Raw genomic sequence first — 288,358 nt, forward strand, 5'->3', positions numbered from 1 at the left:
TGATAGATGTATTGAAGTCTTTCAAATGTGTATTAATACATCTTAATACACTACATATATATACATTTTAATCGAGTCGTTAAATCATCGTTAGTCGTTACATGCATGCGTTGTTTTGAAACCTTTAAGTCAACGATCTCGTTTAATGCAATTAATCCCTTGTTATTATATCTAATGAGGTGTTAAATTGTTATATTATCATGATAACATAGTGTATTAATATATCTTAATACGATATATATATTAAGACGTCGTTACAACGATAATCGTTACATATAAATATCGTTTCGAAATCCTTAAGTTAATAGTCTTGTTTTATGTATATAGTTTATTGTTAATATACATAATGAGATACTTAATTATCATTTCATCATGTTAAACATATATATATGTCCATATATATATTATCATGTCATATACAAGTTATAACGTTCGTGAATCATCGGACAAACTGAGTGATCAAACGTTTACATGAAATCCGTTTCAATTAATCAAGTCTTAACAAGTTTGATTGCTTAACATGTTGGAAACATTTAATCATGTAAATATGAATCTCATATAATATATAATCATGGAAAAGTTCGTGTCACTACACCAGAAATGACGACAGAGCGAATGGAGTGAAACATAACCAACCAGCAAGCAAGAGACCAAGCCCACCCAAAAGACCGACCTAATTCCCGGCGGCCAAAAACAGGCCACCACAACTAGGCCGGAGACCGATAAAGAACGCGGCACAACCACGAGGCATATACCACCGATTTTTAAAAAATAAAAGGAAAAAGCAACGATGACAGAAAACCCGCAAACACAACCGGCAAAAAGCCGTCGGCAAAAAGCCGTCGGCAAAAAGCCGTCGGCAAAAAGCCACCGCCCTTCAAATTTGACGGCCGAGAGGGAGAAGAAAAACGACCCTAACAAAATGAACCTCCACCCTCAACGTACACAGATCTCGCTAGCAAGATCGTCGCCTGTGACGAGGAGGACAGAAGCCGGAGAGTCGACGGAGATTAAACTGGACAAACAGCCAACCCTAACCACATAACGAACGGAAAGAAAAAAGAAAAGAGGAAACTTACCCAAGTAGACAACCGTAAACAGAATGACGTGAAAACACGTCATTCGTCGCCTGCTATGGAGTCGAGTTAGAGAAGATGGCCGGTATCCTCATTTCTTCGTGGAAAGGGTGACGAAAATCATCAGATCTAAGAGGAAAGGAAAAGATACAGCGAAAAAATGGAGACCGGAAACTATTCTGATCACCGGAAAAAAGGAAGAAAGCCGGACCACCGACGAGGTGCTGGTGGCCGGAGGAGGGACAACCCGGGGTCTACAAAACGAGAGTCAAGGGAGAACTAGAAGATCGGCGAAGAAGATGAAAGGAGTTGCCGGAAAATTGAAACGGAAAAGGAAAAAGTAGTAAGGGGAAGGCGTGAATCTCAAGAGAGAGAAAAGTGTGAATTGACTTGTAACACTAAGACCACTCCCTATGGTTCCATTATCCGTCATTACCCGCTCATTACCCGTAGTTACCCGTAATGAACCATATGCACGATTTAGTTACCCGCGTTAGTTACCCGCACTCACCAGTGGCTTTTTATTGTTGGACTTGATGTTTTTTATAGGAAGTGTTTAGTTATGAGTTAGTTATAGAATATTGGTGTTGATGTGGCACTGATGTGAAAGGTTAAGAGGATGAATAGTTTAGTTAGGATAAGGAGTGACGTAACAATTGCTCCATTATTTATATGTCATTTATATGTGAGAAACAAATGAAAAAATAAACGTCAGAACCATTAAATTCAATTTGTTATAATTCAGTAGGCTTATAACTACCTTTAATGGTTATAAGAACAAAGAGAGAAAAAGAGATAAGAAGGAGAGAAGAAATATTGATATTGATATTTCAAGAGAAATGGTGCACCTTAAATGGTTACCATACATGTCTATTTATAGTATAAAATATTACTATGCAAGAAATATAATAATAATAAAATTAACATCCAATCTAGATATTTTATAACACAATCTAGATATTTTATAACACTCCCCCTTGGATGACAATTTTATTAGAGAATAACTAGTATTGCCTCGTTAAAAACCTTGCTAAAGAAAACTCATTGGGATAAAACTTTAGCTAAGGGAAAAAGAGTGCAGCATAAAGTTGACTCCCCCTCAAGTAGGCAACGCCTGAGTTGTTACATCTTCTGAACATGCCTCATGCCAATATTATGAACGTGTGTTCTGAAAATAGCAGTTAACAGTGCTTTGGTATAAAGATCAGCAGAGTTGTTGATTGAACGTATCTCATTTTAATCTGGTTGTCTTTTACGATATCTTGAGTATATGAGAAAAATCTGAGGTTTTCATCTGAAACTGTATCATCTAAATCTTTTATGTACAAGTTTGGCCCTCGTGATTTGTCTACAGTCTCCTTCATGGTTTGTTCAAACCGTTGTTTCAGTTCCTATTCCCTTTCAGTCTTTTTCTGAGCCTTACCAATATACCATTCTTTTCCATCAAACTTATGACCGTTAAGACCGTTTATAGCTTTAGCGCCTCGTCAGCATTTATGTTTTGTTCTGTCATTTTTGATACTCTTCTTTCATTTGTATTATGTAAGCTGTATTATCTTCATAGATAGTTGTTACGCTTTTATAGCGTTCTAGTCCACAAGAATCAATAATGATTTGTATCATTGATCTTAACTAAAATCATTCCCGAGTAGCTTCATGTAATGCAATCACTTCGGCATGATTTGATGATGTTGCAACAAGTGTTTGTTTTGAGAACGTCATGATATTGCGGTGCCTCCATTTAGGAATACATATCCAGTTTGAGATTTAGCTTTATGTATATCGGATAAATAATCTGCATCTGTATAACCAAACAAATCTTGTTTCGAGTTGTTAGAATAAAATAATTATAAATCAGTAGTTCCCCGAAGGTATCAAACTATTTGTTTGATCCCATTCCAATGTCTTTTGGTAGGGGCTGAGCTGAACCTTGTCAACAAATTAACTGCAAAAGAAATGTCAGGTCTTGTACAATTTGTAAGATACATAACAGTCCCAATTGCACTAATATATGGAACTTCTGATCCGTTAATATCTTCATGATCTTCTTGGGGATGAAATGGATCAGTGTCAATATTGAGTGATCTAACAACCAATTGGTTTTATCTTTAAAAAATGTTTTAAAATCTTTTCAGTATAAGTTGTTTGATGTACAAGTAGACCATTAGGCATATGCTCAATTTGCAATCCAAGGTAATACTTGGTTTTTTCAAGATTTTTTATTTCAAAATAATTCTTTAGAAGTTGAATGGCTTCATGGATCTCTTTTTTTGGTACCTATGATATTAAGACCATTGACATAAATAACTACGATATATATCTGGTCATTGTTTTCATAATTAAAACACATGTGCAAATAAGTTTATATGTATACACTTTTCTTATCAAGTAATCACTTAATCCGTTATACTATTGTATCAATCCATATAAAAATCTTTGTGATTCAATGGAATACATTTCTTTAGGTTTTGCGTTAGATGTTTCTGATACCTTAAACCCTTCAGGTATATTCATATATATCACTATCAAGTGATCCATATAGATAAGTAGTAACAACATCCATGAGATGCATTTAAGTAACTACCAGGTTGATTAAGTATCTAATAAGTAATTGTATCCATTACATAAGAATAAGTTTTCCTCATAATTCATTTCTGGTCTTTGTGGGAAACCTTGAGTTACAAGTCTAGTTTTGCCTTGTATCTTCATTTGCACATTTCTTTTTCGGATAAAAATTCATTTATATCCCATACGTTTCACATCTTTAAAAGTGATAACGATTGATCCGAAAACTTTTCTTTTATCGAGCGATTCTGATTCAGCTCGTATTGCTCCTTTCCATTGAGCTCAATCATGTCCATTTTGTATATTCAATGATAGATTTTAGTTCCAGATCATCATCTTTATTCATGAAGTCATTGTAACATTATATGAAAATATCTCATAGAAATTTTAATTTCATTTTGGTTCCATAATATTGCATAATTTATCGCAATTTTAGTATTTTCATTTATCAATATCCTCTGCAGAAGGAGTATTGATTTGTGGTTCTTGTTGAACACTTTCTTTTACCTCATTATCAGCTGATTTTTTTTCTAGGATTTTTATCTTTGGAACCAATTGGTCTCCCACGTTTCTGCCGTAGCAAAGACTCATGAGTGACATTATTGCCAGCTTTTGTAATTTCAATTCTAGCTGAAGCATTTACTGCTGGTATATATGATTTAGTCACTTATTTTTTGTATCTTTAAATGCATAAAGTAATTAATTTGCATGTTCTTGCATATGCATTATATTTGAACTTTCTTTTCGCATTCTTTTGTGCGATGATCAATATTCCTTAATTGATGTTCACACCATGAAACATCATTTTATTTATATTTCATTTCTCCCCCTAATATAGGGAACAATGTTTCATTAAAGTGACAATTGACAAAACTTGCTGTAAAAACATCACCCGTCATGGGTTCAATATATCTTATGATTGAAGATATTTCATATCTAACATATATTTCAATCCTTCTTTGAGGAACCATTTGTTGTGGTTGTTCAATTAAAAATACACTGCACAATCAAATGTTCTAAGATGGAAAATATTTGGTCTCCACCAAAATTAAGTTGGTAATGGAGAATATTTATAACTTGCACTTGATTTAATGCGAATTAATGTCACATCATGTAAATTTACATGTCCCCATATAAATATTGAGAGTTTTGTACTCATTTCTAATTGTCTAGTTATTAGCTGTAAGCGTTTATCTATTGATTCAGCTAAACCAATTTTGTGTATGCACATGAGCAACTGGATGTTCAACAACAATCCTTTTAGACATATAATAATCATTAAAAGCTTGAGATGTTAACTCACCAGCATTATCAAGTCTCATCCTTTTAATGGTGTAATCAGAATAATGTGTTCTTAATTTAATAATTTGTGCAAGAAACTTTGCAAATGCCATATTATGGCTTGATAACACACAAACATGAGACCATGCGTTAGATGCGTCTATTAGAAAAATGGTCCACATGATGGATGAATTGGTCCATATATATACCCTTGAATTCTTTCAAGAAACATTGGTGATTATTTCTCAATGTGCTTTTCATTAATCGCCATATGTGATTTTCATTAATCACCATATGTGTTTTTCGTTAATCACTATATGTGCTTTTCATTAATCACTATTTGTGCTTTTCATTAATCACCATATGTGATTTTCATTAATCACCATATGTGCTTTTCATCATATATCATTTTCACCATATGCGCTTTTAATCATATGTGCTGCGCTTTTCGTCATATGCACTTTTCATTATATGCGCTTTTAATTATATGCGATGCGCTTTTCATCATATGCGCTTTTCATCATATGCGCTTTTAATCATATGCGCTGCGCTTTTCATCATATGCGCTTTTTATCATATGCGCTTTTAATCCTATGCGCTTTTCGGTGCTACATAGATATTTCTCATTTTCGATTATCATTGACTGATAATCATATCCATTATGATATATATCAGAGAAACTTAACAAATTTCTCTTTGATTTGGGAGAAAACAAGACATTGTTTACCAAAAAATTCGTACCATTTGGTAATATGAAATTTTGCCTTTTTCGTTTCTTATATCAAGTTTGCAAGAGCTGATATAGTATTTATAATTCCTTCATTTGATTTAAATCAATGAAATATTTCTTAGATTTGATCATAGTGTGTATGTTACTACTATCTGCAATACATAGGTCTTTACCATTTAATTGATGTTGTATTTCTGCAGGATTCATACTAAAACTTCAAATAAGATATGCAAATAATGAGTTATATTTCAGCAAGATAATCAAATTATATTACCTGCAAACAAGTTATAATCTGAAGTACATAAAAGATAACACTTAATAAAACATATGCGTTATGGTCTAAAACCATTTATTTATGAGTGATACATAAAAAAACTAGGCATCTTAGAAAATTCAAACCATTCAAGTCTCAAGGTAGCTCAGGGTTAATTTAATCAAGATTTGTCAACAGATTCACTCTCGTTTTCTTTTCTTTTGGGACTTATTTGTAGAGCTAAACAAGATGTTCATGTATTCAAGAAATACTAGACTGGTGATCCACGTTACCAGATCATTAATAAGAATCTCCGAAATTCTTATAAGAGCGTCTACTAATATCTTTAATTTTATTCTTTCATGGATCACTGTTATTATTTTTTATTTTTTATTTTATTTTTTATTTTTTTTTATTTTTTTATTTTATTTTTTGATAATTAATATCGTATCTATCTTTGAGTATTTTCCATAATACACTTGGATTTTCGATCATATAATATGTAGATTCTAAGGACTCGTCAATATGTTTGCTAAGAAAAATACTTACTATTGCTTTCTCTTGTTCGGAATAATTGTTATTTTCATTCAGGGTTTCTAAATTACAGTTTGATTCGAGATGTTTTTCTACATTCATAACCCATGTTAAGTAGTTGTTCCCACTTGTTCTAAATGAGCAAATTTAAGCCTTTTCAAATTCGACATTTTCTATTATCATAAAGATGAATAACATAAATCATAATCATAATCAACTTCTATTCATAGACAAATAATAAAATGAAATTAGAATCATTTTAAATTCATAAGCAGCAAACAACAGAATAATGGTATGATTACAAATAATAAAACCACAAGGGCAGGATAGAATATAGGTTCACCCGGTGGTATATTAGCAACAATGATGATAGTTAATATGACCAATACAATAGGAAAAATCATCCTTGTGTGAATCATTTTTACAAAAACTTTTTGAGAGTAGTAATCTGAAAAAGGAAGATTGATTTGTAAAAATGTGAAAACGGAGATGTTTATTTTATATTTGAAAAATATAGTTGTTGTAACGTCGTCAGTTGACGTTAACAACCGTTATGTATATATGACCGTTGTAACGTCGTTAGTTGACGTTAACGAATAAAGTCACTATATCAAAACGCGTATGAGTAATATAAAGGACAAGATTTTTTTTCTTATTTTAACTTTTAAGATTTACTTTTAATAAAAATACAAACTACTTTTTCTTATTTTAACTTTTAAGATTTACTTTTAATAAAAATACAAACTACTTTTTCTTATTTTAACTTTTAAGATTTACTTTTAATAAAAATACAAACTACTTTTCTTATTTTAACTTTTAAGATTTACTTTAAATAAAAATACAAACTACTTTTTCTTATTTTAACTTTTAAGATTTACTTTTAAGAATAAACATTAGTATGCATGAAATAAATAATGATTAATTGCATAAGTAATCATAAATGTTAGATAACATATAAAGACCCCATCGTATTCGTATTGATCGGAATTAATCTCGACCCATGGTACCGTGTTGTCAAATGACGTGTTGCGTACATAAAGTACCGTGTTGTCAAATGACGTGTTGCGTACAATCATGAGGTCTTATTAACATAAATATAAATGTTAGTGAAGTTAATAAGAGTCAGATTACAGAAAATATAATTCAGGCGGTATAACCGACCATATATAACTTAAATAACATAAATATAAATGTTAGTGAAGTTAATGAAAGTTAGATTACAGAAATATAATTCAGGCGGTATAACCGACCATATATAACTTAAATAACATAAATATAAATGTTAGTGAAGTTAATAAAAGTTAGATTACAGAAATATAATTCAGGCGGTATAACCGACCATATATAACTTAAATAACATAAATATAAATGTTAGTGAAGTTAATAAAAGTTAGATAATTTCTTACCTTGATTAGTGACGTGTGCTTGCTTAGATAAACCTTGATTATAAGGAGCACTTCGTGCTGATAACGTGTTATAATTCAGTAGGCTTATAACTACCTTTAATGGTTATAAGAACAAAGAGAGAAAAAGAGAGAAGAAGGAGAGAAGAAATATTGATATTGATATTTCAAGAGAAATGGTGCACCTTAAATGGTTACCATACATGTCTATTTATAGTATAAAATATTACTATGCAAGAAATATAATAATAATAAAATTAACATCCAATCTAGATATTTTATAACACAATCTAGATATTTTATAACACAATTCAATTATTAAGAATTAAACAAACCTAAATAAGACTTGTACGCTGTAAAATAAAAGAGAATAATCACCTAAAATTAGACTTTCAAACACCTAACTCTGGATATATTTGGTTTGTAGTCCTAGAAAAGAGTCAACTTTCAACACCTTAGAATCATCATTTTTACTACAAAAACAGGTGAACCAAAACTGGCAAAACATCTCTGCTGCCATTGAAACAGCAAAAATGGCAGTTGAAGCTAAGAAGAAGATAATATCAGCAGCGTCAGCTAGGTCACACACCAGAAAATCCAGATCCAATTCTTCTTCTTCATCTTCATCTTCAGGTACGCATTGTATTCTCCTTATTATGTCATTTTCAATTGTGTACTATTTTGATGCGTTATTTGTATATTTGATTCTGATCTTTATTAAGAAAATGAGTAATACTGTATTATTGATTTAATTAGACTTATTCAGTAGATGTTTTAGCAAAAAAAATAGTTAGATTTAGATTTGATTTAGACTTGTTTTGGTCAAATGAGTCATTATTGTTAAGCTGCAACTTAATTTAGGTTTACCTTTCTAAGTTTGATCGAATAAGCGTATCATCGACTGTTATTATACATGGATGAATTAATGAATTATACTAATAATAAGTTATGCTTTCATCATCACTATTTAATTAATTAAAATGTCAATTCTAGATCTTAAGAAATCAAGTGGTAGGTGTTTGCTGAAAACGTATCAATTTTTTGCCCTAAATTCTACTCAATTGAAGTTTATAATGTCTATGTCAAGCTTATAGTTATTGCTATTGTTTCTATGTAACTAATTGAAAGTTCAACCAAAATTGTACCATATGTTATCATCATTGTAATTGTAACTTTTTATACATAAAATAGAATTTTAGGTAAATTTTGATAGATCATCAATTGACACTCAAGTAGTCAACTAGGTCAAGGTAAGTATGAGTAACCTATTTACTCTGAGTTATTTGGATGTACATTTGACTTACATATGTATAGGAAAGCTAAGAAATAGTTATAAGTAAATTGATTATATTGATTTTGATATAAATTATTAAATACCCTATCGATCTCAATGGTTGAAGCTCTTGAAACATTTCAGGGATTGTTATCAAATTTCTAGCCGTCTTCGTTATCGGTTTTTTTGCATGGGCATATCAAGTAGGTTGTCCGCCCGCACCCAAGAAAGTGGGACCACCCGATGGACTCCCCATAACATCACCTAGAATCAAGCTTCGCGATGGAAGACATCTGTCCTATAAAGAATACGGTGTACCAAAAGAGTTAGCCAAATACAAAATCATATTTTCCCATGGCTTTGACTCTGTCAAGCATTATAATGTTATTGCCACATCCGCATCTCCGGTATGTAATTTTATTTTCTTTTCTTTATAGTTGGTTATGGTGATCATTTATTAGTTTTGGCATTGGAGTTGACTGAGTACTTGTTGTTTGACTTTGGCAGGCTCTGGTTGAAGAGTTAGGTATATATATTGTTTCATTTGATCGACCCGGTTATGGAGAGAGTGATCCCGACCCTAAACGAACTTTGAAGAGTTTGGCTTTAGATACCGTGGAGCTTGCTGATCAACTAGAACTTGGATCCAAGTTTTATGTAGTAGGCTTTTCTATGGGCGGACAATTGATTTGGCCGTATTTGAAGTACATTCCTCATAGGTATGCTTCTAAATTAGCAGTCTCGAGTATTGCATATGACTCCTTAATAATTTAAAATAGTCATAGCCTGGTGAATTTGGGTCTAGGAAACAATCTTTGTGCTAAATGCAAGTGGAATGTTGTGTACAAAGAGTCAACCCTCTTTCGCGCGCCGTTTGAAACCAAGGGGTTCAGGCGCACTTTTAAAACCAAGTGTTGTCATTAGAGGTGGCATGACCCATTTAGATATAAATGGGTCAGTTCTGATTGTATTGTATTTCGAACAAGACAAATGGGCTGGTAAGAGGTTAGTTAATGAACAGGTCATATGCATGAAACATCTTAATTCTTTTTTTAATCCAAATAGTTATTGAATTAATATAACTTTTACTTAAAGACAAGCAATTTTTTGGAGATACACTATTCTGGATTAACACAAGCCGATCGACCCGCGGAAAATTTTTTGTTTTTACAGTTAGTTAACTCCGTGATAAATGGTTGAAAAGATCTCTATAAAGGGTTGGATTTTAGAACCACTGCTTGAAACGATGAAATTTGAATATGACGAACGATTTCCATTTGGATTTTTATTTAACTGTAAAAGGTTAACTTTCCTTTATATATATTTTTTTGAACGGCGATTTTTTGGCATCAGTAGATCATTTATTTCAACGACCCTCATCATTTGCACGTATCTCACATGTCCAGGCGGAAACCCGAACCCGATCGACGGTACCCGGGAACACATCCATTCGGGCAGTGTTCCTGGGTAGAGGTCCGTGAACGAATCCGGTAAAACCTCTTATAGGGTCCATATATACCACCGTTATTGGTGTTCAATTGTTTTAAAGAAAATCATGTCATCTCTAAGGATCGAACCCATGACCTCTCCCTATCCCATGACACAAAGTACATGGGGGAACCTTTGGGCTATGCCCGCAAGTTCAACTTTCCTTTATATTGATCTGATTGAAGTTAATTTAATTTATAATATTAAAACAGGTTAGCAGGAGCAGCTCTTATAGCACCGGTAGTTAATTATTGGTGGCCTAACTTACCAGCAAACTTATCTCGACAAGAATTTTCGAAGCTGTTTATCGAAGATCAATGGAGTTTTCGGGTTACTCACTACGCTCCGTCACTGACCTACTGGTGGAATACTCAGAAATGGTTTCCTTCTTGCACTGTTATTGCGCGCAGTCCCGATGTTCTTACTGAACAAGACCGACAACTTAAGCCAAAATATACTGCTGGAAGAGAACTCGTTCAGGTACTTCACTTAAGTACCATGTTTAAAACTAATCACCTATTATCACTAACTTCATAAGCACAATTATGTAATTGTCTAAAGAATTTAACCAATTTGATTATGAATGAGTTTGTTTTGGGTTGTGTACTTGTTTTAATCCCAAATTGGTCAAACCACACAAATGTTAGCCAAAAAGGGTGCAAGTCAAATGGGTCAAACCAATTGATAGTGGCCCCAAAGTCTAATTTTGGTAACCTCCAAAATCTTGTTTATTTGAAAACCATATTTTTTTTAGAAAAGCAGTAGTTAGTATTAGCTATAATAAATAAATTTGATTATGAAAGTGTGGATCTAATGTTTACCATTTTCATGTGGTCTAAAAGGGTCAAGTAAGACAACAAGGAGAATTCGAGTCAATCCACCGCGACTTAAATATTGGATTCGGTGACTGGGAATTTGATCCAACCGAAATTGAGAATCCATTTCCAAACAATGAAGGATCGGTTCATATATGGCAAGGTGATGAAGATAAACTTGTACCTGCAACACTGCAACGTTACATTGCCCAACAACTTCCATGGATAAACTATCATGAGATCAAGGGTGCTGGTCACATGTTCCCTTATGCTGATGGAATGGTCGACGATATTCTAAAAGCGCTGTTACTTGGTGAAAATTAGCTTGTAGTTGTACCATGTTTTTTTGCTCTCGACTTATTGTAATGACTTATTGTAATGTATGTAAGCCTTTAAACTTTGTCACACCCATTTTTTAACAAACCAATAGTTGTGTAAGATATAATGTGTTATTTGGCGGGTCTTATTTTTTACTTGTTTTGAGTATTTTGGTGCAAAAGGTGTATATTTGGCAGGAAAAACCCCGCCTCTGTGTTTTCTTTGGAAACCCACCAGACCTACCACGAAAGAGTCGGATGCCGGAAAATTACCTCCACTGGGTCCTCATACATGTGACGGGCCGGAGCAATTATCATCGCACTGTTACAAGAGTTGTAAATTTTTGCCGCGAGCGAGGATTGAACCTGCGTCTATTTTAGGTCCAAACTTCCACATGGTGGCTCCCAGCTTCAAAGGTACCGGGTACCACTGAGCTATTGCTACATTGGTTGTTTCGAGTATTTGCTATTGTGAAAGAACACTTTTACTTGATGATCAGGGAACGAGCTCTTCAATGAAAGTGCGTTTAGTTGCAGAAAAATGTAGGTACATCAATGAACATCTTTTATTTAATTAAAGCATATGCGAAATACAGTAATAAATTACTTGACCGTATTTTTAACAACCATATGTACCATATCTTTCAGGCAAAACATTAACAAGAGATTGCAGGTGACTTTGAGTTCCTTGCAAGAGGTATAATGTTCGAATCCTGTCTAGGACGAATATCTTGTGGTGGCTAGCGAATGGTTGGAAACAGCCATAGACTAATCCTGCTAGGCTCCCGGGTAGCTCGAACAGGAAAAACCTTATACCTTATTAACATGTTGATGTACTAACTTGTTATTAGTAATATATATACTTTGGGCATTGATCTAACGATATCGGATTATTTGGGTTCGAGTTCTGAAGATAAGAAAAATGTGAATACTTTGGGGCTTTTCAGATCTCAGTTATGAAAATGAAATGTGCATATTGTACAATTAATAGGATTTTTCAATTAATACAATCAGTTAAAATCCCATATAATCAGTTTTTTATGTCTGTCAATCTATACGTATGTCTATATTTAGTAAAAAAGGAAAAAGAAAAATGTTTGATAACAACCTTAAAACAAGTTAAAAGATGATTCCCTAAGTTTTCTATTTTACTTTTTTAAAATGAACCATTAATGCTATTTCACTACATTTGTCAAGAGTCTGAGTATTTGATGACACCACAAACTCAACTAAATCAAATTAAAGCATCACCTCCTTCAATTGCAACAAGAGCAACAACAATGGCGGTTGAAGTAAAGAAGAATAAATCAACAACATCAAGTAGATCCAAAACTATGAAACCCAGAAAAACAAAATCTTCCTCTATTCTTTCTTCAGGTTCTGTTCTCATTTTCTGATTTTCCCCCCCTTTTTTCATCTTACTTTTGTTTCTTACAATTGCAAACTTACTTGATGCATGCATGCAAATTTCGTATGTTGTTATTATTTATTTAGTTACTTTTGTGTAAACATCACATTTTTCATCTTGTTCATTGCATATTACTGACATGCAGAATGGATTTTATTCATATGGTTTTAGGATCTTAAGATTTGACTTTTTTGGTCAATGTACTTAACTACTTATGATTTGGGCTTTGTAGTCCATATATAAAATACAAGAGTATATATTAGAAATGTGTATATCATAATTTTGGATCAAATAGTTCACAAATAAGAATGTACAGCCTTACAGGTATATTATAAGGATGCTGATCACAAAATTCACTTAAGGTTATGTTGTATTCTTTGTTAAATTGGGGTATTTGCATTAATTGAAACCTTGTGTTGTAGCTCATGTAGACCACAGTAGTGGTCTGACTCTCTTAGAGAGAGGTCAGGAGTTTGACTCCCGTGGGGTGCAGCATTGCACACAAGGTTGTTCCTTTACCCTTGAATTACACCTAAGGGTGTCTTCCACACATTGCGTTGCGGGTGCAGTGGGGAGGGGGGTTTTACTGCCAATGCCCTCTGATTGGGCCAAGTTTCTTCCTGGGCAGCAGTTGTGGGCGGTTTATGCAACTGCGGGAGATGAACGCGTGGGTGATCTCGTACTGCTTTTTTATATAAATTTTTTTTTGCATTAATCGAAGGTTACCATTTATGGTGCCTTTTATGTTTTACTAATAGACGCCAAGGTTAAAATTTACTTTGAACCAGAAAAGTTTAGAAGCTTTTGAGAGTTCTGTACAAAAGTTTCTCATGTGATGAAACTGTTTCAAGTTGGTTGGATCAAATTTGTAAATTTTATGGTTTTGCTAAAAGAAAGATAGAAATTTATGGTTAGAGTTATTTATACTGTGACGTAGTCGCAATCGACCTGTGTTTAGCCAACTGATATTAGCTTGTTTGTGCTTTGAATAACTTAAAATATTTCAGCTAATTTCAAGAAATTGCTACTCGGCTTCATGATTGGGTTACTGGCATGGACTTACCAATCCATTTGTCCACCCCCACCGAAGAAACTTGGATCTCTGAATGGACCTCCCATTACGTCACCTAGAATCAAGCTTCGTGATGGAAGACATTTATCCTATAAAGAATTCGGTGTACCAAAAGAGATGGCGAAATATAAAGTGATATTTGTCCATGGCTTTGATTCTTTCAAACATCACAATGTTATTGCCACCTCAGCCTCTCCGGTATGATTTCTATCATATGTTGTTGCTCACATATCTATCATGTGTTTGCTAATGCTTATTCTATTGCTAATCTTTTTATTCGAATTGGTTATGGTTATCATCTTACCCAATACACAAGGAAAAAAGTAGGTTTTATACAAAAAAAAGTTTAATATAAGCAAATTCATAATAGAACAACAACAACAACAAAACCCAATACCACATGCATTGATCAATCCTAAATTAGATGTTAAGGATCTAATTTAGGAATTGAGTGCAATGAGGGGTGGATGGTGGTGTTGTTAATGTTTTTGGGACTTTATAATCGTCTTTTACTTAGATTCAAGTGATTAATCACCATGTCCCGGTCATGATTGCATTACCTTAGCTCGATTATGATTGATATTTGGGCGTAGTCACAAGTGAATCACAAAGACCAGAGCAATTGCACAGTATCAACAACCTAAAATGAGAGGCCAAACTCTCTATTTATAGGTTTGGAATATTCGCAGAACCAATGTTCGCGTATACATAACAAATCCGCAATGTTTATGCGTGACATCTTCGCAATCTCAATTTATGCGGACTTCCGCAATGTTATAGCGCAATACGCAGTTGTCATTTATTTATGCGGCTCTGTTTGCACATGCATTTGTATTGCCTTGGCACTTAAAATATGCATATACATGCCTATGTATATGATCGCGTGGTGTAGGGGAGGTGAGATGTCGACAATCATTCCTCTATCTTTGAATAAAGAGAAGTTATTTCTCCACACACAGAGTGATACACTCCACGAAGTAGAGAAAGTCTCCTATCTCTGTTCGACGGATAAAGAGATTGCTTCCGAATGGACCTCCGGCCAATAAGTAGGAAAATTTTTTGAAAAAAAATAATAAAAAATAAAACACGAGACGCCATGAAAATGGTAGGATCAAATTTCCATGGATTCTAAATCTTAGACATTCAATTTAGGCTGTAAGTGTCAGTCAAGTCGCCAATAAATACCATCCCAAAATAGCCTATTGATTGGGTCCGAAAAGAGGTCTCATATTCAAACCTTAGAAACTGTATATCTTTATGGTCCGAAATAGTCATAGGATAACCCGATTAGGCCGCATACATGTGGGAAAACATACTTCTCTTTTTTTTGCTTCCTTTCAGGCTCGGGTTTCCGACTCGCTTTTTTTTTTTTTTTTTGGTAAAGGGTAAATATATCCTTAGTAACTGTTTCCGACTCGCTTTGCGAGCCAACTAATTTCGAGACGACAACCTGCTTTGCAATGCAAGAACTTATTGCTTATTCATCTGCTTATTATTGCTTGTTTCAACAGCAGATACGTAACACCAAACACTAAATTGAAGCCATTTATTTTCTTAGCTTATTATATGCAAAAAGTAAACAGGTTGATACCTACTCATGTTTTAAGCACGTTATATAATAAATAAATTTGGAAATGACTCTACTTGGTTGGCTTTTAAAAGGCTCTTATCCAAGATTTGGGAATCTACATTGTTTCATTTGATCGACCGGGTTATGGAGAGAGCGATCCGGACCCAAACCGAACTTTAAAGAGTTCGGCTTTGGATATAGAGGAACTTGCTGATCAGCTCGAACTCGGATCCAAATTCTACGTAGTCGGTTTCTCTATGGGTGGACAAATCATTTGGACTTGTCTCAAGTACATACCTCACAGGTATTCATGTTAGAAGTTGGATACATAAGAACTAAGTAAAGTTCATTATAGTATAACTAAATTAATAATCCAATTTAAAACAGGTTAGCAGGAGCAGCTCTTATAGCTCCGGCAGTTAATTATTGGTGGCCTCGTTTACCGACACAGTTATCTAAAGAAGCTTATTCCAGGCAATACCTTCAAGACCAATGGTGTCTAAGTGTTGCTCACTACCTTCCATGGCTGACTTACTGGTGGAATACTCAAAAACTGTTTCCTTCTTCTAGTGTTATTTCTCGCAGCCCCGAAATTTTCTCACGCCAAGACTTGGAACTTGTGCCCAAGTTCGTCACTCCTAAATCCATTGAGGTAATTTTTCTCTATTAATCTTCATTTAATTTTAAATATCACTATTACTTTTATGGGCCGAGTGTCTGAAAGTGTATCAAACTATAATTAAAACTTTACGTGTATGTACAGTTTTTTAAAACTTTGTATTATATGTAATAACCATTGGTTATCTACTTTCGGATGAAATTATATTTATAACTTGTAAGTCGAGTTGGTTTATGTTCACTTATGTTTGTTACGTAAGTGTAAAATAATTGTTACTTGATGAAAAGGTCGTTGAATGCGCTCATTAAGAGTTTCATACATACAATTGAACCTTTTGAATTTGAATTATCAATAAAGTTCAATAAATACCCAATTCCACGAATGTGGGGTATGTAGAGGTGATTCATCTAATTTCGAACACTTAACCCTAAATTTATTTCTGAAGGTAGATGGTTGTGTATGTTGATCAACCTATGGATCGTATATGAACTCTACTTACTAAATTAAATGTTACTATTTTTTGTGTGTTACAAGGATCAAATAAGACATCAAGGTGAATACGAATCCATCCATCGTGACTTGAATATTGGATTTGGTAAGTGGGAATTTGATCCAACGGAAATTGAGAATCCATTTCCAAACAACGAAGGGTCGGTTCATATATGGCAGGGTGATGAAGATATACTTGTGCCTGAAATCCTACAACGTTATATAGCCCAACAACTTCCATGGATAAAGTATCACGAGCTTAAGGGTGCTGGCCACATGTTCCCTTTTGCTGAAGGGATAAGTGATGCTATCCTTAAAGCGCTTCTACTTGGTAAAAGTTAGCTTAAATATGCTTTTGGGGTTTGCTTTCTAGTTATGTTAGTCTCTTAGACTTTGGTGCAAACCTTTTAATGTCTGTATGAATAAGGTTTTACGCTCATATATGGAGCTTTTAGATCGCTTGTTAGTTTTTACTATAATATAATTTGACCAATTTCGAGCTCGTTCACTGAATGTCACTTTTTTTACACAACTCAAGAACGCATAACTCTGCTTATTCTCAAAATTATAAGATGATAAAGTTGTTGCATTTGATGTTTTAAGCTTACTACAAGTTGGATCTGAAGCAAACTTTTTATCAACACCGAATCAGCTTGAACTGATTCATCGTGCCCCATGACTATTGGGCATAACTTGTATAGAACACATCAAACTATCCGTGCACAAAACTTTCCCTGACCCCGTGTCCCGAGCGGTCGATCGACAAAACTTTCCCTGACCCTGTGTCCCGAGCGGTCGATCGGGTTACTCCTAAAGCCCGCCCCTAAATAGTATGTAAATGTACGTGGTTTCTCATATTAATTGTTTTGTTGTTGGTAAATGAGTTGAGTCGAACCAAATTAAATAGTTTGCCAAGTTTTCATGATGCATTATTGTTCAAGAGTTATTCAATGTGGTTCTAGTTTGACCAAAAATCACGGTGGTCATATTAATTTTATGAGCCGTGTTCAATAAGTAAATAATACTCCGTACCTCACAAGTATAGAGATGAATTGATGAATGTTGACGTTGATATCGAGACGGAGACATGAAAGACAAGTCGAGAAAATTTGAGCTACTTTAGAATTTAAGTATTAATTTTTAAGTTTTTAAACCTTTCTAAATAAATGATTCAAACGTATACAAAATACAAAGTATATTTTTACGCTATATTTTTTGCTCCTTTTGTATATATTGGGTAATGTGTAATTGCATACCTACCACACCTCAATATTCTCAAACATATTTTTATTTACATAAACATTTTGACGCTAAAATTCTCTTTAAATATAGTCAGTAAATTTTTTTTTTTTTTTTTTCGAAAGGCAAATTCATCAAACACGAAAAACGCTATAAGGGGGCCTAACCCATAATTAAAACTTAAAAAACTGCATAGCAACTCAAGTCCTTGAAACTTAGACCCCCGGTTGATATAAACTGAAGTGGGATCTTAAGTTTATAATTATATTTTTTAATTTTTTTAGAGATACCCAGGGGTAGTTTGGTAATCTCAGCACGAGACTTGAGTTAAATCCGAAGTCTACTTTATGCTCGTAATTTAAATTTAGTATATCTAGTATTAATCCTTAATTAATTACGCCGTATGTTTTTGATAAATTTACACTCAACCTCCCGCCATACGAGTCATTTCGAGATCTTTATCTAGTTAGGTACTCCTAACCTAGGTTGAAAAAGACGTGAAACGGGGCCGAAACGTTAGCGACTTCAAAACTTCGCAACGGAAAAAACAGGGTCGAAATGGGATCGAAACGGATGTTGGACTTATATATATAGAGTTAATTATATTATTGGTCCCTGTGGTTTACTCATAATTATACCGATAGTCCTTTTCTTTTTAAAATTATACCGGTAGTCCCTGTGGTTTAATAAATGCAAGGCTTTGGTCCTAAACCAAACGCCATGTGATTAGTTAACGGAACAAATTAACTGGCATTAAGTTTAGGACTAACGTTGTGCATTTATCAAACCATATGGACTACCGATATAATTTTAAAAAGAAAAAAAAAACTATTTTTCTCCTTTTTTTTCACCTTCATTCAAAATTATAAACCCTAATTTTATATTTCTTCATCATCCCAATTACAATAACCCTAATTTTATAAATCTTGATCTTTATCATCCCAATTACAATCATTAAATTATTCATTTTAATCAAGACAAAATTTTAAATCCAGTTTAAACAAAATTTTCAACTACAGATAACGACATGATCTTGGCCCATAAATAATGTAACGTCGACATGCATAATAATAATGATGATGATGACGATGATGTCATATATTAGCATATATCATAATCAGAACATCATAGTATCAATATTAATATAAGACCTCGATGATAAAGTTAATACACTGATTGGAAGAACCTACGATGCACCTCAACAATGATAAATACCCCATCAGTTATCAAAAAGTTATACATCCTACTATTTTACAATGAGTAAAAATTAATGATCTGGCAATTGAGATGATCGAGATGAAAATTTATTAGATTAGGTTTATTGTAATTGGAATGATGAAGATGAAGATTTATAAAATTAGGGTTTATAATTTTAAGAAGATGAGGATGAATGTAAGAAATGAGGAGAAAAATAGTCATTTTTTTTTTAAATTATATTGATTGATAGTCCATGTGGTTTGATAAATTTATGATGTTGGTATTAAACTTAACGCTAGTTAATTATGTTCCGTTAACTAATTACTTGGCGTTAGTTTAGGACCATCGCCATGCATTTATCAAACCACAGGGACTGTCGGTATAATTTTAAAAAGATAAGGACTACCAGTATAATTAAGGTTAAACCACGAGGACCAATGATATAATTAACTCATATATATATATATATATATATATATATATATATATATATATATATATATATATATATATATATATATATATATATATATATATATATATATATATATAAAGTTGACCATTTTTTTCGACTTTGACCTTTTTCCCCTTTTTTCCGTCTTTGACCTTTTTTCCGTCTTTGACCGTTTTTTTACCGTTTTTAGCGTTGTTGACCGTTTTTTAATCGTTGACCGTCTTTTTTGCCGTTTCAAGGCCCGTTGCAACGATACTAAGGCAAATCCGTTACGGCGTCCGTTGCGGCGCCCGTTTCGGCCGTTTTTTACAACACTTAACACCTACGTTAAACATACACCACGTGATCGATGAGTGCCGACAATACTCGCCGGAGATCGGAGGTATGGAAAAGGCGTCCTTACTATTACTCGGCCAATTAGTTTCTTTTATATTAGCACTTCTCAATTTCACTTCATCTCTATCCGCAAATCTCGGTATATAATCATCTTTCTCCTACTTATCCCTTCCTCACATAAAGCATGAGGGTTACATCCAATATCCAATGTGTCAGGCCACAATCCCATTTCTTTTCCGACACGTGGCTACATTCTCTGATTTTTTTTTAAATTAAAACTTCAAAAATTCAGGACAACCCTCCGTTCCATAATTTTTCACCGATTCCTCTCCCTTTTTTCATCTCCTTCAACCGCCGATATGCTTTTGTCGCCGGAAACCGTTTCCCACCGGTTACAAATCGACGATGCTGAACCGATTACAAATCTACTATCTGAATGGATTACAAATCTACTATCAGTTGAAGGCAAACGATTCAGTTCCCAATTCCGAATTTTTACGAATCCAAGGTACGTTATTTATTGATTATTTCAATTCGGGTTTTGAAATAGCATAACTAATCGAATTTAACATTAGCAGTATTCAAAATCATTGATTATATCAATAGTTTTTGAAATTGATTTACACAACCTATAAAAAGTCATTAATTTTTACATCTAATTTACAATGTTATTGCAGGTCGCTTATAATTTCTCATATGTTGCATCATTGATACTGTTACCCATTCTTTTGAATTACAAACACTTGATTATGTTAATTATTATGTTTAATCATCGTTCTAAGAATAGTTTACAAGTTTTATAATTTTCTATTAATCTATCAAGTTATTTTTAAAAATTTTTTGGTTTTGTGTTTTTGGTGTGCAACGTGATTTGTTATGAATCCTAAATGCATAAAAAATTTCTGGCACAATACGAAACACGTGCTTGCTAAATACGTTTTATTATTAAAACTGTATTTTTTGAATTTTGAATTTTTATATCTAAATCTATTTTCAATCAATTAGTGATTCCTAAATTCACGTACCAGCAGTTATTGGTATGTGATCAGTTATCCTTGATTTATAATTTTGTATTGTTGGCTCATGTACGCTTCATGTTTTCGATTTTTAATATGTTTACAGCTACGATGACATTTAATAACTGGAATTTTCGTTTGATATGTTTACTGTATGTTGTTATTGTGGCAGTATAGTTGTTAAAGATGGAGACATAAAGTACTAAATGTCGTTCTGTCTTTACATAGCCAATGAATAGAGAAGAGGTAAATTGATCTGGATTTTGGTTCCTCATTGTTTTCTGTTACATAATCTGCACCAATGTGCTGCTATTTTTTTTGTTAATTGTTAATTTAAAAAAAATAATTGTTGCTTCTATTATTCAATTTGATGCTGCAGAGTCCAAGTTTCAGGTGTTAGGCCATGGCGATGTGCATAATCAGTCTCTATTATTCAATTTGATGCTGCAGAGTCCATTGTTTAAGTTTAAGTTTAAGTTTAAGTTTAATTGTTGCTTCTATTATTCAATTCGATGCTGCAGAGTCCATTGTTTAGGTATTTTCACATTTGCCTGTTAATTTGTAGGGAGGTCAATACCATCACATTGGCATGGATGGATCTTTGTCTGATTCTTTGTTGAAGCCATCTTTAAGCAATTCTCTCCGGGCTCCACATGTAAGCCCTCCTTCTTTACTCTGATTATAATAATTTAAAATTACTATTACAGGTGATGATTTTGACCCCACTTACTTATGAATGGGTCGGGTTCTATCTTTTATCTCTAACGGGACAATTTGTTAAGCGGGTATACAATTCAAGTTGTTGAAAGCCGCCAACACTGTATTTTAAGTGAATAAATCCTCCAAAGTTCCTACTGAAAAAAATATATAATGACCCAAATAATGTTATTTTTGATGGGTATACAATTTAAGTTGTATTTTACAATTATTAGTTTCTAGGCTTTTTGGCTTTTTGCTGCCAGTTACTTCTAATTTAATAACTTGCTCTTTTCCTATCACATATCTTGCCATAAATAATGTTCTAATCATCCTATAACTGATCAGGTTATAACTGAATAAACAAATACTATGTAAGTTAGAACTAAATTGCAATCTGATAGCTGAGGGTGATGAATTATATGGCTGCAACAACATTTTACTTAAGTTGGCTATACCATATTAATTGATCAAAAGGTTTAAACAATGATGACATAAATACTTTCATATGTTATATATATACCTCTAAACCAGGGTGCATCTTGACTGATAACCAAAAAATAGGCTAACTATGGCAGTTTATTCTTATAAACACCAACAATAGCAAAAAAAAAAAAAAAAAAAACAATAGCTTTACAATGTACAAATTTGTCTGTTTACAATAAGTAACTCTGCAATCAAATTTGAATTTGAGCACCTGTAATGAACTTATAAACAATCTAACAATTTATTCATGAATAGTTAATAATTTTAGTGACATTTCTCATTTCAAGACGAGAAAGTCAACTAACACAGTTTACATGAATAGAAAGAGCACAGTGAGAAATGATTTTAACAAACTTTTTAGCTTCAGATATTAGAACTTAGGAATCTAAACTACCATTTTTTACGGCTGAGTTTAATAAAACGTTGTACTCATTACTTCTCAATACAATGCTTCTTTTGGATACCTCTTTTTTACTCATTTATATTTGTAACTGTGTATTTTTATTTGCTTACACTATTTATTATAAAGTTTCTTCATAATGGTAGTGGTACTGGAAAGTTTAAAACTAAGAAAAATCTTTAGTTTTGGGATCTTGAAGATTATTACAGTCTTAAACCAAAATGTTTACGATGTTTAGAAAATAATTTTTATTACCATTTTTTTTTGTTACTTTGGAATTTATAGTGTTTTCCTTTTAGTTTATTGTTTGCAAAGATCTGTATTTGAATATGTGGTTATGTCCCTGATCATATGCCAATTCAGCCAAAGGGGGCCTTTTTTATAACTTCAACCTAACTAGGCAAAAAGAAACCTTGTGACGGAAACACACATTTTATGGCTAAAGGCCTCGATGAACACGGTGTAGTTTTGGTTTTGCCTTAAATATGTGGTTCCTTACCTCTATCCCAATCTTCAGGCTTCAAATTTGTCAAATGAGGATATAAGGCTAACATTGCTTGCTCCATCTTCACTTACTTCTTCTTTTGTCGTCTCATTTGCTTCTTCACCGATGAGCCCGTCTGATGAGTAGAGACAATGTGATTATCGTGACCACACGTCTATCTTCGATGTACATCGGTGAAGTGATCTGGGTCGTACACATATGTGGCTAAAGATTAGAGTTCCTCTAGGGTAAGATGTGAAGACCCGTCCTAATCCATCCGGACGAAGTCCCTATCGATTGTAAACGATTCACAACAGTTGATTACATCGCGAGATACTTGACCTCTATATGATACATTTACAAACATTGCATTCGTTTTTGAAAAGACAATCTTTCATTTCGTCGAAAGTTGACGGCATGCATACCATTTCATAATACATCTAACTATAATTGACTTAATAATAATCTTGATGAACTCAACGACTCGAATGCAACGTCTTTTGAAATATGCCATGAATGACTCCAAGTAATGTCTCTAATATGAGCTAATGCACAGCGGAAGATTTCTTTCATACCTGAGAATAAACATGCTTTAAAGTGTCAACCAAAAGATTGGTGAGTTCATTAGTTTAACATAAATAATCATTTCATAATTTTAATAGACCACAAGATTTCATATTTCCATTTCTCATAAACATGCGTCCCATGCATAGAGACAAAAATATCATTCATATGGATTGAACACCTGGTAACCGACATTCACAATATGCATATAAGAATATCCCCATCATTCCGGGATCCTCCTTCGGACATGATATAAATTTCAAAGTACTAAAGCATCCGATACTTTGGATGGGGCTTGTTGGGCCCGATAGATCTATCTTTAGGATTTGTAGTGACCCGAACTTTTCCATGTTTATATATATTAATTGAGATTGATATTTACATGATTAAATGTTTCCAACATGTTAAGCAATCAAACTTGTTAAGACTTGATTAATTGAAATATGTTTCATATAGACAATTGACCACCCAAGTTGACCGGTGATTCACGAACGTTAAAACTTGTAAAAACTATATGATGACATATATATGGTTATATATATAGTTAACATGATATTATGATAAGTAAACATATCATTAATTATATTAACAATGAACTACATATGTAAAAACAAGACTACTAACTTAATGATTTTGAAACGAGACATATATGTAACGATTATCGTTGTAAAGACATTTAATGTATATATATCATATTAAGAGATATTCATACATGATAATATCATGATAATATAATAATTTAAAATCTCATTTGATATTATAAACATTGGGTTAACAACATTTAACAAGATCGTTAACCTAAAGGTTTCAAAACAACACTTACATGTAACGACTAACGATGACTTAACGACTCAGTTAAAATGTATATACATGTAGTGTTTTAATATGTATTTATACACTTTTGAAAGACTTCAATACACTTATCAAAATACTTCTACTTAACAAAAATGCTTACAATTACATCCTCGTTCAGTTTCATCAACAATTCTACTCGTATGCACCCGTATTCGTACTCGTACAATACACAGCTTTTAGATGTATGTACTATTGGTATATACACTCCAATGATCAGCTCTTAGCAGCCCATGTGAGTCACCTAACACATGTGGGAACCATCATTTGGCAACTAGCATGAAATATCTCATAAAATTACAAAAATATGAGTAATCATTCATGACTTATTTACATGAAAACAAAATTACATATCCTTTATATCTAATCCATACACCAACGACCAAAAACACCTAAAAACACTTTCATTCTTCAATTTTCTTCATCTAATTGATCTCTCTCAAGTTCTATCTTCAAGTTCTAAGTGTTCTTCATAAATTCCAAAAGTTCTAGTTTCATAAAATCAAGAATACTTTCAAGTTTGCTAGCTCACTTCCAATCTTGTAAGGTGATCATCCAACCTCAAGAAATCTTTGTTTCTTACAGTAGGTTATCATTCTAATACAAGGTAATAATCATATTCAAACTTTGGTTCAATTTCTATAACTATAACAATCTTATTTCAAGTGATGATCTTACTTGAACTTGTTTTCGTGTCATGATTCTGCTTCAAGAACTTCGAGCCATCCAAGGATCCATTGAAGCTAGATCCATTTTTCTCTTTTCCAGTAGGTTTATCTAAGGAACTTAAGGTAGTAATGATGTTCATAACATCATTCGATTCATACATATAAAGCTATCTTATTCGAAGGTTTAAACTTGTAATCACTAGAACATAGTTTAGTTAATTCTAAACTTGTTCGCAAACAAAAGTTAATCCTTCTAACTTGACTTTTAAAATCAACTAAACACATGTTATATATCTATATGATATGCTAACTTAATGATTTAAAACCTGGAAACACGAAAAACACCGTAAAATCGGATTTACGCCGTCGTAGTAACACCGCGGGCTGTTTTGGGTTAGTTAATTAAAAACTATGATAAACTTTGATTTAAAAGTTGTTATTCTGAGAAAATGATTTTTATTATGAACATGAAACTATATCCAAAAATTATGGTTAAACTCAAAGTGGAAGCATGTTTTCTAAAATGGTCATCTAGACGTCGTTCTTTCGACTGAAATGACTACCTTTACAAAAACGACTTGTAACTTATTTTTCCGACTATAAACCTATACTTTTTCTGTTTAGATTCATAAAATAGAGTTCAATATGAAACCATAGCAATTTGATTCACTCAAAACGGATTTAAAATGAAGAAGTTATGGGTAAAACAAGATTGGATAATTTTTCTCATTTTAGCTACGTGAAAATTGGTAACAAATCTATTCCAACCATAACTTAATCAACTTGTATTATATATTATGTAATCTTGAGATACCATAGACACGTATACAATGTTTCGACCTATCATGTCGACACATCTATATATATTTCGGAACAACCATAGACACTCTATATGTGAATGTTGGAGTTAGCTATACAGGGTTGAGGTTGATTCCAAAATATATATAGTTTGAGTTGTGATCAATACTGAGATACGTATACACTGGGTCGTGGATTGATTCAAGATAATATTTATCGATTTATTTCTGTACATCTAACCGTGGACAACTAGTTGTAGGTTACTAACGAGGACAGCTGACTTAATAAACTTAAAACATCAAAATATATTAAAAGTGTTGTAAATATATTTTGAACATACTTTGATATATATGTATATATTGTTATAGGTTCGTGAATCAACCAGTGGCCAAGTCTTACTTCCCGACGAAGTAAAAATCTGTGAAAGTGAGTTATAGTCCCACTTTTAAAATCTAATATTTTTGGGATGAGAATACATGCAGGTTTTATAAATGATTTACAAAATAGACACAAGTACGTGAAACTACATTCTATGGTTGAATTATCAAAATCGAATATGCCCCTTTTTATTAAGTCTGGTAATCTAAGAATTAGGGAACAGACACCCTAATTGACGCGAATCCTAAAGATAGATCTATTGGGCCTAACAAACCCCATCCAAAGTACCGGATGCTTTAGTACTTCGAAATTTATATCATATCCGAAGGGTGTCCCGGAATGATGGGGATATTCTTATATATGCATCTTGTTATTGTCGGTTACCAGGTGTTCACCATATGAATGATTTTTATCTCTATGTATGGGATGTGTATTGAAATATGAAATCTTGTGGTCTATTATTATGATTTGATATATATAGGTTAAACCTATAACTCACCAACATTTTTGTTGACGTTTTAAGCATGTTTATTCTCAGGTGATTATTAAGAGCTTCCGCTGTCGCATAGTTAAATAAGGACGAGATTTGGAGTCCATGCTTGTATGATATTGTGTAAAAACTGCATTCAAGAAACTTATTTTGTTGTAACATATTTGTATTGTAAACCATTATGTAATGGTCGTGTGTAAACAGGATATTTTAGATTATCATTATTTGATAATCTACGTAAAGTTTTTTAAAACCTTTATCTATGAAATAAAGGTTATGGTTTGTTTTAAAAATGAATGCAGTCTTTGAAAAACGTCTCATATAGAGGTCAAAACCTCGCAACGAAATCAATTAATATGGAACGTTTTTAATCAATAAGAACGGGACATTTCAGTTGGTATCAGAGCGTTGGTCTTAGAGAACCAGAAAATTTGCATTAGTGTGTCTTATCGAGTTTGTTAGGATGCATTAGTGAGTCTGGACTTCGACCGTGTTTTCTTTAAAAATGATTGCTTAACATTTTTGTTGAAAACTATATATTTTTAACATATGAATATTATGTGATATATTAATCTCTTAACGTGTTTGATATTATGTGATAGATGTCTACCTCTAGAACAAGTCCCATTGACTCACCTAATAATAATGAAGAGTCAAATGTAAATTGGAATGATTTGTGGACTGATTCACAAGTTCCCGAAGAGGAACCGGAAGAAGAGTCGGAACCGGAAGAAGAATCGGAACCGGAAGAAGAATCGGAACCGGATAAAGAAATAGAACCGGTGGGGGAAATAATAAAACGGTTAAGTAAAAGAAAATCCTCAACCAACCGACCAAAGTTAATTATGGTCAATGGTGTTTCCGCCAAGGAAGCAAAATATTGGGAGGATTACCAATTCTCCGATGAATCGGATTCCGACGAGAATTCCGATGATGTTATAGAAATTACCCCAACTGAATTTAAAAAGGCAAAAGAAAATAATAAGGGAAAGGGCATAAAAATAGAGAAATCTAATTCCAACCCCGATGAACTTTATATGTATCGTCAACCCCCGAAGTCCTTAAGTTGTAACAATGACCCGGGAACCTCTAAACCACCAGGTTTTTCTAAACCAATGTGGACAACGACGGCTCGTATTAGGGGAACATCATATATCCCTAGAAACTTGGCAAAACGAACCAAAACCGAAGAAGAAGAAACGAGCGAGTCGGAATAAGATAGTTGTATTCGTGTGGTGTAATATATGTAATATAGTGTTCTTATGCTTTATGATATGTGTAAAAATTGCTTGTATTAATAAGTATTTTTTTATGAATCTAACTCTTGTCTATTTTACAGTTTAAAAACACAAAATGGATAGACAACCCAATATTTTAAGAGACCTACCCGGAGACATGATTGATGAAATCTTGTCTAGAGTCGGCCAGAATTCTTCGGCACAACTATTTAAGGCAAGATCAGTTTGTAAGACATTCGAAGAACGTTCCAAGAATGTCTTGGTTTATAAGAGACTTTCGTTTGAAAGATGGGGGATATCACATTGGGAAACCCATAAGTTACGATGTGTTTACTTTGACGCATATATTGCGGGGAACCCAAATGCTATTTTACGCAACGGGTTAAGAAATTATTTTGACTCAATATATCCGAATATTGGACTTCGTGATTTAGAAAAAGCGGCTAACATGCAACATAAAGAAGCATGTTATGCTTACGGATTAGTAATGTTCGCTTCTCACCAAAGTGAGAAAAAGAACATCGGGCTACAACTATTAAACAAAACGTTTCCACAAGTGACGGAGTCGGTAATTGGGGTAAGAAATGAGGTTTTTAGATTATTACGGGACTGTTGGACATTACGTAACCCTCGTCCCTTTGACGACGTTACAACACGCTGTCTTATCAACGGCCATAACGGTTATGTTGCACAAGACCAAGGATGGGAAGTAGTCCTAGTAAAACCAGAATGCATGACTTGTTTCTGGACGTATGAATTACGTGTCTTTATTGCCTTTGCTGAACGACTTGTGTACTAGCTAGAATTATCTTCACAACTATCTTGTATCAAAGTTATTGTGTGCTATATTTCATGTTTTATATAAAATAAGCGGTATTGTAAGTTTGTAAAATATTGTATAAAAGTTTGAACGCGAAATATTATTATAATCAGTTTTTCATATAGAATTGTAGTAGTTGAATTGTATATTAGCTACTAAGTATGAACTTAACGGGTAGGTACTACCCGAATTTAAACTTATAAAACGCTAATATGAAGAAAAAGCTTTTATAAATGAGTTCATATTATGCTACGAAATACTATTAACTACTCTTAATATTCTATGATTAACTTGTTCCATTTGACTATTTTGAAGGAAATGGCACCGACTACTCGACACACCGTGAATATGAATGAAGAGGAATTCCGTACTTTTCTAGCTTCAAACATAGCCGCAGTACAGGCTGCGCTACATACCAACAATAACCTTGGATCTAGCAGTACAGGAAATCGTGTAGGATGCACCTACAAAGAATTCACTGCCTGCAAACCTTTGGAATTTGATGGAACCGAAGGACCGATCGGATTGAAACGGTGGACCGAGAAGGTCGAATCGGTGTTTGCCATAAGTAAGTGCACTGAAGAGGACAAAGTGAAGTACGCTACGCATACCTTCACAGGTTCTGCGTTAACATGGTGGAATACCTATCTAGAGCAAGTGGGACAAGACGATGCGTACGCACTACCGTGGTCAGCATTCAAGCACTTGATGAACGAGAAGTACCGTCCCAGAACCGAGGTCAATAAGCTCAAGACAGAACTTAGAGGGTTACGAACCCAAGGATTTGATATTACCACGTACGAAAGACGATTCACAGAATTGTGCCTATTGTGTCCAGGAGCATTCGAAGATGAGGAAGAGAAGATCGACGCGTTTGTGAAAGGATTACCGGAAAGAATCCAAGAAGATATAAGTTCACACGAGCCCGCCTCCATACAACAGGCATGTAGAATGGCTCACAAACTAGTGAACCAGATTGAAGAAAGAATTAAAGAACAGACTGCTGAAGAGGCCAATGTGAAGCAAGTCAAAAGAAAGTGGGAGGAAAACGGTGATAAGAATCACCAATACAACAACAACAGCAATTACAACAATAATCGCAACAATTATCCCAACAATCGCAACATCAATCGCAACTACAACAAACGGCCCAACAATAACAACAACAACAACAGCAACAGCAACTACAACAATCATCCCAACAACAATAATAACCGCAACAACAACAACAATCAGAAGCAGCTATGCCAAAGGTGTGAAAAGAATCACTCGGGGTTCTGCACCAAATTTTGCAACAAGTGTAAAAGAAATGGTCATAGCGCGGCGAAGTGTGAGGCCTACGGACCAGGGGTTAATAGAACGAAAGGAACAAATGGTGTCGGAACGAGTAATGGTGGAGCAAGTAGTGTCGGAGCAAGTTATGCCAATGTAGTTTGTTATAAATGTGGAAAACCAGGCCACATTATTAGAAATTGCCCGAACCAGGAGAACACGAATGGACAAGGCCGTGGAAGAGTTTTCAATATTAATGCGGTAGAGGCACAGGAAGACCCGGAGCTTGTTACGGGTACGTTTCTTATTGACAATAAATCTGCTTACGTTTTATTTGATTCGGGTGCGGATAGAAGCTATATGAGTAGAGATTTTTGTGCTAAATTAAGTTGTCCATTGACGCCTTTGGATAGTAAATTTTTACTCGAATTAGCAAATGGTAAATTAATTTCAGCAGATAATATATGTCGGAATCGAGAAATTAAACTGGTTAGCGAAACATTTAAGATTGATTTGATACCAGTAGAGTTAGGGAGTTTTGATGTGATAATCGGTATGGACTGGTTGAAAGAAGTGAAAGCGGAGATCATTTGTTACAAAAATGCAATTCGCATTATACGAGAAAAAGGAAAACCCTTAATGGTGTACGGAGAAAAGGGCAACACGAAGCTACATCTTATTAGTAATTTGAAGGCACAAAAACTAATAAGAAAAGGTTGCTATGCTGTTCTAGCACACGTCGAGAAAGTACAAACTGAAGAAAAGAGCATCAATGATGTTCCCGTCGCAAAAGAATTTCCTGATGTATTTCCGAAAGAATTACCGGGATTACCCCCACATCGATCCGTTGAATTTCAAATAGATCTTGTACCAGGAGCTGCACCAATAGCTCGTGCTCCTTACAGACTCGCACCCAGCGAGATGAAAGAACTACAAAGCCAATTACAAGAACTTTTAGAGCGTGGTTTCATTCGACCAAGCACATCACCATGGGGAGCTCCTGTTTTGTTTGTCAAGAAGAAAGATGGTACATTCAGGTTGTGTATCGACTACCGAGAGTTGAACAAACTTACCATCAAGAACCGCTACCCACTACCGAGAATTGACGACTTATTTGATCAACTACAAGGCTCGTCTGTTTATTCAAAGATTGACTTACGTTCCGGGTATCATCAAATGCGGGTGAAAGAAGATGATATTCCAAAGACTGCTTTCAGAACACGTTACGGTCATTACGAGTTTATGGTCATGCCGTTTGGTTTAACTAATGCACCAGCTGTGTTCATGGACCTTATGAACCGAGTGTGTGGACCATACCTTGACAAGTTTGTCATTGTTTTCATTGATGACATACTTATTTACTCAAATAATGACCAAGAACACGGTGAACATTTGAGAAAGGTGTTAGAAGTATTGAGGAAGGAAGAATTGTACGCTAAGTTTTCAAAGTGTGCATTTTGGTTGGAAGAAGTTCAATTCCTCGGTCACATAGTGAACAAAGAAGGTATTAAGGTGGATCCGGCAAAGATAGAAACTGTTGAAAAGTGGGAAACCCCGAAAACTCCGAAACACATACGCCAGTTTTTAGGACTAGCTGGTTACTACAGAAGGTTCATCCAAGACTTTTCCAGAATAGCAAAACCCTTGACTGCATTAACGCATAAAGGGAAGAAATTTGAATGGAATGATGAACAAGAGAAAGCGTTTCAGTTATTGAAGAAAAAGCTAACTACGGCACCTATATTGTCATTGCCTGAAGGGAATGATGATTTTGTGATTTATTGTGACGCATCAAAGCAAGGTCTCGGTTGTGTATTAATGCAACGAACGAAGGTGATTGCTTATGCGTCTAGACAATTGAAGATTCACGAACAAAATTATACGACGCATGATTTGGAATTAGGCGCGGTTGTTTTTGCATTAAAGACTTGGAGGCACTACTTATATGGGGTCAAAAGTATTATATATACTGACCACAAAAGTCTTCAACACATATTTAATCAGAAACAACTGAATATGAGGCAGCGTAGGTGGATTGAATTATTGAATGATTACGACTTTGAGATTCGTTACCACCCGGGGAAGGCAAATGTGGTAGCCGATGCCTTGAGCAGGAAGGACAGAGAACCCATTCGAGTAAAATCTATGAATATAATGATTCATAATAACATTACTACTCAAATAAAGGAGGCGCAACAAGGAGTTTTAAAAGAGGGAAATTTAAAGGATGAAATACCCAAAGGATCGGAGAAGCATCTTAATATTCGGGAAGACGGAACCCGGTATAGGGCTGAAAGGATTTGGGTACCAAAATTTGGAGATATGAGAGAAATGGTACTTAGAGAAGCTCATAAAACCAGATACTCAATACATCCTGGAACGGGGAAGATGTACAAGGATCTCAAGAAACATTTTTGGTGGCCGGGTATGAAAGCCGATGTTGCTAAATACGTAGGAGAATGTTTGACGTGTTCTAAGGTCAAAGCTGAGCATCAGAAACCATCAGGTCTACTTCAACAACCCGAAATCCCGGAATGGAAATGGGAAAACATTACCATGGATTTCATCACTAAATTGCCAAGGACTGCAAGTGGTTTTGATACTATTTGGGTAATAGTTGATCGTCTCACCAAATCAGCACACTTCCTGCCAATAAGAGAAGATGACAAGATGGAGAAGTTAGCACGACTGTATTTGAAGGAAGTCGTCTCCAGACATGGAATACCAATCTCTATTATCTCTGATAGGGATGGCAGATTTATTTCAAGATTCTGGCAGACATTACAGCAAGCATTAGGAACTCGTCTAGACATGAGTACTGCCTATCATCCACAAACTGATGGGCAGAGCGAAAGGACGATACAAACGCTTGAAGACATGCTACGAGCATGTGTTATTGATTTCGGAAACAGTTGGGATCGACATCTACCGTTAGCAGAATTTTCCTACAACAACAGCTACCATTCAAGCATTGAGATGGCGCCGTTTGAAGCACTTTATGGTAGAAAGTGCAGGTCTCCGATTTGTTGGAGTGAAGTGGGGGATAGACAGATTACGGGTCCGGAGATTATACAAGAAACTACCGAGAAGATCATCCAAATTCAACAACGGTTGAAAACCGCCCAAAGTCGACAAAAGAGCTACGCTGACATTAAAAGAAAAGATATAGAATTTGAAATTGGAGAGATGGTCATGCTTAAAGTTGCACCTTGGAAAGGCGTTGTTCGATTTGGTAAACGAGGGAAATTAAATCCAAGGTATATTGGACCATTCAAGATTATTGATCGTGTCGGACCAGTAGCTTACCGACTAGAGTTACCTCAACAACTCGCGGCTGTACATAACACTTTCCACGTCTCGAATTTGAAGAAATGTTTTGCTAAAGAAGATCTCACTATTCCGTTAGATGAAATCCAAATCAACGAAAAATTTCAATTCATCGAAGAACCCGTCGAAATAATGGATCGTGAGGTTAAAAGACTTAAGCAAAACAAGATACCAATTGTTAAGGTTCGATGGAATGCTCGTAGAGGACCCGAGTTCACCTGGGAGCGTGAAGATCAGATGAAGAAGAAATACCCGCATCTATTTCCAGAAGATTCGTCAACACCTTCAACAGCTTAAAATTTCGGGACGAAATTTATTTAACGGGTAGGTACTGTAGTGACCCGAACTTTTCCATGTTTATATATATTAATTGAGATTGATATTTACATGATTAAATGTTTCCAACATGTTAAGCAATCAAACTTGTTAAGACTTGATTAATTGAAATATGTTTCATATAGACAATTGACCACCCAAGTTGACCGGTGATTCACGAACGTTAAAACTTGTAAAAACTATATGATGACATATATATGGTTATATATATAGTTAACATGATATTATGATAAGTAAACATATCATTAATTATATTAACAATGAACTACATATGTAAAAACAAGACTACTAACTTAATGATTTTGAAACGAGACATATATGTAACGATTATCGTTGTAAAGACATTTAATATATATATATCATATTAAGAGATATTCATACATGATAATATCATGATAATATAATAATTTAAAATCTCATTTGATATTATAAACATTGGGTTAACAACATTTAACAAGATCGTTAACCTAAAGGTTTCAAAACAACACTTACATGTAACGACTAACGATGACTTAACGACTCAGTTAAAATGTATATACATGTAGTGTTTTAATATGTATTTATACACTTTTGAAAGACTTCAATACACTTATCAAAATACTTCTACTTAACAAAAATGCTTACAATTACATCCTCGTTCAGTTTCATCAACAATTCTACTCGTATGCACCCGTATTCGTACTCGTACAATACACAGCTTTTAGATGTATGTACTATTGGTATATACACTCCAATGATCAGCTCTTAGCAGCCCATGTGAGTCACCTAACACATGTGGGAACCATCATTTGGCAACTAGCATGAAATATCTCATAAAATTACAAAAATATGAGTAATCATTCATGACTTATTTACATAAAAACAAAATTACATATCCTTTATATCTAATCCATACACCAACGACCAAAAACACCTAAAAACACTTTCATTCTTCAATTTTCTTCATCTAATTGATCTCTCTCAAGTTCTATCTTCAAGTTCTAAGTGTTCTTCATAAATTCCAAAAGTTCTAGTTTCATAAAATCAAGAATACTTTCAAGTTTGCTAGCTCACTTCCAATCTTGTAAGGTGATCATCCAACCTCAAGAAATCTTTGTTTCTTACAGTAGGTTATCATTCTAATACAAGGTAATAATCATATTCAAACTTTGGTTCAATTTCTATAACTATAACAATCTTATTTCAAGTGATGATCTTACTTGAACTTGTTTTCGTGTCATGATTCTGCTTCAAGAACTTCGAGCCATCCAAGGATCCATTGAAGCTAGATCCATTTTTCTCTTTTCCAGTAGGTTTATCCAAGGAACTTAAGGTAGTAATGATGTTCATAACATCATTCGATTCATACATATAAAGCTATCTTATTCGAAGGTTTAAACTTGTAATCACTAGAACATAGTTTAGTTAATTCTAAACTTGTTCGCAAACAAAAGTTAATCCTTCTAACTTGACTTTTAAAATCAACTAAACACATGTTATATATCTATATGATATGCTAACTTAATGATTTAAAACCTGGAAACACGAAAAACACCGTAAAACCGGATTTACGCCGTCGTAGTAACACCGCGGGCTGTTTTGGGTTAGTTAATTAAAAACTATGATAAACTTTGATTTAAAAGTTGTTATTCTGAGAAAATGATTTTTATTATGAACATGAAACTATATCCAAAAATTATGGTTAAACTCAAAGTGGAAGCATGTTTTCTAAAATGGTCATCTAGACGTCGTTCTTTCGACTGAAATGACTACCTTTACAAAAACGACTTGTAACTTATTTTTCCGACTATAAACCTATACTTTTTCTGTTTAGATTCATAAAATAGAGTTCAATATGAAACCATAGCAATTTGATTCACTCAAAACGGATTTAAAATGAAGAAGTTATGGGTAAAACAAGATTGGATAATTTTTCTCATTTTATCTACGTGAAAATTGGTAACAAATCTATTCCAACCATAACTTAATCAACTTGTATTATATATTATGTAATCTTGAGATACCATAGACACGTATACAATGTTTCGACCTATCATGTCGACACATCTATATATATTTCGGAACAACCATAGACACTCTATATGTGAATGTTGGAGTTAGCTATACAGGGTTGAGGTTGATTCCAAAATATATATAGTTTGAGTTGTGATCAATACTGAGATACGTATACACTGGGTCGTGGATTGATTCAAGATAATATTTATCGATTTATTTCTGTACATCTAACCGTGGACAACTAGTTGTAGGTTACTAACGAGGACAGCTGACTTAATAAACTTAAAACATCAAAATATATTAAAAGTGTTGTAAATATATTTTGAACATACTTTGATATATATGTATATATTGTTATAGGTTCGTGAATCAACCAGTGGCCAAGTCTTACTTCCCGACGAAGTAAAAATCTGTGAAAGTGAGTTATAGTCCCACTTTTAAAATCTAATATTTTTGGGATGAGAATACATGCAGGTTTTATAAATGATTTACAAAATAGACACAAGTACGTGAAACTACATTCTATGGTTGAATTATCAAAATCGAATATGCCCCTTTTTATTAAGTCTGGTAATCTAAGAATTAGGGAACAGACACCCTAATTGACGCGAATCCTAAAGATAGATCTATTGGGCCTAACAAACCCCATCCAAAGTACCGGATGCTTTAGTACTTCGAAATTTATATCATATCCGAAGGGTGTCCCGGAATGATGGGGATATTCTTATATATGCATCTTGTTATTGTCGGTTACCAGGTGTTCACCATATGAATGATTTTTATCTCTATGTATGGGATGTGTATTGAAATATGAAATCTTGTGGTCTATTATTATGATTTGATATATATAGGTTAAACCTATAACTCACCAACATTTTTGTTGACGTTTTAAGCATGTTTATTCTCAGGTGATTATTAAGAGCTTCCGCTGTCGCATAGTTAAATAAGGACGAGATTTGGAGTCCATGCTTGTATGATATTGTGTAAAAACTGCATTCAAGAAACTTATTTTGTTGTAACATATTTGTATTGTAAACCATTATGTAATGGTCGTGTGTAAACAGGATATTTTAGATTATCATTATTTGATAATCTACGTAAAGTTTTTTAAAACCTTTATCTATGAAATAAAGGTTATGGTTTGTTTTAAAAATGAATGCAGTCTTTGAAAAACGTCTCATATAGAGGTCAAAACCTCGCAACGAAATCAATTAATATGGAACGTTTTTAATCAATAAGAACGGGACATTTCAGTTGGTATCAGAGCGTTGGTCTTAGAGAACCAGAAAATTTGCATTAGTGTGTCTTATCGAGTTTGTTAGGATGCATTAGTGAGTCTGGACTTCGACCGTGTTTTCTTTAAAAATGATTGCTTAACATTTTTGTTGAAAACTATATATTTTTAACATATGAATATTATGTGATATATTAATCTCTTAACGTGTTTGATATTATGTGATAGATGTCTACCTCTAGAACAAGTCCCATTGACTCACCTAATAATAATGAAGAGTCAAATGTAAATTGGAATGATTTGTGGACTGATTCACAAGTTCCCGAAGAGGAACCGGAAGAAGAGTCGGAACCGGAAGAAGAATCGGAACCGGAAGAAGAATCGGAACCGGATAAAGAAATAGAACCGGTGGGGGAAATAATAAAACGGTTAAGTAAAAGAAAATCCTCAACCAACCGACCAAAGTTAATTATGGTCAATGGTGTTTCCGCCAAGGAAGCAAAATATTGGGAGGATTACCAATTCTCCGATGAATCGGATTCCGACGAGAATTCCGATGATGTTATAGAAATTATCCCAACTGAATTTAAAAAGGCAAAAGAAAATAATAAGGGAAAGGGCATAAAAATAGAGAAATCTAATTCCAACCCCGATGAACTTTATATGTATCGTCAACCCCCGAAGTCCTTAAGTTGTAACAATGACCCGGGAACCTCTAAACCACCAGGTTTTTCTAAACCAATGTGGACAACGACGGCTCGTATTAGGGGAACATCATATATCCCTAGAAACTTGGCAAAACGAACCAAAACCGAAGAAGAAGAAACGAGCGAGTCGGAATAAGATAGTTGTATTCGTGTGGTGTAATATATGTAATATAGTGTTCTTATGCTTTATGATATGTGTAAAAATTGTTTGTATTAATAAGTATTTTTTTATGAATCTAACTCTTGTCTATTTTACAGTTTAAAAACACAAAATGGATAGACAACCCAATATTTTAAGAGACCTACCCGGAGACATGATTGATGAAATCTTGTCTAGAGTCGGCCAGAATTCTTCGGCACAACTATTTAAGGCAAGATCAGTTTGTAAGACATTCGAAGAATGTTCCAAGAATGTCTTGGTTTATAAGAGACTTTCGTTTGAAAGATGGGGGATATCACATTGGGAAACCCATAAGTTACGATGTGTTTACTTTGACGCATATATTGCGGGGAACCCAAATGCTATTTTACGCAACGGGTTAAGAAATTATTTTGACTCAATATATCCGAATATTGGACTTCGTGATTTAGAAAAAGCGGCTAACATGCAACATAAAGAAGCATGTTATACTTACGGATTAGTAATGTTCGCTTCTCACCAAAGTGAGAAAAAGAACATCGGGCTACAACTATTAAACAAAACGTTTCCACAAGTGACGGAGTCGGTAATTGGGGTAAGAAATGAGGTTTTTAGATTATTACGGGACTGTTGGACATTACGTAACCCTCGTCCCTTTGACGACGTTACAACACGCTGTCTTATCAACGGCCATAACGGTTATGTTGCACAAGACCAAGGATGGGAAGTAGTCCTAGTAAAACCAGAATGCATGACTTGTTTCTGGACGTATGAATTACGTGTCTTTATTGCCTTTGCTGAACGACTTGTGTACTAGCTAGAATTATCTTCACAACTATCTTGTATCAAAGTTATTGTGTGCTATATTTCATGTTTTATATAAAATAAGCGGTATTGTAAGTTTGTAAAATATTGTATAAAAGTTTGAACGCGAAATATTATTATAATCAGTTTTTCATATAGAATTGTAGTAGTTGAATTGTATATTAGCTACTAAGTATGAACTTAACGGGTAGGTACTACCCGAATTTAAACTTATAAAACGCTAATATGAAGAAAAAGCTTTTATAAATGAGTTCATATTATGCTACGAAATACTATTAACTACTCTTAATATTCTATGATTAACTTGTTCCATTTGACTATTTTGAAGGAAATGGCACCGACTACTCGACACACCGTGAATATGAATGAAGAGGAATTCCGTACTTTTCTAGCTTCAAACATAGCCGCAGTACAGGCTGCGCTACATACCAACAATAACCTTGGATCTAGCAGTACAGGAAATCGTGTAGGATGCACCTACAAAGATAATGTGTGCGCCTACAAGTGTATACATGGGCTTTGATAGCGTTAAGTCTTATGAGACTATTGTTGAAGTTTAGGCGAATGTAGGAAGCGGGTTTTAAGTGTGCGAATCAAATAAAATCGAAAAGTGTATAAGTTGGCCGAGATGTCCAGTTCTAGTCTTGGGCCGCGCCGCGACAATTGGGTTCGCGCCGCGGCATAACAAGCAAATTGGGATCAGAAGTTAGCTTAAGAAGGGTATATTTTCCCTTTATGTGTCGCGCCGCGGCGATTAAGGTCGCGCCGCGACAGTCCAGCCGTTCTGATTCCGGTTTTAGCTTAAATTAAATGACTTTGAGGGACAAAATGGTAATTGACATGTAAATCTGGTGGGAGCATTAACTCTCCACCACACATCCATTTATTTCATTTTCATTTCCATTTTCTTTCCTATTTCTCTCCCAAAACACAAAACCCACCTAGCTTGATCTTGAGATTTGAAGTTGGAGATTTGTGAATCAAACCTAAGAGCGAGATTTAAAGTTGTTCCTTGTGTCTCTAGCTACGCGTTGATAGTCTCGGTAAGTTCTAACTCTAAGTTTGAGTTTTTATTGGTTAATGACTAGGGTTTTGGGTACTAGTGATTTGTATGACCCATTTGAGGGTAAAATGGGTGAGTTTAGGTTATGTTGTTGTAATTAAACCCTAATAGCCATAATCTAGGGTTTTGCCTTGTGATTTGAGGTTGTAAGTGTCAATTGGTGTTGTTAGTCACTAATGCACTTTAAGATTTATGAAAGAAGGGTTAATGGGTAAGTTTGACTTGATTGTGAGTTTAAGTGAGTTAAAATGGGTCAAAATGTACTAGTTGACCTAATGGGATGAAATGGGTATGGATTACCTTAAGTTTTGTGTTAATTGAAGTTAATAGACTTTAATTCACTAGTCTTAGTGATTAAAGTCGAGTCTTGGCCATTTATGGGCGGTTGTGAGTAGTGGAGTCATTTAATGCAAATTGGGACATTAAATGCTCAAGTGGGAGTATTGTGGTTAATCCCACTAGTTGTGAAATTGAATGTGCACTTAATGATTTAGGAACATTGCGTTGAAGCTCGGAAGTGCTAAATCATCATCCTTGTGACAAAGTGAGTGGAATAATTATATGTGTATGTATATAATTTATTTACTTGTGGGGTGTGGGTTTAAAGTTCGTTGTTGACGATACCATACACTAGAGTATATTGTGTTGTGATGAGGGTTTAAAGTTCGTTGTTGACGATACCTCACGTATGGAATTAAAGTTCGATGTTGACGATGCCATACGACTATTGTAGTGAGTTGATGAGGGTTTAAAGTTCGATGTTGACGATACCTCATATGTGGGTTTAAAGTTCGGTGTTGACGATACCACATTAATGTAGGCGAATGGGGTTTAAGTTCGATGTTGACGATACCATTCGTTGGGCTAGCCTTGAGATCTCGAGTACTATGGATGTTGTGAACATCATCGTTATATTTGTGTTTAGCATATTGTATTGTTGTGTTATATGCTATTGTTATACTAGTCTTGTTATCGTGGTACTTAGCGTTATACATGTGAAGGGTATGCTAATTGTGTAACTAGTATGTATGCGGACTTGGTAAGTGTTTGCAAGTAAGTAGGTTATATATATGTATGTATAATTGTTGCATTCACTAAGCCTTGCTTACCCTCTCGTTGTTTACCATTTTATAGGTTCCGGTTTGGACAAGGGTAAGGGCATACGGTTGGATTAGTTGTCTCCCGTTTATGTTGACAGGGGGTGCTTTTGGGATAGCTTTTGAAGTGGCCGAACGTTTTGGGTAGTTTAGCCCCAAACCATGCTCGAGTGTCGTTTGGGTTATAAACTATCATTTGTTGTTGGTCAAACTTGTATCACATTCGTTAATGGCCTTTGTGCCTTTTTGTAGACATTAAACTCGTAGTGTGTTTTGACGAATCGTGTGGAATGGGTTACATATTTAATTGGCGCGTAAATGTGCATTATATTTTAAAAAAAAAAAATTTATCGTACGGAGTATGGGTTGGGTTGTTTCAAGTGGTATCAGAGCATGGTCTAAGGGATTTAGGCGACTTGAGATAGGTGCCTAGACTTGGACTTTATTGTGTGAGCGCTTTATGCGGGACTTGTAGGACTTTGGGTCTAATCGGGAATTGTTAGTGCCTTGGTTTATGTGAACTAACCTTGTGCTAATTGTTTTGTATTGTGTTTAGCAATCATCAAGCAAGACGGACGTTGTACTAGCGAGTTAATGCGACGTGCTCGCGTAACAACGATTAGCTACCGTTGTTACGGGTGCAAATCATGTCAAATAAGTAATGTACGACGATTGTCGAGTGAGATGGAGTAGTGTGGTGTACATGTATATACTTACATGTTATGTCTTTTCGTTCTTCGTTTAATCTTTTCCGTTTTATAGAATGAAGACGAGAAACGGACACGATAATGATAACGGTGGTACAAGTGAGGATGTTGAACTAACGGCCAAGGTTGAGGCCATCTTTAAAAAGTTAAAGAAGGATTTTCTTGACGATGTCCGAAAGGTCTTCCAAGAGTCGGTTGATGGACAAGTGACCGAAATGATCAACGATCGAATGAAAGCCGCAATAGAGGAGGCTTTAGAGGCTAGAAACATTTATCCTCGTGGTGAAGGAGGTGAAGGAAGACGGGATATCTACTACAAAAACTTCAAGGATACTCAACCTCCGATGTTTAAAGGGGTGAGGGATCCATTGAAAAGCACTTGTTGGATTTCCGATATCGAGGGAGCTTTCCGTACCGCGGAATGTCCTCCAGAGAAGAAGACGAGATATGGGTCTAGCATGCTACGTGAGGAAGGCAAGTTGTGGTGGGACGATAAAATCAATTTATACGGTGAGGAGCAATGCATGAGCTTGACATGGGAGGAGTTTAAGAAGGAATTCTTCCAAGAATACCGAACTTCTTCCGACCTTGATAGAATCCGGGACGAGTTGCATCATTTGCAACAAGGTTCAATGGACTTGGTTACTCTCAAGTCTACCTTTTTGGCAAAGACTCGCTTTTGCCCGGAATATGTTGGTGACGATCACAAGTTAATGAAAGATTTCTACCGTACATTGAACGACGAGTTCAAGGGTAAGATTAGTCGGGGAATGGCTAAGACTTTTGAAGAGCTATAGGAGTTGGCTCGGGGTTTTGAACCGGAGGTTCCAAGAAAAAGCGATTTCACTTTTTCAAAAAGAAAGTTTGAAGGTTCGAGTCATTCGAATTTTTCAAATAAAAAGAACAAGAACAAAAAGGGCTCCGAAAGTGTCAATAGTGTGAAGAAGGGCGCTACCGGTGGTTTTGGGAACTTTGTCCCTACTTGCTACAATTGTGGGGTACGTGGACATATGGCTCGAGATTGTCCGAAGCCAAATGCAACAAACAAGCTCACTTGTTTTAATTGCAACAGGGAAGGACACCGAAAGTCAGAGTGTCCCGATTTGAACAACGATAATGTTAAAAGGCTAGAGAAGGCGGCGGGTACGGCTCGAGGGCGAAACTATTTGATGACTAACGACGAAGCCAAGCAATCCAACGAAGTTGTCTCAGGTACTTTCTTGGTTAATTCCAATCCGGCACGGATTCTTTTTGATAGCGGGGCAAATTTGTCGTTTGTGTCTTCAAAATTTGTGCCTAAACTTGATAGACCGTTAGCTAAGTTAAGTCGCCCGGTAGAAGTCGAAATAGCGGACGGAAAGACGGTGCTAGTGGTTGATGTGTGTAAGAATTGTGACGTTGTTTTTGGTGCCGAAAACTTTAAAATTGATCTCATCCCTATGACTTTGGGCGATTTTGATATCGTTGTTGGTATGGATTGGCTCGATCGAAATAGAGCCGATATTGCATGCCATGAGAAATTTATCCGCGTGAAGACCCCAAGTGGGGGAGAGTTAATTATTCACGGCGATAAACGAAGAAGACTTGTGTCGATATGTTCTTTTGCACGGGCACGACGTTTTCTTGTTAGTAGTGGCATGGCTTTTCTTGCCCATGTTGTTGATACTCGTGACGAGCCACCACCCATTCGTGAAATTTTGGTGGTTAGTGAATTCGAAGACGTTTTTCCGGATGAGTTACCGGGTGTTCCGGCCGAAAGACAAGTTGAATTTCGCATTGAGTTGGTTCCGGGAGCTACTCCCATTGCTAAAACTCCTTATCGTTTAGCACCGACGGAAATGCAAGAGTTGTTAAATCAAACCCAAGAGTTGCTTGAGAAGGGTTTTATTCGATCGAGTGCTTCGCCGTGGGGCGCTCCGGTTTTATTCGTGAAAAAGAAGGATGGTAGTATGCGGATGTGCATCGACTACAGGGAGTTGAATATAGTGACAATCAAGAATCGTTATCCATTACCTAGGATCGATGATTTGTTTGATCAACTCCAAGGTGCGACGTATTTCTCTAAGATCGACCTACGGTCCGGCTATCACTAAATGCGGGTCCGTGAGGAAGACATAGAGAAAACGGCTTTTCGAACGCGTTATGGGCATTTTGAGTTTGTAGTTATGCCTTTTGGTCTTACGAATGCACCGGCGGCATTCATGGATCTTATGAACCGAGTGTGCCAACCCATGTTGGACAAGTCGGTGATTGTGTTCATTGACGACATACTAGTCTACTCGAAAAGTATGAACGAGCATGAACGTCATTTGCGTGATGTATTGAAGATATTACGAAAGGAGAAGTTGTATGCTAAGTTCTCGAAATGTGAATTTTGGCTAAGGGAGGTTCAATTCCTTGGCCACATTGTGAACAAGGACGGTATTCAAGTGGATCCGGGGAAGATAGAGACGGTGAAGAGTTGGAGACAACCGACTACGCCTACGGAGGTCCGAAGTTTTCTCGGATTGGCCGGTTATTATCGTCGGTTTATCCAAGACTTTTCTAAGATCGCTTCTTCATTGACGAAATTGACAAGGAAGAACGTGAGTTTTGTTTGGGAGAACGAGCAAGAAATTGCTTTTAATTTGTTAAAAGAAAAGTTATGTCAAGCTCCGGTGTTAGTTTTGCCGGAAGGGGTGGAAGACATGACGGTTTATTGTGATGCCTCGTTAAATGGACTCGGGTGTGTTCTAATGCAAAGAGGTAAAGTCATCGCTTATGCCTCTCGACAATTAAAGGAGCACGAGACGAGATACCCGACTCATGATCTTGAGTTGGCGGCGGTTGTGCATGCGTTGAAAATTTGGCGCCATTAATTGTATGGTGTCAAGTGTACGATTTATTCGGATCATAAGAGTTTGAAACATCTCTTTAATCAACGAGATTTGAATTATCGTCAACGTAGGTGGATGGATGTGGTAAAAGACTATGATTGTGAGATACTTTATCATCCGGGCAAGGCGAATGTGGTCGCGGATGCGTTAAGTCGAAAGAGTCATCACCCGGCGTTACGATTGGGATTGTTACGTATGATTATTACTAACGATTTTCTTGAAAAACTTGGTGTGATTTAAATAGAGGCTTACGTTCACAACAAGCATGCGGAGCAAATTGTGGGACAATCGGAGTTCATTACTATGGGCTCGCGGGGTTTGTTGTCTTTTCGAGGAAGAGTGTGGGTGCCTAAGATGGGTGATTATCGACAAGTGCTACTTGATGAAGCACATAAGTCAAAGTATTCCATTCATCCGGGTGCAACGAAAATGTATCTTGATTTAAGGAAAGATTATTGGTGGCCGGGCATGAAACGTGATGTTGTGAAGTATGTTGAGCTATGCGTCACGTGTTTGCAAGTTAAGGCCGAGCACCAAAAGCCGTATGGTAAGTTACAACCGTTAGAAATCCCGAAATGGAAATGGGAGCACATTACCATGGATTTCATCACAAAGTTACCTAAAACGGCGAGAACCCAATTTGATTCGATTTGGGTTATAGTTGATCGATTGACGAAAAGTGCTTTGTTTCTTCCCATTAAGGAAGCGATATCATCGGAGGCCTTGGCTAAGTTGTTTATCAAGGAAGTCATCTCACGACACGGTGTTCCTATATCTATTATTTTGGATCGGGATACCCGTTTTACATCTCGGTTTTGGGAAAAGTTTCACGAAGATATGGGTACGCAACTGAAGTTGAGCACGGCGTATCATCCTCAAACGGACGGTCAAACCGAACGTACGAATCAAACTTTGGAAGATATGTTACGAGCGTGCATTATTGATTTTGGTGGTAGTTGGGACGAGCACTTACCTTTGGTGGAATTCTCGTACAATAATAGTTATCATACTAGTATTGGGATGCCACCGTATGAGATGCTTTATGGGTGTAGATGTCGAACCTCGATTTGTTGGGGTGAAGTGGGACAAAAGGAAATCGGGAGTACCGATTTGGTTTTAGAGACGAATAGCAAGATTGATGTGATTCGAGAGCATTTGAAGAAGGCTCAAGATAGGCAAAAGTCGTATGCCGACAAACGTAGATGAACGATCGAATTTCAAGAATGTGACATGGTGATGCTTAACGTTTCACCATGGAAAGGTATTATTCGATTCCGGAAACGAGGAAAGTTAGCTCCTCGGTTTATTGGACCATTCAAGGTTTTAGCTCGTGTTGGTGAAGTCGCGTATCGTTTGGAATTACCCGAAGAGCTTGCGGGGATCCATAATACATTTCATGTTTCTCATCTCTGTAAGTGTCTTGCGGATGATTCGTCTTGGGTGCCATTAGACGAGATTGAGCTAAATAATAAGTTAGAGTATATCGAGGAACCGATTGCCATACTTGATGAGAAGGTCAAAAGGTTGAGACATAAAGAGGTTAGGACTTTTAAAGTTCAATGGCGCCGTAGTAAGGGTTTCGAGTTTACTTGGGAGCCCGAAGAGTTTGTGTTGGTTTATCTCCCTTCTTGTCATGCGGCTTGGATCGCGAGGACGCGCTCCGATTCAAGTGGGGGAGAGTTGTAACACCCCGTTATCCCGTATGTATCGAAAGGTACATACTTAATCATTTGTACGTTGTAACTCGCTAGATTATGCGTAATTGTATAGATATATGAGTAGATATGTATATATATATATATATATATATATATATATATATATATATATATATATATATATATATATATATATATATACTTGATAATGTGTGCACCTACAAGTGTATACATGGGCTTTGATAGCGTTAAGTCTTATGAGACTATTGTTGAAGTTTAGGCGAATGTAGGAAGCGGGTTTTAAGTGTGCGAATCAATTAAAATCGAAAAGTGTATAAGTTGGCCGAGATGTCCAGTTCTAGTCTTGGGCCGCGCCGCGACAATTGGGTCCGCGCCGCGGCATAACAAGCAAATTGGGATCAGAAGTTGGCTTAAGAAGGGTATATTTTCCCTTTATGTGTCGCGCCGCGACAGTCCTGCAGTTCTGATTCCGGTTTTAGCTTAAATTAAATGATTTTGAGGGATAAAATGGTAATTTGACATGTAAATCTGGTGGGAGCATTAACTCTCCACCACACATCCATTTATTTCATTTTCATTTCCATTTTCTTTCCTATTTCTCTCCCAAAACACAAAACCCACCTAGCTTGATCTTGAGATTTGAAGTTGGAGATTTGTGAATCAAACCTAGGAGCGAGATTTAAAGTTGTTCCTTGTGTCTCTAGCTACGCGTTGATAGTCTCGGTAAGTTCTAACTCTAAGTTTGAGTTTTTATTGGTTAATGACTAGGGTTTTGGGTACTAGTGATTTGTATGACCCATTTGAGGGTAAAATGGGTGAGTTTGGGTTATGTTGTTGTAATTAAACCCTAATAGCCATAATCTAGGGTTTTGGCCTTGTGATTTGAGGTTGTAAGTGTCAATTGGTGTTGTTAGTCACTAATGCACTTTAAGATTTATGAAAGAAGGGTTAATGGGTAAGTTTGACTTGATTGTGAGTTTAAGTGAGTTAAAATGGGTCAAAATGTACTAGTTGACCTAATGGGATGAAATGGGTATGGATTACCCTAAGTTTTGTGTTAATTGAAGTTAATAGACTTTAATTCACTAGTCTTAGTGATTAAAGTCGAGTCTTGGCCATTTATGGGCGGTTGTGAGTAGTGGAGTCATTTAATGCAAATTGGGACATTAAATGCTCAAGTGGGAGTATTGTGGTTAATCCCACTAGTTGTGAAATTGAATGTGCACTTAATGATTTAGGTACATTGCGTTGAAGCTCGGAAGTGCTAAATCATCATCCTTGTGACAAAGTGAGTGGAATAATTATATGTGTATGTATATAATTTATTTACTTGTGGGGTGTGGGTTTAAAGTTCGTTGTTGACGATACCATACACTAGAGTATATTGTGTTGTGATGAGGGTTTAAAGTTCGTTGTTGACGATACCTCACGTATGGAATTAAAGTTCGATGTTGACGATGCCATACGACTATTGTAGTGAGTTGATGAGGGTTTAAAGTTCGATGTTGGTGATACCTCATATGTGGGTTTAAAGTTCGGTGTTGACGATACCACATTAATGTAGGCGAATGGGGTTTAAGTTCGATGTTGACGATACCATTCGTTGGGCTAGCCTTGAGATCTCGAGTACTATAGATGTTGTGAACATCATCGTTATATTTGTGTTTAGCATATTGTATTGTTGTGTTATATTCTATTGTTATACTAGTCTTGTTATCGTGGTACTTAGCGTTATACATGTGAAGGGTATGCTAATTGTGTAACTAGTATGTATGCGGACTTGGTAAGTGTTTGCAAGTAAGTAGGTTATATATATGTATGTATAATTGTTGCACTCACTAAGCCTTGCTTACCCTCTCGTTGTTTACCATTTTATAGGTTCCGGCTTGGACAAGGGTAAGGGCATACGGTTGGATTAGTTGTCTCCCGTTTATGTTTACAGGGGGTGCTTTTGGGATAGCTTTTGAAGTGGCCGAACGTTTTGGGTAGTTTAGCCCCAAACAATGCTCGAGTGTCGTTTGGGTTATAAACTATCATTTGTTGTTGGTCAAACTTGTATCACATTCGTTAATGGCCTTTGTGCCTTTTTGTAGACATTAAACTCGTAGTGTGTTTTGACGAATCGTGTGGAATGGGTTACATATTTAATTGGCGCGTAAATGTGCATTATATTTAAAAAAAAAAAAAATTTATCGTACGGAGTACGGGTTGGGTTGTTTCAAGTGGTATCAGAGTATGGTCTAAGGGATTTAGGCGACTTGAGATAGGTGCCTAGACTTGGACTTTATTGTGTGAGCGCTTTATGCAGGACTTGTAGGACTTTGGGTCTAATCGGGAATTGTTAGTGCCTTGGTTTATGTGAACTAACCTTGTGCTAATTGTTTTGTATTGTGTTTAGCAATCATCAAGCAAGACGGACGTTGTACTAGCGAGTTAATGCGACGTGCTCGCGTAACAACGATTAGCTACCGTTGTTACGGGTGCAAATCGTGTCAAACAAGTAATGTACGACGATTGTCGAGCGAGATGGAGTAGTGTGGTGTACATGTATATACTTACATGTTATGTCTTTTCGTTCTTCGTTTAATCTTTTCCGTTTTATAGAATGAAGACGAGAAACGGACACGATAATAATAACGGTGGTACAAGTGAGGATGTTGAACTCACGGCCAAGGTTGAGGCCATCTTTAAAAAGTTAAAGAAGGATTTTCTTGACGATGTCAGAAAGGTCTTCCAAGAGTCGGTCGATGGACAAGTTACCGAAATGATCAACGATTGAATGAAAGCCGCAATAGAGGAGGCTTTAGAGGCTAGAAACATTTATCCTCGTGGTGAAGGAGGTGAAGGAAGACGGGATTTCCACTACAAAAACTTCAAGGATACTCAACCTCCGATGTTTAAAGGGGTGAGGGATCCATTGAAAAGCACTTGTTGGATTTCCGATATCGAGGGAGCTTTCCGTACCGCGGAATGTCCTCCCGAGAAGAAGATGAGATATCGGTCAAGCATGCTACGTGAGGAAGGCAAGTTGTGGTGGGACGATAAAATCAATTTATACGGTGAGGAGCAATGCATGAGCTTGACATGGGAAGAGTTTAAGAAGGAATTCTTCCAAGAATACCGAACTTCTTCCGACCTTGATAGAATTCGGGATGAGTTGCATCATTTGCAACAAGGTTCAATGGACTTGGTTACTCTCAAGTCTACCTTTTTGGCAAAGACTCGCTTTTGCCCGGAATATGTTGGTGACGATCACAAGTTAATGAAAGATTTCTACCGGACTTTGAACGACGAGTTCAAGGGTAAGATTAGTCGGGGAATGGCTAAGACTTTTGAAGAGCTATACGAGTTGGCTCGGGGTTTTGAACCGGAGGTTCCAAGAAAAAGCGATTTCACTTTTTCAAAAGGAAAGTTTGAAGGTTCGAGTCATTCGAATTTTTCAAATAAAAAGAACAAGAACAAAAAGGGTTCTGAAAGTGTCAATAGTGTGAAGAAGGGCGCTACCGGTGGTTTTGGGAACTTTGTCCCTACTTGCTACAATTGTGGGGTACGTGGACATATGGCTCGAGATTGTCCGAAGCCAAATGCTACAAACAAGCTCACTTGTTTTAATTGCAACAGGGAAGGACACCGAAAGTCAGAGTGTCCCGATTTGAACAACGATAATGTTAAAAGGCTAGAGAAGGCGGCGGGTACGGCTCGAGGGCGAAACTATTTGATGACTAACGACGAAGCCAAGCAATCCAACGAAGTTGTCTCAGGTACTTTCTTGGTTAATTCCAATCCGGCACGAATTCTTTTTGATAGCGGTGCAAATTTGTCGTTTGTGTCTCCAAAATTTGTGCCTAAACTTGATAGACCGTTAGCTAAGTTAAGTCGTCCGGTAGAAGTCGAAATAGCGGACGGCAAGACGGTGCTAGTGGTTGATGTGTGTAAGAATTGTGACGTTGTTTTTGGTGCCGAAAACTTTAAAATTGATCTCATCCCTATGACTTTGGGCGATTTTGATATCGTTGTTGGTATGGATTGGCTCGATCGAAATAGAGCCGATATTGCATGCCATGAGAAATTTATCCGCGTGAAGACCCCAAGTGGGGGAGAGTTAATTATTCACGGCGATAAACGAAGAAGACTTGTGTCGATATGTTCTTTTGCACGGGCACGACGTTTTCTTGTTAGTAGTGGCATTGCTTTTCTTGCCCATGTTGTTGATACTCGTGACGAGCCACCACCCATTCGTGAAATTCCGGTGGTTAGTGAATTCGAAGACATTTTTCCGGATGAGTTACCGGGTGTTCCGGTGGAAAGACAAGTTGAATTTCGCATTGAGTTGGTTCCGGGAGCTACTCCCATTGCTAAAACTCCTTATCGTTTAGCACCGACGGAAATGCAAGAGTTGTTAAATCAAACCCAAGAGTTTCTTGAGAAGGGTTTTATTCGACCGAGTGCTTCGCCGTGGGGCGCTCCGGTTTTATTCGTGAAAAAGAAGGATGGTAGTATGAGGATGTGCATCGACTACAGGGAGTTGAATAAAGTGACAATCAAGAATCGTTATCCGTTGCCTAGGATCGATGATTTGTTTGATCAACTCCAAGGTGCGACGTATTTCTCTAAGATCAACCTACGGTCCGGCTATCACCAAATGCGGGTCCGTGAGGAAGACATAGAGAAAACGGCTTTTCGAACGCGTTATGGGCATTTTGAGTTTGTAGTTATGCCTTTTGGTCTTACGAATGCACCGGCGGCATTCATGGATCTTATGAACCGAGTGTGCCAACCCATGTTGTGAAATGTCCCGTTCTTATTGATTAAAAACGTTCCATATTAATTGATTTCGTTGCGAGGTTTTGACCTCTATATGAGACGTTTTTCAAAGACTGCATTCATTTTTAAAACAAACCATAACCTTTATTTCATAAATAAAGGTTTAAAAAGCTTTACGTAGATTATCAAATAATGATAATCTAAAATATCCTATTTACACACGACCATTACATAATGGTTTACAATACAAATATGTTACATCGAAATCAGTTTCTTGAATGCAGTTTTTACACAGTATCATACAAACATGGACTCCAAATCTTGTCCTTATTTTAGTATGCATCAGCGGAAGCTCTTAGTATTCACCTGAGAATAAACATGCTTTAAACGTCAACAAAAATGTTGGTGAGTTATAGGTTTAACCTATATATATCAAATTGTAACAATAGACCACAAGATTTTATATTTCAATATACATCCCATACATAGAGATAAAAATCATTCAAGATGCATATATAAGAATATCCCCATCATTCCGGGACACCCTTCGGATATGATATAAATTTCGAAGTACTAAAGCATCCGATACTTTGGATGGGGTTTGTTAGGCCCAATAGATCTATCTTTAGGATTCGCGTCAATTAGGGTGTCTGTTCCCTAATTCTTAGATTACCAGACTTAATAAAAAGGGGCATATTCGATTTCGATAATTCAACCATAGAATGTAGTTTCACGTACTTGTGTCTATTTTGTAAATCATTTATAAAACCTGCATGTATTCTCATCCCAAAAATATTAGATTTTAAAAGTGGGACTATAACTCACTTTCACAGATTTTTACTTCGTCGAGAAGTAAGACTTGGCCACTGTTGATTCACGAACCTATAACAATATATACATGTATATTAAAGTATGTTCAAAATATATTTACAACACTTTTAATATATTTTGATGTTTTAAGTTTATTAAGTCAGCTGTCCTCGTTAGTAACCTACAACTAGTTGTCCACAGTTAGATGTACAGAAATAAATCGATAAATATTATCTTGAATCAATCCACGACCCAGTGTATACGTATCTCAGTATTGATCACAACTCAAACTATATATATTTTGGAATCAACCTCAACCCTGTATAGCTAACTCCAACATTCACATATAGAGTGTCTATGGTTGTTCCGAAATATATATAGATGTGTCGACATGATAGGTCGAAACATTGTATACGTGTCTATGGTATCTCAAGATTACATAATATACAATACAAGTTGATTAAGTTATGGTTGGAATAGATTTGTTACCAATTTTCACGTAGCTAAAATGAGAAAAATTATCCAATCTTGTTTTACCCATAACTTCTTCATTTTAAATCCGTTTTGAGTGAATCAAATTGCTATGGTTTCATATTGAACTCTATTTTATGAATCTAAACAGAAAAAGTATAGGTTTATAGTCAGAAAAATAAGTTACAAGTCGTTTTTGTAAAGGTAGTCATTTCAGTCGAAAGAACGACGTCTAGATGACCATTTTAGAAAACATACTTCCACTTTGAGTTTAACCATAATTTTTGGATATAGTTTCATGTTCATAATAAAAATCATTTTCTCAGAATAACAACTTTTAAATCAAAGTTTATCATAGTTTTTAATTAACTAACCCAAAACAGCCCGCGGTGTTACTACGACGGCGTAAATCCGGTTTTACGGTGTTTTTCGTGTTTCCAGGTTTTAAATCATTAAGTTAGCATATCATATAGATATAGAACATGTGTTTAGTTGATTTTAAAAGTCAAGTTAGAAGGATTAACTTTTATTTGCGAACAAGTTTAGAATTAACTAAACTATGTTCTAGTGATTACAAGTTTAAACCTTCGAATAAGATAGCTTTATATGTATGAATCGAATGATGTTATGAACATCATTACTACCTTAAGTTCCTTGGATAAACCTACTGGAAAAGAGAAAAATGGATCTAGCTTCAACGGATCCTTGGATGGCTCGAAGTTCTTGAAGCAGAATCATGACACGAAAACAAGTTCAAGTAAGATCATCACTTGAAATAAGATTGTTATAGTTATAGAAATTGAACCAAAGTTTGAATATGATTATTACCTTGTATTAGAATGATAACCTACTATAAGAAACAAAGATTTCTTGAGGTTGGATGATCACCTTACAAGATTGGAAGTGAGCTAGCAAACTTGAAAGTATTCTTGATTTTATGTAACTAGAACTTGTAGAATTTATGAAGAACACTTAGAACTTGAAGATAGAACTTGAGAGAGATCAATTAGATGAAGAAAATTGAAGAATGAAAGTGTTTGTAGGTGTTTTTGGTCGTTGGTGTATGGATTAGATATAAAGGATATGTAATTTTGTTTTCATGTAAATAAGTGATGAATGATTACTCATATTTTTGTAATTTTATGAGATATTTCATGCTAGTTGCCAAATGATGGTTCCCACATGTGTTAGGTGACTCACATGGGCTGCTAAGAGCTGATCATTGGAGTGTATATACCAATAGTACATACATCTAAAAGCTGTGTATTGTACGAGTACGAATATGTAATTGTAAGCATTTTTGTTAAGTAGAAGTATTTTGATAAGTGTATTGAAGTCTTTCAAAAGTGTATAAATACATATTAAAACACTACATGTATATACATTTTAACTGAGTCGTTAAGTCATCGTTAGTCGTTACATGTAAGTGTTGTTTTGAAACCTTTAGGTTAACGATCTTGTTAAATGTTGTTAACCCAATGTTTATAATATCAAATGAGATTTTAAATTATTATATTATCATGATATTATCATGTATGAATATCTCTTAATATGATATATATACATTAAATGTCTTTACAACGATAATCGTTACATATATGTCTCGTTTAAAAATCATTAAGTTAGTAGTCTTGTTTTTACATATGTAGTTCATTGTTAATATACTTTATGATATGTTTACTTATCATAGTATCATGTTAACTATATATATATCCATATATATGTCATCATATAGTTTTTACAAGTTTTAACGTTCGTGAATCACCGGTCAACTTGGGTGGTCAATTGTCTATATGAAACATATTTCAATTAATCAAGTCTTAACAAGTTTGATTGCTTAACATGTTGGAAACATTTAATCATGTAAATATCAATCTCAATTAATATATATAAACATGGAAAAGTTCGGGTCACTACAGTACCTACCCGTTAAATAAATTTCGTCCCGAAATTTTAAGCTGTTGAAGGTGTTGACGAATCTTCTGGAAATAGATGCGGGTATTTCTTCTTCATCTGATCTTCATGCTCCCAGGTGAACTCTGGTCCTCTACGAGCATTCCATCGAACCTTAACAATTGGTATCTTGTTTTGCTTAAGTCTTTTAACCTCACGATCCATTATTTCGACGGGTTCTTCGATGAATTGGAGTTTTTCGTTGATTTGGATTTCATCTAACGGAATAGTGAGATCTTCTTTAGCAAAACATTTCTTCAAATTCGAGACGTGGAAAGTGTTATGTACAGCCGCGAGTTGTTGAGGTAACTCTAGTCGGTAAGCTACTGGTCCGACACGATCAATAATCTTGAATGGTCCAATATACCTTGGATTTAATTTCCCTCATTTACCAAATCGAACAACGCCTTTCCAAGGTGCAACTTTAAGCATGACCATCTCTCCAATTTCAAATTCTATATCTTTTCTTTTAATGTCAGCGTAGCTCTTTTGTCGACTTTGGGCGGTTTTCAACCGTTGTTGAATTTGGATGATCTTCTCGGTAGTTTCTTGTATAATCTCCGGACCCGTAATCTGTCTATCCCCCACTTCACTCCAACAAATCGGAGACCTGCACTTTCTACCATAAAGTGCTTCAAACGGCGCCATCTCAATGCTTGAATGGTAGCTGTTGTTGTAGGAAAATTCTGCTAACGGTAGATGTCGATCCCAACTGTTTCCGAAATCAATAACACATGCTCGTAGCATGTCTTCAAGCGTTTGTATCGTCCTTTCGCTCTGCCCATCAGTTTATGGATGTTAGGCAGTACTCATGTCTAGACGAGTTCCTAATGCTTGCTGTAATATCTGCCAGAATCTTGAAATAAATCTGCCATCCCTATCAGAGATAATAGAGATTGGTATTCCATGTCTGGAGACGACTTCCTTCAAATACAGTCGTGCTAACTTCTCCATCTTGTCATCTTCTCTTATTGGCAGGAAGTGTGCTGATTTGGTGAGACGATCAACTATTACCCAAATAGTATCAAAACCACTTCCAGTCCTTGGCAATTTAGTGATGAAATCCATGGTAATGTTTTCCCATTTCCATTCCGGGATTTCGGGTTGTTGAAGTAGAACTGATGGTTTCTGATGCTCAGCTTTGACCTTAGAACACGTCAAACATTCTCCTACGTATTTAGCAACATCGGCTTTCATACCCGGCCACCAAAAATGTTTCTTGATATCCTTGTACATCTTCCCCGTTCCAGGATGTATTGAGTATCTGGTTTTATGAGCTTCTCTAAGTACCATTTCTCTCATATCTCCAAATTTTGGTACCCAAATCCTTTCAGCCCTATACCGGGTTCCGTCTTCCCGAATATTAAGATGCTTCTTCGATCCTTTGGGTATTTCATCCTTTAAATTTCCCTCTTTTAAAACTCCTTGTTGCGCCTCCTTTATTTGAGTAGTAAGGTTATTATGAATCATTATATTCATAGATTTTACTCGAATGGGTTCTCTGTCCTTCCTGCTCAAGGCATCGGCTACCACATTTTCCTTTCCCGGGTGGTAACGAATCTCAAAGTCGTAATCATTCAATAATTTAATCCACATACGCTGCCTCATATTCAGTTGTTTCTGATTAAATATGTATTGAAGACTTTTGTGGTCGGTATATATAATACTTTTGACCCCATATAAGTAGTGCCTCCAAGTCTTTAATGCAAAAACAACCGCGCCTAATTCCAAATCATGCGTCGTATAATTTTGTTCGTGAATCTTCAATTGTCTAGACGCATAAGCAATCACCTTCGTTCGTTGCATTAATACACAACCGAGACCTTGCTTTGATGCGTCACAATAAATCACAAAATCATCATTCCCTTCAGGCAATGACAATATAGGTGCCGTAGTTAGCTTTTTCTTCAATAACTGAAACGCTTTCTCTTGTTCATCATTCCATTCAAATTTCTTCCCTTTATGCGTTAATGCAGTCAAGGGTTTTGCTATTCTGGAAAAGTCTTGGATGAACCTTCTGTAGTAACCAGCTAGTCCTAAAAACTGGCGTATGTGTTTCGGAGTTTTCGGGGTTTCCCACTTTTCAACAGTTTCTATCTTTGCCGGATCTACCTTAATACCTTCTTTGTTCACTCTGTGCCCGAGGAATTGAACTTCTTCCAACCAAAATGCACACTTTGAAAACTTAGCGTACAATTCTTCCTTCCTCAATACTTCTAACACCTTTCTCAAATGTTCACCGTGTTCTTGGTCATTCTTTGAGTAAATAAGTATGTCATCAATGAAAACAATGACAAACTTGTCAAGGTATGGTCCACACACTCGGTTCATAAGGTCCATGAACACAGCTGGTGCATTAGTTAAACCAAATGGCATGACCATAAACTCGTAATGACCGTAACGTGTTCTGAAAGCAGTCTTTGGAATATCATCTTCTTTCACCCGCATTTGATGATACCCGGAACGTAAGTCAATCTTTGAATAAACAGACGAGCCTTGTAGTTGATCAAATAAGTCATCGATTCTCGGTAGTGGTTAGCGGTTCTTGATGGTAAGTTTGTTCAACTCTCGGTAGTCGATACACAACCTGAATGTACCATCTTTCTTCTTGACAAACAAAACAGGAGCTCCCCACGGTGATGTGCTTGGTCGAATGAAACCACGCTCTAAAAGTTCTTGTAATTGGCTTTGCAGTTCTTTCATCTCGCTGGGTGCGAGTCTGTAAGGAGCACGAGCTATTGGTACAGCTCCTGGTACAAGATCTATTTGAAATTCAATGGATCGATGTGGGGGTAATCCCGGTAATTCTTTCGGAAATACATCGGGAAATTCTTTTGCGACGGGAACATCATTGATGCTCTTTTCTTCAGTTTGTACTTTCTCGACGTGTGCTAGAATAGCATAGCAACCTTTTCTTATTAGTTTTTGTGCCTTCAAATTACTAATAAGATGTAGCTTCGTGTTGCCCTTTTCTCCGTACACCATTAAGGGTTTTCCTTTTTCTCGTATAATGCAAATTGCATTTTTGTAACAAACGATCTCTGCTTTCACTTCTTTCAACCAGTCCATACCGATTATCACATCAAAACTCCCTAACTCTACTGGTATCAAATCAATCTTAAATGTTTCGCTAATCAGTTTAATTTCTCGATTCCGACATATATTATCTGCTGAAATTAATTTACCATTTGCTAATTCGAGTAAAAATTTACTATCCAAAGGCGTCAATGGACAACTTAATTTAGCACAACAATCTCTACTCATATAGCTTCTATCCGCACCCGAATCAAATAAAACGTAAGCAGATTTATTGTCAATAAGAAACGTACCCGTAACAAGCTCCGGGTCTTCTTGTGCCTCTGCCGCATTAATATTGAAAACTCTTCCGCGGCCTTGTCCATTCGTGTTCTCCTGGTTCGGGCAATTTCTAAATATGTGGCCCGGTTTTCCACATTTATAACAAACTACATTGGCATAACTTGCTCCGACACTACTTGCTCCGCCATTACTCGTTCCGACACCATTTGTTCCTTTCGTTCTATTAACCCCTGGTCCGTAGACCTCACACTTCGCCGCGCTATGACCATTTCTTTTACACTTGTTGCAAAATTTGGTGCAGAACCCCGAGTGATACTTTTCACACCTTTGGCATAGCTGCTTCTGATTGTTGTTGTTGTTGCGGTTATTATTGTTGTTGGGATGATTGTTGTAGTTGCTATTGTTGTTGTTGTTGTTGTTGTTGTTGTTGGGCCGTTTGTTGTAGTTGCGATTGATGTTGCGATTGTTGGGATAATTTTTGCGATTATTGTTGTAATTGCTGTTGTTGTTGTATTGGTGATTCTTATCACCGTTTTCCTCCCACTTTCTTTTGACTTGCTTCACATTGGCCTCTTCAGCAGTCTGTTCTTTAATTCTTTCTTCAATCTGGTTCACTAGTTTGTGAGCCATTCTACATGCCTGTTGTATGGAGGCGGGCTCGTGTGAACTTATATCTTCTTGGATTCTTTCCGGTAATCCTTTCACAAACGCGTCGATCTTCTCTTCCTCATCTTCGAATGCTCCCGGATACAATAGGCACAATTCTGTGAATCGTCTTTCGTACGTGGTAATATCAAATCCTTGGGTTCGTAACCCTCTAAGTTCTGTCTTGAGCTTATTGACCTCGGTTCTGGGACGGTACTTCTCATTCATCAAGTGCTTGAATGCTGACCACGGTAGTGCGTACGCATCGTCTTGTCCCACTTGCTCTAGATAGGTATTCCACCATGTTAACGCAGAACCTGTGAAGGTATGCGTAGCGTACTTTACTTTGTCCTCTTCAGTACACTTACTTATGGCAAACACCGATTCGACCTTCTCGGTCCACCATTTCAATCCGATCGGTCCTTCGGTTCCATCAAATTCCAAAGGTTTGCAGGCAGTGAATTCTTTGTAGGTGCATCCTACACGATTTCCTGTACTGCTAGATCCAAGGTTATTGTTGGTATGTAGCGCAGCATGTACTGCGGCTATGTTTGAAGCTAGAAAAGTACGGAATTCCTCTTCATTCATATTCACGGTGTGTCGAGTAGTCGGTGCCATTTCCTTCAAAATAGTCAAATGGAACAAGTTAATCATACAGAATATCAAGAGTAGTTAATAGTATTTCGCAGCATAATATGAACTCATTTATAAAAGCTTTTTCTTCATATTAGCGTTTTATAAGTTTAAATTCGGGTAGTACCTACCCGTTAAGTTCATACTTAGTAGCTAATATACAATTCAACTACTACAATTCTATATGAAAAACTGATTATAATAATATTTCGCGTTCAAACTTTTATACAATATTTTACAAACTTACAATACCGCTTATTTTACATAAAGCATGAAATATAGCACACAATAACTTTGATACAAGATAGTTGTGAAGATAATTCTAGCTAGTACACAAGTCGTTCAGCAAAGGCAATAAAGACACATAATTCATACGTCCAGAAACAAGTCATGCATTCTGGTTTTACTAGGACTACTTCCCATCCTTGGTCTTGTGGAACATAACCATTATGGCCGTTGATAAGACAGCGTGTTGTAACGTCGTCAAAGGGACGAGGGTTACGTAATGTCCAACAGTCCCGTAACAATCTAAAAACCTCATTTCTTACCCCAATTACCGACTCCGTCACTTGTGGGAACGTTTTGTTTAATAGTTGTAGGCCGATGTTCTTGTTCTCACTTTGGTGAGAAGCGAACATTACTAATCCGTAAGCATAACATGCTTCTTTATGTTGCATGTTAGCCGCTTTTTCTAAATCAAGAAGTCCAATATTCGGATATATTGAGTCAAAATAATTTCTTAACCCATTGCGTAAAATAGCATTTGGGTTCCCCGCAATATATGCATCAAAGTAAACACATCGTAATTTATGGATTTCCCAATGTGATATCCCCCATCTTTCGAACGAAAGCCTTTTATAAACCAAGGCATTCTTGGAACGTTCTTCGAATGTCTTACAAACTGATCTCGCCTTAAATAGTTGTGCCGAAGAATTCTGACCGACTCTAGACAAGATTTCATCAATCATGTCTCCGGGTAGGTCTCTTAAAATATTGGGTTGTCTATCCATTTTGTGTTTTTATACTGTAAAATAGACAAGAGTTAGATTCATAAAAAAAAATACTTATTAATACAAGCAATTTTTACATATATCATAAAGCATAAGCACACTATATTACTTATATTACACCACACGAATACAACTATCTTATTCCGACTCGCTTGTTTCTTCTTCTTCGATTTTGGTTCGTTTTGCCAAGTTTCTAGGGATATATGATGTTCCCCTAATACGAGCCGTCGTTATCCACATTGGTTTAGAAAAACCTGGTGGTTTAGAGGTTCCCGGGTCATTGTTACAACTTAAGGACTTCGGGGGTTGACGATACATATAAAGTTCATCGGGGTTGGAATTAGATTTCTCTATTTTTATGCCCTTTCCCTTATTATTTTCTTTTGCCTTTTTAAATTAAGTTGGGGTAATTTCTATAACATCATCGGAATTCTCGTCGGAATCCGATTCCTCGGAGAATTGGTAATCCTCCCAATATTTTGCTTCCTTGGCGGAAACACCATTGACCATAATTAACCTTGGTCGGTTGGTTGAGGATTTTCTTTTACTTAACCGTTTTATTATTTCCCCCACCGGTTTTATTTCTTCATCCGGTTCCGATTCTTCTTCCGGTTCCGATTCTTCTTCTGGTTCCGACTCTTCTTCCGGTTCCTCTTCGGGAACTTGTGAATCAGTCCACGAATCATTCCAATTTACATTTGACTCTTCATTATTATTAGGTGAGTCAATGGGACTTGTTCTAGAGGTAGACATCTATCACATAATATCAAACGTGTTAAGAGATTAATATATCACATAATATTCATATGTTAAAAATATATAGTTTCCAACAAAATTTGTTAAGCAATCATTTTTCAAGTAAACACGGTCGAAGTCCAGACTCACTAATGCATCCTAACAAACTCGATAAGACACACTAATGTAAAATTCTGGTTCTCTAAGTCCAACGCTCTGATACCAACTGAAATGTCCCGTTCTTATTGATTAAAAACGTTCCATATTAATTGATTTCGTTGCGAGGTTTTGACCTCTATATGAGACGTTTTTCAAAGACTGCATTCATTTTTAAAACAAACCATAACCTTTATTTCATAAATAAAGGTTTAAAAAGCTTTACGTAGATTATCAAATAATGATAATCTAAAATATCCTATTTACACACGACCATTACATAATGGTTTACAATACAAATATGTTACATCGAAATCAGTTTCTTGAATGCAGTTTTTACACAGTATCATACAAACATGGACTCCAAATCTTGTCCTTATTTTAGTATGCATCAGCGGAAGCTCTTAGTATTCACCTGAGAATAAACATGCTTTAAACGTCAACAAAAATGTTGGTGAGTTATAGGTTTAACCTATATATATCAAATTGTAACAATAGACCACAAGATTTCATATTTCAATATACATCCCATACATAGAGATAAAAATCATTCATATGGTGAACACCTGGTAACCGACATTAACAAGATGCATATATAAGAATATCCCCATCATTCTGGGACACCCTTCGGATATGATATAAATTTCGAAGTACTAAAGCATCCGATACTTTGGATGGGGTTTGTTAGGCCCAATAGATCTATCTTTAGGATTCGCGTCAATTAGGATGTCTGTTCCCTAATTCTTAGATTACCAGACTTAATAAAAAGGGGCATATTCGATTTCGATAATTCAACCATAGAATGTAGTTTCACGTACTTGTGTCTATTTTGTAAATCATTTATAAAACCTGCATGTATTCTCATCCCAAAAATATTAGATTTTAAAAGTGGGACTATAACTCACTTTCACAGATTTTTACTTCGTCGAGAAGTAAGACTTGGCCACTGTTGATTCACGAACCTATAACAATATATATATGTATATTAAAGTATGTTCAAAATATATTTACAATACTTTTAATATATTTTGATGTTTTAAGTATATTAAGTCAGCTGTCCTCGTTAGTAACCTACAACTAGTTGTCCACAGTTAGATGTACAGAAATAAATCGATAAATATTATCTTGAATCAATCCACGACCCAGTGTATACGTATCTCAGTATTGATCACAACTCAAACTATATATATTTTGGAATCAACCTCAACCCTGTATAGCTAACTCCAACATTCACATATAGAGTGTCTATGGTTGTTCCGAAATATATATAGATGTGTCGACATGATAGGTCGAAACATTGTATACGTGTCTATGGTATCTCAAGATTACATAATATACAATACAAGTTGATTAAGTTATGGTTGGAATAGATTTGTTACCAATTTTCACGTAGCTAAAATGAGAAAAATTATCCAATCTTGTTTTACCCATAACTTCTTCATTTTAAATCCGTTTTGAGTGAATCAAATTGCTATGGTTTCATATTGAACTCTATTTTATGAATCTAAACAGAAAAAGTATAGGTTTATAGTAGGAAAAATAAGTTACAAGTCGTTTTTGTAAAGGTAGTCATTTCAGTCGAAAGAACGACGTCTAGATGACCATTTTAGAAAACATACTTCCACTTTGAGTTTAACCATAATTTTTGGATATAGTTTCATGTTCATAATAAAAATCATTTTCTCAGAATAACAACTTTTAAATCAAAGTTTATCATAATTTTTAATTAACTAACCCAAAACAGCCCGCGGTGTTACTACGACGGCGTAAATCCGGTTTTACGGTGTTTTTTGTGTTTCCAGGTTTTAAATCATTAAGTTAGCATATCATATAGATATAGAACATGTGTTTAGTTGATTTTAAAAGTCAAGTTAGAAGGATTAACTTTTATTTGCGAACAAGTTTAGAATTAACTAAACTATGTTCTAGTGATTACAAGTTTAAACCTTCGAATAAGATAGCTTTATATGTATGAATCGAATGATGTTATGAACATCATTACTACCTTAAGTTCCTTGGATTAACCTACTGGAAAAGAGAAAAATGGATCTAGCTTCAACGGATCCTTGGATGGCTCGAAGTTCTTGAAGCAGAATCATGACACGAAAACAAGTTCAAGTAAGATCATCACTTGAAATAAGATTGTTATAGTTATAGAAATTGAACCAAAGTTTGAATATAATTATTACCTTGTATTAGAATGATAACCTACTGTAAGAAACAAAGATTTCTTGAGGTTGGATGATCACCTTACAAGATTGGAAGTGAGCTAGCAAACTTGAAAGTATTCTTGATTTTATGTAACTAGAACTTGTAGAATTTATGAAGAACACTTAGAACTTGAAGATAGAACTTGAGAGAGATCAATTAGATGAAGAAAATTGAAGAATGAAAGTGTTTGTAGGTGTTTTTGATCATTGGTGTATGGATTAGATATAAAGGATATGTAATTTTGTTTTCATGTAAATAAGTCATGAATGATTACTCATATTTTTGTAATTTTATGAGATATTTCATGCTAGTTGCCAAATGATGGTTCCCACATGTGTTAGGTGACTCACATGGGCTGCTAAGAGCTGATCATTGGAGTGTATATACCAATAGTACATACATCTAAAAGCTGTGTATTGTACGAGTACGAATACGGGTGCATACGAGTAGAATTGTTGATGAAACTGAACGATGATGTAATTGTAAGCATTTTTGTTAAGTAGAAGTATTTTGATAAGTGTATTGAAGTCTTTCAAAAGTGTATAAATACATATTAAAACACTACATGTATATACATTTTAACTGAGTCGTTAAGTCATCGTTAGTCGTTACATGTAAGTGTTGTTTTGAAACCTTTAGGTTAACGATCTTGTTAAATGTTGTTAACCCAATGTTTATAATATCAAATGAGATTTTAAATTATTATATTATCATGATATTATCATGTATGAATATCTCTTAATATGATATATATACATTAAATGTCTTTACAACGATAATCGTTACATATATGTCTCGTTTAAAAATCATTAAGTTAGTAGTCTTGTTTTTACATATGTAGTTCATTGTTAATATACTTTATGATATGTTTACTTATCATAGTATCATGTTAACTATATATATATCCATATATATGTCATCATATAGTTTTTACAAGTTTTAACGTTCGTGAATCACCGGTCAACTTTGTGATGACCCAGGAATTTCCGAACAAATTTAAACTTTAATCTTTATATATATCCGACACGATAAGCAAAATATGTAATGTTGAGTCTCGAAAGTTTTGAAAATGTATTCATGTAATCAAATACCCTTTGACCATGTCTAACGATTCACGAACATTTATGTGTAAATAAATATATATACATAACCATGTGTGATTATTAAGTTGAGATATATTAATAAAACATTGAACGGATTAGTTAATATGAATATAAGCTATGAGATCTATTTTATGAACTTGGAAATGCTATCACGGTATTGAATGAATAATATGTTACATGAATGTATTTGTTCGATGTAAGTTTATTGACAAGATTAAAAGATAATATCAAATGATTGAATTATCAGATACATTGAATTAAGATTACGAGTCTCTGTTATGAGGTCCACTTTGAATTGAAAACTCTTACTTTTAACGGTATTCGAAATATTTGGTAAAGTAATCACGGGTAAGAACAAAAGTGTTATTATTAAGGGTTAGACAAAAGCTAGTGGAGAAATGAATTCTATAATATTAGTTTGAATTATTTTTAACCGTGCGAAAACGTTTTTCGATATAATAGAACCTGGTTATTTGATTCGATCGATATTAAAATATTTTATTTAGAAAGTTTAAGGAAAACGTTGGCGCATAAATGAATTATATCGACATAAGTTTTAAAGTGTAAACGTTACTTGTTATAAGCTTTTCTAAACGAATTTAAAATAAGCTTTTAAACTATTATTAGTTTTGGAAAAATCTAATTATTGTATTATTAAATAAATATAACAAACCTACATATTAGGTATATATTTTGATATCTTAATTAATCATTAAAACGTTTTGATTTACACTAATGTTAATAAATATGCTTTGATAAATAACGAGACTACGATTTATAAAAGGAAATGATCAAAACACTCAAAAGACTAAGTTACACTTTGAGTGGGTTAGTTTTTAATTAATTTAAGTCTAGTTATTAATAAAGATACATGTCACAAAATGTTTAATTTAAAATAAAATATTTTGACAAACAACGAGACTTTGATTTATAGAAGGAAATGACCACAACACTCAACTTTACAAGTTATATTTTTATAAAGGTAATTTATTGTTATGTAAGTCTAATTTTTGTAAAAGGTACACGTCACGTAACATAAAAGGCTAGTTTTCTAAACGTACGAAAGTGCGCACGAAAAACCGAAAGTGGTACATGAGTCGTGAGACCACGTCCGTGTCATTTTTGTAAAAATTATATTTTTACCATGAGCGTAAATATAATATAATATTTAATTAATTACATAAATTAAATATTATTATAAAATCTATACATATAAGGATATTTGTACGTGCATGATTTAGGCCGCAAATTGCGGTTCACTTTTCATACATTACTCCGAAATTTTGGGTTAATGGGTCCCAGAAACGTCCTATAAGTCTCAAACGCATTTTGATTCAATTCACAATTCCATTCATTGATCTATCTCTCTTATATTACATGTACTACGTAATATTTATTTTAGTTATTAAAAATTATTATAAATCTTATTATTATTATTATTAGTAGTAGTATTAGTATTATTAATATTAGTACTATACATAAAATACTACGACGAGGTTCTGCTCGCGTGTATTCAAAACGGGTTTTATGAGCGGGAAAGAGCTAAGGAATTTATGGGTTATAGCTATGGAGGTTATGGGTATGGTTCATGGGTATGCTCGTGAGGTCAATCTAGTGTTGTCATCTCCGTTGTGTCTACGTACCTTTCCTGCAATATTGAATCTCAATATTGATACGTGAGTACTTGTAAATTAATTTTTATTTATTAATAGTGTATCCCTGACTAGTGCTCGAGAAAATAGGATTATGCATGCTTGTACTTTTGATATTGCCCTTAGATAAGTTATGTTGAATCTTAAAGGTTGTTATACTAGGGATGAAATAAGGTATAAGATATGCATGTCATTGGAAAGCTATTGAAAAATTAATAACTTTTCCTTTAGATGCCAAAGGGATCTGATGGACGGATTAGAAATTATAGCCAATTGAAACTTCGTATAAATGATTATTCTTATCGTCGTTAATATCGTTGTTCTAATTTTTATTTAATTGTTAATATTAGTATTATTATTATTATTATCATCAAAATGAACGCGATATAAAAGACAAATTAAGAACTTTTAACAAATTAATTAGGAAATAATGAGTATGAGTATCATGATGAAATTTAAATATTGTAAAATAATGATTTAGATAAAATTATCGTTCCTATTATTTTTATCATTACTAGTATTATTAAAAGTATCGTTAGTATAAAAAAACTATCATTTATTCAAAAATTATTATTTTTAATAGGAATATCATTGTTAATATAAAATTTAATTATTAATAAGAATAATCATATTGTTATAATATCATTTTCGTAAATATAAATATTGTCATTAATATTAGTAGAATAATATTAATTAATAATACAAAATAATACAACTTCTATTTATTATTATTACCAATGCTATTTTTTATCAAATAAAAATGTGTAACAAATTGTATAATTACCTCAATAGAATCTATCGCAATATTTTTATGAACTTTATAAATTTTATTACTTAAGACATATAAATGTATATTTTAATATAAAATTTTATTTATTAATAAATGAATGATATTATTTACTCTATTAAATCTTTTAAAAATATTTAAAAATATAAAACGACGATATTTAATTTATATAATAATCATTTATAAATTTTAGAGATCATTTTGAGTCAAACTAACTTTTGTCGACCTTTGCATATTAGACTCGAGCATTAGTATTGGGGTACACTATGACTTGATTTAATTTGTTAGACAAATATTGACCAACATATAAATATATATAATTAATTTAGGTTCGTGAATCCGAGGCCAACCTTGCACTAGTTCAATGACGTTATATGTATTTTCACTACGAAATACAGTATGGTGAGTTTCATTTGCCTTTTTACCCTTTATATTTTTGGGCTGAGAATACATGCGCAATTTTTATAAATGTTTTACGAAATAGACACAAGTAATCGAAACTACATTATATGGTTGAATTATCAAAATCGAATATGCCCCTTTTATTAAGTCTGGTAATCTAAGAATTAGGGAACAGACACCCTAATTGACGCGAACTCTAAAGATAGATCTATCGGGCCCAACAAGCCCCATCCAAAGTACCGGATGCTTTAGTACTTCGAAATTTATATCATGTCCGAAGGAGGATCCCGGAATGATGGGGATATTCTTATATGCATATTGTGAATGTCGGTTACCAGGTGTTCAATCCATATGAATGATTTTTGTCTCTATGCATGGGACGTATATTTATGAGAACTGGAAATGAAATTCTTGTGGTCTATTAAAATGATGAAAATGAATGATTATGATAAACTAATGAACTCACCAACCTTTTGGTTGACACTTTAAAGCATGTTTATTCTCAGGTATTAAAGAAATCTTCCGCTGTGCATTTGCTCATTTTAAAGATATTAATTGGAGTCTTTCATGGCATATTTCGAAGAACGTTGCATTCAAGTCATTGAGTTCATTAAAGATTATTATTATTAAGTCAATTTATAGTTGAATAGTGGATATTATGAAATGGTATACATGCCTGTCAATTTTCGATGTAAAGAAAGTTTGTCTTTTAAAAACAAATGCAATGTTTGTAAAATGTATCATATAGAGGTCAAATACCTCGCGATGTAATCAACTATTGTGAATCGTTTATAATGTATATGAACGGGTCCTTTCAGTTGGTATCAGAGCGGTGGTATTAGCGAACCAGGTCTGCATTAGTTTGTCTAACTGATAAGTTGTTAGGATGCATTAGTGAGTCTGGACTTCGACCGTGTCTGCATGTCAAAAGTTTTGCTTATCATTTCTAGTCGGAAATCATCTGCTTATCATCCATAGGAAATTACCTGCTTATCATTATTAGTCTAGACATGTCTTGCTACATTAATTGCATGAGTAGTGTATAGACAAACTTCATATCTTAGCGTATCTGCTAAATCATATCTTATTGTATCTGTTACTTTAAACTTTACCTGACATACCCCGCAAATTCCTCCGTAATCTATGAAATTTTTTGATCTCTATATATAGATATCCTATGTAAATAGAATACCACCCGATAGCCGAAAAATCATTTTTATATCAAAAATCCTTTATCCAATCGTACGAAATGGAATTTGTCATCAGTTCATGTCACTCGGATTCCGAAATGGAATCTCACTCAAGCTCCGAAAGCAGTGTGACCGGAATGGATCAACCAATCAGTCATCACCTATTCTGGATGAATTGGGGATGGGTTCGTAGCCTCCTCAATCATTGGAGACAAGAAGAAGGTGATCCCTTCCATTCACCACATTGCCCTCTTGGCGAAGAACCTGAAGCACTTACCGGCGAACCTATTCGAGACACCATTTTCTCTCTCATTTCCAGGGTATCTCGTCATGATTATATACTACATCAAATTCTAGATTTTATTTATCCGCTCGTTCCGACCGACAATCATCCTGGAATAATAGAAGAAGTCAACGAACTTCGCGCTCGGGTAGTGGCTTTGGAGAATATGGTTCAGAGATTACAAACACCAGCAGCAGCATCAGCAACATAACCCGTACCACCATCATCAACGCCAACAGTACCATTACCACCTCCAACCACAACCGTGTTGTAAACCTCAACTTCACAATCTTTCCCACGAGTATCAACGTCATACGTACCATAGATACCAAGGAGTACCAACAACAATAACTGACGAAGTATTAATTCATAACTTCATTGGAGAAACATTCCGCGGCGATTATATAATCTCTAAAGTCTTAGAGATTATCTAATCTAGCCCTAACCATAAATCAGTTAAGCGAGCCAAAATGATAGAAGGAAGAGTAGAAACACTGACAAAAATGGCATGTGATTAACAAGTTAAACTTGTTTTACCAATAGCATCAATAGTACCGTCAGCGTCACCAGCATCGTCAGTACAGTCAACATCAGAATCAACAACACCTATAACATCACAAACTCTGTCAGTTCAAGAATCACTGTTTACATCATTACGAATCAATAACGTGTATATTGTATCAACAAGTTATGAAGAATTAACTCATTCCCTCTGAAGAAATTATATATATATTATATATATATATATATATATATATATATATATATATATATATATATATATATTTTGAAATAAAAAAAAAATAAATCTTTCCGTGCTAAGCTATTGTGTGTGAATCTTAACTACTCAGTTAATTCATATAACAAATATGCAATAATGTACGTCCCTCACCCGCGACTTAACCATCGTTAACTACAATCTCTGTCTCAATTCAACAAATTCCAATTCCTAATAAATCAAGTATATATTTGATTTTACACTTCATCATTGATGTAACCGAAACTTTTCAGATAACATCATTCGTACTTTGCGAAGTTTACAAGAATTTAACAAAAACCAGCATCACATCTCAACAAATAACGAAGTATTGATTCATAATTTCAATATTATTGAAGAAATACTTATGTAACCTCTAAAGCCTTAAAGGAATTATTCAATTCTAGTTCCAACCGTAAATCGAATGAGTTTAATTTAGTATTAACTCATTAAAATCTATGTTACATCTGAGAAGAATATATACATATATATTTTCATAAAGACTGTAATAAAATTCTTATGTACAAAATACTAATTGTGAAAATTTTTTTAACGGGTAGGTAATACCCGAGAGATATATATAAATTCACAATTAATATGTTACATTCTTCGAATCAGATTAAGCAAATTATCAATTATACTTCCTACTTTCACAATAATATACATTCTTTCATAGAAATCAAAACAACCATACTCATTCAAACCCAATTACGTATTCTGATTTTAAAATCTCAGAATTCAATTCGAGATATAACCGGTACCATTACTTTTAGATTCCTACATCTTTCAAAGCTATACTTTGACTTCAAAAGTGTGTTAGAATATCAAATGTATACAAACGATTACAATCTATGTTCAAACCCTTCGAAAATCTCTGAAGACACTTCAAATAATGAGCAATCGAGATGATGATTCAACCACATATTACCCACAGTTATGTACTTAAAAAGCTCTCGAAACCAAAGTCATAATTCAACACATATCTGTGTCAGATCTTTTGGCATTTATTAGCAAAAATAACCTTGCAATTCCTTTGCAAAGTAGCAAATTATATCACAGCTCCAGCAAGACAACTTCGATTTTTTCATTCGGAGTAGCCTTATCATAATTTTGATATATGTGATTACCCTTTTGTTACCGGAGAACCTTTCATATTCCACCACATTAGCAATAAACTTACCAACAACTTCACTGATCTTGGGCATTCCGAAGAATCTTTATATTTATCGAAACCTCATCATTTACTCATCTACCTCTTGTAACGAGAATTGTCATACGAATCATTGGGAGTTAGCAATCAGTATTTTGAAATCTCACAGCATGTTGACACCAACAGTTATACATAACGTCTATTTCCAAGGCTTACATACTTCGAATGTGAAGTTTCTGAAAAATACTCTGAACCGCGAACTAGTTCTCGAAATGCTGATGAAACAACAAAAACTGTAAACGACCTTAACAGTAAAAAGTTTGATGATAAAGATTAGTGTATTAACAAAGCTCAGAAATAGAGAAGTTTTGGAACTGGAAAACGGATTGAGCAAATTATGAAGGAGGCTGTGGACAAATCACAAAGACTGAACCTGCCTTCAAAGAATCCAAATGATTCAGTGTCTGCTGAAGTCATTAACGAATACCTTGCTCCTGACACTAAACCCTTACAGACAATATTCTTCATCATCCTCTGATATTAGAAATTCTAAGATATCATCGTATCTTTCATTATAAATATCCTCCATATTTCTGAAGATATTTTCATAACTATTCTTATCTGGAATCATTTATCTCTTTGCGCTATCTGTATTACATCAAAAAGGAAACTGTTTAGTTCCTATACTCTGTAAACCTTTGAGTTTAAAATATGAATGTTTTTGAAGTAGTGTTGGAAACTGAAGCATGAGTTAGTATAATATAATGACACTTGATCAACGTGATTATATTACAGTAATTCATGCTGAGTTTCTAATGGACGTGATGATTCACAGAACATACCATCATCATGTACCATTTACACGAATCTTACATTCTATCTAATCTCCAAACATATCAAGAAAATATTTCTTGATGATTCGGTCCTTTCCAGGGTATTCTGATAATTTAACAAATCAAGATTTTACAATTACCATTTCCTTCTTAGAACAATTACTATGTTCATTCTGAAATCCATACCTACAAATTCTGGAGCGTTACTCGCTTGACTGGAGATCGGGAGGAGAATAAAAAGGCAAAGAGCTTCGAAATATAAGGGAAGATATAAAACCCAACAACCACCCGGAAACTATAAACCGTATATATCTATGCATATAGCAACGTAAAGACATGGGAGAACTAAAAACACTATAAACCCTAGGGTATAGTAGAAGTAAATAGATTCTTCCGGTGGCAGATTAAAAAGAAGAATGACAGATATGAAAGTTAAGAGGATATCAAGGATCAGAATGGATTGAAGCATATTAACAAATGCTTTAATGTATGAATTGAGGAAAAGAATAGAAAGGGTGAGTTGTGAGAAAACGAAGACGGTGGATTTATAGTAAAATATCCTACAGGGCAATCGGAACAGATTATTGCATTTAATGAGAGAAGAGCCTAATTTACTGAATCGCCGAAGAACCAAATCGTGTTACGAAAATTTTCTTTAAATCCCTTAAATTCCGGAAATCAATCATGACTACGTCATCAGTTAAAATGTTTCTATATTTACTCATTCCACTCTTTTGCGATAGCTTCACTTATACTCTTCGCATAATCAAATTGGGTTACCTATATTACTCGATGATGATAAAACTCTATGTATCAGTTTACATTCGTCATAATAACATTCTTATTGTTAGCCATGACGACCTCTATCAAATTTCGGGACGAAATTTCTTTTAACGGGTAGGTACTGTGATGACCCAGGAATTTCCGAACAAATTTAAACTTTAATCTTTATATATATCCGACACGATAAGCAAAATATGTAATGTTGAGTCTCAAAAGTTTTGAAAATGTATTCATGTAATCAAATACCCTTTGACCATGTCTAACGATTCACGAACATTTATGTGTAAATAAATATATATACATAACCATGTGTGATTATTAAGTTGAGATATATTAATAAAACATTGAACGGATTAGTTAATATGAATATAAGCTATGAGATCTATTTTATGAACTTGGAAATGCTATCACGGTATTGAATGAATAATATGTTACATGAATGTATTTGTTCGATGTAAGTTTATTGACAAGATTAAAAGATAATATCAAATGATTGAATTATCAGATACATTGAATTAAGATTACGAGTCTCTGTTATGAGGTCCACTTTGAATTGAAAACTCTTACTTTTAACGGTATTCGAAATATTTGGTAAAGTAATCACGGGTAAGAACAAAAGTGTTATTATTAAGGGTTAGACAAAAGCTAGTGGAGAAATGAATTCTATAATATTAGTTTGAATTATTTTTAACCGTGCGAAAACGTTTTTCGATATAATAGAACCTGGTTATTTGATTCGATCGATATTAAAATATTTTATTTAGAAAGTTTAAGGAAAACGTTGGCGCATAAATGAATTATATCGACATAAGTTTTAAAGTGTAAACGTTACGTGTTATAAGCTTTTCTAAACGAATTTAAAATAAGCTTTTAAACTATTATTAGTTTTGGAAAAATCTAATTATTGTATTATTAAATAAATATAACAAACCTACATATTAGGTATATATTTTGATATCTTAATTAATCATTAAAACGTTTTGATTTACACTAATGTTAATAAATATGCTTTGATAAATAACGAGACTACGATTTATAAAAGGAAATGATCAAAACACTCAAAAGACTAAGTTACACTTTGAGTGGGTTAGTTTTTAATTAATTTAAGTCTAGTTATTAATAAAGATACATGTCACAAAATGTTTAATTTAAAATAAAATATTTTGACAAACAACGAGACTTTGATTTATAGAAGGAAATGACCACAACACTCAACTTTACAAGTTATATTTTTATAAAGGTAATTTATTGTTATGTAAGTCTAATTTTTGTAAAAAGTACACGTCACGTAACATAAAAGGCTAGTTTTCTAAACGTACGAAAGTGCGCACGAAAAACCGAAAGTGGTACATGAGTCGTGAGACCACGTCCGTGTCATTTTTGTAAAAATTATATTTTTACCATGAGCGTAAATATAATATAATATTTAATTAATTACATAAATTAAATATTATTATAAAATCTATACATATAAGGATATTTGTACGTGCATGATTTAGGCCGCAAATTGCGGTTCACTTTTCATACATTACTCCGAAATTTTGGGTTAATGGGTCCCAGAAACGTCCTATAAGTCTCAAACGCATTTTGATTCAATTCACAATTCCATTCATTGATCTATCTCTCTTATATTACATGTACTACGTAATATTTATTTTAGTTATTAAAAATTATTATAAATCTTATTATTATTATTATTAGTAGTAGTAGTATTAGTATTATTAATATTAGTACTATACATAAAATACTACGACGAGGTTCTGCTCGCGTGTATTCAAAACGGGTTTTATGAGCGGGAAAGAGCTAAGGAATTTATGGGTTATAGCTATGGAGGTTATGGGTATGGTTCATGGGTATGCTCGTGAGGTCAATCTAGTGTTGTCATCTCCGTTGTGTCTACGTACCTTTCCTGCAATATTGAATCTCAATATTGATACGTGAGTACTTGTAAATTAATTTTTATTTATTAATAGTGTATCCCTGACTAGTGCTCGAGAAAATAGGATTATGCATGCTTGTACTTTTGATATTGCCCTTAGATAAGTTATGTTGAATCTTAAAGGTTGTTATACTAGGGATGAAATAAGGTATAAGATATGCATGTCATTGGAAAGCTATTGAAAAATTAATAACTTTTCCTTTAGATGCCAAAGGGATCTGATGGACGGATTAGAAATTATAGCCAATTGAAACTTCGTATAAATGATTATTCTTATCGTCGTTAATATCGTTGTTCTAATTTTTATTTAATTGTTAATATTAGTATTATTATTATTATTATCATCAAAATGAACGCGATATAAAAGACAAATTAAGAACTTTTAACAAATTAATTAGGAAATAATGAGTATGAGTATCATGATGAAATTTAAATATTGTAAAATAATGATTTAGATAAAATTATCGTTCCTATTATTTTTATCATTACTAGTATTATTAAAAGTATTGTTAGTATAAAAAAACAATCATTTATTCAAAAATTATTATTTTTAATAGGAATATCATTGTTAATATAAAATTTAATTATTAATAAGAATAATCATATTGTTATAATATCATTTTCGTAAATATAAATATTGTCATTAATATTAGTAGAATAATATTAATTACTAATACAAAATAATACAACTTCTATTTATTATTATTACCAATGCTATTTTTTATCAAATAAAAATGTGTAACAAATTATATAATTACCTCAATAGAATCTATCGCAATATTTTTATGAACTTTATAAATTTTATTACTTAAGACATATAAATGTATATTTTAATATAAAATTTTATTTATTAATAAATGAATGATATTATTTACTCTATTAAATCTTTTAAAAATATTTAAAAATATAAAACGACGATATTTAATTTATATAATAATCATTTATAAATTTTAGAGATCATTTTGAGTCAAACTAACTTTTGTCGACCTTTGCATATTAGACTCGAGCATTAGTATTGGGGTACACTATGACTTGATTTAATTTGTTAGACAAATATTGACCAACATATAAATATATATAATTAATTTAGGTTCGTGAATTCGAGGCCAACCTTGCACTAGTTCAATGACGTTATATGTATTTTCACTACGAAATACAGTATGGTGAGTTTCATTTGCCTTTTTACCCTTTATATTTTTGGGCTGAGAATACATGCGCAATTTTTATAAATGTTTTACGAAATAGACACAAGTAATCGAAACTACATTATATGGTTGAATTATCGAAATCGAATATGCCCCTTTTTATTAAGTCTGGTAATCTAAGAATTAGGGAACAGACACCCTAATTGACGCGAACTCTAAAGATAGATCTATCGGGCCCAACAAGCCCCATCCAAAGTACCGGATGCTTTAGTACTTCGAAATTTATATCATGTCCGAAGGAGGATCCCGGAATGATGGGGATATTCTTATATGCATATTGTGAATGTCGGTTACCAGGTGTTCAATCCATATGAATGATTTTTGTCTCTATGCATGGGACGTATATTTATGAGAACTGGAAATGAAATTCTTGTGGTCTATTAAAATGATGAAAATGAATGATTATGATAAACTAATGAACTCACCAACCTTTTGGTTGACACTTTAAAGCATGTTTATTCTCAGGTATTAAAGAAATCTTCCGCTGTGCATTTGCTCATTTTAAAGATATTAATTGGAGTCTTTCATGGCATATTTCGAAGAACGTTGCATTCAAGTCATTGAGTTCATTAAAGATTATTATTATTAAGTCAATTTATAGTTGAATAGTGGATATTATGAAATGGTATACATGCCTGTCAATTTTCGATGTAAAGAAAGTTTGTCTTTTAAAAACAAATGCAATGTTTGTAAAATGTATCATATAGAGGTCAAATACCTCGCGATGTAATCAACTATTGTGAATCGTTTATAATGTATATGAACGGGTCCTTTCAAACTTGGGTGGTCAATTGTCTATATGAAACATATTTCAATTAATCAAGTCTTAACAAGTTTGATTGCTTAACATGTTGAAAACATTTAATCATGTAAATATCAATCTCAATTAATATATATAAACATGGAAAAGTTCGGGTCACTACATGTTGGACAAGTCGGTGATTGTGTTCATTGACGACATACTAGTCTACTCGAAAAGTATGAACGAGCATGAACGTCATTTGCGTGATGTATTGAAGACATTACAAAAGGAGAAGTTGTATGCTAAGTTCTCGAAATGTGAATTTTGGCTAAGGGAGGTTCAATTCCTTGGCCACATTGTGAACAAGGACGGTATTCAAGTGGATCCGGGGAAGATAGAGACGGTGAAGAGTTGGAGACAACCGACTACGCCTACGGAGGTCCGAAGTTTTCTCGGATTGGCCGGTTATTATCGTCGGTTTATCCAAGACTTTTCTAAGATCGCTTCTTCATTGACGAAATTGACAAGGAAGAACGTGAGTTTTGTTTGGGAGAACGAGCAAGAAATTGCTTTTAATTTGTTAAAAGAAAAGTTATGTCAAGCTCCGGTGTTTGTTTTGCCGGAAGGGGTGGAAGACATGACGGTTTATTGTGATGCCTCGTTAAATGGACTCGGGTGTGTTCTAATGCAAAGAGGTAAAGTCATCGCTTATGCCACTCGACAATTAAAGGAACACGAGACGCCATTACTTGTATGGTGTCAAGTGTACGATTTATTCGGATCATAAGAGTTTGAAACATCTCTTTAATCAACGAGATTTGAATTATCGTCAATGTAGGTGGATGGATGTGGTAAAAGACTATGATTGTGAGATACTTTATCATCCGGGTAAGGCGAATGTGGTCGCGGATGCGTTAAGTCGAAAGAGTCATCACCCGGCGTTACGATTGGGATTGTTACGTATGATTATTACTAATGATTTTCTTGAAAAACTTGGTGTGATTTAAATAGAGGCTTACGTTCACAACAAGCATGCGGAGCAAATTGTGGGACAATCGGAGTTCATTACTATGGGCTCGCGGGGTTTGTTGTCTTTTCGAGGAAGAGTGTGGGTGCCTAAGATGGGTGATTATCGACAAGTGCTACTTGATGAAGCACATAAGTCAAAGTATTCCATTCATCCGGGCGCAACGAAAATGTATCTTGATTTAAGGAAAGATTATTGGTGGCCGGGCATGAAACGTGATGTTGTGAAGTATGTTGAGCTATGCGTCACGTGTTTGCAAGTTAAGGCCGAGCACCAAAAGCCGTATGGTAAGTTACAACTGTTAGAAATCCCGAAATGGAAATGGGAGCACATTACCATGGATTTCATCACAAAGTTACCTAAAACGGCGAGAACCCAATTTGATTCGATTTGGGTTATAGTTGATCGATTGACGAAAAGTGCTTTGTTTCTTCCCATTAAGGAAGCGATATCATCGGAGGCCTTGGCTAAGTTGTTTATCAAGGAAGTCATCTCACGACACTGTGTTCCTATATCTATTATTTTGGATCAGGATACCCGTTTTACATCTCGGTTTTGGGAAAAGTTTCACGAAGATATGGGTACGCAACTGAAGTTGAGCACAGCGTATCATCCTCAAACGGACGGTCAAACCAAACGTACGAATCAAACTTTGGAAGATATGTTACGAGCGTGCATTATTGATTTTGGTGGTAGTTGGGACGAGCACTTACCTTTGGTGGAATTCTCGTACAATAATAGTTATCATACTAGTATTGGGATGCCACCGTATGAGATGCTTTATGGGTATAGATGTCGAACCTCGATTTGTTGGGGTGAAGTGGGACAAAAGGAAATCGGGAGTACCGATTTGGTTTTAGAGACGAATAGCAAGATTGATGTGATTCGAGAGCATTTGAAGAAGGCTCAAGATAGGCAAAAGTCGTATGCCGACAAACGTAGACAAACGATCGAATTTCAAGAAGGTGACATGGTGATGCTTAACGTTTCACCATGGAAAGGTGTTATTCGATTCCGGAAACGAGGAAAGTTAGCTCCTTGGTTTATTGGACCATTCAAGGTTTTAGCTTGTGTTGGTGAAGTCGCGTATCGTTTGGAATTACCCGAAGAGCTTGTGGGGATCCATAATACATTTCATGTTTCTCATCTCCTTAAGTGTCTTGCGGATGATTCGTCTTGGGTGCCATTAGACGAGATTGAGCTAAATAATAAGTTAGAGTATATCGAGGAACCGATTGCCATACTTGATGAGAAGGTCAAAAGGTTGAGACATAAAGAGGTTAGGACTTTTAAAGTTCAATGGCGCCGTAGTAAGGGTTCCGAGTTTACTTGGGAGCCCGAAGAGTTTGTGTTGGTTTATCTCCCTTCTTGTTATGCGGATTGGATCGTGAGGACGTGCTCCGATTCAAGTGGGGGAGAGTTGTAATACCCCGTTTTCCCTTACGTATCGAAAGGTACATACTTAATCATTTGTACGTTGTAACTCGCTAGATTATGCGTAATTGTATAGATATATGAGTAGATATGTATGTATATATATATATATATATATATATATATATATATACTTAATAATGTGTGCGCCTACAAGTGTATACATGGGCTTTGATAGCGTTAAGTCTTATGAGACTATTGTTGAAGTTTAGGCGAATGTAGGAAGTGGTTTTAAGTGTGCGAATCAAATAAAATCGAAAAGTGTATAAGTTGGCCGAGATGTCCAGTTCTAGTCTTGGGCCGCGCCGCGTTATATAAGTTGGCTTAAGAAGGGTATATTTTCCCTTTATGTGTCGCGCCGCGACGATTAAGGTCGCCCCGCGACAGTCATGCAGTTCTGATTCCAGTTTTAGCTTAAATTAAATGACTTTGAGGGATAAAATGGTAATTTGACATGTAAATCTGGTGGGAACATTAACTCTCCACCACACATCCATTTATTTCATTTTCATTTTCATTTTCATTTTCTTTCCTATTTCTCTCCCAAAACACAAAACCCACCTAGCTTGATCTTGAGATTTGAAGTTGGAGATTTGTGAATCAAACCTAGGAGCGAGATTTAAAGTTGTTCCTTGTGTCTCTAGCTACGCGTTGATAGTCTCGGTAACTTCTAACTCTAAGTTTGAGTTTTTATTGGTTAATGACTAGGGTTTTGGGTACTAGTGATTTGTATGACCCATTTGAGGGTAAAATGGGTGAGTTTGGGTTATGTTGTTTTAATTAAACCCTAATAGCCATAATCTAGGGTTTTGGCCTTGTGATTTGAGGTTGTAAGTGTCAATTGGTGTTGTTAGTTACTAATGCACTTTAAGATTTATGAAAGAAGGGTTAATGGGTAAGTTTGACTTGATTGTGAGTTTAAGTGAGTTAAAATGGGTCAAAATGTACTAGTTGACCTAATGGGATGAAATGGGTATGGATTACCCTAAGTTTTGTGTTAATTGAAGTTAATAGAATTTAATTCACTAGTCTTAGTGATTAAAGTCGAGTCTTGGCCATTTATGGGCGGTTGTGAGTAGTGGAGTCATTTAATGCAAATTGGGACATTAAATGCTCAAGTGGGAGTATTGTGGTTAATCTCACTAGTTGTGAAATTGAATTTGCACTTAATGATTTAGGTACATTGCGTTGAAGCTCGGAAGTGCTAAATCATCATCCTTGTGACAAAGTGAGTGGAATAATTATATGTGTATGTATATAATTTATTTACTTGTGGGGTGTGGGTTTAAAGTTCGTTGTTGACGATACCATACACTAGAGTATATTGTGTTGTGATGAGGGTTTAAAGTTCGTTGTTGACGATACCTCACGTATGGAATTAAAGTTCGATATTGACGATGCCATACGACTATTGTAGTGAGTTGATGAGGGTTTAAAGTTCGATGTTGACGATACCTCATATGTGGGTTTAAAGTTCGGTGTTGACGATACCACATTAATGTAGGCGAATGAGGTTTAAGTTCGATGTTGACGATACCATTCGTTGGGCTAGCCTTGAGATCTCGAGTACTATGGATGTTGTGAACATCATCGTTATATTTGTGTTTAGCATATTGTATTTTTGTGTTATATGCTATTGTTATACTAGTCTTGTTATCGTGGTACTTAGCGTTATACATGTGAAGGGTATGCTAATTGTGTAACTAGTATGTATGCGGACTTGGTAAGTGTTTGCAAGTAAGTAGGTTATATATATGTATGTATAATTGTTGCACTCACTAAGCCTTGCTTACCCTCTCGTTGTTTACCATTTTATAGGTTCCGGCTTGGACAAGGGTAAGGGCATACGGTTGGATTAGTTGTCTCCCGTTTATGTTGACAGGGGGTGCTTTTGGGATAGCTTTTGAAGTGGCCGAACGTTTTGGGTAGTTTAGCCCTAAACCATGCTCGAGTGTCGTTTGGGTTATAAACTATCATTTGTTGTAGGTCAAACTTGTATCACATTCGTTAATGGCCATTGTGCCTTTTTGTAGACATTAAACTCGTAGTGTGTTTTGACGAATCGTGTGGAATGAGTTACATATTTAATTGGCGCGTAAATGTGCATTATATTAAAAAAAAAAAAAAAAATTTATCGTACGGAGTACGGGTTGGGTTGTTTCATCAATTTAGAGATATGAATAAAAAGTTAATAGAACAGAGATATCGTCTGGGGTTTTAAAAAAAAAAAATTCAGTCGACAATTGGAGCTGTTACAATTGTTAATTGATAGTAGTGAATAAAGAACTGAATGAGCTAACTAATTTGTTAAACCATTCGATTGATTTATCTCCTATTTAGTCGATATTTAATATTCTATCAGGTACACAACAAAATAAAAAAATAAAAGATGAAAACAACATCTAACAGATTCGTACCATTTGATGTCATCCTTCAAAAATTTGCAGACCAAAACAAGATTTATAACAGTTAAAAGTGTAATGAAATCGCCTTTAGGATTTGCCTAGTACGAATTTTTATTGACTTTTTATATAAAATAAAAAATTAATGTTTATTATTGAATATAATTATATAAATATATAAATAATAATAATAATACTTTTAATAATAATACTAATAATAATAATAAATAATACTGTTAATAATAATAATAAATAATAATAATTCTAATAATAATAGTTATAAGGGTGATAATAATATTGTTTAGGATAATAATAATATATATTGTTTCATTTAAACAAAAAAAATGGTAACTATAGAATAATGCTTTTTAATGATAATGGTAATGATACTTTCTACAATAATGATAATCATACTACAACTTAAACACATCATAATTTATATATATATATATATATATATATATATATATATATATATATATATATATATATATATATATATATATATATACATTTTAAATTTGAAGTAATAATATTACAATTATTAATATTAATATTAACAACAATAAAAAAATAATGAAAGTAATGGAAATAATATATCAATTATATTCAACTTTGTAATTTAATATGATACCATTTATTATTTATGTAATATTATATTACGTGATGTCATTTACTGATTAGTCAATATTTATAGATTTTATGTATTTATTTAATAGAAATCTTATATAGATTCATAACAACATATATATATATATTTATGTATATATATATTTATATATATTTATTTTATCAGTAACTTAATTACCTGAATTATTACATTCCAATTAATTAAAGTATTCTTTATTAAATCTTAATATTATATATTCTTATTTTATATTTATATATAATATATATATATATATATATATATATATATATATATATATATATATATATATATATATATATATATATGTATACATACTCATTTACAAATAATGGTTCGTGAATTGCAGGGGATAATTAAAGGTCAAATGAATTTATGTTAACAGTTTCAAAATTTTAAAACTCAACTTTACAGACTTTGCTTATCGTGTCGAAATTATATAGAAATTAAGTTTAAATTTGGTCGGAAATTTTCGGGTCACTACAGTACCTACCCGTTAAAGAAATTTCGTCCCGAAATTTGAGTGAGGTGGTCATGGTTAACAATAAAAATGTTTTCATGACGAATATGAGTTGATAAATAGAGTTTTATCATCATTGAGTAATATTGATAAAACAATTCGATTTTTCGAAGAGCACGAGTGAAGTTATCACAAAAGAGTGAAATAGAGAAGTAAGGATTCATCTTAACTTTTGACAGAGTCAGGGTTGAATTCCGAAATTCAAGGATTTGAAGAAAATCTTCGAAATCTAAAAGATTTGATTCTTCGGCGAATAAGGTAATTAAGATCTCTATAATTAAATACGGTGATCTGTCTCGATTTCTCTGTCTGATATATCCATTATAAATTAAACTCTTCCGTTCCATTATTCTCAACATTCCTATACTTTCTTTCTTAGTCCATATATCCAAAAGATTGTGAAATGCTTAATCCCGTTCTAATCAAGAAATATTTTCTTGATAATTTAGAAGTTTAAATAGAATACAAGAGTCATGTAACATGGCACATGATGACGTTATGATCTGTGAATCATCACATTCCATTAGAAACTCAGCACGACTTACTGTAATATAATCACGTTGATCAAGTGTCATTATATTATACTAACTGATGCATCAGTTCCCAACATTACTTCAATAACATTAGTAATTTAAGCTCGAAAGTTTACAGAATATAGAAACTAACAGTTTCTATATGATGTAACACTGATAGCACGAAGAGATTAATGATTTCAGATAAGAATAGTTATGAAAATATCTTCAGAAATATAGAGGATATTTATAATGAAAGATACGATGATATCTTGAAATTTCTAATATCGAAAGGTGGTGAAGAAAATTTATCCGCAAGAGTTTAGAGTCAGAAGCAAGGTATTCGCTAAAGATTTCATCAGAAACAGAATCATCAGGATTCTTAATGTACAAGCTTAGTTCTTGTGATTTTTTCAAAGACTCCTTCGTAGTTTGCTCAATCAGTTTTCTAGTTCTAACTTTTCTGAGCTTTTCCAACATACTATTCTTTATCATCAAACTTCCGATGATTAAGGGCGTTTATGGTTGTCTATGGTTTCTGCTGCTTCATTCAGCTTTTTCAACATTCAGAGTATTGATTTGTGACTGAGTGCTTTTCAGAATTTTAGAATGAGAGATCATAATTCTAAGAGATAAATGTCATACATATAACTGTTGATGTAGATATGCTGTGAGTTTTCAAAGTACTGATTGCTGATTCCCGGTAATTGGTATGGCAGTTCTCGTTACAAGATGCGGATGAGTATATGATAGGGTTTCAATGAATAATATAATGATTTATCGGAGAGTTTAAACCAAGAACCAACGAGGTTGCTGGTACGTCTGCTGGTAATATGGTGGAATATAAAAGCTTCCCCGGTAACAATAAAAGAGTACGCATATATATCAAGGTTATAATAAGGTTGTTTCGAACGAAAAGTCGAAGTTGACTTGCTGAAGCTGTGACAAAATTGACTAATTTTGAAAAGGAATTGCAAAGTTATTTTCGGTAATAACAATGGCAAAAGAGTTAACACAGATACGTGTTTAACGTTTACTCAGGTTCCGAGTGTTTTTAGGTGCATAATTATATGCATTAATCTTTTCTTCCGTAGTTGAAGTGCGGTCGATTCATTATTTGGATTGAGGTGTTTTTCAAGAATCATGAAACGTTTGAACGCAGATTGTAATCGTCAAGATACAAATGAGGTTTAAGATGAAATCAAGTGGCAAACTTGAAGAATTATTTAGTTTCATATGTTATAATCAGTATTTTAATTCATTTTAATTGTCCAATATTATTCGTCGATAGTCCACAGTTGACAGTCCAATAATTCATATATTATTTAATATATAATATTCGAATTAATTAATACGTATCGTGACCCGTGTACATGTCTCAGACTCGATTACAACTCAAAGTATATATATTATTATAGAATCAACCTCAACCCTGTATAGAGAACTCGTTCATTACTGCATATAGAGTGTCTATGGTTATTCCAAATAATATATATAGATGCGTCGATATGATATGTCAAAACCTTGTATACGTGTCCCGATATTTAAAGTACGTAAATAAATACAGAATTTAAATGACGATAAATAAAATTGCGAGAATGTAAATTGCGATAATTAAATTGCGATAAATAAAGTGTAATCAGTTAGCTAGGAACAGTTAGCTGGAACAGTTATGTAACGACCCGTCCATATCCCCCTGGACGAAATCATCAACATTTGGTCCCATTGCGATGATCGACTCCAAGTAATGTCCTTAAATTGAGCAAATGCACAGCGGAAGACTTAATTCGTACCTGAGAATAAACATGCTTTAAAGTGTCAACCAAAAGGTTGGTGAGTTCATAGGTTTATCATAACAATCATTTCAATATGTTAATAGACCACAAGATTTCATAATCATAAACATAATACACTCGCAAGTGTATGTAAAGCATTCTAAGTGGTTGAGCACTTGGTAACCATACTTAACATTTAATCAACGTCGCATATTCTCTTTATTATGAAATCTCACTACACCGTACCAAGTGTAGTTACCAAAACGAAGTACTGTGCAACCGTTGAATACTGGTCGTCCAGTCCGGTTGGGGTTGTCAGGCCCGATAGATCTATCAACAGGATTCGCGTTTACAATACCCATGTAAATAGTAGTTACCAAGCTACAGGGAAGTATGCCAGTGGTACAACTCAACGTAGAATATATTTTTAAGTACTTGTGTCTATTTTGTAAACATTTATAAAAGCAGCGCATGTATTCTCAGCCTAAAAATATATATATTGCAAAAGCAATTAAAAAGGGAGCAAATGAAACTCACCATACTGTATTTTGTAGTAAAAATACATAGGACGACATTGAACAAGCATAGGGTTGGCCTCAGATTCACGAACCTATATCATTTATTAACACATAAAATGGTAATCGAACAAATTTATATATTATTAGTGGTTTAATTGTTATTTTAATTGGATTTTTCATTAATAACCTTATTAATTATATTTATTAATATTTATTATAAAGGTATTAATATAGTTATGTTATGTGTAGTAAATATAGTTTTATATAACTAATAATTATTTGATAAAATAATATTGATAATAATAATAACTAAAAGTTGTTTTATTTTACAATAATAATAATAATAATAATAATAGTTATTATGATAATATTATTGATAATATGAAAATAATAATATTAATGTCAAAATAATAATATCGATAGTAATAATAATAATTTTGATAAAAATGATAATCTTTCTAATAATGATAATAATAATAATAATAATAATAATAATGAATATATTACTACCTTTAAAGAGATTGTAAAAGTTTTCTAAAAAAAAAATAGCCTTTGCCAAGTCTCGAACCCACAACCTCTCGATAATCACCAACACCACAAAACATAACGTTTTCTATTCTTAATTATGGAACACCTTGTTGACTAATGGGGCCAGCTCCAACAACATGACTGAAACTCGCCCATCAAAATAATTAAATATACGGCTCAATCCAAATAGATAATTCAACCAACGAATAAAGAAAACTTTAGGTTCCTTTATAACCCACTAACGAGGAAAAAAACTGTGAGTGGGGTAACCTTGATTTAAAGTGATCGGCCAAAAAAAAACATATAATATACAGCACTTATTTTTGGCATGCTTCCTTTCAGTGTTAACACAACATGATTTATTAAATGGGTTCGACAGAAGCAATTGATAGGTATTCAATATCTTCTAGTCTCATCCAATCAGCCATGGTCACTATTATTTCCCCTTGATGTACCACCTGTTTCAATAACAAGTGGGTCTTGTTCGATCGTAATTTCAAACGATAAGAAATAATAATAGATTATGGTGACGTTTGCTTATAGGAGGAAGAAAAACCGAAAGAGATAGTGATAGTTTCAAATTGTAACAGGAAGAGGTAGCAGCAGGTTGGTGCTTTTGGGTTTTGGGTCTTTTCGATGGAACACAGAAATATAGTATCGATAACAATATAGCATGTGGTGATGGTCGTGCTATGGTGGTGATTCAAGGGGGTGATGTAGTTCGCGAAGAGGAGAGCGAAAACAATAAATGGTGCTCATATGATGCCGTGAAAGATGGTTGTGGTCGTGTAAGTGATTGTTGAATGGTGGCGGGTAAATGAAGGTTTTGTTCAAGAAGGTGATGGTTGAAGATGGTGAAGGTTCCCGGTGGTGCAAGGTCGTGATCTTCAAAGGGTGATGGATTAAAGAAGTAATGAAGTGGGTTTCATTAAAAAGGGTAAGATAAACAAGAGAAGGAATGAAGTAGGTAACGGGTTTTCATGGTTGTTCCAAACAGAAAACCGAAGCAAGTAAGTAGCAGAAAAAAATAAAATCTCGAGCTGTTGATTAGGAGAAATAAGATGGTTGTTCTCGGTGTTGGTGATCAATTAAGGTGGTGGCGAGGTAAGTGGGTTCAAGGTGGTTGAGTTTGATACTAGAAGGTGGTGGTGTGAGGTTGTGGAAGCTCACGCTGGACAACAAGCCCGAGAGATGGTTGTGGTTTTAGTTTCAGGTTCACGAAAAATTAAACAAGAAAGGAGTAATGGTTTGGTGTTCTTCTTGTTTCAATCGAAGCTATAAACAGAAAATGGAGAAAGGAGAGTGAAGGTGGTGTGTTTTTGGTTTTGTGAGAGATGCCATGTGTATGTAAATATAATTATATATAGACAGATATATAGACAAATATATTTGGAATATGAATCTTTAAATCGTGCATGTACAGTTGGTGATGATCAAGTTGCAAGGAAGTCCAAAAAGAAAACAGTAAAGGAATATTAAACATGAATCAATTATCATAAGTTAACAATCAATAACGTACAACTAATAAATAATAAAATATGTATTAGCAGCCATCATATTAACTTATTGTGTCGACAGTTTCCTCAGACTGCTAAATCGTACTTCGTTGTTAAATTAGGGGAAGGTAAAATGTCTTGGAAAAATTCTAAAATTTTAAATTAAATAACTTTATTTATTTCAGTCTTTTAGAGTGTAAAACTGGTCATTAATTATATACATTTATTAAAAAAAAAAAATTAATTATGAGCTTTCAACCTCGAGTAAAAATACTAAATGTTAAAATTAATCAAATAGATTCTAATTCTATTTTTAATAAAACTAAAATTTATAGAACTCGTTTTATTATATCATAAGTCGTTTACATATTAAATTAATTAAATCTTATATCACAATATTATATATATGTATATACATTTAAATATATATGTATCTATTTACAATTTGTTGTTCGTGAATCGTCGGCATAGTCGAAGGGTAAATGATGACATGAATATTGATTTCAACACTTTCGAGACTCAACATTACAGATTTTGCTTATCGTGGCAGAAGCATATAAAGATTAAAGTTTAAATTTGATCAGAAATTTCCGGGTCATTACAGTACCCACCCGTTAAAGAAATTTCGTCCCCGAAATTTGAGTGAGGTCGTCATGGCTAATAATAAAAATGTTTTCATGACGAATATGAGTTGATAAATATAGTTTTATCATTATTGATTAATATAAATAAAACGATTCGATCATGTGATGCGTACGAGTGAAGCTATCACAAAAGAGTGAAATGAGAAATAAAGATTCGTCTTTGACTTTTGACGTAGTCACGGTTGATTTCCGAAATTTAAGGAATTTAAGGAAATCTTCTAATCAGAAAGAAAATGTAATAACACGATTTATTAGCAACTGTTGAAATTACGGAAGAATAGAAATATCAAGGAAATATTTCCGTGATATGCTTAGAAATTAAGTAGAATGAAAGAGTCGTGTAACATGACACATGATGAGGATAAGGTCTGTGAATCATCATCACGTTACATTAGAAATTTAGCATGAATTACTGTAATATAACCACGTTGGCCCGGCGTCATTATATTATACTAACTCATGCTTCAATTCCCTACACTTCTCCAAAAATCATCCATAATTTAAACTCAAATTTTATAGAAGGATAGAAACTGAAACACTTTCTTTTATGAAGTAATATAGATAGCACGATAAGATGATGAAGAAAAGTAAGGAACAAGATATTCGGACAAAGATATTTATGAAGAAAACTCAAATTTATGAAGAAAACTCAAATTTTGGACAAAGATATTTATGAAGATATCTTCAGAAATATTGAAGATATTTATGACGATATTTTGAAATTTCTAGATCAAAGGATGATGAAGAAAATGTTTCCGCAAGGATTTAGAATAAGTAAGGAACAAGATATTCATTTAAAGGTTTCAGCAGGTACTGAATCGTCTGGATTCGTTAAGAACAGGTTTAGTGTTTGTGATTTATCCACAGTCTCCTTCATGGTTTGCTCAATCCGATTTTCAGTACTAAATTTTCTATCGAGCATTCGTAACACTTCCTTCTTTATCATCAACTTTTGGCCATTAAGACCATCTACAACATGCTGCTTCGTCAGCATTTTCAGAGTTAACAGATCTGGGTCATCGGTTATCAAACCGAGGTGGTTTCAAGAGAATTGTGTTTTTAGATGATTAAACGCTGATGGTAATATGGTGGGATATGAAAGGTTCTCCGATAGCAATAAGTGAGCGCGCATATATATCAAGGTGATCTTAAGGTTGTTTCAAACGAAAAGTCGAAGTTGACTTGCTGGAGCTGTGACAAAATTTGGCTAATTTGAAGAAGAACTGGAAAGTTATTTTGGGTAATAGTAATAACACCAAAAGAGTTAGCACAGATACGTGTTAATCGTTTGTTCAGGTTCCGAGTGTTTTTCAGGTGCATAACTATATGCATGAATCTTTTCTTCTGTAGATGAAGTGCGGCTGGTTCATCCTCTCGATCGAAGTGTTTTCAAGAATCATGAAAGATTTGAACGCGGATTGTAGTTGTCGAGGTACAAATGAGGTTTAAGATGAAATTAAGTGGCAAACTTGAAGAATTATTTAGTTTCATATGTTATAATCAGTATTTTAATTCATTTTAATTGTCCAAAGTTAGCAGTCCAATTGTCCAATGGTTCAATAGTCCAATGATTCATATACAGTTATATATATAATATTCGAATAAATTAATACGTATCGTGACCCATGTACCGGTCTCAGTATTGATCACAACTCAAACCATATATATATTTTGGAATCAACTCCAACCCTGTATAGCCAACTCCCACATTCACATATAGAGTGTCTATGGTTGTTCCGAAATATATATATATAGATGGGTCAATATGATAAGTCGAAACCTTGTATACGTGTCCCGTTATTTAAAGTGCGTAACATAAATAAATATATATCATGACCCGTGTACAACGTATTATCTCAGAATTAATCCGACGTATTGTGTACATGTGTCCCGATTAAAGTGCGTAAAAGTAAATAACGGAAATTAAATGACGATAAATAAAATTGCGAGAATGTAAATTGCGATAATGTAAATTATGATAAAATGTAATCAGTTAGCTGGGAACAGTTAGCTGGGAACAGTTAGCGTGGAATCTTAACAATATTTCAATTAGTTAATCTGTTTGTTTCTAACAAAATTTATTATATCCAATGTTTTCTTCATTATGCCACTTGTTGGATTCTGATAGGTCAAAATCCAAATATGAAATTGAACGAAAATGGATTCTGTGGTGAACGGATACGTATATCTATGGATACAAGTAGGATAGTGACTGACTGTTGAATCAGAGTCGAAGAATGTACCGTGTAGCTGATTAATGTGAAATCTAAATATTCCTCGGGTATTACCTACCCGTTAAAATATTTTTACCATTAACAGTTTGTAAAAAAGAATTTTAATTACAATCTTTATGAAAATATACGTGCATATATATTTCTTCAGATGTAATCATGGATTTAATGAGTCAATAAGATATTAAACTCATTTGATTTACCGTTAATACTAGATTACATAATCTCTAAAATTTTAGAAATTACATAATCGCCATGTCGAGCGAAGATAATCGATGTAGAACGATTCGTAGAACGATGATTATACTCGAGGTGCAGAATGAGATGGTGAGGCATGGATTGTTGAAACTTGGGTTATTGGTGGTACTGGTACCGTTGGTGCGGAAGCTGGTGATGTTACTGGTGTTGGTGATACTGCTGGTGCTTGCAAATTGTGTACCGTGCTCTCTAAAGTTAACACTCGAGCTCGGAGTTCTTTAACTTCTTTTACTAACCCTGGTTGGTTATCAGTGTGAGGTAAAGGTCGGATATCTTCTCTAGTTCCGTTAATGGTAGCCTCAAGACGAAAAATTCTTGCAAAAAGGGTATAAACGGTGTTGCGAACAGGTTCGCCGGTGAGCGGGTCGAGTACTCCGACGTTAGGTGGTAAGTTCGGCTCGTGATATGGAGTACCTTCTTCATTTCTCCATAGGGTAAGTATTTCGCGAACCCATCCCCACTTTCTAAAGAAATCACGGTAGTTGATCGGTTGGTGCGCTCCCGTCACGCTATCTTCGGAGTCAGAAGAACTTGGTCGATTCGTAGAGGCCATCGTACGCGATCACAGAAAAGATTTTTGGTATGAAAAGCTTAGTGACAGCAAATAATAGTTGGATGGTATTCTCAATGCATAATATGCATAGATATATATAGTACCAGGATCCCTTAAATTACGGAGAAATTTACGGAAGATATTAAGCAAAGTCTATCGTAATAGGTACGCTAAGATATAAATTTGTCTATACACTATCTATGCAATAAAGGCAGTAAGGCATGTCTAGACTTAGGAATGATTAGCAGGAAATTTTTCCACTAGGAATGATATACAATACTTATAATATGCAGCTAAGGTCGAAGTCCAGACTCGCTAATGCATCCTAACAACTATCAGTTAGACACACTAATGCAAGACCTGGTTCGCTAGGACCAACGCTCTGATACCACCTGTAACGACCCGTCCATATCCCCCTGGACGAAATCATCAACATTTGGTCCCATTGCGATGATCGACTCCAAGTAATGTCCTTAAATTGAGCAAATGCACAGCGGAAGACTTAATTCGTACCTGAGAATAAATATGCTTTAAAGTGTCAACCAAAAGGTTGGTGAGTTCATAGGTTTATCATAACAATCATTTCAATATGTTAATAGACCACAAGATTTCATAATCATAAACATAATACACTCGCAAGTGTATGTAAAGCATTCTAAGTGGTTGAGCACTTGGTAACCATACTTAACATTTAATCAACGTCGCATATTCCCTTTATTATGAAATCTCACTACACCGTACCAAGTGTAGTTACCAAAACGAAGTACTGTGCAACCGTTGAATACTGGTCGTCCAGTCCGGTTGGGGTGGTCAGGCCCGATAGATCTATCAACAGGATTCGCGTTTACAATACCCATGTAAATAGTAGTTACCAAGCTACAGGGAAGTATGCCAGTGGTACAACTCAACGTAGAATATATTTTTAAGTACTTGTGTCTATTTTGTAAACATTTATAAAAGCAGCGCATGTATTCTCAGCCTAAAAATATATATATTGCAAAAGCAATTAAAAAGGGAGCAAATGAAACTCACCATACTGTATTTTGTAGTAAAAATACATAGGACGACATTGAACAAGCATAGGGTTGGCCTCAGATTCACGAACCTATATCATTTATTAACACATAAAATGGTAATCGAACAAATTTATATATTATTAGTGGTTTAATTGTTATTTTAATTGGATTTTTCAATAATAACCTTATTAATTATATTTATTAATATTTATTATAAAGGTATTAATATAGTTATGTTATGTGTAGTAAATATAGTTTTATATAACTAATAATTATTTGATAAAATAATATTGATAATAATAATAACTAAAAGTTGTTTTATTTTACAATAATAATAATAATAATAATAATAATAGTTATTATGATAATATTATTGATAATATGAAAATAATAATATTAATGTCAAAATAATAATATCGATAGTAATAATAATAATTTTGATAAAAATGATAATCTTTCTAATAATGATAATAATAATAATAATAATAATAATAATAATAATAATGAATATATTACTACCTTTAAAGAGATTGTAAAAGTTTTCTAAAAAAAAATAGCCTTTGCCAAGTCTCGAACCCACAACCTCTCGATAATCACCAACACCACAAAACATAACGTTTTCTATTCTTAATTATAGAACACCTTGTTGACTAATGGGGCCAGCTCCAACAACATGACTGAAACTCGCCCATCAAAATAATTAAATATACGGCTCAATCCAAATAGATAATTCAACCAACGAATAAAGAAAACTTTAGGTTCCTTTATAACCCACTAACGAGGAAAAAAACTGTGAGTGGGGTAACCTTGATTTAAAGTGATCGGCCAAAAAAAAACATATAATATACAGCACTTATTTTTGGCATGCTTCCTTTCAGTGTTAACACAACATGATTTATTAAATGGGTTCGACAGAAGCAATTGATAGGTATTCAATATCTTCTAGTCTCATCCAATCAGCCATGGTCACTATTATTTCCCCTTGATGTACCACCTGTTTCAATAACAAGTGGGTCTTGTTCGATCGTAATTTCAAACGATAAGAAATAATAATAGATTATGGTGACGTTTGCTTATAGGAGGAAGAAAAACCGAAAGAGATAGTGATAGTTTCAAATTGTAACAGGAAGAGGTAGCAGCAGGTTGGTGCTTTTGGGTTTTGGGTCTTTTCGATGGAACACAGAAATATAGTATCGATAACAATATAGCATGTGGTGATGGTCGTGCTATGGTGGTGATTCAAGGGGGTGATGTAGTTCACGAAGAGGAGAGCGAAAACAATAAATGGTGCTCATATGATGCCGTGAAAGATGGTTGTGGTCGTGTAAGTGATTGTTGAATGGTGGCGGGTAAATGAAGGTTTTGTTCAAGAAGGTGATGGTTGAAGATGGTGAAGGTTCCCGGTGGTGCAAGGTCGTGATCTTCAAAGGGTGATGGATTAAAGAAGTAATGAAGTGGGTTTCATTAAAAAGGGTAAGATAAACAAGAGAAGGAATGAAGTGGGTAACGGGTTTTCATGGTTGTTCCAAACAGAAAACCGAAGCAAGTAAGTAGCAGAAAAAAATAAAATCTCGAGCTGTTGATTAGGAGAAATAAGATGGTTGTTCTCGGTGTTGGTGATCAATTAAGGTGGTGGCGAGGTAAGTGGGTTCAAGGTGGTTTAGTTTGATACTAGAAGGTGGTGGTGTGAGGTTGTGGAAGCTCACGCTGGACAACAAGCCCGAGAGATGGTTGTGGTTTTAGTTTCAGGTTCACGAAAAATTAAACAAGAAAAGAGTAATGGTTTGGTGTTCTTCTTGTTACAATCGAAGCTATAAACAGAAAATGGAGAAAGGAGAGTGAAGGTGGTGTGTTTTTGGTTTTGTGAGAGATGCCATGTGTATGTAAATATAATTATATATAGACAGATATATAGACAAATATATTTGGAATATGAATCTTTAAATCGTGCATGTACAGTTGGTAATGATCAAGTTGCAAGGAAGTCCAAAAAGAAAACAGTAAAGGAATATTAAACATGAATCAATTATCATAAGTTAACAATCAATAACGTACAACTAATAAATAATAAAATATGTATTAGCAGCCATCATATTAACTTATTGTGTCGACAGTTTCCTTAGACTGCTAAATCGTACTTCGTTGTTAAATTAGGGGCGGGTAAAATGTCTTGGAAAAATTCTAAAATTTTAAATTAAATAAATTTATTTATTTCAGTCTTTTAGAGTGTAAAACTGGTCATTAATTATATACATTTATTAAAAAAAAAAAATTAATTATGAGCTTCAACCTCGAGTAAAAATACTAAATGTTAAAATTAATCAAATAGATTCTAATTCTATTTTTAATAAAACTAAAATTTATAGAACTCGTTTTATTATATCATAAGTCGTTTACATATTAAATTAATTAAATCTTATATCACAATATTATATATATGTATATACATTTAAATATATATGTATCTATTTACAATTTGTTGTTCGTGAATCGTCGGCATAGTCGAAGGGTAAATGATGACATGAATATTGATTTCAACACTTTCGAGACTCAACATTACAGATTTTGCTTATCGTGGCGGAAGCATATAAAGATTAAAGTTTAAATTTGATCGGAAATTTCCGGGTCATTACAAGTTAGCGTGGATTCTTAACAAAGTTTCTCATAGTTAATTTGTTTGTTTCTAACAAATTTTATTTTGTCAAATGTTTCCTTCGTTATGCCACTTGTTGGATTCTGATAAATCAAAATCCAAATATGAAACTGAATGAAAATAGTTATTCTGTGATGAACGGATTCGTACTTCTGTGGTTGTAAGTAGGATAGTAAATGATTATTGAATCAGATTCGAAGAATGTACAGTATAACTTATTAATGTGAAATCTAAATATTCCTCGGGTATTACCTACCCATTAAAATATTTTCATCATTAACAGTTTTGTACGAAAGAATTTTTTTAATTACAATCTTTATGAAAATATACTTACATATATATTTTCCTCAGATGTAATCATGGATTTAATGAGTTAATATGATATTAAACTCATCTGATTTACGCCTAAAATTAGAGTACTTAATCTCTAAAATATTAGAGATTACATAATCATCATGTCGAACGAAGATAAATAACGTAGAACGATACGTAGAACGAAGATCATACTCGAAGTACAGATGGTGATATTGAGGCATGGATTGTTGATGGTACTGGTGCTATTATTGATGGTAGTATTGGTGCCGGTGATGTTGCTGAAGCTGGTAGATTTTGCACTATATTCTCCAAATCGATTACTCGAGCGCGAAATTCGTTGACTTCTTCTATTATTCCAGGATGATTGTCGGTTGGAACGAGCGGATGAATAAGATTTAGAATTGTGGATAGAATATAATTGTGACGAGATACTCTGGAAATGAGAGAAAATGGTGTCTCGAACGGGTTCGCCGGTAAGTGCTTCTGGTTCATCGTCAAGAGGGTAATTTGGTTGGTGGAAAGGATCGCCTTCTTCGCGTCTCCATTGATTAAGTCGACTACGAACCTATCAGATGAATTGGGGATGACTGATTGGTTGATTTATTCCGGTGACGCTGATAGGTGAAACTCCATATCGGAATAGCTGTCGGGATCCGAGGAATTCGAACTGGTTGAGGGATTCATCTCGTACGATCAGATGAAGGACATTTCGATAAGAAATAGATTATAGGATATAGATTAGTACTCTGCAATACATAATTTACATATGCATATATAATACTAAAATCCCATAAGTTACGGAGGAATCTACGGAAGCTGTCAGGCAAAGTAACAACAACAGATATGCTAAGATATGAATTTATCTATACACTGTCTATGCAATAGCGGCAGTAAGACGTGTCTAGACTTTAAGGATGATAAACAAGTAATTTTTGACACGAAATGATAAGCAAAACTTTTGACATGCAGACACGGTCGAAGTCCAGACTCACTAATGCATCCTAACGACTTATCAGTTATACACACTAATGCAGACCTGGTTTGCTAAGACCACCGCTCTGATACCAACTGTGAAGACTCGTCCTAATCCATCCGGACGAAGTCCCTATCGATTGTAAACGATTCACAACAGTTGATTACATAGCGAGATACTTGACCTCTATATGATACATTTACAAACATTGCATTCGTTTTTGAAAAGACAATCTTTCATTTCGTCGAAAGTTGACGGCATGCATACCATTTCATAATACATCTAACTATAATTGACTTAATAATAATCTTGATGAACTCAACGACTCGAATACAACGTCTTTTGAAATATGCCATGAATGACTCCAAGTAATGTCTCTAATATGAGCTAATGCACAGCGGAAGATTTCTTTCATACCTGAGAATAAACATGCTTTAAAGTGTCAACCAAAAGGTTGGTGAGTTCATTAGTTTAACATAAATAATCATTTCATAATTTTAATAGACCACAAGATTTCATATTTCCATTTCTCATAAACATACGTCCCATGCATAGAGACAAAAATATCATTCATATGGATTGAACACCTGGTAACCGACATTCACAATATGCATATAAGAATATCCCCATCATTCCGGGATCCTCCTTCGGACATGATATAAATTTCGAAGTACTAAAGCATCCGATACTTTGGATGGGGCTTGTTGGGCCCGATAGATCTATCTTTAGGATTCGCGTCAATTAGGGTGTCTGTTCCCTAATTCTTAGATTACCAGACTAAAAAGGGGCATATTCAGTTTAATAATCCAACCATAGAATGTAGTTTTAAGTACTTGTGTCTATTTCGTAAAACAGATATAAAACAGCGCATGTATTCTCAGTCCCAAAAATATATATTTCAAAAGCATTTAAAAAGGGAGCAAATGAAACTCACTGTACTGTATTTTGTAGTAAAAATACATATGACAACATTGAACAATGCAGGGTTGGCCTCGGATTCACGAACCTATATCATTTGTATACATATTAACACATATAATAGTATTCGAATGAATATATATATATATACATATATATATATATATATATATAAATTTTTGTAATTACATTACTTTTATATTAATAACATATATTTTTAATTTGTATGTTCATTCAAATGGTTAATATTTTATAGTTATATTAATATATTGATATACGTACTTGTTTAATATTATATTTAAAAATCGATAATTTGTTGTTTGTAAGTGTTTATATAAATAATTTTTAGTAGGTTTTATATATATATATATATATATATATATATATATATATATATATATATATATATATATATATATATATATATATATATATAGTTATGTGAAGTTTTAATATAAGTGTAGTATATATAATAAATATATTTTTATGTACAAAATATTTATTTGCTTAAAAATGATAGTTTTTGAGATTAATAAAGATAATATTAATAATCATATTATTTAATATTAATACTTATTTTGACAATAATATTATTAGTAATAACAATAATAATTATAATTATAATTGTAACTAGGGTTATGTTAACGATAATAATAGTTGGTAACTACTACTTATATTAATAGTAGTAATAATAATAAGTAACATTCATAATACTTATTAATAATAATTCAGATACTTAATAATAATAACAATAATATTCTAATCAAAATAATGATAACTAATACTTATTTAAACATTAATATTAATAATAATTATAATACATGTGATAATAATAATAACTATAACTAATGATAATAATACAAATAACAATAATAAGAATAATAATTAATAATAATAATAATAATAATAATAATAATAATAATAATAATAATAATAATAATAATAATAATAATAATAATAATAATAATAATAAATGAAATAAAAGATTTATACCCTTTTTTAGAAGCTTTATTAAAAAGAATGCTCACGACGGGGCTCGAACCCTAGACCTCCCACTCACCGCTAACACCCATAACTACTCATCTGTTTCTGTATTTCTAATTATAATCGTAATTTAATTCTATTAAATCCTTGTCTTCTGTTTCCTCTTCATCTTCCAAATTCAATCAACCAGACACAAATCAAACTCCATAAATATTGAATTTCCAGCTTATTTTATAACTTGAGTTGAAACAGAAACATTTAGCTTTAGGTGTACGGATTAACAGAAAAATGAAATCTTAAAAAAAACTAATAAAAAGACTGCTGCTGTTAGCGGTTTTTAAAAAAAATAATAATATGAACCTCAAATCGATTTTCGAGTTCCAGAGGGTTTTAGACCAAAGTTAAAACATGAAATAAGTTCCAACTCGTCCATTTAATCTTTTTGAAACATTAATTTGATCCAAAACATCAAAACTTTTACGAATTTCACTATGAACCTCTCAGTTGACTTTTTATGAATTAAGTTTGACTCGAAAAATTCTAACTCAATACATAAAATTGAGTCTTGTGATTTTACAGATAGTTGGAATAGACCAATCCTAACAAGACCTCAATAACACAATTGGAATTGGAGTTCAATTTAGAGATATGCATAAAAAGTTAATAGAACAGAGATGTCGTCTGGGGTTTAAAAAAAAATAAATTCAGTCGATAATTGGAGCTGTTACAATTGTTAATTGATAGTAGTGAATAAAGAACTGAATGAGCTAACTAATTTGCTAAACCATTCGATTGATTTATCTCCTATTTAGTCGATATTTAATATTCTATCAGGTACACAACAAAATAAAAAAATAGAAGATGAAAACAACATCTAACAGATTCATACCATTTGATGTCATCCTTCAAAAATTTGCAGACCAAAACAAGATTTATAACAGTTAAAAGTGTAATGAAATCGCCTTTAGGATTTGCCTAGTACGAATTTTTATTGACTTTTTATATAAAATACAAAATTAATGTTTATTATTGAATATAATTATATAAATATATAAATAATAATAATAATACTTTTAATAATAATACTAATAATAATAATAAATAATACTGTTAATAATAATAATAAATAATAATAATTCTAATAATAATAGTTATAAGGGTGATAATAATATTGTTTAGGATAATAATAATATATATTGTTTCATTTAAACAAAAAAAATGGTAACTATAGAATAATGCTTTTTAATGATAATGGTAATGATACTTTCTACAATAATGATAATCATACTACAACTTAAACACATCATAATTTATATATATATATATATATATATATATATATATATATATATATATATATATATATATATATATACATTTTAAATTTGAAGTAATAATATTACAATTATTAATATTAATATTAACAACAATAAAAAAAATAATGAAAGTAATGGAAATAATATATCAATTATATTCAACTTTGTAATTTAATATGATACCATTTATTATTTATGTAATATTATATTACGTGATGTCATTTACTGATTAGTCAATATTTATAGATTTTATGTATTTATTTAATAGAAATCTTATATAGATTCATAACAACATATATATATATTTATGTATATATATATTTATATATATTTATTTTATCAGTAACTTAATTACCTTAATTATTACATTCCAATTAATTAAAGTATTCTTTATTAAATCTTAATATTATATATTCTTATTTTATATTTATAATATATATATATATATATATATATATATATATATATATATATATATATATATATATATATATATACATACTCATTTACAAATAATGGTTTGTGAATTGCAGGGGATAATTAAAGGTCAAATGAATTTATGTAAACAGTTTCAAAATTTTAAAACTCAACTTTACAGACTTTGCTAATCGTGTCGAAATTATATAGAAATTAAGTTTAAATTTGGTCAGAAATTTCCGGGTCACTACATAAGACTTGTCAAAGTAATTCGTGACATTGCCTTAAAAGACTATTTATTTACGTTTACATCAACTTTTTAAATACAGGTGTGTTCCTTCACATTCGACACTTAATGTCAAGCTTGAACTACTTCCACTTTTTAAATACAGGTATCTATGTTTACTATTGTAACAATCCCTTTTTAGTTTCTTTATACTTGGATACTTTGACATGGTTATGTAATGAATGAATTCCTTAATAATTCACCACATGCTTGAAAGTTGAAATACAAAATTGGAAAATGATTAGTATAATTATTTGACAAAAATTGGTAAATGACTTATACTTACAAGTATTTTACAAAAGTTAAAATGATACCAATTAAAACATCACGACATGCTTTATGTACATGTCCATAACCACATGCAACCATACCGGTTACTGGGTAACATATATATTTTTATTCACTTTATGATATATGTGTTGCGGGTACATAATGATGTGTTAATGTTTGTTTGTTACTGTAATTTTACTTGACTGATTAGTGTTTGGATGTCTTTCAGTTGTGGTTACTGTTTTACGAATCTGATAGTTATTGTTCTACGAATTAGATGGGCGCACTGTTATGGTATGCATTTCCAGCCATTTTTTGAGATTTCTCAGTGTAAGTAGCAAAATAGGCGGGTCAGAGGTAGGTCTATCTGGTTCACAAGGCAAAGCTTTCCAGTAAACTTTTTTGTATTGAAAAATTTATGCGACTACTTCTCTTGATAATTTTTGCAATCTGCAGGTATATATTTTTGCAATCTGCAGGTATATTTTCTCAATTTCTATTTTCAAAGTTTTCGCGCATGTCGTACGTGGTGATGAAATTTCAAGGAGTTGTGCATGTCTTCAAGGGGCCAAAGCTTACTCCAACACTACTATGAAGCAACATAAAATTGTCAGTGAAGCAATCAAATCTGGGCTGAATAGTTTGCCACTTTTGAAGATCATGGAAAATGGTAATTTATTTATGTTTGCCACTTTTGAATAGTTTGCCACTTTTGAAGACCATGAACACGGAAACACACATTTTATTTATGTTTGTTTTATGTACAGTCCATGTCAACTGTTCTCATAAGTAACTTGTCATTTGAGAATCCTAGATTAGTTATGTGAACTTGAATTATTCGGGCTGTCATTGGTAAACGAACACAATGGCCACCAAACATGTGATATCTACAGTTTTTTAATTGTTTTTTCAATTGTTTGTGTATAGCAATATCCATACTTTTGGGTAGTGAATTAGTAAATTTAAGGCAATGTACTTATTCGATTAATATTTACTTATGCTGACAAAGACTCAAGATACAACAAATAAGAAGCAAGTTTCAATACATTTTTCTGTAATATTTAAAATGATCTCAACATCCTTTGCAATCATACAAAAACTTGAATGCATTTGATGGATTGAAAAACATTGTTTGTTTAATTATCTACTACGATGTTTTATTTTCAATCTTCATTTGATATTGTCATCAATAACTTATGTATTAATAATTAGTCTAATTAGAGCCAACCGTGCAACGTATGGGCTCTCAAAGTCTAGTATAAATCATATATAATAATCCTTTTCATTTCGTACATTGTTTGAATTGATTAAAAGTGGTAGCATTTCTTGATCACTCACATCTTGACACGTGTCATTCTTTTTTTGACGATTCAATTCATCCCCGTGCAGTGGCCAGGAAAAGGGAATAATCCTTCTGAACGTGAAAACCTTATCCGTTATCTTGTGACCTTTTTTCTGACCATATATTTTTCTTGACACTTGAGAGGGAGAGGGAGATAGTCTTTACATATTTTTAGTTAAATTTTATATTTGTTTTTTTTTCTCTGTAGGTGCTAATTCACCTGTCACTCTTGGACTTTTCGGTTATCTGGGTTTGACCTTGGTCAATGGAAGCATATTGCTGTACCGACGACATGAAATTAACGTAATTTCACTTTCCTTCACTCCTGTTATAAACATATATATTTGTGTCTGATTGTATCTAAAGCCTCATTTTGATAATCCTATGGTGGTTTATGTCTAAGTTCCTATGTAATTGCTTTAAAGTTGACCATTGTTTTAAGAAGTAGGATGATTTTTATATGGAAGGTGATTTGCACACAATCATTTTTTATCCATACACAACCAAACATGTTTTATAATGTTGCACAGTACAACACTTTAAAACATGTTTGGTTGTGTACGGATACAAAATGATTGTGTAGCAAATCATCACCCTTTTTATATTTCCTTTTGGCAGATCCCATGGTATTGGTATGCTCTGTTAGCATTTTTTGATGTCCAAGGCAATTTTCTTTGTAGGTTTGCTTCCCCTCGTCTCTTACTTACGAATGGGTCGGTTCGGGCTATACTAATCTCTAATGGGTTAAACAGGTAAAACCAGTAAAGTGTTGGAAAATCGTGTGTACTTTTAAATCAGATTAACGCAGCGGATAGTTAAAATAATAATCAATTATTATTTTAAAACCATTTACAAAATTAAATATTAATATATTTAAATTTAATAAAACATACACATGATTAACGATCTCAAAGATCCAGTTACACCACTAATAATTGTCAAAATATGTAATTCACAAAGTGAGTAAACGATATACCTTTCTTGAAGAAACTAATTGAAGGAGAGAAACGTACGATCAAAAGTATGACCGTCTCTTAGGATAGTCCACACTACACTTCAAACAACGTCAATGGATGCTAGTCCAAACCCAAGAAACTTATCAATATAATCAAGTTATATTAATAAGATTAATAATACTCCGTATAAATGATGCTTTTGAAAAGAGTAAAAGAAGACTAATGATGATTGTCTTCTTACAAAAATATCACAAAGGTTTTTGGGACTTGTTCTCTTTATCTTTTTTACTTACTTACATTCAAGCCTTAAAAGAACATCTATATATATAATAGGGAGGAAAAACCAAACCACCTCATGATTCACATTTATTCGATTATTTAAATAAATACATGAGTCATCATCCACCAACTATTTATTTTTGTTGGCCACCAAGATTATTTAAATCATAACTTTTGAAATCAAATTTCCATATTAGTTAAGCGTAACAATCAAATGAGATTTTCTTTTTGTTCAAAACAAGATACGGAGTATATTATAAGTAAAGTGAAAATCCTCTCTATCATGTCGCTTTTATGTGAATAGTAAATTAATTAATTTCGTTTCATTTACTATTCATATGAATAGTAAATGAATTAATTTCGATTTACTATTTTGTTACCTGAGTAATATATATACATCATATATATTTTATTTGACGTCTCGGTGTATATGTGTGTGACCCCGAAAGCTCAAATGAAGTTGGCCATATAGTTATATGTTGTACCTTGCACATTAATCCTACAGACTCCCACTTGTGCATGGCACAAAACCAAGTAACTATATAAACAATGGTAAGCGTCTAGCAACACGTCATTGTCCCCAAATTCACGTGAGGGTAGTTTCTCGAAACTTTTTATGGTAAGTGTTAAATGTCATTCGTCCTTTTGTTTCAGATACTTTAGTTAAACTTGATATATGGATCATCGGTCATTCTCATTTGTTTAACAATTTTATTTCTCGATCTTAGAACTGATTAGATCACCAAATTAATTAAGTATCATCTTAATTACATCTGGGTGCGGCCACATAAATATCTTATTCATTCATCGAGGAGCTCAAAAAGTATCTAACTCCAAACATTTTAGAGGAACAAATCCTATATTGCATACACGTGTCTATCACGAGCTTTACATTATACCCAATAATGGTCTTTATAACAGCCTTATTCAGGACATCGTTTAACCATATCAAAGTACAATGCTACACTCATCAAGACGGGCGTGCATCTCAAGTCTAAGGACACAAAGACATAATCACTAAAAGATTCACTACTGACTACTATCCATGTAGTGACATCTCATGGTTGGGTCATTCCAATATTCATCATCAATGAATACATATGAATTTTGGTCTCAATAAGTTAACTATTCATCATCAATGAATATAACCAAAATTTCACATTAATCTTAATTCATGTTATTCCCATAACATGACCGATTATGGAGATTTTGAATAATCAACAATTATTCATGGATTAAACATGCTAATATAAAACACAGTGATATAAATGAAAATGATCATACCAACTATATATCAATTCATTAATATAAAACTGCTTAATGTTCCAAAAATATCCAAATACTAAATTACAAATGAAAAAGATCAGCAGCATAACGAAGTCCAGTATTACTAGAATGATCATCATGCTTGTTGTGCATCATGGGCTTCATGATCGGGTCAGTCACATTATCATTTGTATGAACTTTTAAGAATACCAATATCATTCTTCTTAATGACTTAATGAATGTAGTCAAACTTTTGAAGAATGTGCCAGATACTTTTATGTACATGTGATTCTTTCAAAAGTATATTAACACTCGAACTATCACAGAATATATTATCGAAGATTAAATGTTGTGTACTACTCTGAGTAAAACAACAAACTTCCTTATCCAGACAGCTTTCTGAGCAGCTTCTCAGTCAACAATGTATTCTTCTTTTGTTGTAGATTTTTCAATAGTGCTCTGTCTAGAGCTCTTCCAATCAACTGTCTTGCCCATCATGACAAAGAAACAACGTTACTGGATCGAGAATCATCTTGATCAGTTTAAAAACTAGAATCAGTATAAAACTTAATACTTAACTCTTCTTCCAAACCACCGTAAACCAAGAACATATCATTAGTACTCTGCAAATACTAAAGAATACTCTTAACAACAATCCAATGTACTTCACCTGGATTATGTTGACAATGACTCGTCAAACTCAAAACTAACGAAACATCGAGTATAGTACATATCATGGCATACATAATGGATCATATAGCCAAAGCATATGTGATACATTTCATTTGTCTCATCTCATCTGCTGTGAGAGGACTTTTGAAACTTTCTCAAGGTTATGCCCTTTTGTATTGGCAAAGCTCCATGCTTGGAGTTTTGCATGCTAAATCTCTGCAAGATAATGTATGTACTTTGATTCAAACCAATAAGCCAATTGGATCTATTGTATAGATCCTCATTCCAATAATATAAGTAGCTTCATCAAGATCCTTTATGGAAATATATTTTCCAAGCCAAGACTTGACATCTTGCAAGTTGGAATGTTATTTCTAATAAGTAATATGTCATCAACATATAAGATCAAGAAGACCACTTTGCTCCCACTAGCTCTAATGTAAACTCAGGGCTTATCTTGATTTTGAGAAAAATTAAACACTTTGATTTTCTCATTAAACTTAAGATTCTAGCTCCTGGATGCTTGCTTTAATCCATAAATGAATTTTAAAAGCTTGCATACTTTATTAGGATGTCTAGGATTCATAAACCCTTCCGGCTGAACCATATATATGTCCTCGCTTAGGTCGCCATTTAGGAAAGCGGTTTTGACATCCATTAACCATATTTTATTATCATAAAAAGTAACCATGGCAATAAGTATCTTAATTGTTTTAAGGCTCGCGACTGGTGAAAAACTTTCATCATAACCTTTTGTCACCAATCGAGCTTTAAAAGTGTTTACATTACCGTCCATATCAGTCTTTCTTTGAAGACCCATTTTTACCTCATTGTGTTACAATTGGGTAGAAGATCAATTAAGTCTTATACTTGATTATCCTTCATGGACTGCATATATGTATTCATAGAATCTAGTCATTTTCAGATTCATGATCTGATATGGCCTCACGCAGCTAGAGGGTTCATCATAATCCCTTAGTTGAGGTTTATCTAAATTAATCAGATAATTAAACCTCATAAGTTGATGAGTTCTACTAGACCTATAAAGTGCAGGTGTAACACGTTCTGGCTCACCAACAGTGCGCTCAGTTTCAACGTGTGGATTGCTAGTGCTTATTGAGGTTATGTTACTTTAAAGTACTTGAATTTCTTCAAGATCTACTTTACTCCCACTGATTTCTTGTAAGAGAAGATCTCTTTCCAGGAATTCAGCAGACCGAGCAGAAAACACGTTGTCTTCAGCTTGATAGTAAAAGTAGTAACCCATTGTTTCCTTTATGTATCGTACAAAGTAACATTAGATAGTTCTGGGTTCTAATTTGTTTGAAGTGTCATGCTTCACGTACGCTTTACAACCCCAAACTTTCAGATAAGACAACTTGGGATTCTTCCCATGCCATAACTCATATGGTGTCTTTTCTACCTTCATAGTTGGAATCACATTGAGTATGCCTGCAGCAGACTCTCATGCATATCCCTAAAAGACGGTAGTAGAGAAATCAGACTCATCATAAATCAAACTATATCAAGTAAAGTTCGATTCCTCTTACTTAGACACACCATCGTGTTGTGGTGTGTAAGGTAGAGTAAACTATAAGACAATCCCACAATTCTTTAGGTGGTCCAAAAACTCTTGAATCATAAACTCACTTACTCCATCGGAGCGAAGTGCTTTAATGGTCTTTCCAAGCTGATTATCTACTTCATTTTGGAATACTTTTGAATGTTAAAATATCTTTACATTTATGTTTCAGCAAGTGAACATAATCATAGCTACTGTACTCACCAGTAAATGTAATGAAGTAAAATTAACTAAATCTATACATTGTTCTTAAAGGGCTACATACAACAGTATGTATTAGTCCTAGAAGATCTTTAGCTCTTTTACCTAATTCGGAGAAAGAAGGATTTGTCATCTATGCAGATAAACATGAAACACATACATCAAATGACTCAGAGTCAATTGATTCCAAAGGTCCATTAGATTACAACAACAACAGCAACAATACCCAATTCCACTGAAGTGGAGTATGGGAGAGGTTAGATGTAGACAGTCCTTTCCTCTACCCTAAAGTAAAAGGGAAGTCATTCATCCACCCACGGATACATATCGATCCCCAGGTAGAGGAAGTCGTCCCTCCCTATTCTGTAGAGCAGAGAGGCTGCTTCCTAGGGACCTCCGACCAGAAAGAACCATGAAAACCGATATGTGAAATAAAAAATAAACAAGTAAAGTTGATAAAATAGAAACTTCACCATGAATAATGTATACTCCAATACGATATGTATTGGTAAATAAAGCATATAACAATATAATGTAATATAGCATATAAGTAAAATATGTGAGTGTCAAATAAGTAAGTATAACAAGTCATGTAAGTACAATAAATATACGTAAACATGTTGGTAAGAAGCATGTAGGTATAATATGCAGTATAAAATAGATGGTATACTATGTAGGCATAGACAAATAAGTATACTATGTTAGCATAAAAACATGTGATATGTAAGTACGTATAATTTAATAGCTATATAATGTAATACAAACATGTAACCATAAAGTGCAATAAAGCATGTGAAATGCAACCAAAAGTCCATTAGATTGGAGTTTTGAAATGCATTGTTTGTTTATATGACCAATATGACAATGTCATCGATATGTCTTATTCAAGTCTTGCTTGAAGACTTTGGCTATGTAGGTATACATAGAATTCTCATTTGAAATTACACTATGCATATCAATTTCAAAAATACCATCACGTGGATAGGTAAGATAAATATATTATCCTTAGAAACTGAAATTCCTAAGTGTGTAAATGCAAGTTCAATACTAACATCTTTCAAAATATGTCGCTTGCAGTATTGAGGGAAAAATGCTATTGTTCCAACAGAACAATAAGACCACTTAGAGAAGTAAGTTCAGAGGTACCAATAGCTTTAACAAAAGCTTGATCCCCCTTGTCTACTTGCAAATTCAGTGTGTCTTTCTTCATTCTATTACTTCTTCTCATTCCCTTCATATTGTTACAGGTGTGAAAGCCACAACTAGTTAACAAAGATCTAGGAATCACTAGAAGAAGTATATAACTATATATGGAATATACCTGATTTGCTAGTCTCACCAGCGTTGCCTTTTCTCAGCTCAGATTGGAAGATAGGACAACTTCCTTCTCCAATTGCCAACCTTTCCATAATGGAAACATTCAGCGTCTTTTGTTGGGCTTTCCTTCTTGAAAGGTGGAACATTTTTCCTAGCAAATGATTTGTCATTTTCCTTCCACAAAGTATTCGGCTTATTCTTTTTCACCCTTCAATCCTATTTCTTCCTGATCATCGAACAACATTCGATAATCATTTTGCTGAGCAGCAGCAACTGCCACAACAGGAAGAAAGGATATGGGTTCTAAACTTTATTCAACTTCCAATTATGCTTGAGAACAATTCTCAGGTTGCAGTGCCAGTCTAGGAAGTTTGAACATTGAGTTTATCCTTCTCCAACAAAGAAGGAAGTGTGTTTTGGTTTACGGTTTGATTATTTGATATCTACAACAGATATAAGATTCAATTTAGTATTTCGATATTTAGCTTTAATAAATTAACTACCCAAGTTTTTATAATATTAAAAAAAACAATTAATTTACAAAAGCCTAAGATCCACATAGAGGTTCCATAGCCACATCTGTAGAGACCCGTCCTAATCCACCTGGACGAAATCTCCAACATTTAGTTCCATTGCGAGGTACTGACTTCTATATGCCATGAATGACTCCAAGTAATATCTTTAAATTGATCAAATGCACAGTGAAATATTTCTTTCGTACCTGAGAATAAACATGCTTTAAAGTGTCAACCAAAAGGTTGGTGAGTTCATTAGTTTAACATAAATAATCATTTCCATCATTTTAATAGACCACAAGATTTTCATTTTCATTTCTCATAAATAAACGTCCCATGCATAGAGACAAAAATCATTCATATGGATTGAACACCTGGTAACCGACCTTAACAAGATGCATATAGAATATCTCCATCATTCTGGGACTCCCTTCGGACATGATAAATTTGAAGTACTAAAGCATCCGGTACTTTGGATGGGGCTTGTTGGGCCCAATAGATATATCTTTAGAATTCGCGTTAATTAGAGTGTCTGTTCTCTAATTCTTAGATTACCAGACTAAAAAGGGGCATATTCGGTTTAATAATCCAGCCATAGAATGTAGTTTCATTTAATTGTGTCTATTTCGTAAAATAGTTATAAAAGCAGCGCATGTATTCTCAGTCCCAAAAATATATATTGCAAAAGCATTTAAAAAGGGAGCAAATGAAACTCACAATACTGTATTTCGTAGTAAAAATACATATGATGTCATTGAACAAGTGCAGGGTTGGCCTCGGATTCACGAACCTATATTAGTTATATATATTAAAACATATAATGAAAATCAAATAATTCCATCTATTAATTATATAGTATTTATATATTTAGTGCTGTAGTTTATATATAATTTGTACTAAATTCTAATATATTTTATATCTTAAATTGCATTATATATATGTATTTATTTTGTATATTCATAATAGAAATGTTAATATGTTTAATATATAATTATAGGTAATATTAATAAAATTTTAGTATAAGTATATTTTTATATACAAAATATTTATTTATTATAATAATATAATAACAATAAAGATAATGAAATTTTAAATAAAAAGGTAGTTTTAATAATAATAGTTATAATAATAATATAAATCTTAATAATTTTTAAATGATACTTTGATAATACTATAATTTTAATGAAAATGGAAATTTTAATAAAAATGATAATTTTAAAAATAATGATTTTTTTAAAAATAATAAAAACGATAATAATAATCCTAATAATGTTTCTTATAATAATAATAAGTAATAAGTAAACTACCTCAAAGAAGTACTCCTAAAAAAATGCCCAAGTCCGGGTTTGAACCCGCGACATCCCGCTAACCCTGTTAACACCTTAACCATCCCTCAACCATTCCTCCATACATTCATTTCTGTTTTAATAACCTGGATTAAGTATAAAGCTTATATCTATCTGTTTCCTTTTTTATTTTCTTCAATTTATAGAGTATCATCCTCATCATCTTTTCATTTCATCACCTTCGTTTATTTACTTATCATCACAGAATCATTTTGTTACCAGCTTGTATGATCATCATGATCATCGTTATGTTTCACAGTTTCATCATCATAATCATCTTTACAATCGTCATCGACTCATCATCGTTTATATTACGTCCATCATCAATGAATCTTTATCATTATTCACTATTCATGAATCATCATTTTTGTGTGTGTTGGGATTTCTTTTAATCAGCGAGGAAGAGGGATACCATAACGGTTGTAGTAGTAACAACATACTATCATCATTTTCTGTTCGGTCCAATTTAAAAAGCCCAATAGAAAGCTTAATCGTGGCCCAACAAGAAATTGATACACGGCCTAAATTGTAATTCCAATTATAAAGGCCCAACAAAGAAAATTCGGCTGTTTGGTTTTCTTTGTCAAATTCGAACAGAATAACGATTACTAATAATTGTTATACTCTCAAGTGGGGGTGAGGTGGGGTTATAAGATTGATAAATTTCGGCCACAAATGATTTACTTAGTTCTACTTGCAAACAAATGTCTTGGAGATTAATAGTGGGATGAATATTAATATTCAATACCCCCACTCTTTATCATTAATCGTTGTTTAAAAGAGATATGAACAAGAAAATAGCGAGCAGTGAAGTAGGAAGAATACAACAGAGGTAACGACTGTTGCAGCAGTTTAACAGTTTAGTAGTGGTGGTTTATGGCACTTAACAACAGGAAAACAGAAGTGAAGTAAGCTGCTATGCAGCAGCAGCCATAAAAGGAACAGAAGGAAAAGACAGCCGGTAGCAATTTGCAGTGGGTTTGGTTTGAAAGAAATAGAAAGAAGAAGAAGAAAAAGTTCAGCGAGTGGTGGATACAAAGAAGAATTATCATGCAGAATATTACACTTACTGTTCCCACTCGTGAACGTTCATATGCAGGCACTTATTAGTGGTAAGGTTGATACAATGTTACTTCGTCTGATAGAGGTTCTAGTTCTCGTTGGTGTAGGTTTCGCTGGATGAATAAGCTCTGGTGCACGTCTACGGACATTGAAGGTTAAGGGAGTGTAGATTTGTGCCATGGTTGTGTTTTGTTGTGTTAGGTGCTTGTGTCTATTTGCGTGAGGTGAACTAGGAATGAAAATGAAATAGTAACGTGTGTTGGTGAGGGTGATAAGTGGTGTCGTGGATTTGGGAGGTGGTGATTAGGTGGTTGATTTTGGTAGTTGTGGTAGTTGCTAGATGGTGGCTATTCAAAACACCAAAATATATAAGTAGTAGTACACGCAGCAATTATGGTTTGAAGATGATAAGTTTATGTGGTTTGATCAACATGAATTGGTAGCAGGCTTATTGGTTTGTTCGAACAGAAATAGAAGATGCGGTGGTTTTCTTGGGGGTCTTTGAGTGAACTAGAAACACAATTCGAAAGGAATTTGTAGTAGTTTCTTCGTGGGTTTATGAAGATAACGAGTAGCAACAACAATGGTTTTATTGGGTTTTCATGGGTGTTTAATTGGGTTTGATCCTGGATCGTGACAGACACAAAACAGCAACAAAGTCGATTATGGTTTGGCTTTGAGTATTCGGTGATAGCATACAGCAAGTTAATCAATTTTAGTCCAATGATGTTGATTCAATGAAGTAGAAAGGGAGAGAGAGTGAGTGGTTAAGAGATAGATGATTGGTGTTTGGTTAATGCATATGCATACCATATCTAAATAAGACTTTAGATGATAGCTAAATTCTAAAACAGTGATCCTTTAATAATTCAATCAATGTGATTATGATTGCAAAGGAACAAACACAGAATTTTCAATCTTTCAATTAAGAACAGTATTGTAATTATAATATAATTTAAAATATAAACGTGTGATAATATTAGTCGTCGTCTACTATTTCATTCACGGACTGAAATTCGTACTCCATTGATAATGGGTAAAAGTACACAGAAAAATCCTAAACTTTTATTTTTATATAAAGATATGTTTTATATAATAATTATAATATCACATATTATTTTATTTTATATACTTAATTCTAATAACTAAATCATATAATATTACAAATTATTATTGTTACAAATATATATATATATATACATATTTAAATACATACATATCTATTTACAAATAAAGGTTCGTGAATCGTCGAGAACAGTCGAAGGTTAATAAAATATATGAAACAGTTCAAAATTTTTGAGACTCATCCTAACAGACTTTGCTTATCGTGTCAAAATATTAAATCGTATCGAGAGTTTGGTTTAAAATTAGTCGAAATTTCCCGGGTCGTCACAGTACCTACCCGTTAAAGAAATTTCGTCCCGAAATTTGAGTGAGGTCGTCATGGCTAACAATAAAAATGTTTTCATGACGAATATAAGTTGAAAACTAGAGTTTTATCACCGTTAGATAATATTGATGAAAGAATTCGATTACCCGAAGAGTATGGATGAAGCTATCACAAAAGAGTGAAATGAGATAATAAAGGTTTGTCTTGATTTTTGACGTAGTCACGATTGAATTTAGAACATAAGGTGCGTCTTAACTTTTGACGTTGCCTTGGTTGAATTCCGGAATTCAAGGGATTTAAAGAAAATCTTCAAAATCTATAAGATTTAATTCATCGATGAATAAGGAAATTTGGATTTCTTTAATTAAATGCATCATCTGCCTTGATTGCTTTGCTTGATATTTTCACTATAAATTTACCTTTTCCGTTCCATTAATATTCACCATATTAATAATTTCTTCCTTAATTCACATTTCCAAATAGTTTGAAAATGCTTAATCCAGTTCTGATCCTTGTACTTATCCTGACTATCGTATCTGTCATTCTTCTTTTCCAGTTACCACCAGAGGAATCTATTCACTTCTACTATTACCTTGGGGTTATAGTGTTTTTAATTCTCCCGTGTCTTTATCTCGCTATACGCATTGATATACATGGTTTGTAATTTATGTGTTTGTGATCGGCTTTATATTTTCCTTTATATTTCAGAGCTCTACGCTTTTGTTTTCTCTTTCCGACTTTAAACTAAGCGAATAATGGTCCAGAATTTGTAGGTATGGAGTTTTGAATGATTATAGTATTCTAAGCAGAAAAGAATGTATTAGCACGATTTGATTTGTCAAATTACCAGAATCCCTGAGGATGAAACTATCAAGAATATATTTTCTTGATATGTTCAGAGGTTAAGTAGAATAAAAGAGTTATGTAACATGGTTCATGATAAAGGTATGATCTGTGATCCTTTATCACGTTCCATTAGAAACTCAGCATGACTTACTGTAATATAATCACATTGGCCAAGCGCATTATATTATACTAACTCATGCTTCAATTTCCAACACTTCTCCGGAATTCATTCATAATTTAAAACTTGAATAGAGAAACAAAAACAGTTTTCTTTATGATGTAATACGGATAGCACGAAGAGATAACTAATTTCGGATAAGAAGAGTTATGAAAATATCCTCAGAAATATCGAAGATATTTATGATGATATTTTCAGAATTTCTAAGATCGAAGGTTGATGAAGAAAGATTTTTCCACAAGATTTGACATGGGTACGGAGAAAGATATTCTCTAAAGATTTCATCGGATCCAGAATTACATGGATTCTTTGAATATAGGGTTTGGTCCTCGTATTTGTCCTTGGTCTCCTTCATGGTTAACTCAATCCGTTTTTCAATACCAAATTTTCTATTGAGCGTTCTCAACATTCCATTCTTTATTATCAAACTTTTGGCCATTTAGACTATCTACAATTTTGCTGTTTCCTCTGCATTTAATGCTACCATATCTGAATCATCGGTTATCAATCCGAGGTGGTTTCAAGAGAATTTGTGTTTTTAGATGATTAAACGCTGATGGTAATCATCAAGATACAAATGATTGTTTAGGATGAAATCAAGTGGCAAACTTATATATCAAAGTTATAATAAGGCTAATTCGAATGAAAGTCGAAGTTGATTTGTTGGAGCTGTGACAAAATTGACTAATTTTGGAAAGGTATTGTAAAGTTATTTTCGGTAATAACACGCCAATGGATCTGTCACAATTTTAAATTCAAAGTATGGCTTTGAAAGATGTAGGAATCTAAAAGTGATGTCTTCTGTTAAATCTTGACTTGGATTTTGATCGGTCAAAATCCGAATATGAAATTAAATTTGAATGAAGATAGTTGTTCTTTGGTGAACGGATACGTATATGTGCAGATTTGGGCAGTATTACTATTGACCACTGAATCTGAATTGAATAATGTACAGTGTAATTTTTAATGTGAAAACTAAATATTCCTCGGGTATTACCTACCCGTTAAAATATTTTCACCATTAACAGTATGTACAAAAGAATTTTCAATTACAATCTTTATGAAAATATACTTACATATATATTTTCTTTAGATGTAATCGTGGATTTAGTGAGTTAATATGATATTAAACTCATATGATTTACGGTTAGAACTAGAGTACATAATCTCTAAAACATCATAGATTACATAATTATCATGTCGAACGAAGATAAATGAAGTAGGACGTCATGTAGAACGATGATTATGCTCGAGGTACAGATCGAAATGTTGAGGCTTGTGTTGTAAGTGGTACTATTGGTGCCGGTGATGTTGCTGAAGCTGGAAAGTTTTATGTAGTGACCCGAACTTTTCCATGTTTACATATATTAATTGAGATTGATATTTACATGATTAAATATTTCCAACATGTTAAGCAATCAAACTTGTTAAGACTTGATTAATTGAAATATGTTTCATATAGACAATTGACCACCCAAGTTGACCGGCGATTCACGAACGTTAAAACTTGTAAAAACCACATGACGATATATATATGGATATACATATGGTTAACATGAGATTATGATAAGTAAGTATCTCCATAAGTATATTAACAATGAGTTATATACATATAAACAAGACTACTAACTTAAGGATTTCGAAACGAGACATATATGTAACGATTATCGTTGTAACGACATTTAAATGTATATATATCATATTAAGATATATTAATATATCATAATATCATGATAATATAATAATTTAACATCTCATTAGATATAATAAACAATGGATTAACAACATTAATTGAGATCGTTAACTTAAAGGTTTCAAAACAACACTTACATGTAACGACTAACGATGACTTAACGACTCAGTTAAAATGTATATACATGTAGTGTATTTAGATGTATTAAAATACTTTTGGAAGACTTCAAGACATATATCAAAACACTCATACTTAACGAAAATGGTTACAGTTACTTTCCCATTCTTTTCTTTCATCAAGAATTCTAGTCGTATTCTTACCCGTATTATACACAGCTTCAAAATGTACTTACTATGGGTATATACCAATAGGAACTAGCATGGGATTCCACTCTTGATTATGTCATGTATGACTAATCAATTTTAACTTCTACCATGAGCTAGTCAACTAACTAGAACTCCTTTTAACCCCACTCACCACTCACCAATTACCACTCATCATTCACTCCATTTCACTTCCAATTCTCTTTCTAATTCTCTCTCAACACACCCACACTATTATGAACGTATTTTTCCAGTAGTTAATCATCATCTTCATCAAAAATCACTTCAAGAATCAAGCTATAATCATCATAGGAAGAACACTTCAAGAACACTTCAAAAATCCCTTCAAGTTTACTAATTTACTTCCAAGCTTTCTAATCCATTCCAAGTAATCATCTAAGATCAAGAAACCTTTGTTATATACAGTAGGTTATCTTTCTTATTCAAGGTAATATTCATATTCAAACTTTGATTCAATTTCTATAACTATAAACTATCTTAATTCGAGTAAAAATCTTACTTGAACTTGTTTTTGTGTCATAATCCTACTTCAAGAACTTTCAAGCCATCCAAGATCCTTTGAAGCTAGATCATTTCTTGTCACTTCCAGTAGTTTTACCTACTAAACTTGAGGTAGTAATGATGTTCATAACATCATTCGATTCATATATATAAAACTATCTTATTCGAAGGTTTAAACTCGTAATCACTAGAACATAGTTTAGTTAATTCTAAACTTGTTCGCAAACAAAAGTTAATCCTTCTAACTTGACTTTTAAAATTAACTAAACACATGTTCTATATCTATATGATATGCTAACTTAATGATTTAAAACCTGGAAACACGAAAAACACCGTAAAACCGGATTTACGCCGTCGTAGTAACACCGCGGGCTATTTTGGGTTAGTTAATTAAAAACTATGATAAACCTTGATTTAAAAGTTTTTATTCTGAGAAAATGATTTTTATTATGAACATGAAACTATATCCAAAAATTATGGTTAAACTCAAAGTGGAAGTATGTTTTCTAAAATGGTCATCTAGACGTCGTTCTTTCGACTGAAATGACTACCTTTACAAAAACGACTTGTAACTTATTTTTCCGACTATAAACCTATACTTTTTCTGTTTAGATTCATAAAATAGAGTTCAATATGAAACCATAGCAATTTGATTCACTCAAAACGGATTTAAAATGAAGAAGTTATGGGTAAAACAAGATTGGATAATTTTTCTCATTTTAGCTACGTGAAAATTGGTAACAAATCTATTCCAACCATAACTTAATCAACTTGTATTGTATATTATGTAATCTTGAGATACCATAGACACGTATACAATGTTTCAACCTATCATGTCGACACATCTATATATATTTCGGAACAACCATAGACACTCTATATGTGAATGTTGGAGTTAGCTATACAGGGTTGAGGTTGATTCCAAAATATATATAGTTTGAGTTGTGATCAATACTGAGATACGTATACACTGGGTCGTGGATTGATTCAAGATAATATTTATCGATTTATTTCTGTACATCTAACTGTGGACAACTAGTTGTAGGTTACTAACGAGGACAGCTGACTTAATAAACTTAAAACATCAAAATATATTAAAAGTGTTGTAAATATATTTTGAACATACTTTGATATATATGTATATATTGTTATAGGTTCGTGAATCAACCAGTGGACAAGTCTTACTTCCTGACGAAGTAAAAATTTGTGAAAGTGAGTTATAGTCCCACTTTTAAAATCTAATATTTTTGGGATGAGAATACATGCAGGTTTTATAAATGATTTACAAAATAGACACAAGTATGTGAAACTACATTCTATGGTTGAATTATCGAAATCGAATATACCCCTTTTTATTAAGTCTGGTAATCTAAGAATTAGGGAACAGACACCCTAATTGACGTGAATCCTAAAGATAGATCTATTGGGCCTAACAAACCCCATCCAAAGTACCGGATGCTTTAGTACTTCGAAATTTATATCATATCCGAAGGGTGTCCCGGAATGATGGGGATATTCTTATATATGTATCTTGTTAATGTCGGTTACCAGGTGTTCACCATATGAATGATTTTTATCTCTATGTATGGGATGTGTATTGAAATATGAAATCTTGTGGTCTATTGTTACGATTTGATATATATAGGTTAAACCTATAACTCACCAACGTTTTTGTTGACGTTTAAAGCATGTTTATTCTCAGGTGAATATTAAGAGCTTCCGCTGTTGCATACTAAAATAAGGACAAGATTTGGAGTCCATGTTTGTATGATATTGTGTAAAAACTGCATTCAAGAAACTGATTTCGATGTAACATATTTGTATTGTAAACCATTATGTAATGGTCGTGTGTAAACAGGATATTTTAGATTATCATTATTTGATAATCTACGTAAAGCTTTTTAAACCTTTATTTATGAAATAAAGGTTATGGTTTGTTTTAAAAATGAATGCAGCCTTTGAAAAACGTCTCATATAGAGGTCAAAACCTCGCAACGAAATCAATTAATATGGAAAGTTTTTAATCAATAAGAACGGGACATTTCAGTTGGTATTCGAGCGTTGGTCTTAGAGAACCAGAATTTTGCATTAGTGTGTCTTATCTAGTTTGTTAGGATGCATTAGTGAGTCTGGACTTCGACAGTGTTTACTTAAAAAATGATTGCTTAACAAATTTTGTTGGAAACTATATATTTTTAACATGTGAATATTATGTGATATATTAATCTCTTAACGCGTTTGATATTATGTGATAGATGTATACCTCTAGAACAAGTCCCATTGACTCACCTAATAATAATGAAGAGTCAAATGTAAATTGGAATGATTCGTGGACTGATTCACAAGTTCCCGAAGAAGAACCAGAAGAAGAGTCTGAACCAGAAGAAGAATCGGAACCGGAAGAAGAATCGGAACCGGATGAAGAAATAGAACCGGTGGGGGAAATAATAAAACGGTTAAGTAAAAGAAAATCCTCAACCAACTGACCAAGGTTAATTATGGTCAATGGCGTTTCCGCTAAGGAAGCAAAATATTGGGAGGATTATCAATTCTCCGATGAATCGGATTCTGACGAGAATTCCGATGATGTTATAGAAATTACCCCAACTGAATTTAAAAAGGCAAAAGAAAATAATAAGGGAAAGGGCATAAAAATAGAGAAATCTAATTCCAACCCCGATGAACTTTATATGTATCGTCAACCCCCGAAGTCCTTAAGTTGTAACAATGACCCGGGAACCTCTATGTAGAAACCCGAACTAATCCTCCCGGACGGAGCCATCAACAGTTGGTCCCATCGCGATGATCGACTCCAAGTAATGTCCTTAATATGAGCTAATGCACAGCGGAAGACTTAATTCGTACCTGAGAATAACATGCTTTAAAAAGTCAACACAAAGTTGGTGAGATATATAGGTTTGATGCTAGCAGCGTTATAACAATGGACCACAAGATTTCGTATATAAACAGTTTAATAAAAGTATTCTAAGTGGTTGAGCACTTGGTAACCATACTTAACATTTTCACGTCGCATATTCCCTTTAATATGAAATCTTACTACACCGTACCAAGTGTAGTCACAAAACGAAGTACTGTGCAACCGTTGAATACTGGTCGTCCAGTCCGGTTGGGGTTGTCAGGCCCGATAGATCTATCAACAGGATTCGCGTTTACAATACCGCTGTAAATATTAGTTACCAAGCTACAGGGAAGTATGCCAGTGGTACAACTCAACGTAGAACATATTTTTCAGTTACTTGTGTCCATATCGTAAAACATAAAATACATGTATTCTCATCCCGAAATATTTAGAGTTTAAAAGTGGGACTATATACTCACCATACTGTATTTTGTAGTAAAAATACATATAACACCATTTAACAAGTATAAGGTTGGCTTCGGATTCACGAACCTATATTAATCATATATTTATAAGTACACATAATCGTAATCTAATGAATTTGAATACATATAACTTATTAATTATATCATTTTCATATAATTTATTTATGCTTCATATATTCATTTTATATATAAATACTTTGTTATTTATGTATATATATTTAATTTGTTATCAAAACAATAGTTCTATTTATATTAAATTAATATTAGTAAAGATAAAATTGATGATGATAACAACATTATTGATATACTTATGTTAATAATAATAGTTCTACTATTTGTAAAATGATAATAATAATAATTATTATTTTTTTTTTTAAAGTAATAATAATAGAAATTTTCATAAAAATAATAGTAATGATAATAATACTAAAAATAATGATAATTTTAATAATAATAATAATAATAATGATAGTTTTGATAGGTGATAAAAATATAGTTATTAGTAATGATAACCTTAAATATAAAAGTTTTTTAATAATATTAATAATATCTACATTAATATTTAATATTTATAATGATAATAATAATAATAATAATAATAATAATAATAATAATAATAATAATAATAATAATAATAATAATAATAATAATAATAATAATAATAATAAAAATCCTAATATTATAAGGTTATACCTTTGTAAGTTTAAAAGAGTAAAACTGCTCAAGACGGGGCTCGAACCCGAGATCTCTTGAATACCCACCAACACTCCTAACCAATGCTCCATTTGTATTTATCGGTTCTAATCTATCTTTTTATAAAAATAACTCGTCATTTATGTCATAACTAAATCATCGTTGTCATCTATAAACCGTAACCCTCTTCATTATAGTATCATATCGTCCTGGTGATTATTATCATCATCTTTATAATCATAACCACCTTACATTCATCTTTACTACTTAATTCGTTAACCACCTTCCCAAATAATTCAAATAATCATATTGATACGGAAAAAAAACAAAACTCGATTTCCCTAGTTTTGTTTATATCAATTCGATATAAGCAGATGGCTAATGTGGCTTCGGCCCAAATAGACAAAAATGCAAACCCAACAAATAATCTAGTTACGGTCCATTAACTCACACATGAACACAGCCCAACAACAAGTTTTCACGAGCCCATTTTCAAACAATCTGCTCGATGGTTTTTGTTTCCTTGTGGTTATGAGTTTTGTTGGAAAACAGAATATAATAATCACATATCTTTACAGCTCAACATCCACAACATGATTTATTCCTTAATCATATCATCATTCTTTTATATATTTTATCCTAGTCGCCAGTATCATATTCCATCACCATATCGTCTTCACTGTTGCACCATTGCCATCATTCTAATGGCAATTGGTTGTTGGTTGTTTGAATCAAACGGGAACAGACAGGAGTGTTTATAGATGATGAAGTAATGGGTTGCAAAGGTGGCGGTCATGAAGAGGAGGAAGGTGGTTTTTAACGAAGATGATGAATTTACGGAGGTGGAGCGGTTGTGGGTGACGACTGTAAGATGATGATGAGAGTTTATGGACCGAATCATAACTGAATATTGGTGGTGAAACGAGGGTGTCTCGGAGAAGAGAGGAGAGAAAATGACGGGTTGAAGGTGGTGTTGAATGGGAACCGTGAGGTGTGGTTATATAGGTGTTTATGATCGACTCTTTTAGAGAGAGTGGAAAGAATATAGAGAGATATAGGGACGGTGGGTTAGTGGTGATTTATGGTGGTGTTTGTGGTAATCTTGAACAAGAACCCGATGATTTTGATGATGAGGATCGACAAACAAGAGAAAGAAAAACATACATGGTTTTCAAATCAAACTACAAGAGAGATAGAGACGATGATTGATCGAACAAGGTACCAGACAAAGGATGGTTATGGTGATATTTTAGATGGTTCGATGGTGATTAGAAAACATGTCACAAGAATTTGAATGTTTATGAGTGTGTTGATGAAATGGATTTCAACAAAAAGAGAGTTATGGGGGTTGTGATGGTTGCACTTGGTGGAACCATGGTTGTGGATTTTTGTTGGTAAGGTTGTGATGATAATGGTGGTTTGATACAAAAATAAAAAGAAATGAAAGTAGGGAATGGAGGGAGAGAGATGGAGAGAGAAAATGAGAGATTGAGAGAATTATGTGAGAATTTCAAGCTGTACCCGGTTGATTAATAGCCCAATGTATCGACAAAGAGTACCATTCAGAGAAAAAAAAATAAACGAATAAAATAAATAAAGAGATTTTTGAAAACGATAGGTAACAGATTAGATTGGTACAATTATACAGCTGTTTAACATATAAAGTGATAAAACACAATCAGGTACAGTTTAATGTTTACATAAAACAATTTCTGAACTCACAATATATGTAATTGATTTTAAAAAAAAAATACAATATTAATTTTATTAATAATAATCAAAATACTAGTAATAATAATGAAAATATAATTTATAATAATAATACAGATGTTAATCATACAAAATTCTTACATCTTGTTATATATAACAGTAGTAATAATTTGATAAATCAATTGTATCAAATTTCATATATATAAATCATAATATTAATAATACAAAATTCATATATATATATATTCACTTATTCTTCTTTTATTATATTTACATATACATATGTATTTATTTACAATATTTGTTCGTGAATCGTCAGGCGTGGTCAAAAGGGTAACTGATTATCCGAAAATAGATTTTAAATTTTCTAGACTCAACATTACAGATTTTGCTTATCGTGTCGGAAACATATAAAGATTAAGGTTTAAATTTGGTCGGAAATTTCCGGGTCGTTACAGTACCCACCCGTTAAAGAAATTTCGTCCTCGAAATTTGATAGAGGTTGTCATAAATAACAATAGGAATGTTTTCATGACAAATATGAGGTAATAATGAAGTTTTATCATTATTAAGAGATATTGATAAAACGATTCGATCATGTGAAGCGTACGAGTGAAGCTATCACAAAAGAGCGAAATGAGTAATTAAATATATTTGTTTCAATCGATAACGTAATTACTATTAACTTTCGGGATTTAAGGGATTTTAAGAAAATCTTGCGTAAGAAGATTTGATTCCTCGGCGCTCAGGATCTTCTTTGATTTAATGCGGCAAATCGGTTTTGATTTCTTTGTCGGATATTTTACTTATAAAACTACCTCCTTCGTTCCCTTATTTCCATATCCCACATCTTCTACTCTTTCTCCTTAATTCTTATTTAAAGATATTTGCCAATATGCTCCATCCTATTCTAATCCTTGATATATTTTTAATTTTCACATCTGTCGTCCTTCTTTTTCATCTACTACCAGAAGAATCTATTTACTTCTACTATATTCTTGCGTTGATAGTGCTTCTAGTTCTCCCATGTCTTTATTTATCTATCGGCATTGATATACATGGTTTGAAAATCCTGGGTGGTTGTTGAGTGTGGTATCTCCCCTTATACTTTGATGCTCTTGTTTCTGTTTTCTATAATCATTGTCATTCATAGGTAATACTCTCTTCTTTTTGCTGCGATTTATATCCCAATTTCTATTTTGGGGCTTTGTCCCTTCGTTTCTTCTTCCCGTCCTTGAGTCAAGCGAGCAATGGTCCGGAATTCGTAGGTATGAGATTTGGAATGAACATAGCTAATGTTCTAAGAAGAAAGGGTATTGGCATGATTTTGATTCGTTAAATTTCCAGAATACCCTGGAAAGATAGAACTATCAAGACAATATGTTCCTGATAGGTTTAAAGATTAAATAGAATGTATGAGCCATGTAGCATGACACATGATGACGGTACTGTGAATCATCACATTCCATTAGAAACTTAACATGACTTACTGTAATATAATGAAGTTGATCAAGTTTCATTATATTATACTAATTCATGTATCAGTTCCCAACACTACTTCAAAACATTCATATTTTAAATTTGAAGATTTCAGAATATAGAAACTAACACAGTTTCTTTTATGTTGTAACGCAGATATTACGGAGAGATAAAGGATCCCAGATAAGAATAGTTGTGAAAATATCTCCAGAAATATGGAGAATATGTATAACGGAAGATTTTAAGATATCTTATAATATCTAAGATAAGATGATGATGAAGAATATCTTTTGAGAAGGTCTAGAATAAGGGGTAGGGTTCTTACTAACGGTTTCAGCAGGTACTGAATCATTTGGATTCTTTGAGGGCAGGTTCAGTCTTTGTATTTGTTCTTTGTTTTCCTTGACGGTTAGCTCAATCCATTTTCGAGTACCAAATTTTCTATCGAACGTTCCTATCACTCCCTGCTTTATCATTAAACTTTTGGCCATTTAGGCCATCTACAATTTTACTGTTTCCTCTGCATTTAATGCAGCCATATCTGAATCGTTGGTTATCAATCCGAGATGTTTTCGGGCGGATTGTGTTTTTAGTTGATTAAACTCTTATGGTAGTAAAAAGGTTTTCCGATAACGACGGCGCAAGGACAAGGTGTATATATCGAGGTTATAATAAGACTGGTCTTACTGAAAAGTCGAAGTTAACTTGCTGGAGCTGTGACAGAATTGGCGAATTTGGAAAGGAATTGCAAAGTTATTTTGGGTAACACTAATGGAATTAACACTGCTGCGTGTTAAATGTTGACTCAGTCTCCGAGAGTTTTCAAGGGCATATTTATATGCAAGAATCTTTTCTTCCAGAGATGAGGTGCGGTTGGTTCATTCTCTTGATCGAAATGTTTTCAAGAATTATGAAAGGTTTGAACGCGAATTGTAATTGTCGAGGTACAAATGAGGTTTAGAATGAAATCAAGTGGCAAACTTGAAGAATTGTTTAGTTTCATATGTTATAAATAACATTTTAATTCATTTTAATTGTCCAAAGTTAGCAGTCTAATAATCCGATTGTCCAATGGTCCAATAAATTCATATATAAATTAAATATATAATATTCGAATAAATTAATACGTATCGTGACCCGTGTACCGGTCTCAGTGTCGATCACAACTCAAAGTATATATATATTTTGGAATCAACTCCGACCCTGTATAGCCAACTCCCACCTTCACATATAGAGTGTCTATGGTTGTTCCGAAATATATATATAGATGGGTCGATATGATAAGTCGAAACCTTGCATACGTGTCCCGTTTAAAGTGCGTAAAAGTAAATAACATAAATTAAATGACGATAAATTAAATGCGTAAAGTAAATAACAGAAATTAAATGACGATAAATAAAATTGCGATAAATTAAATGTTAATCAGTTAGCTGGGAACAATTAGCCGGAACAGTTAGCGTGAAATCCTATCACAATTCCAATTAATTAATTCGTTTGTTTCTAACACTTTTTATTTTTGTCCAATGTTTTCTTCGTTATGCCACTTGTTGGATTATGATAGGTCAAAATTCAAATATAAAATTTGAATAGAAATGGTTATACTTTGGTGAACGGATACGTATATCGGATAGTGAATGATCGCTGAATCAGATTCGAAGAATGTACAGGGTAACTTATTAATGTGAATTCTAAATATTCCTCGGGTACTACCCACCCGTTAAAATATTTTCATCATTAATAGTTTGTACGAAGGAATTTTTAATTACTGTCTTTATGAAAATATACTTGCATATATATTTTCTTCGGATGTAATTATGAATTTAATGAGTCAATAGAATATTATACTCATTTGATTTATTGTTGGCACTTGATTACTTGATCTCTAAGACATTAGAGATTACATAATTGCCATGTCGAACGACGGTAAATGAGGTAGAACAATACGTAGAACGAAATTAATCGATGTAGAACGATATGTAGAACGAAGATCATACTCTAAATACAGATGGTAATGTTGAGGCGTGTGATGTTGATATTCGAGATACAGATTGTGATGTTGAGAGTTACGGCGCGGTTATGGTTTAGGGATGATAAGGGTACTGTCGACGTCGATAATGGTGGTACTGATTATGCTGCTGGTGCTGCTGCTGGTATTCGTAACCTTCGCACCAGGTCCTCCGAAGTCGTCACACGAGCGCGTAGTTTGTTAACTTCTTCTAGTACTACGGAATGATTGACGGTTGAGACGAGCGGTTGAGTACAATTCGAAATATAGGATAATATATAATCGTGACGGGATACTCTAGAAATGAGAGGGTAAATGATTTCTCGAACAGGTTCGCCGGTAAGTGCTTTCAGGTTCATTGCCAAGAAGGCAATTTGAAAAGGATCTTTGATTTGAAATGATTTTCGAATATAGGATGATATTCTAACTTCATAGAATATCTATAATACTAAAGATTTCGTAGCCTACCGAGGAACTTACGGCATATGACAAGCAAGTCTACAGATGCGCTAAGATATGAATTTTTGTCTATACACTATCGATGCACTAAATGCAGTAAGATGTGTCTAGACTAAAGAATGATAAGCAGATAATTTCCTAAGGATGATGAGCAGATGATTTCCGACGAGATATGATAAGCAAAACTTTTAATATGTAGACACGGTCAAAGTCCAGACTCACTAATGTATCCTAACAACTACTAGTCAGACACACTAATGCAAGACCTGGTTCACTAAGACCAACGCTCTGATACCAACTGTAGAAACCCGAACTAATCCTCCCGGACGGAGCCATCAACAGTTGGTCCCATCGCGATGATCGACTCCAAGTAATGTCCTTAATATGAGCTAATGCACAGCGGAAGACTTAATTCGTACCTGAGAATAACATGCTTTAAAAAGTCAACACAAAGTTGGTGAGATATATAGGTTTGATGCTAGCAGCGTTATAACAATGGACCACAAGATTTCGTATATAAACAGTTTAATAAAAGTATTCTAAGTGGTTGAGCACTTGGTAACCATACTTAACATTTTCACGTCGCATATTCCCTTTAATATGAAATCTTACTACACCGTACCAAGTGTAGTCACAAAACGAAGTACTGTGCAACCGTTGAATACTGGTCGTCCAGTCCGGTTGGGGTTGTCAGGCCCGATAGATCTATCAACAGGATTCGCGTTTACAATACCGCTGTAAATATTAGTTACCAAGCTACAGGGAAGTATGCCAGTGGTACAACTCAACGTAGAACATATTTTTCAGTTACTTGTGTCCATATCGTAAAACATAAAATACATGTATTCTCATCCCGAAATATTTAGAGTTTAAAAGTGGGACTATATACTCACCATACTGTATTTTGTAGTAAAAATACATATAACACCATTTAACAAGTATAAGGTTGGCTTCGGATTCACGAACCTATATTAATCATATATTTATAAGTACACATAATCGTAATCTAATGAATTTGAATACATATAACTTATTAATTATATCATTTTCATATAATTTATTTATGCTTCATATATTCATTTTATATATAAATACTTTGTTATTTATGTATATATATTTAATTTGTTATCAAAACAATAGTTCTATTTATATTAAATTAATATTAGTAAAGATAAAATTGATGATGATAACAACATTATTGATATACTTATGTTAATAATAATAGTTCTACTATTTGTAAAATGATAATAATAATAATTATTATTTTTTTTTTTTTTAAAGTAATAATAATAGAAATTTTCATAAAAATAATAGTAATGATAATAATACTAAAAATAATGATAATTTTAATAATAATAATAATAATAATAATGATAGTTTTGATAGGTGATAAAAATATAGTTATTAGTAATGATAACCTTAAATATAAAAGTTTTTTAATAATATTAATAATATCTACATTAATATTTAATATTTATAATGATAATAATAATAATAATAATAATAATAATAATAATAATAATAATAATAATAATAATAATAATAATAATAAAAATCCTAATATTATAAGGTTATACCTTTGTAAGTTTAAAAGAGTAAAACTGCTCAAGACGGGGCTCGAACCCGAGATCTCTTGAATACCCACCAACACTCCTAACCAATGCTCCATTTGTATTTATCGGTTCTAATCTATCTTTTTATAAAAATAACTCGTCATTTATGTCATAACTAAATCATCGTTGTCATCTATAAACCGTAACCCTCTTCATTATAGTATCATATCGTCCTGGTGATTATTATCATCATCTTTATAATCATAACCACCTTACATTCATCTTTACTACTTAATTCGTTAACCACCTTCCCAAATAATTCAAATAATCATATTGATACGGAAAAAAAACAAAACTCGATTTCCCTAGTTTTGTTTATATCAATTCGATATAAGCAGATGGCTAATGTGGCTTCGGTCCAAATAGACAAAAATGCAAACCCAACAAATAATCTAGTTACGGTCCATTAACTCACACATGAACACAGCCCAACAACAAGTTTTCACGAGCCCATTTTCAAACAATCTGCTCGATGGTTTTTGTTTCCTTGTGGTTATGAGTTTTGTTGGAAAACATAATATAATAATCACATATCTTTACAGCTCAACATCCACAACATGATTTATTCCTTAATCATATCATCATTCTTTTATATATTTTATCCTAGTCGCCAGTATCATATTCCATCACCATATCGTCTTCACTGTTGCACCATTGCCATCATTCTAATGGCAATTGGTTGTTGGTTGTTTGAATCAAACGGGAACAGACAGGAGTGTTTATAGATGATGAAGTAATGGGTTGCAAAGGTGGCGGTCATGAAGAGGAGGAAGGTGGTTTTTAACGAAGATGATGAATTTACGGAGGTGGAGCGGTTGTGGGTGACGACTGTAAGATGATGATGAGAGTTTATGGACCGAATCATAACTGAATATTGGTGGTGAAACGAGGGTGTCTCGGAGAAGAGAGGAGAGAAAATGACGGGTTGAAGGTGGTGTTGAATGGGAACCGTGAGGTGTGGTTATATAGGTGTTTATGATCGACTCTTTTAGAGAGAGTGGAAAGAATATAGAGAGATATAGGGACGGTGGGTTAGTGGTGATTTATGGTGGTGTTTGTGGTAATCTTGAACAAGAACCCGATGATTTTGATGATGAGGATCGACAAACAAGAGAAAGAAAAACATACATGGTTTTCAAATCAAACTACAAGAGAGATAGAGACGATGATTGATCGAACAAGGTACCAGACAAAGGATGGTTATGGTGATATTTTAGATGGTTCGATGGTGATTAGAAAACATGTCACAAGAATTTGAATGTTTATGAGTGTGTTGATGAAATGGATTTCAACAAAAAGAGAGTTATGGGGGTTGTGATGGTTGCACTTGGTGGAACCATGGTTGTGGATTTTTGTTGGTAAGGTTGTGATGATAATGGTGGTTTGATACAAAAATAAAAAGAAACGAAAGTAGGGAATGGAGGGAGAGAGATGGAGAGAGAAAATGAGAGATTGAGAGAATTATGTGAGAATTTCAAGCTGTACCCGGTTGATTAATAGCCCAATGTATCGACAAAGAGTACCATTCAGAGAAAAAAAAATAAACGAATAAAATAAATAAAGAGATTTTTGAAAACGATAGGTAACAGATTAGATTGGTACAATTATACAGCTGTTTAACATATAAAGTGATAAAACACAATCAGGTACAGTTTAATGTTTACATAAAACAATTTCTGAACTCACAATATATGTAATTGATTTTAAAAAAAAAATACAATATTAATTTTATTAATAATAATCAAAATACTAGTAATAATAATGAAAATATAATTTATAATAATAATACAGATGTTAATCATACAAAATTCTTACATCTTGTTATATATAACAGTAGTAATAATTTGATAAATCAATTGTATCAAATTTCATATATATAAATCATAATATTAATAATACAAAATTCATATATATATATATTCACTTATTCTTCTTTTATTATATTTACATATACATATGTATTTATTTACAATATTTGTTCGTGAATCGTCAGGCGTGGTCAAAAGGGTAACTGATTATCCGAAAATAGATTTTAAATTTTCTAGACTCAACATTACAGATTTTGCTTATCGTGTCGGAAACATATAAAGATTAAGGTTTAAATTTGGTCGGAAATTTCCGGGTCGTTACACTCTAAACCACCAGGTTTTTCTAAACCAATGTGGATAACGACGGCTCGTATTAGGGGAACATCATATATCCCTAGAAACTTGGCAAAACGAACCAAAACCGAAGAAGAAGAAACAAGCGAGTCGGAATAAGATAGTTGTATTCGTGTGGTGTAATATAAGTAATATAGTGTGCTGATGCTTTATGATATATGTAAAAATTGCTTGTATTAATAAGTATTTTTTTTTTATGAATCTAACTCTTGTCTATTTTACAGTATAAAAACACAAAATGGATAGACAACCCAATATTTTAAGAGACCTACCCGGAGACATGATTGATGAAATCTTGTCTAGAGTCGGTCAGAATTCTTCGGCACAACTATTTAAGGCGAGATCAGTTTGTAAGACATTCGAAGAACGTTCCAAGAATGCCTTAGTTTATAAAAGGCTTTCGTTCGAAAGATGGGGGATATAACATTGGGAAATCCATAAGTTACGATGTGTTTACTTTGACGCATATATTGCGGGGAACCCAAATGCTATTTTACGCAATGGGTTAAGAAATTATTTTGACTCAATATATCCGAATATTGGACTTCGTGATTTAGAAAAAGCGGCTAACATGCAACATAAAGAAGCATGTTATGCTTACGGATTAGTAATGTTCGCTTCTCACCAAAGTGAGAACAAGAACATCGACCTACAACTATTAAACAAAACGTTCCCACAAGTGACGGAGTCGGTAATTGGGGTAATAAATGAGGTTTTTAGATTGTTACGGGACTGTTGGACATTACGTAACCCTCGTCCCTTTGACGACGTTACAACATGCTGTCTTATCAACGGCCATAACGGTTATGTTCCACAAGACCAAGGATGGGAAGTAGTCCTAGTAAAACCAGAATGCATGACTTGTTTCTGGACGTATGAATTATGTGTCTTTATTGCCTTTGCTGAACGACTTGTGTACTAGCTAGAATTATCTTCACAACTATCTTGTATCAAAGTTATTGTGTGCTATATTTCATGCTTTATGTAAAATAAGCGGTATTGTAAGTTTGTAAAATATTGTATAAAAGTTTGAACGCGAAATATTATTATAATCAGTTTTTCATATAGAATTGTAGTAGTTGAATTGTATATTAGCTACTAAGTATGAACTTAACGGGTAGTTACTACCCGAATTTAAACTTATAAAACGCTAATATGAAGAAAAAGCTTTTATAAATGAGTTCATATTATGCTGCGAAATACTATTAACTACTCTTGATATTCTGTATGATTAACTTGTTCCATTTGACTATTTTGAAGGAAATGGCACCGACTACTCGACACACCGTGAATATGAATGAAGAGGAATTCCGTACTTTTCTAGCTTCAAACATAGCCGCAGTACCTGCTGCGCTACATACCAACAATAACCTTGGATCTAGCAGTACAGTAAATCGTGTAGGATGCACCTACAAAGAATTCACTGCCTGCAAACCTTTGGAATTTGATGGAACCGAAGGACCGATCGGATTGAAACGGTGGACCGAGAAGGTCGAATCGGTGTTTGCCATAAGTAAGTGTACTGAAGAGGACAAAGTAAAGTACGCTACGCATACCTTCACAGGTTCTGCGTTAACATGGTGGAATACCTATCTAGAGCAAGTGGGACAAGACGATGCGTACGCACTACCGTGGTCAGCATTCAAGCACTTGATGAACGAGAAGTACCGTCCCATAACTGAGGTCAATAAGCTCAAGACAGAACTTAGAGGGTTACGAACCCAAGGATTTGATATTACCACGTACAAAAGACGATTCACAGAATTGTGCCTATTGTGTCCGGGAGCATTCGAAGATGAGGAAGAGAAGATCGACGCGTTTGTGAAAGGATTACCGGAAAGAATCCAAGAAGATATAAGTTCACACGAGCCCGCCTCCATACAACAGGCATGTAGAATGGCTCACAAACTAGTGAACCAGATTGAAGAAAGAATTAAAGAACAGACTGCTGAAGAGGCCAATGTGAAGCAAGTCAAAAGAAAGTGGGAGGAAAACGGTGATAAGAATCACCAATACAACAACAACAACAATTACAACAATAATCGCAACAATTATCCCAACAATCGCAACATCAATCGCAACTACAACAAACGGCCCAACAACAACAACAACAACAACAACAACAACAACAACAACAACAACAACAACAACAACAACAACAACAACAACAACAACAACAACAACAACAACAACAACAACAACAACAACAGCAACTACAACAATCATCTCAACAACAATAATAACCGCAACAACAACAACAATCAGAAGCTGCTATGCCAAAGGTGTGAAAAGTATCACTCGGGGTTCTGCACCAAATTTTGCAACAAGTGTAAAAGAAATGGTCATAGAGCGGCGAAGTGTGAGGTCTACGGACCAGGGGTTAATAGAACGAAAGGAACAAATGGTGTCGGAACGAGTAATGGCGGAGCAAGTAGTGTCGGAGCAAGTTATGCCAATGTAGTTTGTTATAAATGTGGAAAACCGGGCCACATTATTAGAAATTGCCCGAACCAGGAGAACACGAATGGACAAGGCCGCGGAAGAGTTTTCAATATCAATGCGGCAGAGGCACAGGAAGACCTGGAGCTTGTTACGGGTACGTTTCTTATTGACAATAAATCTGCTTACGTTTTATTTGATTCGGGTGCGGATAGAAGCTATATGAGTAGAGATTTTTGTGCTAAATTAAGTTGTCCATTGACGCCTTTGGATAGTAAATTTTTACTCGAATTAGCAAATGGTAAATTAATTTCAGCAGATAATATATGTCGGAATCGAGAAATTAAATTGGTTAGCGAAACATTTAAGATTGACTTGATACCAGTAGAGTTAGGGAGTTTTGATGTGATAATCGGTATGGACTGGTTGAAAGAAGTGAAAGCAGAGATCGTTTGTTACAAAAATACAATTCGCATTATACGAGAAAAAGGAAAACCCTTAATGGTGTACGGAGAAAAGGGCAACACGAAGCTACATCTTGTTAGTAATTTGAAGGCACAAAAATAAATAAGAAAAGGTTGCTATACTGTTCTAGCACACGTCGAGAAAGTACAAACTGAAGAAAAGAGCATCAATGATGTTCCCATTGCAAAAGAATTTCCTGATGTATTTCCGAAAGAATTACCGGGATTACCCCCACATCGATCCGTTGAATTTCAAATAGATCTTGTACCAGGAGCTACACCAATAGCTCGTGCTCCTTACAGACTCGCACCCAGCGAGATGAAAGAACTGCAAAGCCAATTACAAGAACTTTTAGAGCGTGGTTTCATTCGACCAAGCACATCACCATGGGGAGCTCCTGTTTTGTTTGTCAAGAAGAAAGATGGTACATTCAGGTTGTGTATCGACTACCGAGAGTTGAACAAACTTACCATCAAGAACTGCTACCCACTACCGAGAATCGACGACTTATTTGATCAACTACAAGGCTCGTCTGTTTATTCAAAGATTGACTTACGTTCCGGGTATCATCAAATGCGGGTGAAAGAAGATGATATTCCAAAGACTGCTTTCAGAACACATTACAGTCATTACGAGTTTATGGTCATGCCGTTTGGTTTAACTAATGCACCAGCTGTGTTCATGGACCTTATGAACCGAGTGTGTGGACCATACCTTGACAAGTTTGTCATTGTTTTCATTGATGACATACTTATTTACTCAAAGAATGACCAAGAACACGGTGAACATTTGAGAAAGGTGTTAGAAGTATTGAGGAAGGAAGAATTGTACGCTAAGTTTTCAAAGTGTGCATTTTGGTTGGAAGAAGTTCAATTCCTCGGTCACATAGTGAACAAAGAAGGTATTAAGGTGGATCCGGCAAAGATAGAAACTGTTGAAAAGTGGGAAACCCCGAAAACTTCGAAACACATACGCTAGTTTTTAGGACTAGCTGGTTACTACAGAAGGTTCATCCAAGACTTTTCCAGAATAGCAAAACCCTTGACTGCATTAACGCATAGAGGGAAGAAATTTGATTCGAATGATGAACAAGAGAAAGCGTTTCAGTTATTGAAGAAAAAGCTAACTACGGCACCTATATTTTCATTGCCTAAAGGGAATGATGATTTTGTGATTTATTGTGATGCATCAAAATAAGGTCTCGGTTGTGTATTAATGCAACGAACGAAGGTGATTGCTTATGCGTCTAGACAATTGAAGATTCACGAACAAAATTATACGACGCATGATTTGGAATTAGGCGCGGTTGTTTTTGCATTAAATACTTGGAGGCACTACTTATATGGGGTTAAAAGTATTATATATACCGACCACAAAAGTCTTCAACACATATTTAATCAGAAACAACTGAATATGAGGCAGCGTAGGTGGATTGAATTGTTGAATGATTACGACTTTGAGATTCGTTACCACCCGGGGAAGGCAAATGTGGTAGCCGATGCCTTGAGCAGGAAGGACAGAGAACCCATTCGAGTAAAATCTATGAATATAATGATTCATAATAACCTTACTACTCAAATAATGGAGGCGCAACAAGGAGTTTTAAAAGAGGGAAATTTAAAGGATGAAATACCCAAAGGATCGGAGAAGCATCTTAATATTCGGGAAGACGGAACCCGGTATAGGGCTGAAAGGATTTGGGTACCAAAATTTGGAGATATGAGAGAAATGATACTTAGAGAAGCTCATAAAACCAGATACTCAATACATCCTGGAACGGGGAAGATGTACAAGGATCTCAAGAAACATTTTTGGTGGCCGGATATGAAAGCCGATGTTGCTAAATATGTAGGAGAATGTTTGACGTGTTCTAAGCTCAAAGCTGAGCATCAGAAACCATCAGGTCTACTTCAACAACCCGAAATCCCGGAATGGAAATGGGAAAACATTACCATGGATTTCATCACTAAATTGCCAAGGACTGCAAGTGGTTTTGATACTATTTGGGTAATAGTTGATCGTCTCACCAAATCAGCACACTTCCTACCAATAAGAGAAGATGACAAGATGGAGAAGTTAGCACGACTGTATTTAAAGGAAGTCGTATCCAGACATGGAATACCAATCTCTATTATCTCTGATAGGGATGGCAGATTTATTTCAAGATTCTGGCAGACATTACAGCAAGCATTAGGAACTCGTCTAGACATGAGTACTGCCTATCATCCACAAACTGATGGGCAGAGCGAAAGGACGATACAAACGCTTGAAGACATGCTACGAGCATGTGTTAATGATTTCGGAAACAGTTGGGATCGACATCTACCGTTAGCAGAATTTTCCTACAACAACAGCTACCATTCAAGCATTGAGATGGCGCCGTTTGAAGCACTTTATGGTAGAAAGTGCAGGTCTCCGATTTGTTGGAGTGAAGTGGGGGATAGACAGATTACGGGTCCGGAGATTATACAAGAAACTACCGAGAAGATCATCCAAATTCAACAACGGTTGAAAACCGCCCAAAGTCGACAAAAGAGCTACGCTGACATTAAACGAAAAGATATAGAATTTGAAATTGGAGAGATGGTCATGCTTAAAGTTGCACCTTGGAAAGGCGTTGTTCGATTTGGTAAACGAGGGAAATTAAATCCAAGGTATATTGGACCATTCAAGATTATTGATCGTGTCGGACCAGTAGCTTACCGACTTGAGTTACCTCAACAACTCGCGGCTGTACATAACACTTTACACGTCTCGAATTTGAAGAAATGTTTTGCTAAATAAGATCTCACTATTCTGTTAGATGAAATCCAAATCAACGAAAAACTCCAATTCATCGAAGAACCCGTCGAAATAATGGATCGTGAGGTTAAAAGACTTAAGCAAAACAAGATACCAATTGTTAAGGTTCGATGGAATGCTCGTAGAGGACCCGAGTTCACCTGGGAGCGTGAAGATCAGATGAAGAAGAAATACCGCATCTATTTCCAGAAGATTCGTCAACACCTTCAACAGCTTAAAATTTCGGGACGAAATTTATTTAACGGGTAGGTACTGTAGTGACCCGAACTTTTCCATGTTTACATATATTAATTGAGATTGATATTTACATGATTAAATGTTTCCAACATGTTAAGCAATCAAACTTGTTAAGACTTGATTAATTGAAATATGTTTCATATAGACAATTGACCACCCAAGTTGACCGGCGATTCACGAACGTTAAAACTTGTAAAAACGACATGACGATATATATATGGATATACATATGGTTAACATGAGATTATGATAAGTAAGTATCTCCATAAGTATATTAACAATGAGTTATATACATATAAACAAGACTACTAACTTAAGGATTTCGAAACGAGACATATATGTAACGATTATCGTTGTAACGACATTTAAATGTATATATATCATATTAAGATATATTAATATATCATAATATCATGATAATATAATAATTTAACATCTCATTAGATATAATAAACAATGGGTTAACAACATTAATTGAGATCGTTAACTTAAAGGTTTCAAAACAACACTTACATGTAACGACTAACGATGACTTAACGACTCAGTTAAAATTTATATACATGTAGTGTATTTAGATGTATTAAAATACTTTTAGAAGACTTCAAGACATATATCAAAACACTCATACTTAACGAAAATGGTTACAGTTACTTTCCCATTCTTTTCTTTCATCAAGAATTCTAGTCGTATGCTTACCCGTATTATACACAGCTTCAAAACGTACTTACTATGGGTATATACCAATAGGAACTAGCATGGGATTCCACTCTTGATTATGTCATGTATGACTAATCAATTTTAACTTCTACCATGAGCTAGTCAACTAACTAGAACTCCTTTTAACCCCACTCACCACTCACCAATTACCACTCATCATTCACTCCATTTCACTTCCAATTCTCTTTCTAATTCTCTCTCAACACACCCACACTATTATGAACGTATTTTTCCAGTAGTTAATCATCATCTTCATCAAAAATCACTTCAAGAATCAAGCTATAATCATCATAGGAAGAACACTTCAAGAACACTTCAAAAATCCCTTCAAGTTTACCAATTTACTTCCAAGCTTTCTAATCCATTCCAAGTAATCATCTAAGATCAAGAAACCTTTGTTATATACAGTAGGTTATCTTTCTTATTCAAGGTAATATTCATATTCAAACTTTGATTCAATTTCTATAACTATAAACTATCTTAATTCGAGTAAAAATCTTACTTGAACTTGTTTTTGTGTCATAATCCTACTTCAAGAACTTTCAAGCCATCCAAGATCCTTTGAAGCTAGATCATTTCTTGTCACTTCCAGTAGGTTTACCTACTAAACTTGAGGTAGTAATGATGTTCATAACATCATTCGATTCATATATATAAAACTATCTTATTCGAAGGTTTAAACTCGTAATCACTAGAACATAGTTTAGTTAATTCTAAACTTGTTCGCAAACAAAAGTTAATCCTTCTAACTTGACTTTTAAAATTAACTAAACACATGTTCTATATCTATATGATATGCTAACTTAATGATTTAAAACCTGGAAACACGAAAAACACCGTAAAACCGGATTTACGCCGTCGTAGTAACACCGCGGGCTATTTTGGGTTAGTTAATTAAAAACTATGATAAACTTTGATTTAAAAGTTGTTATTCTGAGAAAATGATTTTTATTATGAACATGAAACTATATCCAAAAATTATGGTTAAACTCAAAGTGGAAGTATGTTTTCTAAAATGGTCATGTAGACGTCGTTCTTTCGACTGAAATGACCACCTTTTCAAAAACGACTTGTAACTTATTTTTCCGACTATAAACCTATACTTTTTCTATTTAGATTCATAAAATAGAATTCAATATGAAACCATAGCAATTTGATTCACTCAAAACGGATTTAAAATGAAGAAGTTATGGGTAAAACAAGATTGGATAATTTTTCTCATTTTAGCTACGTGAAAATTGGTAACAAATCTATTCCAACCATAACTTAATCAACTTGTATTGTATATTATGTAATCTTGAGATACCATAGACACGTATACAATGTTTCGACCTATCATGTCGACACATCTATATATATTTCGGAACAACCATAGACACTCTATATGTGAATGTTGGAGTTAGCTATACAGGGTTGAGGTTGATTCCAAAATATATATAGTTTGAGTTGTGATCAATACTGAGATACGTATACACTGGGTCGTGGATTGATTCAAGATAATATTTAACGATTTATTTCTGTACATCTAACTGTGGACAACTAGTTGTAGGTTACTAACGAGGACAGCTGACTTAATAAACTTAAAACATTAAAATATATTAAAAGTGTTGTAAATATATTTTGAACATACTTTGATATATATGTATATATTGTTATAGGTTCGTGAATCAACCAGTGGCCAAGTCTTACTTCCCGACGAAGTAAAAATCTGTGAAAGTGAGTTATAGTCCCACTTTTAAAATATAATATTTTTGGAATGAGAATACATGCAGGTTTTATAAATGATTTACAAAATAGACACAAGTATGTGAAACTACATTCTATGGTTGAATTATCGAAATTGAATATGCCCCTTTTTATTAAGTCTGGTAATCTAAGAATTAGGGAACAGACACCCTAATTGACGCGAATCCTAAAGATAGATCTATTGGGCCTAACTAACCCCATCCAAAGTACCGGATGCTTTAGTACTTCGAAATTTATATCATATCCGAAGGGTGTCCCGGAATGATGGGGATATTCTTATATATGCATCTTGTTAATGTCGGTTACCAGGTGTTCACCATATGAATGATTTTTATCTCTATGTATGGGATGTGTATTAAAATATGAAATCTTGTGGTTTATTGTTACGATTTGATATATATAGGTTAAACCTATAACTCACCAACGTTTTTGTTGACGTTTAAAGCATGTTTATTCTCAGGTGAATATTAAGAGCTTTCGCTGTTGCATACTAAAATAAGGACAAGATTTGGAGTCCATGTTTGTATGATATTGTGTAAAAACTGCATTCAAGAAACTGATTTCGATGTAACATATTTGTATTGTAAACCATTATGTAATGGTCGTGTGTAAACAGGATATTTTAGATTATCATTATTTGATAATCTACGTAAAGCTTTTTAAACCTTTATTTATGAAATAAAGGTTATGGTTTGTTTTAAAAATGAATGCAGTCTTTGAAAAACGTCTCATATAGAGGTCAAAACCTAGCAACAAAATCAATTAATATGGAACGTTTTTAATCAATAAGAACGGGACATTTCATTTTACACCATATTTTCCAAAGCTATTACTCGAACGCGAAGCTCGTTGACTTCTTCTATTACTCCGGAATGATTGGCGGTTTGAACAAGAGAATGAATAAGGTTTAGAATATGAAATATAATATAATCATGGCGAGATACTCTGGAGTGAGGGTGAAAATGGTGTTTCGAATTGGTTCACCGATAAGTGCTTCAGGTTCTTCACCAGGGGATGAATTCGTTTGGTGGAAAGGATCGCCTTCTTCGCGTCTCCATTGATTAAGTCAAATACGAACCCATCAGATGAATTGGGGATGGCTGATTGGTTGATTCATTCTGGTGACGCTGCTTCCGGAGCTTAGGTGAACATCCATGTCGGAATAGCTGTCGGGTTCCGAAGAACTTGAACTAGTGACGAGTTCCATTTCGTACGATTGAATAAAGGATTTTTCGGTATGAAATGATTTTCAGCTATCGGATGGTATTCTAATTGCATAGGATACTTATATTTAGCACAGAAGATCCCGTAGATTACGGAGGAATTTGCGGAATATGTCAGGCAAAGTTTACAGTAACAGATACGCTAAGATACGCATTAGTAGATACGCTAAGATATGGATTTTGTCTATACACTGTTCATGCAATCAATGCAGTAAGATGTGTCTAGACTAAGGATGATAAGCAAGTGATTCCCTAAGAATGATAAGCAGGTAATTTTTCGACACGAAATGATAAGCAAAACTTTTGACATGCAGACACAGTCGAAGTCCAGACTCACTAATGCATCCTAACGACTATCAGTTAGACACACTAATGCAGACCTGGTTCGCTAAGACCATCGCTCTGATACCACCTGTAGAGACCCGTCCTAATCCACCTGGACGAAATCTCTAACATTTGGTTTCATTGCGAGGTACTGACTTCTATATGCCATGAATGACTCCAAGTAATATCTTTAAATTGAGCAAATGCACAGCGGAAGATTTCTTTCGTACCTGAGAATAAACATGCTTTAAAGTGTCAACCAAAAGGTTGGTGAGTTCATTAGTTTAACATAAATAATCATTTCCATCATTTTAATAGACCACAAGATTTTCATTTTCATTTCTCATAAATAAACGTCCCATGCATAGAGACAAAAATCATTCATATGGATTGAACACCTGGTAACCGACCTTAACAAGATGCATATAGAATATCCCCATCATTCCGGGACTCCCTTCGGACATGATAAATTTGAAGTACTAAAGCATCCGGTACTTTGGATGGGGCTTGTTGGGCCCAATAGATCTATCTCTAGGATTCACGTCAATTAGGGTGTCTGTTCCCTAATTCTTAGATTACCAGACTAAAAAGGGGCATATTCGGTTTAATAATCCAGCCATAGAATGTAGTTTCATTTACTTGTGTCTATTTTGTAAAATAGTTATAAAAGCAGCGCATGTATTCTTAGTTCCTGCAAAAGCATTTAAAAAGAGAGCAAATGAAACTCACAATACTGTATTTCGTAGTAAAAATACATATGACGTCATTGAACAAGTGCAGGGTTGGCCTCGGATTCACGAACCTATATTAGTTATATATATTAAAACATATAATGAAAATCAAATAATTCCATCTTTTAATTATATAGTATTTATATATTTAGTGTTGTAGTTTATATATAATTTGTACTAAATTCTAATATATTTTATATCTTAAATTGCATTATATATATATATATATATATATATATATATATATATATATATATATATATATATATATATATATATATATATATGTATTTATTTTGTATATTCATAATAGAAATGTTAATATGTTTAATATATAATTATAGGTAATATTAATAAAATTTTAGTATAAGTATATTTTTATATACAAAATATTTATTTATTATAATAATATAATAACAATAATGATAATGAAATTTTAAATAAAATGGTAGTTTTAATAATAATAGTTATAATAATAATATAAATCTTAATAATTTTTAAATGATACTTTGATAATACTATAATTTTAATGAAAATGGAAATTTTAATAAAAATGATAATTTTAAAAATAATGATTCTTTTAATAATAATAATAAAAACAATAATAATAATCCTAATAATGTTTCTTATAATAATAATAATAATAATAATAATAATAATAATAATAATAATAATAATAATAATAATAATAATAATAGTAATAGTAATAGTAATAGTAATAGTAATAATAATAATAATAATAATAATAATAATAATAATAATAATAATAATAATAATAATAATAATAATAATAATAATAATAATAATAATAATAAGTAATAAGTAAACTACCTCAAAGAAGTACTCCTAAAAAAATGCCCAGGTCCGGGTCTGAACCTGCAACATCCCGCTAACCCTGTTAACACCTTAACCATCCCTCAACCATTCCTCCATACATTCATTTCTATTTTAATAACCAGGATTAAGTATAAAGCTTATATCTATCTGTTTCCTTTTTTATTTTCTTCAATTTATAGAGTATCATCCTCATCATCTTTTCGTTTCATCACCTTCGTTTATTTACTTGTCATCATAGAATCATTTTGTTACCAGCTTGTATGATCATCATGATCATCGTTATGTTTCATAGTTTCATCATCATAATCATCGACTCATCATCTTTTATATTACGTCCATCATCAATGAATCTTTATCATTATTCACTATTCACTATTCATGAATCATCATTTTTTTGTGTTGGGATTTTTTTTAATCAGTGAGGAAAAGGGATACCATAACGGTTGTAGTAGTAACAACATACTATCATTATTTTCTGTTCGGTCCAATTTAATAAGCCCAATAGAATGCTTAATCGTGGCCCAACAAGAAATTGATACACTGCCCAAATTGTAATTCCAATTATAAAGGCCCAACAAAGAAAATTCGGCTGTTTGGTTTTCTTTGTCAAATTCGAACAGAACAACGATTACTAATAATTGTTATACTATCAAGTAGGGGTGAGGTGGGGTTATAAGATTGATAAATGTCGGCCACAAATGATTTACTTAGTTCTACTTGCAAACAAATGTCTTAGAGATTAATAGTGGGATGAATATTAATATTCAATACCCCCACTCTTTATCATTAATTGTTGTTTAAAAGAGATATGAACAAGAAAACAGCGAGCATCAAAGTAGGAAGAGTACAACAGAGGTAACGACTGTTGCAGCAGTTTAACGGTTTAGTAGTGGTGGTTTATGGCACTTAACAACAGGAAAACAGAAGTGAAGTAAGCTGCTATGCAGCAGCAGCCATAAAAGGAACAGAAGGAAAAGACAGCCGGTAGCAATTTGCAGTGGGTTTGGTTTGAAAGAAATAGAAAGAAGAAGAAGAAAAAGTGCAGCGAGTGGTGGATACAAAGAAGGATTCTCATGCAGAATATTACACTTACTGTTCCCACTCGTGAACGTTCATATGCAGACACTTATTAGTGGTAAGGTTGATACAATGTTACTTCGTCTGATAGAGGTTCTAGTTCTCGTTGGTATAGGTTTCGCTGGACGAATAAGCTCTGGTGCACGTCTACGGACATTGAAGGTTAAGGGAGTGTAGATTTGTGCCATGCTTGTGTTTTGTTGTGTTAGGTGTTTGTCTCTATTTGCGTGAGGTGAACTAGGAACGAAAATGAAATAGTAACGTGTGTTGGTGAGGGTGATAAGTGGTGTCGTGGATTTAGGAGGTGGTGATTAGGTGGTTGATTTTGGTAGTTGTGGTGGTTGCTAGATGGTGGCTATTCAAAACACCAAAATATATAAGTAGTAGTACACGCAGCAATTATGGTTTGAAGATGATAAGTTTATGTGGTTTGATCAACATGAATTGGTAGCAGGCTTATTGGTTTGTTCGAAGAGAAATAGTAGATGCGGTGGTTTTCTTAGGGGTCTTTGAGTGAACTAGAAACACAATTCGGAAGGAATTTGTAGTAGTTTATTCGTGGGTTTATGAAGATAACGAGTAGCAACAACAATGGTTTTATTGGGTTTTCATGGGTGTTTATGAAGCGACCCGTCCTAATCCATAAGGACGAATACATTAAATTTGGTTACATCGCGAGGTACTTGACCTCTATATGATACATTTTACAAACATTGCATTCGTTTTTACAAGATAAACTTTCATTTCATTGAAAGTTGACAGGCATGCATGCCATTTCATAATATATCAAACTATAATTGACTTAATAATAATCTTGATGAATTCAACGACTCGAATGCAACGTCTTTTGAAATATGTCATGAATGACTCCAATTAATATCTCTAAAATGAGCAAATGCACAGTGGAAGATTTCTTTAATACCTGAGAATAAACATGCTTTCAAGTGTCAGCTAAAAGGTTGGTGAGTTCATTAGTTTATCATAAACGATCATTTTCATCATTTTAATAGACCACAAGATTTTCATTTCTCATAAATACACATCTCATATCAGGCATTTCGCAAACTGCATAGAGATAAAAATCATTTATATGGATTGAACACCTGGTAACCGACCTTAACAAGATGCATAAAGAATATCCCCCAGTATACGGCGCGCAGCTAATATACTAAATAATACCTCGAAGTACTAAAGCATCCATACCCTGGATGGGGCTCGTTGGGCCTGATAGATCTATCTTTAGGATTTGCGTCAATTAGGGGCCATTTTCCTAATTCTTAGGTTACCAGACTTGAAGGGGCGATATTCGGTTTAATAATCCAACCATACAATGCAGTTTTAAGTACTTGTGTCTATTTCGTAAAACAGTTATAAAAGCAGCGCATGTATTCTCAGTCCCAAAAATATATATTGTAAAAGCATTTAAAAAGGGAGCAAAATGAAACTCACAATACTGTATTTTATAGTAAAAATACATATGACGACATTGAACAACTGAACAATGCAGGGTTGGCCTTGGATTCATGAACCTATATTATTTATATATATATTAACACGTATAATGGTAATCGAACAAATTTATATATTATTTGTGATCTACTCATTATTTTAGTAACTTATGTGTTTCATTAATAACTTAATTAATTCTATTTATTTGATATACTTTAGAAAAAAAATATCAATGTAGTTATGTAACATACTTTTTTTTATATAAATAATATTTATTTAGTAATTTAGTAATAATAATCTTAATAATGATAATGAAAATAATAATTTTGATAATAATAATAATAATAGCCGTTTTGTTTGTAGTAATAATAATACTGTAATAATAATAATATTAATGATAATAATAATGATAATAAATAAAATAATGTAAATAAAATTATATAAAAATTAGGTTAATGAAAATAATAATAGTGATAGTAATAATGATAATAATAATAATAGTTTTAATATAATGTTACTACTAATAATGTTCTTTAATGATAATACTAATACTAATTTTAATAATAATAATAATAATAATAATTTTAAAATTCATGTTAATACCAATAATAATAATAATATTTGAAACTACCTTTAAAAGCTTTTTCTCTAAAAAAAAATTCTTTAGACAGGGATCGAACCCGCAACCTCTCGTTCCCTTATCACTCTCCCAAACCATCCCTCTGTTGTTACTTTTCTGATTATATTCACACAGTAATTCCATATAACTAGTAATTATGTCTGCCTTTCTTCTTCTTAAGTTTAAAACCCGCATCATCATCATCCTAATTATAATTGAATTCGGCCCAAATAGGAAAAGAAGTATATCGGCCCAAAAACAGTTTAAACTATTATTCCAACTGAGTAAATAAGCTAAGCCCAAGAGTGGTTAGCAATTTTAATTTAATATTCGTAATCGTTATCATTAGAATGAAACGGAAAAACACTGTAGCAGTAAAACAATTTTTCGGTTCACCTTCATTAATCATCATTATCGCCATTTTCATCATAAAATCATAATTATCATTTTCATCCTTCTCTTCATCATTATCATAATCAATCGTAACCCTAATCATATTCATGAAATCGAAATCACTATTCATCATCTCTATCATTTAGTGTGTGTTGGGTCGGGTCGTGAAAGGAAACAATAACATCAGCAACGATTATTGTTGTTCTTCAACAGAAATGAGGAAGTAACAGCTGCAGTTGCAGCTGCACAACCATAGCAGCCACAGTGAGCAAGAAAACTGAATATAAAAGTGGTGTTTCACGATTAAGATTAAGAGAGAGAGAGAGAGGAGAGAGAGGGAAAAGATGGTTGTTGATGGTGGCTAATAGTGGTGGTAGGTTCTTGGTTATAAATATAAATAGAGATAGGAGATGAGGTGGTTCACGATGGTAATGGCCAAAGGTGGTGTGAGCTTTAAAACATGAAAAGAAAACTGTGGTGGTGGTGATTGTTTGTTCACAAAAAGAAAGGGAAGAGAAAGAGAGGATAGAGAGTGATGTGTGGCGGTTTGTTGTGGCCATGATGGTGGTGGCAGATGTTGATGATGGTCGTCGGTAATCATGGTGGTTGCTATGGTGGTTTGAAGATGGGAAGTGGTGATCAATATTTTTTGTTTAAAGAGAGTGCCTAGTTTGCAGTCTTTTAATGGTTTATTGAGTGGGTTAGTAAGAAAAGGTGAATTTTATTCAGTTTTTTTTTGAGTGTATGATCAAATGAAAAGGATTGGGATTATGCCTGATGTGTGTACTTGTAGTATTGTCATGAATGCATATTGTAAAGATGGGAAATTAGAAAAAAACTGTAGACTTTTTGAGAGAAATTGAGGAAGATGTTGGATTGGAACCGAATGTAGTGACTTACAATAGTTTGATTAATGGTTACGTTAGTATAGGCGATATGGTGAGTGCAAAAGGAGTGTTGAAAGTAATGAAAGATAGAGGTTTATCGATGAATGTTATTACGTATACTTTGTTAGTTAAAGGGTACTGTAAATTGGGGGAGATGGATGAAGCAGAGAAGGTGTTTACCAATATTAGAGACGAAAATCCTTCATTTGTCTTAGATGAACGAGTTTATGGTGTATTGATAGACGGGGGGTTTTTTTTTTGTCGAATAGGAAAGATGGATTGTGCAGTTCGAATTCAAAATGAGGTGTTGAAATCTGGATTGAAAGTGAACATATTTATGTGCAATTCAATTATTAACGGGTACTACAAAATTGGTCAAGTTAATAACACATATAACTCATACTCACAATCATGTTGTAGACAAGAACAAAATAAGGCATAGTACCCTTAATAATATAACTCACGAGAATTTAAACTGTTAGTTCTGCCGACAGTTTATTTGGGATATTATTTCGTACTCCGTTGTTAATCAGTGGCGAATAAATGTCTTTAGAAAAATTCCAAAATTTTAAATTAACTATATTTATTTATTTTGGTCATTATGGTATAAAATTCAGTCATTAACTATTATATAAAAATTACATTAATTATTCACTCCCAACCCCAAGTAAAATATAAAAAGTTTTAAAATTTAATAACTAGATCCTAAATACATTTTTAGTAAGCCTAAAGTTTATAGAACTCATTTTTGAATCACCGTTTATTTTAAAATAATATAAGTTTGATTTTAACTTACTTATTATCGATCAAATGACAATTGAGCGTTATTGTTGCTTACAAAATAAATTCAAAACTATATATATATATATATATATATATATATATATATATATATATATATATATATATATATATATATTCATTATACATTATTTACATATATAGTTATATTTTATATAATTTTATTTTACATTATTAATTCTAACAATTACGTCATATAATATTTTAATTTATATTTTAAATTCATATATTTTAAATATATATGTATCTATTTACAAATAGTGATTCGTGAATCGTCGAGAGCAGTCGAAGGGTAAATGTATACATGAAATAGTTCAATTTTTTGAGACTCAACCTAACAGACTTTGCTTATCGTCTCGAAATCATATAAAGATTAGGTTTAAATTTGGTCATAAATTTCTGGGTCATCACAGTACCTACTCGTTAAAGAAATTTTGTCCCGAAATTTGAGTGGGGTCGTCATGGCTAACAATTAAAATTGTTTTCATGACGAATATGAGTTGATAAATAGATTTTTATCACCATCGAGTAATAGGAATAAAACAATTCAATTGTGTAAAGAGTACAAGTGAAGCTATCACAAAATAGTGAATTGAAATGAGATAATAAAGTTTTGTCTTAACCTCTGACGTAGTCAAGTTTGAATTTAGAAAATAAAGTTCGTCTTAACTTTCGACGTCATCTTGGTTAAATTTCGGAATTCAAGGGATTTAAAAGAAAAATCTTCGAGGTCTATAAGATTTGATTCTTCGGCGAATAAGGATATTAAGATCTCTATGATTAAATACGGTGATCTGCCTCGATTACTCTGTCTGATATTTCCATTATAAATTAAGCTCTTCCGTTCCATTATTCTCACCATCCCTATACTTTCTTTCTTAGTTCATACATCTAAAAGATTGTGAAAATGCTTAATTCCGTTCTAATCCTTGATATTTTTCTAATTATCATTTCTGTCATCCTTCTTTTCAATCCTCAGAAAAATCTGTTTACTTCTACTATTACCTTGGGTGATACTATTCTTAATTATACCGTGTCTTTATATTGCTATTCGTATTAATATCCACGATTTGTAATTTCTGGGTTGTTGTTGGGTTCTATATCTTCCCTTATGTTTCAAAGTCTCTGCTTCTGTTTTTCTATAATCATTGACATCCACAGTTAATACTCTCTCCAATTTACTGTGATTTATACTCCCATTTCTACTTTGGAGCTTTATTCTTTTGTTTTCTCTTCCCGACTTTAAGTCAAGTGAATAATGATCCAGAATTCGTAGATATGAAGTTTCGAATGTACATGACTAATGTTCTAAGAAAGATTGTATTAGAACGATCTTGATTGGTTAAATTACCAGAATTCAAAAGAAAAGATAGAACTATCAGGAAGATACGTTCTTGATATGTTTGGAAATTAGATGGAATGTAAGAGTCGTGTAACATGACACATGATGACGTTATGGTCTGTGAATCATCACGTTTCATTAGAAACTCAGCATGACTTACCGTAATATAATCACGTTGATCAAGTGTCATTATATTATACTAACTCATGCATCAGTTTCCAACACTACTTCAAAAACATTCATAATTTAAACTCGAAAGTTTACAGAATATAGAAACTAACAGTTTCTTATATGATGTAATACTGATAGTGCGAAGAGATAAACGATTTCAGATAAGAATATCTTCAGATATATCAAGGATATTTATAATAAAAGATACGATGATATCTTAGAATTTTAGAATCAAATTGTGATGAAGAAATTCATTCACGAGGATTTAGAGCGATTAAGGAGCAAGATATTCGCTAAAGATTTCATCAGAAACAGAATCATCAAGATTTTTTTTTATGCACAAGTTTAGTCCTTGTGATTTCTCCACAGTCTCCTTCATAATTTCTCATAATCCACTTTTTGGTACTAAATTTTCTATTGAGCATTTTCAACACTCCATTCTTTATCATCAAACTTTTAACTGTTAAGGCAGTCTTCAGTTTTCACTGCTTCATCATCTTTTTCAAAAATTCAGAAACCTGATTCATAGGCTAGATATTTTTCAGAATGAAAGCTCATAATTTTAAGAGATGAATGTTATATGTGTACATATAACTATCGATGTAGAACGCTGCGAGATTCAAAATACTGATTGCTAATTCTCGGTAATTAGTATGGCAATTATCGTTACAAAATGCCGATGAGTTCATGATAGGGCTTTAATGAACAAATATAATCATTTTTTCGGAGAGACTTAAGCCAATGAGTAATGAAGTTGTTGGTAAGTTTACTGCTATTGTAGCGGGATATAAAAGATTCTCCGGTAACGATGATGAAAGGCAAACTTATATATCGAGGTTATAATAAGGCTACTTCGAATGAAAGTCGAAGTTGATTTGCTGGAGCTGTGACAAAATTGGCTACTTTGGAAAGGTATTGTAAAGTGATTTTCGGGAATAACAACGTCAAAGAAGCTAGCACAAATACGTGTTAAATGTTTAATCTGGTTCCGAGTGTTTTCAGATGCATAACTATATGCATAAGTTCTTCCTTTCGTAGATGAAGGGCAGTTGTTCATCCTTTCGATTGAGGTGTTTTCAAGAATCATGAATGGTTTGAACGCAGATTGTAATCATCAAGATACAAATGAGGTTTAAGATGAAATCAAGTGGCAAACTTGAAGAAATGTTTAGTTTCATATGTTATAATCAATATTTTAATTCATTTTAATTGTCCAATATTATTAGTCAACAGTCGATAGTCCACAGTTAACAATTCAATAATTCATATATAGTTTAATATATAATATTCGAATTAATTAATATGTATCGTGACCCGTGTACATGTCTCAGACTCGATCACAACTCAAATTATATATATTATTGTAGAATTAACCTCAACCCTGTATAGCTAACTCAAGCATTACTACATATAGAGTGTCTATGGTTATTCCAAATAATATATATAGATGCGTCGATATGATATGTCAAAACCTTGTATACGTGTCCCGATATTTAAAGTGCGTAAAATAAATAACAGAAATTAAATGACGATAAATAAAATTGCGAGAATATAAATTGCGATAAATAAATTGCGATAAATAAAATGTAATCAGTTAGCTAGGAACAGACAGCTAGGAACAGTTAGCGTGGATTCTTAATAAAATTTCTCATAGTTAATTTGTTTGTTTCTAACAAATTTTATTTTGTCCAATGTTTTCTTCATTATGCCACTTGTTGAATTCTGATAAGTCAAAATCCAAATATGAAATTGAATGAAGATGGTTATTCTGTGGTGAATGGATTCATATATCTTTGGATGTAAGTAGGATAGTAAATGACTGTTGAATTAGATTCGAAGAATGTACAGTGTAACTTATTAATGTGAAATCTAAATATTTCTCGGGTATTACCTACCCGTTAAAATATTTTCACCATTAATCATTTGTACAAAAGAATTTTTAATTACAATCTTTATGAAAATATACTTACATATATATTCTCTTCAGATGTAATCATGGATTTAATGAGTCAATATATATTAAACTCATTTGATTTACCATTAGAACAAGAATATATAATCTCTAGAACATTAGAGATTACATAATCGTCATGTCGTACGAAGATAAATGATGTAGAACGATACGTAGAACGATGATTATACTCGAGGTACATAATGAGATGTTGAGGCATGGATTGTTGATGGTACGGGTGCTGTTACTGATGGTACTGTTGGTGTCGGTGATGTAGCTGAAGCTGGTAAATTTTGCACCATATTTTCCAAAGCTATAACTTAGGCGCGAAGCTCGTTGACTTCTTCTATTATACCGGAATGATTGTCGGTCGGAACGAGCGGATGAATAAGGTTTATAATTTGAGATAGTATTTAATCGTGATGAGATACTCTGGAAATGAGAGAGAAAATGGTGTTTCGAATAGGTTCGCCGGTAAGTGCTTCAGGTTCATCTCCAAGAGGTGAATTCGGTTGATGAAAATGATCACCTTCTTCTTGTCTCCAATGATTAAGTAGACTACAAACCCATCAGATGAATTGGGGATAGCTAATTGGTTGATCCATTCCGGTCACACTGCTGTCGGAGATCGAGTGAAACTCCATATTGAAATCCGAGGGACTTGAACTAGTGGCGAGTTCCATTTCGTACGATTGAATAAAGGATATTTCGATTGAAATAATTTTTGACTATTGGATAATATTCTAACTTCATAGAATATCTATATATATAGAACAAAAGATTTCGTAGATTACGGAGGAATTTACGGAATATGTCAGACAAAGTTTACAGTAACAGATACGCTAAGATATGAATTTTGTCTATACACTATCATGCAATCAATGCAGTAAGATATGTCTAGACTAAGAATGATAAGCAGGTAATTTCCTAAGGATGATAAGTAGATGATTTTCGACACGAAATGATAAGCAAAACTTTTGACATGCAGACACGGTCGAAGTCCAGACTCACTAATGCATCTAAACAACTATCAGTTAGACACACTAATGCAAGACCTGGTTCCCTAAGACGACCGCTCTAATACCACATGAGGCGACCTGTCCTAATCCATAAGGACGATTACATTACATTTGGTTACATCACGAGGTACTTGACCTCTATATGATATATTTTACAAACATTGCATTCGTTTTTACAAGACAAACTTTCATTTCATCGAAAGTTGACAGGTATGCATACCATTTCATAATATATCAAACTATAATTGACTTAATAATAATCTTGATGAATTCTACGACTCAAATGCAACGTCTTTTGAAATATGTCATGAATGACTCCAATTAATATCTCTAAAATGAGCAAATGAACAGCGGAAGATTTCTTTAATACCTGAGAATAAACATGCTTTCAAGTGTCAACTAAAAGGTTGGTGAGTTCATTAATTTATCATAAACGACCATTTATATCATTTTAATAGACCACAAGATTTTCATTTCTCATAAATACACATCTCATATCAGGCATTTCGCAAACTGTATAGAGATAAAAATCATTCATATGGATTGAACACCTGGTAACCGACCTTAACAAGATGCATATAGAATATCCCCCAGTATACAGCGCGCAGCTAATATACTAAATAATACCTCGAAGTACTAAAGCATCCATACCCTGGATGGGGCTCGTTGGGCCCGATAGATCTATCTTTAGGATTCGCGTCAATTAGGGGCCATTTCCCAAATTCTTAGGTTACCAGACTTGAAGAGGCGATATTCGGTTTAATAATCCAACCATACAATGTAGTTTTAAGTACTTGTGTCTATTTCGTAAAACAGTTATAAAAGCAGGCATGTATTCTCAGTCCCAAAAATATATATTGCAAAATCATTTAAAAAGGGAGCAAATGAAACTCACAATACTGTATTTTGTAGTAAAAATACATATGACGACATTGAACAACTGAACAATGCAGGGTTGGCCTTGGATTCATGAACCTATATTATTTATATATATATTAACACGTATAATAGTAATCGAACAAATTTATATATTATTAGTGATCTACTCGTTATTTTAGTAACTTATGTGTTTCATTAATAACTTAATTAATTCTATTTATTTGATATACTTTAGAAAAAAAATATCAATGTAGTTATGTAACATACTTTTCTTATATAAATAATATTTATTTAGTAATTTAGTAATAATAATCTTAATAATGATAATGAAAATAATAATTTTGATAATAGTAATAATAGCCATTTTGTTTGTAGTAATAATAATACTGTAATAATAATAATAATATTAATGATAATAATAATGATAATAAAGAAAATAATGTAAATAAAATTATATAAAAATCTGGTTAATGAAAATAATAATAGCGATAGTAATAATGATAATAATAATAATAGTTTTAATATTAATGTTACTACTAATAATGTTCTTTAATGATAATACTAATACTAATTTTAATAATAATAATAATAATAATAATAATAATAATTTTAAAATTCATGTTAATACCAATAATAATAATAATATTTGAAACTACCTTTAAAAGCTTTTTCTCTAAAAAAAATTCTTTAGACAGGGATCGAACCCGCAACCTCTCGTTCCCTTATCACTCTCCCAAACCATCCCTCTGTTGTTACTTTTCTGATTATATTCACACAGTAATTCCATATAACTAGTAATTATGTCTGCCTTTCTTCTTCTTAAGTTTAAAACCTGCATCATCATCATCCTAATTATAATTGAATTCGGCCCAAATAGGAAAAGAAGTATATCGGCCCAAAAATAGTTTAAACTACTACTCCAACTGAGTAAATAATCGAAGCCCAAGAGTGGTTAGCAATTTTAATTTAATATTCATAATCGTTATCATTAGAATGAAACGAAAAAACACTGTAGCAGTAAAACAATTTTTCGGTTCACCTTCATTAATCATCATTATCGCCATTTTCATCATAAAATCATAATTATCATTTTCATCCTTCTCTTCATCATTATCATAATCAATCGTAACCCTAATCATATTCATGAAATCGAAATCACTATTCATCGTCTCTATCATTTAGTGTGTGTTGGGCCGGGTCGTGAAAGGAAACAATAACATCAGCAACGATTATTGTTGTTCTTCGACAAAAACGAGGAAGTAATAGCTGCAGTTGCAGCTGCACAACCATAGCAGCAACAGTGAGCAGGAAAACAGAATATAAAAGTGGTGTTTCACGATTAAGATTAAGAGAGAGAGGGGAGAGAGAGAGAGAGAGAGAGAGAGGATAGAGAGTGATGTGTGGCGGTTTGTTGTGGCCATGATGGTGGTGTGAGCTTTAAAACATGAAAAGAAAACTGATAATGCTAAAAACGAACATATATTTTATAGCATTATTCCTCAAGAAAGACAAGCTTTTAGTTGCAATTGTTCTATTTACAAGTGATATTCGTTTAAATAATAAAAGGTAAAGACAAAAGACAGATTCGACGAATTGAAGACGTAAACGACCAAAAAGCTCAAAAATACAAAATACAATCAAAGAGGTTCCAATTATTGATAAGAAACGTCTCGAAATTACAAGAGTACAAGATTCAAAACGCAAAGTACAAGATATTAAATTATACGCAAGGACGTTCGAAAATCCAGAACCGGGACCAGAGTCAACTCTCAACGCTCGACGCAATGGACTAAAAATTACAAGTCAACGGAGTACAAGAATATAATATAATATATATATATATATATATATAATTAAATTTAATTATATATATTATATTATATAATAAATAAATAAGCAGCCCACGTTTTTGTAGACTTTTGAGCCTCCCCAGCTAGCCATGCGATCGCATGAGCTGAAGGAGCAAAACTCATGCGATCGCATGAGCCCCTTTTTCTGGCCACAACCCTATAAATTCGCGTGTTTGGTTCATCATAATCCATCAATCTTTCTCTCTATCTCACATACGATATATATATATATATATATATATATATATATATATATATATATATATATATATATATATATATATATATATTATAATTTTAATTTTAATTTTAATTTCTAATAATAAGGGTATGTTAGCGAATGTTGTAAGGGTGTAAGTCGAAATTCTGTCCGTGTAACGCTACTCTATTTTTAATCATTGTAAGTTATGTTCAACCTTTTTAATTTAATGTCTCGTAGCTAAGTTATTATTATGCTTATTTAATCCGAAGTAATCATGATGTTGGGCTAATTACTAAAATTGGGTAATTGGGCTTTGTACCATAATTGGGGTTTGGACAAAAGAACGACACTTGTAGAAATTAGACTATGGGCTATTAATGGGCTTTATATTTGTTTAACTAAATGATAGTTTGTTAATTTTAATATAAAGATTTACAATTGGACGTCCCTATAAATAACCATATACACTCGATCGGACACGATGGGCGGGATATTTATATGTACGAATAATCGTTCATTTAACCGGACACGGGAATGAATTAATAGTCTATGAAATTATTAAAACAGGGGTGAAATTATGTACAAGGACACTTGGCATAATTGATAACAAAGTATTAAAACCTTGGGTTACACACAGTCGATATCCTTGTGTAATTCTTAAACAAAGTATTAAAACCTTGTTACAGTTTAAGTCCCCAATTAGTTGGAATATTTAACTTCAGGTATAAGGATAATTTGACGAGGACACTCGCACTTTATATTTATGACTGATGGACTGTTATGGATAAAAACCAGACGGACATATTAAATAATCCAGGACAAAGGACAATTAACCCATGGGCATAAAACTAAAATCAACACGTCAAACATCATGATTACGGAAGTTTAAATAAGCATAATTCTTTTATTTCATATTTAATTTCCTTTATTTTACATTTAATTGCACTTCTAATTATCGCACTTTTATTTATTGTCATTGTATTTAATTGCACTTTTAATTATCGTACTTTTTAATTATCTCAATTTTATTTTATCGCACTTTTATTTATCGCAATTTCCTTATCGTTATTTACTTTACGCTTTAAATTAAGTTATATTTATTTTTATTATTTTACATTAGGTTTAACTGCGACTAAAGTTTTTTAAAATCGACAAACCGGTCATTAAATGGTAAAAACCCCCCCTTTTATAATAATAATATTACTTATTTATATATTTGTATTTTTATAAATTAAAACTAATATAGCGTTAAGCTTTGGTTAAAGATTTTTCCCTGTGGAACGAACCGGACTTACTAAAAACTACACTACTGTACGATTAGGTACACTGCCTATAAGTGTTGTAGCAAGGTTTAAGTATATCCATTCTATAAATAAATAAATATCTTGTGTAAAATTGTATCGTATTTAATAATATTTAGTTGTAAAAATAAAGCTATTTCATATACACCTCGCATAACATCAAGTATTTTTGGCGCCGCTGCCGGGGAATCCAATTTCTTGCTTAAACGCCGGATGCGCAACGCTAATATAAAAAAAATACGCTTTTGTAAAAATACGTTTTAAATATTCGAAAATATAAAAAGAAAAATGAAAATATAAATATTTTTAAGAGTTTGTTAAATATTTAAGTTTTATAAAATTTCTTTATTTCTATTTTTAGTTTGTAAAAATATAATTTTTATTTAATTTATATAAATATATTATAAATATATAATACAGCAAAACAGAAAAAAAAATATTAAAACTCGAGTCCAGTACTGTAGCAGCCCAGTGTCTGGCCCGAAACCCTAGCCCATGCGATCGCTTGGCTGGGTAACTTAGGACTCATGCGATCGCATGAGCCCTTCTGACACGCCACATTTGATTATCGTACAGCATTAAATACGGAGTAATTACTATTATTATTATTAATCAAACCCTAATTAGGGTTGTATTATTATAATATTTAAGTTTTAATTTTATTTTTTTGTATTATTTAGTTTTAATTAGGTTATTTAATTTATATAAACTTAATACTTTTATAAAATAAATAATATAAAAATAATATTTTTATAAAAATTGTACTTTTTACAACTTTTAGTATATTTTTATATTTTGTCCCTTTTTAATTGTTTTAGCGTAATTTTTATATCTTTCGTTCGTACTTAGTTTTAAATATAGTTTTTGCCTTAGTTATTTTTTTTTATTTCTAGATTTTTAGGTTTTGCCGTAAAATTCCTTAAGTGCTTTTTCTTTAGACTAAGATCTAGTAGCAAGTAGCAGCTAGCTCAATCATTATCTGATACAAAACATGCTTAAAGTGTCAACCAAAAAGGTTGAGTGAAATTCATAGATTTATAAATAATATCCTAAGTTTTAGACCACAAGATTTAGTTTAAAGTTGATCAATATAGATATATCAATCTAAAAGTGTTGCTGTAGTTTGTAATATCGCTACTAAACAATTTACCCTATGACACCTTGTACTGTCAGTGTCGTGGAATCATTATTATGTAACCAAAGACCAACGGTCGAATGGTTAGAGACATTACTCTCAATAGGTCTACTCACAATAATTAAGTTTGCATTTAAACGTAACAATTAACGATATTACGGTAGGAATTTAGCATGAATCAAAGCATGACAGCATAGTTAACAATTTAGTACTTGTGTCTAAGCATAAAACAGTTATAAAGTAAGCATGTGTCTCACCCCAAAAGTTGTAAAACAGTTATGAAACAGTAAAAAGTGAGGCTATGAAGTTCACCTTAGTAGCACAAAAGAGTATTCCACGAAAGAATTGAAAGGAAGGACGTGACCAAGATCTCAACCTAGAGATAGAATGTATGATCAGACATTGCCTAACAAACAATAGTATATAATACTATATTGATAGTAATGGTTCAATAAAGAATTTCCATTTTCAGAAGGTTACTATTTATGGAAAGTTTCCACTTATAGTAATTTTTTCAATTTTAGAAAGTTCGGGTTAATCTTTAGCAAGACGTTGTACAACATTACTCAAACTTCGTTGCTATCAAATAAGTCAGGAATGACCAGATGTAACCGGGGGCCCAGGATTCTTGACCAGAATCTAAGTCATGGCATTCGAGATCCACAAGCTTACCCGTAAATGGCAACCTAGACATCATTCACTTACGACCGTGAGTAGCGATGAAGTTCACATGAATTGTACATTATCTTTGATTAACCTTCACTTTAGGTGTATACACACAACGAATTATTAATGTACTTAATAATTATATATGTAATAATATAACCTAAGTATTATTTAATATTTAGTTATTATACCTTAGTATGTCTTATATATATTAAATATAATTACCTTTAAATAAATACCTAAATTACTTCAAAAATAATAGTGTTTTATTAATCGAACATTATCCAAAAATGTCTAAATAATTATTAAATATGTAAAAATTATATACATAATTTTTATAGTCTTAGTTAATCATATATATTAGTAGAAAAATTTAAGAAAACGTTTTTAATTATATTTTTATATTTATTTTTGTTTTTACCCTTAATTTATTCACAAAACAAGTTTAATTCTACATAATTACTAAATAAACCCAAAAAATTATTTTTATAATTTTTATAAGTTTCTATAAGTCTAATAACCTGTAAAAAAAATATTTAAAAAATATTTATTATTATTTAATATTTATTCTTAATTTACCTTCGAATTACATAATAATAGAGTTTAATTATATAATAATTACCAATTCGACCCAAGTAATTATTTTTATAATTTTTTCAGATCTATATAAGTTTTATAAACTCATAAAAAAATTATATATATTTTATGTTTGGTTAAAAGTATTTATTACGAATTTTACATTGTTTTTACGTTTAAACACTACATAATTCGTATTTAATTATAAATAATATTTCATAAATTATCAAAATTATTTTTATACATCATAATACTTATAATACTAATTATAACATATAAACATAATTAATTTCAAATTTTACAAAGAATATACAATAAATATAAATATAATCGACAATATTAAAAAAATAATAATAAAAATAGAAAGTACCTCAAATTTTCTTCAATGTTTTGAGAGAACAACTTAAGTTTTAGTTTTTAGCAAGAATATATGAATGAGGAGCCATGTATTTATAGGTAAAAATGGTTGGTAAAAAGAAAACAAATAATAATAAAATAAACGTGCCAATTTTGACAAAATAATAAAAACATGTTAAAAATGTTTTTAATAAGTTTTTTTGTTTTTTGAAAATATTTAGTCAAAATTCATGGGCTCATTATTTAATTTATAAAAAAAAATCTTATTTCTTTTTTTATAAGCTAAAAATATAAATAATGATTAAAATAACTTATCATTTAATTAATAATTATGTTACATATAGTTTTATATATAATACACATTAATATTAATATTAACTAAAGTTATTTTATATAATTAGTATAAACTTTAGTTAACAAAACGTGTCGACAAAAAAAAAATATTTAATCAACGTCGAATTTAATCATATATTAAGTATGGATAACAACCCTAGGGGCAAATTAGTCAATTCAAGTATGGAAATATGAGGGTTGTTATAGTACCTACCCATTATGAGTTGAAAATTTGACAGAGATCGTCATGGTTGATAATAAGTATGTTTTCATGACGGATATGAGTTGGAAAATAGAGTTTTATCACTATTGAGTAATAAAACAATTCGATTACATGAAGAGTATGAGTGAAGCTATCGTAAAAAAAAATGAAATGAGGAAAATAAAGATTAGTTTTAACTCTTGACGTAATTAAAGTTGATTTTCGGAATTCAAGGGATTTAAAGAAAATCTTTATAATCTGTATATGATTTGATTCTCCGGTAATTAAGGAAATTAAAATTGCCTTGATTGTTGTGTCTGAAATTTTGCTATAAATTAGCTTCTTCTGTTTCATTATCTTCACCACTTATGTACTTTCTTTCTCGATTCATACTTCCAAAGATTGTGAAAATGCTTCATCCAGTTCTTATCCTGGATATTTTTCTGACTATCGTTTCTGTCATTCTTCTTTTTCATTTACCCCCAGAGGAATCTATTTACTTCTACAATTACCTTGAGGTTATAGTGTTTTTAATTCTCCCGTGTCTTTATGTTGCTATACGCACTGATATACACGGTTTGTAATTTTCGTGTTGTTATCGGGCTTTATATTTTCCCTTATATGTCGGAGCTCTATGCTCTTGTTTTTACTTCCCGACTTCAATTCAAGCGAATAATGGTCCAGAATTCGTAGGTATGGAGTTTCGATTGATCATAATATACAAAGCAGAAGGAAAGGAAATAGCACGATTTGATTTGTCAAATTACCAGAATTACTAAGGATAGAACTATCAAGAATATATGTTCTTGATATGTTCAGAGGTTAAGTAGAATGTAAAAGTCATTTAACATGGCAAATGATGATTATAAAGTCTATGAATCATCATCTTCCATTAAAAATTTAACATGACTTACTGTAATATAATCACGTTGGCCTGACGTCATTATATTATACTAACTCATGCTTCAATTCCCAACACTACTTCAAATCATTCAAAATTTAAACTTGTATGTTACAGAAATATAGAAACTAAAACAGTTTCCTTTATTATGTAACACAGATAGTGCGAAGTGATAAATAATTTTGGACAAGAATAGTTATGAATGTATCTTCAGAAATATGGAGGATATTTATAACGAAAGATACGATGATATCTTAGAATTTTCTAAGATCAAATGATAACGAGGAAAATTCTTCTGTAAGGATTTAGAATGCGTAAGGAGATCTTTTGTGATTTTCATCAGAAATCGAATCATCTAGATTCTTTGATTACAGATTTAGTCCTTGTGATTTGTCCACGGTCTCCTTCATGGTTTGCTCAATTGTAACAACCCAAACCAACCCCCGAACAAACACGCGAAAAATATGAAATAAAAAAAAATTTGTTGTGACTGCCATCTGCGCGGCGCGCCAAACCACCTGGACAGCCCGCGGTCCGGTTTTGCCAAAAACACGAAAATGTTTGACCCTTTCCCGACGTTTTTAGACGAAACGCTTTCAACCACATATTCATGTATGTAAAACTAACACGTTCCATTAATAAAATAAGTTTTACGAACCCGGGCCTACATACGCCCAATTTACTCTTCAAGTACAAAATACAAATTCGACCACAAAAGTTTAAGTTCCAACAAAACTACGAGCATGATGTTGGGGATAAACTACCCAATCCTAGGTCAAATACAAAAGTAATCCATGCAAGCATCAAAAGGGAAAATCATCTAAATCCCGAGCATACCCTTGCCAAAACCGCTTCCGTACCTAAAAATGAAAACAACGAGAGGGTAAGCTAATGCTTAGTGAATGCAATACTTATACATATACATATGTAATTTACCTACACGCATCCACTTACAATACCATGCATACAATATATAAACGAGCTAGCATCAACAAACACACGACTAGCAACAACGTTAGAATATATAAATTACCGCAATTATAAACTAAACATAAAAGGCATAGACACGCTAACCGTTCACCGCTTTGCTACTACCGACTTGTAGCCAACCAAGATCATCGAGTCTCACTCGTACTATGTCACCGACTTGTGACTCGTCATTTGGTGTCACCGACTCATGAATCGCCACTAATACTTATGGGTCACCGACTTGTGAACGCCATGTGGCATCACCGACTTGTGAAGTACCACCAAGTGTCACCGACTTGTGAAGCACTATAAGGTGTCACCGACTTGTGAAACACCCGTCAATACATATGAGGTCACCGACTTGCGAACCTCCAAGAGGTGTCACCGAATTGTGAAACACCACTAAGTGCCACCGACTTATGAACACTATGAAGTGTTACCGACTCGTAAATCACTTCTCCAACTTATGGTGCCACCGACTTGTGAAACACCAACCAACTACTAAGGGTCACCGCCTCGTGAACCACCGTGAGGTGTCACCGACTCGTGAGTCTCCTAACAAGACATTACCTACACGCAATCCTCTTCACCCATAACCCCGATAAGTCACCGTCTTGTGACACAATGCTCAATACTCATGATGTGGCACCAAAGGCCCACATCGCGTACGAGTAAATAAATCACATACATACATGTATAAATATTCCACTCACCTCGATTACTTGAAGAAGTGCAACTCGCAAACTTGAACTCCTTCCACCGACTTCATGTATATCACCTACGCAAATCATACATGCAAATAAGCTACAACTTAAGCCTATTCGACTTAACACATCACAAGTGTAATTTCGACTATATACACTTAACCGACTTTGACTAAGTCAAATCTCACCCGAACCACTCATAATCACAATTGAATAGTGATTATGTCTCACTAATACATTTTGCACAAGGTTTGATCTACCAATCCCCCATTTGGACTCACGACCCGCCCAAATTGACATAAAGTGCAATCTACGCCTTTTTGCACTTTTAACGATACTCGAAAGTCCAAAACTAACGAGACCATTTCCCGTGTTCCCGAAATACCTAAATACACCTCTTTTAGGCTTTAAATGCATTTTAGACCAACATTTACACAAAAACCCATTTTGACCTAAAACTAGTCAAAACACCCAATTTGTGAACTTACACCCCAAATCACTAATAATCCAAGTTAGCTAGTGATTTCATCAACAAAATTAGTTTACAAACTAACAATATCATCATCCAATCCTAAACCCACCAACATCAACAATAACTAGTTACAATTACCCATTTCACCTCCTAAAAGAGTTTTATAACTAACTAGTTCAAAACCCTAAACTTGAATATCAAATTACAAAGATGAAGTTCGGAGTTTGAACTTACCAATACCGCCAAAATGATGCCGTTGACGAGTAGAACAACTTTAATACCCGAGGTTTGATCCAAATAACCCTTCTTCTTCTCCAATTGGAGCTCTCTCTCTCTCTCTAAAACTCTCCTCTCACTCTAGGGTTTGAAGATGAGAGTGTTTGATGAGTGAAAATGAGCTCTAATGGAGTTCTAGATCAGTTTTGGTGACCCTAAACCGACCCTAAATGAAAAGACCAAAGTACCCCTCATTTAAACCTTTTAAAAAGGCTGAAAATTGCATCAGACGGGTTCGGCGCGCCGCGCCGAAAGGTGGAGCGCCGCTCCAACCTACAGGTCAGTTTTCAGAAACTTGTTTTGGCCATAACTTTTTGACCGTAGCTCCGTTTTCGATGAATCAAATATCGTTGGAAACGTAATAAGATATTCTTTCCAATGGTAAGGCTTTGAAACATCAACTCAAACTTTATTTGGGGTTGAGAAGATACATACACACCTTGTACCTCAAACAACGTCCAGTTTTCTTCGACATTCGAGCAAGCAACACGTACATGCTTCGTACACTTCATATACGCATCGTACACCATGAATACATTATGTACAATAAATATTTGGGTCTTACAACTCTCCCCCATGTAAATTGGATCGCGTCCTCGCGATCTAAACCTCATCGCGAACAAAAACAACACACTTTCCTCAAGTCTTCGAGTTCTCACACAATCTCGGACCCCTTTGATGCCGCCATTGCATCCTATCGATCACGCCTTACCACCATGCAACGTTCCAATCGCACAACTATCCTTCAGGATTTCCTTGGCGTACTCCAACTCATGACTTAGAGTTCTAACGCCCACCGCCAATACTCTAGAGAGTTCGTTCCCGAACGCACTCTACACTAACACGCCCCTACATGAGACAGTCCAAACTAACACTCTACGTCTCTAGTTGGCTCTCAAAATGAGGTAACTACCGGCAAATGACCCAAACACGCCTACCAAACCAAGGGACCACCGTACTCTCCGGGTACATACTCCCCCACTTAGGGTTTTAACCCCACGCTATCACCGTCAAGATGATAATACCATGCGAAATTTCAACATTTTACATCACACACGCCCGGTATCAACGTTGGTCATACTTAAAATCTTCAGCGGACTTACCACAAGATACATGAAACTCAACCTTTTGAATCGGTCAAACGTCGACACCCGCTAATCTTCACAATAAACCATCCTCGTACCTTCGGGTTTTCTCGTCGGTACCCAAGTACAAAATAATCACAACACCGGAGTGAAGCATTCCACTTGCAGGTATACAGAGGGCACCTGACGTAGTGTTATGCAACTCCTATTACTACCACTGAGTCTCAATCACTCGACCCTTTCGGGTCCCTCCTCGGTGTCATATGACACTTGACTATTCGAAGTCACACAAATCCAATGGACATTACGGCTCAACGCCTACAACTTTCTAGTGACGCCTGCTTGTCACTATCCGCCAAGGCCGCAAAGCAAACCTAGCAATCCTTTCACTTACAATGGTGATGCTTGGTGCCACCAAGACTTACACCCTAACTCGTATCCTCTCAAACGTTAACACGGTTACTTACACACACCAAAGATAGTCAACAATCGTGACTCTTCTCGCACACCTACATGATCAACGTAAGCACCTCTCGAATGGCATGCCATCCTACGCTAACCCTTATGGAGAACAATACAAGTAACCCTCTAATCATCCCATGGTTACCCCCAACTTGGTTAAGCCTCCAACACCAACCCAATTAACCCGACTTGGTCAAGTCAAATACACTATGTCGACCCGCCTCGGTCAACACCTAACAACAATCGATTAACCCTACTTAGTTAATTCAACACACACGGTCAACCCGACTTGGTTAAGTCCTAACAACAATTGATTAACCCGTCTTGATTAGTCAAACGCACTCGGTCAACCCGACTCGGTCAACACTCCTAACAATTTATCGATTAACCCGACTCGGTTAGTCAAACTATCTTGGTCAACCCGACTCGGTCAAACCCCTAAAAACAATTTGAGTAACCCGGCTTGGTTAGTCAAATATCCTTGGTCAACCCGACTCGGTCAACACCTAACAACAATTGATTAACCCGACCTGGTTAGTCAAACTGCAATGGACTAACTCGACCTAGCTAGTCACTACAACACATGGATAAACTCAATCATTACCCAATCACCCGCACATAGATAGTACTAAAATCGAATAGTACCTGAATCAAGCGTCGCCAGATTTTCGTGCCCCGTCACTATTCCACTCGGGACATTCCGACTTCCGGTGTCCCTCCTTCCGGCACTTAAAACATGTGACCTTGCCCGATGGACAATCACGAGACTTATGCCCCGTTTGTCCACAATTATAACACGCGAATTTAGAACCACCTGTGTCACTCATCTTTACGCTTCCGACACCTTCGGTAGCGCTTTTACTCTTCTTGTTCGAAAACGCCGTCGCTTTGAACTTCCATTTACAAACACCAGACACACTTGGCTTCGACACCTCCGGTTCGAAACCCCGAGCCAACTCAAACAACTCTTCAAAAGACTTATCCATTCCCCGACTAATCTTACCTTTAAATTCGTCATTCAGTGTACGGTAGAAATCTTTCATCAACTTGTGATCGTCACCAACGTACTCCGGACAAAAATGAGTCTTTGCTAAAAAGGTAGACTTGAGAGTAACCAAGTCCATCGAACCTTGTAGCAAATTGTGTAACTCGTCCCGAATTCTATCAAAATCGGAAGAAGTTCGGTATTCATCAAAGAACTCCTTTTTGAACTCATCCCATGACAAGCTCATACATTGTTCCTCGCCATACAATTGAATCTTGTCATCCCACCACAACTTGGCTTCTTCACGTAACATACTAGAACCGTACCTTGTTTTCTTCTCGGAAGGACATTCACTAGTACGGAAAGCCCCCTCGATGTCGGAAACCCAACATGTACTCTTCAACGGATCCCTTACCCCATTAAACATAGGAGGTTGTGCATCCTTGAAGTTTTTGTAATGGAAATCCGCCTCCCATTTGTAGTGACCCGAACTTTTCCATGTTTATATATATTAATTGAGATTGATATTTACATGATTAAATGTTTCCAACATGTTAAGCAATCAAACTTGTTAAGACTTGATTAATTGAAATAGGTTTCATATAGACAATTAACCACCCAAGTTGACCGGTGATTCACGAACGTTAAAACTTGTAAAAAAACTATATGATGACATATATATGGTTATATGTATAGTTAACATGATATTATGATAAGTAAACATATCATTAATTATATTAACAATGAACTACATATGTAAAAACAAGACTACTAACTTAATGATTTTGAAACGAGACATATATGTAACGTTTATCGTTGTAACGACATTTAATGTATATATATCATATTAAGAGATATTCGTACATCATAATATCATGATAATATAATAATTTAAAATCTATTTTGATATTATAAACATTGGGTTAACAACATTTAACAAGATCGTTAACCTAAAGGTTTCAAAACAACACTTACATGTAACGACTAACGATGACTTAACGACTCAGTTAAAATGTATATACATGTAGTGTTTTAATATGTATTTATACACTTTTGAAAGACTTCAATACACTTATCAAAATACTTCTACTTAACAAAAATGCTTACAATTACATTCTCGTTCAGTTTTATCAACAATTCTACTCGTATGCACCCGTATTCGTACTCGTACAATACACAGCTTTTAGATGTATGTACTATTGGTATATACACTCCAATGATCAGCTCTTAGCAGCCCATGTGAGTCACCTAACACATGTGGAAACCATCATTTGGCAACTAGCATGAAATATCTCATAAGATTACAAAAATATGAGTAATCATTCATGACTTATTTACATGAAAACAAAATTACATATCCTTTATATCTAATCCATACACCAACGACCAAAAACACCTACAAACACTTTCATTTTTCAATTTTCTTCATCTAATTGAACTCTCTCAATTTCTATCTTCAAGTTCTAAGTGTTCTTCATAAATTCCAAAAGTTCTAGTTTCATAAAATCAAGAATACTTTCAAGTTTGCTAGCTCACTTCCAATCTTGTAAGGTGATCATCCAACCTCAAGAAATCTTTGTTTCTTACAGTAGGTTATCATTCTAATACAAGGTAATAATCATATTCAAACTTTGGTTCAATTTCTATAACTATAACAATCTTATTTCAAGTGATGATCTTACTTGAACTTGTTTTCGTGTCATGATTTTGCTTCAAGAACTTTGAGCCATCCAAGGATCCATTGAAGCTAGATCCATTTTTCTCTTTTCCAGTAGGTTCATCCAAGGAAGTTAAGGTAGTAATGATGTTCATAACATCATTCGATTCATACATATAAAGCTATCTTATTCGAAGGTTTAAACTTGTAATCACTAGAACATAGTTTAGTTAATTCTAAACTTGTTCGCAAACAAAAGTTAATCCTTCTAACTTGACTTTTAAAATCAACTAAACACATGTTCTATATCTATATGATATGCTAACTTAATGATTTAAAACCTGGAAACACGAAAAACACCGTAAAACCGGATTTACGCCGTCGTAGTAACACCGCGGGCTGTTTTGGGTTAGTTAATTAAAAACTATGATAAACTTTGATTTAAAAGTTGTTATTCTGAGAAAATTATTTTTATTATGAACATGAAACTATATCCAAAAATTATGGTTAAACTCAAAGTGGAAGTATGTTTTCTAAAATGGTCATCTAGACGTCGTTCTTTCGACTGAAATGACTACCTTTACAAAAACGACTTGTAACTTATTTTTCCGACTAGAAACCTATACTTTTTTTGTTTAGATTCATAAAATAGAGTTCAATATGAAACCATAGCAATTTGATTCACTCAAAACGGATTTAAAATGAAGAAGTTATGGGTAAAACAAGATTGGATAATTTTTCTCATTTTAGCTACGTGAAAATTGGTAACAAATCTATTCCAACCATAACTTAATCAACTTGTATTATATATTATGTAATCTTGAGATACCATAGACACGTATACAATGTTTCTACCTATCATGTCGACACATCTATATATATTTCGGAACAACCATAGACACTCTATATGTGAATGTTGGAGTTAGCTATACAGGGTTGAGGTTGATTCCAAAATATATATAGTTTGAGTTGTGATCAATACTGAGATACGTATACACTGGGTCGTGGATTGATTCAAGATAATATTTATCGATTTATTTCTGTACATCTAACTGTGGACAACTAGTTGTAGGTTACTAACGAGGACAGCTGACTTAATAAACTTAAAACATCAAAATATATTAAAAGTGTTGTAAATATATTTTGAACATACTTTGATATATATGTATATATTGTTATAGGTTCGTGAATCAACCAGTGGCCAAGTCTTACTTCCCGACGAAGTAAAAATCTGTGAAAGTGAGTTATAGTCCCACTTTTAAAATCTAATATTTTTGGGATGAGAATACATGCAGGTTTTATAAATGATTTACAAAATAGACACAAGTACGTGAAACTACATTCTATGGTTGAATTATCGAAATCGAATATGCCCCTTTTTATTAAGTCTGGTAATCTAAGAATTAGGGAACAGACACCCTAATTGACGCGAACTCTAAAGATAGATCTATTGGGCCTAACAAACCCCATCCAAAGTACCGGATGCTTTAGTACTTCGAAATTTATATCATATCCGAAGGGTGTCCCGGAATGATGGGGATATTCTTATATATATGCATCTTGTTAATGTCGGTTACCAGGTGTTCACCATATGAATGATTTTTATCTCTATGTATGGGATGTGTATTGAAATATGAAATCTTGTGGTCTATTGTTACGATTTGATATATATAGGTTAAACCTATAACTCACCAACATTTTTGTTGACGTTTTAAGCATGTTTATTCTCAGGTGATTATTAAGAGCTTCCGCTGTCGCATACTTAAATAAGGACAAGATTTGGAGTCCATGCTTGTATGATATTGTGTAAAAACTGCATTCAAGAAACTTATTTTGTTGTAACATATTTGTATTGTAAACCATTATGTAATGGTCGTGTGTAAACAGGATATTTTAGATTATCATTATTTGATAATCTACGTAAAGCTTTTTAAACCTTTATTGATGAAATAAAGGTTATGGTTTGTTTTAAAATGAATGCAGTCTTTGAAAAACGTCTCATATAGAGGTCAAAACCTCGCAACGAAATCAATTAATATGGAACGTTTTTAATCAATAAGAACGGGACATTTCAGTTGGTATCAGAGCGTTGGTCTTAGAGAACCAGAATTTTTCATTAGTGTGTCTTATCGAGTTTGTTAGGATGCATTAGTGAGTCTGGACTTCGACCGTGTTTACTTGAAAAATGATTGCTTAACAAATTTTGTTGGAAACTATATATTTTTAACATGTGAATATTATGTGATATATTAATCTCTTAACGCGTTTGATATTATGTGATAGATGTCTACCTCTAGAACAAGTCCCATTGACTCACCTAATAATAATGAAGAGTCAAATGTAAATTGGAATGATTCGTGGACTGATTCACAAGTTCCCGAAGAGGAACCGGAAGAAGAGTCGGAACCGGAAGAAGAATCGGAACCGGAAGAAGAATCGGAACCGGATGAAGAAATAGAACCGGTGGGGGAAATAATAAAACGGTTAAGTAAAAGAAAATCCTCAACCAACCGACCAAGGTTAGTTATGGTCAATGGTGTTTCCGCCAAGGAAGCAAAATATTGGGAGGATTACCAATTCTCCGATGAATCGGATTCCGACGAGAATTCTGATGATGTTATAGAAATTACCCCAACTGAATTTAAAAAGGCAAAAGAAAATAATAAGGGAAAGGGCATAAAAATAGAGAAATCTAATTCCAACCCCGATGAACTTTATATGTATCGTCAACGCCCGAAGTCCTTAAGTTGTAACAATGACCCGGGAACCTCTAAACCACCAGGTTTTTCTAAACCAATGTGGACAACAACGGCTCGTATTAGGGGAACATCATATATCCCTAGAAACTTGGCAAAACGAACCAAAACCGAAGAAGAAGAAACGAGCGAGTCGGAATAAGATAGTTGTATTCGTGTGGTGTAATATATGTAATATAGTGTTCGTATGCTTTATGATATATGTAAAAAAAAATTGCTTGTATTAATAAGTATTTTTTTATGAATCTAACTCTTGTCTATTTTACAGTTTAAAAACACAAAATGGATAGACAACCCAATATTTTAAGAGACCTACCCGGAGACATGATTGATGAAATCTTGTCTAGAGTCGGCCAGAATTCCTCGGCACAACTATTTAAGGCGAGATCAGTTTGTAAGACATTCGAAGAACGTTCCAAGAATGTCTTGGTTTATAAGAGACTTTCGTTTGAAAGATGGGGGATATCACATTGGGAAACCCATAAGTTACGATGTGTTTACTTTGACGCATATATTGCGGGGAACCCAAATGCTATTTTACGCAACGGGTTAAGAAATTATTTTGACTCAATATATCCGAATATTGGACTTCGTGATTTAGAAAAAGCGGCTAACATGCAACATAAAGAAGCATGTTATGCTTACGGATTAGTAATGTTCGCTTCTCACCAAAGTGAGAACAAGAACATCGGGCTACAACTATTAAACAAAACGTTTCCACAAGTGACGGAGTCGGTAATTGGGGTAAGAAATGAGGTTTTTAGATTATTACGGGACTGTTGGACATTACGTAACCCTCGTCCCTTTGACGACGTTACAACACGCTGTCTTATCAATGGCCATAACGGTTATGTTGCACAAGACCAAGGATGGGAAGTAGTCCTAGTAAAACCAGAATGCATGACTTGTTTCTGGACGTATGAATTACGTGTCTTTATTGCCTTTGCTGAACGACTTGTGTACTAGCTAGAATTATCTTCACAACTATCTTGTATCAAAGTTATTGTGTGCTATATTTCATGCTTTATGTAAAATAAGCAGTATTGTAAGTTTGTAAAATATTGTATAAAAGTTTGAACGCGAAATATTATTATAATCAGTTTTTCATATAGAATTGTAGTAGTTGAATTGTATATTAGCTACTAAGTATGAACTTAACGGGTAGGTACTACCCGAATTTAAACTTATAAAACGCTAATATGAAGAAAAAGCTTTTATAAATGAGTTCATATTATGCTACGAAATACTATTAACTACTCTTAATATTCTGTATGATTAACTTGTTCCATTTAACTATTTTGAAGGAAATGGCACCGACTACTCGACACACCGTGAATATGAATGAAGAGGAATTCCGTACTTTTCTAGCTTCAAACATAGCCGCAGTACAGGCTGCGCTACATACCAACAATAACCTTGGATCTAGCAGTACAGGAAATCGTGTAGGATGCACCTACAAAGAATTCACTGCCTGCAAACCTTTGGAATTTGATGGAACTGAAGGACCGATCGGATTGAAACGGTGGACCGAGAAGGTTGAATCGGTGTTTGCCATAAGTAAGTGTACTGAAGAGGACAAAGTGAAGTACGCTACGCATACCTTCACAGGTTCTGCGTTAACATGGTGGAATACCTATCTAGAGCAAGTGGGACAAGATGATGCGTACGCACTACCGTGGTCAGCATTCAAGCACTTGATGAACGAGAAGTACCGTCCCAGAACCGAGGTCAATAAGCTCAAGACAGAACTTAGAGGGTTACGAACCCAAGGATTTGATATTACCACGTACGAAAGACGATTCACAGAATTGTGCCTATTGTGTCCGGGAGCATTCGAAGATGAGGAAGAGAAGATCGACGCATTTGTGAAAGGATTACCGGAAAGAATCCAAGAAGATATAAGTTCACACGAGCCCGCCTCCATACAACAGGCATGTAGAATGGCTCACAAACTAGTGAACCAGATTGAAGAAAGAATTAAAGAACAGACTGCTGAAGAGGCCAATGTGAAGCAAGTCAAAAGAAAGTGGGAGGAAAACGGTGATAAGAATCACCAATACAACAACAACAGCAATTACAACAATAATCGCAACAATTATCCCAACAATCGCAACATCAATCGCAACTACAACAAACGGCCCAACAACAACAACAACAACAACAACAGCAACTACAACAATCATCCCAACAACAATAATAACCGCAACAACAACAACAATCAGAAGCAACTATGCCAAAGGTGTGAAAAGAATCACTCGGGGTTCTGCACCAAATTTTGCAACAAGTGTAAAAGAAATGGTCATAGCACGGCGAAGTGTGAGGTCTACGGACCAGGGGTTAATAGAACGAAAGGAACAAATGGTGTCGGAACGAGTAATGGCGGAGCAAGTAGTGTCGAAGCAAGTTATGCCAATGTAGTTTGTTATAAATGTGGAAAACCAGGCCACATTATTAGAAATTGCCCGAACCAGGAGAACACGAATGGACAAGGCCGTGGAAGAGTTTTCAATATTAATGCGGTAGAGGCACAGGAAGACCCGGAGCTTGTTACGGGTACGTTTCTTATTGACAATAAATCTGCTTACGTTTTATTTGATTCGGGTGCGGATAGAAGCTATATGAGTAGAGATTTTTGTGCTAAATTAAGTTGTCCATTGATGCCTTTGGATAGTAAATTTTTACTCGAATTAGCAAATGGTAAATTAATTTCAGCAGATAATATATGTCGGAATCGAGAAATTAAACTGGTTAGCGAAACATTTAAGATTGATTTGATACCAGTAGAGTTAGGGAGTTTTGATGTGATAATCGGTATGGACTGGTTAAAAGAAGTGAAAGCGGAGATCGTTTGTTACAAAAATGCAATTCGCATTATACGAGAAAAAGGAAAACCCTTAATGGTGTACGGAGAAAAGGGCAACACGAAGCTACATCTTATTAGTAATTTGAAGGCACAAAAACTAATAAGAAAAGGTTGCTATGCTGTTCTAGCACACGTCGAGAAAGTACAAACTGAAGAAAAGAGCATCAATGATGTTCCCATTGCAAAAGAATTTCCCGATGTATTTCCGAAAGAATTACCGGGATTACCCCCACATCGATCCGTTGAATTTCAAATAGATCTTGTACCAGGAGCTGCACCAATAGCTCGTGCTCCTTACAGACTCGCACCCAGCGAGATGAAAGAACTGCAAAGCCAATTACAAGAACTTTTAGAGCGTGGTTTCATTCGACCAAGCACATCACCGTGGGGAGCTCCTGTTTTGTTTGTCAAGAAGAAAGATGGTACATTCAGGTTGTGTATCGACTACCGAGAGTTGAACAAACTTACCATCAAGAACCGCTACCCACTACCGAGAATCGACGACTTATTTGATCAACTACAAGGCTCGTCTGTTTATTCAAAGATTGACTTACGTTCCGGGTATCATCAAATGCGGGTGAAAGAAGATGATATTCCAAAGACTGCTTTCAGAACACGTTACGGTCATTACGAGTTTATGGTCATGTCGTTTGGTTTAACTAATGCACCAGCTGTGTTCATGGACCTTATGAACCGAGTGTGTGGACCATACCTTGACAAGTTTGTCATTGTTTTCATTGATGACATACTTATTTACTCAAAGAATGACCAAGAACACGGTGAACATTTGAGAAAGGTGTTAGAAGTATTGAGGAAGGAAGAATTGTACGCTAAGTTTTCAAAGTGTGCATTTTGGTTGGAAGAAGTTCAATTCCTCGGTCACATAGTGAACAAAGAAGGTATTAAGGTGGATCCGGCAAAGATAGAAACTGTTGAAAAGTGGGAAACCCCGAAAACTCCGAAACACATACGCCAGTTTTTAGGACTAGCTGGTTACTACAGAAGGTTCATCCAAGACTTTTCCAGAGTAGCAAAACCCTTGACTGCATTAACGCATAAAGGGAAGAAATTTGAATGGAATGATGAACAAGAGAAAGCGTTTCAGTTATTGAAGAAAAAGCTAACTACGACACCTATATTGTCATTGCCTGAAGGGAATGATGATTTTGTGATTTATTGTGATGCATCAAAGCAAGGTCTCGGTTGTGTATTAATGCAACGAACGAAGGTGATTGCTTATGCGTCTAGACAATTGAAGATTCATGAACAAAATTATACGACGCATGATTTGGAATTAGGCGCGGTTGTTTTTGCATTAAAGACTTGGAGGCACTACTTATATGGGGTCAAAAGTATTATATATACCGACCACAAAAGTCTTCAACACATATTTAATCAGAAACAACTGAATATGAGGCAGCGTAGGTGGATTGAATTGTTGAATGATTACGACTTTGAGATTCGTTACCACCCGGGGAAGGCAAATGTGGTAGCCGATGCCTTGAGCAGGAAGGACAGAGAACCCATTCGAGTAAAATCTATGAATATAATGATTCATAATAACCTTACTACTCAAATAAAGGAGGCGCAACAAGGAGTTTTAAAAGAGGGAAATTTAAAGGATGAAATACCCAAAGGATCGGAGAAACATCTTAATATTCGGGAAGACGGAACCCGGTATAGGGCTGAAAGGATTTGGGTACCAAAATTTGGAGATATGAGAGAAATGGTACTTAGAGAAGCTCATAAAACCAGATACTCAATACATCCTGGAACGGGGAAGATGTACAAGGATCTCAAGAAACATTTTTGGTGGCCGGGTATGAAAGCCGATGTTGCTAAATACGTCGGAGAATGTTTGACTTGTTCTAAGGTCAAAGCTGAGCATCAGAAACCATCAGGTCTACTTCAACAACCCGAAATCCCGGAATGGAAATGGGAAAACATTACCATGGATTTCATCACTAAATTGCCAAGGACTGCAAGTGGTTTTGATACTATTTGGGTAATAGTTGATCGTCTCACCAAATCAGCACACTTCCTACCAATAAGAGAAGATGACAAGATGGAGAAGTTAGCACGACTGTATTTGAAGGAAGTCGTCTCCAGACATGGAATACCAATCTCTATTATCTCTGATAGGGATGGCAGATTTATTTCAAGATTCTGGCAGACATTACAGCAAGCATTAGGAACTCGTCTAGACATGAGTACTGCCTATCATCCACAAACTGATGGGCAGAGCGAAAGGACGATACAAACGCTTGAAGACATGCTACGAGCATGTGTTATTGATTTCGGAAACAGTTGGGATCGACATCTACCGTTAGCAGAATTTTCCTACAACAACAGCTACCATTCAAGCATTGAGATGGCGCCATTTGAAGCACTTTATGGTAGAAAGTGCAGGTCTCCGATTTGTTGGAGTGAGGTGGGGGATAGACAGATTACGGGTCCGGAGATTATACAAGAAACTACCGAGAAGATCATCCAAATTCAACAACGGTTGAAAACCGCCCAAAGTCGACAAAAGAGCTACGCTGACATTAAAAGAAAAGATATAGAATTTGAAATTGGAGAGATGGTCATGCTTAAAGTTTCACCTTGGAAAGGCGTTGTTCGATTTGGTAAACGAGGGAAATTAAATCCAAGGTATATTGGACCATTCAAGATTATTGATCGTGTCGGACCAGTAGCTTACCGACTTGAGTTACCTCAACAACTCGCGGCTGTACATAACACTTTCCACGTCTCGAATTTGAAGAAATGTTTTGCTAAAGAAGATCTCACTATTCCGTTAGATGAAATCCAAATCAACGAAAAACTTCAATTCATCGAAGAACCCGTCGAAATAATGGATCGTGAGGTTAAAAGACTTAAGCAAAACAAGATACCAATTGTTAAGGTTCGATGGAATGCTTGTAGAGGACCCGAGTTCACCTGGGAGCGTGAAGATCAGATGAAGAAGAAATACCCGCATCTATTTCCAGAAGATTCGTCAACACCTTCAATAGCTTAAAATTTCGGGACGAAATTTATTTAACGGGTAGGTACTGTAGTGACCCGAACTTTTCCATGTTTATATATATTAATTGAGATTGATATTTACATGATTAAATGTTTCCAACATGTTAAGCAATCAAACTTGTTAAGACTTGATTAATTGAAATAGGTTTCATATAGACAATTGACCACCCAAGTTGACCGGTGATTCACGAACGTTAAAACTTGTAAAAAAACTATATGATGACATATATATGGTTATATGTATAGTTAACATGATATTATGATAAGTAAACATATCATTAATTATATTAACAATGAACTACATATGTAAAAACAAGACTACTAACTTAATGATTTTGAAACGAGACATATATGTAACGTTTATCGTTGTAACGACATTTAATGTATATATATCATATTAAGAGATATTCGTACATCATAATATCATGATAATATAATAATTTAAAATCTATTTTGATATTATAAACATTGGGTTAACAACATTTAACAAGATCGTTAACCTAAAGGTTTCAAAACAACACTTACATGTAACGACTAACGATGACTTAACGACTCAGTTAAAATGTATATACATGTAGTGTTTTAATATGTATTTATACACTTTTGAAAGACTTCAATACACTTATCAAAATACTTCTACTTAACAAAAATGCTTACAATTACATTCTCGTTCAGTTTTATCAACAATTCTACTCGTATGCACCCGTATTCGTACTCGTACAATACACAGCTTTTAGATGTATGTACTATTGGTATATACACTCCAATGATCAGCTCTTAGCAGCCCATGTGAGTCACCTAACACATGTGGAAACCATCATTTGGAAACTAGCATGAAATATCTCATAAGATTACAAAAATATGAGTAATCATTCATGACTTATTTACATGAAAACAAAATTACATATCCTTTATATCTAATCCATACACCAACGACCAAAAACACCTACAAACACTTTCATTTTTCAATTTTCTTCATCTAATTGAACTCTCTCAATTTCTATCTTCAAGTTCTAAGTGTTCTTCATAAATTCCAAAAGTTCTAGTTTCATAAAATCAAGAATACTTTCAAGTTTGCTAGCTCACTTCCAATCTTGTAAGGTGATCATCCAACCTCAAGAAATCTTTGTTTCTTACAGTAGGTTATCATTCTAATACAAGGTAATAATCATATTCAAACTTTGGTTCAATTTCTATAACTATAACAATCTTATTTCAAGTGATGATCTTACTTGAACTTGTTTTCGTGTCATGATTTTGCTTCAAGAACTTTGAGCCATCCAAGGATCCATTGAAGCTAGATCCATTTTTCTCTTTTCCAGTAGGTTCATCCAAGGAAGTTAAGGTAGTAATGATGTTCATAACATCATTCGATTCATACATATAAAGCTATCTTATTCGAAGGTTTAAACTTGTAATCACTAGAACATAGTTTAGTTAATTCTAAACTTGTTCGCAAACAAAAGTTAATCCTTCTAACTTGACTTTTAAAATCAACTAAACACATGTTCTATATCTATATGATATGCTAACTTAATGATTTAAAACCTGGAAACACGAAAAACACCGTAAAACCGGATTTACGCCGTCGTAGTAACACCGCGGGCTGTTTTGGGTTAGTTAATTAAAAACTATGATAAACTTTGATTTAAAAGTTGTTATTCTGAGAAAATTATTTTTATTATGAACATGAAACTATATCCAAAAATTATGGTTAAACTCAAAGTGGAAGTATGTTTTCTAAAATGGTCATCTAGACGTCGTTCTTTCGACTGAAATGACTACCTTTACAAAAACGACTTGTAACTTATTTTTCCGACTAGAAACCTATACTTTTTTTGTTTAGATTCATAAAATAGAGTTCAATATGAAACCATAGCAATTTGATTCACTCAAAACGGATTTAAAATGAAGAAGTTATGGGTAAAACAAGATTGGATAATTTTTCTCATTTTAGCTACGTGAAAATTGGTAACAAATCTATTCCAACCATAACTTAATCAACTTGTATTATATATTATGTAATCTTGAGATACCATAGACACGTATACAATGTTTCTACCTATCATGTCGACACATCTATATATATTTCGGAACAACCATAGACACTCTATATGTGAATGTTGGAGTTAGCTATACAGGGTTGAGGTTGATTCCAAAATATATATAGTTTGAGTTGTGATCAATACTGAGATACGTATACACTGGGTCGTGGATTGATTCAAGATAATATTTATCGATTTATTTCTGTACATCTAACTGTGGACAACTAGTTGTAGGTTACTAACGAGGACAGCTGACTTAATAAACTTAAAACATCAAAATATATTAAAAGTGTTGTAAATATATTTTGAACATACTTTGATATATATGTATATATTGTTATAGGTTCGTGAATCAACCAGTGGCCAAGTCTTACTTCCCGACGAAGTAAAAATCTGTGAAAGTGAGTTATAGTCCCACTTTTAAAATCTAATATTTTTGGGATGAGAATACATGCAGGTTTTATAAATGATTTACAAAATAGACACAAGTACGTGAAACTACATTCTATGGTTGAATTATCGAAATCGAATATGCCCCTTTTTATTAAGTCTGGTAATCTAAGAATTAGGGAACAGACACCCTAATTGACGCGAACTCTAAAGATAGATCTATTGGGCCTAACAAACCCCATCCAAAGTACCGGATGCTTTAGTACTTCGAAATTTATATCATATCCGAAGGGTGTCCCGGAATGATGGGGATATTCTTATATATATGCATCTTGTTAATGTCGGTTACCAGGTGTTCACCATATGAATGATTTTTATCTCTATGTATGGGATGTGTATTGAAATATGAAATCTTGTGGTCTATTGTTACGATTTGATATATATAGGTTAAACCTATAACTCACCAACATTTTTGTTGACGTTTTAAGCATGTTTATTCTCAGGTGATTATTAAGAGCTTCCGCTGTCGCATACTTAAATAAGGACGAGATTTGGAGTCCATGCTTGTATGATATTGTGTAAAAACTGCATTCAAGAAACTTATTTTGTTGTAACATATTTGTATTGTAAACCATTATGTAATGGTCGTGTGTAAACAGGATATTTTAGATTATCATTATTTGATAATCTACGTAAAGCTTTTTAAACCTTTATTGATGAAATAAAGGTTATGGTTTGTTTTAAAATGAATGCAGTCTTTGAAAAACGTCTCATATAGAGGTCAAAACCTCGCAACGAAATCAATTAATATGGAACGTTTTTAATCAATAAGAACGGGACATTTCACCATTTCCTTCACTCCCTTCGCCTCGGGGATAAATATTTCTAGCATCAAGCGCTTCCTCGATTGCGACCTTCACCCTTTCATCAATTAGATCGGTTATTTGCCCATCAACCGATTCCCGGAAAACCTTTCTAACATCCTCGAGAAAATCCGCTTTTTGACGTTTAAAGATGGCCTCAACCTTAGCCGTGAACTCAACGTCTTCGTCTTGATCTTCGTTAGCTTGTTTGCTCCTTGTCGTCATTCTAAGAAATGAACTTGGTTAGGAACACCACATGAATAACTTACACACACCACCACGATCAATCATTCACAAACATATAATATGCCACCGTTCGTACATCCCATCTAGTTCAACACTTGTTGTACATCACTTGCATGACTTGGCTTGCAACCGTAATAATGGTCGCGAAGCATTATTACGCTCACACGCCATGCCGAACTCATGAATACAACAATCATCTCACTAGATGTTCAACAAAACACAACATGATTAGTAACACATAATCAACACGTAGTTAAAGCACCTATTCTCAAAGGCACTAACTAAAAACCCGAACCGACCCGTAATCCTACAAGTCCCGCATAATAGTCCACACAAAAAGTCTAAGTCTAGGCTCCTATCTCAAGTTACCTAAATCCCTTAGACCATGCTCTGATACCACTTGTAACAACCCAAACCAACCCCCGAACAAACACGCGAAAAATATGAAATAAAAAAAAATTTGTTGTGACTGCCATCTGCGCGGCGCGCCAGGTGGGTGCGCGGCGCGCCAAACCACCTGGACAGCCCGCTATCCGGTTTTGCCAAAAACACGAAAATGTTTGACCCTTTCCCGACGTTTTTAGACGAAACGCTTTCAACCACATATTCATGTATGTAAAACTAACACGTTCCATTAATAAAATAAGTTTTACGAACCCGGGCCCACATACGCCCAATTTACCCTTCAAGTACAAAATACAAATTCGACCACAAAAGTTTAAGTTCCAACAAAACTACGAGCATGATGTTGGGGATAAACTACCCAATCCTAGGTCAAATACAAAAGTAATCCATGCAAGCATCAAAAGGGAAAATCATCTAAATCCCGAGCATACCCTTACCAAAACCGCTTCCGTACCTAAAAATGAAAACAACGAGAGGGTAAGCTAATGCTTAGTGAATGCAATACTTATACATATACATATGTAATTTACCTACACGCATCCACTTACAATACCATGCATACAATATATAAACGAGCTAGCATCAACAAACACACGACTAGCAACAACGTTAGAATATATAAATTACCGCAATTATAAACTAAACATAAAAGGCATAGACACGCTAACCGTTCACCGCTTTGCTACTACCGACTTGTAGCCAACCAAGATCATCGAGTCTCACTCGTACTATGTCACTGACTTGTGACTCGTCATTTGGTGTCACCGACTCGTGAATCACCACTAATACTTATGGGTCACCAACTTGTGAAGTACCACCAAGTGTCACCGACTTGTGAAGCACTATAAGGTGTTACCGACTTGTGAAACACCCGTCAATACATATGAGGTCACCGACTTGCGAACCTCCAAGAGGTGTCATCGACTTGTGAAACACCACTAAGTGCCACCGACTTGTGAACACTATGAAGTGTTACCGACTTGTAAATCACTTCTCCAACTTATGGTGCCACCGACTTGTGAAACACCAACCAACTACTAAGGGTCACCGCCTCGTGAACCACCGTGAGGTGTCACCGACTCGTGAGTCTCCTAACAAGACATTACCTACACGTAATCCTCTTCACCCATAACCCCGATAAGTCACCGTCTTGTGACACAACGCTCAATACTCACGATGTGGCACCAAAGGCCCACATCGCGTACGAGTAAATAAACCACATACATACATGTATAAATATTCCACTCACCTCGATTACTTGAAGAAGTGCAACTCGCAAACTTGAACTCCTTCCACCGTCTTCACGTATGTCACCTACGCAAATCATACATGCAAATAAGCTAAAACTTAAGCCTATTCGACTTAACACATCACAAGTGTAATTTCGACTATATACACTTGACCAACTTTGACTAAGTCAAATCTCACCCGAACCACTCATAATCACAATCGAATAGTGATTATGTCCCACTAATACATTTTGCACAAGGTTTGATCAACCAATCCCCCATTTGGACTCACGACCCGCCCAAATTGACATAAAGTGCAATCTACGCCTTTTTGCACTTTTAACGATACTCGAAAGTCCAAAACTAACGAGACCATTTCCCGCGTTCCCGAAATACCTAAATACACCTCTTTTAGGCTTTAAATGCATTTTAGACCAACATTTACACAAAAACCCATTTTGACCTAAAACTAGTCAAAACACCCAATTTGTGAACTTACACCCCAAATCACTAATAATCCAAGTTAGTTAGTGATTTCATCAACAAAATTAGTTTACAAACTAACAATATCATCATCCAATCCTAAACCCACCAACATCAACAATAACTAGTTACAATTACCCATTTCACCTCCTAAAAGAGTTTTATAACTAACTAGTTCAAAACCCTAAACTTGAATATCAAATTACAAAGATGAAGTTAGGAGTTTGAACTTACCAATACCGCCAAAATGATGCCGTTGACGAGTAGAACAACTTTAATACCCGAGGTTTGACCCAAAACACCCTTCTTCTTCTCCAATTGGAGCTCTCTCTCTCTCTAAAACTCTCCTCTCACTCTAGGGTTTGAAGATGAGAGTGTTTGATGAGTGAAAATGAGCTCCAATGGAGTTCTAGATCAGTTTTGGTGACCCTAAACCGACCCTAAATGAAAAGACCAAAGTACCCCTCATTTAAACCTTTTAAAAAGGCTGAAAATTGCATCAGACGGGTTCGGCACGCCGCTCCGAAAGGTGGAGCACCGCTCCAACCTACAGGTCAGTTTTCAGAAACTTGTTTTGGCCATAACTTTTTGACCGTAGCTCCGTTTTCGATGAATCAAATATCGTTGGAAACGTAATAAGATATTATTTCCAATGGTAAGGCTTTGAAACATCAACTCAAACTTTATTTGGGGTTGAGAAGATACGTACACACCTTGTACCTCAAACAACGTCCAGTTTTCTTCGACATTCGAGCAAGCAACACGTACATGCTTCGTACACTTCATATACGCATCGTACACCATGAATACATTATGTACAATAAATATTTCGGTCTTACATCAATTCGTTTTTCAGCACCAAATTATCTATCGAACGTTCCCAATATCCCATTCTTTATCATCAAACTCCTGGCCATTTAGGCCATCTACAATTTTGTTGTTTCGTCTGCATTTAATGCAGCCACATTTGAATCGTCGGTTATCAATCTGAGATGGTTTCAAGAAATTTCGTTTTTAGATGATTGAACGCTGATTGTGATCGTCAAGATTCAAAGGATGTTTTCAAAAATTTTGAATTTGAAGTGTTTAAGCGTAAGATGCATCCATCAATGGGTCTAACAGTTGACGAAGAAATGTTTGTGATTTTCAAAAGTAAGGAATGGTATGTTCGGTGGTTTGATGTGATAATTCATCATAGAATACGAATGAATATAATTCATGAATGTAGTGATCTTTAAGAAGATAACACTTGCTAAAGCTTTACTTAAATTCAGATATGTCAAAATCAGAATATGTATTTGAATTTGTATGAAAATGGTTGTTCTTTAGTGAACGGATACATATGTGGATGTAAGTAGTATAGTTAATGACTGTTGAATCAGAATTGAAGAATGTACGGTGTAACATATTAATGTGAGATATAAATATTTCTCGGGTATTACCTACCCGTTAAAATATTTTCACCGTCAACAGTTTGTACAACAGAATATTTAATTACAATCTTTATGAAAATATACGTACATATATATTTTCTTTCAGATGTAATCATGGATTTAATGAGTTAATATAATATTAAACTCATTTGATTTACGGTTGAAATGAGAATTAATAATCTTCAAAACCTTAGAGATTTCATAATTGTCGTGAAATATTTCGCTAATGAAGTTATGAATCAATACTTCATCGTTCATTGTTATTGATATATCTCGGTATATGATGTCGGTGCTCGTGGATTTCTTGTGAAATTCACAAGGCACGAATAATGTTTTCTAGAAAGTTTTGAGTACATCGAAAATGGAAGTGTAAAATCAAACATGTATTTGAATAATACACTTGATTTATTATGAAAATGGAGTTTATTGTGCTGAAGCAGTGATTAATGATTGTTAAGTCATTAACGAAGGATGTACATCATAGCATATTAGTGATATGAATTAACCGAGTAGTATTTACTAGTTAAGATTCGCACGTAATAGCTTAGTACGAAAAGATTTATTATTGTTCCAAACCATATATATATATAAAGTATATATATATAATTCTTAAGAAAGAATGAGTCAATACATTTTAACTCATTATTACTAATATTCCTTGGTATCTATGGGGCGTATGATGTTAATGTTTGAGGTACTGAGTGTGATGTTGAGGCGTGGAATGCAAATGTTGTTGTTGGTGAAGCTGATGTTGTTGGCGGTGATGCTGATGGTACCGGTGCTACTGGTGCTGCTGCTGGTGCTCGTAGGTTTTGCACCATATTTTCCAAAGCTACTACTCGAGCGCGAAGCTCGTTGACTTCTTCTATTATTCCGGGATGATTGGCGGTTCGGACAAGGGGATGAATAAGATCTGATATTCTAGATATTATATATTCGTGACGGGATATCCTGGAAATGAGGGTGAAAATAGTGTTCCGAACGGGTTCGCCGGTAAGTGCTTCAGGTTCTTCGCCAATAAGGCAATGTGGTGGGTGAAAAGGATCACCTTCTTCACTTCTCTATTGATTAAGTAGACTACGAACCCACCCCCAATTCATCCAGAAAAGGTGATGACTAATTGGTTGGTTCATTCCAGTTACGCTGCCATTAGAGCTTGAGGAGTTCGAGGAATCAAGTGAGAAATCCATATTATCTGATCGGAATAAGGGTTTTTGTTATAAGATGAGTGTTGAATATTGAATGATATATTTGTCTTCTTGATATACGTATATATAGCAAAAAGATTTCCGTAATTTACGGAGGAAATTTAGAAAAAGTGTTAGACAAAGTCTATTAAGATAGATATGATAAGATATAATAAGATATAATAAGATATGGTGTGTCTATACTCCAATAATAGCAGTATGACGTGTCGAGATCATAAAATGATAAGTATGTAATCTGATAATCTTTCGATTAAAGACTTTCAATTCGTAATGGCCTATTCAGGTCTAGGGGCTTGAGCTATAGGATCCTTTAAATCGATAATCCAAACCTTTCTATTCTAGAGTTTTGTAGACACCATCCATCAAGAAAATTCAATGATAAAAAATAACGAGAAATCAAAGATTTAAAAGTAATGAATATGAGTAGTGATGACATTATAATGTCTTTGAGATTCTTGATAACTCAATGACATTTTCTGGTTCACAAACTGAGTCATAAAGGCATAAAGTATATAGGTACGTGATATAACAAGGAGGTTATATACGTTTGAGTATGAATAGTAACAAATATAGGAGTTTCAAAAATCATGGATAACATTTCATGTAATACATATGTAATACACAAAACTATGATAGATGACATAGGAATGTCGAGAACGGTGTTGCATTTAAATGTGGTGGCGGAATTGAATAGTACTTAGGAAAGTGAGCAGAGTTCTTAGGTTGGCTCGGCATTCTAAGATAAGTAAAGTTTCTAAAGTATAGTGTAGCATTTAACAGTTTAAGGTAACAATTAAAGGCACTATAGTCAAGGAAAGTTGTAGTCCTACATTGCTAAGGTACTTAATTGTATAAGGCACACATAAAATGCAATCCTGGTTCTCTACAACAGCCTGCTCTGATACCAATCTGTCATACCCCCAAATAGGGCCTAGGGTATTTGTGACTAATTATATTAAATCACAGTTGTACAAATAAGAACGACTCTAAATGAGACGTTTTATTTATTAAATAAACAGCGGAAGCATTATTCAAAGTTTTACATCATAAGAGTACAGTAAATGGGAAATGTCTAAATAAAATGATAAATATGAATGATGGATTCCATGCAAGCAGCAAAGTATACATCAATCATCTAGTAGCAAGTAGCAGCTAGCTCAATCATTACCTGATACAAAACATGCTTAAAGTGTCAACCAAAAAGGTTGAGTGAAATTCATAGATTTATAAATAATATCCAAAGTTTTAGACCACAAGATTTAGTTTAAAGTTGATCAATATAGATATATCAATCTAAAAATGTTGCTGTAGTTTGTAATATCGCTACTAAACAATTTACCCTATGACACCTTGTAGTGTCAGTGTCGTGGAATCATTATTATGTAACCAAAGACCAACGGTCGAATTGTTAGAGACGTTACTCTCAATAGGCCTTCTCACAATAATTAAGTTTGCATTTAAACGTAGCAATTAATGATATTACGGTAGGAATTTAGCATGAATCAAAGCATGACAGCATATTTAACAATTTAGTACTTGTGTCTAAGCGTAAAATAGTTATAAAGTAAGCATGTGTCTCACCTCAAAAGTTGTGAAACAGTTATGAAACAGTAAAAAGTGGGGCTATGAAGTTCACCTTAGTAGCACAAAAGAGTATTCCACGAAAGAATTGAACGGAAGGACGTGACCAAGATCTCAACCTAGAGATAGAACGTATGATCAGACATTGCCTAACAGACAATAGTATATAGTACTATATTGATAGTAATGGTTCACTAAAGAATTTCCATTTTCAGAAGGTTACTATTTATGAAAAGTTTCCACTTATAGTAATTTTTTCAATTTTAGAAAGTTCGGGTTAATCTTTAGCAAGACGTTGTACAACTTTACTCAAACTTCGTTGTTATCAAATAAGTCAGGAATGACCAGATGTAACCGGGGGCCCAGGATTCTTGACCAGAATCTAAGTCATGGCATTCGAGATCCACAAGCTTACCCATAAATGGCAACCTAGACATCATTCACTTACGACTGTGAGTAGCGATGAAGTTCACATGAATTGTACATTATTTTTGATTAACCTTCACTTTAGGTGTATACACACAACGAATTATTAATGTACTTAATAATTATATATGTGATAATATAACCTAAGTATTATTTAATATTTAGTTATTATACCTTAGTATGTCTTATATATATATATATATATATATATATATATATATATATATATATATATATATATATATATATTAAATATAATTACCTTTAAATAAATACCTAAATTACTTCAAAAATAATAGTGTTTTATTAATCGAACATTATCCAAAAATGTCTAAATAATTAATTAAATATGTAAAAACTATATACATAATTCTAATAGTCTTATTTAATCATATATATTAGTAGAAAAATTTAAGAAAACGTTTTTAATTATATTTTTATATTTATTTTTATTTTTACCCTTAATTTATTCACAAAACAAGTTTAATTCTACATAATTACTAAATAAACCCAAACAATTATTTTTATAATTTTTATAAGTTTCTATCAGTCTAATAACCTGTAGAAAAAATATTTAAAAAATATATTTTATTATTTAATATTTATTCTTAATTTACCTTCGAATTACATAATAATAGAGTTTAATTATATAATAAGTGCCAATTCGACCCAAGTAATTATTTTTATAATTTTTTCAGATCTATATAAGTTTTATAAACTCATAAAAAAATTATATATATTTTATTTTTGGTTAAAAGTATTTATTACGAATTTTACATTGTTTTTACGTTTAAACACTACATAATTCGTATTTAATTATAAATAATATTTCATAAATTATAAAAATTATTTTTATACATCATAATACTTATAATACTAATTATAACATATAAACATAATTAATTTCGAATTTTATAAAGAATATATAATAAATATAAATATAATCGACAATATTAAAAAAATAATAATAAAAATAGAAAGTACCTCAAATTTTCTTCAATGTTTTGAGAGAACAACTTAAGTTTTAGTTTTTGGCAAGAAAATATGAATGAGGAGCCATGTATTTATAGGCAAAAGTGGTTGATGAAAAGAAAAAAATAATAATAAAATAAAGGTGCCAATTTTGACAAAATAATAAAAACATGTTAAAAATATTTTTAATAAGTTTTTTTGTTTTTGAAAATATTTAGTCAAAATTCATGGGCTCATTATTTAATTTATAAAAAAAATCTTATTTCTTTTTTTTATAAGCTAAAAATATAAATAATGATTAAAATAACTTATCATTTAATTAATAATTATGTTACATATAGTTTTATATATAATACACATTAATATTAATATTGACTAAAGTTATTTTATATAATTAGTATAAACTTTAGTTAAAAAAACGTGTCGACAAAAAAAAAATATTTAATCAACGTCAAATTTAATCATATATTAAGTATGGATAACAACCCTAGGGGCAAATTAGTCAATTCAAGTATGGAAATATGAGGGTTGTTATAGTTTTTTTTTTATCGAATAGGAAAGATGGATTGTGCAGTTCGAATTCAAAATGGGGTGTTGAAATCTGGATTGAAAGTGAACATATTTATGTGCAATTCAATTATTAACGGGTACTACAAAATTGGTCAAGTTAATAATACATATAACTCATACTCACAATCATGTTGTAGACAAGAACAAAATAAGGCACAGTACCCTTAATAATATAACTCACGAGAATTTAAACTGTTAGTTCTGCCGACAGTTTATTTGAGATATTATTTCGTACTCCGTTGTTAATCAGTGGCGAATAAATGTCTTCGGAAAAATTCCAAAATTTTAAATTAACTATATTTAGTTATTTTGGTCATTATGGTATAAAATTCAGTCATTAACTATTAAATAAAAATTACATTAATTATTCACTCCCAACCCCAAGTAAAATATAAAAAGTTTTAAAATTTAATAACTAGATCCTAAATACATTTTTAGTAAGCCTAAAGTTTATAGAACTCATTTTTGAATCAAGGTTTATTTTAAAATAATATAAGTTTGATTTTAACTTAATTATTATCGATCAAATGACAATTGAGCGTTATTGTTGCTTACAAAATAAATTCAAAACTATATATATATATATATATATATATATATATTCATTATACATTATTTACATATACTGTTATATTTTATATAATTTTATTTTACATTAATAATTCTAACAATTACGTCATATAATATTTTAATTTATATTTTAAATTCATATATTTTAAATATATATGTATCTATTTACAAATAGTGGTTCGTGAATCGTCGAGAGCAGTCGAAGGGTAAATGTATACATGAAATAGTTCAATCTTTTTGAGACTCAACCTAACAGACTTTGCTTATTGTCTCGAAATCATATAAAGATTAGGTTTAAATTTGGTCAGAAATTTTCGGGTCATCACAGTTTAATTGGGTTTGATCCTGGATCGTGACAGACACAAAATAGCAACAAAGTCGATTATGGTTTGGCTTTGAGTATTCGGTGATAGCATACAGCAGGTTAATCAATTTTTAGTCCAATGATGTTGATTCAATGAAGTAGAAAGGGAGAGAGAGAGTGAGTGGTTGAGAGATAGATGATTGGTGTTTGGTTAATGCGTATGCATACCATATCTAAATAAGACTTTAGATGATAGCTAAATTCTAAACAGTGATCCTTTAATAATTCAATCAATGTGATTATGATTGCAAAGGAACAAACACATAATTTTCAATCTTTCAATTAAGCACAGTATTGTAATTATAATATAATTTAAAATATAAACGTGTGATAATATTAGTCGTCGTCTACTATTTCATTCACGAACTGAAATTCGTGCTCCGTTGATAATGGGTTAAAGTACACAGAAAAATCCTAAACTTTTATTTTTATATAAAGATATGTTTTATATAATAATTATAAAATCACATATTATTTTATTTTATATACTTAATTCTAATAACTAAATCATATAATATTACAAATTATTATTGTTTCAAATATATATATATATACATATTTAAATACATACATATCTATTTACAAATAAAGGTTCGTGAATCGTTGAGAACAGTCGAAGTTTAATAAAATATATGAAACAGTTCAAAATTTTTGAGACTCATCCTAACAGACTTTGCTTATCGTGTCAAAATATTAAATCGTATCGAGAGTTTGGTTTAAAATTAGTCGAAATTTCCCTGGTCGTCACAACATCTGTTGATCAGCTAGCAGTTATGGAGTCTATTGGTAGGTAGCGGGTACCAATTACATTACAAGTACAACTCTTAGATCTTTATGGGACCTAGATATATATATATATATATATATATATATATATATATATATATATATATATATATATATATATATATATATATATATATATATATATATATATATATATATATATATATATATAGTCCAACAAACCACTATTATCTATTGGCATGTTTGTCCCATCCTTGCCACGAATTCAGGTCTCACCGTGAGTACGATTAAGTCGTCCAATTTGGAAACAGTGGAAATTCACGCTAGTCTTACTAGATCGAAAAATCCACCTCGTGGCTATAATTCAGCCTAGTCTCACTAGATCAGAAAAATAACGAGGAGTGTTTACAAGCTCATTGGATGGCATGACTTAAATTTGACGGGTATTTTGGAAAAAGTTTGTGTCAACGAATAATGCATGCACACAAGATTCGCTACACTATTAGTTAAAAAAAAACATTTTAACCAATTGTATATGTCGATTATGTTTGTGATCTAATTTGTTATTTAATTTATAGGATATAAAAATAACAAATACACAAACGTATATCGTTTTAAAACAGTTTTAAAAGATGTTGTCCATATATATTATTTGACTTTCAAAATCATTTAACATTAAACTCGTTAGAGTTTAACTTATTTTAAAATCATCAATTTTAATCTTTGAAACTCGTTTAGAGTTTTATTTAATGTTTCCATAAAAAAAACATATGTAATTTAAGTCTCAAAATTATTTAACTTTAAACTCGTTAGAGTTTAACTTTTTAAAATCATCAATTGTAATATTTGAAACTCGTTACCGGTTTTATTTGATGTTTTCATCAAAAACATTTAGCATATATTATAATCAACAATTAAATATAAATGCGTAAAATAAAACACAACCATATCATGCATCACACACACATAGCCTAGCCCAAAAATCCTATGCTTGATCCCATGAGCCGATATGGGATCAAGAGGTCAAACTAAGAGTAATATCATAGCTCCCACTTAATTCAAGAATCAAGTGAAAACTTGACAAACGTTATCGTTGTCAAATTAATATGTTCGCCATCTTCTAAGTCAAACTTCACGTTGTATCTTTATCTTTAATCTTCATCTTATTACATTTATTTAAAATTGAAAAATACAACTAATCTAATACTTTTACAATTTAGAATAAACTTAAATACAATACTATGAAAATGAAAAATAAATATAATACAACTTTGGCTTCAAAATGGCCTTTCTAATAAAAATAAATAATCAATATGACTTAATATCGACGTAATCAACAATCACAACAATCATACATAGGTCGGGGCATTATGGGCTATGTGTGCAATCACAATTTTAATAACTACATTATTAAAACCTACATATGGCTTGTCCATGGTTACAATGCATGTGTACAACCATGGAATGAAATAAACAACAATTATTCAAGCCATGAAAAATAAATTCAAAATTTATAACAGTGATTTTTTGCAGATCTTATTCGTGCATTATGAGGTAATCAATAAAGTTGACTTTCAAAACCATAAAGGTTTTGACTCTTACCAATTTACCACAAAGCTAAATCTAAAGAAAATCACGTGACAATTAAGATAGTGTAAAAGCGGCTCGGATACCACTGTTGGAAAATCGTGTGTACTTTTAAATCAGATTAACGCATCGGATAGTTAAAATAATAATCAATTATTATTTTATAAACCATTTACAAAATTAAATATTAATATATTTAAATTTAATAAAACATGCACATGATTAACGATTCAAAAGATCCAGTTACACCACTAATAATTGTCAAAATATGTAATTCACAAAGTGAGTAAACGATATACCTTTCTTGAAGAAACTAATTGAAGGAGAAAAACATACAATCAATAGTATGACCGTCTCTTAGAATAGTCCTCACTACACTTTAAACAACGTCAATGGATGCTAATCCAAACCCAAGTAACTTATCAATATAATCAAGTTATATTAATAAGATTAATAATACTCCGTATAAATGATGCTTTTGAAAAGAGTAAAAGAAGACTAATGATGATTGTCTTCTTACAAAAATATCACAAAGGTTTTTGGGACTTGTTCTCTTTATCTTTTTTACTTACTTACATTCAAGCTTTAAAAGAACATCTATATATATATAATAGGGAGGAAAAACCAAACCACCTCATGAGTCACATTTATTCGATTATTTAAACAAATACATGAGTCATCATCCACCAACTATTTATTTTTGTTGGCCACCAAGATTATTTAAATCATACCTTTTGAAATCAAATTTCCATATTAGTTATGAAATGTCCCGTTCATATTGATTATAAACGTTCCATATTAATTGATTTCGTCACGAGGTTTTGACCTCTATATGAGACGTTTTTCAAAGACTGCATTCATTTTTAAAACAACCATAACCTTTATTTTATCTATAAAGGTTTAAAAAGCATTACGTAGATTATCAAATAATGATAATCTAAAATATACCGTTTACACACGACCATTACATAATGGTTTACAATAAGAATATATTACATCAAAAATAAGTTTCTTGAATGCAGTTTTTACATAATATCATACAAGCATGGACTCCAAATCTTGTCCTTATTTTAGTATGCAACAACGGAAGCTCTTAATAATCACCTGAGAACAAACATGCTTAAAACGTCAACAAAAATGTTGGTGAGTTATAGGTTTAACCTATATATTATCAAATCATAATAATAGATCACAAGATTTCATATTTCAATATACATCCCATACATAGAGATAAAAATCATTCATATGGTGAACACCTGGTAACCGACATTAACAAGATGCATATAAGAATATCCCCTATCATTCCGAGAAATCCTTCGGACATGATAAAAATGAATTCGAAGTACTAAAGCATCCGGTACTTTGGATGGGGTTCGTTAGGCCCAATAGATCTATCTTTAGGATTCGCGTCAATTAGTAGATCGGTTTACTAATTCTTAGGCTACCAAGCAAAAGGGGCATATTCAGCTTCGATCATTCACCCATATAATGTAGTTTCATTTACTTGTGTCTATTTCGTAAAACATTTATAAAACTGCATGTATTCTCATCCCAAAATATTAGATTTTAAAAGTGGGACTATAACTCACTTTCACATATTTTTACTTCGTCGGGAGTAAGACTTGGCCACTGGTCGATTCACGAACCTATAACAAATATATACATATATATATCAAAGTATGTTCAAAATATATTTACAACATTTTTAATACATCTTGATGTTTTAAGTTTATTAAGTCGGCTGTCCTCGTTAGTAACCTACAACTAGTTGTCCATAGTTAGATGTACATAAATAAATTGATATATATTATCTTGAATCAATCCACAACCCAGTGTATACACGTCTCAGGCTAGATCACAACTTAAAGTATATATATTTTTGGAATCAACCTCAACCCTGTATAGCTAACTCAAACATTACTGCATATAGAGTGTCTATGGTTGTTCCAAATAATATATATACATGGGTCGATATGATATGTCAAAATATTTGCATACGTGTCTATGGTATCCCAAGATTACATAATATATTAGAATACATGTATAATACAATATAAGTTAGCTAGGATATGATTTGTATAGAATTGTTACAATATTTTTCGTAGCTACAACAATCAAAAAATATCTAATCTTGTTTTACCCATAACTTCTTCGTTTTAAATCCGTTTTGAGTGAATCAAATTGCTATGGTTTCATATTGAACTCTATTTTATGAATCTAAACAGAAAAAGTATAGTTTTATAGTCAGAAATATAAGTTACAAGTCATTTTTGTAAGAGGTAGTCATTTCAGTAGAAAGAACGACGTCTTGATAACCATTTTGAAAAACATACTTCCACTTTGAGTTTAACCATGATTTTTGGATATAGTTTCATGTTCATAAGAAAAATCATTTTCATAGAAGAACAACTTTTAAATCAAAGTTTATCATAGGTTTTAATTATCAAACCCAAAACAGCCCGCGGTATTACTACGACGGCGTATGTCCGGTTTTACGGTGTTTTTCGTGTTTCCAGGTTTTAAATCATTAAGTTAGCATATCATATAGATATAGAACATGTGTTTAGTTGATTTTAAAAGTCAAGTTAGAAGGATTAACTTTTATTTGCGAACAAGTTTAGAATTAAATAAACTATGTTCTAGTGATTTCAAGTTTAAACCTTCGAATAAGGTAGTTTTATATATATGAATCGAATGATGTTATGAACATCATTACTACCTCAGGTTTTGTGAATAAACCTACTGGAAATGAGAAAAATAGATCTAGCTTCAAAGGATCCTTGGATGGCTTGAAAGTTCTTGAAGCAGAATCATGACACGAAAACAAGTTCAAGTAAGATTTTCACTCGAAATAAGATTGTTATAGTTATAGAAATTGAATCAAAGTTTGAATATGAGTATTACCTTGTATTAGAAAGATATCTTATTGTAATTAAGAAAGATTTCTTGAGGTTGGAATCACTTTACAAGATTGGAAGTAAGCTAGCAAAATTGGAAGTATTCTTGATTTTATGAAACTAGAACTTATAGAATTTATGAAGAACACTTAGAACTTGAAGATAGAACTTGAGAGAGATCAATTAGATGAAGAAAATTGAAGAATGAAAGTATTTGTAGGTGTTTTTGGTCTTTGGTATATGGATTAGATATAAAGGATGTCTAATTTTGTTTACATGTAAATAAGTCATGAATGATTACTAATATTTTTGTAATTTTATGAGATATTTCATGCTAGTTGCCAAATGATGGTTCCCACATGTGTTAGGTGACTCACATGGGCTTCTAAGAGCTGATAATTGGAGTGTATATACCAATAGTAGATACATCTAAAAGCTGTGTATTGTACGAGTACGAATACGGGTGCATACGAGTAGAATTGTTGATGAAACTGAACGAGGATGTAATTGTAAACATTTTTGTTAAGTAGAAGTATTTTGATAAGTGTCTTGAAGTCTTTCAAAAGTGTATTAATATATATTAAAACACTACATTTATATACATTTTAACTGAGTTGTTAAGTCATCGTTAGTCGTTACATGTAAATGTTGTTTTGAAACCTTTAGGTTAACGATCTTGTTAAATATTGTTAACCCATTGTTTATTGTATCTAAAGAGATGTTAAATTATTACATTATCATGATATTATGATATATTAATATATATTAGTATGATATATATATAGTTAAATGTTGTTACAACGATAATCGTTACATATATGTCTCGTTTCGAAATCATTAAGTTAGTAGTCTTGTTTTTACATATGTAGTTCATTGTTAATACACTTAATGACATGTTTACTTATCATTTATTATGATTAAACATAGTGTATCAATATCTTAATATGATTAATATGTATTTAGTAAGACGTTGTTATAACGATAATCGTTATATATATCGTTTCGAGTTTCTTAATTCAATAAACTCAATTTTATGTATATAACTCATTGTTAAAATACCTAATGAGATACTTACTTATCATAATATCATGTTAACTATATATATAATCATATATATGTCATCATATAGTTTTTAAAATTTTTAACATTCGTGAATCACCGGTCAACTTGGGTGGTCAATTGTCTATATGAAACCTATTTCAATTAATCAAGACTTAACAAGTTTGATTGCTTAACATGTTGGAAACACTTAATCATGTAAATTACAATTTCATTTAATATATATAAACATGGAAAAGTTCGGGTCACTACAGTACCTACCCGTTAAATAAATTTCGTCCCGAAATTTTAAGCAGTTGGAGGTGTTGACGTATCTTCTGGAAATAAGTGCGGGTATTTCTTCTACATTTGATTTTCTCATTCCCAGGTGAACTTGGGTCCTCTACGAGCATTCCATTGAACTTTAACAATTGGTATCTTGTTTTGCTTAAGTCTTTTAACCTCACGATCCATTATTTCGACGGGTTCTTCGACGAATTGAAGCTTTTCGTTGATTTGGATTTCGTCTAACGGAATAGTGAGATCTTCTTTAGCAAAACATTTATTCAAATTTGAGATGTGGAAAGTGTTATGTACAGCCGCGAGTTGTTGTGGTAATTCAATAATCTTGAATGGTCCTATATACCTTGGATTTAATTTCCCTCGTTTACCAAATCGAACAACGCCTTTCCAAGGTGCAACCCTAAGCATGACCATCTCTCCAATTTCAAATTCTATATCTTTTCTTTTAATATCGGCGTAGCTCTTTTGTCGACTTTGGGCGATTTTCAACCGTTGTTGAATGGATGATCTTATCGGTAGTTTTTGTATTATCTCCGGACCCGTAATCTGTCTATCCCCCACTTCACTCCAACAAATTGGAGACCTGTACTTTCTACCATAAAGTGCTTCAAACGGCGCCATCTCAATGCTTGAATGGTAGCTGTTGTTGTAGGAAAATTCTGCTAACGGTAGATGTCGATCCCAACTGTTTCCGAAATCAATAACACATGCTCGTAGCATGTCTTCAAGCATTTGTATCGTACTTTCACTCTGCCCATCAGTTTGTGGATGATAGGAAGTACTCATGTCTAGACGAGTTCCTAATGCTTGCTGTAATGTCTGCCAGAATCTTAAAATAAATCTGCCATCCCTATCAGAGATAACAGAGATTGGTATTCCATGTCTGGAGACGACTTCCTTCAAATACAGTCGTGCTAATTTCTCCATCTTGTCATCTTCTCTTATTGGCAGGAAGTGTGCTGATTTGGTGAGACGGTCAACTATTACCCAAATAGTATCAAAACCACTTGCAGTCCTTGACAATTTAGTGATGAAATCCATGATAATGTTTTCCCATTTCCATTCCGAGATTTCGGGTTGTTGAAGTAGACCTGATAATTTCTGATGCTCAGCTTTGACCTTAGAACACGTCAAACATTCTCCTACGTATTTAGCAACATCGGCTTTCATACCCGGCCACCAAAAATGTTTCTTGAGATCCTTGTACATCTTTCCCGTTCCAGGATGTGTTGAGTATCTGGTTTTATGAGCTTCTGTAAGTACCATTTCTCTCATATCTCTAAATTTTAGTACCCAAATCCTTTCAGCCCTATACCGGGTTCCGTCTTCCCGAATATTAAGATGCTTCTCCGATCCTTTGGGTATTTCATCCTTCAAATTTCCCTCTTTTAAAACTCCTTGTTGCGCCTCCTTTATTTGAGTAGTAAGGTTAGTGTGAATCATTATATTCATAGCTTTTACTCGAATGGGTTCTCCATCCTTTCTGCTCAAGGCGTCGGCTACCACATTTGCCTTCCCCGGGTGATAACGAATCTCAAAGTCGTAATCATTCAACAATTCAATCCACCTGCGCTGCCTCATGTTCAGTTGTTTCTGATTAAATATGTGTTGAAGACTTTTGTAGTCAGTATATATAATACTTTTGACCCCATATAAGTAGTGCCTCCAAGTCTTTAATGCAAAAACAACTGCGCCTAATTCCAAATCATGCGTCGTATAATTTTTCTCGTGAATCTTCAATTGTCTAGACGCATTGGCAATTACTTTCGTTCGTTACATTAATACACAACCTAGACCTTGCTTTGAGGCGTCACAATTGATGTGGTAGCGAGTTGTATATAAAATAGCTATTAATTTTAGCAGGAAATACTATTAAATACGATACAATTTTACACAAGATATTTATTTATTTAGAGAATGGATATACTTAAACCTTGCTACAACACTTATAGGCAGTGTACTTAATCGTACAGTAGTGTAGTTTTTTGTAAGTCCGGTTCGTTCCACAGGGAAAATCTTTAAACAAAGCTTAACGCTATATTAGTTTACTTTTATAAAAATACAAATATATATATAAGTAATATTATTATTATAAAGGGTGTTTTTACCGTTTAATGACCGGTTTGTCGATTTTAAAACTTTAGTCGCAGTTAAAACCAAATGTAAAATATTAAAAATAAATACAAGACTTAAATTAAAGCGTAAAGTAAATAACGATAATGAAATTGCGAATAATAAAAGTGCGATAAAATAAACTTGCGATAATTAAAAAGTACGATAATTAAAAGTGCAATTAAATACAATAACAATAAAAATGCGATAATTAGAAGTGCAATTAAATATAAAATAAAGGAAATTAAATATGAAATAAAAGAATTATGCTTATTTAAACTTCCGTAATCATGATGTTTGACGTGTTGATTTTAGTTTTATGCCCAAGGGTTAATTGTCCTTTGTCCTGGATTATTTAATATGTCCGTCTGGTTTTTGTCCATAACAGTCCATCAGTCATAAATATAAAGTGCGAGTGTCCTCGTTAAATTATCCTTATACCCGAAGTTAAATATTCCAACTAATTGAGGACTTAAACTGTAACAAGATTTTAATACTTTGTTTAATAATTACACCAGGATGTCGACTGAGTGTAACCCAAGGTTTTAATATTTTGTTATCAATTATACCAAGTGTCCTTGTACATAATTTCACCCCTGTTTTAATTATTCTAGTGGCTATTAATCCATTCCCGTGTCCGGTTAAATGAACGATTATTCGTACATATAAATACCCCGCCCATCGTGTCTGATCGAGTGTATATGGTAATTTATAGGGACGCCCAATTGTAAATCTTTATATTAACATTAACAAACTATCATTTAGTTAAACAAATATAAAGTCCATTAATAGCCCATAGTCTAATTTCCACAAGTGTCGTTCTTTTGTCCAAACCCCAATTATGGTACAAAGCCCAATTACCCAATTTTAGTAATTAGCCCAACATCATGATTACTTCGTTTTAAATAAGTATAATAATAACTTAGCTACGAGACATTAAATTAAAAAGGTTGAACATAACTTACAATGATTAAAAATAGCGTAGCGTTACACGGACAGAATTTCGACTTACACCCTTACAACATTTGCTAACATACCCTTATTATTAGGATTAAAATTAAAATTAAGATTAAAATATAAATTATATATATATATATTTACGTATATATATAGAGAGGATGGATATATATGTTGGATTTTTGCGATCAGAATTCGTTTGCTTTTATAGGGAGTTTCAAACTTTGGGGCTCCGCGACTCGCGGCCCTTTTTGCCTTCAAACTCCGCGAGTCGCGGAGTTTGTAAATACAGCTCACAAAATTTGGAGTCTTTCTTGCCGACGGTTTTTTATTATTTATATAATATATAAATAATTATAAGAATTATTTAAATATTATATTATATTTATGTGCATAGTTGACTTGTAATTTTTAGTCCATTGCGTCGAGCGTTGAGAGTTGACTCTGGTCCCGGTTCCGGATTTTCGAACGTCCTTGCGTACAATTTAATATCTTGTACTTTGCGTTTTGAATCTTGTACTCTTGTAATTTCGAGACGTTTCTTATCAATAATTGGAACCTCTTTGATTGTATTTTGTACTTTTGAGCTTTTTGGTCGTTTGCGTCTTCAATTCGTCGAATCTGTCTTTTGTCTTCACCTTTTATTATTTAAACGAATATCACTTTTAAATAGAATAATTGCAACTAAAAGCTTGTCTTTCTTGAGGAATAATGCTATGAAATATATGTTCGTTTTTAGCATTATCAAATATTCCCACACTTAAGCGTTGCTTGTCCTCAAGCAATATCGTCTTGTAATACTAGAATCACTTCTTTATTCTTCACACTTTGTACATCAGTGATTTCTATACGGCGGTATAAACAATGGTAGTAACGATATGGTTTACAGTCCCACATGACTATAAAAATTTAGATCCATTAAGGAAATTGGATCTTTATGAAAACATTTGATCTTTTGAAAATTAAATCTAGTTTTTACCCTAGATAAGTTTTCCGGAATAACCCTTTACCGGTGTTTGCAAAATATTTTTGTGGGTTTGGTGGGTTTCAGATTTGAAAATTTTAGCTCAAAACTTGCGGTTTTGTGTCACCCACTTGCTAACCTTGTATTTGGAAAGCAACACGTCCAGTTTACTTATCCCGTATATTACCTTTCGGTAAACTACCGTCCGGTTGTAAAGGAAAGCGTTGAACAAGCAACTGTTAAGGCAATGTCCCCTGACATGCTTTTAATTACGGTCTATAACGTGTCGGACGCAATTACTATCCTTGGTAGGAGCAATAGTAAAGCTCACCCTTATAATTTTTCGGTCTGGCACAAGGTCCTGTCCTTGACCATGCTATGCAACCACCGTTCTTACGGTTGACACCCGATTTAGTTCAGGTGACCTAATGAATTCCAGGTGAATTCCTAGGATTTTACGTTCAGTGGTAATGAACGCATTGAAAATAGGTTTTCAGAAAACAAATCGGTTTATAATTTGATCAAAATATTTTCTCGTTCAAGCTCGAGTTTAGATATCATTGAATTCCATGAGTTTGTAATTCTCAATCATTAAGGTCAATCTCAAGGATTGAGTAATATCAGGCTTAAAAGCTGATTTTTGATCTTTTAAGGAGATTATCCTTTCTGGGGATCTGATTCATTAGTCTTATCCAGCTAATTTGCATGGTGCCCCCCATTTTACGAGATAAATCCTTTTCATGGTTAGGATAAATCTGACCACTTGGCGACCCTGTTTAATGCTGAGGTCCGTGGATTTCCTGCTGATTTTAGTGATGACTTTTCTGGATTTTTCGTCAACCTACAGCTGGTCTGGACGACAACTTCTTGACCTAAATCAAGAAGCGCGTGTCTTTTTCGGAAGACTTTACTTCCTTTTAATGATGGAATTGATTCATCGTGTAGATCCATCTCTTCTTTTCTTTCATCGGGTAAAACAGTTTAGTTTAGTCCAAAGCAAAAGTATTTTCAGTTATTTGTTACAGATATATGTGACATATGTTTAAGATAACTTGGTAAATTTTCCCACACTTGGCTTTTATTTTCCTTTTTATTGTCCTCTATTCCATTTTAAATGAATTTTAACATTTTGGTTTGTTTCTCAATTTATGTCCTTTATGAGGTAACAATAATTTCGGTGTTAAAACCTAGTTTTATCGTTCATAAATATGTATAAACATGATTTTGAGTTCATTTAATTGAAAATTTTGAAAAATTTTACTAGAATTGGGTAGTCAGTATATAAGACTAGGGTTGTTCTTTATTATCAGAGAGCACTAGATTCTAATACAACTACTGCTTTACTAGTATTTTTAATGGTAACCAAGTGTTTAAGATAAAAATTATAAAATCCGAAAGAATTTAACCCCTTCCCACACTTAAGATCTTGCAATGCCCTCATTTGCAAGAAATCAGTAACAATTTAAATTATTGAGGGTGATTTGTGTGAAAATGATTAAATTTTTACCAAAGTTTCCAAATATATTGGTGTTTGTTTGCTGAATGATAAATGGTGCACATCATTTGTTCATTCCGTCTTGTTGTTATTTCACATATATTTTGCATCTTGTCGTCAAAATTAGTTGCTTTTGCTGAACTTAATGCCAGTCTTTGAAAATGCGTTGTTTTACCCTGTTGTGTACATAAGATAAACTGCAAACATATATACATATTTTTGAAGTTTGGTATATTACCCCACATTCAAAAATTATTAAAATCTAAGAATGAAAGTTAGAAAATTATAAAAACTATTACAATATTAACATAAGTATTAAACGTATCAACATTACAAATTACAAAATAAATAAAACTAAATAGACTAGGGATGATACTGATACCAATAGGGGTTCCATGCATAACCATAGGTGCTATAAAATGCTTCGGCAGGGTTATACGTAGGATACAGTGGTTGCATCTCTATAGACCAGGGAGGGAATATGGGTTTTGGAGTAGGAATATAGTTTCTACCTATATGTTGGCAATGAACTATGATTTGGTTTTGATGAACTTTCCAATCTTCAAATGCTCTCTGTCTAGCATTTTCGTACTCCTGTGAAGCTATAAACCTTTGCATTTCTTGCATTTCATTTCCCCCTCCTACATTACCTTGATGTTGGTTTCTCTCAACCTGTGGATGTCTACCATGGTATTGTACTGCGGCTTTATTTCGCCTCTTCAAAACTTTCGCACCATGGTATACATTTAAACCTATTGTATCGCGGGGTTCTGGTTCTTCGACTAATAATCCCCCCCGACTTATATCCACACCGAGATATTCAGCAATCAAAGTAATAAAAATACCACCTCCTATTATGCTATGCGGTCTCATCCCCCTAACCATAGCTGATAAATAATAACCCACACAATAAGGTATACTTACAGCGCTTTGTGGGTCTCGAATACACATATGGTAAAACAAATCCTGTTCATTTACCTTTTCCTTGTTCTTACCTCTTTGTGTAATCGAATTAGCTAAAAACCTATGAATTACTCTTAATTCAGCTCTATCTATATCCAAATAAGAGTAATTTCCCCCTTTGAATCGGTGATGGCTTGTCATTTGACTCCATACACCATGTGTATCAAAATTTTCATCTATCTTTCTACCATTTAGTATCAACCCTCTACAATCGGCAGATGCTAACTCCTCAGGCGTATATATACGTAAAGCCTGAGCCATGTCTAGTAAAGACATGTGGCTTATCGAACCTCCTAACAAAAATCTAATAAAAGATCGATCGGTTAAACTAGCTACCCGATCATTTAATTCTATACTACACAACAATTCTTCACACCATACTTTATATACAGGTCTACGCATGGTGAATAAACGTACCCAGTCATTAAAAGTAGAATTACCATACCTCTGTGCAAGTAATTCCCTAATTGGCCCGGCCAATTCTACAGCTTCTAATGGTCCCCATTCTATGACCATCAGTACCTTAACAACTTTAGAATGAAGAGTATGCAAACCCCTTTGGTATTTTGGATAATCTATCCAAAGTCTGTCAAATCTCAGGTTCGGGTGCAAATCTTCCAAGTGCATATCAGAAAATGTCATGACTGGATGAGGTATATCTTGCTTGTAGTAGTTATCCACCTCCTGTTGTTCCGCATTCTCAGCAGGAACATTGCGAGCTTGGGATGAAGATTCACCCCTTTCAGTCTGCAAAACACATCAAACACAATTTTTGTGCATCCAAATATGCATTAGTGTCAGCAAAATCATCAATCAAAATAATTACAATGACATGATCAATTTATATCAAACTTAAGCTCATTTTCACATTTTTATCAAATCTACACTTTTTCAAATAAGCATATACGAAAATGTTCGCCAAGTTCATAAGCATTCAACTCAAATAACATGTCGAAATAATCATTACTAGCAATTAAACAAGTTTCAAATGGCATTATCTCTTAAAAATCAAGTTCATGAATTTTTAGACTTGAAAAAGTCCACTTTAATTCTCAAAATCATGTTTAGGCTCAAAGTTTGGATCATTTAACTACCTAAACATGTTACACTACTTAATATAGCAACAATTCATGACAAAAATCGGCCATAACCTGTTTATATCAAAAAGCCCCAAATTGCTCAAGAACACAAACCCTAGATTACTCAAAATTTGAAGTTTAAGGCTTCTAATCATGTTAAATAGCATCAATCTAGGTTATACAAGCATAATACATAAACAATTTAAGCATAATTACACTAAAAAGCATCAAAATCAAATTGGGGGAAAAATTGCTCAAGAACACTAATTTTCGGATTAAATGGTGTTTAGGTGTAGAAATTTACCGTTTTTCTTGAGTAATTCCTTGATAGCATCCTTCTCAACATGATTTTAGTAAAAGATTTGATGATTAACGGTTAAAACTTGTGATTTTGGGGGTGTTTTTTGGGTTTTTTCGCGCAGTATTTTAGCTGTTTTTTTCTGTGGGTTGGGACTGATCAGTTCGATCAGTATATATTTTTTTCTGGATTTTTCATCCTCCGCGAGTCGCGGTGGATTTCCCTTTCAAACTCCGCGACTCGCGGAGTTTGTATTTTTTTTTTTTTATATCTTATACTAATTAAAACAATTAAGTAATTAATTTTAAAATTTTGTTTTCCTTGTTATTTAGGACGAGGTCGTTTCGGATCGATGTCCTAGTCCGTCCTTCGACAAAATTTTAAAATTTGTCTTTTTGTATCGATTGTTTTAAAAGCTAAGATTTTTGGGTTTTTTAATGTTTTTGGCATACTTTAATTCAATAAGATTAAAAATAATGATAATAAAAGTTCTCGTCCCTCCCTTGGGTAAAGCAATTTCGGTTTAAAGACCTAGTCTTCAACTTACGACGAATTTTAAAAATCATATTTTTAACTTAATGAGATAAAGTAAATTTTTGTTTTTAAATTCACACAATTTAAATATAAAATTCAAAATTAATATTAAAAATTCACACCAAACTTAAAATTTGAAATTCATAAAATTAAAAATTCATATTTTAAAAATTAAAAATTCACACCAAACTTAATTTAAAAATTCATATTATAAATTCACACCAAACTTAATTTAAAAATTCATATTATAAATTCACACCAAACTTATATTAATTTTTCAAATATTTACAATTTTAAATATATTGTTTTTACAAAGTTTACAATATTAATTTAAGATTTAAATATTAATTTTAAAAACATGGTAAAAATAAAATTAAAAATCTTTTTGGCTTTTTATCCCACTTTAATCAATCAAATATTATCAAAAATATGCGCCCCTCTTTTCGGTAAAGTAATTTCGGTTCCAAGACCTAATTTAACTCATGACGAATTTTTGAAATATTTTGGGTTGATTGATTAAAGATATTTATACCTTAAGAATAAACGTTAAATTTCGCAGTGATGTAATAAATTTTTGAATGATATCAATAATTTCGGTCGCCAAACCTAATTTTATTCAATACCAATTTAATACTTTATAGCGAACAAATTAGCGTTTATTATCAAAAGGTTAAAAATAAAAAAAAATAAAATAAAAACTGTACAAACATACCTGTGAAATAGATTTCTTAGTTATATGATCTATCCCATTCATAAGATAGTCGGTTTAATTGGTTTTCCATAGCTACATAGGCGTAACCTCGAGCATTCAGTGTCTTTTCTTCTAAACATATGAACGGTCCATCTCTGCATAAAGTAACAAATTCGGTGTTTGAATAGGTTTGATTATTTGAACATTTACCTCCATGTGACCATTTTCCGCATTTGTGACATCTTTCTAGGTGTCGTGCTCTTCTTTTCGCTGCGGATTTTGATTTTCCTTTACCAAATTGTAACTTATTATCTTCGCATCTGGATTCTTTTCTAACTCCGTCCAATCTTTCTCTGATTACTGATACTATTTCACTCGGTAGTGTGTCATTATTACGTTTAGTGATCAAAGCGTGTAGCATTAGACCATGGTTTAGTTCACAGGCAGTCTTCATTTTGTAAAAACCTAAAAAAAAAAAAAATTCAGAATGGGGGGAGAAGACTAGTTCTTTAGGGTCTGCTAGGGAAAGACCATTCGGGTTCCATTTTGGAGAACTACACGAAAACAGACAATCTAACTCTAACAGAAATACATATTATCCTTTAAAGACTTGATTCTCCCCACACTTAGTTAGCTGTGGTGTCGAAATTGTGATTAACTTCGTTGTCGACTTCCATCGGACTATCTATGTAGTGTTTAACTCTGTGACCATTAACTTTAAATTCAATCCCATTTGAATTTATTAATTCTATCATTCCGTATGGGAAAACTCTTTTGACTATGAATGGTCCAGACCATCTTGATTTCAATTTTTCAGGAAATAGCTTGAATCGTGAATTGAAAAGAAGAACTCTGTCTCCTTCCTTAAATTCTTTTGAACTTCTGATTCTTTTATCATGCCATTTATTCGTTCTTTCTTTATAGATTAACGAATTATCGTATGCTTCATGTCTTAATTCTTCTAATTCATTTAGTTGACTTAATCGTAGACGTCCGGCTTCATGTAAATCAAGATTACATGTCTTCAAAGCCCAAAATGCTTTGTGTTCAATTTCTACTGGAAGATGACATGCTTTTCCATAAACAAGTCTAAAAGGTGTGGTTCCAATTGGAGTTTTGTAGGCTGTTCTAAAAACCCAGAGTGCATCCTCCAATTTAATGGACCATTCCTTCGGATTTGATCCTACGGTTTTCTCTAGAATACGTTTTAAAGCTCGGTTGGTATTTTCAACTTGTCAACTTGTTTGTGGATGATATGTGGTGGAGATTTTATGAGTTACTCCATATCTTTTAAGAACTTTCTCAAGTTGATTATTACAAAAATGAGTACCCCGATCACTTATTAAAGCTTTCGGTGTTCCAAACCTTGCAAAAAGACGTTTTAAAAAGTTGACTACAACTCGTGCATCGTTAGTTGGGAGAGCTTGTGCTTCCGCCCATTTAGATACATAATCAATGGCTACGAGTATATATAGATTATTATGAGATTTTGGAAATGGACCCATAAATTCAATACCCCAAATGTCAAATACTTCACATACTTGTATGACATTTTGTGGCATTTCATCACGTTGACTTATTTTTCCGGCCCTTTGACAAGCATCACAGGATTTGCAAAGAAGGTTTGAGTCTTTGTAAATTGTAGGCCAATAGAATCCAGCATCATAAACTTTTCTTGCTGTTAGTTGAGGCCCATAATGCCCTCCTGTTGGTCCTGTGTAACAATGGTTTAATATTTTACTAGCTTCATCTCCAAATACACATCGACGTATTATTCCATCGGGACAACTTTTAAACAAATGTGGATCTTCCCAAAAATAGTGTTTTATATCACTGAAGAATTTCTTTCGTCTTTGGTACGATAATCCTTTTTCAAGGAATTCACAAACTAAGTACTTTGCATAGTCTGCAAACCATGGAATTTCTTTATAATCTATCTTCAATAGATATTCATCAGGAAAGTTGTCTTGTATGGCCGATTCATTTAGAACTTCTAATTCGGGATTTTCAAGACGAGAAAGATGATCAGCGGCGAGATTTTCTGCTCCTCTTTTATCTCGGATTTCAATATCAAACTCTTGTAAGAGTAAGATCCAACGGATTAATCTTGGTTTAGCATCTTGTTTTGAAAATAGGTATCTAAGAGCAGAATGGTCGGTATAGACCACCGTTTTTGCTAGAACGAGATATGATCGAAATTTATCAAAAGCAAAAACAATAGCAAGGAGTTCTTTTTCAGTAGTTGTATAGTTCGTTTGTGCTCCTTGTAACGTCTTACTAGCATAATATATAGGTTGAAATCGTTTTTCAATCCTTTGTCCTAAAACGGCTCCCATTGCAAAATCACTTGCATCGCACATTAGTTCAAATGGTAGATTCCAATTTGGTGTTATCATGATTGGCGCATTAGTGAGTTTCTCTTTAAGAATATTAAAAGATTTGATACACTCATCTGAAAAGATGAATGGAGCATCCTTTTCTAGGAGTTTATTCATAGGAGTGGCAATTTTAGAAAAATCTTTTATGCAACGTCGGTAAAAACCGGCATGCCCTAGAAAACTCCTAACTCCTCTAACATTGGTGGGATGTGGAAGTTTAGCAATTACATCTACTTTAGCTCTATCCACTTCAATTCCTTCTTTTGAAATTTTATGACCAAGAACGATGCCTTCTTTAACCATGAAATGGCATTTCTCCCAATTAAGTACTAGATTTGATTGTTCGCATCTAATAAGCATTCATTCTAGATTAACTAGACATGATTCAAATGTATCACCGAAGACTGAAAAGTCATCCATAAAAACTTCCATGCATTCTTCTATCATGTCGTGAAAAATCGTCATCATACATCTTTGAAAGGTTGCAGGGGCGTTGCAAAGTCCAAATGGCATGCGTTTGTAAGCAAAAGTACCATAAGGGCACGTGAATGTGGTTTTCTCTTGATCTTCGGGTGCTATTGGAATTTGAAAATATCCGGAAAATCCATCTAGAAAATAATAGTAACTATTTTCGGCTAATCTTTCCAACATTTGATCAATGAAAGGTAAGGGAAAGTGATCTTTTCTGGTGGCGTCATTTAATTTTCTATAATCAATACACACACGCCATCCTGTTACAGTCCTAGTAGGAATAAGCTCATTTTTCTCATTTGTAATGACAGTCATGCCACCCTTCTTAGGTATGCATTGGACTGGGCTTACCCATGGACTATCAGAGATTGGATAAATTAGACCTGCGTCTAGCAGTTTAATAATTTCTTTTTTAACTACATCTTGCATATTAGGATTTAGTCTTCGTTGGCGTTGCACATACGTTTTATGACCTTCTTCCATAAGGATTTTATGTGTGCAATACGAAGGACTTATTCCTTTAATATCATGAATCTTCCATGCAATGGCTGGTTTATGAGCTTTCAACACAGAAATGAGTTGTGATTTCTCATTTTCAGTAAGAGAAGACGATATTATTACAGGTAATTCAGATTCACCATGTAAATAAGCGTATTCCAAATGGTTTGGAAGTGGCTTTAACTCTAATTTCGGAGGTTCTTCTATCGATGATTTGTATCGATATCTGTCTTCTTCTTTTAGCATTTGAATTTCTTCTGTTGTTGGTTCATATCCATTAGCTATAAGTGTAGCTAACATTTCAGCTTCATCAATTGGTTCATTACCTTCTCCTAAAGAACATTCTCCTGTTCCTTGTAATTCTGGAAATTCTTCTAATAATTCTGCATGTGCATCTATAGTTTGAATATAATAACATGTATCATCTGCAGATTGTGGTTGTTACATTGCTCTATCAACTGAAAAGGTAACACTCTCATCCTCTATACTTAGGGTCAGTTTCTTACCGAACACGTCTATCATTGCTTTAGCCGTGTTTAAGAATGGTCTTCCTAATATGAGAGGAACTTGAGAATCTTCTTCCATGTCCAGAACAACAAAATCTACTGGAAATACTAAAGTACCGACTTTAACTAGCATGTTCTCCATTATCCCTCTAGGATATTTTATTGATCTATCGGCTAGTTGTATGCTTATTCTGGTTGGTTTCAATTCTCCAAGGTCTAGTTTAGCGTATAGTGAATACGGCATTAGATTTATACTAGCACCTAAGTCTGCCAATGCTTCTATTGAACTAAGACTACCCAGAAAACATGGAATTGTGAAACTTCCTGGATCAGATAATTTTTCTGGTATCTTATTCAACAGCACTGCTGAACAATTAGCATTCATGGTAACAGCCGAGAGTTCTTCCATTTTCTTTCTATTTGAGATTAGATCTTTCAAGAATTTAGCATATCTAGGCATTCCTGAAATCACATCAATGAAAGGAAGATTTACATTTATCTGTTTAAACATATCCAAGAATTTGGATTGCTCGGCTTCAAGTTTCTCTTTCTTCATTTTACTCGGGTAAGGAAGTGGTGGTTGGTATGGTTTAACATAAGGTTTATCCTTAACTGTGTTATCATCATTAACCTTTTCAACTACCGGTTCTTTTTCCTTATCTTGATCAGGTTGTGGTTCTTGTGGAGTAGGAATAGCTTCATCAGAAGTTACAGGTATTTCAGGTGGTTTAAGTGTTGTACCACTTCTTGTGATAATGGCTTTAGCTGTTTCATTTCGGGGGTTAGCATTTGTATCACTAGGTAGACTTCCCGGTTTTCTTTCACCTATTAACCTTGCTAGGTTACTTACTTCTTGTTCCAGATTTTGAATAGAAGCTTGTTGATTTCTAAATGCTTGAGGATTTTGTTCATTAGTTTGTTTCTGAGATGTGAAAAACTGCGTTTGAGTTTCAACTAGCTTCGTCATCATATCTTCTAAATTCGGCTTTTTATCATCGGTTTGTTGTGGTGGTTTGTTTTGAAAATTAGGTCTTTGCTGATTGTAAGTATTATTGGATACTTGTTGATTGCTAGGACCTTGTTGGTTGTTGTATGGAATATTTCGGTTATAGTTCTGGTTTTGATTGTAAATCGGTCTTGGCGGTTGATAATTATTCTGATAATTATTTCCAGGCCTTTGGTTTATGTATGAAATATTCTCTCTTTGTTCTATTGTTAATTCAATACTGAGACAATCTTTTGTCAAATGTGGTCCTCCACACTGCTCACAACTAATTCGTATTGAGTGAATATCTTTAGTCATCTTTTCCATTCGTCTCTCGACAGCATCTATCTTTGCGGAAATGGAATCTAAGTCATGGCTAGAATCGGCTCTAGCTGCTTTAGATGATCTAACGATATCTTTTTCTTGGTGCCACTCATGTGAGTGGGAAGCAGTGTTATCAATAATTTTGTAAGCATCAGTTTCGGTTTTCTTCATAATAGAACCACCAGCTGCTATATCTATGTCTTTCCTTGTAGTGATGTCGCATCCTTGGTAGAATATTTGTACTATTTGACAGGTGTCTAAACCATGTTGCGGACATCCTCTTAACAACTTTCGAAATCTAGTCCACGCCTCATATAGAGTTTCATTTGGCTTCTGTGTAAACGTAACAATTTCTGCTTGAAGTCTTATGGCTTTAGATGCAGGAAAGAATTGTTTAAGAAATTTTTCAACTAAAACATCCCATGTATCAATCGCCCCTTCAGGTAACGATTCCAACCAATCTTTGGCTTCTCCCTTTAAAGTCCAGGGAAATAACATGAGATATATCTGTTCATCCTCAACTTCTCTTATTTTAAATAGTGTGCAGATCCTATTAAAGGTACGTAGATGTTCATTTGGATCTTCCTTCGGCGCACCACTAAATTGGCATTGATTAGTCACCATGTGTAGAATTTGTCCTTTGATTTCATAATCTGGCGCATTAATGTCTGGATGAGTAATTGCGTGACCTTGGCCAGTGCGTTTAGCTCTCATTCGGTCTTCCATACTTAAAGGTTCCAGATTCTCCATAATTGAATTTGTTGAATCGGAATCACAAGAGGATTCTGATTTAATGGTTCGTTCCTCAACAATCTCTGTTTGAATGATTGGTGGTTCCGGAGGAAAGTTTAGTGGTTCAGGATCTATGAATCGTCCCTGAATATTCTCCGGATTCTCAATTGTGAGGTCGGGTTCAAAAAATGGATTATCGGAAATTTGAACTGGAGTACTTGGTCGACTGGATGACGATTCTAAAGAAAAATCAACGGCGGTAATATTTGCTAAATGTCTTGATCTAGTTACAGGTGGTGAACGTACAAAAGGTGGTGAACGTCTTGCTCGGTGCATTCACTGAATATCCTATTAGTTTTTTAAAAGGAAAGAAAAATTATAATAAGTTATCCAATCAATAGACTTTTCTGATTTTGCCCACGTTTCGAATAGCCAAAAGATGCAGCAGAGGGGTAGGATTCGTTTGGTCTCAATATAATTGAGGACTGTTTAGCTCCAATAAGCCGGTCCACGTACAAATCCAACTATTACTACGAACCAGAAAATTTTGATGTCTATCAATTTAACCACTTAAAATAAATTTTCGTAATTTTAAGAAATTTAGATAAGAAGTAGAATAAAAATCTATGTCCTAAAACTAGAATAGCGAGAAATAAGAAAGAAAAAGAGTTCGTCGAAAAAGGTCGAAAAAGAAAAATGGTTGAAAAATAAAAGGTGACGGAAAAATAAAAGAAACTTATAAAACTTAAAAACAATTGACTAACCTAACCTTATTACTACAACTAACTTAAAATTATAATCGCAAATTGAGATTACTAATTGGAATGATAATTGATACATAGGAAAAAGTCGTCTAAAAATATTAAAGCTTACAGGAAAAACTAAATCCCAAATGGAAATAACTTAAAAAGAAACTAAAACTTAAAAAGGCGTCGCAAAATTCTAAAGCACCTAAATCTTAGTCTAAAGAAAAAGCACTTAAGGAATTCTACGGCAAAGCCTAAAAATCTAGAAGTAAAAATAACTATGGCAAAAACTAAGTTTAAAACTAAATATGAGCGAAAAATACAAATATTATGCTAAAACAATTAAAAAGGGATAAAATATAAAAATATACAAAAAGTTGTAAAAATTACAATTTTTATAAAATATTATTTTTATATTATTTATTTATTAAAACTATTAATTTTACAATTTAATTAAACTAATTTAACTAAAATATAAATTAAATAAAAAGTAAAACTAATTATAATAATAATAATTAACTAGGGTTAATAATAATAATAATTAATAATTACCCGTAATAAATGCTAAATTAGGGTTCTGTCGGTGTCAGGGTAGCTCCGCGAGTTGCGGTATTCTAAGCAGCAAACCCCGCGAGTCGCGGGGTTCCAAAATTCAACTCTGGAACAGTTCAAAATTTGACGCGTTTTTTTATTTTATTTTCTGTTTTATATTTTTCTGTTTTAAAATCTAAATATTTATATAATAAAAACTTATATTTAAAAACTAAAATAAAAATAGAACTACTTTATAATTTTATAAATAAAAATCGTAAAACTAGATTTATATATATATTTTATTTTTATATTTTTTTTTCGGTTTTTTTTTATGTTTTAAATAAAAACAAAATAATTAAATAAAACTTATATAAAAATAAAGAAACTTTATAAAACTTAAATATTTAACAAAATCTTAAAAATACTTATATTTTTGTTTTTCTTTTTATATTTTTGAATATTTAAAACGTATTTTTATAAAAACGAATTTTAATAAAAGTAAACTAAAAATCTTTTTTTTATATTATTAGCGTTGCTTCCGGCTTTTAAGCTAGATTGTTCCCCGGCAGCGGCGCCAAAAATAACTTGATGTGGTAGCGAGTTGTATATAAAATAGCTATTAATTTTAGCAGGAAATACTATTAAATACGATACAATTTTACACAAGATATTTATTTATTTAGAGAATGGATATACTTAAACCTTGCTACAACACTTATAGGCAGTGTACCTAATCGTACAGTAGTGTAGTTTTTAGTAAGTCCGGTTCGTTCCACAGGGAAAATCTTTAAACAAAGCTTAACGCTATATTAGTTTACTTTTATAAAAATACAAATATATATATATAAGTAATATTATTATTATAAAGGGGGGTTTTTACCGTTTAATGACCGGTTTGTCGATTTTAAAACTTTAGTTGCAGTTAAAACCAAATGTAAAATATTAAAAATAAATACAAGACTTAAATTAAAGCGTAAAGTAAATAACGATAATGAAATTGCGAATAATAAAAGTGCGATAAAATAAACTTGCGATAATTAAAAAGTACGATAATTAAAAGTGCAATTAAATACAATAACAATAAAAATGCGATAATTAGAAGTGAAATTAAATATAAAATAAAGGAAATTAAATATGAAATAAAAGAATTATGCTTATTTAAACTTCCGTAATCATGATGTTTGACGTGTTGATTTTAGTTTTATGCCCAAGGGTTAATTGTCCTTTGTCCTGGATTATTTAATATGTCCGTCTGGTTTTTGTCCATAACAGTCCATCAGTCATAAATATAAAGTGCGAGTGTCCTCGTCAAATTATCCTTATACCCGAAGTTAAATATTCTAACTAATTGGGGACTTAAACTGTAACAAGATTTTAATACTTTGCTTAATAATTACACCAGGATGTCGACTGAGTGTAACCCAAGGTTTTAATATTTTGTTATCAATTATACCAAGTGTCCTTGTACATAATTTCACCCCTGTTTTAATTATTCTAGTGGCTATTAATCCATTCCCGTGTCTGGTTAAATGAACGATTATTCGTACATATAAATACCCCGCCCATCGTGTCCGATCGAGTGTATATGGTAATTTATAGGGACGCCCAATTGTAAATCTTTATATTAACATTAACAAACTATCATTTAGTTAAACAAATATAAAGTCCATTAATAGCCCATAGTCTAATTTCCACAAGTGTCGTTCTTTTGTCCAAACCCCAATTATGGTACAAAGCCCAATTACCCAATTTTAGTAATTAGCCCAACATCATGATTACTTCGTTTTAAATAAGCATAATAATAACTTAGCTACGAGACATTAAATTAAAAAGGTTGAACATAACTTACAATGATTAAAAATAGCGTAGCGTTACACGGACAGAATTTCGACTTACACCCTTACAACATTTGCTAACATACCCTAATTATTAGGATTAAAATTAAAATTAAAATTAAAATATAAATTATATATATATATATATATTTACGTATATATATAGAGAGGATGGATATATATGTTGGATTTTTGAGATCAGAATTCGTTTGCTTTTATAGGGAGTTTCAAACTTTGGGGCTCCGCGACTCGCGGCCCTTTTTGCCTTCAAACTTCGCGAGTCGCGGAGTTTGTAAATACAGCTCACAAAATTTGGAGTCTTTCTTGCCGACCGTTTTTTATTATTTATATAATATATAAATAATTATAAGAATTATTTAAATATTATATTATATTTATGTGCATAGTTGACTTGTAATTTTTAGTCCGTTGCGTCGAGCGTTGAGAGTTGACTCTGGTCCCGGTTCCGGATTTTCGAACGTCCTTGCGTACAATTTAATATCTTGTACTTTGCGTTTTGAATCTTGTACTCTTGTAATTTCGAGACGTTTCTTATCAATAATTGGAACCTCTTTGATTGTATTTTGTACTTTTGAGCTTTTTGGTCGTTTGCGTCTTCAATTCGTCGAATCTGTCTTTTGTCTTCACCTTTTATTATTTAAACGAATATCACTTTTAAATAGAACAATTGCAACTAAAAGCTTGTCTTTCTTGAGGAATAATGCTATGAAATATATGTTCGTTTTTAGCATTATCAACAATATATCACAAAATCATCATTCCCTTCAGGTAATGACAATATAGGTGCCGTAGTTAACTTTTTCTTCAACAATTGAAACGCTTTTTCTTATTCATCATTCCATTCAAATTTCCTCCCTTTATGCGTTAATGCAGTCAAGGGTTTTGCTATTTTGGAAAAATCTTGGATGAATCTCCTGTAATAACCAGCTAGCCCTAAAAATTGGCGTATGTGTTTCGGAGTTTTCGGGGTTTTTCACTTTTCAACGGTTTCAATCTTTGCTGGATCTACCTGAATACCTTCTTTGTTCACTATATGACTGAGGAATTGAACTTCTTCCAACCAAAATGCACACTTTGAAAACTTAGCGTACAGTTTTTCTTTTCTCAGCAACTCTAACACTTTTCTCAAATGTTCTTCGTGAAGATCATTCTTTGAGTAAATAAGTATGTCATTGATGAAAACAATGACAAACTTGTCAAGATATGGCTCACACACTCGGTTCATGAGGTCCATGAACACAGCTGGTGCGTTAGTCAATTCAAAAGGCATAATCATAAACTCGTAATGACCGTAACGCGTCCTAAAAGCAGTCTTCAGAATGTCATCCTCTTTCACCCACATTTGGTGATATGCAGAACGTAAATCGATCTTCGATTAAACCGACGAGCCTTGTAGTTGATCAAATAAGTCATCGATTCTCGGTAATGGGTAACGGTTCTTGATGGTAAGTTTGTTCAACTCTTGGTAGTCGATACACAACCTGAATGTACCATCTTTCTTCTTGACAAACAGAACAGGACCTCCCCATGGTGATGTACTTGGTCGAATGAAACCACGCTCTAAAAGTTCCTATAACTGACTTTGTAATTCTTTCATTTCACTGGGTGCGAGTCTGTATGGAGCACGAGCTATTGGTGCAGCTCCTGGTACAAGGTCTATTTGAAATTCAACGGATCGATGTGGGGGTAATCCCGGTAATTCTTTCAGAAATACATCGAAAAATTCTTTTGCGACGGGAACATCACTGATGTTCTTTTCTTCAGGTTTAACTTCCTCGATGTGTGCTAGAATGACGTAACAACCTTTTCTTATTAGTTTTTGCGCCTTCAAACTACTAATAAGATTTAACTTCGCGTTGTTCTTTTCTCCGTATACCATTAAAGGTTTTCCTTTTTCACGCATAATGCGAATCACATTTTTGTAACAAACGACCTCTGCTCTTACCTTCTTCAACCAGTCCATGCCAATTATTACATCAAAACTTCCTAACTCGACTGGTATTAAATCAATCTTAAACGTTTCATCACCCAGTTTAATTTCTCTATCCCGACATATATTATCTGCTGAAATTAATTTACCATTTGCTAATTAGAGTAAAAATTTATTATCCAAAGGCATCAATGGAAAATTTAATTTAGCACAAAATTCTCTACTCATATAGCTTCTATCCGCACCCGAATCAAATAAAACATAAGCAGATTTATCATCAATAAGAAACATACCCGTAACAAGCTCCAGGTCTTCCTGTGCTTCTGCCGCATTAATATTGAAAACTCTTCCACGGCCCTTCCCATTAGTATTCCCTTGATTCGGGCAATTTCTAATAATGTGGCCTGGTTTTCCACATTTATAACAAACAACGTTGGTATTACTTGCTCCGACACTATTCGTTCCGGCATTACTTGTTCCAACACTATTTGTTCCTTTAGTTCTGTTAAACTTTGGTCCGTAGACCTCACACTTTGTCGCGCTATGACAATTTCTTTTACACCTGTTGTAAAATCTCGTGCAAAACCCCTGATGATTTTCTTCACACCTATGACATGGCTGTTTTTGGTTTTTGTTGCCGTTGTTGTTATTGAGGTTGTTGTTGGGATTGTTATTGTTGTTGAAACGGTTGTTGTAGTTGTTGTTGTTGTTGGGATGTTTGTTGTAGTTATTGTTAGGATTGCAGTTATTGTTGCGATTGTTATTGCGGTTGTTGGGATAGTTGTTGCGATTGTGGTTGTAATTGTTATTGTTGTTGTACTGGTGACTCTTGTCACCGTTTTCCTCCCACTTCCTCTTGAGTTGTTTCGTATTGGCTTCTTCGGTCGCCTGCTCTTTAATTCTTCCCTCAATCTGATTTATGAGTTTATGAGTCATTCGACTTGCCTTTTATAAGAATATATTACATCAAAAATAAGTTTCTTGAATGCAGTTTTTACATAATATCATACAAGCATGGACTCCAAATCTTTTCCTTATTTTAGTATGCAACAGCGGAAGCTCTTAATAATCACCTGAGAATAAACATGCTTAAAACGTCAACAAAAATGTTGGTGAGTTATAGGTTTAACCTATGTATTATCAAATCATAATAATAGACCACAAGATTTCATATTTCAATATACATCCCATACATAGAGATAAAAATCATTCATATGGTGAACACCTGGTAACCGACATTAACATGATGCATATAAGAATATCCCCTATCATTCCGGGAAATCCTTCGGACATGATAAAAACGAATTCGAAGTACTAAAGCATCCGGTACTTTGGATGGGGTTCGTTAGGCCCAATAGATCTATCTTTAAGATTCGCGTCAATTAGTAGATCGATTTACTAATTCTTAGGCTACCAAGCAAAAGGGGCATATTCGGCTTCGATCATTCACCCATATAATGTAGTTTCATTTACTTGTGTCTATTTCGTAAAACATTTATAAAACTGCATGTATTCTCATCCCAAAATATTTGATTTTAAAAGTGGGACTATAACTCACTTTCACAGATTTTTACTTCGTCGGGAGTAAGACTTGGCCACTGGTCGATTCACGAACCTATAACAAATATATACATATATATATATATATATATATATATATATATATATATATATATATATATATATATATATATATATATATATATATATATATATATATATATCAAAGTATGTTCAAAATATATTTACAACATTTTTAATACATTTTGATGTTTTAAGTTTATTAAGTCAGCTGTCCTCGTTAGTAACCTACAACTAGTTGTCCATAGTTAGATGTACAGAAATAAATTGATATATATATTATCTTGAATCAATCCACGACCCAATGTATACACGTCTCAGACTAGATCATAACTCAAAGTATATATATTTTTGGAATCAACCTCAACCCTGTATAGCTAACTCAAACATTATTGCATATAGAGTGTCTATTGTTGTTCCAAATAATATATATACATGGGTCAATATGATATGTCAAAACATTTGCATACGTGTCTATGGTATCCCAAGATTACATAATATATTAGAATACATGTATAATACAATATAAGTTAGCTAGGATATGATTTGTATAGAATTGTTACAATATTTCCCGTAGCTACAACAATAAAAAAATATCCAATCTTGTTTTACCCATAACTTATTCGTTTTAAATCCGTTTTGAGTGAATCAAATTGCTATGGTTTCATATTGAACTCTATTTTATGAATCTAAATAGAAAAAGTATAGGCTTATAGTCAGAAATATAAGTTACAAGTCATTTTTGTAAGAGGTAGTCATTTCAGTCGAAAGAACGACGTCTTGATGACCATTTTGAAAAACATACTTCCACTTTGAGTTTAACCATGATTTTTGGATATAGTTTCATGTTCATAAGAAAAATTATTTTTCCAGAAGAACAACTTTTAAATCAAAGTTTATCATAGTTTTTAATTATCAAACCCAAAACAGCCCGCAGTGTTACTACGACGGCGTATGTCCGGTTTTACGGTGTTTTTCGTGTTTCCAGGTTTTAAATCATTAAGTTAGCATATCATATATATATATATATATATATATATATATATATATATATATATATATATATATATAGAACATGTGTTTAGTTGATTTTAAAAGTCAAGTTAGAAGGATTAACTTTTGTTTGCGAACAAGTTTAGAATTAACTAAACTATGTTCTAGTGATTTCAAGTTTAAACCTTCGAATAAGGTAGTTTTATATATATGAATCGAATGATGTTATGAACATCATTACTACCTCAGGTTTTGTGGATAAACCTACTGGAAATGAGAAAAATAGATCTAGCTTCAAAGGATCCTTGGATGGTTTGAAAGTTCTTGAAGCAGAATCATGACACGAAAACAAGTTCAAGTAAGATTTCCACTCGAAATAAGATTGTTATAGTTATAGAAATTGAATCAAAGTTTGAATATGAGTATTACCTTGTATTAGAAAGATATCTTACTGTAATTAAGAAAGATTTCTTGAGGTTGGATGATCACTTTACAAGATTGGAAGTAAGCTAGCAAACTTGGAAGTATTCTTGATTTTATGAAACTAGAACTTATAGAATTTATGAAGAACACTTAGAACTTGAAGATAGAACATGAGAGAGATCAATTAGATAAAGAAAATTGAAGAATGAAAGTGTTTTTAGGTGTTTTTGGTCGTTGATATATGGATTAGATATAAAGGATGTGTAATTTTGTTTACATGTAAATAAGTCATGAATGATTACTAATATTTTTGTAATTTTATGAGATATTTCATGCTAGTTGCTAAATGATGGTTCCCACATGTGTTAGGTGACTCACATGAGCTACTAAGAGCTGATCATTGGAGTGTATATACCAATAGTACATACATCTAAAATTTGTGTATTGTACGAGTACGAATACGGGTGCATACGAGTAGAATTGTTGATGAAACTGAACGAGGATGTAGTTGTAAGCATTTTTGTTAAGTAGAAGTATTTTGATAAGTGTCTTGAAGTCTTTCAAAAGTGTATGAGTACATATTAAAACACTACATGTATATACATTTTAACTGAGTCGTTAAGTCATCGTTAGTCGTTACATGTAAATGTTGTTTTGAAACCTTTAGGTTAACGATCTTGTTAAATGTTGTTAACTCATTGTTTATTATATCTAAAGAGATGTTAAATTATTACATTATCATGATATTATGATATATTAATATATCTTAGTATGATATATATACAGTTAAATGTTGTTACAACGATAATCGTTACATATATGTCTCGTTTCGAAATCATTAAGTTAGTAGTCTTGTTTTTACATATGTAGTTCATTGTTAATACACTTAATGACATGTTTACTTATCATTTATTATGATTAAACATAGTGTATCAATATCTTAATATGATTAATATGTATTTAGTAAGACGTTGTTATAACGATAATCGTTATATATATCGTTTCGAGTTTCTTAATTCGATAAACTCAATTTTATGTATATAACTCATTGTTAAAATACCTAATGAGATACTTACTTATCATAATATCATGTTAACTATATATATAATCATATATATGTCATCATATAGTTTTTAAAAGTTTTAACGTTCGTGAATCACCGGTCAACTTGGGTGGTCAATTGTCTATATGAAACCTATTTCAATTAATCAAGTCTTAACAAGTTTGATTGCTTAACATGTTATAAACACTTAATCATGTAAATTACAATTTCATTTAATATATATAAACATGGAAAAGTTCGGGTCACTACAAGTTAAACGTAACAATCAAATGAGATTTTCTTTTTGTTCAAAACAAGATACAGAGTATATTATAAGTAAAGTGAAAATCCTCTCTATCATGTCGATTTCATGTGAATAGTAAATTAATTAATTTCGTTTCATTTACTATTTATATGAATAGTAAATGAATTAATTTCGATTTACTATTTTGTTACTTGAGTAATATATATACATCATATATATTTTATTTGACGTCTCGGTGTATATGTGTGTGACCCCGAAGGCTCAAATGAAATTGGCCATATAGTTATATATTGTACCTTGCACATTAATCCTACGTAAAGTTAGCTTAATTGTAAATGTGTCAACTGAGTTAAGCAGTTGAAACTTTACCCAAGGTGTGCTTTCACTGCAGAAAGCCTTTTAATCAACTTTATTTGAAATAATTTATTACTATCAACTTATCAAGTAATATAATCATCTAATCATATTTGATACTCCAACCATCTATATTATTACTCCTATCTTTTTCCGCATAAAAAGTTTTTCAGGCCCTCCCAACTTGGCACACTAAATAAGCAGGGGCAGAGGGAGGGGGTCAAGTGGGGTCAGCAGTCCCCGATGATTTCGAAATTTTAGTGTAAATTTTTTCGGTTTTTCGATTTTGCCCCAGGTGAAATTTTTTTTTACCCCAAACCCTTCATATTTTGCCCCAAAACCTTCATATTTTTCCCTAAAACCTTCGTATTTTGCTCAAAAGCATCTAAATTTTGCTCAAAAAATTCTATATTTTGCCCCAAAATCTCTATATTTTGTCAAAAAAAAAATATCCTTACGTTTTAAAAAAAATATTGCCCCCGGTGATAAAATTTTCTGGATCCGCCACTGTAAATAAGTAAATAAGTACTATACCTTTTTGGCCCATTGCCTACCTGCCTGACCCGCCCGTTTTGCACCTCGAATATGTCATGGTATTATGGGAAATTGAAGATATTGACTTTTGTGCGTTGACTGCAGATAATTCAGCGTATTACTTCACATCAATTACAAGTGTAGCTTTGTTAGATTGTTGGACAGTTGGTTGGGTCATACTTTTTACCTGGTTCTTTTTGGGCACAAAATATTCTCTATGGCAGCTCGTCGGTGCAGCTATATGTGGGGTAGGCCTTTGTTTAGTGCTTCTTTCTGATTCTGGCGTTGCTGGTGGAGGTGATGATTTCGAGTAAACATTTAAATCATAAATGTTTGTTCATTCTAAATTAATTTAAAAAAATGGATTGATAGATGTGCTCATATTTCAGGTGGTTCGAATCCACTTTTGGGTGATATACTTGTAACTGGAGGAACGGTTTTCTTTGCACTCAGCAATGTTGGCCAGGTTGGAAAATATGCTTTTACTTCTTCCAGTTGTCAAGAGGCATTATTGAAGTGGTAAAATGGGTGGGTTGGGTAACACGTCAAAATGGGAACTTCTTTTGGTGTAGGTCAAACTAGTCAGGCTCGATTGTGCTGACCCACACAAGTGTTTTTATACATTTTTGAACTTATTAATATGCAAAGTATGATGATCAATTTTATAACATTACAACTCTTGTCTAGTTAACAATTTGTGAGGTTAATTAATATGATTGGTGCAATTCAATTGCCACATCATTTTGTGACATTGTTTTGTAATTGTTATTTGGTTCTAGCATTCCTCGCCTTTGAATGGTGTTTGAGTGTTCGACTCATTTGACCCAATCGTATTTATATGCTTTTTATATATATCTGCTTGTTTCATAGGAATTTTGTGCTAAGAAACACGGTCTTCTTGAAGTAATAACAATGCTTGGTCTGTTAGGAATGCTTTTTAGTGTAATTGAGATGTATCCTACTCAGCTACATATTTTTTTAGTTATAAGTACTATATCTATATCTATAATAAGTGAACATATATCAATTTCCATAACATAATTTAGTGCCATATTTGAGAGGAAGAGTCTGCAAGCAGTGACATGGTCTCCTGTGCTTGTAAGTGGCTACTATTAACACATTTGCATTCTCGTATAAATGGATTCATTTAATTTTTCTTATATATATATATATATATATATATATATTTTTTTTTTTCAGATACTAACATTTGCTGGTTACACGGTGACATTCTTTATTTTCTACACTTCAACACCTCTTATGCTTCAGGTTTGTCTTAATTCTTGACAACCTTATTTACTTTTTCGCAGTTTGAAAGAGTAAATTAGGTTTTGAGCAACAAAATAACTTGTACAAGCGTTTATTTTGCTGCTTTACGCATAGATGGTTTTATAATGACTCAAATAAATGTATGTAGAAAAGTGGTTCCATGTTATTCAACCTGTCACTCGTCACGGCTGATATGTGGGCTGTTGTCATTCGCATTTTATTCTACCGCCAACAGGTACAAATTTCATCTAGTGACTGTTGATTGTTTGTTTATCCTATCTTTAGTACTTAATTTTTGCACGTTGCATCCATGATTGAATACTTAAAGAGGTGGAATAAAAGGGTCACATCAAAACTCTGGTGTTGTTTGTTTTCTAAGATGTTTTTGTCTGAACATTGCGGACCATCTCTGTAGAGAAGATGTAGCCTAAAGGTCTATATGCTGAATAGTGAATACTGTTTGTTTATGTGTGCAAAATAACTTAATCATGTTTGCATCACTAAAAAACATATTTCTACGTCCGCCAGACAGAATAAGACATAATTTTATCTTATGTCTTTAGAACATTATTGTATCTTATGTCTTCAGAAAAACAAACAGCGTGCACTACAAACGTCTGCTGGAGCGCAGAGCCGCAGACATAAGACGTAATAAGATTTGCAGACAGAAAAACAAAGAACACCTTAAACTTATCATTAATGCAGACTGAAAAACAAAGAAGAATTATTGGCAACACGTAAGGTAGTATCGAATGAAGTTAGGACTTTACCAGTGTTGATTGGTCGTAATGGAAGAAGTTATTGCGACTGCGAGGCTCCCACGTGTGAAGGTTTTTGTAAATCGTGGTATGTTTTGAATAGACATGTTTCAAGAGATTTAATCAGCGAAGCTAATCCTAGGTCAAGAAAAAAGGCGAATGAGGCTTCCACTTCGGGTACTTATAAGCTTAAAGATCACATTGATGACTTGGATTACGGGGACGCAATTCAAAACTTGTTTTGTGGGTCTCAAGATGGTAGAGACAGTGGTTCATCGACAATCTGGAATGGAAAAATGTCTGTGGAGGCTTTCGCGGCATTCGATGAGATGATGACACGTTTGGCCGAGGAGAGCGAACCGGGAGATGGATCCGCCAATGTGTTATCTTATAAGATTGAGAATCGGTCTGGGAAGAACATTTTGAAAGAGACGGTTAATGGCAAGTTGAAAAGGGCGGGACCTAGAGGTTGATTTCACTTGGTTCGTTAGGTTTGGTTCGTGTTTTTATCTTGTAGTATTCGATTTAGTTTTGGTTAGTTTGTAAGGTTTTTCGGGTTGTTAGGGGAGGCTCGTTTATAAATAGTTTTCGTTAGTTGGTTGATTTCTATGTGGCGAACTTCCCCGCTTTCCCCTGTTTATTTGTATTCTTTGTTGATGGCGTTTTCTTTTGGAAAACAACCTCGTTTCTATATGAGTTTTCGTTTTTTCGCCAAAAAAAAAAAAAAAAAAAATCATGATAGTACTGCTTTGTACTCATACATGATGCATCATGTATATGTATATAATGTGTTATGTGTGAACATGATCAAAGTTGATTTTCCTAAGAACAAGCTCGGATCATGAAAGGCTCGCGAATCGCAATGTAAAAGTCACGGGGCGCGAGAACTGCAGGATTTTGGCCGAGAGCATTCTGTAGGCGCGAAGTCAAGCTTGCAGGTCGCGAGAATTGATTGATTTTGGCCGAGCACTTCTCGTAGGTCGCGAGATTGTGCTCGCAAGTTGCGAGGTCCTTTGTTGTGTCGTGGGTCGCGAGGCCGAGTCGGAGCTGCATTTGAATTAGATTAGGATGCAAATTGCTTTGATATCTATATAATGTAATCCTATTTTATTTGTAACCCTAAACACGAAAATAATAAAAATTTATCTCCGGTTGGCCGTGGACTAAACCAATCTATTTGATTAGATATAGCCATGTTATATTCTCTTGTCCTTTATGTTTTTTGCATTAGTATTACGTTTTCACTTATTAGTTTGTTGTCGGTGGGTTTGATAACTTGTAGGTTATCAAGTTCTTGTTGAGGCTCGCTAAATTCCCAACATAATGGATCAAAAGTGTTTGTGGGTAGACCTTGATTGTTTTGACCGGTTCAAGACTATGATACATAGGAACCTTTTTTGCTTGTTGCTTTGCTCCAACTTTCACTGAATAGTGTCTTATTTTTTGCTGCAGGTAGACTGGTTACACTATGTCTCGTTTTCGATAGTTGGTGTTGGGCTTTTCATATATTCCAAAACGTAAGTCTCTTCTTAACGTAATTGCCTTCTTTTCCTGTATATTTAAAAGTCGTTTAGATATAAATGCACAATCGTGTTTCTTTTCTCAGCGAGAAGAATCCCAATTCGTTACCAGAACCTGAAAACGGGACACCAAACCAACAGTACCGACTGGTTCATGACCAAGTAATGGAGAGTGCTGATGCCACACTATGATCTTATTCAAGTTAATTATTCATATAAGTTTATATTATTCATTGTTTTGGAGTCTAACTAATTGCTTTTTTTTTGTTGTTCTTCCATTATAAGAATATTGGAAGTATATGTACAGGATGTCATACAGATTCACTTGATATAAGTATGTTATAGTTTGACCAATCACAAAATGTACAGCTCTAGGCTGAATATAAATAAAACACATGACAATTTGGTCATAATGTCATATAATATGTAATACATATAATCACAGTTAGCCATTTGCATAGTACATAATCAAGAATTCAAAACGACGTTCTGGTATCCTTACAAGAGGTTTTGGGTACCTTACTAGCTACACATCTTGATTCTCGATTCCATGATATTATCTTTGCCTTTGATTTGGCGAACCCTTATTGTATCTTGATGAATGCTATTGATTTGGCGAACCTCAAAAGAAGTGTGTGCTTTTTTTTCTTTGTTGTTAGTGAATAATGGGAATAAATATTGTATACTCTGTTATCATCTTCAAATCATCTTCAAGTCATAAAGATGTCTACCAATAATTTATTGCTATATATTTCATGACTATTTGGTATTGACCGCATGGTAAATACCACATATATCCGAGGTGGACACTATTACTACGAAGACTTTCGGTGAATCTGCCAAAAGATCATCCACCAATTTATGTTCTTTATTTACCATTAAGTCAATGTCATTTGCTATAAACTAGTCCGGAACCGGCCCGCGCGATGCGGCGGGGGCTTTCGGGCTGTGTATTCATATTTAACGTAACGTTGTGTATTTACAGAGGGAAAAACGGCGCATGTCTTAAGCGTCGTTTTAGATGTCGTTGTCTTAAGCGTTTTTTTAAAGTGTCCGTTTCGAACGTAGTTAATTTCGTTTTGTTCATAAATTTTTTTCGAGTGTAACGGCGGTGTCGGAAAAATTTAACTTCGAACAGAAAGATACGGGCTGTCGTTGTGCTAAGCGTTTTTTAAAAAGTGTCTGTTTCTCGTATAGTTAGTCACGTTGGGTTCGTGAGACTTTTTCGAGTTGAACAGTGGTATCGGAAAATTTTAACTTGCACCGAGCGAGAAGATATGGCCCGTTATAAATTTGGGAGGAATTGGTTTCTTTTATTTAAAAAAAATTATATGTTTACAATTTCTACCCATGAAAAAGTGTAAACTTGAGGGCTCTTGTGTAAATTGAGGCGAATTTGAGGGACCAATTGTAGTATGAACATAAACTCAAAACTACAATCAAAGTGAACTAAAACTACATAATTAAGCATCACTTTTAGTATGGAAAAAAGGGTTAAAATTAATAATTAATAGAACATCCTAGACGCAGCAGGTGTATGTATCCTAAAATTACAACATGCTCTTCAATACGTATAATTTTATAGTATACTTTTTCTCTTTATTATTAAATAATTACAAGTCTTTTTATTTAAAGATTAGACGACTAATAGTAACTATAAACTACAAAATTCCGTTATCTGCAAGTGCCATCTCTATTAGTTTTGTAAATTTGCAACATAGCAGTCGTTAACATGTATAAAATAATTGTATAATTAAAAAGTATACAATTAAAAAGTGTGAAATTAATTATATTATACCTAAATACTAAAATACACCCGGATTTTTGTTGTTGTTTTGAATTGTCGTTTTGAGTTTGCGTTCACACTGCAGTCGGCCCCTCAAGTTCGGCTCAATTTACACAACGGTCCTTCAAGTTTACACTTTCTCAGGGGTAGAAAGTGTAAATATATAATTTTATTAAAATAAAAGAAACTAATTCCACTCGAATTTATAACGGGCTCTATCTTCTCGCTCGGCGTGAGTAAAATTTTCCGAGACCACCGTTCAACTCGAAAAAATCTAACGAACCCAACGGGACTAACTATACGCGAAACGGACACTTCTCAAAAAACGCTAAACACCTCGGGCTATCTTCAATACATATACATACACTTATAATAAACAACCCAAACTACCTACATCATATCGATGGTGATGTTTCCATTTTTTACACAATCTTCCTGACGTTAAAAATGCATATGCCATTAGGTATACTAGGTACTAACGACGTGTATCCAAAAACACCCGTAGCAAAGCATTTTTATTTCTATAAATACATAACGTTACGTTAACTATGATTATGTAACCCGAAAGACACCGCGTCATCGCGCGGACCACTTTTCTAGTTAACAACCAAGTACAACACTTTAAACACTTTAAAAGAGCAAATTTAGTAAAATCCGGAAGGAAAAAAAAGTAAACTCAGCAAAGTGTAAATTTGCACAATCAAATTATAAGATCCTCAACGGCCCAAGCCTTATTTATGTTTCCTTCATCCACGAGTAAATAGGGTTTTACCAAGGGTTTTAGATACCGTTTGTTCGTCGTCAAAATACTTCAATTTAAATGCTCTACAATAATAATCATTTAAAAATCCACGCATAATCATCAATGAATCATCGTCAACCACAATCTTCTAATTTACAACTAATTCCAGTAGCTGATAATGACAATGGAATTTCAGTTTCAATATTCGATTATTCAGTTGAGAATCACTTCAAAGCGATTGATAAAATCGCTATGATATCTGGTGAATCGGAAACTGATTATGAATCAAGCGAAATTCAACGATTGAAGTCTTCTGTTTTATTCTTAAGGTGCGGTTTCAATGTTGTTTACATATTTGTAATTAGACTTATTGTTAGCAGGTGATATAATATGATAGGTTCTGTGTAGACAACTAGTCACAACTTATAAGTTCTAATTTAGTTACTTGTGTTATCACACTACAAATTATAGATTCTAATTCAGTTCATTTGGTAACATTGTGTTGTAGCTCATTTGTAGTAGCCCGGCTCTCTTAGCTAGAGGTCAGGAGTTCGACTCCTGTGGGGTGCAGCATTGCACACAAGGTTGCCACTTACCCCTTGAATTTCACCCAAGGGTGCCTTCCGCAAATCGCGTTGCTGGGGAGGGGGTTTTTACCGCCCATGCTCTCGGATTGGGCCGGGTTTCCTCCTCGGCAACAGTTTGGCGTGGGTGGTTAAGTTCCCTGGGTGATCCCGCCCGTAATGCTGTTAAAAAAAGATTTAGTTTATTTGGTCACTTACGGTTTGTTTGGAATTTGGTTAAATTGTGTTTGATTCCCACTATTTTAAGGAAACTTTATGAATAAATAAAAACTAAACGAGTTTAATTGATTGGAGATGAAAATAAGCAATCTACGTAATAAAACAACTGCTCGTATAAGGCAGTAGCATTTATGTTGCCAACTGCAGCATTTTTAGTTATGTTTATATCTCATGTTGATAATATTCCATAACTAAAGATATTGGTATTTAAAGAAAGTGGAGCGATTTCTGTTATCAACCTCGTGCTATTAGATTTGCACGTGAAAATAAGTCTTCTGTCGAGATGGATGTAACAGCTCAGATGAACTTGCCTCAATTTTCTTCAGCATCTGTTCCCAAGGTATAAATAAAATTTAATTTTCAATATTTAATTAATTGACTCTACTAATCAGGTCTGTTTTTAATTGACACCATAATGTGTGTCTTTATAAAGTTTCATTTAAAGTATTCCTTAATAGACTGGGTCTAATACTGATGCAGGTTATGCCATATGGAAATACGATATCTTCATCATTGAGGTTCGTTATCTATCCATGTACCTGATTTTACATACTTAGATTGGATATAGCATTCAAAAAGTGAAACATTCGGTGATTCTGTTTTAAGGTTTGGACAGTAGTCTTCATTTGCTGCTGATTGAAATCGAAGGGTCAAAACAAAAAAATTGATATTTTGTTCTTTCCGCTACCTCATTAATGTCTCTTGATCAGTATATGAGTGTTTGATTGTTAATGTTTGTTTTCTACAACTTTTGAAGTTTTGCAATGAGTTTTGTGGGTATATTGGAGTTTAGGTCATTGAACTGCTTAAGAATTTAGTCGTGGAACTTATTTACAAGGTTGTAAAAAGTTTCTAGTCGGGGACTAGTCAGTCGTGACCTTGTTGGGACTATTCGGTCAAGTCGGGACTTTGTTCAACTTTTTTTCTCTTGTTTGATAGTGACGTTATGATTTGACCGAGGATTTAAGTTTCATAATATCTTTTACTTGTTATACATATAGGGGCAGGATCAATGGGGAAGTAACCAATCGGGGGGAAGCGGGGGGAGCAAATTTTTTTTTTTTTTTTTCCGTTTTTTTTGGAATTTTTTTTTCCGGCATCTAGATCACACGAAAATATGAACATTTAGAAAAGACACTTCGTGATGAATGTTATTATTTAGGCGGGAAAACGATCGACAAAAATAACATTCAAGATAATATTGTTCGTGAAGAATATGAACGTTTTTTTTTCATGTTTTGTGAAGTAAAATTTAGCCCGATTTAGAGTTTAGGGTTTGGTGTTTTGGGTTTATGGAATATATATATATATATATATATATATATATATATATATATATATATATATATATATATATGTATGTATGTATGTATGTCGTCTTAAAAGGTCTTTTTGCAGCAAAGATTTTGTAATGTATGTTGGAGGCCATGTTTGGGCATTGGATTGGTGTCCCAGAGTTCATCAAAGTTCTCACAATAACATTAATGTTGAGGTACATATATTTGTATAAAACCTTTTCTTTCTTATGCTCAACATGGAGTTGTATATGTCAATTCATCCACTATTCACATTCACATTATAATATATAATAAGTAGACGGGGAACTGCTTATTCTGTTCGCCTTATAAATGGTTTATCTGCTTGCACCCAAAAAAAAGAATGAAAAATGTGCCTATATTTTTTTATATTATGAACAATTTACAACTCTTTTTCTATTGGATACATATATTTATCCTTACCTTGTAATTTCACTCTAGTTCATTGCCGTTTCTGCTCATCCTCCAGAGTCTTCATATCACAAGATTGGTGCTCCACTTTCTGGTAGAGGTCTCATCCAGATATGGTGTATCGTAAATACTTGCGTGAAAGACCAAAATGGGAAACCTTTAGTCAAAGTCAGACCGAAGAAGTATTCCAAAAATAAAGAAACAAATCAACTAAAGAAACGAGGAAGACCAAAAAAGGATCCTGCAAAGGAATCTGTGAAGAAAATTTCCAAAAATAATGAAACAAATCTACCGAAGAAGCGAGGAAGACCAAGAAAGAATCCTGTAAAGGAATCTTTGACTAGCATGGATGCAAATAGCCAACATTTGGTAGTATTTTCTGAAAAATTAAATAAACATTTTCTTGAAATTTATAACAAAACCCACGAGCAAGACACATTAAAGGTGTATACTCGAAAGCGTAAAAATCACAACGAAGAATGCTCATTAAAGTCTATGCGGACATCTTTTAAGTCGAGATTGAAAAGATGCAAAACAAGGGATAATAGTCAAGTAAATGATGCTGATCCACCTCATCTATCACATAATTGTGGAAGTTCACTCAAGCAAGATCCTGTACTTTCTGAACCAGTTCACGATAGTGCCTCTAATTCTGAACCGGTTCACGATAATGGCTTTATTTCTGAACCTGTTCACGATAGTGGCTCTATTTCTGAACCTGTTCACGATAGTGGCTCGATTCCTGAAGATGTTGCTTTGCCTAGACTTGTAATGGGCCTGGCCCACAATGGTAAAGTTGCATGGGATGTGAAGTGGAGGCCTTGTGGTTCTCGTGTTATTTCGAAGCACGTAATAGGGCATCTTGCTGTCTTGCTTGGGAATGGTGCTCTTGAAGTGTGAGTATTTATTAATTCAGATCAATCAATATGTTATTTTATATTATTATTATTATTATTTATTATTTTCTCATCATCGTGGTATTCTAATGTACAGATGGGAGGTACCTCATCCTCATGCAACTAAAGCTATATTTTCTTCTAGTCAAAAGGAAGGCACTGATCCTCGCTTCATCAAGTTGAAGCCAATTCTCATATGTTCAGCGTTGAAGTGTGCTGATAGAAAAAGGTAATAGCTAATATATAAATCAGGGTATCATATATTTGATTGGATGTATGATACCACATATGATTTCATACGTCTTTTGTTACTTTGTGGATGATGTTTAATTCACGCCCCAAGTGTTATTGTTATTACTTTAATACATAATACATAATACTTATATAAGTATTGAACACCTTTTTTAATCTCTCATATGCAGTATTCCCCTAATATTAGAGTGGTCAACATCAGCTCCTCATGATCTCATTATGGCTGGTTGTCATGATGGAGTGGTAAAGTTTCTACATTTTTAATTATATTTAATATTTTTGTAGTATTGTTTTAAGTAACTTGCATTCTTTAAATCATTTCACAATCCATATTGGATGGATACATGGTTACATGCATATATAAAAAACAAGCACTCACAAATAAAAATATAGAAACATATAAATCAGTGCTGCTTCTGGTCATTGTTAGATTGTATTGAATATGTGGAACTAAAAAATTTATCTATGTTCAGGTTGCCCTGTGGAAACTATCTGATAATGATCCATCTAAAGGTACATTGTTATGTTTTAATTTCCTATTTTGTGAATTCTGCGCGTGTGTTTTAGTATAGCTTGTGCACATGTAAGCAACAACTAACAAGTATTGTGATTTTGAATATTTAATATTAATTACAAGTTTGTATTGTTTTGAATGAAGATACCAGACCTTTGCTTTGCTTTACTGCTGATACTGCTCCTATAAGGGCACTTAAGTGGGCTCCAGTGACCAGGTCAGCAATCATTGGTGTAATCTAAATTCTTAAACCCTTATGTACAGATCCGTAATCATGCATTTTTTTACTTGCCATATTTTCATAAACGACGAAATAGAAATCATGCCCATCCAAATTTCGTTGTTTTAATTGATACTAGTGTTTTTTGTGGGCCAACAAATTCAAACCAACTGCTTACTGTGATACTATCCGTCGCTAAAGTGAGATGCTTATCAAAACTTTTTTTTTTTTTTTTTGGCTATCTGCAGTGATCCTGATAGTAAGAATATATTTGTTACTGCCGGGCACAAAAGTATAAAATTTTGGGACTTGCGGTAAGTATCCAAATATTCATCTTTAACTTTTGCTTTGACATATCAAGCTTCAGTTGTGTACAAACTGTGTAACTTTAAGGTCTATATCTATCACTACAGTGAACCGATGCACCCTCTTTGGGATATACCTGTTCAGAGGATCGTAAATAGTTTGGATTGGCTACCAGATCCAAGGTTTGTAAAACCTCCTTCCCCATTAAGATTTTTTTTTTTGAAAGACAAAAAATAAAAAAAGAAATCTTATTGAATGATTTCTGCTTGACAGATGTGTTGTTTTATCTTTTGATGATGGAGAAATACGAATTATTAGCTTATTGAAGGCTGCAAATGACGTCCCTGTTACTGGTATGCCCTGTGTTAAGCCACAGCAGAATGGTTTAAATAGTTATCATTGTTCGTCGTCTTCCATTTGGAGTGTTCAAGTGTCAATAACAGGTAACTTCCTATTGTAGTTAATGTCTTAAACATAATGAGCACATGTTTTAAATATAATATAAAAGAAGTTATCGCTTATTTGCTATCATTTAAGACTGCTGTTTGTATTTTGAAATGAAAAAATGTCCTGTTTCGGTATAAACATGAATTTAAGCTAACTGTCATTTGTTTGTTAGATAGCATCATTGCTAAGGGTTCAACCTAAATTGAATATAACTACATTATATATTGTAAATTTGTAACTCTTATTAATGTTACTCGCAGGCATGGTTGCATATTGCTGTTCAGATGGTAAAGTAATTCATTTCCAGGTATGCATTTCTAAATTTCATTTGATTCTGTAATTTCGAAACCCAATGAAAAACCTTGTTTACCCGTTTATTTTATAATTTAAAAAAAATATATCCATTTTTGATTAACATCAAGTGTTGTAAGTAATGAATAAGTACCTCATTGATAGCATTTATTACTTTATCAGCTTACAACGAAAGCAGTAGAGAAAGATCATCACAGAAACCGTGAGCCTCATTATCTTTGTGGGTCCCTAACCGAGGAAGAATCAACGCTTACTGTGTTCTCTCATTTACCCAATGCTCCTTTTTCTTTGAAAAAATCATCGAAAAAATGCTGCGATACACCAACTACCAGACGTGGTTTTAACTCGCGCTCAAATCAAGAAAAGAGAGCCAAGGACAAAGTTTCAAAATCTCAAACGTCGGAGAAACAACCCTCAGGTTTGTCTTTCCGTGCGCATTTGTGTGTGTGTGTGTTCATTTACCATTGAGATAAAACAGTTCATATGATTGTTTTACTTGTATTGTAATACTCGGTGTTTAGTGCTTCGATAAACTGGACCTGGCTCATAATCTGATAAATATAATATGATTTTTGTTAGTTAAAAAATAGATGTTTGGTTTCATAATTACTATAACCATTTTAAATATTGTAGCAACAACTTAAATTACTTATTTAACCTACTGGGATTAAGTTGTTGTCTTGATGATGTTCAGGTCATAACATGTACTCCGAAAGCTCGTTGGTGATATTTCAAAAGAACGATACCTCTGTGAAATCTAAAACCTGCCAAGAATTAGTTTGCATCGATGATAATAATAATAATAATGATGATAATGATAAAAGTAATAAGAGTGAAGAAGAAGATGTGAAAACAGAAATGGCGAATAAGGAGGAGGAAATAGAAGTTTTTCCTTCAAAGATGGTTGCGATTCATCGTGTAAGATGGAACATGAACAAAGGTAGCAACAGATTACTTTGCTCTGGTGGTGCTGCTGGTATTGTACGTTGTCAGTTAATTATTTGATCCATTAAAAGGGAATTTGGGTCGGGTCATGTTAATCTCGTACATCAATTTTTCCTCAATAAAATCTTTAGTTAATATATTCTTGATTTCTTGTAGTATGTTTTATTATACATCTTATATCTGGATATGATAAGAAAGCTTATTATTTTTGTAATGTTCTTAATTTTCATTATCTAGTTATGCTTTTGTTAGATTTTGTAAACTGTGGTTTTATGATCCCACCTTTAACGAGCCACCAAACTATATGTCCGAAAGTGGATATGAGAACGTTAGAAAAGTCATGTCATGTTTTTATGATATCAATCTTCAATCCAGCTCGAAGTTATGAGTTTCGTGTGCACAAAAATACCTTATAGGTCCCAATGGAATCCAAAATTTGCATAGTTCCTCGCCGTGACCTTATCAAATCATAGTTGTGAACAAAATGCCCTCGTCACTTCGTCAGCAAGTAATTCTAGTAGGTTACAATTTAGAACAAACTAAATGAAAATATGAACACCTAATGGAGTATTTTGTAATCGATAGAATAACAAATAGAAAAATCAATCAATTGTTAATAGGTAGATGAAAGAACCTGCGTGTACGTAAATTATGACGAAACGAATCGTGATGCAGGAAAAGAATAGTTACAAGGTTGTGGGAGTATTATGCTTGCACCAGGGCCCTCTTATTCAATTTATGGACCCTGTGCGATAAATAAAAGTGAGCCCTTATATACACAAAATTTTCAATTATATAATAATCAAGTTTAATAATACTAATAAAGTCATAATTACTATGATCAATCAAAATAACGGACGTTAAAAATGTAGTATCAAATCCAATAGAAAACGTAGCATGGTGTATTTTCTTTTTTAATTTTTATATTATTAATTATCAAATGGACTCATGTATGGATAATGGACCTAGGTATGCAACATTAGAATATATTTTTTGGGCCCCTAAAGATATTAGGCCCTGTGCGGCTGCACGGGTTGCACGGACCAATATCCGGCCCTGGCTTGCACCTATGATCAAAAGGAAACATTCATTTAGTAACATCACTAATTTTATTTCACAATATCCATGTCTTTGAATTTTAACATAATAAAAAAAATATATTTCAGATCAAATATCTTTTTATGCAACGCATTTTTCCGTTTTAGGTATTTGTGATTTCTTCTTCTTGCCATATAACTTATAGGCCCACCAATAAAAGACATCTACCTTTTTTTTTTTTTTGAAAGGCAAGCTTGCATCAGTCCGGACCGAAGCCTAGTCATCATTTGCACACACACACGCGCTTTCGGGCAGAAAACCCGAACCACACTCTGAGGATCCGACCCTTTTAACCATCCCGAGGGGCAGGCGGGTCGGATCTTAGTCCCGGAGCGGGTCGGTAAAACCTTCCCTTTGGGCCACCTTCAAGAAATATATTTCAATTCCTAGAGCGGGTGACGAGGTTCGAACCCGAGACCTCTAGCCCTGCGAGTACACAAGTGTAACCGCGGTACCATTGAAGCAATGCTTCGTTGGTAAAAGACATCTACCTAATTCTGTTATATCGAAAGAGCCATGTGTGTGACACCTTGTGGATAATGTTTACGAAGCATTGTTAGTAGGGGTATGCATGGTACGGAAAAATACCGAAAACCGAGAACCGGATCAGAACTGAACCGAACCGAGGAGTTTCGGTACCGAACCCAAAAATCATGGAATCGAACCGGACCGAATCAAATTATTTGGTACGGTCCTCGGTACGACTTCATTTATTAATTTGAGACTTGGGACGGAATCGAACCGAATTAGTTTAGTCCCATATTTTAATGATAATTAGATCGACTTTTCTGCCAGCAGTGGCGGAGCCAGGAAATTTTTTCACCGGGGGCGAATTTTTTTTAAAAAAACGTTGGGATTTTTTTGGCAAAATATAGAGGTTTTGGGGCAAAATATAGAGTTTATTAACCAAAATTTGGAGGTTTTGGGCAAAATACGAAGGTTTTGGGTCAAAATATAAAGAGTTTGGGGCAAACAAAAAAAAATTCACCTGGGGCAAAATCGAAAAATCGTAAAGGTAATAATCCGTTTTGTAGCAGATTGTTCGATAAATATAGGTAATAATCTGATTCAGATCTGTAACGATTTCTTTGTTCGATTTGTGTATCCAGGTCTTTGTTGGATTTGATTATCGATTTCTTTGTTCCATTTGTTTATCATATTTGTGAAGACCGATTTGTTGCTGTTTTTGACCGGATTTGTTGCTATATAAGTCTTTGTTGCGGTTCTTGTTTATCAGATTTGCTGTAATTCGATGTAATTTGTTGTTGTTCTTGGTGTTCTAACCATTTTGCAATTGATAAAATTACGTTGGTAGTCCATTTAGTTTGATAAATGTACGACGCTGGTCCTAAACCTAACGTTACTTAATTTGTCCCTTTAACTAATTATATTATGTTAGGTACAAAACCAACGCCGTGCATTTATCAAATCACGGGAACTACTGGTATAATTATAAAAAAATAAGGACTATAAGTATAATTTTGAGTAAACTACAGGGACCAATGGTATAATTAACTCATAAACATAACTAGTCCGGATCCGGCCCGCGCGATGCGGCGGGGGTATTCGGCCTGCATATTCATATTTAACGTAGCTTTATGTATTTACAGAAGAAAAAATGACCCATTTGGTAAGCGTCGTTGTAGGTGTCGTCGTCGTCTTTAGTGTTTTTAAAAAATTTTATGGTTCGAACGTAGTTAGTTTCGTTTTGTTGATAAAATTATTTCGAGTTTAACGGTGCTATCAAAAAAATTTAACTCGCGGCGAGCAGGAAGATGCGGGCTGTCGTTGTGTTTAACATTTTTTAAAAAGTGTCCGTTTCGAACGTGCTTATTTTCGTTTTGTTCATAAAAATATTTCGAGTTTAACGGTATAGTCGGTGAAATTTAACTCGGGGCGAGGAGGAAGATACTGGCTGTCGAAATGTTTGGGTGAAGTTTTTATTTTAATTCAGAGAATTTATGTATCACCCCCTGGACTTCAGGGTAGTTTTTGTAAACTGGTTATAGTGGGGTTTTTTTTGGAGTTTTTGGGTTCAACTTTGGTTAAATGTCGTTTTGTCCAAATTTTTTGTTTGGGTTGGGGTGAAACGACGTGGTTTCCGACGTCTTTTAGTATTATTTTTTTTGGTAACCTGAGTATCCAACATTTTTTAAACTGACTAATCCCAAGGCGACTACTCGCTTTGCGAGCAGCTCAGAGTCATTGCAGGCGAACCTCCGTGGCCATGATGGAGAATAACTTTGTGGTGTGAAAGGAATCGAACCCTTGACCTCCACATTGGAAGGTCAGGATCTTATCATGCCACCACCACCCTCATGGTTTGTCTTTTAGTATATAAAGGTATAAATTTCAGGTACATTTATGAACGACAAAATTTCATTCCTCGTCCCTGAACTTTACATCGATTTTGACTCCCTGTCCTTTTTCTTTTTTTTTGTGCATTCCTCGTCCCTAAACTTTAAAAAGTGTACATCCCTCGTCCCCTCGTCTACTTTCTGTCAAAACCTGCCGTTACCCCTTATCACGTGCATGTCATGTGAGGGTATTTTTGTCATTGTAAAAATTTTCCCATTTATATTTATTATTTATTATATATATTATATAATATAATTATATTATTATTATTATGGAGGTTATATATAGAATTAGAAATTAGAAATAGAAATACATTGATATGGAATTAGATCCCAATGTATTCGACGGGACCAGTTCAACAAGAAAGGAAATTAGATGTAGAAAGGAAATTAGATCCACTTCATATACAAATGAAAGTCGGTGGTTACGATTTGGTGTAGATCTGAAAATGCCAGATCTGCAAATTTCGACGGGACCAGTCACGATTTCAGTCACGAGGGATGTAGATCCAATACTCCGGTTTCAGTCACGATTTGGTCACGACTTCAGTCACGATTTGGTGTAGATCCAATACTCCGGCGGCCTCAGGTCACGATTTCAATCACCAAATCGGATCTTGGAACTCAGGGTTCAAGAACTTCATGTGATTATGTCAATTAAATTGTTTTAGAGTTTGCGTTTTCTTATGGAGGTTAGTTTTTGTTTGTTAATTGTTATATTTATTTGTAGAATTTTACATATCATTGTTGTAATTGTTATGCAGATTATGTAAATTTTTTATGTTTTTATTTAATTTATACATTATATTATAATTATGTGTTGTAAGTATATAAAGTTTATGGGAGTGTACTGTGAGAACAATGAAGATGATGATGGAAAACATAAAATGGAAATGGATGTGATGTTCCATATGCAATATATTAATTAAAATTGAGATTAAGGAAAATGGAGCAACTAATTAACGAGTCTGAATTACAAGGTGTAATTGTATACATTCATAATTTATTTTGTTGATTTTATAAAATATAAAACTAGGGTTCTTGATTTTGGGATGATGAACATGAGATGAAGAGGATGAGGGTGAAAAATAAGTTATATAAAAAAGAAAAGAAAAAGAATTAAAAGACTAAAATACCCTCACATGCTTTTCACATGACTAAACAAACGGCTGATTTTGACTGAAAGTAGACGGGAGGACGAGTGATGTAGATTTATGATACATTAGGGATGAGGAGTGCACAAAAAAAAGAAAAAGGACAGGGAGTCAAAATCGATGTAAAGTTCACGGACGAGGAATGAAATTTTGTCTTTATGAACATATGAAAACAAGATTAGGTAAATATATATTTAACAGCACAAATTATGATCACGTGGATAATTACGTGTAAACAAGTTACGTCATCACCACACTGATCATTAGTAATGTTATCGATATCGATATGATCACACTGGAATTTAAGATATCTAAGAGCATCAAGTGTGGTATCGAATCAGCTCGACGGTCGGACCACACCGTTTCGGAGTCGGTCCGGCATTGGTCCATCCGAATTCTCACACTCGACGCTGATTTAGTTGGGGCCCATGGTTTAAATTTCGACCGTTGCAATTTTTTTTTCTTTTTCTTTAAATAACATATATATTAACCTCTATATATACACACACAAGTCACAATCTGTACACTCACACAAACCTCACTTCTCTCATTACTTCAGACAATCAAAAAAATAGTTTATAAAATACAATGGCTTATTCATCTTCTGACGATGAGTATACGACGCTTGCACTCGAAATGTTAGAGGCCGATCAAAGTGATGAGGGGGGTAGTTCTAATGTTCGATTAACGCGACGCTATATCAGACGTTGTAAGTAACTAAGGGGGGTGAATAGTTACTTAGTCGATTTTTAAAATTTTCTTTGCGTTTTCTTGAACTTGATATAGTGTGACTTGAAATATTTGTTCTCAAATAATACTATATATATATGTATGTATGTATGTATGTATGTATGTATGTATGTATGTATGTATGTATGTATGTATGTATGAAGAGAGAACAAACACAACGATTTATAGTGGTTCGGGAAGATGTTAACTAATCTTCCTTAATCCACTCCTCAATTCTACGAATTGAGATTTTTCTTTACTATGATACTCCAAACTCGGTGGAGTGTCCGGATACAACACTAGTACTTCGATAAGCCGCAACTTGTGAACTCTTACGTCCCTTTGAAGACTTCACAAACACCTATAGCTCTTACCACAAGATCCTAATGAACTATCCTAGTGAAAACATAACTACCTTCTAGATCCCTTTAAGAAGATAGTTTACAAGTAAACTTACAACTTAAACTTACAAGTACTCTTGCTAGAATCACTCTAAAAGATTACAATTTAATTATAAGAATGATATCAGTAAGTATGAGAAAATATGAGTGCAAGATGTGAATCTTCAAATGCTTCAAGGCTTGGCTTTTATAGGAAAGAGAAATCTGCCTGGAAGCTACACGGCTCGCTGCACGGCCGACCGTGTACCTCTGACATCTGATTCATATGGCCGTTTTTGTCCTTTGAAAATTGTCATTTTCCCTTGTTGAATAGCCGCAACTAAAGGCCAAGTATCTCTGAAATCATCCCTATTACCTCTTTTGTTTTGGACATAAGCATGGAGGTTGACATGTCCATAAAAGAAGAAAGTCTTCAATCTTTGACCATTTGTCATTGATTACTTAAAGAGGCAATTGCAGAATTTTGTCTCTTGACATTCCATTATCTTCCAAAAACTTCATCAACCTTTCTTAATTACTTGTCATTTTGCTAATGGGAGTATATTGCCCTTTGGAACATTGTTACAACTCAAATGAACTAGTTTGAGTCTAGTTTGAATATAATGATCCTAGTTACAATTTTGACTAGCTTGAACTAATCACATTTTCATACATGTAATGGTACATAGAACTAATGGGAGAGCAACTCTTTAATTGGGACTTCAATGACCATTATTAGTATGTTTAAATGACATTATGTATTAGGATAAAAAGATATAGCACTTGAGTGTTTAATCTAAATTAGGCTTAAAATGTCATTGAGATGTCATTAGGTGTGATTAGTGAAAATTAACATCTTTTGGTTCAAAACTCCTTTGAGATCAAAGAGGGCAACTATTATAAGTATGTTTAGAAAGGTTTTATAAATTATAGATGCCTCAAAGTGGTCTAACTTAAAGTGGATGAATTTGGTAACAGAGAAAAATGCGGTCGAGCTGCAGTCGACCGTGAGGTTTGCCGTAGATTGACAGTTTTAGAAAAACTTGAATTCGTTGGTACAGGACACACACGGTCAGTTTCACGGTCGACCGTGGTTCAACCGCGTACCATTTTTACCAAGATGATTACTTATGCATTGGTCTTTTGCTAGAGATAGTTTAGGCTCATGAACTCATATCGTCTTACATATGATTAATCACTTATCTCTTTTGTGTCATCATCCAAACAAAGTGATCAACTTTTGAATATTATGATTGGAATCTTAACCAACATTCTCCCCCTTTTTGATGATGACAAACATATGAGTAAGTGTTTTAACTATGTAAATCGACATAAGTGTTAACATCACTTACCATACACTTTCTCCCCCTTTTATCGAAGCAAAAAGGTTAGTCCCACATGGAACTAAGCGTGCCCTAGAGTAATGCTCCCCCTTAAATCGTACACGCTTATCAATTGTTCCTGCTTATCAATAGAATGGCTCCCCCTTAAACCAATATATTAGACATAAAGAGTAACAAACATAATAAGAATAGCAAGTACTAATACATAACAAGTTTCATTCTTAGGACAAGTGTTGTATCTACCCGCCCTTAAAATTATTCTTAACCAACATTGATTTTTCAAGGATAAATGCCATTGGTGCTAAACGCATCGGAGATGGTTGAGCTTTCATTGTCGGAAGATAGAATGATCATCGGATGAGCTTCCCTATAAGTAAGAGGAATTGTGGACACGGGTTGAGAGATATGAGAAGCGTTGATGGCACCAACAAATCAGAAAAGTCGATTAAGATGGTTTGAATATAGAAGTGGGCGAGTTCCTAGTTCTCGAAGGTAACCCATTCTTTGAGTAGTGAGATAAGCGAGATTTATGGGTTCATGAGTAAGAAGAGACCACATGACAACAACTTCGGTTCTAAAAATGTGAGTAGCGGTAGGTTCCCGACAATAGACATTGTTCCGAATGACATTTAAAATGAGTTGAAGATCATGGCGGATTTCGTCATCTTGAATGCGAAGTCGTTGGTTGAGGTTTCGTTGTACTCCAGGAGTGGTAATGAGATCTAAGATGGGTTGCAACGGAAATGTAGGGCTAAGTGATCTTAGATCAGTTGAAGGAGTATAGAAGGAACGCCCATTGTTTCATGACCCGTCCTAATCCATCTGGACGAATACATTACATTTGGTTACATCGCGAGGTACTTGACTTCTATGTGATACATTTTACAAACATTGCATTCGTTTTTAAAAGACAAACTTTCATTACATCGACAGTTGACAGGCATGCATACCATTTCATAATATATCCAACTATAATTGACTTAGTAATATTCTTGATGAACTCAACGACTCGAATGCAACGTCTTTTGAAATATGTCAGGAATGACTCCAAGTAATATCTCTAAAATGAGCAAATGCACAGTGGAAGATTTCTTTCATATCTGAGAATAAACATGCTTTCAAGTGTCAACCAAAAGGTTGGTGAGTTCATTAGTTTAACATAAATAATCATTTCCATCATTTTAATAGACCACAAGATTTTCATTTTTCATTTCTCATAAATATACGTCCCATGCATAGAGATAAAAATCATTCATATGGATTGAACACCTGGTAATCGACATTAACAAGATGCATATAAGAATATCCCCTATCATTCCGGGACATCCATCGGACATGATAAAACAACATCGAAGCACTAAAGCATCCGCTACAACGGATGGGGTTTGTTGGGCCCAATAGATCTATCTTTAGGATTCGCGTCAATTAGTAGTCTGGTTTACTAATTCTTAGGTTACCAAGCAAAAGGGGCATATTCGGCTTCGATCGTTCAACCATAGAATGTAGTTTCGATTACTTGTGTCGATTTCGTAAAACATTTATAAAAGCACATGTATTCTCAGTCCCAAAAATATATATTGCAAAAGCATTTAAAAAGGGAGCAAATGAAACTCACCTATTGTATTTTGTAGTAAAAATACATATGACGACATTGAACAAATGTAGGGTGGGCCTCGGATTCACGAACCTATATCATTTGTATATTTATTAATATACATAATTTGTAATCGAGCAAATATATTATTATTAGTGATGTAATTCATTTATATAGTAGATTAATAAGTTTCATTATATATATAGATATATTAATATAGTTAAGTTATGTGTATTAAATATATATTTATATATATAATCTTTATTTTTATGCTTATTACTTTAATAATGTCATTAATACTTTTATTTTCATAATCGTAATTACCTTAATAATAATGATATAGATAATACTGAATACGATAATAATGATAGTTTTTGTAAAAATAATACTTTTAATAAAAATGGTAATTTTTAATAGTTTTAATATAAATTTCAGTAATCATACTGTATTACTAATATTAAGGTTCAACTGATAAGTCGATTAATGATACTTTGTAGTATTAATAACGATAATACTAATAATAATACCTATGTTAATGACAATAATAATACTTTTGTTAATAATAATAATAATAACAATAATAATAATAGTAAAAAAAAATACTTTTAATAATTATAGTAGTTTTTAATAAAAATGACATGTTTAATAATAATAATGATGAAAATAATAGTTTTTATAGTAATTCCTAATACCTAATAATAATCTTAGTAATACTTATAAAAAATACTAATGTTAATAACATTTCTAATACTTATAAGTATAAATATGATATAATTAATAATAATAACTATAATACTAATAATAACAACAATAATAATAGTCATAATATTAGTAATGATACTTCAAATGATAATAATAATCATAACAATAATAATAATAATAATAATAATCATAATAACAATAACAATACTAATAATAATGATAATAATAATAATAATAATAATAATAATAATAATAATAATAATAATAATAATAATAATAATAATAATAATAATAATAATAATAAAAACAAATAAAAATAATAGAAGTACTACCTTAATGAAAGGAGCTTAAAAAAATAAACACCCTTGCCAGGCTCGAACCCGCGACCTCCCGCTCACCCGCTTAACATCTTAACCAACACTCCGTCTATCGTCTTTCTGTTTTATCTATTAACTTTAATTTGTTTAAACCAAGTTTTCTGTCTCTTCATCTTCACAAAACCAAACAGACCCCAAAGTAATACAATCGTAGCTGTGAGAGTTTGTTTTGGTTGTTGGGATTTCAAATGAAATAGAAACGATCAGAATGTGGGTTATATTGATCAAAAAAAAAAAAAAAGGAATTATGCTGCAGCAAAAACAGTCCCGACGACAAACATATGAACTCAAACCTTAATTTAGAAATTTGGACAGTTTCAGATTATAACTATAACATGAAAGATATCTTAAATCCCTTATAGAAACTTCTGAAACCCTCAATTAGACTTGAATCTTAACAGAAAACTTTAATTCGATCAAAGAAGAATGTTTGACTTTTCATGTTAAGAACTTTGACTTCAAAATTGAAATTCAATAGATAAAATTGGATCTTAACACTTTTCAGATAGTTTCAATAAAGGATTTCAATCATAACTGCATTAAAGGATTTTAAAAATCATAAAAAAAATCAAGTTAAAGTAATCTGGCTTCAAGAACAGGGCAGACTTGTTGCTGCGTCAACCTTTTTTTTTTTTTTTTTATTTGACAATTTGAAGTTGTTTTAAATTCCAATTGAATATGGTGATTAAGAAGCTGTATAAGTTAACTAATATTGCTGAGAATTTCGATTGATTTGTAGCCCCAATTGGCCGACACCCAATATTCGATCAGGAATATTAAAAAGAATTTTTTTTTGTTGAATTCAACAAATTGTACAATTGATATGGACGTAAACAAACTTTAAGGATGTAAACAAAAATCATTTACAATATTTGATTGATATGGGAAACTGATTTTGGCCTTTATCAAACGTACGAATGATTTTATAACTATAATTATATTAAATTTCTAATAATATTAATAATAGGATTAATAATAATATTATTAATATTATCCTTATCAAATAAAAAAATGATATTAATAATATTATTACTAATAATAATAAATTATATCATTTTCTATTAACTATAATGATATTTATCATACAAACATTGATATCCAATATTATTTTTTTTATAATAATAATGAAACTAATAATATTAATAATAACATAAATAATAATAATAATATCAATAAACTAATGATTGTATTAATAATAATAATAAATAGTAGTGATATTAAGAATCATAAATTGATAATTTTAATAAGTTTACTAATAACAATCATAATAAAATGATAACAATAATATGTTTATTAATCCTAATAATAGTACTACTTATCATAATATTATTGATAATAATAATATTAATAATTTTGATAATATAATAACTTATATCAATTTTCATATATACTTTATATAATAATATTATTGATACAATTATTGATAATAATAGTGAAATTAATGGTAAAAATATTAATATTACAAATATATTACTATCAATTATATGACTTATTGAATCTTTATTATTTATAAATTTACAATATATATAATATTACTTATTACTTATGTATAGGATTTGTTTATACATATATATTTACATATTTATTACACACAATTGTTCGTGAATCGCCAAGAGTAGTCAAAGGGTAAATGAATACAGGAACACAATTCAAAGTTTTTGAGATTTCAATATTACAGACTTTGCTTATCATGTCGGTACTTATAAAGATCAAGTTTAAATTTGGTCAGAAATTTCCGGGTCGTCACACATTGGAAGGAATAGCCATAACGGTTGCGAATTGTTCAAAAGACCAAGTGTAAGGTGTATTAAAAAGTCAAAATGCAACTTGGTCGGGATTTGAAACGTCAAGATTAGCATAAAATTCCCTAATTAACGTTGGATAAATGACTTCATCGAACTCAAGGAATGAGAAGCAATTGTTTTGTGTGAAAAGTTGAGTTAGTTCGAGAAATTCAGTATGATGAACAACACGCTCTTCATGAAGTGTTCTAGTATCCATGTGTTGCCTATTGTTCGTAATACATTGATTTCTCGTGTTGGTCATTTCCTAGAAAAACCAAAATTTTAGCAAAATAATCTAGTTTATATAAGTTTGAAAAACTATATGCTAAACATGTGTAGATTAGTCCTTGTCTAGACTCATTTTGAAAACACGAATTTGAAATTAAATTGTGCTATTTTTCTTTTTAAAAATTTAGACAAGTTTCATCATTTTACTTTATGTTTGTCAAGAATAGATACTAGTCATGAGATTCACAAGTATCATAATGATTTGTTCAAACATATGTGTGTGTGCATGAGTGAGTTCAAAGATTTAAAACATATATGAGTATTTATGCAAGAAATCACTATTATGACACATTTGACAAGAAATGCCTTTTACAACAATTTTACTCATATATTTAAGGAATTCATGCAAGAAACAAGTGGTCTTATTAGTTTGGAAAGACTATAATATAATCAATCTAGTAAAATTGAAAGTAAATTTTAGATGCTTACCTTGAAGAGAATTGAAAGAGTATGGATCACTTTTTGAAGAGTATTTGAAAATAAGACAAAAGTAAATCTAGAAATCCAGTGGTTGGGGTTTAAAGAAGAGATGTGGTTGGTGAAAAAGTTGTTTGGATATTAAAGGGATTACATAAAAGACAAAGAGAATCGTCTGACACCAGGCGGCTGTCAACACGGTCGACCATGATTCGACCGTGCATGATCTGAATAGGATTTTACGGAGTATGTTCCATCATTCCCAACCCATTCCTAAGCAAGTTAAAGGTTTCCTTTTTAAGGGGCTTAGTGAATATGTCAACTATGTTTTCCGTAGATTCTACCTTATATATCACAATATTATCATTTTGGACGTGGTCACGAAGAAAATGGTGCCTAATGTCTATGTGTTTAGTCCTAGAGTGTTAAATTTGATTTTTAGATAAGTCTATAGCACTTTTGTTATCACAACATATTGGTATTTCGGATGGGATGATACCGTAATTGAGGAAGGTTTGCTTCATCCATAACACTTGTGCGCATGCTCTTCCCATGGCCACATATTCGGCTTCGGTTGTGGACAATGCAACAGACGTTTTCTTCTTCGAGAACCATGATGTTAAGCAAAGACCCACGAACGCGCATACTCCACTTGTGCTTTTTCTATCAATCATTGATCCTCCGTGATCGGAATCCGGAAAGCACATAATATCAACCCCGGCGAGCTTTGGATACCATAACCCAAGATGCATTGTCCCTTTTAAGTATCTAAAGATTCTTTTGATGGCCTCAACGTGCGATGTCTTTAGATTTTCTTGAAATATTGCACACAAGCACACACTAAACATATATCGGGATGACTTGCTGTTAAGTATAGAAGGGATCCAATCATTCCCCTATATTTTGTACTATCGAACAGTTCTCCTTCCCCTTCCAAAGTAAGTTTTACATTTGTTGCCATAGGAGTCGCCATTGGTTTTGAGTTCTTCATTCCGAACTTTTTCATCATTTCATGAATGTACTTTTGTTGATTGATGAATGTTCCATCTTCTAGTTGTTTGATTTGTAGTCCGAGAAAGAACTTGAGTTCACCCATCATGCTCATTTCAAATTCATCATGCATTAACTTAGAAAACTCATTGCTAAGAGATTCATTAGTAGATCCAAATACAATATCATCAACATATATTTGAACTATGACTAAATCCTTTTCATGCCTTTTAATAAAAAGTGTATTATCAATTTTTCCCATTTCATAACTATTATTTATTAAAAAGGTTCTAAGTCTTTCATACCATGCTCTAGGGGCTTGTTTAAGTCCATAGAGAGCCTTTTTAAGTTTATAAACATGATGTGGCTTTTCGAAATCTTCAAACCCCGGAGGTTGTGATACATAAACTGTGACAACCTGGAAATTTTCAACCAAATTTAAACTTTATCTTTATATTATTGTGACACGATAAGCAAAGTTTGTTAAGTTAAATCTCAAGAATTTTAAACTATGTTCATACATTCATTATAACCTCGACCAAATTCCGACGATTCATGAACCGTTATATATAAATAGATATGTATATAGATATGTGTGTATATATATATATATATATATTATAACTTGAGAATATTAATAAAGTATTAAACGTATAATACTTTACACGAACATATTTGTTTCAATATGTTTATCGATGGAATTAGAAGATAATATCAAATGATTGATTTATCAGATACATTGTGATATGATTACGGGTCCACTGATTTAAGAAATCTATTCTTTTTGACAACATTCAGAAAATGGTAAAGTGATTTATAAGTAAGAACGTGGAGTGTAAATAACTTAGATGTTGGATATCGACAAGTTAAGTAACTCGACATTTTTCATTAAGATGATTTCATACGTTTCTTTAACCTTTGGACTTTATCCCATGCTTCACCAACAGACTGTAATTTAAAAACTTGAAACCTATTATGAATATATATGATTCTACTTTTCTAAAACGTTTTATGATATAACGATTTCCATTATTTTAACCTTTAAACAAAATGATTCTTAAATATATTTAGTTATGGAAAACAAAATTATCATATTTATTTGATTTAGTTTCAAACATACAAAAACGTTTTCAGTTTAAAAAGAACTTTATTATTAAAATGTATATAACTTTTATAAATATCTAGAACCACTTTTGACAACTCATTACTTAACCACTATGATAAAGATAACGATATTTATATTTTATTTTATTAAATATATATAACGATTTAAATTAATATTATATATATTTATACGCGTATTATACGTACATAGTTTTATACTTTTACTATACTTAAACTTTACCTTTACTTTATTTTTACTTTACTTTAACTTTAATAATTCACTTTAATAATTCATACTTTAATAATTCACTTTAATAATTCATACTTTAATAATTCACTTTAATAATTCAAAAATCTATTATAAATAGAATTCAATAGGTTTCATTATTTCATAGAAACTTGAAAATATTTTTTCTCTAAACTCTCTCAATCAATTTACATATATATATATATATATATATATATATATATATATATATATATATATATATATATATATATATATATATATATATATATATATATATATATATATATATATATATATATATATATATATATATATATATATATATATTTACTCCGTATTATTTCAAGATATTATTAGTATACATAAAATATTACGACGCAGTGCTGTCCGAGTGATTTAGAAATTGTTTTTCGAGCGGGATAGAGCTAAGGAAATTATGGGTTATAGCTATGGAGGTTATGGTTATGGTTCGGGAGTATTGCTCGTGAGTCAAACTAGTGTTTATCATCCCCGTTGCGTCTACGTACTTTTCCTGCAATATTGAATCTCAATATTGATACATGAGCCCTCATAACTTAACTTTTATATATTATTAGTGTATCCCTGACTAGTGCTCGAGTATATAGGATTATGCATGCTTATACGTTCTTTATTGTCGTTAGATAGGTTATGTCGAATCTCGAATTAAATACATATGCTATTAAGATAAGGTATATGATATGCATGTCGTTGGAAAGCTAGCGAAAAATTGAGAACTTTTCATTTAGATATCGAATGGTTTCGATGAACGGTTTAGAAGTTATAGTCAATTGAATTTTTGTAAAAATGATTATTATTATCGTCGTTATTATCGTCGTTATAATCTAATTATTATTATTATTATTATTAGTATTATTATTATTATTATTATTATTATTATTATTATTATTATTATCATTGTCGTTATTAATAAAAGATATTAAGGTTATTTTTATTATTATTATTATCGTTAAGATTATTATTATTATTATTATTATTATTATTATTATTATTATTATTATTATTATTATTATTATTATTATTATTATTATTATTATTATTATTATTATTATTATTATTATTATTATTATCATTCAAATAGTTATTAGTATTATCATTAATATTATTATTATTATTAGTATTATTATAATTAAAACTAATATTAGTAACATCTAATTATTATGATTAATATTATTATTATTATTATTAATATGAACGTGATATAAAAGACGACTAAAAGCTATTAAACGAAGCGATTAGGAAATAATGAGTATGAGTATCATGATGAAATTAAGATATTGTTGTCCCAAAAAAGTGTTTATTTGGCAGGGACACCTTAACCCTGTGTTGCCTTTGGCAACCCACCAAGCCCACCCCAAAAGAGCCATGTGCCAGAAAATTACCTCCCTCTAATACCCCAATATGTGCCAGCACCCGGATTCGAGCCTGCGCCGGTTGTTGTCCCAACACTACACACATGGGGCCCAAGGATCATAAGCATCGGGTACCACTGAAGCACTGCTTCGTTGGTAAATTAAGATATTGTAAGATATTGATTTAAAGGAAAAATATCGTTTTCATTATTTTACTATTATTATTATTAAAAGTATTATTAATATTAAAACTATCATTTTTACTAAAATTATTATTTTTAATAAAAATATCATTGTTAATATGAAACATCATTATTATTATTATCATTTTAGTACTATTATTAATAAAAATTATCATTTTATCATTTTTAGAAAATATAATTATTGTTATTTTTATTAGTAGAATAATAATAATTATTACAAAATAATACAACTTTTACTTATTATTATTATTATTATTATCAATATTATTTTATCAAATAAATATGTGATACAAAGATATTTTACTACGTATAATATAATTACATTAATAATACCTATCATATTATTTTTATGATATTAAATGAACTTTATAAATTTTATTACTTAAGATATATAAAAGTATATTTTTATTATATAAATTTTAATATAAAATTTTATTTATTAATAAAAGAACTATATTATTTACTTTAATAAAATCTGTTAAAAATATTTAAATATATAAAATGACTATATTTAAACTATATAATAATCATGTATAAATTTTGGAAGACATTTTGGTCAATATGACTTTTGTTGACTTTTGCATATTTAGTCTCGAGCATTAGGATTGAGATACACTACGACTTGACCTAAATTGTTAGACATATATTGATCATACATATAAATATATATAATTAATATAGGTTCGTGAATCCAAGGCCAATCTTGCACTTGTTCAATGACGTCATATGTATTTTTACTACAAAATACAGTATTGTGAGTTTCATTTGCTCCCTTTTAAATGCTTTTGAAATATATATTTTTGGGCTGAGAATACATGCACTGCTTTTATAAATATTTGACGAAATAGACACAAGTACTTGAAACTACATTTTATGGTTGGATTATTATACCGAATATCGCCCCTTCAAGTCTGGTAACCTAAGAATTAGGGAAATGGCCCCTAATTGACGCGAATCCTAAAGATAGATCTATGGGCCTAACAAACCCCATTCTGGAATTTAGAATGCTTTAGTGTTGGTCCCTTAATAACAACAGGAGTATTGTAGAGGGGGGGGGGGGTGAATACAATTCTTTTCTTAATTAACTAGTCAGTTAAACACGTTTAGTATTCTATAGTAAATAAGATAGAGTCACAGGTAATTTTCAACTGTTATTCTTTATTGATTAAATCAGAAAGAATCACAACTATCCTTGGCGGAAATGATAGTTGGTTGATACAGATTACCTAGATTATAGCTAAGAGATAAACTAAAGCTATTACACGGTTTGGACTCTAACAGATAAACCCACACCACTAATTTTTACAATAGTGGATACAACAATATATATAGTAGTTCTATTAACCGTGTAATTAATCTATTGTCCACTAGTACATTGGATGCCTTGTACTTGTGGGGACAATTGTGTCAGAAGGCGTGCTCTCCTTCTTTCCTCTTAGGTAGCTATTTGCAGGAACACACCAATTCGGTTTGGCACTACCATTTGGTTTAAACAAATGGAATGTTGTGTTCCCTAGGTATGAATAAAGTATAACACATGTCTGCACATGCGTTCCACTTCTGCATTCCCACGTGGTCTTGTAAGGTCACTTGTCAGCCGCCGACTCCTGTCCTTTTCTGTTCAACTTTGTCTTCGACTTCTGTTGAATAGTGCGTTGATGTAGACCACTCTGGGAAACTACCATGCTTGTAATGGAGCATGGCTGTCTTGTGTTGTATGCTAATATCCAGACTTACTGGTCCTTCATATGCTGAGTCACTTGATATTCTTGATTTGCTGGGTGCACATCCTGTGCTGATTCGAAGAATACATTTCTACCTTGTGCTGATAGACTAGGCAGCATACTAAACACTCGACACAGCTATATTAGCTGACTATACATAAACAAACGTGTGCTGGCTGCACATAACACTTTAGTGCAAATAAATATTGTTTTGTCATAATTAAATCCTTAACTATTTTGGGGACTCAACAATCTCCCCCTATTTGATGATGACAAAACCTATGACTTGAAGAGAAAACACTAAAGCCAGCACTTAGGGACCTAGAGAGAGTAGACAGTAAATTCGTCCCTTTAAGTTTGTTTTGGGATCTTTTGATGAGTTATCTATATCTTATAATTTGATATGATTTTGAAGATAAACTCACTTTACTTACATTACATCAGATATATACAATAATTACACGATAATTCATAATAAAAAGTAAATTACAAAGATACAAGTTAAGCACATAGGAGACTATCTATCTTTATCCCTTTCTCTTTCTCTTTCTTCATCAGATAGCTCCTCTTGTTTAATCTTCTAGGCTTCAGGGAACAGGAGAGGTAATTCAGCAGGGTCAAAAACAGGGATGGAAGGAGGTAGAACAATTCGGCTTCTCCCAGTTGGTCCTTCACCAGTAGGTTGCTTCCCTTTAGGCTTTTGAGCAAGAAATTCATCAACATCAACTACTGGTGCATTCCCAAACTTAGTTGCCTTCTTGAATAGCTGTTGGAGTTCAGTCTTAAGAGCACTCTTGATAGCACTCTCACCTTTACCAATGAAATACTCCAAGATTTCTATCCATTCACTGAATCCAAGAGTTCTTAAGTCATCAAAACTAATCCTTTCTTGAACATTGTTATCCCTGACAACATTAAAAGCCCTTTTTGTCCCCCTGTTTACCTTGATAATTCTGCAGGGATTAGATCTTCTATTCATCACATTATCATACCTGCTCTTATAATAAGTATCAGGAAACTCAATATTGTGATCAGGTACTACAGGAGCAGTGGTAGGAACTTTCTCAGCAGTTTCTATCTTATCAAAAACCTTATCCTGTTCTTTGACAATGGCTCTGGCTAGTTTGAGGGACTCAGCCTGTTGCTCTCTGTCAGCAGCCAATCTGTCTTCAATATCCTGAAGCCTTGATCGTTCAGCAAGTTCAGCATCAGCAGCTTCTCTGGCTTCCCTTTCAGCAGCTAAACCCATCAGATAATCATCATAAGAAATGTTCAGGGATCTTACTGCTTCAACCATCTTTCTACCCTCTTCAGTACTAAGGGCAGCACAATACTCCCTTATATCCATACCCAGCTGGAGAGCATCTTCAAAATGAATTCTTTCATCAGTAGTGGAGAGCCTGAGACCACTGTTATTCAAGTACACCCTAATGTCAACGCCAAAGGTTAGTGCAGCAATATAGCGTGGCTGATCAAGAGGGTGATGCAGCAGCCTGACTTGACGAATTCTTTCATTGAGTTCAATTTGTCTTTGTTCAAGCAACTCTGGAACAGTGATCTGAAGTCTGTAGGCATCTCTTTCATCTGGGTTCATTTTTCTGATGTTCGGCTCACCATGGGTTACTGAGTCATCTTCCCAAGTGATATGTTTGTCATGAACCCTTGGGGAAGATGGAGGATACATAGATGATTCATAGCTGCCAGATGAGCTAACTGGATGCTGATTGACCCGGTTATCCTGTGTTCTGTCAAAGTAAACTTGAATCTGGGGAGGAAGAGGAGATAGAACAAATGTTTGGCCGTCTCTTCCCCAGACTGTGAAGTGAGCAGGATCAACCGTTTCATCATCTACTTGTTTAGCACCCAGCTCAACCGACTTTGCTGGGTCTTCAACACTTGTACTACCCAGCAGCACACTTCTGGCTGGGTCTTCTATCACAGCACTCCTTGCTGTGTCTTCAATGCCCGCTGACTGATTAGTATCAGCTGGCTCAACCACTTCAGTACCTTCATCAGCTGCCTCGAATAGGGGTCCTTTCCTCAGGGGCTGATTGTCCCTAGGAGCAGATTTCACCCTGTATTTGTCAATAGGCCTGGGTTCAGCTGATGGTTCTTGTGTCGATACTGGTTGAATAGGAGGCAGGTAAGGAACAATAGCAAGATGCTCCCCCTGTCTAATAACATCATCATCATTAAGGATGATTGTTTCTGCTGGCTGTGTTTGTTGTGTAGCTGGCTGAGCAGCAGATTCTGGTTGAGGAGTAGAGCTGGCTTCTAACATAGCATCAACCCATTTCATGAAAATATCAGCTCTAACTCCACCAGTTGACTCAGTAGAATCAAGGTAATCCTTCATCTCAGCAGGAGTCATGTTCCTGATTCTTTCTGCTCTCTGTGCATACAGCTTTGCCCTCTGTTTGTCGTATTTGACCATGAACTTGGCATTTCTTTTTCTTGCCTCTTTTCTGTGTTTATCAAAGGCAGTCAGGTCATCATCGATTTCCATTGCTTTTGGACTCAGCCATCTTCTGTGCATAATCTTACGACGTTTAAGTTCAGCAAAGGCCTCAAACTTGGCATTGAAGGCATCATCTAGTTCCTGCTGTCGCTTTTGATGTCTCTCTAACTTCCTCTTCATTTTACGTTCAATAGATTGAGACAGCACAAAAGCTTCAGCTACAGCCATATCAGAAACATCACTGGGCTTACTGCCAGAACCAATATCATCCACTGGTGTGGCAGACACACTGGGTTGAGTACCACCAGTTGCCTGTGCACCACCAGCTTCAGTATGAGCGTTGCTGGGCTTAGGGCCAGTGTCTTGACCATCACCATCACCATCTCCATCTCTCCTGGGTTGTTTAGGAGCCTTTTCATGTTCATGCTCCCCCTCAGACTGTTTTCTCTTTTTAGATTTCTTTTTGGATGTTTTCTCCCCCTTTTTGTCATCAGCACGGGCAGTAGGGTAAATAGAAGGGGAGACAGTAGCATCAAGATCACTGTCTGACTGAGGAGCAGAGAAGGCAAAATTGTTCCACTCAGCAACCTCTGGAGTAAGATGGGCACCAGGATCCACACCAAATTGTCTTAGCAGAAGATTGGAGGATCTAACTTCATTCCTGGCTACACCCATAGCCATTTGTTCAACGATGGCCCGAACATCACCTTGCAAAGCAGCCATTCGTTGCATGTTTTCAACCATCTGAACATAGGCAGCAGCAGGAATCATGTTAGCCATTTGAGCTTCCTGCGATTCCAATCTCTCGTGTAACACCCTGTTCTCCTCATTTAAGAAAGTATTTCTGCGGTTAGCAGCATCCAAATCAGCTTGGAGTCGGGTGATATTTTCACAGTACTCATTGTGAGAGATAATTCGCCTTTCAAGCTCCTCTTCATCTTCGTGGTGCTTTGTGATTGCTTCGACTGCCACATCAGCAAAAGCACACACCTGCTGGAGTTTAAGATCAATAGGAGTTGTAACAGCCTCTCCAGCAGATCTGACAGCATCAGAGACACTATCAACAATAGCTCTGCGAATAGTTTCCTCCAAATTTGGTGTGATCCCTTGCAGTGTCTTATAGACAGCAAAGGTGGAAATATCAGCAACCTCATCTGCATTGAACTTTAAGTATGCAGAGGTTGAAGGTTGGTCAGCACAAGCTAACAGAGGAGTATCACCGTGGGGTGGTGGAGATGGAAGGTCAGGAGCTGACTCATCACCATGATCACCATCATTTTTACCTTCGCCCGAAGGCTTAGAACCACTGATATCCTTGTCAGCATTACTATCAGCATTGTCATCAGTAAGATCCACTGGTTTGTCTTTGGAACCAGTCACCTTATCATGAATGACTGGTTCGCCCTTACCAGTACCTTCATCAGCATCCTCATCAGAAGAAGATGAGGAGGAAGAAGCTGAGGAAGAAGAAGGTACTGGCGAATCAGGGACATTTTGCATAACACACTTACCAGTAGTAGGATCGATGACAAACTTGAGAGGCCTCCATGTACCAGGAAATGGCGAAGCAGCTGGAGCCATACCAAAAACATGATAGTAAGGCTGTTCATTGATTTGCTCCAGCAGGGCTATCCTCTCATAAATTTCTTCTCTAGCTGGTCTATCAAGCTGAGATAATAGCTCAACCATCTCTTCACGAGGTAATCTGCTGGCTGAGACTATCGCAGATTCGGGATCAATGGTCAGCTGATCGACCAGCATAGCAATCTTGGGAGAGATTGAAGCTCCCTTGAAAATGAAGTTAGGAACAACTTCATCTGGATCTGGTACCTGCACAACATATGGCTTTGTTTCCTCAGTAACAGACGCCTTAGTCGAATCAGTAGTTGTGTCAGCAGAGGTACCAGCATCCTTAACATCAGCAACCTGTGCACCAGAATCAGAACCAGGAATGACAATAACATTAGCTGCATTCGGCTGAATGGTTTCAAACTCCATCTCAGCAGTTGGTTCAGTAGCAACCAAAATCGGACCAATAGGATGACGAACCGCCAATTCTGTAAGAACTTGACGTTCCATAGAAGAAGAATCAGAAGAATCAGTAGGCTCATCAGACATTAATGCAGAGTCCACTCTTGGCTGGGTGACAGGTTCATCAAGAAGAACATCCTTGACAATATTGTCAATAACCTTCTCAAGAACAGGAGGTTCTTCCATGATAACATCTTCCACACCAGCAGCAGTAGAATCAACAGTACTAGCATCAGCACCACCAGTAACAGAATCAGTGGCACCAACACCAGTAGCAGAGGCAGCAATATCACCAGTAGGAATAACAACATCTTTATTTTGCTCCCCCTCTGCCTGTTCATCTACCCTGCTAAGAACTGAAACAATAGAACAAGTTATGTTAGCAACTGTAGAACCAAATAAATTTGACTCAACAATTGCATCTGTTTTTGGTCTCTGGGGACAGACTTGTGATTTGGTCAGCCCTTCGAATGAGACAGAAGAAGGTGTCTGTAAGTACAGCGGTGACTCTGCTGACTCATTGGCAACACATGTTGACCCAGATAGTGTAAGAGATCTGGCTGGTAATGATGTAGGAGTGCGACTCTTATCAGTATCCGAGTAACATACTGGCTGTGCAGTCACCTGAGCTGGTTCAACACGATGAAGACCCAGCTCAAGCCTGCTTTGGGGGTCAGTTATGTTCTTTGCTGGTTGTACTGTCAGCAGAGAGTATTGCAATAAGTTCATTTCAGAAAAATGTGGAAGTGCCTGGTTAGACGAGTATGGGTTGCTACTCTTCTTGACACCAGTTTTAAAACCAGTCAGCTTGGGAGCCAGGGTTATACCGTTAACTCCCTCAACATTTTTCAAGTCAGCAGTTAAAATTTTTTTTTCAATTAAGTTAGATTGTTCTGCTGTTTGGTCTAGAAACGCACCAGGTTCCATAGCTACATCCTTTGCAGGAGCAGCAGCTGAGACTGGTGCAATTTCCCCTGTGGTTCGCTTGGAGCCAGCTTTAGCACGCTTAGGTTTGCCTGTTACCAAGAAATAGATGAGCAACGGATTCCAACACTAGAATTGGGTAGTCAGTATATAAGACTAGGGCTGTTCTTTATGATTAGAGAGCACTAGATTCTAATACAACTACTGCTTTACCAGTATATGAGACGGTGGCTGTACTAGTTGAGGTAGCTGGCTGCTTCCTTCGCGTTGCTGGCTTTCGCTGAGGACCCTCCCCCTCAGCTGGTGCAGAACCAGAGGCAGTCGATTGGGTGACTCCACGACGAGCAGCAAGATACTCGTTCATTGCTGGTGTCAACTCAGCATATGGAGCAGCAGGTACATCCTTTGGCATACCCCCTTGTTTTACTGGGACCTCAAATGATTGATCAGCAATTTGCTGATAAGCTTCACCCAGTTCACTTTCAAATACCAGGCTTAAGAATCGTGGAAATGGAATCAAGTTGGTTCTTACTCTAGCAGTCACCATTTCCCTTAGCCTCAAATAAATTTCAAGGGCGTAATCGATGTTCCTGTTGAACAACAACCCATGACCAAGCTTGAGCTCAAAATCTGAGCATTGGTCAAAGCTTCCTGACTTTTGACTCATGCACTGAGTCATCAACCCAAAGAAGTAGTACCACAGAGGTGGCATATGCTTTCTCAACGGTGTATGTGCCACTGGTCCAGCAAACCCAATGGTCTCCAACACCTCCCTTCTTAATTCGTCACTAGTAGGTGAAGCAACAAATGGTCCACCGGGCAATTGAAGAGCACGTCTAATAGCTTCGACGGTGACAGAGCAATTTAGGGTTTCAGTCACCATGCCACGAATACATGGAACGTTGCCGGGAGTGGTGGCAACAGTGGCAGTATACCAAAATCGTGCCAAACAGGCAGCATAGAATCGGGAAGGTACACCGGTGATGGCTCTTGCCAGAGGTGATTGACGGATGTATTCGATGAGGGCCTCATACCCTTTGTTAACCTTCGATTTGGGAATAGAGAGGGCATGTGCAGCATTGCCTCTAGATAGGCGAATCAGTGAGTGATCAGGTGCATTGGGAGCCCTAATCAGGTTGGGGTGGAGATTAAACAGTGGTCCTTGAACGACGTGTTCTTGAACCACCGGTTCCTCCGGTGCCGGTGCCGGTTGTGGGGCAGGTTGTTGTTGCTGTTGTGGTTCGACTGTTTGAGGTTCTTGTTGCTGTTGTTCCTCTTGCTGGCTTGCAGCACGTGGTGATTGCTGTTGTTGTTCTGCCATTGATGAGTGTAGGATGAAGATTTGAAAATTGAAAAGATTTTGAGAGTAAAAGTGTGTGTGTTTTGAAAAATGAATAACCGAAGGTTATTTTGTAAGATGAAACACACTTTTATCCGTTGTGATTGGGTGAAAAAGTGCAGGAGAGAGAAAATTACTGTCATCTGCAGGCGCGTGGGCAGATGTGACAGACTGGCACGTTTTCAAAGGGAGACAGACGGTTGACATGACATTTATACTGCTTAAACACTCATTACTCCCATACAGCATTAAATGCATCAGATTTCATTTCAAACAAATTGATTTAAAACCTCAAAAATAATTTTTTGTATTAAATACAAAATACTTTTGTTACATTTAATATGTCATGAATTTAATTTAAATCATTGGAAGTAAATGAGTTTCCAGTTTTAAGGAATCATTAAATTTGGAGAGCTATTTATTATTTCATTTAAAACATTTAAGTAACCAAAATATAAAAGACCTTGCTGTGCTGGTTGTTTGACATGTAGGCAGTAAGTAAATAAGTGTGACTTACTGGTTTGCCCAACACGTTGTAGAGCCAGCACACCAACAAAAGTTGTCTTTTATTTAAAGCTCAAGCATACCCAGCTCAGAGATGAGATAGTTAAAACGTTTCTCATCTAATGGCTTTGTAAATAGGTCTGCTAATTACTGGTCTGTAGAAATAAAATGTAACTCAACATCACCCTTTTGAACATGATCCCTTATGAAATGATACCGAACATCGATGTGCTTAGTCCTTGAGTGCATCACAGGATTGTTGGTGATAGCAATTGCACTGGTGTTGTCACAGTAGATTGGAGTTTTTGTAACATGAACACCATAGTCCTTTAGCTGGCTTTGCATCCACAGTACTTGAGCAGTACAACTACCAGCAGAGACATATTCTGCTTCAGCAGTGGATGTGGACACAGTATTTTGCTTTTTGCTTGTCCAGCTGACTAGCCTACTACCCAGTAACTGGCACCCACCAGTAGTACTTTTCCTGTCTATTTTACACCCTGCAAAGTCAGCATCTGAATACCCAATTAGTTCAAAATCCTGGTCTTTGGGATACCAAAGACCACGTTTAGCAGTACCTTTTAGGTATCTGAATATTCTTTTTACTGCCAGCAAGTGTGACTCTTTAGGATCAGCTTGATATCTGGCACAGAGACATGTGGCGAACATAATATCTGGTCTGCTGGCTGTGAGATAAAGTAGGGATCCAATCATACCTCTATATTCAGTGATATTGACTGGTTCACCATTTGGATCAGCATCTATTTTAATGGATGCTGCCATTGGAGTCCCTATGTCTTTTAAACAGGTCAGACCAAATTTCTTTAACATATCTTTGATATATTTATCTTGACTTATGAATATTCCATCATCAAGTTGTTTGATCTGCAATCCTAAAAAGTATTGCAGATCTCTTTGTAAACTCATTTCATATTCCTTTGACATACGTTTTGAAAAATCTTGACAATGTTTTTCATTTTTAGAACCATAAATAATATCATCCACATATATCTGTACCAACAAGAGATCACCATCTATCTCTTTTGAGAATAGAGTGGTATCAATTGTTCCAACTTTAAAACCTATACCAGTGAGATACACATGAAGTGTCTCATACCATGCTCTTGGAGCCTGTTTAAGGCCATAAAGAGCTTTGTCTAACTTGTAGACATGGTCTGGATATTTACTGCTTACAAAACCAGGAGGCTGTTTGACATAAACTTCTTCTTGCAGCTTCCCATTCAGAAATGCAGATTTAACATCCATCTGAAATACTCTAAAGTTCATCCTAGCAGCATATGCTAAGAACAATCTGATAGCTTCCATCCTAGCCACTGGTGCATAAGTTTCCCCATAATCCAATCCTTCTTCCTGTCTAAACCCTTGAGCAACCAATCTTGCTTTGTTTCTGATAACGACACCATCTTCATCCATCTTGTTTTTAAACACCCACTTAGTACCAATGATCTTCTTTGTCTTATCCTCAGGTTCAGGTACCAATGTCCACACTTTGTTCCTATCAAACTGAGTAATTTCTTCTTGCATTGAACCAACCCAGCTAGGATCTTGAAGTGCTTCCTCAGGACACGTGGGCTCAATGGTAGACACAAAATTAACATGCATACAAAAGTTACTGGTAGCATGCCTGCGTGTTTTAACACCACTCGCAAGATTCCCAATAATCTGCTCAATCGGATGCTCCCTTGTCCATTTGGTGTTATGAACAGGTGAGCTGGTTGTAGAACACACAGCATCTTGATCATCAGCTGGTTCAGATGAGTGACTAGCAACAGAAGGTTGCTGATCAATATCAGTAGAATCAGTACCAGCTTGTGATCTCTCAGAACCAGCAGACCTAGGCTCAAGTTGCAGCACTTTAGTAGAGCCAGTAGGTCCACTTGGTTTAGACACAGATGGAACAGAATGTTCCATTTCATCATCAGAGAACCCAGCAGCATGGATTGGTGAGGGTTGTGCTGCTGGCTCTTCATCATCGAGAGCTTGCTGAGTAGGCTCTTCAAACAGTAACACTTCATCTTCACGATCAGTAGATGAAGCAGAGGCAGTTTCATCGAATGTAACATTAATGGATTCTTCAAAACAACCTCTTCTTTTGTTGTAGACCCTATATGCCTTTGACATGTTGGAATATCCAAGGAATATACCTTCATCAGCTTTAGCATCGAATTTGCCCAGCTGATCCCTATTATTTAGAATGTAACAGGGAGTGCCAAATACATGAAGAAATGAAATTGAGGGTCTTCTTCCTTTGAGAACTTCATATGCAGTTTTCTGATGTCTTTTCACAATAAGAGATCTATTCTGGGTAAAACAGGCAGTATTCACAGCTTCTGCCCAGTAGGAATTCTTCAACCCAGACTCAGCCAACATAGATCTTGCTGCTTCAATGAGAGTTCTGTTTCTTCTTTCTGCAACACCATTTTGCTGAGGTGTTCTCACAGCAGAGAAATTTTGGGAAATACCTTTGTCAGCACAAAATTCTTCTAATGTAGCATTTCTGAATTCTGTACCATGATCACTTCTTAGTTGCTTCACCAGTTGCCCATTCAAAAGCTCCATTCTTTTGATAAAATTGATGATTTCATCAGCAGCTTCACTCTTTTGCCTCAGAAAGAACACCCAAGTGAATCTCGAGTATTCATCAACAATAACCAGTGTATACTTCTTCCCACTACAGCTGGCCACATTCACTGGACCAAATAGATCCATATGAAGTAAGTGAAATGGTTTCTCAACAGATGAGATTTGCTTGGATTTAAACGAGGCATGGTGATGTTTCCCCTTTTCACAACCAGGACACAATCTGTCCTTCACATAAGACATTGTGGGAAGCCCAGACACCAAACTTCTACTGGATAATTTGTGAATATCTTTGAAGTTGAGATGTGAGAGTCTCTTGTGCCATAACCACTTCAGGTTGTCTGCTGCCTTCGAATAGAAACAAGTATCAGTTGTTGTGACTGCTGTGTTCATGTCAATTTGATACATGTTTTCATGACGTTTTGCAGTCAGCAGTGGCTTCCCTGTCTTATCAAAAATAGTACCAATTTTCTTTCTGAATTGGACTATCTTATTCTTGCTTATCAGTTGGCTTATGCTGAGTAAGTTATGTTTAAGCCCAACTACATATGCGACATTTGAGAACGTGACATTCCCATTTGTCAAAGTACCAAAACCCTTTGTGTAACCCAACGAATTATCTCCATACGAAACAACTGGACCATCCTTTTCCTGATAGTCCATCAGCAGGGACTTACTTCCGGTCATATGTCTCGAACAACCACTGTCGAGATACCAGATTTGCTTGTTTTGAATGCCCTGCACAATAACTTAGAGATTAGTTCTTTTTGGGAACCCATCCAAGGATGGGTTCTGAAGGAGTCACCTTTGATGACTTCTTCTTTTCTACTGGCTTGCTAGAAGGAGCAGCAGATGGGGTTTGGGTTTGAGTACACTGGTTAGCCAGGTGAGCTTTGCTGCCACATTTGTAGCATTTCCTCACTTTTGGCTTTTGTGGCTGGTCATGCACAGATCTAATAAGGGCAGTAGGATCGGGTCGACTTTTAGTTACTGCCTCAATTAGCTGGTCAAGCTTGGCTGTCATTATCTCAGTGATAGACAGCTCATCAGTCGAGTCAATTTTTGCTTTTCCCTTATGGGCAGCTTTCCTTTTGGAACCAGTACCATGACCATGGCGAACTGTCTTTCCTTTATCATTTGACAAGTTAGCGTGGGAAGTTGCTGGCTTGTCTTCTGATGCTGATGAACCAGTAGGTATCTTAACTGCTGCCTTAGATTTGCCAGTATTTCGTTTCACTGGCTTGTCTGCAGCTACTGGGTAACCAGTAGATTGGTCGTCAGCTGGCTTAGCACTGGTAGAACTCGAACACGAAGGGGAATCAGTTGGTTTAACTTTTCTCAAATTGTTTTCAGTGATTTCCCTTTTAATACGTCTTTCTTTCGGAGTCATGTAGTGGATGCTTGAGGGGTCAGTAGTCTCATCAATTGAGTTACTGGCTTCTCTTGCTCTAACTTCATCCTCCAAAATTTCTTTCATGGCAGGTGGTGGGGACACAGTAGGTCTAACAAATTTGTTTGTCACAACCTTTTTACCTTCAACTATCTTGACAAAAGTATTTGGCAAGACAGCTTCAGGATCAGTTTCAAGAATTGGGTCCATGAAAGTAACTTCTGCAATAGCAGCAGCAGCAGCATAGTCACCAGCAAAGAAGGCTTGAACTTGGGCAGGCACCTGCTCGTTAACACATTTAGCTGTGCGTTGAGCAGATGTGCACCATGAAGCAACAACTCTTTTGAGATTGTCCAGCTGGGTCTTGACTTCTGCTGCCTCAACGTGAAGAGTTTCTAGAGCAAAGTTTTGTTTTTCAAGTTTGGAAATTGTATCTTTTAAGATCTTAATTTCATCATTTTTGCCTTTGAGTTTTTCATTTAAAGATTTGTTATTAGATTTCAAACTCTCTTCACGTTTGCAGCTTCTGCATAAATCAATTCTTAGGTAGTCAAACATTTCAGCTTTTTCATCATCAGTATAAGTTCGAAAATTATCAACCTTATACATCATTTTAGTTTTCCATTGAGGAGAATCTCTGTTTTGATCAGCTTCCCTCATATCAGCCAAAAACGTACTACCACCATCATCCTCATCAGACTCCTCGACCTCTTTGGCCATCAAACACAGCTTTTTACCAGTAGCATAACCAGCACCATCATCATCAGTATCACTATCAGAAGATGAGGACGTGCTGGCTTCATCCCAGTCATGATGTTCAGCAACTAGAACCTTTTCTGGCTGTTTACCCTTCTTGTCAGTCTTTGCACTTTCCTTCATCTGAGCTTTCATAGCTTTGTACTTGTTTTTGTACTTATCAGCTTTTGAGAAAGAGTTAGCATGTGACGTGGAAGGTTTCTTGGACATGCATTCAGCAGCAAAATGTCCAACCTTCCCACAATTAAAGCACTCAGATTTAGGACCCTTGACTGACTTGCTGTTGTACCTAGCATTTGGCTTTTTGCTCCCTTTGTATGACTTGCTGGTTCTACTACGATTGAACCTTTTGAACTGCCTAGCCAGCAGAGCCATACCTTCAGCAAACCCTTCTACATCACTTTCATCTGTACTGCTTTCTTCAGACCCAGTACCACTTTCCTCAACACTATCAGCTGACTCTTGTTCTGCCAGTAACTTTTGAACCAGTAAAGCTTTTTGAGCTTTCTTCCATTTAGCAGCAGCAATAAGAGCAGCATCATCATTTTTAGATGATTTTGAAGTGGTGGGGGCAGACCTAAAGTTTTCTTTCATGTTAAGTTCAAACTTGGCTTCTGCCTTCTCATGATTCCAAAGGGAACTGTAGAGAGAAGACAGGTTAAAGTTCTTTAGGGTCTGAGTGGTTCTTAATGGGTCAGTAACAGGTTTCCATTTACATGGCAGTGCATCAATGAATTTGTTCACTTGTTCAAATTCAGTGTAGGTTACATTTAAAGTGGTCAGGTCTGCTATCAAAGAGTTAAACCTAATGAAGGTTTGCTTAAGGGTTTCATTCTTATAGGCAAAGAACATTTCATATTCTGTTTTAAGAGCAATCATCCTGTTCTGCCTAACTTCTCCCATACCCTCATAGGTGACATCTAGGTAGTCAAGCATAAGCTTAGCATTTTCTTTTCCCTTGATCAGTTTGAACAGTGGGTTAGGCAAAGTTATGGCTAACAGGGTTCTGATTTTAGGGTCAAGACCAACTCGACGTTTATCCTCATCATCCCATCTAGAGGGAGTGAGAATAACCTCTCTGCCAGGGATGGCAGGAGTGTCAGCTGTTGCTGGTGCACTACCAACTGTCTCAGTGGGAACAAAAGGGCCATCTTTGGCAATTCCAGGCATGAGTGAATCCACAGACTCAAGATGGAGCATGAACCTTGCCTTCCAGGTTTCATACTCATCTTCATCAAACTTAGGTGGTCTGTTAGACGAGCCATTCTCAAGGTAAGCTGAGTTTGAATACGAAGCCATAAGAGAATTCAGATCCAAGATATTAATTATCAAGACTGACGCTCTGATACCAGTTGTTGGTCCCTTAATAACAACAGGAGTATTGTAGAGGGGGGGGGGGTGAATACAATTCTTTTCTTAATTAACTAGTCAGTTAAACACGTTTAGTATTCTATAGTAAATAAGATAGAGTCACAGGTAATTTTCAACTGTTATTCTTTATTGATTAAATCAGAAAGAATCACAACTATCCTTGGCGGAAATGATAGTTGGTTGATACAGATTACCTAGATTATAGCTAAGAGATAAACTAAAGCTATTACACGATTTGGACTCTAACAGATAAACCCACACCACTAATTTTTACAATAGTGGATACAACAATATATATAGTAGTTCTATTAACCGTGTAATTAATCTATTGTCCACTAGTACATTGGATGCCTTGTACTTGTGGGGACAATTGTGTCAGAAGGCGTGCTCTCCTTCTTTCCTCTTAGGTAGCTATTTGCAGGAACACACCAATTCGGTTTGGCACTACCATTTGGTTTAAACAAATGGAATGTTGTGTTCCCTAGGTATGAATAAAGTATAACACATGTCTGCACATGCGTTCCACTTCTGCATTCCCACGTGGTCTTGTAAGGTCACTTGTTAGCCGCCGACTCCTGTCCTTTTCTGTTCAACTTTGTCTTCGACTTCTGTTGAATAGTGCGTTGATGTAGACCACTCTGGGAAACTACCATGCTTGTAATGGAGCATGGCTGTCTTGTGTTGTATGCTAATATCCAGACTTACTGGTCCTTCATATGCTGAGTCACTTGATATTCTTGATTTGCTGGGTGCACATCCTGTGCTGATTCGAAGAATACATTTCTACCTTGTGCTGATAGACTAGGCAGCATACTAAACACTCGACACAGCTATATTAGCTGACTATACATAAACAAACGTGTGCTGGCTGCACATAACACTTTAGTGCAAATAAATATTGTTTTGTCATAATTAAATCCTTAACTATTTTGGGGACTCAACATTTAGTACTTCGATTTAAATGGTGATTGCGATTGCCAATATTTATGGCATACTTGCGAGTATGCGGGGGATATTCTATATGCATTATGTTAATGTCGGTTACCAGGTGGTCATCATACGAATGATTTTTATACACTTGTGAGTGTAAGGTTGTTATTGAAAAATGAAATCTTGTGGTCTATTAAAATTATGGAATTGATGGATTATGATAAACTAATGAACTCACCAACCTTTTGGTTGACACTTTAAAGCATGTTTATTCTCAGGTATTAAAGAAATCTTCCGCTGTGCATAGCTCATTTTAAAGATATTACTTGGAGTCATTCATGGCATATTTCGAAAGACGTTGCATTCGAGTCATTGAGTTCATCAAGATTATTATTAAGTCAATTATAGTTGGATGTATTATGAAATGGTATGCATGCCGTCAACTTTAGATGTAAAGAAAGTTTGTCTTTTAAAAACGAATGCAATGTTTGTAAAATGTATCATATAGAGGTCAAATACCTCGCGATATAATCAACTATTGTGAATCGTTTATAATGTATATGAACGGGTCCTTTCAGTTGGTATCAGAGCGGTGGTCTTAGCGAACCAGGTCTGCATTAGTGTGTCTAACTGATAAGTCGTTAGGATGCATTAGTGAATCTGGACTTCGACCGTGTCTGCATGTCAAAAGTTTTGCTTATCATTTTTGTCGGAAATTAACTGCTTATCATTCTTAGTCTAGACACATCTTATTGCATTGATTGCATAAATAGTGTATAGAGAAAATTCATATCTTAGAGTATCTGATAATTCATATCTTAGCGTATCTGTTATTGTAAACTTTGCCTGAAATATTCCGTAAATTCCTCCGTATTCTACGAAATCTTTTACTCTATATATATTGATTTTTGGTGTAATTAGAATATCATCCGATAGTCGAAAATCATTTCATATCGAAAAAAAATCCTTTATTCAATTGTACGAAATGGAATTCATCATTAGTTCAAGTCCCTCGAATTCAGATATGGAATCCCACTCAAGCTCCGAAAGAAGTGTGACTGGAATGGATCAACTAATCAGCCATCATCTATTTTAGATGAATTGGGGATGGGTTCGTAGCCTCCTCAATCATTGGATACAAGAAGAAGGCAATCCTTTCCATCCACCACATTGCCCTCTTGGTGAAGAACCTGAAACACTTACCGGCGAACCTGTCCGAAACACCATTTTCTCTCTCATTTCCAGAGTATCTCGTCACGATTATATACTACATCAAATTCTAGATTTTATTTATCCGCTCGTTCGAACCGACAATCACCTCGGTGTAATAGAAGAAGTCAACGAGCTTCGCGCTCGGGTAGTGGCTTTGGAGAATATGGTGCAAAGGTTATAAAGACCAGCAGCATCACTAGCAGCATAACCAGTACTACCATCATCAACGCCAACAGTACCATTACCACCCCCAACCACAACCGCATCGTAAACCTCAACTTTACAATCTGTCCCACGAGCACCAATGTCATACGCCCTGTAGATACCATGGAATACCAACAACAACAAATGATGTAGTGTTGATTCATAACTTCATTGGAGAAACACTCCGCGACGATTATGTAATCTCTAAAGTCTTAGAGATTATCTATTCTAACCCTAACCATAAATTAGACGAGTGAATCGAAATGATAGAAGGAAGAGTAGAAACCCTGATAAGAATGATGTGTGATTTATAAGCTAGACTTGTTTTACCAACAACATCAACAGTACCGTAGCATCACCATCACAGTCAGTGCCGTCAGTATCATCAGAATCAGCAGCACCTATAACATCACAAACTCCGTCAGTTCAAGAATCACTGTAGACATCATTACGAATCAATAACGCGTATATTGTATCAACGAGTTATGAAGTATTAACTCACTCCCTCTGAAGAAATTATATGTATATTTTATATATATATAAATTTTGAGATCAAAATAAATCTTTCCATACTAAGCTATTATGTGTGAATCTTAACTACCCGGTTAATTCATATTACTAATATGCAATAAGGTACGTCCTTCGTCTGCAACTTAACCATCGTTAGCTACAATTTCTGTCTCAATTCAATAAATTCCAACTCATAATAAACCAAGTGTATTATTTAAATATATGTTTGATTTTACACTTTCATCATCGATGTACTCGAAACTTTCCAAATACATCATTCGTACCTGGAGAAGTTCACAAGAATTTCACAAAAACTAGCATCATGTATCAACAAATAACGAAGTATTGATTCATAATATTATTGAAGAAATACTTATGTAATTTCTAAAGTTTTAGGGATTACTCAATTCTAGTTTCAACCATAAATCAGATGAGTTTAATTAAATATTAACTCATTAAATCTATGTTACATCTAAAGAAAATATACACATATATATTTTCGTAAAGACTGTAATAAAATTCTTTTGTACAAAATATTAGTTGTGAAATTTTTTTTTTAACGGGTAGGTAATACCCGAGAAATATATAAATTCACAATTAATATGGTACATTCTTCGAATCTGATTCAGCAATCAACAACTATACACACTATTTTCTCAACAATACACATTCTTTTATAAAAATCAAAACAACCATACTCATTCAAATTCAATTACATATGCTGATCTTGAAATCGCAGAATTCAATTCTAAATATAACCAGTATCATCACTCTTAGATTCCTATATCTTTTCAAGTTATACTTTGACTCCAAAACTGTGCTAGAACATCATATGTATATTAACGATTACAATCTGTGTTCAAACCCTCCAAAATTCCTGAAGACACTTCAAATAATGAACAATCGAGATGATGATCCAACCACATGTTACCCACAGTTATGTACCTGAAAAACTTATAAAACCAAAGTCATAGTTTAACACGTATCCGTGTCAGACCCGTTGGCATTTATTAGCTAAAATGACTTTTCAATTCCTTTCCAAAGTAGTCAGTTTTGTCACAGCTCTAGCAAGTCAACTTCGACTTTTCAGTCGAAACAACCTTATTATAACCTTGATATATACGTTGCCCTTTCGCCATCGTTACCGGGGAACCATTTATGTTCCATCACATTAGCAATAAACTTACCAACAACTTCACTGAGTTTTGATTTTCCAAAAAATCATTATAATTATCAAAACCCCATCATTTACCTATCTGCATCTTGTAACGAGAATTTCCATACGAATCATTGGGAAATAGCAATCAGTATTTTAAAATCTCGCAGCATGTCGACGCCCAAAGTTATACATATAACGTCTATCTCCTGGACTTACATACCGCGAATGTGAAGTTTCTGAAAAACACCCTGAACTGCGAACTAGTTCTCGAAATGCTGATGAAGCAGTAAAAACTATAAACGACCTTAACAGTAAAAAGTTGATGATAAAGAGTAGTGTGTTGGCAAAAGCTCAGAAAAAGAGAAGGTTTGAAACTGAAAAACGGATTGAGCAAACTATGAAGGAGGCTGTGGACAAATCACAAAGACTAAACCCGCCTTCAAAGAATCCAAATGATTAAGTGTCTACTGAAGTCTTTAGCGAATATCTTACTACTTACTTTAAAACTCTTGTGGACAATATTCTTCATCATCCTCTGATCTTAGATATTCTAATTTTTCATTATAAATATCCTCCATATTTATGAAGATATTTCCATAACTATTCTTATCTGAAATCATTTATCTCTTTGCGCTATCAGTATTACACCAAAAAGGAAACTGTTTAGTTTCTATATTCTGTAAACCTCCGAGTTTAAATTATGAATGTTTTTGAAGTAGTGTTGGGAACTGAAGCATGAGTTAGTATAATATAATGACACTTGATCAACGTGATTATATTATAGTAAGTCATGCTTAGTTTCTAAATGAAATGTGATGATTCACAGATCATAACATCATCATGTGCCATGTTACATGACTCTTGTATTCTACTTAAACTCTAAATATATCAAGAAAATATTTTCCTTGAGGATTCGGCCTTTTCCGAGGTATTCTGGTAATTTGACAAATCAAGATCGTGCCATTACAATTCCCTTCTTAGAACATTAACTATGTTCATTTCAAAATCCATACCTATGAATTCTGGACCATTATTCGCTTGACTTGAAGTCGGGAAGAGGAGACAAAAGTATAGAACTCTTGAATATAAAAGAAAATATAAAGCTCGAAAACAACACATAAATTACAAACCGTGCATATCAATACGTATTGCCACGTAAAGACACGGGAGAATTAAAATTACTATAACCCCAAGGTAATAGTAAAAATAAATAAAATCCTCCGGTGGTAGATGAAAGAGAAGAATGACAGATATGAAAATTAGGAGTATATCAAGGATCAGAACGGGATGGAGCATATTAACGAATGTTATAAAATATGAATTGAGGAAGGAAGAATAGAAGGTGTGAGCTGTGAGAATAAGGAAACGAAGAGGGTGAATTTATAGTAAAATATCCGACAGAGCAATCAAAATAGATGATCGCATTTAAAGCGGATCCTAAATTTCCTTAATTACCAAAGAATCAAATCTTATTACGAAGATTTTCTCCAAATCTCTTGAACTCCAGAAATCAACCCATCTACGTCAAAAGATATGACGAATCTACGCTTACTCGTTTCACTCTTTTGTGATAACTTCACTCGTACTCTTCACAAAAATCAAATTGCTTTATCTATATTACTTGATGATAATAAAACTCTAATTTCCAACTCGTATACGTCATGAAAACATACTTATTGTCAGCCATGACCATCCCATTCAAATTTCGGGACGAAATTTCTTTAACGGGTAGGTACTGTGACAACCCGGAAATTTCCAACCAAATTTAAACTTTATCTTTATATTATTCCGACACGATAAGCAAAGTTTGTTAAGTTAAATCTCAAGAATTTTAAACTGTGTTCATACATTCATTATAACCTCGACCAAATTCTGACGATTCACGAACCGTTATATATAAATAGATATGTATATATATGTATATATATATATTATAACTTGAGAATATTAATAAAGTATTAAACGTATAATACTTTACACGAACGTATTTGTTTCAATATATTTATCGATGGAATTAGAAGATAATATCAAATGATTGATTTATCAGATACATTGTGATATGATTACAGGTCCACTGTGATTTAAGAAATCTATTCTTTTTGACAACATTCGGAAAATGGTAAAGTGATTTATAAGTAAGAACGTGGAGTGTAAATAACTTAGATGTTGGATATCGACAAGTTAAGTAACTTGACATTTTTCATTAAGATGATTTCATACGTTTATTTAACCTTTGGACTTTATCCCATGCTTCACCAACAGACTGTAAGTTAAAAACTTGAAACCTATTATGAATATATATGATTCTACTTTTCTAAAACGTTTTATGATATAACGATTTCCATTATTTTAACCTTTAAACAAAATGATTCTTAAATATATTTAGTTTTGAAAAACAAAATTATCATATTTATTTGATTTAGTTTCAAACGTACAAAAACGTTTTCAGTTTAAAAAGAACTTTATTATTAAAACGTATATAACTTTTATAAATATATAGAACCACTTTTGACAACTCATTACTTAACTAGTATGATAAAGATAACGATATTTATATTTTATTTTATTAAATATATATAACGATTTAAATTAATAATATATATTTATACGCGTATTATACGTACATAGTTTTATACTTTTACTATACTTAAACTTTACATTTACTTTATTTTTACTTTACTTTAACTTTAATAATTCATTTTAATAATTCATACTTTAATAATTTACTTTAATAATTTATACTTTAATAATTCACTTTAATAATTCATACTATAATAATTCAAAAATCTATTATAAATAGAATTCAATAGGTTTCATTATTTCATAGAAACTTGAAAATATTTTTTCTCTAAACTCTCTCAATCGATTTACATATATATATTTACTCCGTATTATTTCAAGATATAATTAGTATACATAAAATATTACGATGGAGTGCTGTCCGAGTGATTTCGAAATTGTTTTTCGAGCGGGATAGAGCTAAGGAAATTATGGGTTATAGCTATGGAGGTTATGGGTATCGTTCGGGAGTATTGCTCGTGAGTCAAACTAGTGTTTATCATCCCCGTTGCGTCTACATACTTTTCTGCAATATTGAATCTCAATATTGATACGTGAGCCCTTATAACTTAACTTTTATATATTATTAGTGTATCCCTGACTAGTGCTTGAGTATATAGGATTATGCATGCTTATACGTTCGTTATTGTTGTTAGATAGGTTATGTCGAATCTCGAATTAAATACATATGCTATTAAGATAAGGTATATGATATGCATGTCGTTGGAAAGCTAGCGAAAAATTGAGAACTTTTCATTTAGATATCGAATGATTTCGATGAACGGTTTAGAAGTTATAGTCAATTGAATTTTTGTAAAAATGATTATTATTATCGTCGTTATTATCGTCGTTTTAATCTAATTATTATTATTATTATTATTATTATTATTATTATTATTATTATTATTATTATTATTATTATTATTATTATTATTATTATCATTGTCGTTATTAATAAAAGATATTATTGTTATTTTTATTATTATTATTATTATTATCGTTATTATCGTTAAGATTATTATTATTATTATTATTATTATTATTATTATTATTATTATTATTATTATTATTATTATTATTATTATTATTATTATTATTATTATCATTCAAATAGTTATTAGTATTATAATTAATATTATTATTATTAGTATTATTATAATTAAAACTAATATTAGTAACATCTAATTATTATGATTACTATTATTATTATTAATATGAACGCGATATAAAAGACGACTAAAAGCTATTAAACGAAGTGATTAGGAAATAATGAGTATGAGTATCATGATGAAATTAAGATATTGTTGTCCCAAAAAGTGTTTATTTGGCAGGGACACCTTAACCCTGTATTGCCTTTGGCAACCCACCAAGCCCACCCCGAAAGAGCCCTGTGTCGGAAAATTACCTCCCCCTAATACCCCAATATATGCCAGCCCCCGGATTTGAGCCTGCGCCGGTTATTATCCCAACACTACACACATGGGGCCCAAGGATCATAAGCATCGGGTACCACTGAAGCACTGCTTCATTGGTAAATTAAGATATTGTAAGATATTGATTTAAAGGAAAAATATCGTTTTCATTATTTTACTATTATTATTATTAAAAGTATTATTAATATTAAAACTATCATTTTTACTAAAATTATTATTTTTAATAAAAATATCATTGTTAATATGAAACATCATTATTATTATCATTTTAGTATTATTATTAATAAAAATTATCATTTTATCATTTTTAGAAAATATAATTATTGTTATTTTTATTAGTAAAATAATAATAATTATTACAAAATAATACAACTTTTACTTATTATTATTATTATTATTATTATTATTATTATTATTATTATTATTATTATTATCAATATTATTTTATCAAATAAATATGTGATACAAAGATATTTTACTACGTATAATATAATTACATTAATAATACCTATCATATTATTTTTATGATATTAAATGAACTTTATAAATTTTATTACTTAAGATATATAAAAGTATATTTTTATTATATAAATTTTAGTATAAAATTTTATTTATTAATAAAAGAACTATATTATTTACTTTAATAAATCTGTTAAAAATATTTAAATATATAAAACGACTATATTTAAACTATATAATAATCATGTATAAATTTTGGAAGACATTTTGGTCAATATGACTTTTGTTGACTTTTGCATATTTAGTCTCGAGCATTAGGATTGTGATACACTATGACTTGACCTAAATTGTTAGACAGATATTGATCAAACATATAAATATATATAATTAATATAGGTTCGTGAATCCAAGGCCAACTTTGCACTTGTTCAATGACGTCATATGTATTTTTACTACAAAATACAGTATTGTGAGTTTCATTTGCTCCCCTTTAAATGCTTTTGCAATATATATTTTTGGGCTGAGAATACATGCACTGCTTTTATAAATGTTTGATGAAATAGACACAAGTACTTGAAACTACATTGTATGGTTGGATTACTATACCGAATATCGCCCCTTCAAGTCTGGTAACCTAAGAATTAGGAAAATGGCCCCTAATTGACGCGAATCCTAAAGATAGATCTATAGGTCTAACAAACCCCATTCTGGAATTTGGAATGCTTTAGTACTTCGATTTAAATGGTGATTGCGATTGCCAATATTTATGGCATACTTGCGAGTATGCGAGGGATATTCTATATGCATTATGTTAATGTCGGTTACCAGGTGTTCATCATACGAATGATTTTTATACACTTGCGAGTGTAAGGTTGTTATTGAAAAATGAAATCTTGTGGTCTATTAAAATTATGGAATTGATGGATTATGATAAACTAATGAACTTACCAACCTTTTGGTTGACACTTTAAAGCATGTTTATTCTCAGGTATTAAAGAAATCTTCCGCTGTGCATTAGCACATTTTAAAGATATTACTTGGAGTCATTCATGGCATATTTCGAAAGATGTTGCATTCGAGTCATTGAGTTCATCAAGATTATTATTAAGTCAATTATAGTTGGATGTATTATGAAATGGTATGCATGCCGTCAACTTTAGATGTAAAGAAAGTTTGTCTTTTAAAAACGAATGCAGTGTTTGTAAAATGTATCATATAGAGGTCAAATACCTCGCGATGTAATCAACTATTGTGAATCATTTATAATGTATATGAACGGGTCCTTTCATAAACTTCTTCATTTATGACACCATTTAGAAAGGCACTTTTGACATCCATTTGATAAAGTTTGAAGTTATTGGCACATGCATATGCAAGAAGTATTCTTATCGACTCTAGCCTAGCTACTGGAGCAAATGTTTCATCATAATCAATTCCCTCTTGTTGACTATATCCTTGTGCAACTAGTCTAGCTTTGTTTCTAATTACATTTCCATCTTCATCTAGTTTATTTCTATAGACCCATTTGGTACCTATGATATTGCTCTCACTAGGTAAAGGAACCAAATCCCATACATTGCTCCTTTGGAATTGATTTAATTCCTCTTGCATTGCTTCTACCCAACTTTCATCTAATAGGGCTTCCTTAATATTTTTGGGTTCTATTTGGGGGATAAAGGTGTAGTTAGCAATTAGGTTGAATGCTTGTGACTTAGTGGTTCTAGTATAATGTCTCCTATGACTTGATCTATGGGATGATCCTTTACATGTTTAAGATCGATAGAGGATGCTAAGTTATCCTTACTTGGTTTTAAATGAGATCCATCCTCATTGGTGTCGTTGGACTCGATTTGAGTTGGCATTATTTCTATAGCATCTTGTTCTATCACATCATCATCCTCTAAAGGTTTAGTCTTAGGAGGCGGAGGAGTTTCATTAAATGTGACATCTAGGGATTCTTCTATGACATTGGTGTATTTATTTAGAACCCAATATATGCCTTACTTTCTAACGAATATCCTAAGAACACTCCTTCGTAAGCTTTAGGTTCAAACTTTGTATGAAAATTCCTTTTTGTTTAAGATGAAACATTTGCACCCGAACACTCTAAGATGACTTACGATTGGTTTTCTACCATTTAAGATTTCATAAGGCATTTTATCCATAGATGGTCTAATTAAGACTCTATTTTGAATGTAGGTGGAGGTGGCAACGACTTCACTCCAAAATTTTGAGGTATTAATTGTTCTGTAAGGAACTAGAAGGGGGTGAATAGTTCCTTAATGATTTCTTAAATTTTTTTTCGAAATCTTTAACAATTAAAAATAAGTTTTAAGTGTGGAAGCGCTTATGTTTGTTAATGTGAGTATGTAAAGAATGTAAGTGCACAAACACAAGGATTTATAGTGGTTCGGGAGGATGTTAACTAATCATCCTTAATCCACTCCCCAATTCTACGAATTGAGATTTTTCTTCACTATGATACCCCAAACCTGGTGGAGTGTCCGAATACAACACTAGCTCTTTGATAAGCCATTACTTATGAACCCTTACGTCCCTTTGAAGAATTCACAAACACCAAATGCTCTTACCACAAGATCTTAATGCTCTAGCCTAGTGAAATCACAACTACCTTCAAGATCCCTTTAAGAAGATAGCTCACAACTACACTTATAGCTAAGCTTACTGTAATGACTCGACTTTTTCGACTTGCTTTTGTGCTTTGTGTTTTCACGAAACTGCGTATTTGTGAGTACTGAGCTATATTATACTCTGGGAACTCCCTACTGTTGATTACTTTCATTTATATGTTAAAACGTATCATTAAGTACGTAGGATACTTAACTTGAACCCCGGAAGCCTTTATGACCGTTAGTGTCACTTGACGTTTTTCACGAACTGCGTACTGCGTACACGTTTAACTTTTGTCGCAATCGGAATATTATGACTACGAAATACTAATTTTTATTTTTTTAATAACAATTACTTGGGTTTTTGGATGCTTAATTATGCTTAGTAATTTACTAGAGCACACTAGTTAGTCTTGTTGGACTTTCTACCTTGTTGGACCTTAGCCCACCCTACACTAGTTAGTGGACTATTTAATTAGCCCAATTATAAGTAACTAGCGACCCATTAATATGCAAGACAAATGCCCATTTATTAGAGGGAACATGCTAGCATTTTTGTCAAGTATTATCCTTAATGTTGCATGGGATCCTAACATAAGCACCAACTTTAGACAACCATTAACCAAAAAGCAAAAAGTTGTCCCCCTTGTCCCCCATGTAAACCCATGGCCACACACCCTCTCCCTCACCTCACCACCTATAAATACAAGCCTTATTCCATCCATTTTACACTTGCTTTCATTTGTAATTTACACACACTCACTCTCTAATTCTTTCTCTTTCTAAAAAGTTTAAGTATTGATTTTTTTTCTTCTTCTTCCTCTCTCTCTCTCTCTCTCTCACGAATTCATCATCATCATCATGGGTCTAGCTTTTTAGCTTTTGATCTTGATTACATCTTGTAGATTCAAACATGGATTTGAATCCTTCAAGAACATGGAAGATTCAAGCTTTCTAGCTTTGAATCTTCATCTATTTTGTAGATCTAAATCTTTTAGCTTTAATCTTGTAATTTTGTTATAAAGATTCAAACTTGTGTTTGTAATCTTCATGTAACTTAAAGATCCAAGCTTTATGCTTCAAGATCTTCAAGAACAACCAAGATTCAAGCTTTCTAGCTTTGAATCTTCATTTATTTTGTTAGATCTAAGTTTTCTAACTTATGATCTCATTATTTTGTTATAAAGATCAAAACTTGTGTTTATGGTCTTCATGTAACTTAAAGATCCAAGCGTTATGCTTCAAGATCTTCAAGAACACCAAAGATTCAAGCTTTCTAGCTTTGTAATCTCATAACTTGTGTGAAAAGGATCCAAGCTCTCTAGCTTAGGGTTCCATTACTTCATTTGATTAAGATTGTGTTCATACTTGTTTGATTAAAGTAAAGTTTGTAGCTTTAGTTGTAAATAGAACTTGTATTTGTGTTAAGACTAAGGATATGATGTAACCTTGGTTCATCATCCATCTAAGACTCTTAAATGAGTTGTGTTCTTACTTGGTCTTAACATATTATGTGTTGATGGTTGAATCTTGGTCAAGGTGATGCTAACCCATCAATGAGTTGTACACTTGAAGCTACAAGCATCAAGGATGAGAACCGTGATGAGCATCAAGCACCAAGAACCCTACCGGAGCACTTGTTTACTGTTTTTCGGGATCTGATAAGATTCATGGACTTCTAAAAAATTTATTTTCAGTTATTTCATTTCGACTAGATGACTTTTCATTTAGGCCTCGTCTTAATTCGATATACGGTTTAGGATTTATGGCCTTCCGAAAGTCACTACGCCTTTGTAACGTTGTGCTAAAATTTCTGACCTACTCGCACTTAAACCGTCGCCACGGTCAAACAAAGACGAGTTAGGTTCTGAAAATTGGTGAGAAGTTAGAGGACTCACATACGGAGCCATAGCCACTGACTACACGTCTTTTCGATTTGTATAGAGGTCCTAACTGCTGTCCGAAATTAGCCTTTTGTTTCGATCTCTATTCTTGTTAAACTTACCTTAGTGTTGATGAATGATGATGATAATGATGATGTCGATGACGACACTTAAACTTAATTTATTCACTTTTAACCTTTTGGGACAACATACTAACCTAGTGACCTTTGACTTAGGTTGACAACCTTTCGAACCGACTTACTACCTGCATACGTTTCGTATCGACTTTTACTGCTTATTCACTGTAAGTTATAGCTTCCCTTTTTACTCATACTATTTTTGGGACTAAGAATACATGCACATTTTATGTTTTACTTACTTTACACGAGTACTTAAACTTTACATATGTGTGTGTTATATAACGGCATAAACATTCCCCTTAGCACGATAAGGTTTAATCATTGGTTTTGAACCAGTGAACGCGGATATTAGATATGGATCCATAGGGTTTGACATCTCCACTCGGGCTAGTCGCGCTAGTATTTAATGGGTGTTTGATACTTTGAGGACATATGCACTCGCCAAGTGTACTTTTTGGTGGTATTACTATTACATTAAGTTAGTTACCGTGTGCCCACGGATAAGCATATACTTTTCATACTATTTTGAATACGATAACTCATGGTCTACATTACTTTATTGATTACAAACTATAGCTCACCAACATTCGTGTTGACTTTTAAGCGTGTACTTCTCAGGTGCTTAGACGATGTTGCTTCCACTGTTAGACTTGCTGTCTTGGTGTTATAGACTTGCTGTTATGGACCTGCCGTGTTAGATTTCTGCTGCATTACTTAGAGATGTCTCAATCATGAAACTTTTATCTTGCATTCGTAACTTATGTTATTTTCAAATAATGACTTTGTAACGACCTTTGTGTCACGTTATCTTTTTATAAACGCTATCTTTTTATGAATGCAAAACTGGTTTTCAAACAACATGTAGTATTTGACCATGTAAAGATCCTGTTGTTGACGAATCGTACATGATGGTTTTGTACGGGGCGTCACATTAGGGAATTAGGTTGCATTAGTGAGTCTAGACCGATCCAAGTAGGATTCACTGATAGGACTAATCTACAACTTGCTTGTTTAACTGTTCCTGCGAAACTTACTGCATGCTACTGCTTACTTTTACTGCTATATGAACTTGTTGCATACTACTGCCTACTTTTACTACTATGAGTACTTGCTGTATGCTACTGCTTATTCTCGCTACTGCATGTTACTATCTTCTTTCGATTGCATGATACTTTTGTAGGATTTTGTTAATATTGCCATGATATGTACTGCTAGGATGCTGTAGTGCCTAATTACGTGCTTGCTATATGTCTTACTGACATGGAAAAAGTTATTTTTTCTTGTTCAGATGACAGACATGCTGCCCATGACCTTTGACTTTAAGAGTGACTCAGAGACAAATGTTGCCTCGCCTATGATTGTTGCTGATTCACCGCTACCCATCGACGACTCTAGCGATTCACCTTCCAGTGGACTCATGCTTGACCTGATGGACGTCTCATACGGAGACGAGGATCCCGAGATGATTCCAGCACCACCCAGCCCTAGACTCCTGGAGCCACATCACCATTCCGGCGATGCTGTAATTCCTGGGGAAATGGAGACTGTCCTTTCTGTAACGAGCTTGGACATTGGGCTAGACGCACCGCTGATGGACGTGTTGTACCGATTCCACCAGGCAGATATCGACTTATGACCACCGGCAGGGCAGATCCACCTTCAGATGATTCAGACGATTCATCATCCGATGACTCCCGCAAGGAGGATTCCGAGGATGATTTCGAGGAGGACCCTGAGGAGGAGCCCGTGCAGCAGCTCTCTACCCCGTCGAAGAAGCGGTATCATTTCGATGGTACCGTTATCCTAAGGATTAACGGAGGAAGACCGTTCGTGGATGCACATGGACAGTTAGTTAGGGTCACAGCCGGTAAGAGGGTTATACCATATCCTACTGATCCATTCATGCGTAAGGTTGCCCGTTACGTGCCATCTACTTCTGGTGCTGCTCCATCTGCACCACCAGCACCATCTGCACCGCATGCACCACCTGCCTCACCAGCATCCCCTGTCGTCGAGGAACTGACGAGGGAAGTGCATATCCTCCGTGCTCGGGTAACTGAGCTCGAGGAACAGATGTCCCACCTGATGGACATCGTTTACCCACCATCACCGTAGAATTGTTGTATTAGATTTCCTTATGTAACTCTGTTAGTAGTTTCATGTTTTACTCATGTGTTGTACGAACCTTATGCGGATGTATGCAATTTTCTTATTAATGAATAGAACTTAATGTTGTTTAAATTTTGTACGGTGTTCTATTTACGCTACTGTATGATGATTTTGTAGTATCTGTATCTGGTTGCTTTACTTAATTGTGTGTTGTGTTCCATACTGGGTGCCTTATTGAGACGACCCGACCCAATCCATAGGGACGAATACAATAACATATGATTACATCGCGAGGTACTTGACCTCTATATGAAACATTTTACAAACGTTGCATTTATTCTTAAAAAAAACAATCTATTATTACATCGATTGTTGACATGATCGCCTAATATTTCATAATATCCAAATGTCCTAAACCACCATTTACTTATTAATAGTCTCTAGTGAACTTCAATGACTCGAATGCAATGTTTTTGAATCATGGCTTAAATGGTCCCGAGTAGTATCCTTAGTATGAGCTAATGCACAGCGGAAGACTTAATTCATACCTGAGAATAAACATGTTTAAAACGTCAACATAAAGTTGGTGAGATATAGGTTTAATGCCGGCAGCAATATATATATATATAGACCACAAGATTTCATATATAAACAGTTTAATAAAAATATTCTAAGTGGTTGAGCACTTGGTAACCATACTTAACAATTAATCACGTCGCATATTCCCTTTAATATGAAATCTTACTACACTGTACCAAGTGTAGTCACGAAACGAAGTACTGTCAACCGTTGAATACTGGTCGTCCAGTCCGGTTGGGGTTGTCAGGCCCGATAGATCTATCAACAGGATTCGCGTTTACAATACCGCTGTAAATATTAGTTACCAAGCTACAGGGAAGTATGCCAGTGGTACAACTCAACGTAGAATATATTTTTCAGTTACTTGTGTCCATAACGTAAAACATAAAATACATGTATTCTCATCCCGAAATATTTAGAGTTTAAAAGTGGGACTATATACTCACTGTTGTCTTGAAGATATGTAATTTCGACTCGGTCTCCGATTGATATCACGAACCTATCCATATATAATATATCAATATATTTTCATTTTAAACAATCGTCACATATATATACTTATAATACTTTTAATACTTTGAATAATTCCTTAGTCCGTAGTTAGCAGTCCGATGTTAGTAATTCAATTTTAATGGTTCATTTTTAGGTGTTTAATAAACCCCCAACGAAATAAATAAAACCCCATTGTATATGTATTGGTCGAGATTAATCTTGACCCACGGTACCGGTGTTGTCAAATGACGTGTTGCGTACATAAAGTACCGGTGTTGTCAAATGACGTGTTGCGTACAATCATGAGATCTTATGATTAATCTTCTCTGTTGTTTACTGGTGATCCTGAACCATATAAAATTGAATTATAAGTACATATATATAAAATATCATGTTATCTTAAAAAGATGTGATTTATTTAATTTTTCCCAATAATTTTCGTGGCTAAACTAGTCTTGGATATCCGATTTTGTTTCGGTCATAGTTTCTTCGTTACAACTCCGTTTTCGTTGATTCAACTTGCCATCTCCTTGGATCGAGTTCCTCTTTAAGACTATGAACTGTAAATACCTTAGTTTGTATTCAAAATCACACGGCATAGATGAAACTTTAGTGAAACTTATGAAGTTAAACATTTTTGTTACAAAAATATCATTTAATGACCATTTTTCTAAAAATACTTATACTTTGAATTAAATCATGAAATTTTTATGTGTTAACATATTTATAGTAAAAATCATTTTTCCAGAAAATAAACCTCCAATTCAAAGTTTAAGATGGTTTTTAATTATCCAACCCAAAACAGTCACCGGTTGCACTCCGACGTCGTAAAAACAGTTTTTTTTAAGGTAATCTTTGAAAAACCAAGTTATACCTTGTTAAATTACTATATATTTAAGTTATATTACAGGTCTTGAAGTATTTTAAAAGTTAAGTTAGAAGGATCTACTTAGTTTGCAAACAAGTTTGAAAACATTCAAACTATGTTCTTGTTGTTAAACTTTTTATACCACAAAATAAGATAGCTATATATATATGAATCGAATAAGGTTATGAACAAAGTTAATACCTCAAGTTACTTGGACAAGATTGCTGTAAAAGAGGAGTAAAAATCCAGAACCAAAAGGGTGATGGAATTGGATGAAAGATTGGAAGTAAACTTGTGTTCTTGGGAAGGATTCTTGAAGTGTTTTTGTAAGGTTTTTCTTATGGTGTTTAAGTGATGTTTTTATGGCTAGATCTTCATGGATATTAGCTGAATGGTTATGGAGTTTAAGGCTCTTAAAAGTGTGTGTGTTTTTAGCTAGAGGTTTGAAGTAAAAATGAATCAAAAATTGAAAATGGATGGAGTATAAATGGTGGTGTAAAAGGTGTATAAGTTTGTAATTTTGTGAAAAGATCTTTTAATCATGTGAAATTGTCATACTAGATAACAAAAGTAGTTACCTTATACATAAGGCATGAACAAGGGCTGGTTGGTGGTGATTTGATGTGTATATACCAATAGTAAATACGTATAGAAGCTAGGTATGATACGAGTACATATACTCTAGATATACGTATAGAAATCTTGTGAAAAATGGAATGAGAATTCAAATATAGCTATCTTTTGTGAATACACTTATATTGTTTTATGTATTTAAGTCCTTAAAAAGTGATTAAATACATTACTTATACGATATATGTATAAACATTATAGGTCATAAGTATTTATGTCAAATAACGTTACGTATGGTTATCGTTTTGAAAACTTAAGTTAGTAGTTTCAAAATATACTTATAACTTATTGTTATTAATACAAAATGAGATATTAAAACATCCTTAGATCATGTTAAATATATATATATATATACATATATATACACAAACGTATAATTATCATATGTTATATAGTTCGTGATATCATCGGTCAAACTAGACAGTCAAACGTTGTGTAAAACTCTTTTCAAAAACATAAGTTTCAACAATTTGGATTGCTTATCATGTTGGTAAGGTTTAAATTATGTAAATATTAATCTTATAAGTGTAAAACGAGCGGAAAAATCCGGGTCGTTACATTACCTACCCGTTAAATAAATTTCGTCCCGAAATTTGGTAGAGGTTGTCATAATTAACAATAGGAATGTTTTCATGACCAATATGAGGTAATAATAGAGTTTTATCATTATTGGAAGATACGGATAAAACGGTTCGATCATGTGAAGCGCACGAGTGAAGCTATCACAAAAGAATGAAATGGGTGAATATGGAATTGTTTTAACTGATAACGTGATTAGAATTGATTTCCGGAATTTATGGAATATCTTACATAATAAGATTTGGTTCTTTGGCGATCAAGATCTTCTTTGATTTAGTGCGGCGATCTGTTTCGATTTCTTTGTCGAATATTTTGCTATAAATCCACTTCCTTCTCTTCCTTATTTCCACAACTCACATCTTCTATCCTTTCTCCTTCAACTCATACCTTAAAGTATTCTTTTAAATGTTCCATCCCGTTCTAATTCTTGTTATACTTCTAACTTTCATATCTTTCATTTTTCTCTTTCATTTATCGCCAGAAGAATCTATTTACTTCTATCCTTTCCTCGGAATTATAATGTTTTTAATTCTCCCGTGTCTTTACGTTGCAATACGTATTGATATACACGGTTTGTAAATCCTGGGTGATTTTCGGCCTTTGTATTCTTCATTATTTTTCAAAGCTTCATACTTTCATTTTCTCTTCCCGACTTCGAGTCAAGCGAGTAATGGTCCGGAATTTGTAGATATGAGATTCGAAATGAGTATAGCTAATGCTCTAAGAAAGAAATGGTAATAGAACAATTTTGATTTGTCAAATTACCAGAATACCCCGAAAAAGATAGAACTGTCAGGATGACATGTTCCTATTATGTTTGAGAATTGGATAGAATGTAAGAGCCGTGTAACATGGCACATGATGATGGTACTGTGAATCATCACATTTCATTAGAAACTTAACATGACTTACTGTAATATAATGAAGTTGATCAAGTTTCATTATATTATACTAATTCATGCATCAGTTCCCAACACTGCTTCAGAACATTCCTATTTTAAACTTGAAGGTTTTAGAACTTAGAAACTAACACAGTTTCTTTTATGTTGTAACGCAGATATTACGGAGAAATAAATATTCTCAGATAAGAATAGTTGTGAAAATATCTCCAGAAATATGGAGAATATAATAACGGAAGATATGAAGATATCTTATAATATCTAAGATAAGATGATGATGAAGAATATCATCGGGAAAGGTTTAGAATAAGGGGTGGGGTTTTTTTTTACTAATGGTTTCAGCAGGCACTGAATCGTTTGAATCCTTTGAAAGAGATTCAGTTCTTGTGATTTATCCACAACCTCTTTCATACTTTGCTCAAACCGTTTTCCGGTTTCAACTCTTCTCTTTTTCTGAGTTTTATCAACCACTGTGCTTCATCATCAAACTTTTGACTATTTAAAATCGTTTACAATTTTCGCTGCTTCATCAGCATTTAAAGAACTACTTCATAATTCAGGGTGTTTTTCAGAAACTTCACCTTCGGGGTATGAAATCCTTAGGAATAGACGTTATAGGTATGACTGAGAAGTTTTGCGAGATTTTTAAAATACTAATTGCGGATTCCGCCAAAAAGATGACAAGCTGCTGGTACATGATGTCGTGGAATATGAAAGGTTCTCCGGTAACAATGGTGAAAGGACAAGGTATATATATCGAGGTTATAATAAGAGTAGTCCTACTGAGAAATCAAAGTGGAGCTTTGACAAAATCGACTTATATTGAAAAGAGAAATGTAAGGTTGTTTTTGCCAATGAATGATAAGGAATTTGACGCGGATAAGTTTTAACGATAACTTCGGTTTCAAAAGTTTCAGGTGTATAACTATATGCATAAATCTTTCTTCCGTAGACGAGGTGCGGCTGGTTCAACTTCTCGATCGAGGTGTTTTCAAGAATCATGAAAAGATTTGAACGAGGATTATAATTGTCGAAGTACAAATGAGGTTTAGGATGAAATCAAGTGGCAAACTTGAAGAATTTTTTTTTTAGTTTCATATGTTATAATCAACATTTTATTTCATTTTAATTGTCCAAAGTTAGCAGTCCAAAAGTCCGATTGTCCAATGGTTCAATAAATTCGTATATAAATTAAATATATAATATCCGAGTTAATTTATACGTATCGTGACCCGTGTACCGGTCTCAGTGTCGATCACAACTCAAACCATATATATATTTTGGAATCAACTCCAACCCTGTATAGCCAACTCCCATCTTCACATATAGAGTGTCTACAGTTGTTCCGAAATATATATATAGATGGGTCGATATGATAAGTCGAAACCTTGCATACGCGTCCCATTATTTAAAATGCATAAAGTGCGGAAATTAAATAACAATAAATAAAATTGCGAGAATGTAAATTGCGATAAATTAAATGTTAATCAGTTAGCTGGGAACAGTTAGCCGAAACAGTTAGCGTGGAATCTTAACAATGTTCATCATAGTTAATTCGTGTGTTTCTAACCAATTTTTAATTTGTCCAATGTTTATTCTTTATGCCACTTGTTGGATTAGGATAGGTAAAAATCCAAATATGAAATTTAAATGGAAATGGTTATTCTGGGGTGAACGGATATGTATATCGATGGTTGTAAGTAGAATAACAAATGACCGTTGAATCAGATTCGAAAAATGTACAGTGTAACTTATTAATATGAAATCCAAATATTCCACGGGTACTACCTACCCGTTAAAATATTTTTCATCATTAACAGTTTGTACGAAAGAATTTTTAATTACAATCTTTATGAAAATATACTTGCATATATATTTTCTTCGGATGTAATTATGAATTTAATGAGTCAATAAGATATTAAACTCATTTGATTTTTCGGTTAGAATTGGAGTACATAATCTTTAAAACATTAAAGATTACATAATCGCTATGTAGAACGAAAACAAATGATGTAGAAATATACATAGAACGATGATAATCAATGTGGAACAATATATAGAACAAAGATCATACTCGAAGTTCCGATGAGGTTTTTGAGGTATGTGATGTTGATATCCGAGATACAGTTTGTGAGGTTGAGATTTTGGGAGTGACAAGAGTACTGTCGGCGTTGATGATGGTGGTACAGATTATGCTGCTGGTGCTGCTGCTGGTGTTTGTAACCTTCGCACCGTATTTTCTAAAGCCACTACCCGAGCGCGAAGCTCGTTGACTTCTTCTATTATACCGGGATGATTGACGGTTGGAACGAGCGAATGAACAAGATTCGAAATATGGGATAGTATGTAGTCATGACGAGATACTCTAGAAATGAGCGAGAAAATGGTGTTTCGAATAGGTTCGCCGGTAAGTGCTTCTGGTTCATCGTTAAGAGGACAATTTGGTGGATGGAATGGATCACCTTCTTCTTGCCTCCAGAGATTTAGTATATTACGAACCCATCCCCAATTCATCCAGAATAGATGATGGGAAATTGGTTGATCCATTCCGGTGACGCTGTTCTCGGGGCTCGAATGGAAATCCATATCGGCGTAGCTATCGAAGTCGGAGGAATTCGAACTGGATGAAGAATCCATCTTGTATAGTCGGAGAAATGAATTTTTGGTATGGAATAGATTATAGAAATTGGGTTTGGTACTCCTCAATACATAATTTACATATGTATATATAATACCAAAATCCCGTGAATTACGGAGAATTTTTGAAATACGTCAAGCAATGTCTATAGTAACAGATACGCTAAGATATGAATTTTGTCTATACACTATCGATGCACTAAATGCAGTAAGACGTGTCTAGACTTAAGAATGATAAGCAGGCAGTTTCCTAAGGATGATAAACAGATGATTTCCGACTAGAAATGATAAGCAAAACTTTTGACATGTAGATACGGTCAAAGTCCAGACTCACTAATGCATCCTAACAACTACCAGTTAGACACACTAATGCAAGGCCTGGTTCGCTAAGACCAACGCTCTGATACCACATGAGACGACCCGACCCAATCCATATGGACGAATACAATAACATATGATTACATCGCGAGGTACTTGACCTCTATATGAAACATTTTACAAACGTTGCATTTATTCTTAAAAAAAAACAATCTATTATTACATCGATTGTTGACATGATCGCCTAATATTTCATAATATCCAAATGTCCTAAACTACCATTTACTTATTAATAGTCTCTAGTGAACTTCAATGACTCGAATGCAACGTTTTTGAATCATGGCTTAAATGGTCCCGAGTAGTATCCTTAGTATGAGCTAATGCACAGCGGAAGACTTAATTCATACCTGAGAATAAACATGTTTAAAACGTCAACATAAAGTTGGTGAGATATAGGTTTAATGCCGGCAGCAATATATATATATATAGACCACAAGATTTCATATATAAACAGTTTAATAAAAATATTCTAAGTGGTTGAGCACTTGGTAACCATACTTAACAATTAATCACGTCGCATATTCCCTTTAATATGAAATCTTACTACACTGTACCAAGTGTAGTCACGAAACGAAGTACTGTGCAACCGTTGAATACTGGTCGTCCAGTCCGGTTGGGGTTGTCAGGCCCGATAGATCTATCAACAGGATTCGCGTTTACAATACCGCTGTAAATATTAGTTACCAAGCTACAGGGAAGTATGCCAGTGGTACAACTCAACGTAGAATATATTTTTCAGTTACTTGTGTCCATAACGTAAAACATAAAATACATGTATTCTCATCCCGAAATATTTAGAGTTTAAAAGTGGGACTATATACTCACTGTTGTCTTGAAGATATGTAATTTTGACTCGGTCTCCGATTGATATCACGAACCTATCCATATATAATATATCAATATATTTTCATTTTAAACAATCGTCACATATATATACTTATAATACTTTTAATACTTTGAATAATTCCTTAGTCCGTAGTTAGCAGTCCGATGTTAGTAATTCAATTTTAATGGTTCATTTTTAGGTGTTTAATAAACCCCCAACGAAATAAATAAAACCCCATTGTATATGTATTGGTCGAGATTAATCTTGACCCACGGTACCGGTGTTGTCAAATGACGTGTTGCGTACATAAAGTACCGGTGTTGTCAAATGACGTGTTGCGTACAATCATGGGATCTTATGATTAATCTTCTCGTGTTGTTTACTGGTGATCCTGAACCATATAAAATTGAATTATAAGTACATATATATAAAATATCATGTTATCTTAAAAAGATGTGATTTATTTAATTTTTCCCAATTATTTTCGTGGCTAAACTAGTCTTGGATATCCGATTTTGTTTCGGTCATAGTTTCTTCGTTACAACTCCGTTTTCGTTGATTCAACTTGCCATCTCCTTGGATCGAGTTCCTCTTTAAGACTATGAACTATAAATACCTTAGTTTGTATTCAAAATCACACGGCATAGATGAAACTTTAGTGAAACTTATGAAGTTAAACATTTTTGTTACAAAAATATCATTTAATGACCATTTTTCTAAAAATACTTATACTTTGAATTAAATCATGAAATTTTTATGTGTTAACATATTTATAGTAAAAATCATTTTTCCAGAAAATAAACCTCCAATTCAAAGTTTAAGATGGTTTTTAATTATCCAACCCAAAACAGTCCCCGGTTGCACTCCGACGTCGTAAAAACAGTTTTTTTTAAGGTAATCTTTGAAAAACCAAGTTATACCTTGTTAAATTAGTATATATTTAAGTTATATTACAGGTCTTGAAGTATTTTAAAAGTTAAGTTAGAAGGATCTACTTAGTTTGCAAACAAGTTTGAAAACATTCAAACTATGTTCTTGTTGTTAAACTTTTTATACCACAAAATAAGATAGCTATATATATATATGAATCGAATAAGGTTATGAACAAAGTTACTACCTCAAGTTACTTGGACAAGATTGCTGTAAAAGAGGAGTAAAAATCTAGAACCAAAAGGGTGATGGAATTGGATGAAAGATTGGAAGTAAACTTGTGTTCTTGGGAAGGATTCTTGAAGTGTTTTTGTAAGGTTTTTCTTATGGTGTTTAAGTGATGTTTTTATGGCTAGATCTTTATGGATATTAGCTGAATGGTTATGGAGTTTAAGGCTCTTAAAAGTGTGTGTGTTTTTAGCTAGAGGTTTGAAGTAAAAATGAATCAAAAATTGAAAATGGATGGAGTATAAATGGTGGTGTAAAAGGTGTATAAGTTTGTAATTTTGTTAAAAGATCTTTTAATCATGTGAAATTGTCATACTACATAACAAAAGTAGTTACCTTATACATAAGGCATGAACAAGGGCTGGTTGGTGGTGATTTGATGTGTATATACCAATAGTAAATACGTATAGAAGCTAGGTATGATACGAGTACATATACTCTAGATATACGTATAGAAATCTTGTGAAAAATGGAATGAGAATTCAAATATAGCTATCTTTTGTGAATACACTTATATTGTTTTATGTATTTAAGTCCTTAAAAAGTGATTAAATACATTACTTATACGATATATGTATAAACATTATAGGTCATAAGTATTTATGTCAAATAACGTTACGTATGGTTATCGTTTTGAAAACTTTAGTTAGTAGTTTCAAAATATACTTATAACTTATTGTTATTAATACAAAATGAGATATTAAAACATCCTTAGATCATGTTAAATATGTATATATACATATATATACACAAACGTATAATTATCATATGTTATATAGTTCGTGATATCATCGGTCAAACTAGACAGTCAAACGTTGTGTAAAACTCTTTTCAAAAACATAAGTTTCAACAATTTGGATTGCTTATCATGTTGGTAAGGTTTAAATTATGTAAATATTAATCTTATAAGTGTAAAACGAGCAGAAAAATCCGGGTCGTTACACTTATGCTATAATATTATTGAATGCGGAATTTTGACGTAAGTCGAAACTTTTGTTCAGAGGAACAATGGCAAGCGGAAGAGTCTCAAGGGAAATGCCCACAGCGGCACAGATTGAGGAAATGATAGCTGCTCGAGTAGCCGCAACTATGGCGAATGCCAACCCTGCTCCAGCTCCACCGGCCAACCCAGCTGTTCAGAACGGGTGTACCTATAAGGAATTCCAGAGCTGCAAGCCCCATAATTTTAGTGGTACTTAAGGCCAGTTGGACTGACGAGATGGTTTGAGAAGTTGGAAGTTGTGTTCCGTGTGAGCAACTGCTCAGAAGTGAACAAAACTAAGTACGCCTCTTGTACTCTGTCGGACGGCGCTTTAACCTAGTGGAACACGCTTGCTCAGGCTAAAGGAATTGATGAGGCTTATGCTACACAATGGGAGGAGTTTCAGAGTGCAATGATCATGGAGTATTGCCCCCAAACCGAAATTCAGAAGATGGAAGCTGAGTTTTGGGAGCTGAAGGTTGTGGGAACCAATATTGATGGCTATAACCGAAGATATTTAGAGTTAGCCTTGATGTGCCCCACGATGGTTACCCCTGAATTTAAGTGAATGGAACGATACTTGTGGGGACTTCCCAAGACCATTCAGGGAAATGTTACCTCTTCGAAGCCAGCAGATGTCCCGGAAGCTATGCGCATGGCGCACACCCTAATGAACCAGATCATCCACAAGGAACCAGAGAAAGCAAAATCAGAATCAGGAGATAGTTAAGAAAAGCGTAAGTGGGAAAGAAACAAAGGGAAGGTCTTTGATCAGAACCCAGCTAAGAGGCATGAGGGTTTCAAGGGAAAAAATGACTGGAGGAACCACAACCCGAACCCTAGCTCGAACCCTAACTACAAGGGTAGTCTTCCGCAGTGTAAGAGATGCTACAAGCATCATACAGGGTACTGCAACGTGGTATGTGAAAAGTGTAAAAGGACTGGACACATTGGCAGGGACTGCAAGATTATCACCCCAGCTGTGAAGACAAACCCTACTTGACCAAGAAAGTGTTTTGAGTGCGGTCAACAGGGCCACTTCAAGAATGAGTGCTCGAATAAGAAGAAGGATGCCGGACCAGCATGTGGGAGAGTTTTCAACATGAACGCCAGGGATGTCCATGAGGATCCTGATTTGGTCACAGGTAAATTCACTATCAATAACCTATTAGCTTCTGTTCCGTTTGACACCGGTGCCGATAGGAGTTATGTAGATAGGCACTTTTGCTTTAAGATAGATTATTCGTTAGTACCTTTGGAGGAGAGTATGCTTGTTGAAGTAGCCAATGGAAAACTTGAGAAAGTCGACCAAATTGGTTGAGGAGATATAATAAACTTAGCTGGTGAAGATTTTGAGATTGAATTGATACCCATCAAGTTGGGAAGTTTTGATGTGATTGTCGGTAT

The 288,358-nt window shown here is 33.6% G+C and overlaps 3 protein-coding genes and 1 pseudogene across 3 annotated transcripts; all 4 read left to right on the plus strand.

The window, feature by feature from the left end:
- Positions 1-8,248: 8,248 nt before the first annotated feature.
- On the plus strand, positions 8,249-11,823 carry LOC139844356 (uncharacterized). Its single transcript, XM_071834577.1, has 5 exons — positions 8,249-8,475; positions 9,260-9,522; positions 9,623-9,834; positions 10,816-11,083; positions 11,446-11,823. The coding sequence occupies exons 1-5, from the start codon at positions 8,376-8,378 to the stop codon at positions 11,740-11,742; spliced, it is 1,140 nt and encodes a 379-aa protein (XP_071690678.1). The 5' UTR covers positions 8,249-8,375; the 3' UTR covers positions 11,743-11,823.
- A 1,628-nt stretch (positions 11,824-13,451) lies between these two features.
- LOC139842131 (uncharacterized) lies at positions 13,452-17,235 on the plus strand. Its single transcript, XM_071832306.1, has 6 exons — positions 13,452-13,467; positions 13,566-13,814; positions 14,151-14,413; positions 15,878-16,089; positions 16,173-16,437; positions 16,939-17,235. Exons 1-6 carry the CDS (start codon positions 13,452-13,454, stop codon positions 17,233-17,235), a joined length of 1,302 nt encoding a protein of 433 aa, XP_071688407.1.
- A 2,897-nt stretch (positions 17,236-20,132) lies between these two features.
- LOC139904017 (uncharacterized) lies at positions 20,133-221,719 on the plus strand (annotated as a pseudogene).
- Positions 221,720-226,219: 4,500 nt separating this feature from the next.
- Positions 226,220-230,629, plus strand: LOC139844357 (uncharacterized). The gene is made up of 12 exons (XM_071834578.1): positions 226,220-226,309; positions 226,575-227,440; positions 227,538-227,669; positions 227,863-227,935; positions 228,166-228,205; positions 228,351-228,423; positions 228,675-228,740; positions 228,840-228,914; positions 229,006-229,175; positions 229,440-229,486; positions 229,654-229,909; positions 230,186-230,629. The coding sequence occupies exons 1-12, from the start codon at positions 226,229-226,231 to the stop codon at positions 230,494-230,496; spliced, it is 2,190 nt and encodes a 729-aa protein (XP_071690679.1). The 5' UTR covers positions 226,220-226,228; the 3' UTR covers positions 230,497-230,629.
- The last annotated feature ends 57,729 nt before the right edge of the window (positions 230,630-288,358 follow it).

The sequence above is a fragment of the Rutidosis leptorrhynchoides genome, chromosome 4 (genome assembly GCF_046630445.1).
Source record: "Rutidosis leptorrhynchoides isolate AG116_Rl617_1_P2 chromosome 4, CSIRO_AGI_Rlap_v1, whole genome shotgun sequence".
In the NCBI taxonomy this organism is placed as follows: Eukaryota; Viridiplantae; Streptophyta; class Magnoliopsida; order Asterales; family Asteraceae; genus Rutidosis; species Rutidosis leptorrhynchoides.

Bases quoted from the DNA above. Each gene is read 5' to 3' on its own strand.
- LOC139842131 (XM_071832306.1), top strand. The intron at 13,815-14,150 runs GTGATCTCGTAC...AAAATATTTCAG, and splicing joins TGCGGGAGATGAACGCGTGG to CTAATTTCAAGAAATTGCTA. The intron at 16,090-16,172 runs GTATTCATGTTA...AATTTAAAACAG, and splicing joins CTCAAGTACATACCTCACAG to GTTAGCAGGAGCAGCTCTTA.
- LOC139844356 (XM_071834577.1), top strand. From the start codon at position 8,376: ATGGCAGTTGAAGCTAAGAAGAAGATAATATCAGCAGCGTCAGCTAGG. The intron at 9,523-9,622 runs GTATGTAATTTT...TGACTTTGGCAG, and splicing joins TTGCCACATCCGCATCTCCG to GCTCTGGTTGAAGAGTTAGG. The intron at 9,835-10,815 runs GTATGCTTCTAA...ATATTAAAACAG, and splicing joins TTGAAGTACATTCCTCATAG to GTTAGCAGGAGCAGCTCTTA.
- LOC139844357 (XM_071834578.1), top strand. From the start codon at position 226,229: ATGTATGTTGGAGGCCATGTTTGGGCATTGGATTGGTGTCCCAGAGTT. The intron at 227,936-228,165 runs GTAAAGTTTCTA...ATCTATGTTCAG, and splicing joins CTGGTTGTCATGATGGAGTG to GTTGCCCTGTGGAAACTATC. The intron at 229,910-230,185 runs GTTTGTCTTTCC...GATGATGTTCAG, and splicing joins GTCGGAGAAACAACCCTCAG to GTCATAACATGTACTCCGAA.